This window comes from Caretta caretta, chromosome 3 (genome assembly GCF_965140235.1).
Source record: "Caretta caretta isolate rCarCar2 chromosome 3, rCarCar1.hap1, whole genome shotgun sequence".
Classification (NCBI taxonomy): domain Eukaryota; kingdom Metazoa; phylum Chordata; order Testudines; family Cheloniidae; genus Caretta; species Caretta caretta.
In genome coordinates this window covers 117930316-118169920 of record NC_134208.1, presented here as the reverse complement: position 1 = coordinate 118169920, position 239605 = coordinate 117930316, and the positions used below count along the sequence as shown (strand labels likewise).

Sequence of the window (239605 nt, the reverse complement as noted above, 5' to 3'; positions counted from 1 at the left end):
CTGTTGCAGCTTTTGTGCTGATCTGATATGGCCAGTTAGCATCCCTATATTTTGAACACTATTACAACAGTCTTTGGTCACTTCCACACCTGTCCGACAAACCATGTTAGAAATCTAAAAATCTGTCTCCCAGCTATTCCCTCTTCCTTCTCTCTGCCTTTTCTTTAAAGTTAGGCTGCAAAGCAAAACTAAACTTTTGATCTTGCCCTTTACTACAAATAAAACATAGCTTCAGACTTTTTAATAAAAACAAATGATATTGCAAGGCTCTTACTTCTTTCTCTTTGTTGGAGGAACCCAAGAGTGATGTCTCTCACCTCTGTAGTGGCATTGCTCATTCCCTCCAGTTGAGAGGTGCTGTGACGCTGATTCTAGGGGACAGATTTTTAAAGCTATTTAGGTGTCTGCAGATGCAGATAGACATTTAATAGGTTTTCACAAGTGCCTAGGTGCCCTAATTCCCATTTATTTCAATTTTAACCTCGCTTTACTTCAATGGGAGTTTAGTGCCTAGGCATTTCTGAAAATCCCACTAGCCCCATCTACATATGTCTGCACCTAACTACCTTAAAATATGGCCCTTGCTCTTAAATTTTTTTTCATAAACATCATGAAATGTAAGGCCAGAAGGGACCATTAGATCATCTAGTCTGACTACCTGTATTATCACAGGCCATTGTGTATATGTGTACACTACAATTAAAAACCTGCGGTTGGCTTCTGCCAGCTGACTCCGAGTATGTCTACACTACCCACTGGATCCGCAGGCAGCGATCGATCCAGCAGGGGTCAATTTATCACTTCTTGTCTAGAAGCGATAAATTGATCCCCGAGCACTCTCCCGTTGATTCCTGTACTCCGCCGCTGCGAGAGGCGCAGGCAGAGTCAACAGGGGAGCGGCAGCAGTCGACTCACCGCGGTGAAGACACCATGGTAAGTCGATCTAAGTATGTCAACTTCAACTACATGAATCATGTAGCTGAAGTCAATGTACTTAGATAGATTTCCCCCCCCAAGTGTAGACCAGGGCTCAGGCTTATGGGCTCAGGCTAAGGGGCTGTTAATTGCAGCGTGTTCAGGCTTGGGCTGGAGCCCGGGTTCTAGGATCTTGCAAGGTGGAAGAGTCCCAGAGCTTGGGCTGCAGCCTGAGGCCAAATGCCGACACCACAATTAAACAGCCCCTTAGCCCGAACCTTGCTGTGAGTGTGTAATTGCAGTGTAGACATACCCTAAACTTCACCCAGATGCCCTTTGTTGACTCCAGTGACATTAGATCAATGCATTTCAGTCCTCGGGAGAGGCAGAGGACAGGTGTGACTGAAGTGCCACTAATGGCAGAAGCCTCTGCAATGGCAGAGAGATGAGATTAGGTGGGATATATCCAGACAATCCTAGCAGGACCTATGCTGCAGAGGAAGGTGAAAAACGCTACCTCAGCCAACCACCTGAGAGGATTCTCTGAAACTTTCGGAGCGACTATCTTGAACGTCATTGAACAGTAAAAGGTACAAGCAAATTTATTTTTGATTTACAGTTCACCTTGGAGAAATATCTGGCTTCTTTCAAAGTCCTGCCATCAATTACTGTGATTTTGGAGCGCAGGTTGATATTTTTTGTACTTTGGCAATTCCTGATTTTTGGCTGGGTTGGAAACTACTGTGAGAAGTAGTCACTCTTTTTGTATTGCTGCTTCCATTGGAAACCAAAATACTACGAGAGCCTGATCTCGCAAGATTTCTAGCCCAAAGTACATAATAAGTCCCCACACCCTGGAGGCTTGCCCATCACTAATAATTTAGCTGGCCATTGTAGACACAGTGCGTGCCCCTCCGCCCAAACCCACCCCAACAAATTTTCAAATGTCAAATAATGTACATGGTACCCAAGAAATGCAATCAAAACAGCACTGCGAGGAGGCTCAACAACATCTAAACCAGAGGTAGTCCATTATTTTTTGGTCAAGGTATATTCAAGGTCCACGCTCCAGAGAAAATAATTTAAAAAACCAACAGTAGTAGTAATAAGCCAATAAAAAGATTTGAGGGTTTGTTCAAAAGTGTCTGGCGGTCCAGGTTTGGCCCTTTGACTACCTCTGATCAAAGCTGTGTCTGAGACGGATACTTTTAACAGCTAATATCATGGTCCTACTAAAGACACTGAATTTATGGCATATTACAACAACCTATAACCCACTAACCCCCCTTTTTCTGTCCTATGACCACAGAGGTGTTAATGGGCCACTTCACCTTGAATGGTCCCATTAAAACATGCTAACTACTTATGCTGAACTATTTGTTCAACCTTGTATTTAGCGGAGACACTTTTTTAGGTTTGGTGTACACCACAGACTTACATCGGTATAACTACATCCCCGAGGGGTGTGAAAAATCCACATCCCTGAGCAACAGTTATACCCACCTCACCCCCGGTGTAGAGAATGCTATGTCAAAGGGAGGGCTTCTCTCATCGACACAGCTGCTCCCTCTTTAGGTGGTGGATTAACTAGGCTGACATAAGAGCTCTCTCGTCGGCACAGGAGCATCTTCATTAAAGCACTATACTGGTGCATCTGTGCCAATATAGGGTTTTAAGGGTAGACCTGCCCTTAATACCTTTTGCAGACCTGAGGATGAGCTCTGTGTAGCTCGAAAGCTTGTCTCTCGCCAACAGAAGTTGGTCCAATAAAAGATACTACCTCACCCACCTTGTACCTTTTTAGTAGCACTAAGGCTGCACAAGGGGGGAAAGAATGCAATCAAAAAACCCCCAGTTCTGCAAGAAACTGAGTTGGTGGAAGCTGCCTTTGCCAGTTCCACCACAAAGAAAATCACTTTCCTGAGAGCAAGTCTGCAATCCCTTCTTCCTAAACGTAACTGCTGTGAAATAATAGATCACCCCGTATCGGGTCTGCCAAGGTTAGCGAGCACCAACAGGCATACACTGGTAGCAGAGCACGATGGACTGGCTCCAGATGCTGCAAAAGGCATGTGCTTATCAACCATGCTTTAATGTGTGTTTGAGCAAGCTGCCTGAGCTCGCCCCTCTCAGGGGGGAATAAGTCTCTTAGCCCCAGGCTTTGCTTACTTTGTTTCAGCGCAGATTGCAAGCTCCTTTTGTAATATTGCTTTCTTTGTGAAGCTGGCATTTTGCAGGCCTGATCGGAGGTGACTTTAATTAAAAAGTACTGGATTGCCAAATGGGGAGGCGACACTCTTTTCATCTGGGAAGTTTTCCTTTGAGGTAGGGCTGGCAGAGGATGTTGGAGAAGGAAAGAGACACTAACATCTTACCAGCCCAGTGGTTTGTTTCTAGGCATAAACTGCCCGGCACAGAGGTACCTAATGTGCAGCCCTGCTTTTGGTTTTCTGTATATTAGAACACTAAACCTATTGCTGCTCTCTGACATCCTTGTGAACAGCCTACCCTGGCTCGTTGTTTTCATTGCTGGTAAATCCAATTAATAAGGAACACAGCACATCAAAGAAGCTAGAAATATCACCAAATATAATGGTTGTGTATGTTTATATATTTGATAGTGTTGTCAAATAGACAACACTCAAGTTCCTGGCAGTCTGCCACCGTGGCCCTCTTTGGTGCACCTGGCCTACCCTTTTGCAAGTGTGTTACCTTCCTGAGGACCCAATCTGAATTTGCTGCACAGGAACACGATTAACAATTAAAGCAACCACTGAAAGTTTCTAATCCAATGAAAACATTTAAATTATTAGTGTATATCATTAAACTGTTTCTGGGAGCTGGGGTTCTGCACAGACTTTTTACCTTTGGAGCCCTGGGTTCAGGGTGCAAGCGTGTTCTCCTAGAGCTATTTTGTTCCTCTTCAGCATGGGGAAGAGGATGAATAGGGAGAACAAGGGGAACAATGCTTCAGACTGGGTTGGGTTACAGGAGAGGGAACAACCTTCCCATCATGGTGGTGGGCAGGGTGAGAGAGAGGAAGCTAGGAAAACCCTGGAAAGGGGTGTAGCTATTAAAACATCTTCAGTCCAAGAATCTAGAGAAAATCCCAGGCTCAACCTTTGAATGCCTTTCCTTTTTTTTTTGCGCTCTGATTAAGGCTCTTCCGTCTCTTTAGCAGCATGGCCAGGTGTTTGCTCCCCGTGGTAGCTGTGCTCTTGCTTCCTTGGGGAAGGGTGGGGGGAAGCAGCTGGGCAGAAGTCTGTGCAAGGAACATTGTTAATTTCTGGCTCCCACCGTGCTTTGCTAGGAAAGCATGCCATGTTGCCCCATGGTCATCTCTCAGTTCCGTGAGCCCACGTTCTATGTGGAGAGGCTGCAGTTGGCTCTCAGAGCGTTCCATGCGTTTCCTGCCCCATGATTCATGAATAAGTGATCTCCCTCACACCAAGGCAGGGAGCATCCTAAAAAATGGCCATACAGCTGGAACCCTGTACTGAAGGAGGACTAGAATGGCGGGGGGGTTCAGGCTATAATTGAGGGGTGGAGGAGCCTTGTCAGAGCTGTGAAGGGGAAATGTACACACTGGTGGCCTGTATTATTGACACTGGTAGAGTGGTGTACCAGGGGCCTTAGTGTAAATGACAATCAAGCCCTACATCCTTTTTCAAGCCAATATCAAGCCTCTCACTTTTCATGAGCACTAAATGAATGAGAAATCCAAAAACCAACTCACAGAGAAATTCACAGAATAAAAAGAGCAGGAACTTGAAGATAGCATAGTGTGTTGTCATTGCCACAAGCAAGGTATATCTGCAGATAGTGGTTACTTCCCTATCTGATGTTCCTTTGCTGGCAATGAGAAAATGAAGTATATGGGAGAAGAATAGACTGAAGATAAGTCTTACTTGAACAGCTCTCTACCTTCAAGCTTCAGTATGAATTAGCTGATGTTTAGCAGATAGCAAGACGATACAGAACAAGTGCAACTACTGGTTTAGCTAGAAGGATTTAAAATCAGAGAAAAACTGGCAGCAATGAAGGTCAGATTATGGCAGAGTCTGGATTGTGTTTATTCTGTACCATAACGGCCTTTGTTAAAAGTTCTACCTGTTTTTAACATTGTTTGTAGCATAGAAAAGTATTAAAAATGTGACTTATCCAAAACATTCCTGTCCCTTCTTAGTTCTCAGCTGTAGAAGGGAGCCTCACATCTGGTGTCTACATGTGTCTCCATGTGAGTGATGTTTTTCTCTTAGCTTCCTGTTATCTCTGACACAACCCACCTTATTCAAATAGCTGTTTCTGACTCAGAAGGGGAAACTTCTGAATGTTTTTATTTCTCCTGGGTTTCATGCACACGTGCTGCAAGCTTAGCTATGTTTCCTGACCTACATTTGTGTCATAGGGCCTGCTCCTGAGAGGTGCTGAGCACATGTAACCGTCATTGACGGCAACAAGTATCGTGGGTGCTTTGCAGCTTCTGGGGTCTGGACGAAACTTGGGAAACATACAAGTTCAAGATTGCTTGTTAGTACAAACTTGGCTGCCATTGGGTATGTAGGCTGTGTGTACGCTAATGAGCAAATACCTAGACTAATTTTACTAAAGAACACAGCAACAGTTGACCTTTGTGTCTGCAATAGTAAATTTACAGGAAGCTGGTAGTATTTATTAGCCTGCTGTGGTACAACAATGCAGAATCACTGCATCTGTTTGCAATACAGAATCATAGAATATCAGGGTTGGAAGGGACCTCAGGAGGTCATCTAGTCCAACCCCCCGCTCAAAGCAGGACCAATCCCCAAGTGAATCATCCCAGCCAGGGCTTTGTCAAGCCTGACCTTAAAAACTTCTGAGGAAGGAGATTCCACCACCTCCAGGGGTAACACATTCCAGTGTTTCACCACCCTCCTAGTGAAAAAGTTTTTCCTACTATCCAACCTAAACCTCCCCCACTGCAACTTGAGACCATTACTCCTTGTCCTGTCCTCTTCCACCACTGAGAATAGTCTAGAACCATCCTCTCTGGAACTACCTCTCAGGTAGTTGAAAGCAGCTATCAAATCCCCCCTCACTCTTCTCTTCCGCAGACTAAACAATCCCAGTTCCCTCAGTCTCTCCTCATAAGTCCCCTAATCATTTTTGTTGCCCTCTGCTGGACGCTTTCCAATTTTTCCACATCCTTCTTGTCATGTGGGGCCCAAAACTGGATACAGTACTTCAGATGAGGCCTCACCAATGTCGAATAGAGGGGAACGATCACGTCCCTCGATCTGCTGGCAATGCCCCTACTTATACATCCCAAAATGCCATTGGCCTTGACAACAAGGGCACACTGTTGACTCATATCCAGCTTCTCGTCCACTGTAACCCCTAGGTCCTTTTCTGCAGAACTGCTGCCGAGCCATTCGGTCCCTAGTCTGTAGCAGTGCATGGGATTCTTCCATCCTAAGTGTAGGACTCTGCACTTGTCCTTGTTGAACCTCTTCAGATTTCTTTTGGCCCAATCCTCTTAATTTGTCTAGGTCCCTCTGTATCCTATCCCTACCCTCCAGCATATCTACCTTTCCTCCCAGTTTAGTGTCATCTGCAAACTTGCTGAGGGTGCCATCCACACCATCCTCCAGATCATTTATGAAGATATTGAACAAAACCGGCCCGAGGACCGACCCTTGGGGCACTCCACTTGATACCGGCTGCCAACTAGACATGGAGCCATTGAGCCCGATAATCTAGCCAACTTTCTATCCACCTTATAGTCCATTCATCCAGCCCATACTTCTTTAACTTGCTGGCAAGAATCCTGTGGGAGACCGTGTCAAAAGCTTTGTAAAGTCAAGGAACAACACGTCCACTGCTTTCCCCTAATCCACAGAGCCAGTTATCTCGTCATAGAAGGCAATTAGATTAGTCAGGCATGACTTGCCCTTGGTGAATCATTGCTGACTGTTCCTGATCATTTTCCTCTCCTCTAAGTGCTTCAGAATTTTTTCCTTGAGGACCCGCTCCATGATTTTTCCAGGGACTGAGGTGAGGCTGACTGGCCTGTAGTTCCTAGGATCCTCCTCCTTCCCTTTTTTAAAGATGGGCACTACATTAGCCTTTTTCCAGTCATCCGGGACTTCCCCGGATCACCATGAGTTTTCAAAGATAATGGCTAATGGCTCTGCAATCACATCCGCCAACTCCTTTAGCACTCTCGGATGCAGCGCATCTAGCCCCATGGACTTGTGCTCATTCAGCTTTTCTAAATAGTCCCGAACCACTTCTTTCTCCACAGAGGGCTGGCCACCTCCTCCCCATGCTGTGCTGCCAAGTGCAGCAGTCTGGGAGCTGACCTTGTTCGTGAAGACAGAGGCAAAAAAAGCATTGAGTACTTCAGCTTTTCCCACATCCTCTGTCACTAGGTTGCCTCCCTCATTCAGTAAGGGGCCCACACTTTCCTTGGCTTTCTTCTTGTTGCTAACATACTTGAAGAAACCCTTCTTGTTACTCTTAACATCTCTTGCTAGCAGCAACTCAAGGTGTGATTTGGCCTTCCTGATTTCACTCCTGCATCCCCGAGCAATATTTTTATACTCTTCCCTGGTCATTTGTCCAATCTTCCACTTCTTGTAAGCTTCTTTTTTGTGTTTAAGATCAGCAAGGATTTCACTGTTAAGCCAAGCTGGTTGCCTACTATTCTTTCTACACATCGGGATGGTTTGTCCCTGTAACCTCAATAAGGATTCTTTAAAATACAGCCAGCTCTCCTGGACTCCTTTCCCCCTCATGTTATTCCCCCAGGGGATCCTACTCATCAGTTCCCTGCAGGAGTCAAAGTCTGCTTTTCTGAAGTCCAGGGTCCGTATTCTGCTGCTCTCCTTTCTTCCCTGTGTCAGGGTCCTGAACTCGACAAACTCATGGTCACTGCCTCCCAGGTTCCCATCCACTTTTGCTTCCCCTAGTAATTCTTCCCGGTTTGTGAGCAGCAGGTCAAGAAGAGCTCTGCTCCTAGTTGGTTCCTCCAGCACTTGCACCAGGAAATTGTCGCCTACACTTTCCAAAAACTTCCTGGATTGTCTGTGCACCGCTGTAGTGCTCACTCAGCAGATATCAGGATGATTAAAGTCGCCCATGAGAACCAGGGCCTGCGATCTAGTAACTTCCGTGAGTTGCCAGAAGAAAGCCTCATTCATCTCATCCCCCTGGTCCGGTGGTCTATAACAGACTCCCACCACGACATCACCCTTGTTGCTCACACTTCTAAACTTAATCCAGAGACTCTCAGGTTTTTCTGCAGTTTCATACTTGAGCTCTGAGCAGTCATACTGCTCCCTTACATACAATGCAACTCCCCCACTTTTTCTGCCCTGCCTGTCCTTCCTGAACAGTTTATATCCATCCATGACAGTACTCCAGTCATGTGAGTTATCCCACCAAGTCTCTGTTATTCCGATCACACCATAATTCCTTGACTGTGCCAGGACTTCCAGTTCTCCCTGCTTGTTTCCCAGGCTTCTTGCATTTGTGTATAGGCACTTGAGATAACTTGCTGATCGCCCCTCTTTCTCAGTATGAGGCAGGAGCCCTCCCCTCTTGCGCACTCCTGCTCGTGCTTCCTCCCGGTATCCCACTTACCTCAGGGCTTTGGTCTCCTTCCCCCGGTGAACCTAGTTTAAAGCCGTCCTCACTAGGTTAGCCAACCTGCTTGCGAAGATGCTCTTCCTCTCTTCGTTAGGTGGAGCCTGTCTCAGCCTAGCACTCCTCCTTCTTGGATCTCCTTCCCATGGTCAAAGAAACCAAAGCCTTCTCTCTGACACCACCTGTGTAGCCATTCGTTGACTTCTACAATTTGACGGTCTCTACCCAGGCCTTTTCCTTCCACGGGGAGGATGGACGAGAACACCACTTGCGCCTCAAACTCCTTTATCCTTCTTCCCAGAGCCACGTAGTCCGCAGTGATCCGCTCAAGGTCATTCTTGGCAGTATCATTGGTGCCCACGTGGAGAAGCAGGACGGGGTAGCGATCTGAGGGCTTGATGAGTCTTGGCAGTCTCTCCGTCACATCGTGAATCCTAGCTCCTGGCAAGCAGCAGACTTCTCAGTTTTCCCGGTCAGGGCGGCAGATAGATGACTCAGTCCCCCTGAGGAGAGAGTCCCCGACCACCACCACCCACCTCCTTCTCTTGGGAGCGGTGGTCGTGGAACCCCCAACCCTAGGACAGTGCATGTCATGCCTTCCAATCGGCGGAGTCTCCTTCTGTTCCCTTCCCTCAGATGTATCATCTAGTCCACCCTCCGCATTAGTACCTGTGGAGAGAACATGAAAATGGTTACTTACCTGTATCTGTGTTGCTGGTACATGGACGCTCCCCTTTCTTCTTCTGGAGGTCACATGCTGCCAAATTTCTTCACTGTCCTCCTGTCCCCGCAGTGCAGCCCGCTCTGAATCTTCAGAACGTTGTGTCTGTAGAAGCATATCCTGACGTCTGTCCAGGAATATCATTCTGGGAGGTGGAACAACACATTCTGAGGGAACAACATTAGACAAATCATTTTCCATTCTGCAAAAAAGGTTGGTGTACTGAATTTTTAGCATTAGTACGTGGTGTGTGTGCATTGTACATTGAAGTTGCAGGATTGTTTACATCAAAAGCAGTGGAGGGGGATAGCCAGGCCAATAGAAGTCTTCAGAGTTAAAGTGAAATAAATTAACTGGTAGAATGAGGACAGTCTGTAACGATATATTCAGGACAACTATAAAGCAGTTTTGGTTTTCTAGGATTTGGGATGACTAAATTTATAAGTGTTCTGGAAACTGCTGTTTGGAAATGGGCTGCCCAACAGTGACACACATACAGGGTAAATTTTATATGTGTGGTTTCTTTAAACCAAAGATTAAAGGAAATTAACAAGATGTTTTCTCTTACTAAGCAAAACTTGCTTTAAAACAATATTCTGTGTAGACTTATGTGTTCATTGAATACAACATGAAACCTAAAACTCAGCCAAATCAGGAAGCAGATGGTAAAAATTCGACAGCTTTACATTTGGAGGAGTGACTGGACTTCTCTTTGCAGGAATATGATTTAAGTGACTTGTTTTTCAAGTACAAGTTGTAAAGTGATGGGTTTTTGTTGCATGCGGTGAGCAGGTGTCTTCCTCTACTGTCCTACACACACATCCACAGCATAGAGAGTCCAATTTAAACCCAATTCTGGACTTCGGTTTTCACCAAGAATTCAACAGTAAGTTCAGCTCTCACCTATTTTCTGGGTTTTGCTGCTTCTAGGATTCCTTCCTAAGAACTGTTCAACTTACATCCTAGGTCTTCCTTGAGTTCTCCTGCCTCTCTTTTATCTGAGTAGGGTAACGACACCTGGACCTATCAGTCATCAAAATGCACCTTCTAAACAGCCTCATTGCACATGGTTTCTAGATTATTTTTTTGTACTTGTTTATCTAACTTTCTCCATAACTAACAGCTTACACAGTCTCAGAGCATGACTTCAACATCAGATACTCTGATATAGAAGTGAAGTGTTGGCTGGATTATTTGATACTATACAATAAACAAGGCTTTCTACTTTACCTTCCTCTTTTTGGCCCTGATCCTGCATCAGACTTGCTGTGCCAGTGCAGAACTAATAAAAGATCTGGGCAATTGTATGGATGTGCTCTTTTCTTCTCATAGCCTTTGAGTTTTATAATGTGCTACAGTGCTTTAAAAAGCCAGGGAATTCATTAAAAACATTAAGTGTAGGAAGAGTTCTCAAAAGTAATTATTTACACATTTTGGAACAAGATTTGCTCTAGCCTGTGAAGAGTAAATATCTCCATATTCTCCCTACCACAGTTTTAGTAACCTAGTGCCAAATCTAGAAAGAAAACCCACACAAGTTCGAAAGTTATTACTTTCCCAATTGGCTGATTTTCTGATTTGTGTGGTGTTGAAATATATGAAACAAGGACAGTCATTCAAAGTGGTTATATATAGCTCTGTGCACAGGACTTGAGCTGTAAAATATATGACAAGAGCAGTAGAGTGCTTGCTTTTACGTGTAATCTCACGGAACTCAACTGCCTACACTGCGGCATCAGTTTTAAATAGAAAACTCACAGCAAGCTGCACTATGAGAACTCTGCACTTTGTCCATCATGTCATCAGCACATTCATTTTTTTTGAGGGAGGGAATAAAGGACCATTAGATTAGATAGAACAGAGTAGTTGACTTGTTTGCACACTCAAAACATTGGGTGATTGTGAACACCTGTCACATGGGAAGTACTGGAAATCAGTTAATTTGTTTTAGAGCACCAGACAGCAGTCTGGAAGGTGATGGCTACTTTTTGGTCACTATGGACTTAGTCTAGAGCTGAAAGATTGAATCCCATTAACAATATCACTGACCTAACATTCTTCAGAGCTGTGGTGTACTGAGGACAGTTCTGAATGGCAAGCTCTCACTTTAAGAGCAGGGGTGAAGGGCTTTCCAGGTCCTGAGGCAGCCCCTGGAGTTTGTAAATATGGGTGTAGGTTTTCTTGGCCATAGGAGGTGGGGCCAGAAGATGGTGGCCAAGTCCTCAATGTACCACACAAGCCAAGCTGGATATGTATATTTTATTCTAGTTAGGCACTAGACATGAGATGGCTGCCAAGGCTAGTTCTCTGATGGGAAGAATGAGGATTATATGTTTACTAGAGAAGAAATCAGACCTGAGTATTCTCCAGCTCTATTCCCAGTGGGAGAGAGAAACATTGTAGCATGACCTAGAACAGATGTAAATATACTTTTTTACAGCTCCCTGCATGATTACCTCAATCATCCCTTGAAAGAATGCAAGCACCTCATTCCCATGTGGAGTTTATGCAGTAAAACCGATCTCTTTGTCTATTCTTAGGTGTGTGTGTGAGTTAATTCTGGAGCCTGAGGCTGTATTTATTCACAGAAGAGGCAGCAGAAAAACAAACATCTCTCATTCCTGACCTGGAAGGACCCCCCTCTAGTGTCTGACAGTAGTTCAGTGCTTGTCCTCTGATGAGGCCACAAGTTTGCCAAATAGTGGTGGTTTGGAATGAGGAAATCTGCCCCTTGGGAACTGGATTGAAGTCAATCACTTTAAATTCACTGAGAGTTTAGGCTGGGTCTGAACTGGTAAATTGGTTGGTTACCAATCCCTCTTTTAATGTAAATGAGCAATAACATTTCACCTGTGAGTAAGGTAACCCTTCTAGGCTGGTCTGTAAGGGAAAATGTAGTTGAGAAAAGGTCTAACTAGAACACACTCGGAGAGTCTAGTGGAACCCACTGGGCTATTTTCCAGCTGAAGGCAGAGCTGCTGTGGCTCTGGGACTTGTCAGGAAGGTTTTTTTATTTTTTAAATGGCTAATAAGCATCAAACCATTCCTCTACAGCTTCAAGAAGTTTTTATTGCAGAGGACTATTTATTTGGACTGAGGTATGTTCTATAGCTCTGAATAGAAATTCAACTGTCTATCCCTACACTATGACCTTTCACAGGAACATCAAGAATTTGAAGGTGCATTCCATTACTATTCATAAGCAAACTTTTCTGGATATTGCTGGTCCAATGATCAGGTTGAAAAGGTTCATGCCAACCAGTATGCATAAACTTAGGTTTTAAAGGAGTCCAGAAGCTGGAAAAAGTTTTTTGAGGTGCCATAGAGACACTATTGTCCAAGGATATACACACCTGGCAAAGTGAATTCTAATAGCTGTTTCTCAAAACATGTATTTGGGTTCAATTATTGGATGATCATGGGAAACAAGTATTTATGGCAATTATAACTATAGTATACTGGTTCCTTCCAGAGTTTAAATTGATGCTAATTATCTGTGCAATGGCTCTGAATACAGCACAAGCCTTTGCCCTCTTATAAGTTAATTTCTAGAGGAGAGAGGACATAGCTCATCTCTCATTAGACTAGACTGTAAGGGGGGATGGAGACTTATCAACCAGCCTCATTATGTAACTTTGAGAGTGTGTCGAGTGGCTATTAAGAAATCGTATATTCTTACAGATGGGGGGGTGGTCATTTATCTTCTTCTGCCTCAGTTTCCCCCAATTTGCCAACATCTAGCGGCTCTTAGATCTGTCTACTGGCCTAGTTCTGCAAAAGTCCCTCCGCCTCCTAGATCAATGTCTTGTGGTGTTCGTGTAATTGACTCACCCTTGATCAGAGGAAAGCTTGCCACAGCATGCATTAGAAATGAGGTCTTCTGGCTTCAAGGTCGGTACTTAAAACTCCAATACTATTCCTCCCTCTCATGGTACGTTGTAAGAATGAGACGTTCAGTTTATAGGTGTACAAATGAAGCTTCTTTTTTTAAACAAACAATCAAGCCCACAGCTACAGCTGAACTTTTCACAATCCAAAATTTTCTGCAGAAGTACAGTCCCCTCAATATATTGATGATTTATAATAGTTTGACATCAAAGTTCTTGATTAACTGCTTCACATAAAGAGCCATCTTTTCTTTTCTTTTTTAAAGTGGAAGCGGAGTACAAGAGACTCTGATGTTGATCAGAACTTCCTGCAAACTAGAATTGTATTACATGAATTCCAAGTGGTCTCTTTCCAGGAATTTATTACACAAACAGTTAACTATAAATGCTATTTTAATTTATAGTGTTTATCCAGCCGTTTGGTTTACTGCCTAAGATAACGTCAGCCAGAGCTTTACTGTTCTTTTCAGTAATAATAGCATTGACTGGAAGACAGTGTGTCCAGGAGCGATCCTCATTTCCAGGCCTTTGATTTTTCTGAAAATTCCTCTGATACTTAGTAAGCAGTCAGTTTTGACTCTGCTTAAGAATTGCTTGGACCACCCTGAGCAGCAGTTGTCTGGAAGCTTGGCCCTTCATCTTCAAACACACAGGTCTCTACGACTTGAACCAAAGGAAAATCTGCTTTTTTTCCTGGTTGCTGAACTGTAAATCCCAATTGCAGACCCTGTTAGTGAAAGGAGGTGGAGCTATAATCCTGATCTCCTCGTTTCTTTCCCTTTTCTGTCCTTCCCTCTTTTTGCTGAGCTGACTATTCCCTATGGAGGAAGAGCTAGTAGTAGGGAAGAGAAGATACACACAGTTTTTGTCCAGAAGAGGGAGTGAAATGGGACAACTCTTCCCCATCAACTGCTAATACTGCTCCACCGACTGGCAGGAAATGTTAGGAGTCTTAGCCCTGGTCTACACTGCGGGGGGAGGGGAGAAAATCAATCTAAGTTATACAACTTCAGCTACGTGAATAACGTAGCTGAAGTCAATGTACTTAGATCGACTTAACATGGTGTCTCCACCGTGGTGAGTCGACTGCTGCTGCTCCCCCGTCGACCTCTGCCTATGCCTCTCGTGGTGCTGGAGTACAGGGGCAGAAGTTGGTTAAGACAGTTTGAATGACTAGACCTGAACAATCCTAAAAAATCATTTTTATCAAGTAGTGTCCAAACGGGGATGGGGCGGGGGGGGGGGGGGTATAATCAGGCTTCCTGAAGTAATTTTTAATCTGGTTTCCTAGCATACCCTTCCAGAGTGGGCACAAGCTCTTAAACCAATATTATCTCCAGTCTGTGATGAACGGAGCGATTGGGGGAAACTAATGTATTGAGAACACTGAGCCCAGTACCCTTCCATTACCCCACAACTTAAAATGTGATATCCCACTGGGGGGGCAAGAGGCTCTGTCTGGTCTTTTCAGGCGCTGCTGACCTGTGGTATTCTCAGAAATACCTCCTCCTGACCTCCAGATTTGCATACATGAAAGAAGAGATACACAGAATGGTCAGGCCTTGGGAATTTCCATCCTCCACCAAGCGTATTCGCGTTTGTTTCACAGCCTAACTAAAATGGCAGCCATCACTACCAAGAAGTCCGAGAGGGAACACAAATTGCTTATGGTAGGTACACTGACAAATGCTATTGTGTAAGCAGAAAAACTCCCAGAATGAGTTTGTGTTAAATTTATGTGATGGTCTACTTCAGAACAATAGGTGCAACATACCAGGACAAGGGGTGCAACAAAAGAGGAAAATTAGCCAGAAGTTCAGGTTTGAACATAAAATTACACCCACTGGGTTGGGTCTTATTGCAGAGCCACCAACTTGGAGCCTCTAGCTGCAGAGGAGACAAAAGGCTTTTGCAGGTGGTTTTAAGAAATAAACTCATAAAACAGAATGTACAAAACATAGACTCAGGTGGACCTAATTAGCTCCTGACTTGGAAGGCCTTGCGGGACTGCTTCTGAAACCTGGCTGGGAATGAACACCCAAAACTGTAGGCCATCAACTACTTCAGCGGGGTCATTGTGGAGTGGGAAAGGGCTTTGGGGTCCTAGTCAGTGATCTGCCTAAAACAGATCCTTTTGTTAGTCATAAAAGTTACTCCATTTGCAATTCTTGAGGTGGTTCTCAGATTCTTCCATACTGGGATTCCCACCAATACTTCTCTCGTTAATTGGGAGATAGGTGGTACCTATTCCGCATTAACAATATGAAAAAGACTGGGCTGTCCCAACCCCTATCACTTTTTTGTGACCCCCTTCTAACGGTCCAGGAATTGCAAAATCCCATCTTGAGAATCCCTCATGTATTTAATTGTAATAGTCACAGTTTTGATGAACTATAGACCAAGAATAATTTGCTGAAGAAATTTGTGAATATATTTGAATCACAGATAATTTGGCAATATTGCAACTACTGTGCATGGAAAATTTGTAAGCAATATAAAACATTTGTTGCACATTATTCTCTTAAATTTTGTTTCTTCAAGTACTGATAAACACGCCTAGGAAGCCATCATAGGACACTTTTTAAAAAATATAATTTAAAGAGTGTACATGCGTGTGCATGTGCACACAGCCCCCCTCCCCCATCTGGTGAAGGAAAATAAATATGTAATTATTTTATTGAAAAAGTTAATTTGGGGAAAAATTAAGAAAAAATAGCATTTTTGTGTGTGAAAAGTCCCCCCCACACATTGAAATTTCAGTCACATTGAAATTTAACTTTCTAAAGTTAGAAAACTTCAACCAGTTCTATAACCAATTGAAAAAAAATCATTTTTTGTTAAATTTCTCTTCTTAATTTTGATGAAAATTAAAAATGTAGAGGATTTTGGTCACTTTATTAGTTGTATGTAGTTCTCTAAGGCTATGTTCACACTGCACTCCATTCCAGTTTCTGGAAGAGAGTGTATTCAAGGACAGGGGTTCTCAATCTTTTTCTTTCTGAGGCCCCCAGTAGTATGCAATAAAACCTCCACGGCCCACCTGTGCCACAATAATTGATTTTCTGTATATAAAAGCCAGGGCCGGCTTTAGGGGGTAGCAAACAAGGCAGTTGCCCAGGGCCCCATGCCACAAGGAGCCCCATGAAGCTAAGCTGCTCAGGCTTCAGTGTCAGCCCCAGGTGGTGGGGCTCACGCTTCAGCCCCATGCAGAGGGGCTTTGGCTTTCTGCCGTGGGCCCCAGTAAGTCTGAGGCTGGCCCTGCTTGATAGCCCCCCTGAAACCTGCTCGCGGCCCCGCAGGGGGGCCCCGGATCCCTGGTTGAGCACCACTGTTCTAGTACGCATGGACTCTCAGCAAAAGGAGATGCATGCGTGCTGGAGGTAGCCCATTAAAAATGCTAGGGCCATGGTGGTCCAGGCAGTGGCTCAGTCTAGCTGTCCACGTACAAGGCTGCCCGCCCCCCCCAAGGTATGAACTCAGGTGGGTAGCTAGAGCTGGGGCCTCATTGCTGTGTTGAATGGGATAGCTCCAGCAGAGCTAGTGTGTGTCTGCCTACCTGTGGTTGGAGGCATGCTCCCGGCTGCTGTACATACGTAGGATGGCTGGGCTGAGGCACCTGCTGCTATACAGGGAGGGTGTCAAAATATGGGCTTGATGCAGGAATTGCTGGGTGAAATTCTATGGCCTGCGTTATGTGGGCCAGCGTGGCTGATCATCGTAATCCCTTCTGGCTTTAAGATGTTTAGGTCTATGAATTGGGACAATGAAGATCATTCTGAAAGAAAAACAAAGCCACTGGCTGTTTGAGGAACAGAGGCACCACCGCAGCACTATCCTATCGTCCTGGGGTGGAAGGACCTGTGCTCACCAGTGGCCAAAAATCCCAGCCGCTTAACCAATGCAAATGAACATTTTCCACAATCCCGTGGAAATTAAATCAACTATCAATTAAAGCACCAGCACGTACCATGATTTTCATCATTCTCGGAGATGTTAAACTATTTGCAACAATGAACAATAAATATATTCACAGTGTCACCTTCCCCTACCCCAGCTCTAAGGAGATTGCCAGGACTGGTGCAGATTCCCACCATGCATTGGGGCTGCAATGTGTTCCTCTAGATCAGTGGTTCTCAAACTTTTTTTTTTTCGCAGACCACTTGAAAATTGCTGAGGGTCTCAGCGGACCACTTAATGATCTTTCCAAATGTTGTTTGTACCGTTAGCTTGATATTGTAAAGCGCTTTGGAGAAAAGTGCTATATTAAAAAAACCTTAATAATAATTAATGGTTTTTTTTTGTTCTACAAATAAAAACACACAACTCATATTTTAATATCATATTTTCTAATGCGATGGATGTGCCCTCTCTCCCCTGCAGCGGCAGCCCTCAAGACGGGGCTGGGAAGGAAGGGGTGTGGGGTCTCTCCCTCTCTCCCCCACTGCAGCAGCCCCCGAACAGGGGCTAGGATCTTGCCCCTGCTGCAGAGCTGGGGCTGGGAAGGAGGGCCATCTCTCCCCAGCAGCTGCAGCCCTGGAGCTAGGGAAAGTTGCCTCTTTCTCTGGCCACCGCAGGCCTGCACATCCCAAATTCCCCCACCCCCTCTTCTCACCCCACTGCCCCCTCCCACCTACCTATTCCACCAAGGCCACCACCTCACCTTACATGTGCATCTTCTCCAGGGTCCAGACACCTAATTAGTGGAGTCATGCCTGTGCGGCTCCACTAATTAGGTAGGTGGCCCTTCATTCTCTCGTGTGCAGCCGCCCAGGCACTCACCTTCGAGGGAACTATCCGCGGACGCCTGAATGGAGCTTGCGGACCACAGTTTGAGAACCACTGCTCAAGATAGCTTTAGCAATAGTTTATCTTTATTCACTGACCAACTGACATGATTTCTATAAGAAGGACTTAGATTTCTGTAAACAGAGTGTTCAGCCCTCCAGCTGAGTTTATATTTTGAATGTTTGTCTTGAAAAACGATACTGGGAGTGAGCAGTTAGTCTGGCACTGAGTGCTTTCCCAGAATGCACTGGGCCTGATTCTTCTTTCACACTGCTTTTACACCAACACCAATGGAGTCGCTCCTGATTTACACTGGCACGAGTGAGAGGAGAATAGGGTGCAGTGTATTAAATTGAAGGTTTCAACAAAAAGGCACTGCACCTAGAGAAGTAAAAGAGGCACTTCCTTGTGTTTACTGAGAGCTTACTGCATGCAAGTTTGTATTGGCTAGCAGTTCCCCACTGCCCAGAAAGCTTCAGTCTTAATGCTGTTCTAATAGGCTACTATATTAACACTTCAAGCATCACAAGCTTTCAAAATGCTGCCACAGGGAGGGGGAGAGAGAGCTTTCAAAACAGCGCTGCTTCTCAGCTTGCTGCCTGGTAAGTACGAGTCTTCACTGTCCTCTGAGAAACAGCCTGGTGTGTTTTGTTTTGTTTTTTTTCCCTAAAACCAACACATGTCGCGGTCAGGTAGCTTTAAAATTGGTGATCCCTCGACTAGATCTTTTGATACATTTTTATTTTATTATGCATGCTTTAAAATAGATTTCTATTAAATAAGCACACTACCGTACATATACACTACAATGAGGGAGTAACGCAGGGAAAAGGTTATTAAAAACATTGAACAGCAAGAACTGTAGCTGTTGTCTGCCTCTGAGCTGAATGTGCTACTCTCCGGATAGTTAAACATGCCCTTCCTCTGTTTCTCAAATAGAGATTGTTTTGATGTGTACTACTTGGACTATTAACTATGGACTTGATTCAGAAAAGCACAATGTACCATTTGTGCATTTTCTGCAAAGTTTGCGTGGAAAAAATGCATAAGCAAAGTGGTCTGAATAAGGCACGCTCTATTGGACTGCTATTTTCTTCTGCATGCAGCTGGAGATGCCTCCCCTCCTTTAGTCACCCCGGAGAGAATCAAAAGAGGGCAGAGAGTCAAAGGAAAAAGTGCCACGCTCCAGCTTCAAATGCAGACTAGCTAGAATCAGTGGGGGTTCTCTGGTCCTGGTAAAGTAAAAGATCTCCAGTGGAGTGGAGATGTGTGTGGTATGGTTCTGAGCTACCCCAAGGAAGCCTTCATTTATAGTTAGGAAGTATTTCTCAGCCTTGTTTTTGTTAAACTAGGGTGTACTGCTAGTAGCCTTCCTTGGCCTACAGCCGCAGCTTCACTCAGGCTGTGCCTCCTTGAACTTAGGGCATGTTCTGTGCTGAGCCTGGGCTACTTTAGAGTAGCACAGAGGTTGCTCTAAAGCAGGGGTTCTCAAACTGGGGGTGGCGAGGTTATTGCCCGGGGGCGGGGGTGTGTGTGTCACGAGCTGTCAGCCCTGCCAGGGGCGGGGCTGACAGTCTCAATTAAATTACATTTTAATTTAATTTAAAATTAAATTGAAATCCCCATTTTTAATTTATAAAGGTGTGTGTGTGTGTGTGTGTGTGTGCGGGGGGGGGGGGGGGGGAAGGTGTTAGGCTTGCTGTGTGAAAGGAGTCTCCCATACAAAAAATTTGAGAACCACTGCTCTAAAGTCAGCCAGAAGATAGCAGCCCCTAAGAGGGTGTGGGGGTGTCATCCACTAGCCAGGAAGTGTGGGAGTGCAGCATGCCCCACCTCCAACGTGCCCCCTATGTTAAGAGGTGTAGGGGGAGGGGATGACATAAACACTGTCTGTGCCGGCTCTGTATCAACTAGGAATTGCACCATGCTGGGGGAATCTCCACATAATGAGATATGGCTGCACGTTGTGCCACTCGAATGGTACAAGAGGTCAAACAGTCCGGATGACTCCTATTCCAGCTCTGAACTGATTGGGTCTCCTGTTGAAGCAGGACAGTAGAATGGGAGCCGCCAGGAGTAGCCGCCTGCATTTCCAGCAGATTTACTGTATTTCCACACACAGGTTTGCAGGACCAAAACCTGTAGAAGGGGATGTGGGGAGGGGGAACAAATAACATCCTGTGCGAACTGATAAGTGAGGACTTTCTGCTCCTCACTGAGTTATTCACAAATGATGAGGATGAGTAGGCCTATCATCTGCACAAGCTTTTAGTGAAGTTAATAAAGCACTTTGGGCTCCACATGGATGAAGGATGCGATAAAAATCTTCAACTCTGTATAGCTTATTAGATTTGCAATAAAGGAGAATGCATTGGGATAAAGCAATCTTGTGAGATGTATTGTCAGAGCACCAGTTTACTTTGAAAAACAACAGTCATCTGCAAACTACCCATTTTTGTAATTTGACAGCTTGTTAAACTAAAACCCTCATTTCCTATGGGCAGAAAAGTTGTGCCAGAAGTCAGTGTAGCTGAGGAAATTGAATGGTATTTTTTCTTAAGAGCTATTTCAGTTTTTTGCACAGAAAGGGGAGGGTTTGGGATTAGATGGGTCCTTTAATGGAGAAAGATTGACAGTGCCAAAACAGGTTGCTTTGCTAAAAAACCACCCAATCTCTCTCACCACATATATTTATTACACTGGCCTTTTAAATCTTCTCTTCATATACTATAGATACCAGGAAGGATCATTCTTGATACAGAAATGATCAGGTAAGAGAACATTTCTTTTGCCCACCCCCATTTTGATTCTCATTCTTGTAAAAGGGGGAAAATAACACAGAGCTTGAAGGCAGCTAGAATGCTAGCCTTGCATTTCTCTAGATGTCTTGTCAGTTTTTACAGATTGTAAACTGTAATTTAAAAGGAATTAAGATTCTCTTCCCCTCAATAATCAAAAGGCATAGAACTATCCCATTTGGTGTCCCAAGAGGAGAAAACATGTGGCCCAAGATCCTGACAAGCAGCTGAGGAACCCTCAGTTCATCTCATAAGTGTGCATTCAAAGGTGGCTTTAAAAATCATCTTTGGGCTACCTTGTCCTAGTTGGCTGCCAGTGGCCCAAAGGGGAGTGGGTTGTAGGGGTGCTGCTATGGTGGCTCTATGCAGGATGAATCCATTCCTCGGTGACCAGAGTCACTAAATTTAGGGCAGCTTTGTTCAGATGGAGCAGCACAGAGAAACCCAAGTACACTGGCAAAGCAGGCCTTCGCTCAAAAGTAATACAAGAGAAGCAGGTGGAAGAACCCTTTTATCGGTGGCAAAAGCACCCCACCGGCATCAGAGGCCTGGAACTATTTTTTCCACTTTAGCAAAACAGGTGTATTTCAAGGTTCTTTGCAGCAGGAGTGGGTTGAGACATGCCTGGAACCTAGGATCTATCATATTTGGACTCTACTAATTAGTAGACTAGGCCAGCCTTCCCTTGAGAATCAGTGAAATGCATCCTATGAAGTGAGCTGTAGCTCACGAAAGCTTATGCTCAAATAAATTTGTTAGTCTCTAAGGTGTCACAAGTCCTCCTTTTTCTTTTTGTGGATACAGACTAACACGGCTGCTATTCTGAAACCAGTGAAATTACTGAGCAACATCCAGCAGTGTCCTCCACTCCTACACTCTTTCCACAAAGTAACACACATGTCTCTTCAGGCCTGTCACCATCACTCACTAGGCAGGTTGTAAGCCTAGTGCAATTCGCTGATAAAGGGGCTATTTCATTTGGGAGGCAATAGTTAGGTGGCTCTGTTAATGCACATTCACTTATAAGAACAATTTCTTTCAAAATGAAGATATGTTTTTGGTTAGCTTTTCAAATAGGGCATTTTAAGGGCAATTAGCTTGTAAAGTGCTTTGATGATGAAAAAGCTATGTTCATGCCAAGGACTGGTTACGCATGCAAATAAGTGGAAGATTCATTACAGCAATTTACAACTGACTTGTACAGGAGGAAGGAGATCATATTAAAGTATTAATTTGTTCTTTGTCACAGTGGCTTGTGATCGGGGGCTTGTATTAAACTTTATAAGTACACACAAAGCCAAGATGCAATGCAAACAACATTTTTAAAGGATTTAAAAATTAAGGCCCAAATTCTCAGTATCAGCTAGGTTCAGAGGGGGGCAGGGAGCTGCAAAGAAGCTGGTTGGGGCTCCCTGATCTATGCAAGCTCCAGCATAGTTTAGTACAATCCCTGGGGTGTTCTACAGTACAATAGCAACTGTGATTCTCAGCTCCTGCCGGCTGGAGATTATTGGAGCATGATAGTGCTATGACTACACACCCTTACCGCTCTTCAGGTATTCCGCACTGGGGGCTATAGGGAAGCTGGTGCTATGTCAGTTCTATGCCAGTAGAATCCTTAGCTGGGACAATCTGCAAACTTTCTGACCCAAAGCAGCACAGAAGCGCCAGACCAAAGAAGAGAATCTGGCCCCATACACCTTGTGCAAAATGCTGTCAAAGCATAATGGTAGCATTTTCCATTCACTTTACAGAAGCATACAAGACACCACAAGGTGCGTGGAATGGTACACCAGTGTAAAATTGGGACAAGGAGTAGAGAGCTAGTACCCCCACTTTCTCCCTTCCTTGAGCACAGCTCCATCCTGTGACCAATGAAGTCTATGATAATGCTCCCATTGACTTCATTAGGGAACCAGGATCAGGTACTTCCATCTAGGGAACAGAGAACAGAACTTTACAAATGAATTCTTTGTAATAATTACTGATCCATGCAAGCTCAGCAAGGTTAGAGGCACAATTATGTGAGTAGTTACAGTAGAAGTGTAGGAGTACTAGTGGCACCTTAGAGACTAACCAATTTATTTGAGCATAAGCTTTCATGAGCTACAGCTCACTTCATCGGATGCAGAAGTGTGATTGAATACGCATTTGAACAGACTACCATACCCCCCGCACTGTCCAGGAATGTATGCACCAAAAAACTTCTTTGCTATTTGATGTTAGGTGCCAGCTCTTGATAACACTGAAGCTTGCTTGAGTGCAGCCAAATGTCCACTTAGAGACCTGTAGCAGCCGTATCTTACTTGATCTGATGTCAGGCCCATCCAATGCCTCCGTTTACCTCTTCCAGTCAAAGGGCCTACAACTGGCGCTTTTGAATTAGTTCACCATATTGGGGTCTAGTTTATTAATATAAACTATCAGCTTACCATAAAGCAGATCTCCCAACCCTCATCCCCAGGCTCACTAGCTCTTATTAGCACTTTACCATACTTTATAGCCCAGGTTCAAACACTGCCTTTAGCCTGGTCGAATAGACCAGACTTCCTAGATATTTCTCTTGCTTCCTTCAGAAGAGAACTAAATCCCCTGCTTCCACTTTTTCACCTTTATTACATCCCCTCCTTGCAAGCTACTGCTTGTCCTTATATACTGTAGCTAAGTCACATGACTGTCAGCTGACCCTTGGACTCAATCCCATTACCTAGGAAGCAGGTTAAACCAGCCCCAGCTCACCTTGTGACATACTTCATTACTATTTTAAACATGTGTGAGGGAGGGTGCGACTCTTTTGTTTTGGAATATGCAACACATATTCTTTATAATTGTTCAGATGCTGATGCTTATGCAAGGTTCTGAAAGTGTTTTAATTTGTGGTCATGGCTGCCTAACAGTATATACAAGGTTCAGTGCAAGATTTTCTCATCAATCACTATTCGGCATTCCTACGCAAAGGATTTGCTCCTCTGTGGCAGCTGTCTGTCTTTAAAAATGAGTCAGGTTGAATGCTGACCTTGCTCGAGTCTGCAGCTTTACCCTTTGTTTTGAGTTCTGCTTTGGAAATACTGGTGTGACTTCATGACCTTTCTGAAACTGGTATCCTGTGCCTTTTAAACACAGCCTTTTACGTGAAAGAATTTACAGCAGGTTTTCCTTTCAGTCCTTCACGCTTAGATGCTGGCCTCATGCCAGAATTTAGAAACTAGATTTGTAATCACTTTATTTACAAGGTGGCTTTTTTTCTTTTCTTTTTGTTGGCTTAACTTGACAGATTGTAGACTACAAGGCGCCACTTGCACTTCTTAAAATATGCTTTATTTTGCCTCCTTTGGTTGTATAGACACATTTATCCTCTGGCTCAACCCCCCTCTTTGTGCATGTGGATAAGGTAAGGCATTCTGGATTTACTCTAATGTTACAGAGACTTTTTCCTGGTGAAAATGACTGAAGTTCCGTGGAGCTGTGCTCATTTTTATCAACCGAGATTTGGCCCTATATTTTTGAATGAATTCACGTCTCAGGTAGGGATGGGCAAACCTATTTGGATAAAACAAGAAGTGGCCTGAACTTCTACCGCAAACCTGAAACTTGGTACGAGAGTCAGAAAAGCATGATAAGTATTTTGGAAAGAAAATCTCCATGTTTCTGTCCTTCCTGGCTGGTGAGCTCATGTTGCCTGGTGCTGCATTTTTAGCTGCAACCTCTGCCACTACCATTTGGTTAACAGTAGGAGACTGAACAAAGGTGGGGGCATTAGTGCTAGGAGACCCAGCAGAAAGGAGCATGCCTTCAAAACGTGCTCAAGCACTGCCCTGGCAGGTGAATACCTCTCCACTACTTGCTCCTCCCACCCTCTCACCTCCAGGAGCAGCTCCTCTTCTTTTCAGAATCTACTTCTACTGTCCAGTAACCCCAGCAGAAGGTGTGGCATCTCCTCAGGAGGAGGGAACAGAGTGGGCCAGATTCTGGCACAGGCTATGGTTCCTTTACATGTTTCAGAGGTATAAAGGGGGCTTCAACAGCCCAATGAAATGCCTAGGGCAAGGGCATCAGCATTGCTTTTAGGATGACCAGCATCTGGGGCCCTCGGGCATGGGGTGTCTGAACTATATTCACTATCTCATTTAGAATGTCCACTTCTATGGACAAGGACCAAGTCTGCCTCTATGTTTTAACAATAGAGAGTGTAACCCGCTGATGAATATTGTTATAAGTGCTCATCTGTGCCCGATCTGTAGAGGCTATGAATTTGTTATAGCCTCAGCTACAGAATTTTAGCTTTATTGGCAGCAGCTTTTGCTTTTAGCTCTGGTGGTTCCCCAGATCTATCACTGGAGTGTTGGCCAAGATGGTGACTATCATGTGAGCAGTACTGATGGTGGTTAACAAATAATAAATAATTATTTGAACACGCCTTCTCAAACCTTTCTTTATGCTATCATTTAAGCAGAGCTGTGCAAAAGGGGGTTACTTTTTCACCCATTTGGGGCAGCATGTTTTGTCATTTTTGTTCTGTGCTATTTGCTGAAACATTGTTTTTCATGAAATTGCCAAGAAATGACTATATTCTCACTGAAAGTGTGTAACATAGAATATTATCAGCTGGGGTAACTGTCCACAGTATAAAGGCTTTTATCCTCTTTACACATCAGGCACTAGAGGGAGAAATAAATACTTGAGTGTCTCTGATGGTTCATCCAGAAGAGCACGTGTCTTGCCTGCAGGGCCTGATCCAGTAGGCATTTTCTGAGAGGTCTAACACCACACATAGGAGGAGGAGGTGAATGTTTGTTTGTAATAACCATTAACCCAGTGGGTAGAGCACTCACCTGGGAACTGGGAGAACCCCAGTTCCATTCCCTCTCCCTCTCTGCGTGAGGAGATTGGAAAAGGGTTTAGACAGAAGAGAGGCATCCAGATGTCTCAAGTGAGGCAGCCATGTGCATGCAAACAGGCAGAAAGTTAAGTGCCTAGGGAACATTTATAGCAGAAATGTAGGTGCCCAGTGAGTGTAGGCACCTACAGGGTTAGGCAGCAGCCAAGCAAGGGTTATGTGGATCACAGATATGTCTAACATTGGGACTTAGGAGCTTAAATTTGGGGTTTATTCATCAGAGTTGGAGCTAGTTATAAGCAGACTAAGCAATTGCTTCGGGCCATGAGCAGCTCAAGGGGACCTTCTGTTCGCTTTTTATTATAAGAACTTGCCTGTTTTACTTGTGTGTGGGGGCGGGGGGCAAGGGGGATGAGGACAGCAAAAATATTCCTGTTTAGGGCCCCCAGTGGGCTAGCACTGGGCTCTGCTGTGCACTGAAGTCCTTTTGTGGATCTGGCTCTCTGTATCTCAGTTCCCCATCGGTAAAATGGGGATTTCGGTACTGCCCTCCCTCATAGGGGTGTTGTGCGGATAAATACCATTAAGGATTCTAAGGTGCTCAGAGACTACGCTAATGGGGCCATAGATAGATCTTAGCTGGATGAGTATTCCCATTTGAAATCAATGGGACTACTCAGCATGTGTGTAACTTATTGCAGGAGTAGGGCCTAAGAGTGATTATTGAGAACAAAGACCCTTGGATCTTATAGTGAGGAGGCGATCTCAGCGCATTTATGGCCCTGTCCATACAGTAAAAACCACAACGTAAGCAATCACATTTTAAAACGTTGTGGAGCTGAACTGTGACTGGATCAGGTTTGGACACCATTTGTTTCACTATGTGTGGACAAAGCCAAACTATATTATAAACAGGTTATAAAAAAATATGATTTAAGTCCAGCCACAGCCAAGCTTAGCAACCGTTCTTAATCACAGTTGTTTTGGCTGTGCATTCAGGAGCTGTCAGAAGTAGCTTCTTAACAGACATGACCTTACTGGCTATAAAGCAAGTCACTGTACTGTTCCACCATAATTGCTGTAAAATTATCAAATGTCACTTGTTTTGTCAGGATTTTTTTTTTCCAGGTTGGGTGGTTTTTGGATGTTGTGTGTGTTATCTCACTTAAGTTTTGAGTTTATAAAACACTGATAAAAATAACGCATGATTGATCCCTAATGAAGGCCAGGAAGTGATTAATAATAAGAAAAGATCATGAGTGAGAACAGGAAATCTAATCTTCAGTTTTTCTATATATAGAAAACACCTCAAGGACAAGCACGTAATGTTTTGTATAAATACGTTTAAGATGTGTTTTGTAGGCACATATTTTCAACATGTTGTCATGATCTGAAACACATGTAGACCCTGAAAAATTATGTGAAATATGCTGAGCTCTTGCCTATACACATAAGTAAATGTTATGCACAGTATATGTGTGTAAATATTTAGCTAGCAGAATGGCCACAGGAGAACTCCATCAAAATGATCCTGGAGTCAGGAAGCCACAAATTATAGCTCTGAAATTTTCCATGCTTGTGTCTCTACATAAATAAAACCAACTGGAGCAACTGAAAAAAGTTCACAAATGGTGGCATTTCAGAGCGAGGACACTTTGTTTTTTTAAACTGTTTTCTTGGCTCTGATCAGAAGGCGTATGCAAGAACATAAACAGCATCCCCAGTTCTGAGTTAGATTCCTGATAGATATGCAAACATGTTCAGATTTCTAAATATTCCTGTTAATTTCATTATCATTTTGGCAGAGGCCAAAAGTGGGCTAGTTAGGTGGGGGCAGGCTTTGCTTCTAACCATTGCAAAGACATCAGTTGATGGCTATCTCACTTGTTCTTGCAAGCTCATCTTTGTAAGATCTTTGGGGCAGGATGGCGTCTTTCTATGTGTTTGGGCAGCAACTAGCACAACAGGGCCGTGATCCTATCTGTGGGTTTTGGATAATAATGAAATATCAATGTTTAATGCTGAATTAGGAAACAACGTTAGGAGGCCTGACTTCTTGTTCCTTATTTTAGCTGGCACCAGTTTAGCCAAACACTAGTGGTTACTGTCAATACCTGGAAAGTCTCTGAGACAGCTATTGGTTATCAAAAGTGCGTATACCACGGATTGGCAACCTTTGGCACGTGGTCCACCAGGGTATGCCCCCTGGCGGGCCGGGCCGGTTTGTTTACCTGCCGCGTCCACAGGATCAGCTGATTGCAGCTCCCACTGGCCACGGTTTGCCGCTCCCACTGGCCACGGTTCGCCGCTCCAGGCCAATGGGGGCTGCGGAAAGCAGAGGCCAGCACATCCCTCGGCCCGCACTGCTTTCCACAGCTCCCATTGGCCTGGAGTGGCGAACCGTGGCCCGTGGGAGCTGCGATCAGCTGATCATGTGGATGCGGCAAGTAAACAAACAGGCCTGCCCCGCCCGGGGGCTTACCCTAGCATGCCGCTTGCCAAAGGTTGCCGATCCCTGGCGTATACAGACAATGATAGCTCAAAGTATTCCAACCAATGGCTTCTCACAGTGCTTTGTTGCTTAGCTGTCTTGGTCTGCCCATCTGTTTGTAGCCTATTGAACAGAGGGGCTCTTATTGCCTCCATTCCTGTTGTTGTCACACCTGAGTCTTTACATTAGCTTCAGCTGGATTAGTGCAGCCCTAACAATAGTAACTGCCAGGAACATCTGGATGCTTCAGAGATCTAGACTCTGGATCAGGCTGGAGAGAGGACAGCAGGCGAAATAAATTCCTTAAAGGGCAAGGGGAAGGAAGGAAAAAGTGTTTTCTCTGTGGCAGGCTTCGGGAGACAGATACTATATCATTTTGAAAGAAGGTTTGGTATCATTCATGGTTTTTGTATTTCTTTCTCCCTCCCCTGGAGAAAAGATTCTTTGAGCAGAGAAGATTAAATGAAAGGGGAATATCGCTGGATTTTAAAAATGGAAGAAAGGAGGCTGCTACCCACTTTCTCAGGAGTTCTGCTCTCTAACTTCTGTATTTCAAACAAACAAGCTGGTGGCAAGAAAGCCTCCTTTTCTAACTTACGTTCCCTGAAGCCCTTCCCTGCCCCTGCCTGACCATCTTAAAGAGCAAAATGGAGAGGGAAATCTATTGTATGGAGGGGTGAATACCCATATCATATCTGGCAACATTTGAATATGTTTTAAGTAGGGAATTAAAACAACTCCCCATAATTTTCACTGTACTGAGATTAACTGTCCTGGGAGATGCTTGTGGAGGGAAAGTGACAAAATACTAGATTAAATATGGTGGAAAATAGGAAGAGTTGGCATCTCTGCTCTGTTACCTTTGGTATCTGGGAAGAGGGAAACATCATGTCTTCTGCTGGGTCCAGGAAAATTGTTCTATTTCATTGATTTCAGACAAAGGGAGGCTTGCTCGGTATTTAGGCCCTACTTCTGCGATTGGATCCTCATGGGTGGACGCTTGCAGCCCCTGTGTTCAATAGGGCTCTGTGCGGATATCAGAATTGGCCTGCATGGATCCCATTGCAGCGTCAGGGTCTACGTCCCTGGTGCTGAGGGCAAGGACTTCTTTAGCAGCGGGGTCAGCTCTGTTGCATTCTGTTGTAGTCAGACCTAGTTGGAAGTCTTTCTGTACAACTGCAGTTATTGCTTACAGGGCCTAGCCTTTATTAATCACACTTTGGCTGAGCAGTTTAATATGCTCTTGTATTTCTTTGAATTTGTCTAATTTCTAAGGTGGACACTGCTATGGATGGCTGGGTCTTCATGCAGAATGACTATCTATCTAGTATTTAAGATATTTATATCGTCCCTGTAACCATAGTGTCTGAGCACCTCACAGTCTTTAATGTATTTATTCTTACTACTGCTCTTACACCACTGAAGTCAATGGGAGTTTTGCCATTGACTTTAATGGGAATAGCACAAGGCTTCATGGTGTTTGCTCAAGATCACACAAGAAGCCCGTAGCAGATCAGGAAATTAAACCTGGGTCTCCTAAGTCTTACATTAGTGCTTAAACAACTGTGCCATCCTTCCTGCCTCTCAAAGGTCCCTCAATTTAGTGTTGGCAGACTATTCATTAAACTATGATGGTAGGCACCATCAGTCACCTAGCCCCTGATCCTGCAATGACCTCTGGCTACCTAGTGACAGATGATGTGGAAAAAGCTGAAGTACTCAATGCTTTTTTTTTTTTTTTGCCTAGGTCTTCACAGGCAAGGTCAGCTCCCAGACTGCTGCACTGGGCAACACAGTATGGGGAGGAGGTGAGCAGCCCTCAGTGGTGAAAGAACAGGTTAAGGACTATTTAGAAAAGCTGGACATGCAAAAGTCCATGGGGCCAGATGCAATGCATCTAAGGGTGCTAAGGGAGCTGGCGGATATGATTGCAGAGCCATTGGCCATTATCTTTGAAAACTCGTGGCGATTGTGGGAGGGCCCGGACGATGGGGAAAAGGCAAATGTAGTGCCCATCTTTAAAAAAAGGAAGAAGGAAAATCTGGGGAACTATAGATGAGTCAGCCTCACCTCCAGAAAAATCATGGAGCAGGTCCTCAAGGAATCCAATTTGAAGCACTTGGAGGAGAGAAAGGTGATCAGGAACAGTCAGCATGGATTCACCAAGGGCAAGTCATGCCTGACCAACCTGATTGCCTTCTATGATGAGATAACGGGCTCTATGGTTATGGGGAAAGCACTGGACGTGATATACCTTGACTTTAGCAAAGCTTTTGATATGGTCTCCCACAGTATTCTTGCCAGCAAGTTAAAAAAGTATGGATTGGATGAATGGACTATAAGGTGGATAGAAAGCTGGCAAGATCATTGGGCTCAAAGGGTAGTGATCAATGGCTCAGTATCTCGTTGGCAGCCGGTATCGAGTGGAGTGAGCCAGAGGTCAGTCCTGGAGCTGGTTTTGTTCAATGTCTTCATTAATGATCTGGATGGATTGCACCCTCAGCAAGTTTGTGGATGACACTAAGCTGGGGGAGAGGTAAATATGCTGGAGGGTAGGGACAGGGTCCAGAGTGACCTAGACAAATTGGAGGATTGGGCCAAAAGAAATCTGATGAGGTTCAACAAGGACAAGTTCAGAGTCCTGTACTTAGGATGGAAAAATCCATGCACTGCTACAGGCTGGTGACCGACTGGCTAAGGGGCAGTTCTGCAGAAAATGACCTGGGGATTACAGTAAATGAGAAGCTGGATATGAGTCAACAGTGTGCCCTTGTTGCCAAGAAGGCTAACGGCATTTTGGGCTGCATTAGTATGATCATTGCCAGCAGATCGAGGGAAGTGATTATTCCCCTCTATTTGGCACTGGAGAGGCCACATCTGGAGTATTGCATCCAATTTTGGGCCTCCCTGCTACAGAAAGGATGTGAACAAATTGGAGAGAATCCAGTGGAGGGCAGTGAAAACAGTTAGGGGTCTGGGGCATATGACTTATGAGGAGAGGCTGAGGGATCTGGGCTTATTTAGTCTACAGAAAAGAAGAGCGAGGCGGGATTTGATAGCAGCGTACAACTACCTGAAGAGGGGTTCCAAAGAGGATGGAGCTAGGCTGTTCTCAGTGGTGGCAGATGGCAGAACAAGAAGCAATGGTTTCAAGTTGGAGTGCGGGAGGTCTAGGTTGGACATAGGAAACACTGTTTTACTCGGAGGGTGCTGAAGCACTGGAATGGGTTACGTAGGGAGGTGGTGGAATCTCCATCCTTAGAGGTTTTTAAGGCCCGGCTTGACAAAGCCCTGACTGGAATGATTTATTTGAGGTTGGTCCTGCTTTGAGTAGGGAGTTTGACTAGATGACCTCCTGAGAACTCTTCCAACCCTAATCTTCTAGGATTCTGTGATCCTGCAATGACCTCTGGCTGGACAGACCCCTATGCCCGCAGAGCATTCAGTGCATGGTCAGAAGCCTAGTTTATTGAGAACACATGAGACTAAGAATCTATATGATATCACGGAGAAAGGTGTAGGGTAGGATTTCGCTCTATCTAGAAGGATTTTGATTTTCCAGCTACTGTTCTGCTCTGTCAGGGCAATTCCATAACTTGTGTTTGTAGTCCCCCTCCCCACCCCCTCTTTATTTCTTTGGCAGAGACAACAATGATCAATGTCTAAATCGTTTGAAGTTCTACTGGAGCTAAGTCAGTGTAAGATGTTTGTCCTTAACGAATCGTAGTTTTAGACGCATCTCAGACAGCCTTGTAGCCTTTTGTCATTTGTTTTTTGCTAGTTTTCAGTTTTATTTTTCTTAATAATATAGAGTGCCTGTATTTTTTCCCATTTTTGAGAATGGACACACACACACCACCAAATTGTTTTTTTGTGTGTGTGTGTGTGTGTGTGTTTGTGTGTGTGTGAGAGAGAGAGAGAGAGAGAGAGAGAGAGATGATATTCACAAGTTACTGGAAAGTTATGTGTAAGAGAGGCTTGAGATTTGTAGTTTGCTATATCTATTACACATATAGGGTGAGTTCTATTTAAGTTCCTAGATTGTCCTTTTGTAGTGGTAGAATGTAGGGGTCCACAGAAATTGGAATCATAGAATCATAGACTATCAGGGCTGGAAGGGACCTCAGGAGGTCATCTAGTCCAACCCCCTGCTCAAAGCAGGACCAATCCCCAACTAAATCATCCCAGCCAGGGCTTTGTCAAGCCTGACCTTAAAAACTTCTAAGGAAGGAGATTCCACCACCTCCCTAGGTAACGCATTCCAGTGTTTCACCACCCTCCTAGTGAAAAAGTTTTTCCTACTATCCAACCTAAACCTCCCCCACTGCAACTTGAGACCATTACTCCTTGTTCTGTCATCTGCTACCACTGAGAACAGTCTAGATCCATCCTCTTTGGAACCCCCTTTCAGGTAGTTGAAAGCACCTATCAAATCCCCCCTCATTCTTCTCTTCCACAGACTAAACAATCCCAGTTCCCTCAGCCTCTCCTCATAAGTCATGTGTTCCAGTCCCCTAATCATTTTTGTTGATCTCTGCTGGACGTTTTCCAATTTTTCCACATCCTTCTTGTCGTGTGGGGACACAGTACTCCAGATGAGGCCTCACCAATGTCGAATAGAGGGGAGCTTTGTACTGGGTTATAATTGTTCAAATGGCATTGAAGTAAGATCTGTACATAGTTTTGCAAGGATCTTAATAACCTTCTTGTGCCCTTTCTTTCAAAGTCTCTCTTTGCTGCCCATTTCTTCTCCCAGGGTCATTTGGCTGGGTTCACAGAAAGTTGTGCGCCCATATGTGTTGTAGGGCAGGACTGTGTAAGGCTCTTAAGTGCTTAATCTGAGTATTGTTCAGGGAATTTAGAGCCGGTTGTAACTTGCACTCTCTGGAAAATCTTGCATAGTGCTGATCATAAGCTCTAAAATATAACACAAGTCAACACTGTTCTAGCTTGACCAGCTTTCATCACGGTTTGGCCAGCTACAGTGGATGGGATCATCATGTTAAATTATTTTGTAGCCTCCTGTAGGGACTAATAGCCTCACTTGTTGCCCTGATTCTCTGGCATTTTGAACTGAGATCTGTACAAAGGAGCACATGGTTGAAATTTGAATTCTCTGTAGCTTGAGCCCCGACGGAGAAGAGTGGGTCCCCACGGTCTTTCTGGTTGTTCAGGTGGGTCACATCACAAAAATACCTTCTTTTTATAACACTGCTTGCTCCAGCCCTAACACACTGAGTAAAACCGAACTTATTCTGTACCTCTTAGAAATCCTTCACAGTCCAGCAAGTAGTTAATAGTTAAAGACATTACGGCTGGAGGAGATAGGGTTGCAGAATGCTTTACATGTGTTATATGGGGTCAGGATCTAGAAAAATCTTGGGAGTTACTCCACTTCAGTGCTTATGGCAGACAGCCCAAAGATTTGGAGTAGAAGGCCTGATGATGTAAATATAATACTTAATATTTAAAAAATAAGCAATAGCTGCTTAGAGTGTGCATGCAATACATTCTGACTGTATAATGTCTATTAATCAAGCGGTCTTGCATAGCAGTGCTGGCATGTAACTGTTTCCATTTTTCTGTTTGTTTGGTGTGTGCAGCTGCTTCCCAGCACAACATTGCCAGTGACCTTTAAAACTCCTATGAATGCCACAATGTAAAAATTCCCCGGGAGTTGTGGTCTGAGGTGCTGCCACCTTGTGGAAGTTCTTGGGCAAAACCATGACAGACAAACTCCAGCTCCTCTCAAGGAGAGGCCAGGACTGCCAGTGAAAAATCAGCTTTTGTTTTGAATCTTAGTGCAGTTCAAGATCTTTATGAGTGACATGCAATGTCATAGAATTTCTTTTCAAGGTGGTATGGACTCTTACTCACCCTGAGATGCTCTTTCTGAGGATTGAAAAAGCCTTCAGGCTAGGGAAGCCTTATAAATAGGCATATCTAGGATGAACTGGGCTCAGAATTTTATTGAGTGGGAAAAATGTTATAGGCAAAACTTTTGTTCTGGACATGAGGTAGCCCTGAGAAACAGATTTTGGGAGGATGCGGGGAAAGGTTACATGCTACAATCAGTCCCACATATCTCACCTTCACTAGACTTGAACAGATATAGATCTACTTATTCAACACTTGTTTCCTTTCCATTAGGACAGTGTGAACTAACTGAGAAAAACATGTTTCAGAGTAACAGCCGTGTTAGTCTGTATTCGCAAAAAGAAAAGGAGAACTTGTGGCACCTTAGAGACTAACCAATTTATTTGAGCATGAGCTTTCGTGAGCTACAGCTCACTTCATCGGATGCATACTGTGGAAAGTGTAGAAGATCTTTTTATATACACACACAGCATGAAAAAATACCTCCTCCCACCCCACTCTCCTGCTGGTAATAGCTTATCTAAAGTGATCACTCTCCTTACAATGTGTATGATAATCAAGTTGGGCCATTTCCAGCACAAATCCAGGTTTTCTCACCCCCCCCCCCATGGAAACCATCTACCACAACTCTGTCCTCTAAAAAGCATGAGCTTTAGGTCTGCATCATCTTACAAATGCATCATCAGACAAATCCAGACTGCCTTCTGCATGTAGAGAATAGCATTATAGGCGTGATCCCTGTATTGAGGCCAGTGCAGCAGTTGAAATCCACTTCACTTGTGTAAAGCTAGAACAACTTGGTGCAGTTCTGTGCAGAGACTGAAGAAGTCAAAGCGACTTTCCCAGTCCAAGGTACGGAGCTGCAATGCTATCCTCTTGAAGCCGCTTTCCCCCCGTATAAGAAGAATAGGTGCTGCAGCCAGATTTTCAAAAGTGCATCGGGTGCATATTGGGTGCTGAGCACTTTTGAAAATCTGGCCCCACAGATCAGTCGCATGGACCTGGAAGCCACTGGATCTGCACAAATGTGGATTTTATGGACCCTCAGGTCAGCTTTTTGCTCTAGTTTATTTAAGGCTGGTTCAAAGACCCAGGAGATATAAGGGCATTTCTGCATGACTGCTCTGCTCACGGTTTCACTGCCTGGTCCTGCTGTGGGGCCAAAGAGTGCAAAAGGGCCTTTTGTTGTTCCTCCACACCCTGGGTCATGTCGGCCTCAGATGAGTACTGATTCAGGAGCAAGATTGCAGGGACAGTCTGAGTTGGGAGGCAACTCTAACTGAAGGCTAGGGACTGAGGTGGGCATGGTTTAGTGTGAAACACCTGGAGAGGGGGTCTCCTGGGGGCTATCTACTGGGGCAAGAGAGAATTTCCATCATAACGCCTTGTTAGTTTTGACTGTGAAATTCTGGAGCTGAACCTACATTATTTAATCCCAAATGGATAGGAACTGGGGCTAGAAAAGGTTTTAGCAGGCAGCATTCAGGACAGGCAGTGCCCTTGAAATAGTGACATTTAAAAAAAATTGAGCCCGCCTAAGAGGGTTGGGTTTGGAAAGCAGGGAGTGACTGGAGCTAGAAACTATCCAGTGCTGTGCTGAGCTCCCAAAATATGTTGTTACCTCTCTGGCTAAATGTCCAGGATCTCCATCCCTCCCTGAAGGGTCTGTAAATGTTGAGCCGGGGGATGGAACACATGCAGTGTGTAGCAGAGAAGCAGGACATCATAGAAGCAAATTCAGTAAAGCAGGAATGAGCAATACAATGCCAGCCCAGTTAGAGCCTTAATTGTCTCTTGCCTTTCCTCCACCACCCTCAAAATCTATTTCCTTTTACACTCTATTTCATTCTCTTAATTGCTTCACCATTTTGGGTAGTTAAACAAGGAACTGTTTTAATCATGGAAAACAGGAGTTGAAAGCTGCTGAAAATAGTACCACACCCAGAGCACTGTGTCATGAGTGGGTGGGGGCTCAGCACTTGATTGCACTGAAGAAACAATTTCTTAGGAGTGTTGAGTGGGTGAATGGGTTTGACCCCTGCTTGATTTGAGGGTAGGCGAGTCACCTGGAGGGAGCATCTTGTAAGGATACACCGCCAGAGCCCTGACCAGGGGTATTCTATCTGCTACCCAAGATCCATAAACCTGGAAATCCTGGACGCCCCATCATCTCAGGCATCGGCACTCTTAGAGCAGGATTATCTGGCTATTTGGACTCTCTCCTCAGACGCTATGCTACCAGCACTCCTAGCTACCTTTGAGACACCACCGACTTTCTGAGGAAACTACAGTGCATTGGTGATCTTCCTGAAAACACTGTCCTGGCTACCATGGATGTAGAAGCTCTTTATACCAATATTCCACATGAGGATGGACTACAAGCTGTCAAGAACAGTATCCCTGATGAGGCCACAGCACACCTGGTGGCTAAGCTTTGTGACTTTGTCCTCACCCACAACCACTTCAGATTTGGGGACAACTTATATCTTCAAGCCAGCGGCACTGCTATGGGTACCTGCATGGCCCCACAGTAGGCCAACATTTTTATGGCTGACTTAGAACAACGCTTCCTCAGCTCTCGTCCCCTAATGCCCCTACTCTACTTGTGCTACATTGATGACATCTTCATCATATGGACCCACTAGAAGGAGGCCCTTGAAGAATTCCACCTGGATTTCAACAATTTCCATCCTACCATCAACCTCAGCCTGGACCAGTCCACACAAGAGATCCACTTCCTGGACACTACAGTGCTAATAAGTGATGGTCACATAAACACCCTATACCGGAAACCTACTGACCGCTATACTTACCTACATGCCTCCAGCTTCCATCCAGGACACATCACACAATCCATTGTCTACAGCCAACCCCTAAGATACAACCGAATATGCTCCAATCCTTCAGATAGAGACAAACACCTACAAGTTCTTTATCAAGCATGCTTAAAACTACAATACCCACCTGGGGAAGTGAGGAAACAGATTGACAGAGTGAGATGGGTACCCAGAAATCACCTACTACAGGATAGGCCCAATAGGGAAAATAACAGAACACCACTAGCCATCGCGTATATCCCCCAGCTAAAACCTCTCCAGCACATCATCAGCGATCTACAACCTATCCTGGAAAATGATCCCTCACTCTCAGACCTTGCGAGGCAGACCAGTCCTTGCTTACAGACAGCCCCCCAACCTGAAGCAAATACTCACCAGCAACTACACACCACACCACAGAAACCAATCCCTGTAGCAAACCTTGTTGCCTACTCTGTCCCCATATCTACTCTAGCGACACCATCAGAGGACCCAACCACATCAGCCACATCATCAGAGGCTCATTCACTTGCATGTCTACTAATGTTATATATGCCATCATGTACCAGCAATGCCCCTCTGCCATGTACATTGGCCAAATTGAACAGTCCCTACGTAAAAGAATAAATGGACACAAATCGGACATAAGGAATGGTAACATACAAAAGCCAGTAGGAGAAGACTTCAATCTTCCTGGACGTTCTCTAACAGATTTGAAAGCAGCTATACTTGAACAAAAAAACTTCAGAAACAGACTTCAAAGAGAAACAGCAGAACTAAAATTCATTTGCAAATTTAACACCGTTAGAATAGAATATAGAATATCAGGGTTGGAAGGGACCTCAGGAGGTCATCTAGTCCAACCCCCTGCTCAAAGCAGGACCAATCCCCAACTAAATCATCCCAGCCAGGGCTTTGTCAAGCCTGACCTTAAAAACTTCTAAGGAAGGAAATTCCACCACCTCCCTAGGTAATGCATTCCAGTGTTTCACCACCCTCCTAGTGAAAAAGTTTTTCCTAATATCCAACCTAAACCTCCCCCACTGCAACTTGAGACCATTACTCCTTGTCCTGTCCTCTTCCACCACTGAGAATAGTCTAGAACCATCCTCTCTGGAACCACCTCTCAGGTAGTTGAAAGCACCTATCAAATCCCCCCTCATTCTTCTCTTCCGCAAACTAAAACCATCCCAGTTCCCTCAGCCTCTCCTCATAAGTCATGTGTTCCAGGCCCCTAATCATTTTTGTTGCCCTCCGCTGGACGCTTTCCAGTTTTTCCACATCCTTCTTGTTGTGTGGGGCCCAAAACTGGACACAGTTCTCCAGATGAGGCCTCACCAATGTTGAATAGAGGGGAATGATCACGTCCCTCGATCTGCTGGCAATGCCCCTACTTATACATCCCAAAATGCCATTGGCCTTCTTGGCAACAAGGGCACACTGCTGACTCATATCCAGCTTCTCGTCCACTGTAACCCCTAGGTCCTTCTCTGCAGAACTGCTGCCTAGCCATTCGGTCCCTAGTCTGTAGCAGTGCATGGGATTCTTCTGTTCTAAGTGCAGGACTCTGCACTTGTCCTTGTTGAACCGCATCAGATTTCTTTTGGCCCAATCCTCTAATTTGTCTAGGTCCCTCTGTATCCTATCCCGATCCTCCAGCGTATCTACCTCTCCTCCCAGTTTAGTGTCATCTGCAAACTTGCTGAGGGTGAAGTCCATGCCATCCTCCAGATCATTAATGAAGATATTGAACAAAACTGGCCCGAGGACCGACCCTTGGGGCACTCCACTTGATACCAGCTGCCAACTAGACATGGAGCCATTGATCACTACCCGTTGAGCCCGACAATCTAGCCAACTTTCTACCCACCTTATAGTCCATTCATCCAGCCCATACTTCTTTAACTTGCTGGCAAGAATCCTGTGGGAGACTGTGTCAAAAGCTTTGCTAAAGTCAAGGAACAACACGTCCACTGCTTTCACCTGATCCACAGAGCCAGTTATCTCGTCATAGAAGGCAATTAGATTAGTCAGGCATGACTTGCCCTTGGTGAATTCATGCTGACTGTTCCTGATCACTTTCCTCTCCTCTAAGTGCTTCAGAATTGATTCCTTGAGGACCTGCTCCATGATTTTTCCAGGGACTGAGGTGAGGATGACTGGCTTGTAGTTCCCAGGATCATCCTCCTTCCCTTTTTTAATTTGGGCTTGAATAGGGATTGGGAATGGCTGGCTCATTAGAAAAGCAGCTTTGCCTCTCCTAGAATTGACACCTCCTCATCTATTATTGGGAGTGGACTACATTCATCCTGATCGAATTGGCCCTGTCAGCACTGGTACTTCACAAGTGGAGTAACTCCCTTCTCTTCATGTGTCAGTATATTTATGCCTGCGTCTGTAATTTTCACTCCATGAATCTGAAGAAGTGGGGTTTTTACCCACGAAAGCTTATGCTCAGATAAATCTGTTAGTTTTTAAGGTGCCACCGGACACCTTGTTGCTCTTGTAAGGAGAGTGGGTAAGGAAGGACTTTGCATCTGCTTGCTTTGAGCAGTTGGAATCATTGCCAACTCTTAAGAGGATCTTACAAGATAAACAGTCCTCTGTGAGTCACTAAGTTTCAATGTTTTGTAGGTATACTGAAAGCAGAGTTTCTAAAGGGTTTTGTACTTTTTGGGGTTCTCTCATCATTCCTACACTGCAGAAGGCTTAAGCAGTGAAAAGAAAATGTGCATCCCTTTTACTCAGCCCAGCAGTAGGAAAGTGCACAATATAAGCAACAGTGGTCACCGTTTATAAACTGTAGATTGTGTGTTTGTGAAATGTATTCTGATTATTGGAAACTTGTTTCTTGTCAGTTCTTCTCATGTGCTGTCAGACTCTCAAATGAGCTCACTTTCACCAAGATGGCCACCTCCACCAATTGGGTCAGCAGTGCCAACTTCAAAGACCTTTTTATAAAAATAATACAATTTTCAGGATTTTTTTTAGACTTGTGGACTGAGAAAAATGAGTGCAATTTTCCTACATTGCCATTCATGGGTTTAATTTATATTCCTTCTCATCAGTAAAAATGACTAAAAATGTTTTTTGAAATTAAACCAGGATCTAAAAGGAAAGCAGATTTCTCCTTTAGAATCTAAGGTGTTCATGAATTAAAAACACAATAGCTAACTTTTGCTCTGATGTCATATTGATGAGATGATCTTGAGTATGCAAATGATATTGCCTTATTTGACGAGATTACAGCTAATGCTGGAGGAGCGGTGGGAAAAAGGCAGAATCTATGTGACTTAAGGTCTACAGTGATTAAACTAAAGCTATGCATGCCGCCTATAAAACAGAAATGAATGGCCTGCCAATGCTGAACATAGATGGCAGTGACATTGAATGGGCGTATAGTTTTTATCCACGTGGCTATTCGGTTGACAGCAGAAGGTTTTACATCCGAAGAAGTTGCACTTTGGATTGGTCTTGCGCCAATGGCATTTGAGTGTCCTCCAAGGCATCTGTTTGGGTGATGGGATGTCTCTGTGACAGCTAAGATACAAGTGTTCAACACAGCAGATATGACAGCTGTCTTATATGGAGCAGAGAGACATGGTCATTAAAAGCAGAGAGGAAACTAAAAGAAATATTCAATGTGAAAAGTTATGGTGTGTTCTTAGCATCTGATGGTTTGATATTTTTTTGTCACAAACAAGATATTTGGATGATCCCAGCAAGTTGGAATCTTGTGCCAGCTGAGAACGAGATAACCGCCATGGTGGGGTCATGTCCGACATGCAGAAGAAGGTATGCTTTTACAGAAGGTTCATAGAACTGAAGTTGAAGGATGTAGTGCATAGGCCAATGATCTTGGAAGATGCAATTTTGAAGGCTTTAAGAAGCCTAACCCCTTCCATATGGACTCTTGCCAAAGGAAGAAGACTTGTAAGGGGTCATTCAAGACAAAAGTCCATTCTGCGTGCCACTACGGCTGGATAATAGTTATGGGAATCTGATTTTTTTTTTAAATAAAAGATGGTTAAGGATTATTCACATCTTACATATGAGGAAACTGAGCACCAAGATATCATGTGACCTGCCCAAGTTCATGGAGTGAGAACAACTATACTAGGCATTTCCAGTGCTTCTGCTATTAGTCTAGTATGAGTGAATCTTCATTACCAGTAGCAATGGTGAAAGTGCCAGAGTAGAAATGGCAGAGGTTTTTATTTTTAAGCAGGATGTCATCTAACATTAGCACTTCAATTTCCTCATATGCAAAGTGGGAATAATACAGTACTGGACCATACTTTAATGTTGCTTTGAAGTCTCCAGTTTTAACACACAAGTGGTAGGCAGCACACGAGTGAAAAAGTTTGTTCCTTCTCAACTCTGTCACTCCTGCTGTTGCAACCTCTAGTGGCGTTTGCACCAGTGGTAAATCAGTGGTGAAAAAAGTGCTACTGTAAACAAGTGAATCAATGGCAAAATAGAGAGAACCCAGATGTCTTGATTCTTGGTGACTAGATACTATAGTAAGGGGCACATTAAAAATAAATAAGGCTGGAGTCTAACCACTAGACCACGAGTCTAACATTAGAAGAGTATTTCTTGATGTGTCTGAGTAATTAGTCCCTTCCTTGGCCTAGTGAACTGATCCTTAATAATGGAGAATGCAAATAAACCGGGGGTGGAGGAAGCACAGAAAAAAGAAAAATAACCCAAAGAGAAGGAACTTGTGTCATTCTTTGCATGCTAGAACAGCATTTGCAATGCTCAAGAGAGCAATAAAGTGGAGGAGCAAAGTATAAAAAGAGGAACTGAAAAACACTGCTGTCTGCAGTCTTAGCAGAAAGTGCTGATGAGAAATGACAAGTGAACAGTTTTGGAGGGTGGCACCTGCTAATCCTGCTCTAACCAAGAATTTATCAGCATTTCCATTGTAAAGCTTTCATTTTGGGCATTAATTCATTTTGATCTGTACATTTTCACAAAGGGCTGTAACTTGGGTGTTAATTTGGCTTTGGCAGCCACCCCCCCCCCCGGTGTATATCATAGAATCATAGGACCGGAAGGGGCCTTGAGAAGTCATTTAGTCCAGTCCCCTGCACTCATGGCAGGACTAAGTATTATCTAGACCGGGTGTCTAACTTGCTCTTAAAAATCTTCAATGGTGGAGATTCCACAACCTCCTTAGGCAATTTATTCCAGTGCTTAACCACCCTGACAGGTAGGAAGTTTTTCCTAATGTCCAACCTAAACCTCCCTTGCTGCAATTTAAGCCCATTGCTTCTTGTCCTATCCTCAAAGGTTAAGAAGAACAATTCTTCTCCTCTTCCTTTTAACAACCTTTTATGTACTTGAAAACTGTTATCATGTCCCCCTCTCAGTTTTTCTTTTCCAGACTAAACAAACCCATTTTTTCAATCTTCCCTCATAGATCATGTTTCTAGACCTTTAATCATTTTTGTTGCTCTTCTCTGGACTTCCTCCAATTTGTCCACCTCTTTCCTAAAATGTGGCACCCGGAACTGGACACAGCAAGTTGAGGCTTAATCAGCATGGAGTAGAGTGGAAGAATTACTTCTCGTGTCTTGCTTACAACACTCCTGCTAATACTGATGAGAATGATGTTTGCTTTTTTTGCAACAGCATTACACTGTTGACTCATATTTAGCTTGTGATCCACTATGACCCCCAGATCCCTTTCTGCAGTACTCCTTCCTAGGCAGTAATTTCCCATTTTGTATGTGTGCAACTGATTGTTCCCTCCTCAGTGGATTACTTTGCATTTGTCCTTATTGAATTTCATCCTATTTTCTTCAGACCATTTCTCCAGTTTATCCAGATGATTTTGAATTTTAATCCTATCCTCCAAAGCACTTGCAACCTGTCCTAGCTTGGTATCGTCTGCACACTTTGTAAGTGTGGTCTCTGTGCCATTATCTAAATTAGTGGTTCTCAAACTGTGGGTTGGGACCCCAAAGTGCATCGCCATCCCATTTTAATGGGGTTGCTAGGGCTGGCTTAGACTTGCTGGGACCCAGGGGCGAAGCTGAAGCCCGAACCCCCGCCTGGGGCTGAAGCCCAAGGGCTTCAGGCTGGGGTGGAAGGTCTCAGGTTACAGGCCCCCCATGAGGGGCTGAAGCCCTTGAGCTTTGGCCCCCTTGACCTAAGGCGGCAGGGCTTGGGCGGGTTCAGGCTTGGTCCCCCCTCCTGGGGTCATATAGTAATTTTTGTTGTCAGAAGGGGGTCTCTATGCAATGAAGTTTGAGAACCCCTGATCTAAATCATTGATGAAGATATAGAACGGAACCAGACCCGGAACTGATCCGTGTGGGACCCCACTTGTTATTCCCTTCCAGCATGACTGTGAACCAGTGATAACTACTCTCTAGGAATGGTTTTCCAACCAGTTTTGCACCCACCTTATAGTAGCTCGATATAGGTTGCATTTCCCTAGTTTGTTATGAGAAGATCATTCAAGACCGTACCAAAGCTTTAGTAAAGTCAAGCTATACCACGTCTACCACTTCCTCCCCATCCACAAATCTTGTTACCTGTCAATTTGTTCTTGACAAATCCATGCTATTACTTTTCACCTTCTTATTTTCTCGACGTTTGCAAATTGACTGCTTAAGTATTTGTTCTTTCTGGGTACAGAAGTTAAGTGACTGGTCTGTAATTCCCCGGGTTGTCCTTATTTCCCTTTTTATAGATGGGCACTATATTTGCCCTTTTCCAGTCTTCTGGAATCTCTCCCGTCTTCGATGATTTTTCAAAGATAATCGTGAATGGCTCAGATATCTCCTCAGTCAGCTCCTTGAATATTCTATGATGCATTTCATCAGGTCATCTAACTTGTCTAAGTAATTTTTAGCTTGTTCTTTCCCTATTTTAGCCTCTGCTCCTACCTCATTTTCACTGGCATTCACTATGTTAGACGTCCAATCACCACCAACCTTCTTGGTGAAAACAAAGAAGTCATTAAGCACCTCTACCATTTCCACATTTTCTGTTATTGTCTCTTCTCTTCCCCACCTCTCACATTGAGTAATGGGCCTACACTGTCCTTGGTATTCTTCTTGCTTCTAATGTATTTGTAGAATATTTTCCTGTTTCCCTTTATGTCTCTAACTAGTTTGAGCTCGTTTTGTGCCTTGGCCTTTCTAATTTTGTCCCTACATACTTGTGTTATTTGTTTATATTCAACCATTGTAATTTGACCTAGTTTCCACTTTTTGTAGGACTCTTTTTTGATTTTTAGATCATTGACGATCTCCCGGTTAAGCCAGGGTGGTCTCTAGCCATACTTCCTATCTTTCCTGCGCAGTGGGATAGTTTTGCTCTTCTGCGTTTAATAACGTCTCTTTGAAAAACTGCCAACTGTATTCAATTGTTTTTCCCCTTAGACTTGCTTCCCACGGGATCTTACCTACCAATTCCCTGAGTTTGCTAAAGTCTGCTTTCTTGAAATCCACTGTCTTTATTTTGCTGTTCTCCCACCTACCATTCCTTAGAATCATGAACTTTACCATTTCATGATCACTTTCACTCAAGCTGCCTTCCACTTTCAAACCAGTTTGAAACTCAACCAGTTCCTTCCTATTAGTCAAAATCAACTCTAGAACAGCCTCTCTCCTACTGGCTTTCTCCACCTTCTGAAATAAAAAATTGTCTCCAATACATTCCAAGAACTTGTTGAATAATTTGTGTCCTGCTGTGTTATTTTCCCAATAGATGCCTGAGTAGTTCAAGTCCCCCTTCACCACCAAGTCATAGAATCATAGACTTTAAGGTCAGAAGGGACCATTATGATCGTCTAGTCTGACGTCCTGCACAACACAGGCCACAGAATCTCACCCCACCCAATCCTGTAACAAACCTCTCACCTATATCTGAGCTATTGAAGTCCTCAAATCATGCTTTAAAGACTTCAAGATGCAGAGAATCCTCCAGCAAGTGACCCATATCCCACGCTGCAGAGGAAGGCGAAAAACCCCCAGGGCCTCTGCCAATCTGCCTTGGGGGAAAATTCCTTCCCAACCCCGAATATGGTGATCAGCTAAACCCTGAGCATGTGGGCAAGACTCACCAGCCAGACACCCAGGAACAAATTCTCTGTAGTAACTCAGATCCCACCCCATCTAACATCCCATCACAAGCCATTGGGCATATCTACCGTGAATAGCTGAAGATCAATTAATTGCCAAAATTAGGCTACCCCATCATATCATCCCTTCCATAAACTTATCAAGCTTAGTCTTGAAGCCAGATATGTCTTTTGCCACCACTGCTTCCCTTGGAAGGCTGTTCCAGAACTTCACTCCTGTGCTTTGGATGATTTTGTTAGTTTTTAAAAAAGCCTCATCCACCTCTTCTTCCTGGTTAGATGGTCTTTAGTAGATCCCCTACCATGTCATCACCCTTGTATTTTACTCCTTTTATCCTTACCCAGAGACTTTAAACAAGTCTGTCTGCTATTTCCAGCTCAACCTCAGTCCAAGTGTATACATTTTTTAATAGAAAGGCAACACCTCCTTCCATTTTTCCCTGCCCGTCCTTCCTGAGCAAGCTGTACCTTTCTATACCAATGTTCCAGTCATGTGTATTATCCCACCAAGTCTCTGTGATACCAACTATGTCATAGTTGTGTTTATTTACTAGCATTTCAAGTTCTTCCTGCTTATTCCCCATACTTCTTGCATTATATATATTTTAAAGCCACTATTTTAGAACTTGGGATGCAAACATAAAACTTACACGATGTTACTTTCCTGTTTTGTTACTAATATAAAAATGGCCTTTTTGTAAATTTAAAATAGTCCGTAATGAAGATGAGGTCTTGCATGTTAAAACATTCACATCATATTAACATTGAGAGGTGACTGCTGCACATGGGGCCTGTACCAAAGACTACTGTAGTCAATAGACTCCAGGTCAGGCCTATATAGAGTAACAATTGTTAATGGTTTAATTGCATATCCATATCAATGTAGTGGTTCTTGTCCTTTGTATTACCATTGGGCTGGAATCCCATTGTGCTAGGTGTTCTACAAATAAATAAAAACTGCTCCCTACCCCAGAAAGTTCACAGTCAAGTAGAGCTGGTTGAAAAAAATTATATGTAATTATTTGTTTTTTAAAAAATTCTAACCAAAAAGTTTTCATTTGACAATTTTTGTTGGAAGATTTTTTCAATTTGTTTGGCAGAAAAGTTTCTAAATGCAAATGTTCATTAGGAAATGCATTTTTTTTCCATTTCCAGTTTTTGAAAATGGAACACTTACATTTTTTTTCTTGTACTTTGGGAGGGAGAGGTATATGCTACAATGCACCCATTTTTTTATAATAAACAATCTCAGTTCGCCATCTGTCTAGCCATTACATCCATACTGTGTTACTTTGGCTGGTCCTACAAGGGGCTGTTACAACCTGTCATGTCAAAAAGAAGTTGCTATAATTGTATTGTAATCGGTGGGACTAATCGGCCAAGCAGTTTGTGTGCAGAGTGATTTTCATTGTTTTTCGATGTGCAAAAGTCTTGCTGGATCAGGCCCTATTGGTATGAAGAATAAATTGCCTTCCTTACCTTTAAAGTCTCTTGAACTCCTTTATAGCAGGCCTTCAGCTGAACCTGCTGTGCTGCCATCATTCTTTTAGGCCTACAGTACACTAGAAAACATTGCTGGCAGTGCTTAAAGTGGAGGTGCCGTGGGGGGATGGGTCACAACCCGGCAAATATATTTAATCGAGCCACGTCAGGGAAGGGGCCACTTTAAGCATTGCCTTCCCAAAGCTGAGCGCCCAGATTGTGATAGGCTCCCCCTTTTTTTCAGAGCACTTTAAGCAGCATTTGCCAGTATAACTATCCTCATGAGTGCAGGCGCAGCTTAGAGCAGCAAAAGAATGCTTTTTTTGGATGGTATAACTTCATCTATACTAGGGCTATTGTCCGTATAGAAATGTCCTTAAAAATAATCGCACCCTTAATCAACATTACTATATCAGCAGAAGTCTCTAGTATTGACCTGTCCATAGTGCAGGGGTGGCCAACCTGTGGCTTCGGAGCCGCATGTGGCTCTTCAGAGGTTAATATGCGACTCCTTGCATAGGCACCGACTCTGGGGCTGGAGCTCTGTAGATGCCAACTTTCCAACGTGCTGGGGAGTGCTCAACCCCCTGCTCTGCCATGCCCTCACTCTTCCCCCCTCCCCACCAGAGACTCCTGCGCACCGCTGAACAACTGACCACGGGAGGTGGGGGGAGGGAGTGGGAGGTACTGATTGGTGGAGCTGCCGCCAGGCAGGAGGCGCTGCAGGTTGGAGTTGGGGGAGCTGATGGGGGCTGCTGACATATTAGTGTGGCTCTTTGGCAATGTATATTGGTAAATTCTGGCTCCTTCTCAGGCTCAGGTTAGCCGCCCCTGCCTTAGTGGAACATTCGTATGGAATTGGTAACACCAGCAACCACAGCAGGTACCTACTGTATCTGGAATATTCAGTATCAATCAAGGGTTATGGGGGTTTATACAAAAGGTGGTGTCACGCTGGGATGTAAGCACTGTGACCTCGTGGTCAGAACTGGAGTCTGGCTGAGTAGCTGGAGAAGAATCAAAGTGCAGAGCCAGAGGCGTGGTCAGGGGAAAGCCAGGAGTCGGAGCCAGGAGTTCTAAGGAAGATAGGGACTAGGGCTGGAGTGGGAGCAGGCATGGGTTGGAGCCAGGGCCAGTACAGGAAGCATGTCTGGCACCGCTGCAGGCCGTGGAATGCATGGAGTTGCCACTGTCCTACTGTTGCTACAAGGCTTAAATGGTGATCGATTGGTCCTTCTGTCTAATCAGGGAACACAGTCACTTAATGGGGGTTTATTGGGTCCAGCTGAGCTCATTGGGTTGGTAGGTGACTGCACTTGGAGCCAGACGAGTTCCTGACAGATGTCAAGGAAAACTGTCTACATGAGTACTCATATGAAGATAAACTACTGCATGCTACTAATTACACAAGCACATTACAATTATGTACATACAATAGACAGTATTTGTGTTAACTTGTGACTGGAGCTGCTGGAGTCTACTCAGTCAAAGGTGGTGGGAGGGGAAAAAGCAGCGATGTACGTTTATGAAATGAGTGTAACCCTTCTGCCTGTCAGAGTTGGCAGCTACAAGGGCTGGGTTCAGTATCTAGGGGTTCCATTCCAATAACACAATGTAAAACTGGCTCAAGCCCCCACCCAGTCACCTGGGACAAATGTATTCCACCCCCGCTGGGCGCCTCCAAGAGGCAATACTTCCCCTCTTGCAAGCACATAGTTGAGTGTAGCAAAAAGCCTTTTAATAACAGAGAGAAACAATGTGGCATTATGTTGGGCAAACACCACCAACAGGATTCATAACACAATCCATGAGCAAAAACCCACCCCAAGCAAATTGGGGCATGTCCTTCCCTTTGGGTCTTGAGTCCAGCAACCCGAAATCACCCGAAGTCCCAAAAGTCCAACAACCCAAAAGTCTCTGTCCCTGGTCAGGGCAGCCCCAGAGTTCAAAAATTTATCTGCAGAGTTTTACCTCCCAACCTGGGTGGAGATGGGGTGGTGGTGGTTAAGGGGTACCTTACATGGTCCAAAGCTGATGGCCCCACCTCTCCATGGGGCTCTGCTCTGCCAGCTGCCCCATGAGCTGCTCTAGGCATCCAACAAACTGCTCCACCATATATCTTCAGGCTCCCCCACTACTTAACACAACACTCAGTGATTTCAGCTCTTAGTAAGTTTAGCTCTTTTGTGATGTCAGCTTGTAGTAGGGGAGCCTCAGTACTGGTGCACCATTAGCCCAAAGTGAATTCAGCTCAGCAGCCTGTAACTAGACTCCTAATGGAATCAAAATTAGCTCTGATATTCCACAGTGGAGAGAGGAGAAAGTGCAATTAGCATGAAAGGCCTTCACCTATGCCACCAAGTATTAATACCTGTCCCAAGCTTCTCTCAATTCACAGAGTTTTGGAACCCATGTTCCTTGCCTAACGAGTGGTACTTAGTTGATGGCGAGTCCCTCCATCACAACAAAAGGCCAAGTACAGTTCCACTGTCCTTGATTCCCATAATCAGGGTAATAACAATTTATTCTTCCTGCCCCAATAACAGACACACTGGGGATCCCACAGCAGCCAAAGTGACCATTTGGGCAGCTCTGGCCTCATTCTAGTTGAGGTGGGTGTGCCTATGCAAATGAGATCAGCCCCTGAAGTTCTTTTCCACAACTTGCCACACCTCACCACCAGATGTCAGGGTGGAGCTCATCCTGACTCTGCTTACATGAGTAATTTGAAAAGATGCATTGAGATTTACGATTCTGTTCACAAAATGTTAACAACACCTTGCCCTGGCTAGTGCTGCTGTTGACCCAGTATTTTGTTCTCCGCTAGGTTCACTGGCTGCTCTTTGTTTTCAAATCATTTAATCAACCCTCTGTTCACTCTGATGAGATTCTCTTTCTCCTTCCTCTCGTTCTGTTGTTGTCTTTTTAACAACTGCAATATATTGCCCACATATGAAACATTTAATCTAAGCAGCATCCAACACTTCATCACAAGTATGTATTAATGAAACCATCCAACATTCTTCTGAAGTAGGTAATTACTATTTACACCCATTTTACAAATGGAGAAACTAAGGTGCAGAGATGGTCAGTTGTTTGCCCTAAATCACATGGTGAGTCAGTGGCAGAGTTGGGACTAGAACCTAGGAGATCTGATTCCCTATTCTAACCAAAAGAAAATGAATCCCTCAAAATCTATTGAGATTGTTTTCAAAGACAAGAACTGGCCTTAATGGGAGTTGCACAGCCAAATCCCTCCCAATTGATTTGAAATAATACTCCTGAAGGCTTGACTTGAACACAGAACATAAGGAAAAGTAAAATTCAGGCTACAAATGTGTTTTTAAGTCCCACCAGCCTCTTTGTATTGAAGCGTTGCTACAGTTTTCAGACACTAGTTGATTTTTATGAGCTGCGAAACCACTTCACGCTCTTATGCATGCAAGTAGAAACGAACCCAAACAACGACTTTGTGCATGACTCAGAACTTCCTGGCTTTGATGAGTTAAAGTAAAATCCTTTAGAGTTATCTGAACATAGTGTATGTGGAATGGGGAGGCGGGGCGGGGGGGGAGGAGGGAGAGGGAAGGGTGAGGTGAGGATGGTGTGTGGTTTTTAAATATAAATCTTAGATATGTGCTGTGACTGTTTCTCTGTAGCAAGTGGGTGTGGCAAATCTGAATCATATTGGTTGAAAACAGTTGCATCTTCTCATTTGTGGTATGTAATATTCGGCAGAAATCACACGGAGTGCAGAATTTGGGAAGTGTGCTGAGCAATTTGCCTTCAGTGGCTTTTTTGTTTCTTTATGCATAGCCACCAGTTATTAAATTGGATAGACAATCAGGAGTGGATGGGAAGAACAGATGGACAGCTTGATTTTCCTTTCAGATGGGAGATACAGAGATTACTAGATTTTTGTGCTAAAAACGTATTTATTGAGCTTTTCTGACAAAACATTTAAATGAACAGAGTGTGTATGTGCAGGTGTGCGGGGGATGTGGGGGTCAATTTTTTTTTCCCTTGAGATATGTGTAATACATGGTAATGTTAGTAGGATTTATTTTTTGCTGAGGGAAAATAGTTTTGATTCTTCTGGGGGTTTGCATCATTCAGCAGAATCAAAACCACACATATTCAGTGCACAGAATCTATCCTCTGGCCCAGAAATGGCCTTTTATTTTGCATAACCATTTGAGTCTGGAAAACTATGCCTATAGCTAACTTCTTATATTTGAGTTATTGCCTGTTAGACATGTGGGATGTAATATTTCTACTGGGAAGTACTTTCTTCCTGGCTGTCCCATACGCAGTGATCCACCATTTGTTATGCTTCACAGGTATAATAATTCTGCTTCCATGCCACCTTCCAGAGCTCTAGGTGTAGCATACAGTTGCTGATGCCTTCATGCACCTGGAAAACCCCATGGGTTCAATCTTCCATTCTAACTTCTGTGTTTGCAAGGAATCCCCTTCACATGTTATCTTTACTTACACAAACTGCAATGCAAATCTCTAAGGAGCTATCTATAAAAACACTTGGTCTGCTGCCTGATTGCCAGACCTTAGGGGTCCACTTTCTTTATTATGTCCCTCATACCTTTAGGAACATAGGAATTGCCAGACTGGAGCAGACCCAAGGTCCATCTAGTCCAGAATGCTATCTCTGACTATGGCCAGCACAAGATGCTTCATAGGAAGACAGTGGTGCTAGAACTAGGGGTACTGGGGGTGCTCTGCACCCCTGACTTGAAGTAGTAATAACAGCCCAAATACATAGTTTCCATCATCAGTTCCCACACTATAAACATTGTTCCAGCACCTCTGGAGGAGGGTGTCAGAACCTTCCAGAAGGGCAATATCGGCTAAACTGCCTCCTAGGTCAGGTCTCACCCTGATCTCTGATAGTTTGATTTAAACCCTGAAGCATAAGGTTTAATATTTCTTCCATTTTTTGTCATAAGCCTGGATATTCTTGATATCCCTCTAGATACCCAGTCTCTTTAAAACATGTGATGTGTTTGGCCTCAATGACTTCTGTGGCAGTGAGTTCCACAGGCTACACAATGTGTGAAACAGTATTTCTTTTTTCAGTTTTGATTTTGCCACCTTTTAATTTAATTGAACAGCCCGTGTTCTTGTGTTACAAGGCAGGGAAAACAGAATTTCCTAATCTACCTTCCCTAGACCAGTCGCTATTTTACCATGTCCCCTCTTATTCATCGCCTTTGTAAGGTAAAAAATCCTAATCTTTTCAATCTCTTTTCATATGAGAGTTTTTTCCAGGCTCTGGATCATTCTTATGACTCTTCTCTTGAACTCTCTCTAGTTCTGCAGTATCCTTTTAGAAACAGGGTGACCAGTACTGCTCACAGTAGTCCATAGGAGGTCACACCTTAAATTTCTGTAAGGGCATTGTAATATTACTTGTATTATTCCCCATGCCATTTCTTGGGCATCCTATTCAGACTATTAATTGCAGCTGCATATTGTGCAGAGAGGCCTTCACTGAGCGGTCTAATATGACACCCAGGTTCCTCTTTTGAATTGATACTTTTGTGTTTCAGTTGGTACAGATTACTCTGCTGAATACCCTTCAAATATTTAAAATGGTAATGCAGAGCCAAATATGCACACACTTACCCTTGTCTTTCCTATGTACCCTCAAATTATACAGTGGAAAGAAGACGTAAATAGACTTTTCTCTCTGGCAAGTACTAGTACCTTAGATAGCTCGGGACTGGAGAAACTGAAAAGCTTCTGATTTTAATGTCCACCTGTTTCCAGTTTTATTTCTCCCTGGAGTCAGGTAGGGGACTCAAACTGACTAGTCATGGAGGGAGTGGAACCTTTGTCAATATAGAATAAAAATATAGCAAATAGACTAATAAATACAGTACAGACCCATTTACGTGCGGATGTCGGGAGTCAACCCGTCACGACTGCGTGTTAAAAGGGCCATGCTGAAAAAAGTGTCTCTGATTCACTTAGAAAAAAAGCTGTTATTTTCTGGTCTTTCTGGCTCGCATTTTTTTTCTTTCTTATGAAGTCTGTCATTCGCTGCAGATGAAACGCGTTCGCGGCTGATACATCGGTTGATCGTCTTTCTCCAGAAATTGATACCTGCACTATGCCATGATGCTTTTTAAAACGACTTATAAACCCCTTGCTGGCTTGGAATGATTCATCCCCCCATTAAATTTCCAAATTTTGTTGCTTGAAGGCTTGGCCCACTTAGTGGCATTCCTTTCAGCCTTTCCTGAGCAAACCCCGCGGGCATGGCTTTGTCTGGTGTGGGCTTTGCTGAATAGCGCACACATTTTCGCTTAAGCCCCATGGCAGAATCGATATTTTGTACAAAGCCGTTCAGTTTAGAGTTGTTTTTTAGCCAGCCTCAGAGAGTAGATTCGGCAGTCCCTATATCTTTTGAAACTTTGGCCTGGGTTTCTCCGCTATTTACTCGATCTATTGCAGCTAGCTTTTCTAATGTAGTGTGTGTGTGTGTGTGTGTGTATATATATAACTGTCAAGGTTCCTCCCCCACTCTGAACTCTAGGGTACAGATGTGGGGACCTGCATGAAAAAACCCCCTAAGCTTATCTTTACCAGCTTAGGTCAAAACTTCCCCAAGGTACAAAATATTACACCCGTTATCCTTGGAATGGCCGCTACCACCACCAAACTAATACTGGTTACTGGGGAAGAGCTGTTTGGACGCGTCCTTCCCCCCAAAATACTACCCAAAACCTTGCACCCCACTTCCTGGACAAGGTTTGGTAAAAGCCTCACCAATTTGCCTAGGTGACTACAGACCCAGACCCTTGGATCTGAAGAACAATGAACAATCCTCCCAACACTTGCACCCCCCCTTTCCTGGGAAATGTTGGATAAAAAGCCTCACCAATTCGCATAGGTGACCACAGACCCAAACCCTTGGATCTGAGAACAATGAAAAAGCATTCAGTATTTTACAAGAAGACTTTTAATAAAAATAGCAGTAAATAGAAATAAAGAAATCCCCCCTGTAAAATCAGGATGGTAGATATCTTACAGGGTAATTAGATTCAAAAACATAGAGAACCCCTCTAGGCAAAACCTTAAGTTACAAAAAAGATACACAGACAGAAATAGTTATTCTATTCAGCACAATTCTTTTCTCAGCCATTTAAAGAAATCATAATCTAACACATACCTAGCTAGATTACTTACTAAAAGTTCTAAGACTCCATTCCTGTTCTGTCTCTGGCAAGAGCAGCACACAGACAGACACAAACCCTTTGTTTGTCTCCCTCCTCCCAGCTTTTGAAAGTATCTTGTCTCCTCATTGGTCATTTTGGTCAGGTGCCAGCGAGGTTACCTTTAGCTTCTTAACCCTTTACAGGTGAGAGGAGCTTTCCCCTGGCCAGGAGGGATTTCAAAGGGGTTTACCCTTCCCTTTATATTTATGACAATAACTATATATACACACATACATAACTATATAACTACTATATGTTACCTCTCTCTCTAGCGTGTCTATGACTAAGCGTGCATGATACGTCTTTACCAATATCGGTAAAGATGTACAACACGTTTCCGCTCCGCACTTCCTGTCGATTTCTATGTCAGTGAGTTAGTGAGCAAATCTGTAGCGCTACATAGCAAGTTCCTGTACCCCATGTTAACGAGCCTCGCGTGTTAAATAGGTAGCAATAGGAGGCATGGCGCTACTGCGCGGTAAGCAGATTCGCACATAAACGGGTCTGTACTGTACAACTGCTTCTGATTAAAAAATATTAGTACCTAATAATGCTTAACTAGCACATTCCCATTCAGAAAATTCCAGTGGTGCTTTATAAACAGTACAAACTTCCAAACACAGATGACTTCATCCATCATGGAGATGTGGCACAAGAACAACTAAATATTTAATAATAAAACATATTTTTACTCTGTTTAAAAAAAGTAACCTTGGTGCTGAATTTACATACAGGCGTGTAGACTTTAAGGCCAGAATGGACAATCATGCTCACTTAGTCTGACCTGCGCATCGCAGGCCACAGAACCTCCCCAGTCACTCTTATAATAGACCCATAATCTCTGTCTGAGTTATTGACATCCACAGATCTTAATTTAAAGTCTTCAAGTTATACCATTTGCTCTAGGTCAAACCAGCAAGTGAAGATGCCCACACTGCAGAGGAAGGTGAAAAAACCCGAATGTCTCTGCTAATCTGACCTGGGGGAAAATTCCTTCCTGACCCCAAATGTGGTGATCAGTTAGACCCTGAGCATGTGGGCAAGATCCACCAGCCAGACACCTGGGAAAGAATTCTCTGTAGTAACTCAGAGCCCTCCATGTCTACTTTCCCATCTCTGGCTGTTGGAGATATTTGCTAAGAGCAGAAGTCCTCTATTTAAAGAAAATCTGACATGGGCAGCAGCAGTGTAAACTTTTGCCTTATTAACCTGTCTCAACCTTGGCATAAGCCTAGTCTTAACATAGGTCTAGCATAGGCCTAGTCTGCACTTGGAAGTTATACCATATATCCACGTTGGTTAGGAGTGTGACTTTCTACCGATAAAGTTGTTATACCAGTACAAACCCTAGTACAGATGAATTGTAATGGTGTAAAGGTACCTTACACTGCTGTAGTTATTCCCCTTCCCATACAGGATTAATTATCCTAGCACCTTTATGCCAATCTACCAGTGTCCCCATGGAGGTGAGTAGCTGTACTGCTTTAACAATGCCAATATATTTAAAGTGGTACAATATCTCCCCAGTATGGTTGAGGCTTTAGAATGACTGCCACTAGAGTGTGAAATGAGTCATTCATTTTCTGTGGTCATTAAATCCTGGGCCTCTGCTCCATTGCCAATAAGCGCAATAATCTGTAATATGGTCTTTCTGGCCAGATCAAAGCAAACCCAGATTTAATTTGTCTTTTGAATGGTCTACAAATGACATCAATAGTGTCAATGACACCAGTAGTCAAAACAATAAATGTGCTGTGCCGTAAAACAAACCCAAGAAGAAGCTAACCACAGTAATATGGAACCACTAGCACTGAAAGCCCCAAATCTAAACTAAGACGATTGTAAAGTTTCATTTAATTTTTGCCCCGTTGTTTCATTCTACACTTTTGGATTACAGGACTAGATGTGCAGGAATACCATGAGAGAACTTGTTCATGAAATAGCCACCCCAATTTTGCAGGCCCAACTAGCATGATCCTGGTTGGCATGGCGTTCAGCAGTTGCTATGTCAACCGATTTACCACCTTTAGTTTGCATAGTCATGACTTTTCAGAGACGCACCAGTTTCCTCTTGGGCAACTTCAGCATTGCAACTAATTTGAGTAAGAATTTCCTCTCCATTTTGAGATGTATAGGAGTTGGCAGGGCAAGTGTGTGGCTGGTCACAGGAATTCTTAGCTGGTGGGTATGTAACTTTTAATCCTTTCCTCCTAAATTGGATGCTTTCTTGTCTTTGCTGAATGACTATTATGGTATTGAATTTTCACTTCCTTTCAAATGATCAGTAATTATACTTATAAAAGAAACTGTTCACATTGGCATGTAACTGCTCTGTTCTATAAAGGTCTGCTTAAAAGAGATGTGCTACTTCCTTTTTTCCTTTGGTTAAACAAAGGAAATGGATTATTCTGAAATATTTTTTTTAAATGAATGTATTTCTACTTTGTAAAAGATCCCACTGATTATCTCTCAGCTGCATCAGAAGTGAGTGTGAGAGCCTTGTTTTGGTTACTTCACTGAAATATGACTGATGTATGTGAAGATGAGTATTTGATAGTGAAGTAAACAGAAACTGCTAAACCAATTTCAGTTTCTCAGAGAAAAATGTGCCAGTCTCATAACGGTATATGGATTTATGGTGCTATATAAACAATGGGATTTAATCTGCTGTAGCAATAGCCCTAAGTAATTTTTTTTTAAAAGAAGGAATGAATATGTGAATCTTTCATCTTTTTTGCTCATAAAAATGTGTGTGGTGGTGGGGAAGGAGGGCGGTGGTGGTATCCAAATTGACAGGCATGTATTATGTCAGCTTTCTCACTCAGCTAAGGCTTTAACTGTCACTCTTGTATTGTTCAAATCCTGGGCTTCTCGGTGAATAGGTTATTCCAGATTACAAAACACTGGATCCAAACATAATACCAATTCCCCTAAACTGAACTCAGACCTATTTAAGGTTCAGATAAGTAACCTCTCCAAGCATCTCTGACTCCCAAGAGGTGCCCTTTGGGAAGTATGATAGTCTCTCTTTGCTTGGTTGAATTTAAATCCTAATATACCCCTTGCTAATATATTATTTTATTTCAGCTAAGAAATCTGAATACAGTGTCTTCAGTTATTGAGTATTTGTTATTTTCAGTGTTGCATCTGTGTTGGTCCCAGGATATTAGTGAGATGAGGTGAGTGAGGTAATATCTGTTGTTGACCTTTCCCAGACCTGAAGAACAGCTCTGTGTAGCTTGAAAACTTGTCTCTTTGATAGAATCATAGAATCATAGAACTGAAAGGGACCTTGAGAGGTCATCTAGTCCAGTCCCCTGCACTCAAGGCAGGACTAAGTATTATCTAGACCAACCCTGACAGGGTGTTTGTCCAACCTGCTCTTAAAAATTCCAATGATGGAGTTTCCACAACCTCCCTAGGCAATTTATTCCAGTGTTTAACCACCCTGACAGTTAGGAAGTTTTTCCTAATGTTCAACCTAAACCGCCCTTGCTCCAATTTAAGCCCATTGATTCTTGTCCTATCCTCAGAGGTTAAGAAGAACAATTTTTCTCCCTCCTCCTTGTAACAATCTTTTCTGTACTTGAAAACTGTTATCATGTCCCCTCTCAGTCTTCTCTTCTCCAGACTAAACAAACCCCATTTTTTCAATCTTCCCTCATAGATCATGTTTCTAGACCTTTAATCATTTTTGTTGCTCTTCTCTGGACTTCCTCCAATTTGTCCACCTCTTTCCTAAAATGTGGCACCCGGAACTGGACACAATACTCCAGCTGAGGCCTAATCAGCATGGAGTAGAGTGGAAGAATTACTTCTCGTGTCTTGCTTACAACACTCCTGCTAATACTGATGAGAATGATGTTTGCTTTTTTTGCAACAGCATTACACTGTTGACTCATATTTAGCTTGTGATCGAGTATGACCCCCAGATCCCTTTCCGCAGTACTCCTTCCTAGGAAGTCGGTTCCCATTTTGTATTTGTGCAACTGATTGTTTCTTCCTAAGTGGAGTACTTTGCATTTGTCCTTATTGAATTTCATCTTATTTACTTCAGACCATTTCTCCAGTTTGTCCAGATGATTTTGAATTTTAATCCTATCCTCCAAAGCACTTGCAACCCCTTCCAGCTTGGTATCGTCAACAAACTTTATAAGTGTACTCTCTATGTAATTATCTAAATCATTGATGAAGATATTCAGACTCAGAACCTATCCCTGTGGGACCCCACTCGTTATGCCTTTCCAACATGGCTGTGAACCACTGATAACTGCTCTCTAGGAATGATTTTCCAACCAGTTATGCATCCACCTTATAGCAGCTCCATCTATGTTGTATTTCCCTAGTTTGTTTATGAAGCTGATTCAATGAAAGATATGATCTCACCCACCTTGTCTCTCTCAGGATTTGGTAGTCTTTCAGTTCTGCCAGTGTTTTACAATTCAGCATTTAGAGCAAGCTTCTTTTAGGTATCTCTTACTATAGTGAGAAATGTTTTGGTAACTTCCATTGGGTGCTATCACTTCTGTTCTTTTCCTAGTCTTTCAAGTTCTGTAGCTTCCTAGAGATATTTAGTGCACTCTGGGAGTAGTAAATATTCCTGCTATGCCATTATTACATAGGCGTTCTAGCCACATTCCTGCATGTACCTTGATCAGGTAGAAGTCCTACAGTTCAAGAAAATCTATTTCCATATTTCTGAATTCAGTGATGTGTGGACATTCCTCTTTTAACTGTGTTTTCATTGTGATTTTGTTCGCTCTCTCTCTTTTCCTTTTGGAAATGGGAAATCTCTTACTCCTAATAGAAGGAGTGGGGTGTGCACATTCTGTTTGCAGCTTCTGTGGTCTTTATGAATATGGCACTGACTTTTTCATTGGAGAGAGAGAGAGCGGTGAAATTGCACACGTTAGTGGAGTAACTGTTAGTTCTTCATGCACAAGCTGCTCGCCAATTGCCCTGATAATTGTGGCACACTTCTGATTTTTATGGAGCTCTCTTGCATCCAGCAAGCAGGGCTTACAGGGCATGAAGGTAGTTTCTTTCACCAACAGGAGTTTACCTTACTCACCTGGTTTCTCTAATATTCTGAGACCAACATGGCTACAACTACACTGCAAAGGACTTTAAGGTGGTGTTAAATGTCTTTCAGGATGGGCGCAGTGTTTTGATGTTACAGTTCAGCATGGTGTGCTTGCTTGTGTGTTACACTGCTGAGTTTTATACTGTTCCCCATCCTGTTCAAGGTACTCTGAGGCAGCTAGGGGAGACAGTGAGACAATACAGGCTTCTGGTAAAGTCTTTGTTTTTATGGTTTCAGTGCCCAGCTAAAATAATAGGGCCATGGATGGGAATGAATTGGCTGGGCTTCAATCAGGATGAAAGAGGTAGTAACAGTGGCTGGAGGGAACTATCCAGGGAGGGAGATATGGTTTGCTCCCTTGATTAAAGGATGGGGAATATGCTGGAGGGAACTATCCAGGGAGGGAGATATGGTTTGCTCCCTTGATTAAAGGATGGGGAATATGCAGACTTTTGTGAGCAGGTTTGCAGAATGGAGATCCTGTTGGATCTTCAACTGCTACTGGATTCCAGCATACAGGAGAAGCCATGAACACTGTACCTTTGAGATTTGGCTGGGTGGGTGCACCCCTTTTTTTCTGACATGCAAATTGCTGCAGTTGTCCAGGCCTTTGTCACTGTCAGGTTTAATTATTTTATTATGCTGTGCACAGGGCTGGGCTTGAAGGCCACTCAGACTTCTGATAGTGCATGTAATATGATTAGTGGAACTGGAGAAAGAGGCCTGGCTGCTGCACCACTTATTGCTAGTGAAACCAGGCTGAATGTGGTTCCATGATGACTTAGCAATACTGCTTGCATGTGCAATGGGTGATGAGATAATATTACGTATAACTCTCATCATTATCATCTCTTTTTTTCCAATGCCAAGGTTGAGGTAGGATCGAGGTTATGAGCAGATTCCATCTTACTCATTTTGTTGGTTTTTTGGTTTATGTAACTAAGTACCTGGGTTGCACCATGAGGAGGTTGGAGTTGCACTTTGGATTTGTGGCCTGGTCAGATCCAGTTTCCATGTAAGGTACCTGCCAGTGTTTGACTTGCTAGCAGGAAATCCACTCACTTTTTTTACTGTCCACATTTTCTGCACTGCAGCTTACCTCTTCGAGGGAGCACAGGTCAGAGTTCTGTCTTTTCACAATTTTTTCAGAGGAGTGTTAAACAGAGTTAAACCTCAGAGCTATGAAATGTAAAACTCTAAATGTAGGTGTTAATAATAGCTGTCTCACAGCCTCAAAGAGAGAGTACCATGCGAGTTCTTACTGACAAACAAGTAATACAAACACAAACATTTGCAAACAGTATCAGGAATACTTTTGAAGTGAGCTGTAGCTCACGAAAGCTTATGCTCAAATAAATTTGTTAGTCTCTAAGGTGCCACAAGTACTCCTGTTCTTTTTGCGAATACAGACTTAACACGGCTGCCACTCTGAAATCTGCAGGAATACTTTTGAATAACTTCTTAAAAACATCTGTCAGGCAATAAACCTGTTGGTGTTCCATAAACAGACTTCCCCACTTTGTTGCTGTTACACCTATTTCGGAATAAGGTTTCAATAGATCAGTTACGATTTGGGGCTTGTCTACACAGGTAAGTTGCAGGAAAGTTAATGAGAAATGGTTAAGATGTGAATTTAAAGTGCAAAGCTATTCTGCACTAACTCCTCATGTAAGCACTCTTATGCTGCACTAAAGCTACATCTACACTACAGACCGTGTGCCGTCATAGACCCCTTGTGTCGGTGCCGCCTATGATGACAGTTTCTCTGTCATTGTCGGAACACCACCTCCCTGAATGACAATAGTTACATCCATGGAAGCGCTTTTCTGTCAACACAGCTGCATCTACACGAGGATTTTTGTCAGCATAGTTATGCTGGTTGGTATCTGTTTGGTTTTTTTCAACCCTTGACTGCTATAGCTATGCTGATATAACTTTTAAGTGTAGTCCAAGCATAAGACTACACTTTACTCCTGAATGAGAGCATCCACAGGGTCATGTGAGGAGCCAGGGGGTGTTAAATGTGCTTTAACTCATGCACAGTGATTTCACGCCTTTACTTGATTCACTTTATTTTTTCTGAGTGTCACCATATAGACATGCCCCAAGAGTGCCTTTGTGCTGTTTAGATTAGTCCACTTCGGAAGTGGATTAAGCTAAAGCTCACAAAGGCACTCTTAGGCTTGGTCCACAATTACAAGCTATATCACTATAGCTATGTCAGTTGGGGCTGTGAAAAAAAACACCCCCTTACCCCCCCCAGCCAATGTAACTATGCCAGCAACCTCCCCCAGTGGAGACGCTGCTATGCCAATGGAGTGCATCTGTTTACGTAGCTAATGTTGTTTGGGGAGGTGTTCCTGCACTGTCAGAAAAACTCCTTGTGTTGGTATGGGTTGTGATTACAGTAGGGGGCTGTGCTGGCATAGGCTCTGTAGTATAGGCGTAGCCTCTGGTTGCTGCTGGATTAAGTTACAGCAAATTAAGATCATTTTACTCCGGAGTGAGAGCTGGTGGTAGCATGCTTTAACTCACACACATTCACATCACACCTACAGCTGAGTCACCTTAACTTCCCTGCCTGTCCCTGTGTAGGTAAGCCCTTAGTGTAGAATAAGAGTATCCACGTAGGGAGCTAGTGAGCTAATGTGAATAGCTATTCAGCAAGAGCAATTCCACATGAGCTGTTTTGGGACTTTTCCCTGTGTAAACAAGACCTTATGTAGTACACTCCTCTACACACATTCTGCTCTAACTAGAGCTGGGTGAATAATTGATTCTTTTGGTTTGGCCAGCACTTACTTCAACAGAGATTTGCATACGCAAGGGCAAATTTGTCCCTCAGTTGTGGTGTTTGTTATGTATCTTTTAATTTTCCCAAATATTTCTTCACTATTTAAAAGCAGGTTTGAGCATGCGGTATAGAAGCCCTATCTCAGGAAGACTGGCTGTTTGCCCTTATTGAATAGGAACCTGGTTTTCTGCAAGTGCACTCACAGCTTTCTGAGATCTTTTAACTGTCTTCAGTCAGACCCGGGTGTCAGAAAGGCATCATCACTGGTCACAAGGCACTAATTCAGTTATGGTAGGGTACTAGTGCCAGCCAAAGACTGGTCTTAGATGAGCTACATCCAAAACATTAAATAATAGTAATAATAATACCTAGCTCCTATATAGTGCTTTTCATAAGTAGGTCACAAAGCACTTCGCAACTTGTAACGTATTTATCTTCACAACGTCCCTGTGAGGGCTGTTAACCCCATTTTGCAGATAGTTTTTCTGTGCCTCAGTTTCCTACATAGCAAGTCTATATAGCAACTAGACACCCATGGCTGGTACGGGCCAGCTGATTCAGACTTGCAGGGCTTGGGCTGCAGGGTTGTTTCACTGCAGTGTAGACTTCTTGGCTTGGGCTGGCACCTTCCCAGCTTGCAGGGTCCTAGAGCCCGGGCTCCAGCCTGAAGCTGGAAATTTACACTGCAATGAAACAGCCCCACAGCCCAAACCCCGTGAGCCCAAGTGTGCTGGCACGAGCCAGCCCCGGGTTTTTTCATTGCAGTGTAGACGTAGCCTGTGTAACTTGCCCAGGTAACTTGCCATTACAGTACTTCTGTAAGACATTACTATTTGTTTATTATCTTATGCATGATAGCACTTTTGAAACGTATGCACTAGATTAGAATATCTGGTCAGAAGGTGAGAAGAGTCATGTAGCAGCCAACAAAAACAGGATGCATAGCAGCATGTACTTGGACAGGCCATTAATACTAGGTGGGAGGGACAAAAGTGCCATTCCATATGTTAGGCAAGAGTTCAGGCCAAAAGCACTGTCCTGCCAGGTGGATTGGTTTAAGTCAAGGCAACTTAAATCACTGGTATTTAAACTACTGATATTAATCTTTTAAAAAATACTCTAGCTGATTTAAATTACTGCAGCTGAAATCAACGTACATGACTGTTGGATGTACTGAGTGTGGGTTAGCTACCTTCCAGGCACTTACTGCTTTTTGATAACATATATGTGCCATGTTCAAGAAGTGATGTGTCTAAATGAATCTCTTCAGTCTTTGTTCCTAATTCTATTTACCATGTGTCATTCTTCTTAGCGTATGCACAACATGCCTCAGGTCACACATGACCAGGACTGATCACCAAATTTGGTCTGCTGTTTGGATCATTAGCTTCCCCGGCTTGGTCCGGGTACTGATAGGGAGTGCGATGTGAATGCTGATCCATATCCCGCCCCCATGTGCCACTGAAATACAGTATATGCAAGCTATATCGTTAGACTTAAATTACACAAAAACCCTAAACAGTTTGTTACAATGTTTTTATTTTGTACTTTTTGTATTCAACAGAGTAGTCCATGCATTTATCACTCTAAAATTTTGAAAGTATGCTTTCTTTTCCCATCAGAACTGTAAAAATAATAATTGCATCAAAATTATTGGTGAAGTATTTGAGGTGCTGTACAACAGTGTAAATTCAAATAAAATATCTTCTTAAAATACAAACACCCTATACAAACAAATTGGGTCTGATTTAGAGAAAAAGGGGGTGTGGGAGAGAGGGAAGGTGATAGAGGGTCACCTGTGGTCATTCAAAAATACATTTTTCCCCATTTTAAAAAAGGAGCCCTCAAGCTGTGTTTTATGTGGCGAGAGATGTAATAGGATAGATTTTAGAGGGCAATGAGTTCCACACTCTAAAGCCCATGAGAGCAAAAAGTGTAATTCAGATCTGGTCACAAAATAGTAAGTATTTTTGATTAAAATTTTTGAAAAATTTCCAGGCTTTTCACAGAAATTTTCAATTTTTTTTATGGGAAAAAATGATGAAAATTTTTCCACCACTATTTTAATTTTGTTAAAAAAATCATTTAGAAAAAGGGCCATTTTTTGTAAGAGGCAAGTTTTGGTCACTATTTTGGACCAAAGTTGTTGCAATCAGATACCAATTTGAGGTGCAATGATGGCAATTCTTAATCTATGGGTTGAGTGTGTTCATCAGCTATTCAACAGTAAAAAGTTCAAAAAGCAATTGTCTGAGCTGGGGCTACCCCCCTACGAGTGGTAATTAACAATCTTCCATTGGGGATCCATTTCTGTGCATTTTAGGCTTAAACAGGAAACTATAGCTACAATAGATCCAGTCTGTTCAGTCTGGCCGATTACAACAGTAAAATATCTACAACTACCCTTGCCATTATCAGTGAGCTTTGCTAATGTTTTATTCTTGCTCCTAGGCCTCTCTGGTGGGTTTTTTTTTTTTTTAAATAACTGGTACATATGCGATCCCTTTTCCGGACTGTCCATAGGTATAGGAATTTTTCCAAACATAGGCTCTTTGTGTGATCTATAAACACAGCAGGTTTTCCTCTCTTCTGTCTCCTCTCCATCATCACTACCCTAACCAAAAAAGGCACGGGGCATGTCTAAGATCTGTGAAGGGTACAAGTGCACAAACATCTGGTAATTTTGGGCCTGAATCTGCTGCCTTATACCCACTGATATTACTCAAATAAAGCCATGGATTTAAAAGAATTTATTCTGGATTTACTCTTGTATATTTAAAATCTGAATCTGGCTATTTGCTGCCTTACATAAATTCTTGGACTTTAACTCAGAGACGGAGGAACGGCTTGGTTAGCTCAAGTTTAGCAGAGCAGCAGTAAGATTCCTTTGGAGATATTTCCATCCCTACAGAGAGGTGCCTCTTCCGAGTGACTGTCTTGCTTCTGAGTTTCTTTGTGGTCATCATGACACCTTGACACACTTAAAACTGCTTTCACCAAACCAGGACACTCCACCAGAGAAATAGATCATCTCATGGAATGGGCCACCCAAATATCCTAAAAGAACCTACTTCAGTACAGGGGGGGAAAAAACCAAAACCGCTGACTGCACACCCCTAGTTGTCACCTACCACCCCACACTGGACTCCTTATAGAACATCATTTAACCAATTACAACCCATACTTGATGGGGACCACATCCTGAAAGAACTCTTTCCCAAACCCCACTCTTCTGGCCTTCAAACAACCCCTGAACCTCACCAAACTCATCAAAGGCAAGCTTCCCACAGATTAAGACACACCAACTCAAAGCGGCATCAGCCCTGTCAGAACAACAGATGCAAAACCTGCAGACATTTTCACTGCTACAATGATCAATAACCCCCCCCCCCAACATCCCTTTCAAGATCCATGGGTCCTATACATTCCCATCACAATGTATGGTATACTTCATCCAGTGCACTAAGCGCTCCAGTAACAACCATGTAGGTGAAATGAAACAATCCCTACGCTCCCAAATGAACTCTCACAGAAAAATAAGACAAATATACCATATCACCTGTGGGGTGAATACTTTTCACAGAATAATCACTCCACAACTGACCTCTCAGTCCTTGTCCTCAATGGAAACCTGCACTACACCTTGAAAAGATGACCTTGGGAGCTTAAATTCATAATTTTGCTAGACACTAAAAATCATGGACTTGGTAAAGACACTAAATTTATGGCTCATTACAACAATCCGTAACTCATTAACTCTCTGTGCTATCGCTGCAGAGGTACTAACTATCCACTTCAACTTGAATGGTCTCTTGCAACATGTGTGTTAACTCCTTGTGCTTAATGTCTCCTACCTTGTACCTTTCCCAGAACCTGAGGAAGAGCTCTGTGTAGCTCAAAAGCTTGTCTCTTTCACCAGCAGAAGTTGATCCAATAAAATATATTATCTCACCGCTTGTCTCTCTAATGATCCAAAGGAAGCAGTTTCCATGCAGACAATTCCTACGTCCAAACTGAAATTGTCACACTTTTCTAGAAGCTTTGAAGATGGTAAAGAGGACAGTTAACCTCTGCCACTTCTCCCTGGTTGTGGTGTGTAGCATTTGAGTGCTAGGTGAAGATAAAAGATTTATATTGTGAAACAGCTGCTTAACTAGAATACTATCTGTGGTTCAGTTACAGGAGAAACACCTAACATTCTCTACATGCAGCTCCTAGTGCTTGGAGCTTCACTCCTCGCACATGTTTCTCTCCTTCCTGCCTCCTTTACTTGGGGGTCTGAATTCCCAACGATTTAATAATATAAACACACCAGTACTAATTATCCTTTCATTGAACACCATTTTCTCTCTTTCCTTCTGCGCAAACAGTGTCAGACTATGACTGATTGCTACATTTTCTGGGTATGTATAGAGGAAATTCTTGAACTACGCCATGCAGCTTATTACCACTGCCATCTTTTGCTTGTCCGTGTGTCACCATTTGTGGATTCTATTGCCAACTTCCAGCTTTTAAAATTAGTCGGGCCCCAATAAAATCATGATTGTAAAAAGCAATCAACTTTGTGTGGTTTTTTGTTTGCTTCCAGAATCTTTGGAGTTCACATTTTTTAAGCTTTTCTCTCCAACTGTGAAGACTTTTCTAAATGGAAGCTGAGATTCTTACATACTTATGTGACCCCAAGAGCTGAGGCTTTCAAAAAATCCATGCCCATCGCGACACTCGTGATAAAATTATGAGTTAGCAACACTGAATGTAGGGGGAGAAATCCCCTTTTTTCTACATTATATTAGCTTCAGCAATACTAAAGCTATGGTCAAATTTTCTTCAAAAGCGACTAGTGGTTGTGGGTGCACCATTTGAGACACCTTGGAAAGGCCTGATTTTCATTGGGCAAGTGCTCAGCTTTTCCTGAAAATGTCTCAGCCATTAGTCGCTTCCGAAAATCTGTGCCAGAATCTTCAAATACTGTATAAATGCTAAAAGTGCAGAACTCACACTTGTGGGAAAACTTCCAGTGCACCCCTCCCTAGATGACACTGTGAGGGTGCTCAGGGTCAGTTTTTTCTTTTCTCTTCTTGACAATTATCATGTGTCATTCCCAGAGTCCTTTTACCCAGACCAGTTCAGTCTAATATCCTCGCCCATCACATGGCGATAGAGGCTAATCATATTGCCGGTTTTCCTTGGGCAGGAGTCAGTGAGACAAGGAAGCCCTAAAAGACCGAGGAAGGAGAAAGGTTCCCATTCTGTGGGGACTGAATGCAATTAATACTGATTGTTCTTGTATGTTCATACTCCTCTGCTTACCCGCCTCTCTCTGAACCCTCCTCCTACAGGTGCAACTCTGCACCCTTAATGTTCATGTAGCAGTTTGGAGCTATAGAGTGCTACATAAGTGCTTAGTACAATTACAAACCTCTTCCTTTCTAGTCAAACTTTCATTTCTAAAATGATGGTGAAAAAAGTGAAGGTCAATCAAATAGGGGAATAAAAGGACATGAAACGTGTTGCTAAAATCAGTAATACAGTTAGTGGGGAGACTGTCCAGTAAGTAGCAAAAATATTTTTCAGTGCAAACAGTGTCTACAGTACAGTTGCTCTTTGAGTTTAATATCTTAAAATAGAATTTTTCCCTTCAGTGGAGCAATACCTCCTCTGATTCATAAATACCTGAAACAGCATGATTTGGTGAATCTGGCTCTGCACCGTATTGATGTTTAGGCTTGGATATTAAGTTCTGGAGCCATTGCCAATTCAACTGTTACAACAAAAACTCCGATGCTGGCACTCTAGTTCCCCTAGCACCCTGTTGTTCTGGAAGTGCCCTTCACCATTCTATACACAGGACATGCACAAAATGGTCCTTATCTGAATGGATTTCATTCTCGAATGGTGGTATTTTCCATCACCACTACATCCTGTCATGACAGTCTAGCATCCTTTTAGCCCTCTAAGAAATTCACTGTCATGAATATAGGATGGAGGCTTTTGAAGGGTTTCTTCAGGTATGTTGGCAACAAGAAGAAAGCCAAGGAATGTGTGGGCCCCTTAATGAAAGAGGGAGGCAACCTAGTGACGGAGGATGTGGAAAAAGCTAATGCACTCAATGCTTTTTTTGCCTCTGTCTTCGCTAACAAAGTCAGCAGTCTGGGAGCTGCGCTGGGCATCACAAAATGGGGAAGAGATGGCCAGCCCTCTGTGGAGATAGAGGTGGTTAGGGACTATTTAGAAAAGCTGGACGTGCACAAGTCCATGGGGCCGGACGAGTTGCATCCGAGAGTGCTAAAGGAATTGGCGGCTGTGATTGCAGAGCCATTGGCCATTATCTTTGAAAACTCGTGGCGAACGGGGGAAGTCCTGGATGACTGGAAAAAGGCTAATGTAGTGCCAATCTTTAAAAAAGGGAAGAAGGAGGATCCTGGGAACTACAGGCCAGTCAGCCTCACCTCAGTCCCCAGAAAAATCATGGAGCAGGTCCTCAAAGAATCAATCCTGAAGCACTTACATGAGAGGAAAGTGATCAGGAACAGTCAGCATGGATTCACCAAGGGAAGGTCATGCCTGACTAATCTAATCACCTTCTATGATGAGATTACTGGTTGTGTGGATGAAGGGAAAGCAGTGGATGTATTGTTTCTTGACTTTGACACGGTCTCCCACAGTATTCTTGTCAGCAAGTTAAAGAAGTATGGGCTGGATGAATGCACTATAAGGTGGGTAGAAAGTTGGCTAGATTGTCGGGCTCAACGGGTAGTGATCAATGGCTCCATGTCTAGTTGGCAGCCGGTGTCAAGTGGAGTGCCCCAGGGGTCGGTCCTGGGGCCGGTTTTGTTCAATATCTTCATAAATGATCTGGAGGATGGTGTGGATTCCACTCTCAGCAAATTTGCGGATGATACTAAACTGGGAGGAGTGGTAGATACGCTGGAGGGCAGGGATAGGATACAGAGGGACCTAGACAAATTGGAGGATTGGGCCAAAAGAAATCTGATGCGGTTCAACAAGGATAAGGGCAGGGTCCTGCACTTGGGACGGAAGAACCCAATGCACCGCTACAGACTAGGGACCGAATGGCTAGGCAGCAGTTCTGCGGAAAAGGACCTAGGGGTGACAGTGGACGAGAAGCTGGATATGAGTCAGCAGTGTGCCCTTGTTGCCAAGAAGGCCAATGGCATTTTGGGATGTATAAGTAGGGGCATAGCGAGCAGATCGAGGGACGTGATCGTCCCCCTCTATTCGACATTGGTGAGGCCTCATCTGGAGTACTGTGTCCAGTTTTGGGCCCCACACTACAAGAAGGATGTGGATAAATTGGAGAGAGTCCAGCGAAGGGCAACAAAAATGATTAGGGGACTAGAACACATGACTTATGAGGGGAGGCTGAGGGAACTGGGATTGTTTAGCCTGCAGAAGAGAAGAATGAGGGGGGATTTGATAGGTGCTTTCAACTACCTGAGAGGTGGTTCCAGAGAAGATGGTTCTAGACTATTCTCAGTGGTAGAAGAGGACAGGACAAGGAGTAATGGTCTCAAGTTGCAGAGGGGGAGGTTTAGGTTGGATATTAGGAAAAACTTTTTCACTAGGAGGGTGGTGAAACACTGGAATATGTTACCTAGGGAGGTGGTAGAATCTCCTTCCTTCGAAGTTTTTAAGGTCAGGCTTGACAAAGCCCTGGCTGGGATGATTTAATTGGGGATTGGTCCTGCTTTGAGCAGGGGGTTGGAGTAGATGAGCTCCTAAGGTCCCTTCCAACCCTGATATTCTATGATTCTATGATGGAAGAGGACAGCTGTGGCCAAGCTGTTTCTCCACAGCTTTCCCCTTTCTGACCAGCATCATGGATTTTGTTTTGCTTTGTTTTATATCTGTTCACTTTCTATGACATTTCTCTTTGATTCTCAGTGCCAGATCTTTATACATACAATGAATTTACAAAGGTGGCCAGATCAGGGAGAATATCCAGTCACAAACCAGAAAGAGCAAAAATTGTAGAGACATTCTGTTTTCTTTTTCTCTTAAATGTATGCATCAAAGGGAAAGGCTGAGTATTAGTGACTGAGCAATCCTACAGCAGCTTTACCATCAAGGGCTCGTTCACCTGCACATCTACCAGTGTGAGATCTGCCATCATGTGCCAGCAATGCCCCTCTGCCATGTGCATTGGCCAAACCGGACAGTCTCTATGCAAAAGAATAAATGGACACAAATCTGACATCAGGAATCATAACATTCAAAAACCAGTAAAACTTCAGTCTCTCTGGTCACTCAATAACAGACCTAAAAGTGGCAATTTCTTGAACAAAAACCTTCAAAAACAGACTCCAACATGAAGCTGCAGAACTGGAATTAATTTGCAAACTGGACACCATCAGATTAGGCTTGAATAGAGACTGGGAGTGGTTGGGTCATTACAAAACCTAAACTTAATTTCTCTAATACTAATTTCTCCCTACTGTTGCTCACACCTTGTCAACTGTCTGTAAGGGGCCACTCTGTTACCACTTCAAAAGTTTTTTTCCTCCCTTGGTATCCTGCTGTTAATTGATTTATCTTGTTAGACTGACCTCACACTTGGTAAAGCAACCCCCATCCTTTCATGTATTTATACCTGCTCCTGTATTTTCACTCCATGCACCTGATGAAGTGGGTTCTAACTCATGAAAGCTTATGCCCAAATAAATTTGTTAGTCTCTAAGGTGCCACAAAGACTCCTAATTATTTTTGCTCATAAAGACTAACACAGCTACCACTCTGAAACATGCTACTATTATCTTGTTCCACTGACAGTCGTGACATGTTTAGTATCACTTCTTAAAAGGACTGGTTGCTCTTGCCTCAATTGCCTGCCAGTCAATTATATTAGATTCAGATATTAGATTGTTCTATGTTCAGTTTGGAACATGAAGTATTCTAATGAAATCAGAGGGCATTTTAGGCATGGGTTAGTGGGTTGATTAGTTTCTGAAGTATTAATGAGTTCACTGTCTTAAATTAAATTATTTCTGGCCACTAGATGGCTCTGTGCATATATACAGGTTTCAGAGTAGCAGCCGTGTTAGTCTGTATTCGCCAAAAGAAAAGGAGTACTTGTGGCACCTTAGAGACTAACCAATAAATTGGTTAAACAATAAATACCAATAACTGTATATATGCAGTTATAGGGTAAATTCCTTATTAAGACCTTGATGCGGATGACATAGCAATGAACTAGAACTGGGAGGAGAATCGGTAAAATCCATTTCAGAGGATTTTAAAATGCATTTTCCTTCCAATTTGGAACAAAACCCCCCAATTGAAATTCTACATGAAACAGAAATTAAAAATACATTTACATTAAAAAAAATCATAACATGTTGATAATTTCAAAATGAAATTCTGCCTGGTGGCTGAAGAGGAGCTGGGAGCCGAGGAGCGTGGGAACCAGGGTCTCCAGGATCTCCGCTCCTTCTCAGCCTGGTAGGTGCACTGCCCCAGAGCAAGGGACCCTAGCACACCAGGTGGCTGTGAGCCTGGGAGCTGGGATTTCCAGGCTTTTAGCTCCTCTTCAGGTGGGCTACTGAGGAGCCGGGCAGGTGAGCTGACAACAAACCTGGTAGGTTTATTCTGGAAACCTGCCTGACAGGTGGGGTTACATTTGAACTATATCAAAACCAACCTGTCTTTACAAGAGATTTTGATTTCTGACAAATCCACAAATTCTAACCAAATTCTGACTGGAAAAAATGCTTTGTCAGCATTTTTCTGACCAGCTCTACAATGAACCTTACCCCCTACATTTTCTAAATGTTTGTCAGTGGTTTATTCCCAGGATTCCTTCACTTGACTAATGTGACTTGTGCAGCTAAAACCTCAGGGAATGTTTTGGAAACAAATATTTTATTTTAGTGGGTGCCCTTAAAAAATTCTACTAGTTCTAGCTCTACCTCCTATTTCCCATGTTCCAGAAATATTCCCTATACCTTCTATTTCAACAAGTGGGAGAAATTTTTAAGCGCACTCCAATGTTCCCTCTAATTTTTGACAGGCTGTGTGCGCAAAAATTTTCTTCTGTGCAAATTTTTGTGCACACGGTGTTTCGCCTTGTGCGCGGGGTTTGGGATCTGCATGCACGTGCACACATGCACAGCTTAGAGGGAACAGTGACGCACTCGCTATATTTAGACTCAGATGAATGTGGCTTCTAAGAATAAATTTGGAGCTCTCTATTGTGGAGATTCACTCTGAGACCTCTTTCTAACCAAGAACTCAGTTATTATGAATGAGAGCAACAGGAGTTGGAGTATGAGAGATTTTTCTTTACCTTGTGTTGGAGCGACTGCTCTGGGTATGCTTGTCCATTTCTGGTGAATGGAGGCAGAGTTTTGCTTTTTCTCTTTTTGGAAGGTGATATTTGAAATCTCCCCTGCTGACATGCTTGCTGAATGGACAGTGCTCTCTGCAGTTGGCTTCCACAGGGGGGAGTAGATGTTTCTTGTCTGTTCCATGTGTGTGTTATTTGCTGGGGATTTGTTTCTGGAGGGAAAAAGTTTACTTTTACTTTTCCACAGAGGGAAGGAAAAACACTACAGCTTAGGACCCCTGCATTGCCTTTGTTGTCAGTCTTTCCTGGGCCTCAGTATCTCAGGAAGGATTCCAGGCAAGGCCTTTTTGCTGCCTCACTGCTCCTTTCTTTCATCTTCTGGACTACCAAGGGAATTTTGTGTTTTGGAATGGAGAGCAGCTTGTGGGAACGCTTCCCCCGAGCACCTACACCCACCAGCAGTGGGCGTTCAGGAGCTGTTCTCACCCATTTCATCAGCCTTTGGCTTAGCTTTGCTGTATGACTGTTTGAGGACACTACAAGGGGTTCAGTAAGAGGGCTTTAGCACCTTCAGAATCACAGTCCTGTCTCTCAGCAGGTCTCTGCTTTTCTGGCAACCCATTTGGGATTATCTTGGGGCTAGTAGCAGAGTAAATTTCAGAGCCAGGCTGCCAGTCAGCTCACCCACCTGAACTTGCCGCATGTTACAAGCCTGCAAGTGTGAGGACTGCTCACATGGTTGATATGCTGGGGATTGAACCAGGGATCTCCAGATCTAACAGCATGAGCTGCTAGAGCTGGAGCCAAAGTGCTATAGTTAGGGGCTGTAACAGCTCAGACCCTCTGTAGATCAGCACAAAAGGTATCCTATACCACATACTCACCAGTTGGTTACACTGGCTAGTGCAGATAAAGGGTAGAAATATACCCCCAGTACAGTCAGCCACCATAACAATTTGGTTTTGTCCTGAGTGCTTCAGGAGTGGTTTTAGCACCAGCATCCTTATTCCCTTTAATCTACTTTTTCGTCCTCCCCTTCTCTTCTGGGAGCCAGCTACTCTTGGAACTGCTTCCTTCAGACTTCCTCAGAAATGCTTGCACATTCAGTCTGTCTGAACATCTCCCTGCTGGATTGACAGCTCAGTAACTGCCTGCGATCCAGTCAGGATTATATCTACGGTTCCATTTACGGTAGGATCAGTGAACCTTGCCCCAGTTTTTCTTGGGCCTCTCTCAAGAGGAGTCAGAAATCTTCTTTTTGGGGGACATCCATGTGAGGGGATTGAATCCCCTTCAACCTATTTGGAAATATATGAAATCCTCTAACCAAGCTGTGTAGAATGTTAAATGCATTTCTTGCTTCCAGGACTGGCCTTGATTTTATACCTATCATCACCTTGTAAAGGGCCATTTATCCAGATGGGGCCCTGTCAACCCCTGAATATATAATTCTAGTCCAGGGTGCAGGAACTCTTTAGAAAAACATTAATTGTTGATGATGCTTCAGTGAAGAGTTCTTGTCCTTTAAAAATCAAATGGGGAATCTGTAGTTTTGCAGCTGCTTTAATGCATTTACATTTTGAAATGTTATTTAATTGCAGCCAACATAGGGCAGATTGCAGCTGCATCAACATGGGGTACAGTACATGGGGAATTCAAAAAGTGTTCACCGTTTGGGTCTGAAGCTGACCTGGTGAAACAACTGATCAGTCTAGTTTCTGACCTTCCTGGATACAGGTACGTCAGAGAAAATCTACAGATGATCCTCCATCTCCTTGAGATACAAGTGAGATAGTAATTTGGGAATAGGGAAGTCCACACTAACTGAGAACATCTCCAGTTGCCAAAAGGACAACACAAAAGGTGTTGCTTCCTGGGTCCAGATGAGTCATCTGTTTTCAGTCCAGATGAGTCAATGTGGGGTTAAAGCTCATGTGGCTTTACCCCGTGTGGCTGAAAGGACCTTCCCCAGAGAATGAGAGATGACTCAAGGACTGTTATGTAAGACTATGACCTTGATGCAAATCAACTGCAGACACGCCTCAAGCATCATTATAGTTTGTTGTGATGAAATTGTTAATGGTGATTAAGTGAAATCTATGGTGAAGTCTTTTTTTTTAAATAAAGCTGTGGCTAGTTTAATGTCATCTGTCAATTCATTATCTACTGGAGCACGGTCTTTCCAGCAACAAAAAAACAGTGGGGCTAAAGTTAGTGAGAAACGTAAGAAAAGCAAACAAAAATGAGAGAACTCCAAATCATTTGCCTACTTTCAGGTTGTTTCAGAGCCCTGATTCTAGCTTGAGTGAAAAATGGAATTCTTTCGGCCAGTCTGTTTTATACTGTACACTTTTCTGAGCAGGAACGGAGCCATGCTCATTTTGGATGCTACCACAATACAAATAGGGTCATGTGACATATCTAAAGTGTTTGTTCACTGCAAGCTGCAAGGCATATTCCCTCTTTCTGGATGTCATCTGAGGGATGTGCCAAAAGCCAGACTTGTGCCAAAAGCACTGGAAATCAGCACATGCACTGTATTTTACAACCTGTGAGATACAAACTCAGACACTGTAGCTTTTAAATTCTGCAAGAAAAATGTGATTAGCAGATTAGGGCTTCCCTTTGACATGAGGACTGTGGGTACCTGTTTATTTCCTCTCTGTGTTTTTGCTCTTTGACAGTGATATCTCTATTTTTCAGAATGGAGGCAGTAACCAGGTGGAAATGATTGCAAGATATTTCTTATAAGTCACTTGCTTGTGTTCTCATGCTCATTGCATCATCTGTTACTCACATGCCACTTGGTTAATGCAGACCTTGTAAGAACAGGAGTAAAGACTACTAATAATTTGTGCTGGTCTAAACTCTGCAAGCTACCCCCTGACTCCCCAATGTGCAGAAATTTCAATGGTTTTTCAATATCAGGGATTTCTGAAAATGAAAACATTCATCTTTGAAGAAATCCCACTGTGACAAGTTGGTTGTGTGCAGCTACTCAGGGTCTGCTGCTGCATATCGGCGTTTTAGACTAGGGTTGCCAACTTTGCCATCAGCATTTTAGACTAGGGTTGCATGAATTCCTGGAGGTTTCATCACATGACATTACTTTTAATTAAGATTAATCTTTAATTCCTGGAGACTCCAGGACAATCCTGGAGGATTGGGAATCCTATTTTAGACTGTTATGTTTTGTTCAGACTGTTGCTGTCTTCACTGGTTCATGGTTATTACATGTTTTGATTGACAACTTACCTGTGTGTTTTGCTGCTGCTGCTTTTTATTTTTTTTTGGTGTGGGTGTTCTGGGGTGCATTTGATTGTGACATTATGGTAACAAGCTGTCATAAATATAAAGGGGAGGGTAAACACCTTTAAAACCCTCCTGCCCAGAGGAAAAACTCTTTCACCTGTAAAGGGTTAAGAAGCTAAGACAACCTCACTGGCACCCGACCCAAATGACCAATGAGGAGACAAGATACTTTCAAAGCTGGAGGGGTGGGGGTGGGGGGAGAAAGGGTTCTGTCCGTCTGTGTGATGCTTTTTCCAGGACCAGAGCAGGAATGCAGGTCAGAACTCCTGTAAAGGGTTAATAAGCAATCTAGTTAGATATGCGTTAGATTCTGCTTTGTTTAAATGGCTTATAAAATAAGCTGTGCTGAATGGAATGTATATTCCTGTTTTTGTGTCTTTTTGTAATTTAAGGTTTGGCCTAGAGGGATTCTCTAGGTTTTGAATCTGATTACACTGTAAGGTATTTGCCATCCTGATTTTACAGAGGTGATTCTTTTACTTTTTCTTTAATTAAAATTCTTCTTTTAAGAACCTGATTGCTTTTTCATTGTTCTTAAGATCCAAGCGTTTGGGTCTGTGTTCACCTATGCAAATTGGTGAGGATTTTTTTCAAGCCTTCCCCAAGAAAGGGGGTGTAGGGCTTGGGGGGATATTTTTTGGGGGGAGACATTCCCAAGTGGGCACTTCCTCTGTTCTTTGTGTAACACTTTGGTGATGGCAGGCTTTAACCTAAGCTGGTAAGAATAAGCTTAGGGGGTCTTTCATGCAGGTCCCCACATCTGTACCCTAGAGTTCAGATTGGGGAAGGAACCTTGACACAAGCGCTTCTATTGTGCAACCCATGCTGCCTGCACATCATTTCTGCTGTTGACTGGTGCTACTTTATTTGAAGATTGGAGGCTGAGAGATTAGTATGGGAAAGAACAGTAAAGTGTTGACAGCAGGATATATGTGCAGATCATGCAACTCTCTGCTGCTGCTAGGTTACCCTTGCTGCAGGACTGCTTATGCCATGGTAACTTAGATATTTAGGATGGACTTCCAGAGCCCAACTCCTTTGGTGTGGCTGGACAGTGCCTCAATGAGCATTTTTGCACTGGAGATTCTGTTCTGTTCGAGGAAGACATTTTTTGAAACTTGTCAGCAACCCAATGAAACCATTCATGAGTTTGCATATTGTTTGCAGTGCTTGGCCCAGGACTGTGAATGTAAGGATGTTATGATAGTCATAGTTAGGGACATTTTTGTCACCGGTGTAGCCAATGACTGCCTGGGCGACTGGTTACAGGTGAAAGATGCTAGAATGCTGACCCCTGATGATGTAGTTAAGAATGAGGCAGTTGAGATGGTCTAGGCTGAAAGGGGTTCTGTGTGTCAGGCTGCTACTACCTTTGTGTCTACTCTTAAACCATCAGCTCCCCCTTCTACTTCAGTTGCCTGGAGTCATGCTACCTAATGCTACCTAAACCAGCTTCACAACCTCATCACTGTTACTGTTGTGGCAGTACGGTCACATAGCCAATTTCCCTGCATACTCAGCTAGAACTGCTAAGTGTTGGGCTTGTGGGAAGGAAGTACACTTTAAGTTAGTGTGCCGTGGTACACTATGACAAGGGTAGGCCTGAAGTGCATACTGTGAATATGAAGCTGCATGAGACTACCTTTACCAGGGACCCTGATGTCACCTTTTAATCTGGTTTTCTCATGTGGCAAGGCATTGGGGTTGGTATCCTGTATTGTAGAAATTAACGGTACACTGATGAAGTGCTTGGTGGATACCGGTACTTAAATTTAACATACTCATCTCTGGGTTAGTTCATAATCTGGATATTTCACTGACTACAGTGGACATAAAAGCTTGGAATTGGTATGCTTTGCAGCCACTGGGTGAAGCTGTATACTGTGCGCTCTACAAATGCATAGCGTTGACTTCAAAGTTTTACGTTGTTAAAGGCGCTGTTGTGCATATAGTCCCATTATTGTCATATGACCTGTGCTATGCATGAACTTGCACAGGACACCTCAGGGGCATTTGTGTCGGCTAGATTAGACAGGGATACCCAATGTATTGTTCACCATGATTTATTTAACAGTGATGGTGTTCTGTCCATGGGATATGTGTATTCTCTGCAGTTGGATTGGAATGCCAAGCCCTTTGCACTGCCTGCGTGTTCTGTATCCCCTGCACTTGCGGACAAAATACAAGTAGAACTGCAGTGCATGAAATATAATGGTATTATTCAGGATATGGAAAGGAGCTCACCCGCAGTGATTGTATACAAGAAGAATGCTGACATTTGACTGTGCACAGATTTTAGAGCACTTAATAAATATGTGGAACATGAGCAGCTTTAATGACCAAACTTCAAAGAGGTGACATGCCGGGTAAGTGAATCCTGGGATGGAGAGCTGGAGGAAGGGGGGTACCCAGTAGAGAGAGCAGAAGGGGGTGAGGAGAGGGTCGAACCCCAACTAGTGAAAGAACCTTCCCCCCACCCCACAGTGTTGGGGGAAGGGGGAGAGACGGGAAAGAAAACTCCTAGACAACAAGCCGAGCACCTTAAGGAGTGGCAACAAAGGACCCTCTGGGCAAGAATGCCTAGAGTGTGGCTCTTGGGAGCCCAAGGGAGACAAGGACCAGGAGGCCGGGGACCCGAACCCAGAGGTGGGGTATCCGGGCCACCAGACACCACTGGACCAGGTCTGCAGTCTCTGCCGGACCAATGGGCATACCGGGGAGGCCTGTCCCTCCCGTAAATGTGGAGGGGGGCCTGGAAGTCCCGGAGAGGGCCCACAGGAGCCCCCGGAGGGGATGCAGGCACTCCCACTGACGGGCAGATTTGTCTGCCCTAGGAGGGGCAGGGACAGGGTGAGCCTGGTGGCTCCCTGAAGCGGGGGAGTTGTGTGGCAGGGCAGGGGTAAACCCCTTTAAGGCAATGCCAAAATGCTGGCTGCAGGCTACACTCCGGCCAGGAGGCCAGGGGTAGAGACACAGGTATTAGCAGGGAGCCCAGCTGCAAGCCCTAATGAGGGCTGGCTCAGAGGAACATGCTGAGCTAAGTGCTGACAGCTGGGCCGAGGCATGAGAGAGCTATAAAAGCCCTGGGCAAACCTTGGTGGGGAGGCTAGCCTGGGAGAAGACAGGAGGGTGGTATTGCTGTCTCCTTACCAAAGAAGGAAGCCTCAAAAGCCAGGAGACCCTGGGAGTATCTGTGGGGCACTAGCTTTGGGGGGATCTGGGAACTGCACTAACGCTGTAAATAAAGGGGCAAAGAGTCCTGTGGCACCTTATAGACTAACAGACGTATTGGAGCATGAGCTTTCGTGGGTGAATACCCACTTTGTCGGATGCACGTAGTGGAAATTTCCAGAGGCAGGTATAAATATGCAAGCAAGAATCAGGCTAGGGATAACGAGGTTAGTTCAATCAGGGAGGATGAGGCCCTCTTCTAGCAGTTGAGCTGTGAACACCAAGGGAGGAGAAACTGCTTTTGTAGTTGGCTAGCTAGTCACAGTCTTTGTTTAATCCTGAGCTTATGGTGTCAAATTTGCAAATGAACTGAAGCTCAACAGTTTGTCTTTGAAGTCTGGTCCTGAAGTTTTTTGCTGCAGGATGGCTACCTTTAAATCTGCTATTGTGTGTCCAGGGAGATTGAAGTGTTCTCCTACAGGTTTTTGTATATTGCCATTCCTAATATCTGATTTGTGTCCATTTATCCTTTTACATAGGGACTGTCTAGGTTGGCCGATGGACATAGTAGAGGAGCATTGCTGGCACATGATGGCATATATTACGTTGGTGGACATGCAGGTGAATGAACCAGTGATGGTGTGGCTGATCTGGTTAGGTCCTGTGATGGTGTCGCTGGTGTAGATATGTGGGCAGAGTTGGCATCGAGGTTTGTTGCATGGGTTGGTTCCTGAGTTAGAGTTACTATGGTGCGGTGTGTAGTTGCTGGTGAGAATATACTTCAGGTTGGCAGGCTGTCTGTGGGCGAGGACTGGCCTGCCTCCCAAGGCCTGTGAAAGTGAGGGATTGTTGTCCAGGATGGGTTGTAGATCACTGATGATGCACTGGAGAGGTTTTAGCTGAGGACTGTATGTGATGGCCAGTGGAGTTCTGTTGGTTTCTTTCTTGGGCTTGTCTTGCAGCAGGAGGCTTCTGGGTACACATTTGGCTCTGTTGATCTGTTTCCTTATTTCCTTATATGGGTATCGTAGTTTTGAGAATGCTTGGTGCAGATCTTGTAGGTGTTGGTCTCTGTCTGAGGAGTTGGAGCAAATGTGGTTGTACCTCAGCGCTTGGCTGTGGACAATGGATCGTGTGGTGTGTCCAGGGTGGAAGCTGGAGGCATGAAGGTAGGCATAGCGGTCAGTAGGTCACGTTAACACCACCCTATACCGAAAACCATCACTTATTTGCACCTTGGAGTCTAGGAAGTTGACCTCCCGTGTAGATTGGTCCAGGCTGAGGTTGATGGTTGGGTGGAAGCTGTTGAATTTGTGGTGGAATTCTTCCAGGGTTTCCTTCCCATGGGTCTAGATGATGAAGATGTCATCAATGTAATGTAGGTAGAGAAGGGGTGTGAGTGGACGAGAGCTGAGGAAGCGTTGTTCCCAGTCAGCCATAAAAATGTTGGCATATTGTGGGGCCATGTGGGTGCCCATAGCAGCACCACTGGTCTGGAGGTATATATTGTCACCAAATTTGAAATAATTGTGTGTGAGGATAAAGTTACAGAGCTCAGCAACCAGTTGTGCGGTGGCATCATCAGGGATACTGTTCCTGACAGCTTGTATTCCATCTGTGTGTAGCAGTTTCTCCTCCCTTGGTGTTCACACCTCAACTGCTAAAAGAGGGCCTCACCCTCCCTGATTGAACTAACCTCGTTATCCCTAGCCTGATTCTTGCTTGCATATTTATACCTGCCTCTGGAAATTTCCACTGCATGCATCCGATGAAGTGGGTATTCACCCACGAAAGCTCATACTCCAATATGTCTGTTAGTCTATAAGGTGCCACAGGACTCTTTGCCGCTTTTACAGATCCAGACTAACACGGCTACCCCTCTGAAACTGTAAATAAAGACACTTGGGTGATCCAGCAAAAGAAGGCATGGAGGATTCTTTATTATACCAGCTTAAACACAGGGCACAGGCTCAAGAGGGAGAAAGCCTGTGGGGACCCTGTGACAGTTGGATATTAGGAAAAACTTTTTCACAAGGAGGGTGGTGAAGCACTGGAATGTGTTACTTAGGGAGGTGGTGGAATCTCCTTCCTTTGAGGTTTTTAAGGTCAGCTGACAAAGCCCTGGCTGGGACGATTTAGTTGGGGATTGGTCCTGCTTTGAGCAGGGGGTTGGACTAGGTGACCTCCTGAGGTCCCTTCCAACTCTGATATTCTATGATTTCTATTAGCCATACAGAAGCTTTTTCCTTGACAGTTACCTAAATCTCTTATCTTTCGCTCACAGGCTCAGAGTGATCTGAATCTGTAAATTCTCATAATTACAAAAAAATTAATGAAAAATTATGGAAAGACCTGTCACATCACAGTAATCACCGTTGTCAATTGTTCATTCAGTTACTCCCTTGTTTTCTGGTTCAGCATTTGATGCTTCTGCTTTAATTTGCTTGTATAACTAAGATGTTTCCTCTCTTACTGTTTTTACTTGGATATGACTTCTAAACCTTGACATTCTTTTCTATAGCATCTCTCCTTATTAATCTATTTTTTTCAGATTTAGGTACTTTCATCTTTTTATTTTTGGTTTGAAACTGTTGGAGGCCAGATTCTGTATATATGTATTTTTCTGTTTACTGTTTTTATTTTCAAAATAAAACAAATATTACATGTTAAGAATAGCATATCTCTTAAATTCACAGTTTTAGACAGCACAGAAAAAAAGTACTAATTATAGTTCACTAAAGAGTGACTATATTTCCTTACATTCCTGCTGCTGCTCATTTAAACAAAATACTATATTCTCTAAACTCTCCGGTTTATTGAAAGACTCTTTGATGTCCATTATTTTTGAGGGATTGGTTTTCTAGTTAGTTATCTGGTCCTAGTAAAGTTATTGTGGCTTTCTTCTGACTGGTAAGTTGCTTTGATTTTTTCCCTGACACAAATATTTCAGGGTCCAAAAGAATATTGCTCTCCAAAATCATACTGAGTCTTCAGTTGATATTATCTAGACTGGTGGCCTAAAACCTGGAGAGAGATTCTCTCTTTGGGAGAGATCCCCTGCTGGACTATATCTGCTATAAAACACCCTGGCCAAGGTCTTAATGTTGCGCTGCTTCTCCCCACCAAAAGTGGACACCAGGATGGCTTATGGGAGATGTAGTCCAGCTGGGGGATCCTAGCCCATAGAGGAGAATGGGGACATGAGGAACAAACTAAACTCATTTGATACACTACTCCCATTTTTGACCAAAGTCTTTAGTCGGAAAACTACATTTCTGATGAAAATTTTAGGGTTTTTTTAATCAGTTCTTCATATTAATCAAAAATTTCTATAGGGAAAATTATTTTTAGACCAGCTCTACCCATTGCCTAAAACAAATTTTATCCTTGAGCTTTTATATTGCGCATCTTGAAAAAAGACTTGATGACGCTAGACCTCCGGTCCAGATCATTATTTTACTTCTCTGCTAGTAAAGTTACATCATATACAGCACCCTTAAGTTTGAAGAACATAACTTTTGTAAACTTAGGCAATTTAGAACATTTTTGAAAACTATTTTCTCGGTTCACTGAGATTTATGCTGTAAAAGTGTGGCTTAGATCTTAAATAAACATATATTTTTTCTTTGTTGCAGCTTTTCCCCTTGGGTTTTGGAATCCTACATGGCTGCTGATGGGAATGCTCTTGTAAGTATATCTACAATTTTGGCTACAGCCATTAGTTGCAGGATGGGTTGAGGGAAGTGCCCTACTTGTGTGTGTAGTTTTGCTCTCCAAAAGGTTGAGGTCACATTCAATCTTTAAATAAGTTCTTGATTATTGATTGGGACAGCCAATGAGATTGTCACAACCTGGTCCAGTCCTGCTCTCTGGAGGAGCGCCAGTCTGTTTTGCTTTGATCCAACAGCTGAGTCCCATGTTCTTTTAAGCCCATTGGGTCTTGGTAGTGACTCTGATCACTGTTCCTGATTCTGGGTCTCTCTGGCACTCTCTCAGGTGCAGATCCCATGTCTGACCCTTCTTGGGCAGTGGTATCCCACAATCTGTTAGCCTAGACCCCAGAATCAGTGTGTCAGCCCTCCCAAACCTCCTGTTGCTTAGACACATTTTTCCCCAGAGATCACCTGGTGTGGGAGCTCTGGTTTTCTACTTACACCCTTCAGGGATACCATGGCAGTAAAGCAAGGAACACAGGCTTAGCAAATATATTTGCTTCTATATTCACTCTCATACTCTCACTTTGCTATATGTGGGCTTGGGAAGGAATTTTCCACAGGTCAGATAGGCAGTGACCTGGGGGATTATTTGCTTTCCTCCGCAGCATCTGCATGCGGGTCATTTGCCAGGATGATCTGGGTATTTCTCACTTAATCATTTCCCTACCATTATGGGTCCTTCGGGCATTGGTGCACATTGGGCTCTCCTATTCTCTACTTGCAGTGCAATAGTCTAGTCTCCTATGGACTAATACTTTGGCCTCATTTCGGTTGTTGGGTTAGTGTGCAGTTGCTGGGTGGTGTTGATGGCCTGTGCTATACAGGAGGTCAGACTAGATGATCTGGTGGTCCTTTTTGGCCTTAATCTCTAACACTCTACCATTAAAACACAAGAGATTTACAGGATGCCTTAAGGCCTGGTCTACATTTAAAATTTAGGTTCGTGCTTAGGGGTGTGAAAAATCCACATCCATTAGTGTCGCAGCTATTCCAAGAGTACCCCCAGTGTAGACTCCTCTGTATTGCTGGAAGAGTGCTTCTGTTGATGTGGCTAACGTTGTTCAGGGAAGTGGTGTTCCTACAGCAACAGAAAAACCCCTTCCATTGGCATAGGCTGAGTCTACACTATGGAGCTATGCTACACTATGGAGCATACTCCTAATCTGTCCTCCAGATGTCAGTTCCTGCTACCAAATGAATGTTCAAAGCCACACCAAAGGCTACCTTCTAGAGGGAGGTTGAAAATACAACGTGATGTTCACAAAACCAAAATGGAATTCGTCAGCTGCCACAGACGTATCCCCCAAACTGTCACACCTCTATAATTCCTGCCTATTGATTGGGTCAGCCAGTGAGGTAAGTGAATGTGCCCTAGTTTGAGCTCTGCAGTTTCATCAAGCTACAGCTAGGGCATGTATGTATTTGCACTCTGCAGGAGGAGCTCTGGATAGTAAGCCATAGGTTTGCGGTCTACATTTAGGTGCAGAGGTTCCAGTAGGCCACAGTCCCATCACTGTCCACCACATTCCTGATGTGTAAAACTACAATGAAAAAAATTGCAGTATTGTCAACTGCAAGCAAAAATCAGGAGTCAGGCTGCACAAAATCAGGAGTGGCTTAAAAATAATGAAATTTTTAAAAATTAAATTCAGTTTATTTGCCTTTCTGTTTTGGGACCATTAGGGGATTCATGTTTTCATCTTTCCTCTTTGAAGGATAATGAAAGCTGAGATTCTCACATAAATTGGATGACTCCAGGAGCTGGGGCTTTAAGAAGCATACCAAATAGTCATATATTGTTCCAGTGAGTGCACCTTATGTAATCCATATAGTCTCTTCTGACATGGCTGCTATACCACTGGTTTGGACCATCGGTTCTATTGGTTATGGTTGGGTGTGTTTTTATAGTGATTTTCAGCTGCTTCTCATTGTCTTGAAAAACTCTTCCTTGTTAAAAGGATTTGTCTCTTGATCTGAAATTAAACTTGCAAACCGGAAAATCTCAAGTGGCTCTCTATTGATTCCTTGTGCTACCCACCTGAGTATCCTGAATTGAAAGATTCCCTATACATGGTGGCCATATCTGGATATCTTGCAGATGGGAAACTTCAATCTGATTTTTGGAGAACCATTTGCTAGTACAACCCAACATCCTGTGTGTTTTGTGACAAGCTGGACCTAAATTTTGCAAGTCTCTGGATTTTTTGTCAAACTGCAGACTGCAAGTGTAGTGGTAGATTAAATTAAAAAAAATGGAGGTTTCAACAATATTAAATATGAACATGAGTTCAGTGAGTACAGCTGTTTTTTCCCCATATTAAATTTATTAGCTTTGGGACCAGGAGGGATATCAGAGCTGAAATTCTGGAGCACAATTCTGTGAGAGTGGGGAGATTCCATGACAAATTCCACTGCTGCAGAGTCCTGGACTACAGGGACCCTTGACTGTGCCCATGACCTGTTAGGAATAAATGGAATATTTTTTTAAAGAAGAAAAAGTGCTCCTGTTCTTATTTTTATATGATTTTATTAACACGTAATAAAGGCTGTTGGGCTTGTGAAAACAGAGCACACTAGTCATAGGTTTCATGTTTGTCATCTAACAGAAAAGTTCATGGCTTTCTGCTACTAGAACCATAGAAACTGGTACCAGAAGTGTATATTAATTCATGGTGACTGCAATCCATGCCCAGATCCTGGGATTGCTGCCTCCAATGTATTTACCAGTGATTCGTCCCGTTCAGTTATAAATGATTCATGCAATGAGGATTCTGTCTCTTCCGTTCAAACCAGTCTATGGTCTAAGCTATTTTGCTTTAGCTCAGTGATAAAGGTCGTGCATTAGCAGGAGAGCTACTTCTTCATCAAATAGTTACAGAGAGCCACATCCTGTCACTGTGTTGCAATTTTACCATCATAACATTTCGTTAATCTGGATTTACACGATGCGATTTACAGCATCATGGAATCATTCCCACTACCTGGATTCTGCATAAGAGGTGTTATTTCGTCTCCCTCTTTCGTCATCCCAGCCTAATTGCTAGGTAGGAGGTACTGGGTCCAAGGAGGTAGTCCTGGCAGCTCTTACTATTTTCCTATGGGCTCAGGCCTGAGTCAGGGACAACTTCCTTTGGAAAGACGACTTCAGGGTCATCCCATATGGGAGTGGGGGAACATTAGTGGCTCCCATGTAACTGGTCTATTTGCTCATTGCTCCATGGGAATAGACCAAGGAAAACATTGTCCTGAGAGAAACATCCAATGGACTACAGCATAAATAAAAAATGATGAGTCTGGGATCATTCACTCTTGGCAAAGCCATCCACAAGTGAGTTAGGTAGGTCATCCCAAATAAGCACCAATAAAAACTTTCTGGTGCACAGTTATGTATGTGTTACCTATGTTACAGAGCAAAATATTGAGAAAATGTTTGAGGTTTAGAAAAACATGATTTTGATATTTGTGTGTGTGTGTGTCCCTGGCCACTCTAAAGCTAAGCGTCTTAGTTACCATGAGTTCACCGGTACGTGGAGCCATGAAAACCTCCCCAAAGAGCATAAAATAGCTTTTCTCTCCCTAAAGATAATATAACTTAAAGGACGAATATCTTGGCAAGTTAAGTGTTCAAAGATACATTATAGTCCTTTGTTACACAGTTCTGCAATTCATCAGATGAATATCACCTCTGCATAGCTGGATTGTGTGTGTAAACAAATATCAAAATACTAAGCTTGTATGCATCATTTTTCAGTGAGAGGTCTGAATGTTTTAAAAAGAGTATCTATTATTTTCCCCATTTTATAGATGGGAAAACTGAGGCAAAGAGCAGTGAGTTGCCTTGTCTGAGGTAAGAGTAGAACCCAGGACTTTTGATTCCTAATTCCCTATTCTCTGGACTCCACTTCATTCAGTTTAGGTTATGTGTACACTGCACAAAATGGTGTGTTCTTAACTTGGGTTAGCTAACCCACATGAACTAACTCAGGTTAAAATAGCAGTGAAAACACAGCAACTCAGCTTTTAATTTGAGTTGGCAGCTCAAATTCAATGTCAGGCTCCCCTATAGGTTTTAACTCAAGCTGATAACCCTTAGTTTCATGTCATAATTTTTCAGTAAGGCAAATGTATTTTCCATATAATAATGTTGGATAAAATATACTATATGTAAAATATGAAAATGAGTGCCTATAATTAAAATACATAAATATATATGGGATAACATAATCAACTAAGCATATATATTATACATTATAATGAGGAAAATCCACCAAATGTGGACCATATTTTTTTAATATTGAGACACTATCCTCCTATCTGTAACGTATTCTGTCAACATCTTACTCATGTAGGGGGCAATGTGTACTAGAAAGACAAAGAGGGGGGAAAAGCAGTGATATTTTTGTTTTTATTATTTGTTTACAGTAATGCCCACAATGTGCTATATCAATGATGATAAAATACCTGCCATGTTTTTTTCACCCTTACATATTAGTAATTATCCCTAATAAAGGCAATAAGGCTTAAAATGTTGCAGGCTTAACTTTTCTTTTTTTTGCTTCAGAGAACATTATACGATTCAGCTAAAAAGCAATCCGAGAGAGGCTCCTGTGGGTGTGAAACAGGAAGCACTAGTGGATTGATTCATATGTATAATAGTGCTACATTTGTTCTTGTTCAACTGCACATACATCAGTTTTAATTAACACATTTTATGCTTCAGCTAGTAGCTTCCCTTTAGCTGCAAGTGGGTTTTTAGATAAACACCCCCCTCTCCAGTTGCCCCAGTCTTTCTTTACAAATGTTGTAACACAATCTGAAATTTCCTTTCTTTCCTTCCTGCATTTCTTGCAGGTTCCCTTGCGTCAGAAGACCAAACAGAAAAGTCAAGGTAACGGATCTTTCCCCTCTTCTTTTCTTTTCTTTAAAAGTGTGTCTTGTTGGGGGGAGGTCGAGGTTTTCGTACCGCTGGTTAGCTGGTGAAGGACTGTTGGTTAAACTCTGCTTATTTTTGCATCAATTCTGAAAAAATGACAGCATGCTGTTCTTTTGGACTAAGCCTTTGTGGTATGTCAATAGACACAGAGCTGGAGATTCTAGAGAGAGACATGCAGCTTTTCATTTAGTTGAAAGCTAGTCCTCTCTAGCTGTGACTTAAATAGATCTATTGTTTTCTAATGCAGCTGTAAGAAGGACAAAACGCATTTTTATCTAGTTTGTTTTATTTTACAATAATTCATGTCTTATTTGTGTGCAATTATCTTTAGAGTAATCAGTACATGTAATTTATTTTCTGAGAACATCTTCTCATTTTATCTTTGTACATTTAGAATGCCTTTTAAATGAATGTGTCTAACAGACATCATAAAACTGACTGACCATCTGACTTTGATGTGCATTTTAAGAGACACTTGGATGACTGTTAATATAGCAAATGTAGATGGTCTGATATATTTAATTTATTTAGCTTTGTAGATTTAAACAAGCAGAACCATTTATTTTAATGGCACAGAGATTGTTGTTATGAGTCGACGGAGGATATCGTGTAAGGACCTGGGACGAGCTGATTACCAGGGGTGGCTCTACAAGAAAAAGGAAAAAGGACCTTTCATTGGTAACAAATGGAAAAAGTTCTGGTTTGTGCTGAAGGGGTCATCATTATACTGGTACAGCAGCCAATTGGTGAGTACAATAAACTCCTAACTGTGTGTGAGTGACTAAGCAGGGACTACTGGCACTGGGAAGGAAAGAGTTGGGGAAGATCTGAAGTATAATCTGGAGATATATAAATGATCAGGCTTATTTAGTTTTTGCTCAGCCCTGAGATTTCTTGCAAAATGAGCAAATACTAGAAACTTTCTACATTTTTTGCTTCTGCAAGCACTTGTGAAATGGATTTGTCAGACAGTCTGTTCCTTTAAGCCTGCGTGTTCTTCACAGGCTCCACTGTCATTTAAATGCTGGAAGGAACTTGCAAATTGAAGAAGCTTACAGGCACTTACCGTCAAGGAAGGGGCAGCACTCTCCTCATGTTCTCAATGGAACTAATTGCATAATTTTAATAAGGGGACTTGCTTATTTCTCCCACCTCCAGTTTGAACCTTGCTTGACCTGTCTTTTACTCTCCTTTTGATATTTTTGTTGCCTGATAGTAAAGCTGGCGTCAGAATTACAGCTTGGCCAGCTCATTGTGGTGTTATCTCTTGTCTTGTTGTCATCACATTCACTGCTCTGTTTCACTCATGTGTCCCATGGATCTGGCACAAAAGCTCCTACTGTGTTTTTTCTGTGGACACCTGCACTGAATTGGGAGGGGTCAGGGGATTAGGCGACTAGGACAGCACAGTGGAGTTTAAATTGCTGAATAGTGAATGATTAACTTTTAAAAATGCAAATAGCTGTCCTGCTGAAAAAGGGATGTCTTGGGCCCAACAAGGGGTAAGATGTCACTGAAAGCTTTGTTTACAATTACAACAGTGAACAGTTCAGTGTGGTCTGGGACTTCTTGTCACATCTTCACTGGCTTAGTTACATTGTAGCAATTACCGCTAAAATTTTTAAAAACCTTTTGTCAAAGAAAGCTGCTAAAACATTTAAACGTAAAATATGAAGAAAGGTTTTCATTTTAACATCCCTTTAGCTGGAGAGAGTTCTTTTATAGAGAGAAACCCCTTTCCGGGGCTCTTTTTAGATGCTATTAACTGTTCTTTTAGAGGAAAAGAGAAGACCATTGAGGTGGTTTGCAGCAGTTCTTGTTGCCGCCGTTGTTGTTGAGTCCAATCCTTCCTTCTTTAAGATAAAAAGAAGACAGACACACGAGGAGAGAAGAATAACAAGGCTAGAAAATGCAGCTCCTGACTCTGCTGTTGAATCTGACTTTCAGCCTTGGTACTGGAGAGGCACGGGCATAGCACAGGTTTATCAGCCACTCTGAGACATGTCAGACTTGGCCTGCTAAACAGAATTTTTTTGGACCAAAAGTAAAAGGAAAGAGAGAGATCGGAAAGAGGAAAACTAAGAGTGGGAAGGAAATTGACATGAGGGTGTGAAATGCAAATCTTACATCCCAGGTGGAGGTGGCGCTATCATCAGTTTCCTCTCCCTGGCTTGCTCTGTTCAGGTCTCTCTCTTAGGATCAGGATGATGAAGGCCCAATGGTAGATTCTGGGGTCCGAGGAGATGATGGAGATGGAAGCCATGCTGATAAAGTTGTCTCCTTACAGTCCATGTCCCACACCCCTGACTGTCACTGAGTGACCCCCAGATGGACCATGTCCAAAAAGGGGTGGCTACTTTATTTAGTTAACCATTCAAAAAACATTTCAGTGATTTTAACCCTAAACATTTCCTCCCATTTTGAGACTCTTTCAGTTCAATGTCCTATCAGTCTGCAACTTTATGCCTGGAAGACCCCTCATCACCGTTGTTTTAATGTAAGCAGTCCAGTTTGTACTGGCTCATTTGTCTCCACCTTTTCTTGATTTTATAAACAATTTTATGTAACAGGCTGAGCTGGTCTATTGTTACCTTGGACAACTTAAAGAACAGGCCTCCCCCCAGCGTAGCTCTAGACAGTGCTCAGCAGCATCACACCAACGAAAAGGTGTCAAAGGAAGAGGAAACCTTTCTCGCTTACCCTTTATTAGATCGAAGCCATCCCAGGTGCAGTTTGATTAATTTCAGGGGAATTCTCCTGGGGCTGTATTTTGCCCATTATATTTTATAGCTTAGCAAATATTTTCACCTCTTCACTGATGTTTAGAAATGCTCGTTAATGCCTTGGCCACTTAATCACTCCTGCTCCTAAATGCAAGTGCCTGAAGCAGAATAAAGATGCAGTGTTTGTGGACCAGCATATAATAAGATTCTGCTGGTTTCTTATTGACTTGCTGAAAGATATTATGGACCCAATTCACCTGCATGACACCAATTTTTATACTGGTGCAATTATATTACCGTTAGTAGAGTTAATCCTGACTTACACCAGCACAACTGACCTAAGAATTGGGCCCTATATGTTTTAAAAAACATTAGAATATTCTGTAGTTTCAACAATGTGGGGATCAGCTGCTGTATGTCAGGCTGGGAGGAGGCAGCAGAGTAACTTTCCACTTTAGCATCTAAACACTCAACTCAGATTACTGTAGAAAAGGGCCTTTAAACATAGATCCTTCGACACTGACACACTGGTGAAGAGTGGTGAGGGCGGAATCAAGCTGAGGTCAAATGAATGAATGAAGTGAGTGACCTAGGCTGTCTGTGGTTCTGTATGACCCCTTTCTTTATTTTAAGAAGCAAGAGGTTTTTTCACTTTCTGTAGATGCTACAGTCAACCAGATAGTGACAACGGTAGCATAGCAACAGCAGTGTGCTGTTGATGGCCTTTTTCTAGTAAGGCTGGAGAAATATCAGAATTTGTGTGGAATCTCTAACTGAATCCACATTTCTGTTTTCTCAGGTTAGGGTGAGGTATTCTCCACAGTCCCCAGTGCATTGCATGCTCTTGATTAAATCTGTCCTAAGGCCTCAGAAGCTCTGGAACTTTGTTGATCTGGCTATTGTGCTCAAATATTGGGTCTTCCACGGAAGAGGGAATGGGGAACGAATGCATTCACGTCTCACCAGCAGTGTATCAGAAGACAGCAGCTGGGAAATCTCAACAGGAACAGTGGCAGATTTGTGACCTTAATAAAAAAGGATGAGGAGAGACAGTTAAGGTAGTCAGGAAGTACCTTGGGAGAAGGAAATGGAGAAGGATCTGATTGGGTGAAAGGTGTGAATGAGAACTGATTTGGGAGTACGTGGGGCAATCTTAATAAGTTAGTCTGATAAGCTCCAAAATGTCTGAATGCGTATCCAGACTGAACTCCAGACATCTTTGAGAGTCACTGTCTGCTAGTCTCTAGTTCCCTCTTTTTGTTGCTGTTCTGTACGGATGGATGCTTCTAAACGGAACATTTAGAAAGGACATCATCAGGTTCTGCCTCCCCCAAGCAGTTTTAGTTCTAGTCTGGAGCATTCATACTGAAACCTTGTGAGTGGGGCATTACTTCTGCATGGAAGGGAAAAAATGAACACAAATAATTCTGGTGCTAGACTCCTGTTTCATCTCACATCTGTCTCACATGTGCACCTGTGATTCATTGGAAAGTGGGAGACTAATCAACTGTTTGTTGTGTATCTGTAGGATTACTTGTGTGACTTTCAGTGGATGGACAAAAATTCCAAGTTTCCTTCTATAGCTATACACATTGTTCAAAGTCTTGATCTCTAACACCGTTTCATGAGGAATCAGCTTAGAAAAATCATCTGATGAATACAATAAAAGGGGGTTCAGGTGATGATAGACTCAACATTTATCCTTAAGTTTTGCTCTAACTAATTGTGTTTAAACTGTGCTCATCAGACCCTTTGGCACTGACGAAAAGTCATTGCCTTCTGCTGACTGTTCGTTGGACTATGAGGTCAGTTAATTTTCATTCTGGTTCCTCACAGGCCTGGATAAACATTACAAAAATTATCCACAACTGGCAATCTTAGGATTTATCGGAGAAGCAGAGCATTGAGTAGACATGGAGGTTGAACTTCTCACTCATGCCTACAAATGGTCCCCCCAGCCACAACTGAAGCATGCTGATGAGGCCACAGAAACCAGTTTGTGCTGTCAGTGCTCTGCTGTTCTGTGGATGAAGTGACAACTCAATCTCCAGCGCTATCAATTTCTCACCTTTCCCCCTATTGCTTATGTTCTCTTAACTTTTAAGAGAACAGAAGCATGGTGCCTGGGATAGCCCTCACTGGAAATGCCAAGGTCAGGGCATATTGCAAAAGGGAGAGCAGATACTCCCAAGACTGGTGGATAACACTGAAGTTAAACTCCCCAACCAGTGACAAACTGTGCTTCTGATTCCCCACACCAATTATCAAGAAGAAGAAGAAAAAAAATCACACAGCCCTCTTTATTGCATTCCAGTTCTCTGGCTCCCAGCCAGCACCCTAAGTCCAGTACAGTGAGAAGTTATTTTAAAAAAACTCTGCTCACATATACAAAATGTTCTTCTGACCCCAAAGGGTCAGCCACATTACCAGGTCAATATAGGTTTGGATCTTACCCAAAATACCATGCTGCCAGCCAATCCGTTAGTGTCTAAAACTAAAGGCTTATTATAAAGAAAAAACAAGAAGAGAGATGTTACATGGTAAAACAATCACATACGTACAAAGACTTCAAAATCAATATATCAAGTTCTTAGCAGTAATTGGTGTGTTTGCTGGCTTGAAAGTCCCTCTGGAACACATCCACAGCTTGGATAGATCATTCAGTCCTTTGTTCAGAGTGTCAGTTTGTAGCAAAGTCCTTCCAGAGGTAAGAAGCAGGATTGAAGACAAGAAGCAGGACTGAAGACAAAATGGAGAAGATGCAGCTGCCTCTTATAGTCTTTTGCCATGTGGCCTGTGCTTCCTTTGTCCCAAACGCAAGCTGCCCAGCACATGGCTTGGAAACCTTAGAGTTCTGTCCATAGGCATGTCCCTGCATGCCTTGCTGAGTCACAAGGTGTATCTGCCTTCTCTCAATGAGTCAGTTGTATAGCTGATGATCCTTAATGAGCCATCAAGCAGGCTAGGCACTGCTGAAACTCTCTGGGGGTGTCACCCAGAAACATAGCACAAGTTTTGAAATACAGACATACATATGTATCTATAACCCATAATACGAAGGTGGTACAAACATATAAACAAGATCATCATATCTGGCAAATTATAACATTTTTTTCAGATACCTTACAGGGCATATCTGGCACAACTCATTGCAATTTGACAATATTGATATTCATAATATCCTCAAGTGTCCCCCAGATTCCATACAGCATCACATAAATAACACGTAAAAAGTAAAGATAAGAATCCAAAACCATAGCCAAGGGTATTCAACCTATTAAAGTAAATGGTAAAGTGGCTTAGTATCTTTCACTGGGATCCTGTGTTTTGTGTCTATCACAAATATAGTTGGTTGAAATCTTTTGAATGAAAAGGTTTTTTTTGGTCAAAAATTGATCCGTTTTTTAAAAAAGTTTTCAAAAAAGTTGGCATTAATGAACCAGTTTGTGTTTTGCAACAAATCTGGTGACATTTTTAATCAAAATACTTCTCAAGATTTTTATAGATATTTTTTGTTTGCCTAAAATGGAAATGATTTATATTTTATAAATTGCTTTAATATCGCAAAACATTAAAACTAAAAAACAAATGGGTTTATTTCAAACCCATTGAAATGGATATTATACATTTAAATTGGTATTCTATTACTGTTTAACAGTGCGATTAATTGCAACAATTTTTATAATCTCGCAATTAATTATGATTTTTAAAATCATTTGACAGCTTAAAAATTTTGAAATTTTTCACAAACCAGCTATAGTCACTGACTTTTCAGCAAGAGAGCTGCTTCTAATACTAGGCTCTAACATACCAATGATATATATATATATATTTTTTAAATGTACATCCCAATTTATGCATGATGATATACTGTATCTTGATTTGTGAACTTTCAAACGATTGGGCAGTTTCCCTTTCTATGTAGGGTAACCCATCTCAAAATCACAATGTATCAGTTTGTTCTTTCTTTTTGAACATCCTGCTGTAAAGGTAGATCAGGGTTCTTTTAATTTGAATCCTTCATGGCCATCTTGAGATATTACAACAGGATCATAGAGAAGCTTGACCATATCCTTATGAAATTAATAATGGTACATTTAAAATCATGTTAGAAAATAATTCTTGAGACAAAAGATAATGGCTTATGACTTTCACAGAATTTTCAGCTTTTAAAATGCCATTCCACTCCAAAAAGTGACTGTCAAAATGGCACATTATTCTGCTCCCTGTGCTTATTTAGAATCCATCCCATTTGCTGATTTCTGTGACAATAAAATTTGACTGGTTTTTACACATGCTAATATTGGGGAGCAAACACAGCTATCACAACTTTGTTCCCAGTTATACCTGCTGCATGTCTTGGGATTTCAGGAAAGATACCAGGTCTAGTTTATAGAGCTGTCAGTTTAAAACAGAAACAAAACAAAGCAATAAGAATAATAATTAATAAAAAAAACGCACAACCCAAAACAACAAAGGCATGTCCAACTTGCAAATGAATCAAATGTGTTGTGGAAATTATGAAGTCACAATGAACATGGAACCCTAAAATGCACTTACACTTTGATCCTGCAAAGTGCTGAGCACCATTGTTCCGCTCCAGCAAAGTATTTTAGCACCTACTTAACGTTAAGAACGTGAATAGTCATGTGGCTTCAGCTGGACTGAATCCCATGCTTAGTTGAAGCACCTTTTTTTAAGTGCACTGTTGTACTGAGGCTATAAGTATCCATCTTCCTAAATGACTGAGGGGAAAGATTCCCATTTAAAACTGAGTGGCCCACAGTGGAACAAGAAGGTCAGCTGTAATCTGAAAAATCCCCAAATGAGACTTACAGCTATATCCTACACTTGTTTATAAAGGTACACTCTCTGTAGATGAATGGAAAGGGCTAGGATTCCCTGGATTTATAAATTCATAGATTTTTAAGGTTGGGGGGTGAGGGTGGTCCATTAGATCATCTTGTCTGAACTCTTGTATACCACAGGCCATAGAATTTCACCTAGTTCTCCCCATGTTGAACCCAGTAACTTGTGTGACTGAAGCATAACAAGTGTTTGGCTATCCATCTGGATTTGAAGATATCAATAGAAAAAGTGTCACTTCCCTTGGGAGCTGGTTACAATGGTTATCACCCTTACTGTTAAAAAAAATTAGTGCCTTATTTCTAATTTGTATTTAGCTGGCTTCAACTTCCAGTCACTGGTTTTTGTTATACCTTTCTCTGCTAGATTAAGGAGTCTAATACCTGGTATTTCATCCCCATGAAGGTACTTATACACTGTAATCAAATCATCTCTAAAACTTCTTTTTAATAAGCTAAACAGATCGAGCTTTTTAAATCTCTCACTGTCAGGCATTTTGTCCAAACTTCGATCCATTTTTTAGCTATTCTCTGAACCTGCTCCAATTTTTGAACAACCTTTTAAAATGGTAAAAAGTGTATTAAGAACACTCTGAATGCCTTAAATTTGCATCCGTTTTCAGTAATGGCAAAATTTACCAACAAGTAGTATCTTGTTGATCCCTCAAGGAAGATATAAAAACATATAGTATGGTAGTGTGCATTCTTCTTCTTCTTCTTCTTTCTTCTATAAATGGAGATACATATTATGTGCTGCCAAAGAGCCTCCTGGTGTTGCAAAGTTTATTCATTCTTGCTTTAAATTTCGGTTAGTTGGTGTGTGGCTAGGGCTGGGGGTGAGGGATGTTCCTTTTTAGAAAGATCATCTTAATCTCGATTTCTAAAATTGTATAGCTAGATTGGTGGTGGATGGAGTGGAGAACCCAGCATTGTGGATGTACCTTTCCAGTCCAATGGTGCATTTAATAACCTCTGTTTCAATGCTATGCTAGGCACCACATGGAGCACTCAACTGTGTTGGCATTTGGTTTTGTAGGCTTATACTGGGAAGAGAAATGTAGACGTAGTCTGTTTACTGTACTTAGCTCAGGAGGTAACCAAGATTTCGGTACTCTAACCCTGTGTAACCCTTCTGCCCATCAGAGTTGGCAGCAACAAGGGCCGGGTTCAATATCTAGGGGATCCATTCCAATAACACAATGCAAATCGGCTCGAGCCCCCACCCAGTGACCTGGGACAAATATATACCACCCCCGCTGGGCGCCTCCAAGAGGCAATACTTCCCCTCTCGCAAGCACATAGTCTGAGTGTAGCAAAAGCCTTTTAATAACAGAGAGAAACAATGTGGCATTACGTTGGGGAAACACCACCAACAGAATTCATAACAGAACCCATGAGCAAAAAACCCACCCCAAGCAAACTGGGGCATGCCCCTTTCCCTTTGGTTCTTGAGTCCAGCAACCCCAAATCACCCAAAGTCCCAAAAGTCCAATGACCCAAAAGTCTCTGTCCCTGGTCAGGGCAGCCCCAGAGTTCGAAAGTTTATCTGCGGAGCTTTACCTCCCAACCTGGGTGGAGATGGGACGGGGGTAAGAGGCACCTTACATGATCTGAAGCTGACCGCCCCACAGCTCCATAGGCCTTCGCTTCGCTCCGCTCTGCCAGCTGCCCCACGAACTCCTTCACTCAGCTCCGCGGCCCACAAGCAGCTCCCGCCGTCCCACGAACTGCTCCACCAGCCGGTCCACAAACTGCTCCGTGTCCCACCAGCAGCTCCCTCTGTCCTACGGACTGCTCCACCAGCCTGTCCACAAGGCACTCCAGCCAGCCCGCAAACTGCTCCACAATATATCTTCAGGCTCCCCCACTACTTAACACAACGCTCAGTGATTTCAGCTCTTAGTCAGTTCAGCTCTTTGGTGAATTCAGCTTGTAGTAGGGGAGCCTCAGTGCTGGTGCACTATTAGCCCAAAGTGAGCTCAGCAGCCTGTAACTAGACTCCTAATGGAATCAAAAGTAGCTCTGATATTCTACAGTGGAGAGAGGAGGAAGTGCAATTAGCATGTAAGGCCCTCACCAAGGGGCCCATGCCACCAAGTATTAATACTTGTCCCCAGCCTCTCTCAATTCACAGAGTTTTAAAACCCATGACCCTTGCCTAGCGAGTGCTACTTAGTTGATGGTGAGTCCCTCCATCATAACAAAAGGCCAAGTACAGTTCCAAGCACAGTTCCCATAATCAGGGTAATAACAAATTATTCTTCCTGCCCCAATAACAGAGACACTGGGGATCCCACAGCAGCCAAAGTGACCATTTGGGCAGCTATGGCCTCATTCTAGGCGGGGTCGGTGTGCCTATGCAAATGAGATCAGCCCCTGAAGTTCTTTTCCACAACTTGCCACACCTCACCACCAGATGTCAGGGTGGAGCTCATCCTGACACTGCTTACACCTGCATAACTTGTTCTCTTCCCTTAGTACTGTCAGTAGCCAAACCTTGGAAGGCACTTTCCCAGAATTCCTCTTTCTCTTACTGGCTTTCATTTATTTTTCCATTCATTTACTGTGGCTGCTAGGTTGAAAGCATTTGTTCAGGGTATTGTTTATCCCATTTTAAATATGATACGATTTTGGTAAAATTCTCTCCTACACATTATTTTTCCTTTTTAAAAAAACAAACAAACTTCTGATCTCCTGCTTGCTGTTAATTTAACTTCATTACATTTCAACATGTGAAACATAAAAGAAACCTAACCCACTCTCTCAGCACCCTGGACAGATAATTAAAATTATAATCCAGAGAAGACAAAAAACAACAGTAGCAAACCAATAACATTTCTCACTGCAGAAGAAGCCAGTCTACCAAACTGCAATTTCCTCACCTCCTATGATTAACCTCATTGCTTCCTTTGCACTTACTTTCTCAATCAATGTCTTCAGTTGCTCTAGTTTAAATATTTGACGTATAAAAATGTGAGACTATTCTTGGCTAATATCCTCCTTTTTTTATAGTTACTTCAGATTCACAGACAAACAATGTAGTTTGAGATGCTGTCAGTCTTCTGCATCTTTGCTCCATCTGAATTATCCTTGCTCTTTGAAATATCTTTAGATAGCTCAGCTGCTTTTCACAGTATACGTTTTCAGAATTATAATGCGGTAGGGTTGAGGGGGAGGCACAAGAAATGCATAGTTCAGGAATTAATATTTCTAATCTTTTTTTGAAAGAACAAATCCATATTCCCCCCCACACATACAGATGCAGGTTCTTATTTGTCTGCATCACCGCCATTCATAGGAGGGGAAGGGTTCAGGTCTACAGTGATTGAGCAGGATGCACAGGTGAATGAAGACAGACATGGGGATGGATTTCAGCAGCAGGCTGCAACTTTATTAACTCAAATCTGGGGAAGTGCACTTTGTCCGTCCTTCCTCAGCACCTCTGTGTTTCACTTACCAGGCATTTAACTGGCTCCAGGATGACCACTTCTGAAAATCCCACCTGCAAATGCTTAATTAACTAATTATACCTGCAAATCAGAGATTTAGATGTCTAAATTGCACTGGCTATGTTGTGGGTGAATAAAGGAAGCCTGGGAAATCGGGCCCTTTATTTTAGCAAGGTGTATGAAGCACTGTTGTACTGAATGTCAACTCAAGTACTTACCCCTCTGAGACTGTCTCTAATGGCCACGCCTGAAAAGAGGATATGGTTCTCACTCCTACTGACCTATATTGACATTATCCTTCACCTCAAATGAGAAGAAACTTCTGTTTTTTGGAGCTGAAGGTTAAGGGTTCAGTTTCCCATGCTGCATGTATGAGGTTTGGCTGATGACTTTGCTCATATACAGCAGTACCAGCATGTGATCACTGATCATTACAAAGGGAGCTGCTTTCCCCTAGCGCCTCCTCTATTTTAGTCCTCTTCAGACCCGAGGCTAAATTTTGCTTTTGGAGCTTGTATCCATAGCTGACCCTATGAACCAGAGTGTGACTTTGTGTGACAAATCCTGAATATGAGTCAGTGCATGGTTGCTCCAGAAGGGGGAGTAATCTTTCCTAACCCTATACAAGGTGCAGATTCCATCCCCTGCTGTGCCAGTTCACCTGTGCGGCTTGATTCTTGGGGGTGTGGAGCAAAAGCTATGCCCACACCCTGCCCACTTGCACAGGAGGTGGAGTGGCACCGCCATCACAATGAGATGGGCAACCCATGCAGGGTTTCTGATTCCCCTACACACAGTCACATAAAAGTGGGTCCTATCTTGCTCCTTGCACTAGGAATGTATATGCATGGAATAAAAGGTTGTCGGGAATTAATCTAATCTTGGTCAGCAGTGTCCACCACTGCAGCCTGGGTTAATTCTGGTGACGTATTTTGTTGCAGGCAGAGAAAGCTGAAGGATTCATCAACCTGCCAGACTTCACTGTGGACCGAGCGAGTGAATGCAAGAAAAAGTAGTAAGTTTGTCACTCAGCCCCATGCTTGGCTGAATAAAGATTTTACATGCCAAAAGCTACATTTGAATTTGGTGCAGGTCAATGAAAAGGGATGGAGGTCAGAAATGGCATGAATAGACTATCTCAAGAACTTCTGAGTTTCTTAAGGTTTCAGAGTAGCAGCTGTGTTAGTCTGTATTCGCAAAAAGAAAAGGAGTACTAGTGGCACCTTAGAGACTAACCAATTTATTTGAGCATGAGCTTTCGTGAGCTACAGCTCACTTCATTGGATGCATTCAATGGAAAATACCAGTCGGATGCATTCAATGGAAAATACCTCGTATTTTCCACTGAATGCATCCGATGAAGTGAGCTGTAGCTCACGAAAGCTTATGCTCAAATAAATTGGTTAGTCTCTAAGGTGCCACTAATACTCCTTTTCTTTTTGAGTTTCTTACTTTCACCATGACTGGGCTTAACTTTTGTGCAAAGAATAGCTAGTTTTGTGTGTTTGACATTGCCTGGAAAATTATTATTATTATTTTATTTTGTTTTGTTTTATTTTCCTGCTATGCCTTTTGCTCACTACGCCTCCTGTGTATTGCCGCCCTATCTGATCTGAGCAGCTAGCCTTCCACGGAGAACCTGGTATGGGATTTATGCAGTTTTAGGAGTTGTGGAAAGTGAATTTGGTGCACCCGTGTAAAGATAAAATCTCTGGTATGCAGAGTCATAATACTCTATTAAACAACAAATATGACTTTATGCAAAGGCTTTCTTCCAACTGGCGTCCAAATGAGAATACTCTTGATTAGCTACCTTTTCTTAACTGGGAGGGTTAATAATGATATAAATAATTGTCATAAATATAAAGGGAAGGGTAAACCCCTTTGAAATCCCTCCTGGCCAGGGGAAAGCTCCTCTCACCTGTAAAGGGTTAAGAAGCTAAAGGTAACCTTGCTGGCACCTGACCAAAATGACCAATGAGGAGACAAGATACTTTCAAAAGCTGGGAGGAGGGAGAGAAACAAAGGGTCTGTGTCTGTCTATATGCTGGTCTTTACCGGGGATAGACCAGGAATGGAGTCTTAGAACTTTTAGTAAGTAATCTAGCTAGAAGAAAAGGAGTACTTGTGGCACCTTAGAGACTAACCAATTTATTTGAGCATGAGCTTTCGTGAGCTACAGCTCACTTCATCAGATGTTTACCGTGGAAAACATCTGATGAAGTGAGCTGTAGCTCACGAAAGCTCATGCTCAAATAAATTGGTTAGTCTCTAAGGTGCCACAAGTACTCCTTTTCTTTTTGCGAATACAGACTAACACGGCTGTTCCTCTGTAATCTAGCTAGGTATGTGTTAGATTATGATTTCTTTAAATGACTGAGAAAAGATTGTGCTGAATAGAATAACTATTTCTGTCTGTGTATCTTTTTTGTAACTTAAGGTTTTGCCTAGAGGGGTTCTCTATGTTTTTGAATCTAATTACCCTGTAAGATATCTACCATCCTGATTTTACAGGGGGGATTTCTTTATTTCTATTTACTTCTATTTTTTATTAAAAGTCTTCTTGTAAAAAACTGAATGCTTTTTCATTGTTCTCAGATCCAAGGGTTTGGGTCTGTGGTCACCTATGCAAATTGGTGAGGCTTTTTATCCAACATTTCCCAGGAAAGGGGGGGTGCAAGTGTTGGGAGGATTGTTCATTGTTCTTAAGATCCAAGGGTCTGGGTCTGTAGTCACCTAGGCAAATTGGTGAGGCTTTTTACCAAACCTTGTCCAGGAAGTGGGGTGCAAGGTTTTGGGAAGTATTTTGGGGGGAAAGACGCGTCCAAACAGCTCTTCCCCAGTAACCAGTATTAGTTTGGTGGTGGTAGCGGCCAGTCCAAGGACAACGGGGGGAATATTTTGTACCTTGGGGAAGTTTTGACCTAAGCTGGTAAAGATAAGCTTAGGAGGTTTTTTCATGCAGGTCCCCACATCTGTACCCTAGAGTTCAGAGTGGGGGAGGAACCTTGACAATAATACTGCTGTGTATTAACAGGGATTATTCCTTAGATTAGATTACTGCAATGAATTCTTTGGGATATGCTTGAGGATCACACAGAATCTCTGCTTGTTCAGGACATGACAGCTTACTTACTTAGCAGCATAAACTGTTTAATATATTACTACAGTTGGGGCAGGCGACCTAGGTGACTGCCTAGAGTGCCAGGCTTGGGGGGCACCAGGCTCAAGATGCTGTTTTTGTTGTTAGCAACAAAAGGGAAAATAGAATGTCTGAAGTAAAATGTTTCAGGTATTCCGTATGTGAAATCACTTTTCACTAACCTGCTGGAATGTTCTTTGCAGAATCTTGTGGGATCTTCCAGACTTTCTGAGAACTACATTTTCCTTGAACCTCCTAGAATGTTGTCAGCCGTGCTATATAAGGGGAGGGGCATCAGCAGTCAGTCAGTGAGATATAAGAACAAAGTGAAGTGAAATGAGAGCCCAGCACTAGGGTAACCTTCTAAGATTGTCACCTACTGTAACACTATTTAATACTGAAAAGGAGTACTTGTGGCACCTTAGAGACTAACCAATTTATTTGAGCATGAGCTTTCGTGAGCTACAGCTCACTTTATCGGATGCATACCGATCACAGTATGCATCCGATGAAGTGAGCTGTAGCTCACGAAAGCTCATGCTCAAATAAATTGGTTAGTCTCTAAGGTGCCACAAGTACTCCTTTTCTTTTTGCGAAGACAGACTAACACGGCTGTTACTCTGAAACCTGTATTTAATACTGGTCCACCCTGTTGGTGCACAGTTCAATTTCTTGATATTAGTATATTTCAGTTATTCTTAAAAATTAAAATATTTCTATAAGATTTGAGGAAACAATTTTTTTCTTATTTGCTTACATATGGCATGAATAAATACAGATTTACAGATCCTAGCGTGAAAATTTATCATCTTATATGACAGGGATGTCTGGATGAGTGAAACTCTTAGAATGAGGATTCCTCTGCAAATACTCTTATTTGCAAATTCAGTGTTTGCTTTCTGTGGATATTCTCCAATTAATTTCCAACTGGTTGTTTCAGTGATAATTTCTGACAGAAACTGGTTTGGTAGAATATTTGCAATAAAACAACACAAAAAGGCTGCAAACAGTCAATGAATTCATCTAAAAATTGGAATGAATGTTACCAGAAACTTTTGAAGTTTTCTCCCAGTACTAATGATCACATATGGGGGACCTGCTATGATCTTATTTTCAAAATGCAGAAATTAGCATAATTTGCTTTTTTATTTAAATTATGTGATAACAATAATCTCCTTTCTAGAGTTTGGTGTATATAATTAGAAAGCTACCTAATAACATGTAGGAAGAAGGGCATATAAAGTTGTGCCCTTTCAAAAATGGTGAGATGTCTTAAATGAAAAAATCATAGGTATTTTGAGAAAAGGTGCCCCATGATCTGCTTAGGCTGCCTGAAATCCTCTAGTTATCCACAGAACAGAGATAAAATTGGCTGTAGAAGTGTAAATTTCTTCTGTTTTAACTTACCAGTGTGTTTCAACTAGCTAGTTCAGTCTCCGTTGCTCTACAGTTCTTCATTGTAGCTGCCACTTATTGACAGAGTTGATGATGGTCTTTATGTAGCTACTTGCCTGCAGTATTTGGACTGAGTTCAATTCATTTTATATAAGCCACCAGACAACCACCAAATGGAATCAACTTTCAATTCAGTCCCGTAGGCAGATTCTAGTCCCATTGGCCCTCCAGTCCTTCACTAGAAGGCAACTGTATTGCTTTTCTTTTTGGGGGGGGCAACTGAACAGAGGTGAATTGAGATGGATTCTTGGCATGTGAACATCCAGAATTAGAAACTTTTTTCTTTAGCCGGCACATCTTTCTTGTGATACTTTAGCGCTGATTCCCAAGCGTGTACCATTGTTGGTTTGTTAGAGGGCAGCTAATATCATTATAACGTTTATTTTCACAAGAATCTTTTTTACTCCCTTCTCTTCACCAAAAAGGTGTACAAATCAGGAGGACATAAAATGATGCTAATAGACTAGAAATACGTCTATTTTTTTTTTCTTCTGAAAATGTCCTTTCAGTACTAGAACACCTCTTATCTATCTTGACCCAAAGTTCTTTGTATCTTTGCTAAAATGACAAACCTATAAAATTCCACTAAAAATGGCACAGAATTTTGAGGAAAGAAATACATTTCTTAATGGATAACTTGGTCTGCATTAATAGAATGGGATGTACAAAGGTGTTATGCTTTGGATAATTTGCTCTCACAATTTCATTGTTTTTTTCCTACGTACATTAACTTTTCCTTCCTCTCTCTCTCTGTGTGTGTGTGTGTGTGTGTGTGTGTGTGTACGTTGTTGTTGTTTTTTCTTGAAGTGCTATTAAGGTCAGCCACCCACAGATCAAGACATTTTATTTTGCAGCAGAGAATGTGGAGGAAATGAATAGGTAAGTAACAGCGGCTGAACATCTCTATCCTTGCCCACCATCTTAGAACCGTTGCTTTGTTTGCATGTTGGTTCTTTAGTTGTCAAGTAGTAGTTTGTGATTCAAGAGTATTCTTGGACTGCTGTTTTTGTTTTTTCATGCTGATGGAGTGGTTATCTTCCAGGTAAATGTAAGATAAAACACCCTGCTCTAGTGGTGGCTATTTAAAAACATGTCAATTTAATTAAGATATTATGGAGTGGCAATATTTGCTCCATAGTTAAGGTTAAGTTAGGATCCCATTATAAGGCCAATTTTCAATAAGCCTACCAATGTTTCATAAAAATAAATCAATGTTCCTGAAGTTCTCATAAATCAGCAAATCCACAAAGATTAACTCTGACCCTTGAATTTAGGCCTTTAAAATATGATGTGTATTGTGAATTATGAATTGTCTGACAAATTTTAATATATATTATATAATACAAACTGAAATTTCTTATACAACCTTACAGACTAAGTTACGGTACAACAAGGCATACACTAATTTAATATTGGCCTTGATTTTTAAAGCCATAATGAAATTTACTTAACAACTGCAGTTTGCAGAAAATCTTTCTTGAGGATGGAGTGAGACACCCCTACAGAGGGTCAGAGTTAATCTTTGTGGATTTGCTGATTTATGAGAATTTAATTGCTGAGTGTGGTATTAGTACTGATGTTTTCCATGGAAATGTATTATATATAAAAATCACACATGCATAAAACTAGAGTGAGTGGTATCTGCCTTTTTGGTCCCAATCCTGAAACTGTTTACACTTGTGAGTAGTCCACTGAACTCGTTGGGACTATTCATGCGTGTAAAGTTACTCATGTACATAAATGTTAATAGGAGCAGGACATTTGTTTGTAACTCTTACAGGCATCCATCCATTAAACCACTAATGGGTTTATTCAGGAAGTAGTTTGCTTCATTTATTTAGTACATGTGCTAGAAGATAGCAGATAGCCGCATGCATTTACCACGGTGCACTTTACACTCCTACATGATGGTAACCTTTTAAATCTGGACTTTTTTTTTGACCTATCCATTCTGTTTGAAATACTAAGAATTCTTTTTTACTTTCATTTCTATTAATCTTCATTGAGTAAGGTCAAGGTCCTTAATAAACTGGAGCCAAAATTCATTCTCCATTTTTACAGGAATGACAATCTGTAATCTTTAGTTGTTATGTACATTGATGCTTCATACAGTGATCAGGAGGAGGTGGACCCAATCCTACTCCTACTGAAGTTATTGGCAAATTTCCCAGTGACCTCAATGGGAGCAAGATCAGACACTGTCATCTAATTATTGTATAACTAGTTCCCAGAGGCCCACTAAACCTAGAGATTGGTCTGACGAGGAGGGTGAATGAATTTTTGAGCAGGTAATGTCTTACATACTATAGCACCTTACAGTTCAAAGGATCCAAAAGGTTTATAAATTGAAAAGATACACAAACTATAACCAGGTGTCACTTCATGCACTAAGAAAACACAGCCCTCTAGGGAAGGTGGGAAACGCAGCAGCTGTTAATAGCATGCAGCAATGCTACCTAACTGTTTAGAACAGGAAGTGAAGAATGCTATATAAAACTGGGGGTGTAAGGGGACGTAGAGCATAACTTACATAATTTTAAATTTGGTCAGGAAGCCTGAGTTAAAGGACCTACTCTTACAAAGTATGCCATGGTCTGATAAGAGCATAAGATTGCGTAACTGTGAGGAATAAATAATTTGTTACAGTATCTTAAATAATTAAGTCACTGGTTCAGATACCCATGTATGGAAGCAGTTTAAAAACAGAGGGATTTCTAAATAGCCTTATAAACTGTTCCTTAACCTGTGAGGTGAGGAGTACATATCTCCTTGGGAGGTGCTTGAATGCTCCTCAACTTCCTTTGAAATCAAAGGGAGTAGCAGGTATTCAGCACCCTTTAAGGAAAGTCTGCACTACAGGGGGGCTCACCTTGAGCTGTGCTGCTGTAGCACTGCGGAAGGGGTTATTTCATTGCTATAGCAAATCCACCTCTGCAAGAGGCAGTGGGTAGGTTGATAGAAGAATTCTTCCATCAACCTAGTGGTGTTTACACTGGATCTTATGTCAGCTTAACTACATTGCAGAGGGCAAGAAATTTTTCAACCTAACTTTTTAGTGTAGACCAGCTCTGAATCCCACAGGAAGTTTAAACTGAGGATGAAAGAAAAAAAATACTGGTGGTGATAATAAAAGATAGGAAGATCACTGTATCTGAAGACTGTCAGAGGTGTTGCAGGGTAGAATACAAATATCCCCTTAAAATGTGCTTGCTTTTTGTTTATAACATAGGTGGCTAAATAAACTGGGGCTAGCTGTAATTCCTCAGGCATCCAATGGAAAGAATGAAGAAGGTATGTTCACATCACAATTTCTGCATGGAACAATTTCATTTTTTTTACACAGTGAGATTTTTGCTACAATTAATTTCATATCAACGCTGTTCTTTTTAAACTTTCAGTTTGTGGCTCATCAGCTGTTGCATGTTTCACTAGCACCAAAAAGCCAGTTGTGCCCTGAAATATCTGATTTCCATATCAACCAAGGCACAACAATTAACTGTCTGACAACTGTGGAATTTATGATTTAAAAGAGTTCCCTTAATTTATTCATTAATACAGTACTATATGTGTTGATGGTGTTTTAGAGATATAAAATAGCAGGTCCCTGTACCCAAGGAGTTTACAGCCTAAATGGTTCACTCTATTTGTGTTATGAGCATCAAAGAATTCTGATACAATCTTCTCTTTAGGCCGGGGTGGGGAACCTACAGAATGCGGGCCAGATCTGGCCGTTGCTTGATTTCATCTGGCTCGTGGCTAGTCTTGCTGCTCCGGGCCTGAAGCCCCGAGCCTCAGCGCCCCACCCTGTGGGGCTGGAGCTGTGAGCACTGGCTTTCCCTGCTGCGGGTGGGAAGCCCTGAGGCTCCGTGCCCCCCTGTGGGGATGTATGTGGCCCGTGATTGATTTTTTTATGTGGGTCAATGGCCTGTGCATAGGCACTGAGTTTCTGATTTGTGGGGGTGCTCCCCCTGGCTCTGCCCAGGCCCTGTTCCCACTCCACCCCTTCCCCCAAGACTCCACCCCTGCCCTGCTTCTTTCCACCCCCGCTCCGCCTCTTCCCACCCCTTCCCTGCCCAGTTCCGCCCCTTCCCCCAAGCGCTCTGCCTTTGCTCCTCTCCTCCCTCCCAGAGCCTGCTGATGCCATGAAACAGCTGATCAGCAGAAGGCGGTAGGCCCTGGGAAGGAGGGGGTGGTGCTGATCGGTGGGTCCCACCAGCGGGCAAGAGGTGCTGGGGGGAGGGGGAGGTTCTGGTAGGGGGAGGCTTCGCACCCACCATTTTTTTTCCCACGGGTGCTCCAGCACCGGAACACCCAGGAGTTGGTGCCTATGGGCCCATGATAGAAAAAAGGTTAACCCCGCCCTGCTTTAGGCCCTCTGCCACGTTTGTGAATGGGGCATAGCTCATACGTAGGACTCATTCATACAGTGCTAGTGTTAACTTTGCTGAGCTAGTTCAGTGCCATATGAAGTGGTATTACAAGCTATTTGTGCTGATAGAAATCACTGGTGATGATAACTTGAGGCGCCTGGAGAATCAGGATGCCTCACTGTCTCCTTTGTTTTGACTGGGATACAGTGCATTTCCCCTTCCTTCTCTTTAAGAGAAACCTCTATTCACTGGTCCACTGGCTTTCTCCAGAAACTTGCCATTTGTGGATACGTTCCCTAGTGCCTCTTCATCCCCTCACCCAGGTGTTAGAGCAGAGTGGTTTGGGGCAAGTGGAGGGCACGTTGCTATACTGAATCTTAGGTAGCAGGGAACCCAGTCTGATAATTTTACCAGAGGAGGAAAGGGGTCCAGCTTTGGCTTGAGCTGTTTAGACAAGCAGCAAAATGGCTGATTGAAAGATGATGACAATAATTTGACTGGCAACCTCTCAGTGTTATGGAAACAAACAGGAGCTTAAAAATGAAAGTTCCAGGAAGTACAGTATGCTGGTTGTGTTTGGAGAAATAGCTGAAGCAAGAGAAGAGTTAGGAAAATAAGAAGCAATTAAAATTAGGAAAGTCAACTGATCTTAATGGGAACTATGTAAGCAGACGAGAGAGCTCCTGTCCTGAGAAACTCTACCCAGCTAACCTCTGCAGCAGGTGACCAAGTTACCAGCACTTCATCATCAGAACAAACTTAACATCGTCAAGTATTGCCCAAACTTTTTAAAGCTGACACCCCGCACCGCTGTTTTCAGGAAAATGCACCCCTCCCCATCTCCTGATCTGTACTCCTGATGTGTGTGTGTGTGTGTGTGTGTGTGTGTGTGGTTAAAGGCTTATCCATCTTCTTGCCATTAGCTAGGTGTGCACACCTCACATTTTGGGAAAATGCTGACATAGCCTAAGGACATGCTGCAGTTTCCAGTATTGTAAGTCTTTCCTGAGTGTCACACATCATAACTATTCAAAGAGCTCTTAGATCCCCACTCTTGGATTCCTCCTTTTTTGGGGGGAGACTGAGGGGAATGGTTCCTGTGTATTTAGTCCCTCCTTCAATCAGTTTCCAATATCAGAAACCAGATATAGATTTTACTTTTCCTGTGTCATGTGTGTGAATAAAAGAAAAACTGCAGAAAGAATATTTTATTTATTAATCAATAGTTCCTTTGATTTCTTAAATGTTTCTACTGGCATAAAATTTCAATCTGTTATTCTAAATATGATTTTAAAATATGTAGCTGGCCAAAGTTTGCAGTAAACAAAACCGTAGCTATGTTATAAAATAATCCTCTAGTTCTGCCAATAATAAAATGAGAACATGTGCAAAACTACACAAAACCTGGCAAATCCCCTGGATGTCATTTCATCAACATCTTTGTGACATCTTTCCTTTGCTTAAAGTCTTCACGTCAGAGCTTTTTGCTGACAGGTGAATTATTAGAACCAAAAAAGTGACCCACACAGTTTTCCATAGATAAAAGAAGGGGAAAAAAAGTACAGCCAATAATTTATCTGAAAGATAATTGATTGTTACCAAATGGTGATGCTGCACACTTGTATGATGCCATGAAATCCAAGAACCACAAAACGCTTCATGAACATAAAAATAGAAACCTCACAAACTCCCTGTAAGCGATGTCAAAGATAGTAAGGTGGTCTTGCTACTGCTGTTTAGCAGCACATAGTAATATTGTGCAACAGCTTAGAAGAGGAAGTGCAGAATACTGGTTCCAATTGAAACCACAGGGACAGTCAGTACCTCAGTCTGCCAGCACCCACTGATGTTGTCGTCATTACACTTTGCTTAACTGATTCTTGCTGACCACACAATGTCTCAGTTCAGAGCAGATATCCAGGTACAGGGTATGTGTGTACTCTGTCGCACATGGTATGTGGTACGGGAAAGCATTTAAACAGACTGAAGTCTCTCAGATAAACACTTGCTCCAAGTTTGAATCTGCAGTGCTGGTGGCTGCTGCTGAGGGATTTAATCCAGTGGAAGCAGTGTTTTCCAGTGACTACAGCAGGGCCCTGGAAGTTAGGACCAACAGCATGCTGATTTCGTTTGTCACCTTCTTTGCCATTTTAAGCTCTGTGTCTCAATTTCTCGGTCCGGAAAAGAGTATAACTGGATTAGAACCTATACCATGTTTGTGAATGCTTTGTTTGTTTCATCTAGTTTTAAAAAAACCCCTCCCAAGTGGCAGCAGTGAATACTTCCACTAACTCCCCTACTATTTTCCTTTTTATTCATTTTGTTGTCCCTCTGCTGAGCAGTAGCAGATGTTGGGGCCTTTCAGGTCTTTCTCACTGGAGTTAAAAATAGTGAGGTGGAATCTGAGTGTATTCTTAGTGCAACTTGTTTGTTTGACCCTATGTACATCAATCCTAGAATGAAGATGGTCACAAACAGTATGCAGGCAATCACCCTCTTCCAGGAATCTTGGCCAAAACACCAATGCCTCCTTCTCCGGGAGCAACTCTGCCCCAGGAATTGACATGAGATAGAGAGACTAAGCAAGGGAACAAACTTTCCTACTGCTTGCCACAGCTTCCCCAAAATTGCAAAACCAACAACACAGCATTTCTGCAGACTGAAAACTGCTCACGTGCCAAGAAAAGGAACTGGTAAAATTGTCTATGGCAGTGCCATCTGATGACTCCTGCCATAACGATAACATTGGAATAAAAATACATTTCAAAACAAGTTGCCATAAAATACCAATGAAGAGATACTGCTGTAGGAGACATTAAGACCATGGGTTTTGGCCTTCAGACCAAAATACATAGGACTGGAAGGGACCTCCTGGGTCACTGAGTGCAGTTCCCTGCAATCGGAGGCAACTCCATCATACAATTGAATATAATCATATAATGATCTTCAGCTGCTGAGCAGCTAAAAGGAATAAATGGGTGTCTATTTATTTTTTGTTTCATTTTACTCTTTTTTCCTAGAATGCTATAGTGAGAGTGAACATGAAGATCCAGAAATAGCAGGAGAGACTCCACCCCCTCCTTACACAGAACAGCCACCTCCTCCTCATTTGGTATGTATTACAGTAATTAGCTTGTTTCCAGTTGCTAAACCGCTGGCACAAATGTCATCACACCCTCTTCAAAAGGTGCACATCTGACTAATAATTTACAATAAGGGCTGTAAGCATTTATTTAATCTGCCTGTGAAATATGGATGCTCTTATTTTGCTGCACCCTTCCCCTCCATCCTTTCCTTCCCTCCTTCCTGGTGACAGTTCACACTAATATGTCATCCTTCTCCATGATAGGTTTCAGAGTAACAGCCGTGTTAGTCTGTATTCGCAAAAAGAAAAGGAGTACTTGTGGCACCTTAGAGACTAACCAATTTATTTGAGCATGAGCTTTCGTGAGCTACAGCTCACTTCATCAGATGTATACCTATACATCTGATGAAGTGAGCTGTAGCTCACGAAAGCTCATGCTCAAATAAATTGGTTAGTCTCTAAGGTGCCACAAGTACTCCTTTTCTTTCTCCATGATAGTGCACTGAGAATTGAACACATGGACGAAATGATTAATCTGCACGAAGAGCTAAACCAAAAGTTATCATTTTAGAATGAAAGTTGGAGGGCACTACCCTGCCCTCATTTAAATCCCTCCCAAAGAGTCTCTTCTGTGATACTGAAAACAATCTAGCTCATAGTCACCCAGCATATCGATTTTTATCTACTTATCTCATGAGTAAGCTTCTCATTAGCTTGAAATGAGGGGGTTTGGTGTTGAGAGAGGGACCTAAAACCGTTGGAACTCGAGTGTGTGTGTTTGTGAGTGAGTGTGTGTGTGTGTGTTATACTTAGAAAATAAAAACCAGCAGGATCTTATTCAGGGGATAAGGCAATATGCCATGTTTATTGTGAATACAAGTTCTGCAAGGTTGTTGTTATAGTTACCAGCCTAGAAGCTGCTCATGCCAAGTCACTGGCCAGGCAGCCTGGACACGAGGATGGAGCAGGGCCTTGTCAGATGCGCATCCAATGCCCCTGGAAGTTGGTTGCAGAACCAGACCCAAAGACCCCAGTCTTTAGGATCTGTTTTTATAGGGATTCATCCTCATACAAGTCTATGGAGTTTTCTTCATCATGCTGTTCTCACATTTGAAGTGAAAATCAATCACGCAGATGGCACAGCAATGATGACTTGTTATCTTGTTTTTCGATTCTTTGGCCCCCCTCTGTCCTTGGGGTGGTTGTGGGTGGATTCCGGTGTGCCCTCAGGGTTATCAGTCTATTTCACCCAGTGCATTTTTCAGCCAAACGGTCCTGGGTAGTTGTTTTTTTTATTTTAATGCTGGCACCTTAACCTTTTATTGTTTATTTAAACATGCATTCACAATTACATTTTATTTTACTTAACATATTTTTTATTACATTTACATTTTATTGCCTATTTATTTTTTACCATGACTATTTTAAAATCATTGGGCATGGCAGACTTTAATAAGCCCATTCATACCACTTGTTACATATGAAAAGAGAACAATCAAGATAAGAATGCAAGAGTGGGGGTTAACAAATTTTATTTCTGAATTTCGGAAAACAGAGTTGTAACGACAGCTGTCCTTAATGGTTATTTTATTACTTTAGAACAGATTTCTGTTTCAGGATGTTCTCCTACAATTAACACAGACCTTGTAAACTGAAAGGCATGTTTCAATTAGCACAAACTCAGCAGACTGAGAGACCTATTTCTTTCTAATGGGGTCAGGCAAAATTTGTTATGGAAAAATTATTCATTTTTACATTTTTCCATAACATAAATGTATTAATTATTACTTTAATTCAGTGTGTGTGTGTGAGAGAGAGAGAGAGGGGTGAATGGAGGGAGGAGGATGTCATGTGACAATGATAAAAAATCACTTTCTTCTAACATTGAACAGGGAAACGATAAGAAAAAGGGGAAAAGTGCTATTGCTAAAGCTAGGCTGGTTGTCTCTTTCTTTCTGTTTCCCCATAGAGCTTCTGTCTAGAATATTCCCCAGTTCCCTTCTGCCTGGATTCTGATATAGATTAAAGTAAACAGCTCCTGGGTGAGGGGAACGGAACATAAAAACAAAAATCAGACAAATCAACACCTGCCGTGAGTTACTTATCATCTTCCTTGCACGTTGCAGCACATTGCCCTACCCCCTCCTTTCTCTTTCTCTTTAGACTCTTTCAGGGTATCTCTACACTGCAGTGGAAAACTTGTGGCTGGCCCAGGCCAGCTGACTTGGGCTTGCAGGGCTCAGGCTCAGGGGCTGTTTAATGGCCAGTGTCAACGTTTGGGCTCGGGCTGGAACCTGAGCCCAAACGTTGACACTGCAACTCATGGCAGGTGTTGATTTGTCTGATTTTTTGTTTTTATGTTCCCTTCCCCTCACCCAGGAGCCATTTACTTTAATCTATAACGGAAGCCAGGCAGAAGGGAATATTCTAGACAGTAGGTCTAGCTATACATTTTTATCTACTTATCTCATGTGTAAGGAGGGGGTTCAGATGGAGAGGGACCTACAACCTTTGCAGCTGAAGTGAATGTGTGTGTGTGTGTGTGTGTGTCTTACATTATGTCTTAATTTGTGTTAGGAAAGTGCCTAGCATGTTCTGGGCACTAGTGCAATCTAAATAATCCACCCCAGGCCAGGAATAAATGAAAGTTGTTAACATCAAAAAGGAGTGCAGTGACATGAAATAAACTGGTCTTATTTCCAGTTCCTAGTAAACAGGTGTCCACATCACAATAAACATGAGCGTGGTTGGTACTAAGAGGCTCCCATATTGATTTTTCCTAAGCAAAAAGTAAAATACTAAATACCCCCTCACCTATAGAGGTGGTTCTTCCTGAATACGTTGAGGCACATGGGTTAGTCAGTGAAGCTTGCACTGTAGTTGTGAGTACTGTTCTGTGGATAAAAAGAGAATCTGTCTGCAGGAATGTCCGTCTGGCACCCTGCACCAGAGCTAAATTTGCGTTTATAAAGTTAGGATTATGTGTCACACGCTCACTTATTTCCCCTTCTGTTTCAGTCAGATAAATTAATCTGCACTTCCTCTCCTAAAACCGTTGTCTAATGTTAAACACTGTAAAACAACCCACCTGGCACTCCTGGAACATATATTGTTCACTGGTATATAAAATTCAAGATTCTTTATTTCCTGCACTAACTGAAAGTTAAATGTGGTCTAGAGGCTATAAATAGCAGAGAGAATGAAAACCTTAAAGACTCTGCTCAAAGATTTATTCTGGGTCAAAGGCTAGTAGTGAATAAAGTATCTTGAATTTTATACTGCAGTGAATGATTGTCTTAAGAGTGCCAGCATAAAAGCAAATGGGTTGTTACAATACTTTGTAGCTGCCCTTCCCTTATGTTGATCTTGAGTTTTTAATTGAATATCTCTGCATTTCTCCATAAGTGGGTTTAATCATGTACTATTTTTAATATTCTCTTTCTGGCATGCCAGAAGCTTGCCACTCCATTACTGCAAAGGCCATCACTGGGTGTCTCCTTCCCATATGTTCTTCTGTTGTATGTAAAATCCACTGCATCAGGAGTAAGGCTGGCTTTAGGATTTCAGCAAGGCAGAGGAGTGGGAGGGGTGCAAGCAAGATGGATGTTGTGAGGACTCACATTTCCTTGATCTCTCCCCTCATCAAGCTCCTCTTTCCTTTCTTCCACCCACTTCCCCCTTTAGCTTTCATCTCCCCACCCCCACATCACCTTTTTGATGGAAACAAGCCTATTATCCACTAAGCAACCGAGTCTTTTTTTAGAACTGGTCAGTAGGCAGTGCACTGATTGGCATTGGTCGGTCCTACCCACAGCTTTCTTCAACTGCTAGTCACAGCTAGCAGAGCGCACTCAGACACCAGCAGACCTGATTTAATGTCATACCAAAGTCCTCCTTGGCCAAAATTTCATAAATCGCCAGAGGCAGCTGTTGGAGCAGCAGAGCCACTGGACAAATGAACAGCATGTCTGATATTGGGGTAATGTTTGAAATGGAGCAGCTGGTTTTGGGAAGGTATGTGAAGTGATGCTTTTGACGTGTGCCTTCAATATAGAATTTTTGTGCTATAAATCCCTGAAGTTTGCCAGACTTTGGATGCTTTTGTATGAAAAATCTGCTCTTTGGGACACACCCAAGGTTGGAATCCATACCCTAGTTGCATACTTTCTAATTTTTATTAGAAGTAACATTTATCTTAGGAACACAAACCCATGTCAAAAGTGATACACTTGGGAGCCTAAATCTTTCTGACTTTCAATGACACTTAGGCCCCTAAGTGTCTATGTCACTTTTGAAAATGGGATTTATGCTCCTGAGGGTATGTCTACACAAGAGCTGGAAGGTGTAAATTCGATTGAGCCAGTGCGCTAGGAATTAGCGTAGCCCTGGCGGTGCTAACAGCAGGAGGAGCTAGCCACCCTGATTCTGAGCCCATCCAAGGCCATAGGTACATTCTTGGTCAGAGCTAGCGCAGGTATGTCTTCTCAAGCTGGACTATATACTTCAAGCTTTCGAGTCACTTAGGCTCTCTTGAAAACTGTGGCTTCTCAGGCAGGAAGGTCCCAATCCACTTGAGGCTTTAAAGGTCAAAATCAGCATCTTAAACTCTCTCCAGACACTAATAGGCAGCCAGTTCAGTTCATGGTGTCTGTTAGGGTAGTGAGGATTGAGCTGTACTCCCAATGTAAAGTTTCAGCTGCTTCTTTGTAGTCCTCTAACCCAAAATCAGTTTGATAGTTTAAAAACAAAACATGAATGGTCATAAGTCTACTATGTGGAGTAGTGTCCCTGGGTATTTGTGAAAAAAAATATTAAAAACAAGTCCTTTTGGACATTTGTAGGACAAAAACTGTTGCTGCCCATGTGTGTTAGGTTTTCCCGCATGTGAGTGTATTTATTGCTCCCAAACAGCAGCTACCTTGAGATAATAGATTGCAGAGGTCCCAAGAGGACAGTTAAGGGGTTTCATGTCAGTAATTTCTCTCTAAAAGAGGCCCTAAAGACTCATTGATCTCTAGTGGGATCCTTAGGATTGCCTTGGTCAAACATCTGCTTTTAAAAATGTCTCTAAAATGAAGATTTACTAGTATATGGAAGATTGCAATAGCTCCAAAGCAACCACTATGGTAAGTTAGGTAAATACTGGATATCTTTAAAATAAATAAATAGAGAGAGAGAGAGAGCTGGAAGAGTTTTTCGTCTGTCTCCCCCTCATCCTTTTTCTCTGTAATACAAAATGAAAAGAAAAAGAGTCCTTCATACAGATGCAAAGTTTACATATCATTAAGGCTTTTCTTTTACATATGTAAATTCCAATTTTTTCTTTCCTGATTTTTGAGCATTTAAAATCAGAACATTAACATCACATTGGCATTCATGTTTTACTTGTACTGCTTTGGGGTACAAATACTTGGCCAGTGTCTCTCCTTGACTTAAATTATAGGGAAGAGGAACCCTCCTGATTTGCTTATTGTCAGCTTTATTTCTTGGGATACCATGAGAAACTTCTGATTCTAGCAGATTTAAATTTATGACCGTGTAAATAATTTAAATTCTGTAAGCAGCTGGGTTAGGCTCAAGAGCTCTGAAAAAAACGTTTTTAATATAGTTACCAGAATGCAGTCAGTGCTACAAGCAGGGTCCCAGGATTAGAGCTGGATGAAATTTTTTGGATGAATTGTTTCTGTTAAAACAAAAAAAAAAATATTTTGGAAATGTCAAAATAAATCCTTTTGTCATTATCAGAACGGAGCATTTCAGTGTTGGGGCTAGATTCAGAAAGGGATTTACTCACCATACACAAAATTGGAGCTAGTGGAGTTGTCAGTGCCCTCATCATGCCCTATAGTTATGCCCTCATGTGAGAAATGGGAGAACCAGGTTCAAACCCCTACTCAACAGCTGGCACTGGACCCTGGGCATCTATCTTCCCAGATGAGTACCTGAACCACTAGTGTCATTCCTGTTCTCTTTCTCTGGCCCAATGAATATTTTATACAAAGTGGAACAGTAGAGATGGAGAGAGATCCACTCCAGAATAGCCTAGTGGTTAAGTCGCTCACCTGGGAGAGGGAAGGTCTGAGTTTCAAATATCTGCTCCAGAGAGGGGATTTCAACCTGGATCCCCCATCCCTGGGAAGTGCCCTAGCTACCAGGCTACTGGATATAAGGGCACTGCCAGGGACGACCTGTGCCTGCCAATAGTGGGGGGACAGAGGAAGGGCAGCCAGTGTCAGCAGAGTTATTGAGCATGCTCAGTACAACCCAAGGTGCAAATGAGGGGGCACGTAGCCCCCCATGCATCACCTCTGCCCCCCCCACCTCCAGTTTTGTGAATCTAGTCCTTCATTTTCTTCTATTGAAAATACCCAAACAAAACATTTTGTTTGACATGAAATAATTTTTTTTCACCTTTTTTGATTCACTGAGAATTCTGAAAAATTTCAGTTTCTATTCCACCCAAACTGAGATTTTTTTTTCAATTTTTCAGACCAGCCAGTGACTGAAAAATCAGTTACTCACATAGCTCTAGCCAGGATTTTTTTTTTAATCAACTCTCCTTGTCTGCTGCAAAAGATTAGTGATTACACCCCAGGAAGAAACTATGCTTCATTTCCCTCCCACCAACTTTAAAAGGAAATCGTGAATCACAAAAGCTGGTACAGCATAATATAAAATGTTGTATTTGGTTTTTAGAAACGCTGTTAATCTATGGATCATTAATGTACTGTTAATAGGTATAATAGACTGGCCCTTTATCTAAGGATAGGAGTATGTATTATGTTTGTCATGCCTAGCCAGCAGGTTTCCCTAGCAACCCACCTTCAACATTTTCCCGTGCTCCCAGTTTTGATGTTCTCTCTTCTGATCATTACAGATATCTCACCTATTTTAGGAACACAGTGGGACATAGTTTGCTCCCCAGAGGAGCGTCCCCTGCTTGCCATCACATAGATTAGCTCCCTCATCAGGTGCACCCTCTCCTGGTAGTGCCTCTCCTGGCCTTGTCTCCACTTGTAGACCCACCCTAGTCCAGGAACTGCAGCATCCTTTGTATGACCTAGCCCTCCGGCTGCATCACTATCCGTGTTTTTCCCCTTCTGGGAGGGGAAGTATCTCCCAGTTCTATAGTCCAGCCAGTTCCCCAGTGATGAGTGGGGAGGATCTAGGCCCACCCACTATTCTGGGTCCTGGCCCAGGGACCCTATAGACAGGGACCCTATTCCTGCTGCCTCACCTTAACTGCTCCGGCAATATTGCTTCAATTTCCTGAGCCACTTGCCCACAGTCCCAGCAACTTCTTCACCTCTTCTCGGGGCCTACAGCTAGCACGACCCGACAGCCAGCCAGGAGCTCCCTCTGGCTCCCCCGGTCCCTGACAGCAGCTTTTCTGCTCAAAGTGCTACCTTCCTGCAGTCCACTAAGAACACAGTCCTCTCTCCTTAGGGTCCCTGTGGCAACTGCATGTCTCAGGCCCTGCATCTCCCTTTATGTAAGCCCTCTGGGCCCTGATTGGCTGCTCCCTGTGCAGCCTCCCTAGGCTGCTTTTAACCCTATCCTTTCTGGTGTGGGGTGAACACCCCCTTCCCACATAAGAATTGCCATACTGGCTCAGTGCTGTGACCCATGGCGTCTCTGACAGTGGTCAGTACCAAATGCTTCAGAGAAAGGTGAAAGAACTCCACAGTTGGAAGATGTGGGATAATATGCTTCCGTAAAGGTCTCATCCTAATCCTGAATAGTTTGAGATTGATTTAAACCCTGAAACGTGGTTTTGCCTCCCTTCCCATACTCTTTATTTTTCACATCAACTGTTTGAATGCAAGATGCTGTTGTTATCTACATAAATGTTCAGTCCCTCTTTGAGTCTTGCTAATCTCTTAGTGCCACAGTCTAACTGTGTTGTCTGTAGAAAAATATTTCCTTTTATCAGTTTTGAATTTGCCATCTTTTTACTTTCATTAACTGCCCCTTTGCTCATGTGTCAAGAGAGAGGGAGAACAAAAAGCTTCCAATTTACCTTCTCTATACCTTTCATTACTCCATCTATTATATTCATTACTCCCTTCTTATTCACAGTCTTTACAATCTCACTTCATATTAGACTTTTTCCATGCTCCTAATTATTCTGGTCGCTCTTCTCTGAACCCCAGCTAGTTCTGCAATATCCTTTTTGAGATGGGGTGACCAGTACGGCATACAGTGTCCTAGATGAGACCACACTACTGACTTACATAATATTTTCTGTAAGCTTTCTCCATCCCATTTTCCGTACATTCTAACACTGTTTGATTTGATGACTGTAGCTTCATGTTGATGAAAGATGTTTTCATTGATCTGTCCATGGTGATGCTCACGTTCCTTTCCTGAGTTGATTAAGTAAAATTAAAGCCCTGTTAGGTGTATGAGTAGTACAAGTTTTTCCTTCCAATGTACATTACTTTGCATTTATCAACATTCACTTTCATCCTCTGTCATGTTGCCCATTCACCGATCATCGTGAAGTGCCTTTGAAATTCCTCTGTCTTCTCTGGGTGTGGCTAACCTAAATAACTTTGTCCTCTGCAAATTTTGCTACCTCACTGCCTTTTCCGCCCTTGCCTTTTTTAGTTCATTAATAAATATATTAAACACCACCATACCTAATACAGAATCTGAAGGCACCCTGCTGTTGTCCTTTTCTCATGACGGAAATTGACCATTTATTCTTGCTCCTTGTTTTCTGTCTTCGGCAGTTTTTGTCATAACAATATTTTGCATTTCACCCATGACTTCTTACTTTCTTAAATAGCATCTTGTGAAGGACCTTGCCTGTTGTACCTCAGGCCTAGTATACAATGGGGTTTTGATCTGATTTTAGCCATTGGTGGCCAGCTATGAGTGTAGTTGCACTAGTGCAACTGCCTAGTGTAGACAAGGTCTGAGACACGTGTAGGACAGACACCTGTAGTCACCAGAACACAGATCATTAAAGCTGGGACAACTAAAATCTATTGAAGTTTGAGGTACCAAGAAGACCAAATCCAAAATATAAGTATTCCACTGATAGAGTTTTCCCCTGTTTGAAACTGGGGTAAGTCTCACTAGTGCAAATAGTGGATGTGCATGTCTACACTGGAGTTTGCACCATTGCTGCACTCCTAATGACTGGCAACCAATGGCTTTAAGTAGAGCGGGTCCCTGGTATAGACAAGGCCTTAGCTGATATTTGAAAGCCATAAAAGAGAATGTGCACTCGATGGTGTGTGAAAGTGTGTATGGGGAGAAGTTGTTGATTTGTGACCATGCACTTCTTTTCATACTTTGAAAATGTGGGAAACTTTCAGCAAAACTATATATATAGCTATCTCCTATTTCATGGGCCATTATAATAAGATAACTATTTCCCCCTACCCCCCCCCCCCCCGCAATTTGTTCCGGAAAACAGGCTCAGCAGCAGCCCTTGTTGATCTCGCCTCTATCAAGTGAAGCATCCTGTTCTCTCTCCTCCCTGGAAAGCACCATGAAGTCACAAGGTTCCTCATCTTCCTTGCTAGCCAAAATGGCTCATCCAGAGAGACAGTCTTGGCTTGACATAGTTAACACGGAAGAGGTTGATCAGCCTTTATCCTTCTGTGTCCAGATTCATGATGATGATCATCCAACGGCAGACTGTAGTGAAATGGCAGAAAGCCAGCTTCTCAGATCTAATAATGGATCTCAGAACTCTTTATTAAGTGAAGACACAACTTCATCAGACAGCAGCAGGGATCGCCTAACTGTGCCAGAAGATTTGATAGGAGCAAGGACACTATCCAAAGGTGAGCATGTCGGAGAGGCATCTCTCTGCAGGACTATACAACATGAATTCTGCATTTTCCTCTCTTCTTTTTAATTTTTCTCTGAATAACTTGTCAGTGGAGTGTGATTGATGAGAGAATGTCTGTACAGTGCATTGAGTATATAAAGTGCTGTCACGGCTGGGTAGTGAGCAGCCAGATCTAGTGGTCAGAGCTAGAGTCCACCATCACGAGACAGGAGTCAAGAGTCAGGCCAGGTCAGGATACTGGGAGATCAGAAGAAGGAGACAAACCTGAGATCAGAACCACAAGTCAGATGCCAGGAGTCAAGCTGAGTTGGGATGCCAGAAAGTCAAGCTGGAGGAGTGGGAGTGGGAAGCACACAGCCCAGAGCAGGGTGGATCTCAGTTGTTCAGACAGCTTTCTGTTCCTGCTGCTGGCTTAGGTTAGGCCAGTGGGACTCCACCAATAGGACCTCAAGGGTGGAACCTCAAGCAGGGGCTGGGCTTCATGAGTCCTGGGTAAACAGTTGTCAGCAGGCTGCCAAGGGGTGGGTTGGAGCGTGGTTGCTCCTGTGAACCCTGTGGGCCAACGTTCAAGGCCTGTGGGTTATGACATCATCCCCTCTCCTAGGGGTGCCCTCTGGGTGACATGGGTCCAAGTTTCTCAGAGTGGCTCCTATGAAAGACCTGAACCAGGGCAGGAATGTGAATGTTCTCAGCTGGCTCTCAAGTGCACTCCTCTGGGCCGTAACCTTCCCAGTCAATCAGGTACCACAATTTACACTGCTTGACTTTGGAATCAAGGACTTTGTGAACAATGTATTCCTCCTGATCTTGTACTTGTACTGGTAGGAGTGGTGACGGGAGTCTATGGGGAAATGCGTTCTCAGTGTAGGGTTTTATGAGTGAGACATGGAATACAAGGTGGACTCAAGGGACTGGGGGAGTTGGAGCTCAAAGATGACCTGTTTGATTTGCCACCAAATCTGGTATGGGCCAAGGAACCTGTGGTCTAGTTTCTGAGAGGGTCTGTTTCTCTCTCTATAGAAATTCATATCTTCTGTCTTACAGAGTAGGTAGAGCCTTATTGCTTATGCTGGTCTATATGCCTTTTGTAGTCCTACTTCTCCTCTTCTTGGGTGTGATGGATGTGTTATACTAGGTCCGAGGCCAATGAAAGGGAATGAGGATGTTGATAGTTGTGGGTGAAATCAGGGGTGGGACCCATAGTTGACAAAGAAGGGGCTGTGGCCTCTGGTTGCATGGTCTGCATTATTATACAAGAACTCAGCATATGGTGATCGTGTAGACCAGTCATCCGGGTGATGGTTGGTGTAGCATCATAGGTATTGTTCTAGAATCTGGTTGATTCTTTCCATTTGGCCATTTGACTGAGGATGGTAGACAGAGGACAGGTGCACATTGACCCCTAATAGATGTAGGGCCTAGTGCCAGAAGCAGGCAGTGAACTGGGGCCCCTGGTCAGAGGTGACATGATCTGGGAGGCCATGAAGATAGACTGCATTGTTTAGCCAGAGCTGGGTGGTTTAACCCTGCAAAGGGTAAATCAAAGCAGGAATTGAAGTGGGACATTTTGGAAAAGCAATCCACCATTGTCAGAATGGTCATGAAACCACTGGATTCTGATAGTTCTACCACAAAGTCCAAGGAAATGGCCTTCCAGGGCTGAGATGGGGTGTCCAGAGGTCGGAGGAGACCATAGGCTTTCTGGCATGGGATCATGGTGCAGGCACGTGTCTGGCAGTAAGCAATAAAGGTCCCTATTGTGGGGTGCATACAGGGCCACCAGAAGTACCGGAGGTTAATTGTTTTATGTCACCCCAAGTGTCCTTTCTGGGTGGAGTCTTGGCACAGTTGAAGAACAGCCACGCTTGAAAGTCCAGGGGGATCATAAATGTGGTCCCTGAGAAACGTGATCCCCTCTTGGGTGTCATGTGTTTCTCGGTCAGTAATGGCCATCTCGTCTGGTGGAACTCCAGAGACAGAGGAAGAGCGGATGAGCATCAGCAGGTCCTGGCAGTGGGTCACGTGAATGTGAGCTGGTTCTGGACTAGGGCCTTATGGGTTAGAGCTATATCTTTTGGGACAAGGTGTCAGCCTTGCTGTTTCTAGTTCCAGGGAGGTAGGTCAAGGTAAAGTTGAATTGGGAAAAGAATAGGGCCCACTGGAGTTGTCGTTGATTTATGGCCTTGGCCCTGCGCTGTATTCGAGGTTCTTGAGCTCAGTAAATACATGGACTGGATGATGGATCCCTTCCAAGTAGTGACACCAATGTTCAAAGGCAGTGTTAATGCCAAGAGCTCTATGTTCAAGATCCCATAGTTTCACTCAGGTGGGGTAAACTTCCTTAAATAGTAGGTGATGGGGTGCAATATTTGCTTGGTTCCATGCCTCTGGGAGAGGACTGCCCCAATCGCTCAGAGGTTGGTATTCAAATCTTTGTAGCTGTACCTTTTTTGCTTAGTATATACTACTGTGATATAATAAGTTGTTTTGACAATTACTTGTATTACTAAGATTTAGCATATACAGTATAATTGTAGCCATGTCGGTTCCAAGGTATTAGAGAGACAAAGTGGGTGGGATAATATCTTTTATTGGACCAGTTTGTCCCTTTCACCAACAGAAGTTGGTCCAATAAAAGAAATTACCTCACCCACCTTGTCTCTAAGATTTAGCATGATAATGAATAGGCACAAGAATATATAAAAAACTAGGAATACAATTTTTCAGAATCAAATCTTACTAAGATAACACAATACCAACCACTAAAAATGATGAAGAAAATCTGTGAACATTTTGGTATAATTGTCTTGTGAAGTTATAAAGGTCCCATTGGTACACTGGTTTAAAACGGCTGAACATATTTTGGAGAAAAGTAATGTTTCCTCCTCTTCCATTGTCTAGCTGGCAGCTGTCAAAAAGGCAGAGTGCTTGCAAACTGATCCCTGGCTATTGAAGGTCTGTGATGGAACTCCAGAAATAGATAACTTCAAGAGCATAGTCACTATGGAAACTGAATAACCATGTTTGCTTGTGTGCATCATAACCCACTACCGAGTAATCCAATTACATACTGTACACGTCTTTCTCTCCTTTATTTGGTTGGGAGTGGGGGTGGAGGGGAGGGTGAGGGTGAGGGTGGAGAGTGAAAGCTTTTTATTGTAGCAGATGGGGGGGTGAAGTCTCAGTGGCAGATAAATTTCATGGTGTTTCAGCTGTGAGATTTGAGAAAATCAGGGATTCAGCTTGAGATGAGCATATTGGAAAGAATATAATGCTGGTTCTGAGGCTCATCAAGCAGGACATTCCCACTCCAGTTAGCTAATAGTGATGTGTCTGAACCCTGTGAAGTACATTAGCAAAGCCCAGGCAAGCCAGATGTAAAAATACTCTATTCAGAGCAAGCACCAACAGAACAAAAGGACTGTTTTAATCAGTGAAACAAATATACCATGGCTTGAAGATTTGTTAATGCAACCAGTATTGGTTCTTCCCTGTACTTGTACTGCACTCTCTTAGGCCTGGTCTACAATCGGGGGGGCGGGATCTATCTAAGTTACTCAACTTCAGCTACGTGAATAATGTAGCTGAAGTCAACGTACTTAGATCTACTTAACACGGTGTCTTTACTGTGGTAAGTCGACTGCTGATGCTCCCCCGTCAATTCCGCCTGTGCCTCTTGCTCCAGTGGAAGGGAGAGCGCTCGCCGGTCGATTTATCGCATCTTCACTAGATGTGATAAATCGACCTCTGCTGGATCAATCGCTCCGGAGGTAAGTGTAGACGTGCCCCTACCCCTACCGCTCTGCCTCTGAGATAGGATGTAAGGGGCAAGGTCCCAGCTTATATTGCAGCTCCTTGAAGGCCCAATACTTCTATTGCCTAATGGCCTGAACCATTGTAACCAGAACAATTATACAGTTGATTAATACTCTGGCTTTGACACATTCAGCTCCATGCACATGCCTCCCTCTTCACTCTTGAGGGGAGAGAAATAACCTATCACACAATCTGCTTTGAAGCCCTTTGGCAAAGGGAAGTACCAGAATGGAATTTCTAACATGGTGGCATGTAGGACCTAGGTGAAAGGTTGCCAGAACTGATGAATTCTTTGGTTATCAACAACTGGGGAAAAAGGATCTACATAGGGAAAATCCTGACCTACGGGGAGGGAGGAGTATCTCTGACTTTGTAGGAAGGGGCTATGCAGGAAAGAAGGGGGCCTGGTGGGAAAAGGGTTCCATAACCCAAAATGAGACTTTCCAAGCCCAACATCAGGTTAGTTGTATATACACAGCTTGTTTGTCTTCAGCTGAGTTTAGCCTGATGTTTTGCCATTTGCTATGAGGATTATGTGCACCATTGATGACTATATATGTGAAGAAAAAAAAAACTGGGACAAAAATAGATTTAAACAGTTATTTTAAACCTCGGAGAATGTTCAACACTAAACAAGGAATTTTGTTTTACTGATATACTGGCAAGACCAAATGAAACGCAGCAACCCCAGTTTTAAACAAAAATGTTCTGCTGCAAAGAAAACCAATTGTATAATAATGAGCTGATAAGAGTAGGAACAAGCAACAGTAAATTTATGAAATACAATCCCAGCTACACCAGCAGAGTCCCTACTATGTGATGCACCTTCGGAGACAGAATTCAGTAGACCCAAAACCATGCAGTGGGTCATAGGGAAATATCATGTTTAAGAAGTAACGTTGTATGGACACAGGAAGACGGAAATGAAACAAACCCATTCTCACTTTTTAAAATGGCTATGTCCTTACGAGAAGCAAAGGATTCCGTTAAATGTTCAGACTCGAGTTATTATTCAGACTGAAATGCTGAACGCTTTGAGACTTGCACAGCGCTTTTAAATAGCAGTAGTAGTATTAAATCCACTGCGCTGTATTTTGAGGAAGGTTCAGATATTGTAGAAATGAGTGTGATACAAAACCCTAGATAAGAGAGAAGACAGAGGGGACTATTTTCTGTAGAGAGAAGTAACAGGTTTCTCACTCTGAAATAGGAAGTTGATTCCATTATCTGCTTTTTATAGAAATTAATATTGCAGGATTGTTGCTTGCTGCACATAAGACAAAGGAATCAAAACTCCATCTGGCATAAAGAAACAGAGAAGTAAACACCAGTCAGTTAAGAATATAAACAAGTATCTGACTACGTGCTCTGTATCCAGGAATTTCTCTTACCTCCTCCCTGGCAGCAAGCTACACTCAATAGCCAATCCCTATAATTTTTATTTATTTTGGCAACTGTTGGAACAAATTGCCTGATTATGACCACCACCACAAATAATAACAACAAAGAAAGAAAGGAAGCAGAAGATATTGAAATATTACTACAAGAGAATGGGAACATTTATTTATATTTATATAGGTTTCTTCTACAACAGCAATAACATCCTTCTTCCTGAGGATTTACGAACAGCTGAGGTCAATGGCCTAAAGCTTAAGGCAAGAAATTCTTCCAGCGAATGATTCTCATGATGGTTCTTCTGTTGTTTCATTTTAGACAGTAACATTTGATGATCTGTCACATGCTTATACTTAGAGATGGTGCAAAACTGGAGCCTGTTCTCCAATCTCCTTGAACTTTGGCAGGGGTGGCTTTGTGGGAAGGAATTTGTTAATGAGATCTGGATCTGAACAATTCCTGGTTTTCAGAGTTGACATTCTCTTCCCTTGGTTTAACCCAGCTCTGCTAATAATGCCATGGACCAGATTCAATAGTATGCCTTGACCCCCATTTCCTGCTCTGACAGTATAAAGGAGTCAGATTCTGGCTGTAGCTGAGTAACAGAGTTCTCTTGGTGCATTTCTGCTTCAGGAGAGAATCTGGCGCTGCATGTGGAAGGTAGCTCTGTAAGTGGATGTGGCTAACCTGAGCTTTATTTTGATGATAATTCTGATTGATGTAGAAAAGGATCAAAGTTTTAAAGTGAAAATTTACCTATACATTTTTCAGAACTTTGCAAATGAGCTTTCAACGGTGCAGCTCCTAGTCAGGTCTCAGTTCTTTAAAAATTGATTCAGTTCTGAACCCAAAGTACAAGCTGGGTAAATGGCCTGGTATTTAATGTTTGTAATGACATGTCCTTCCTGATTCTTCTGTCTCTCCCTTTTACAGAATTGAGTTTTGCAGCTCTGCATTCACTGGGACTAGTATGTTTAACGTATGCTCTCTTAAGTCAATTATTTCCCAGTTTCTTTTGTCTGAGGCTTTGAGGGAGCTGTAATTAACTTCCCAGGGACATCATCAAAATCTTGAAACAGAACTTTTTAAAAAAAAAATGAACAATAAGATTTTAAGTCTCCCTGGTTTCCTCTTAACCACAGGTTCTATGTTCTTCCATTACCATAGAAAACAGACAGTGGAATTCCACAGTCATAACTGGGAAAGGAGACGAGATGAGAGAGAGAGAAAGGGAGCCATAAGATGGAAGTGCAGAGTTCACTCTCTTTTTTTTGTTTTTGTTTTTAAATTTTTCCCTCTGATCTCTTTTCTCTTCTGTGAACCTTGACACCAACATATTTGGTACAGTCAGAAGTCGGGGCATTGTGATAGCCACAAACAGGGCCAGATTAACTCTTTTATGGGCCTGAGGCTATTAGATTTTGTGGGGCCCCTGTCCGAGGGGATGTGGGCTCTGGGAGGGAGTTTGGGTGCAGGAGGGGGTGTGGGCTCTAGGCTGGGGCAGAGGGTGGGGGTTCAGGAGGGGGCCAGAGGGTCGCCCCTTACCTTAGGAGGCTCCCGAAAGTGATCGGCACACCCTTCTGGCAGCAGCTCCTAGGAAGGGGGCTCAGGAGGTCTCCGCAGAGTGCCGCTGCCCTCAGGCACTGCCCCCATAGCTCCCATTGGCCGCAGTTCCCAGCCAATGGGAGCTGTGGAATCGGTGCTTGTGGCAGAGGCAGTGGGTAGAGACCCGCCCCCAGGGGCCTCAGGAGCATGCCGGCCGCTTCCGGGAGCGGTGTGGAGCGAGGGAGGGCAGGAAGCCTGCCTTAGCCCTGCTGCGGGCTTATGGGCAATTGTCTCCTTTACCCCCCCCTCCATTCCCAAGGTGTTCATAATTCTGAGGTTCTATTGTACATCATCAGAACAAACCCCATTTGGCTGATCAGCCAACCCTGGGGGAAGGCCCTGAAAGGATAAACTTTTACATGGGTGTCACAATATAGACGACCTATTGTTTTTTCACGCAGACATGTGAGACTGAGTGATGTGTACTCTCTGCATATCCTTTCACTATCTGACACAAAGTAAACATATTGCAATGATACAATAATACACCCTAAGGTTGCTCAAGTTTTATATGAACTATTGAATTCACTGGACCCCAAAACATCTGTTTGCAAAGCTAATGAGAATTTGCTTCCTTGTGAGATTTCTTATGCTTCCTGATTCTGTTTGGAATAGAAATACTGAGTCACTCTTGTGATATACTGTATCAGTACTCTGTTTCCAGTCATGGATGGAACCAGAAGCACTAAGCTGAGTACTTGTGAGTACATCACATTATTTGAACCAGAGTCACCCCAACTTTCAGATTTCCCTGGGGGTGCTCGACTCTCACTCCACCCTTTCCCCCAATGTGCCACCCTCACTCCACTCCCCCCAGCACCTCCTGCCCGCTACTGAACAGCTGATCAGCGCCTATGATTTGAACCTCAGAAAAAGTTCAGTTCCAGGTCAAGGTTTGGGTCAGTGTTTACTTTATCACAACCATCCAACCTTAATTTTTTCCCTAATATTTTTATGGGAACAAAACTACAATTAGTGTCTTGTTTTCTGACATGACAAAAGGCTTGTGAAACACTTCAAAGTTGATAAGCACTGTCCAAGTGCTAAGTATTTTTTATTATCACAAATTGTTTATTGGACTTGTTAAAACACCTAATTGACATATTAAAATGAGGCATTTCAAAGGCATGGACCACATCTGAAAAATGAGTGTCTTGTGGACAACTCCTTTGCCATTTATAGTCATCTGGATCACCTCTCACATTTGCAACCACATAGCATTGAATATGAAATATTGAGCAAAACCTTCAATGCCACAAAGCATTGGGCTTTGCTTCTGGGGAAGGGGAGCTCAAAAGCCAGCCTGCTGAGGTCAGAGCTACAAGCCAGACAGGAGTCAAATCTGAAATCTTCTGATCTATAGACAGACATGTTATCTATTGATAACTACAGGATTTGTTTACAAAAGAGAAATATTAGGAAAATATTTATTTAGTTATTTTTAACTTTTCTGGTGGCAACTCTTCTCCTTGGTTACAGCTCCTGGTTGATGAGCAACTGGAAACAGGGAACATCATGTGACCACTCCATCAGTGCTCCACATACCATGGTCAACAGAACCCTGTTTTAAACCATTTCCTAAAATTCCCTTTAGATTCTACACTGTTGCTACTTTTATTCACCTGAGCAAAACAGCTTTGTATTTTAACATTCCATGTAAAATCTACTGACTCTGACCCACCTTTTTTGGCAAAAATCTTTAATTCTGCAGTTTTGAAAGGCTTTGCAAGTGGAATTCAAAATTCTGGTCTAGGGCGACCAGATAGCAAGTGTGAAGAATTGGGATGGGGGATGGTAATAGGCACATATGTAAGACAAAGCCCTGAATATCGGGACTGTCCCTATAAAATTGGGACATCTGGTCACCCTATTCTGTCTGTCCTTTGAAGTGCTAGTCACTTGGGAGCTACCATATGGAGTTTCTTGGGAGCTGCTGTGTGGATTTTTTGGCCATAAGGAAATCCTCCCTTCTTGTATCATAAGATGTACATTGAGAAAATAGGCAGGTAGGATGAGAATACAAGTTACTGGGCTCAGTGGAGTGGTAAATGAGTGACATTTAATGGCCTGTGAGATTTAGGAGGTTAGACTAGATGATATAATGGTCCTTTCTGGCCTTAATCTCTCCAAATTGATGAAGTGATTTAATTAAATGTGAATTTACATCAGCTCATTGTCATATAGGCTTTGAGATAGATAGCTGGTTTTCGGCTTTGACTATGTGAGTGTTTTAGTAGCAAGTTGAGAATCTTTCCAATTGGATTGTTTTGTGGAGGCGATGGAAAGGGGAATTGATCAAAAAGAGTTTGAAAATTGGCTGGTTGGCCTAGGAATTACTGCTCTGTGTTGCCACATAAAATACCCTGATTATTATTATTATTTATTATTAAGAATATTAATTTTGCTCTATGAGATGTCAGTATGCAGAAATCAGAAGAGGTGTGTTCATGGGTGGCATGTCTCATGCTCCTCAGTGGCCCCTGTAGTGCATCAGTGATCATCATTGAGTAGCTCCAAAAGAAAGTCTTGTGTAAGAACATAAGAATGGCCATACTGGGTCAGACCAATGGTCCATCTAGCCCAATATCCTGTCTTCTGACAGTGGCCAGTGCCACGTGCTTCAGAGGGAATGAGCAGAACAGACAATCATCAAGTGATCCATTCCCTGTCGCCCATTCCCAGCTTCTAGCAGTCAGAGGTTTAGGGACACTCAGAGCATGGTGTTGCATCCCAACCCATCCTGGCTAATAGCCTGCTTATACACCTGGTAATTGTTACCTTCACTCTGAAATTGAGTGTCAAATTTACGATCCCAGTGTGTGATGTTAACAGCAAAACCAACCGTGCCATGAGCAGAAATCCACTTTTGAACCAAACACAGCTGCTTCTTCCAAAGTAAACAGTGTGAGCCAGCAATTTTCAGGAAATATTACTGCTGTGTATTATGCCTAGCACGTGCAATTTTTTTTCGGTTTCCTGTAGCTTGTTAAATATCCCCCCTCCCTCAAATATTGTATCAAAGCCATAAGCTATATTTAGTTCCAGTCAAGGTACAGTCAGTCTGTTTATATTTGCAGAGTAATGTAAAAATGCCAGATAACCCACATACGCCTTGAGCACTGGAAACACAAATATGTGTAATGTACCATAAAACTAAAGTTTTCTCACTATAGCCAAAGGGTTTTAAAAAGCATTGTGGGGAGGGGGAAAGAGAGCAACATTTTCTAGAACATGGGAAAGATCTTTTCTACTAGTTCAGCATTTTGTGCCTGAGCCACTGCCCACTGAAGTCAATGGAAAGATTCCCATTCACTTCAGTGGATACAGGATGAGGCCTTGAGACATTATGGTCATGGGTGCTATAAGAAAACCTTACAGAGATATTCTTGGGATCTTGGCTCTTAGCCTACTCTTTGATCTCCCCTAGTGCTGCTCTCTAATTGCAAGAGTCACTCAAGAACCTGTACGACATAGGCTTATAAAAGTAGCTTGTGACACAGTGGTGGCTTCCGTTTGCCTTTTCCTTAAGACATTTACTGTGGAGATCCAAGAAGAGGGCTCACTGTAGGCAGTATTAATTAATCCTTTCCTTGGAGAGGTTAGGGGAGTCATAATGTGAAGGCTCTTTTGTATAGAAGAGAGAGAGAGACAGACAGACAGAGTGTGTGTGTGGGGTGGTGGGGGAAGGAAGGTGGGTAGCACCTGTTACTTCAGACAAGAAAAGACAGTTTGGTAGGGTGAAAGGAAAGGATTAATTTCACTTTTTAATTTACTTCAGTTTATAAAATATTCTGATCAACAAAAGTCAGTTGGTGCCCATTTAAAAAAAAAGCAGTGAAATAAAGTTGAATGTTATACCCCTGCCAGCTAAAGGACCCAAAATCACAGAAAGAAACAATAAACTCAGGCCATTTTCCTGAGAGATTATGTGGACTATATGAGCCTAAAATGTGTAGCTTGTAGTATGAGCTAAAATCTCTGATGACCAAAAATCTCTGCCCTTGTCAGGCGAGCAGAAAAATGAGTCCTACAGTCAAAATTCCCATATTGAAAATGCCTTTTTACTAGGGCTGTCAAGTGCTTTAAAAATTAATGGTGATTAATCGTGCTCTTAAACAATAATAGCATACCATTTATATAAATATTTTTGGATGTTTTCCACATTTCAAATGTATTGATTTCAATTACAACACAGAATACAAAATATACAGTGCTCACTTTATATTTACTTTTTATTATAAATATTTGCACTGTAAAAATAAAAGAAATTGTTTTTTTAATTCACTTAATACAAGTACTGTAGTGCAATCTCTTTATAATGAAAATTGAACTTACAAATGTAGTTATATACGAAAAAACTGCATTCAAAAATAAAACAATGTAACATTTTAGAGCCTACAAGTCCACTCAGTCCTACTTCTTGTTCAGCCAATCACTCAGACAAACAGATTTGTTTACATTTGAAGGAAATAATGTTGCCCACTTCTTGTTTACCTGAAAGTGAGAACAGATATTCGCATGGTACTGTTGTAGCCAGCAAGATATTTATGTGCCAAATGTGCTAAAGATTCATATGTTCCTTCATGCTTGAACCAGCATTCCAGAGGACATGTATTCATGCTGATGATGGGTTCTTCTCTACAACGATCCAAAGCAGTGCAGACCAACGCATGTTCATTTTCATCATCTGAGTCAGATGACACCAACAGAAGGTTGATTTTCTTTTTTGGTGGTTTGGGTTCTGTAGCTGCTGCTTTGGAGCATTGCTCTTTTAAGACTTCTGAAAGCATGCTGCACAGCCCATCCCTCTCAGATGTTGGAAGGCACTTCAGATTCTTAAATCTTGGGTCAAGTGCTTTAGCTATCTTTAGAAATCTCACATTGGTACCTTCTTTGCATTTTGTCAAATCTGTAGTGAAAGTGTTCTTAAAACGAACAATGTGCTGGGTCATCATCCGAGACTGCTATAACATGAAATATATTTCAGAATGTGGGTAAAACACAGAGCAGGAAACATACAACTCTCCCCCAAGGAGTTCAGTCACAAATTTTATTAACACTTTATTTTTTTAACAAGCATCATCAGAATGGAAGCATGTCCTCTGGAATGGTGGCCAAAGCATGAAGGTGCATATGAATGTTTAGCATATCTGGCAAGTAAATACCTTGGAATGCCAGCTATGTTCTCACTTTCAAGTGACATTGTAAATAAGAATGAGGCAGCATTATCTCCCATAAATGTAAACAAACTTGTTTCTCTTAGCGATTGGCTGCACAAGAAGTAGGACTGAGTGGACTTGTAGGCATTAAAGTTTTACATTGCTTTGGTTTTGAGTTCAGTTATGTAACAAAATTTGTAAATTGTGCTTTCATGATAAAAAGATTGCACTACAATACTTGTATGAGGTGAACTGAAAAATACTTTTTCTTTTATCATTTTTACAGTGCAAATATTTGTAATAGAAATATGAAGTGAGCACTGTACACTTTGTATTCTGTGTTGTAATTGAAATGAATACATTTGAAAATGTAGAAAAACATCCAAAATATTTAATAAATTTCAATTGGTATTCTATTGTTTAACAGTACGATTAAAACTGTGATTAATAGCGATTAATTTTTTTGAGTTAATCGCATGAGTTAACTGTGATTAAGTGACAGTCCTACTTTTTACTAATCGTCACTCATCTAAACCTGGCACATATTAATTGTTGCACCTTCATATTAAATAGTGTCTTTAAAAATTTACCTTTTATCCCAGGCTGCTTTTGTCTTATCTTTCTGCTAAATTCCCAGCTGTTCTCTCCTTTTCCCAAGTGTCCCCATCTAGAGGAGATGGTGCTGCAACTAGAAAGCTGTCAGACTGAAAGGAATAACTGAAACAGTCTTAAACAAGGATTCATTGTGAAAGTTCCATGCGGAATTGTGTGCCACAGTGTATGAAATTTGACAACTATATGTAACGTGACCATATGTCTTACTTGTTCATACTTTGTCCCAGTGTCTTGGAAACTTCTTACGTGACTCCTGAAATGTCCCTTTTTTTATTCCCTCAATCAAAATATTTTTGGTTGTGTGTTTAAAAACTACAAAATGTTAGTTTAAGATATGCTGCTGTACCAAGCAGAATTTGCTCTGTGTTTTCTAGGAACAGAGAGAGATCAGTGGAACAAGTGTTCAAGGTGATGAACGGTGTTTGGAGGGAAGGGAAAAGCTGAATGAGAGTAGATTCTATCAAAGCTTCTTTTTGCTCAAAGTGCATGTTGTTAACAGTTGTTCAGAGTTAAATAATAAAGACACTCAGAACACAAAATAACCCTTCACTTCAAGAAATAGACATGTCACTGTTGAGACAGCAGCTGGAAGTATCAATACCAGCATTTATTTATTTATTTTTTTTGTCATATGTATGTTACTGCCATCTGTTTTTATTTTGAAAATATAGTCCCTTTAACTTTGTAAAAATCCTATTAACTGAATCCAGCATCACTGCAACTTGCTGTCGTAGTCACATTCTTATCTTATTTATTATTCTTCTTTTCTTTATAGAACAGGCAAAATGCTCCGAAGACGAAATGGAGCGACTTTACAAGTCATTAGAACAAGCAAGTTTGTCTCCCATCGGGGACCGTCGACCTTCAACCAAAAAAGAGCTCAGAAAGTCCTTCGCCAAACGGAGCAAAAACCCCTCCATGAATGAGAAACTCCACCAAATCCGAATGCTGAATAGCACATTAAAGGTGAGGTGTCACAAGGGGTAAAGTTCCAGCCTGAAAAGAGGAAAAACAGTTTGTATTGAAAAAGAAACAATCTGAAGCTTCACCCAATCTCAAAGTGAATGTTGTTCAGTTAAGTCTTTCAAATAATGTTTCACTTTCTCCTGCCTCTGTGTTTTGTGGCTATATTTGAAAGTGGAATCAGAAGCAATAGTTCAGTTCTTGCTGTAGTTCCAGCCTGACTGGAGAAGGTGTCAGGAATTTATAAGAGATCACATGGTAGTCAGTTGTCAAATTCACACACTCAGTGGGTGTTTGGTGAGTTCACTGAATGGGACAGTGTCAAAGGAGGGAGAGCAGAAAAAGTACACGGACGGTAGTGGACAACCAAATGACCCTTAGCCAAGAAAGTTTTCCTTAAGGGATTACTGCAGAATGCACAGGATGTGCTAAAGCTATTTTAAGGGCCTCCTGGAACTAAAATAGTTTCAATAACACAAGCATCCTGCTTTCATGTTGGAATTTTACCATGGGTAGAGGATGAGAGGGTTTCTCAGCACATTCCCTGGAGGGTCTGAGAGATAGATAGACTCTGCAATACTCTGATGGATAGGAATCACTTGGAGCCTCATTTGTGTCTCATGGAATTTCTAGTCCTGTTTCTGGGTGCTACTAGAGGAGAGAGAGAGAAAACTTATTAATATAAAATTAAATTGTAAATAGAGAGATGGAGGGATAACTCAGTCATTTGAGCATTGGCCTGCTAAATCCAGGGTTGTGAGTTCAGTCCTTTAGGGGGCCATTTAGGGATCCTGGGCAAAAATTGGGGATTGTTCCTGCTTTGAGCAGGGAGTTGGACTAGATGACCTCCTGAGGTCCCTTCCAAACCTGATATTCTATGAATGAACATTAAAACAATTGCCTTCCCCATCCTCTTGCTTTTTTTATCAGAAGTAAGAAATGAGTATGTTACCTCAATTGTTTTTACTTAGCTTTAAGTCATGTCTACTTTGGAGAAATTTATAAAGAAATTTCTCACTGGTACTAATGCCAAATCAGCTGTTCTGAGACTCATAATAATACATTCTTCTGTAGCATCTGCTGTCTGAGGATCTCATCATTAATGAAGTAAGCCCCACCACATACTTATAAGATAGATAAATAGTATCCACGTTTTACAGGTGAGGAAACTGAGAGACAGAAAAACGTTACATGGCTTTTCCAGTGTAATGTGTGTCACCAATAAAGGAAAGAACAGAACTGCTTAGTGCCAAGGGAATTGGTGGCTCACATTTTAGTGTTAAATCTTCAGATTAGAATGATGGTGAGTTGGGGATAAAAACTTTAGTGCTATTAGAGTTTTTGTTTATTTCCTAAGGGGATTCACATTCCTCTGGGTAAACAAATGAGTAAATTATGGATCTGACTGTGGTTAGCACTCTTTTATAACCAGACTTTTTTTTTTTTTTTTTTGGTCTAACACTAATTGAGTATGGAAAGATCATTTTCTTGGATGCTTTTCTTAATGCAGAAAATGTGGGTTTTGCTTTATTCAAACAGAGAAGTTGGAGTGTCGACAAGATAAATATGGCATTAGAGAATTTCATACAGAGACAAATAGAATTCTTTAAGCAATGGTGTTTACATTAGTTAGTGTGAAAGGTACATTCTCATAGTAAGGAAAATGCCAAACTGTGAATCAGTAAAAAAGTATGCTTTTAAAGTAATTTCTTCTTAATATTATATGAAGCAGGACATAATTAACCCTGCATGATCTATTGGAAATACAGAATTCTGGGAAGTCTTACATCTGATCCATATTTGCTGTGCTTTGACTAAACCTTTATCAGCTTAAAGCAGAGTGATTTATGAACATACCGAGGCTGACTGGGATTATTAGTTTGGACTTGCTACTCCACATCTCTAGCAATGAATCATTGCTGCTGCCACAATATATCAATAGCAAAACATATTTCGGATGGCTAGGAAGAGAGGGAAGCTGTTTGCAGAGTGTTTCATATGCTAAATGATTGGAGGAAATTAGTCTTTTTTCCAGAGATACGAAAGATAGATCCACCCTGTCAGAAAATTTCTCCATCGGGAAAAAAAATCCCCGCTTCTATGTTAGCAGCACCTGTCTGTTTCTCTGTCCTGTGCCTTTTGCTGTCCTCTTACAAAAGTTGCCAGCTAGACATAGGGCTGAACCTGAGTAATCTGCCTTTCTAACAAGCTGTCCAATTCCAGTTGGTTCAAGAATCACAGATCACAGAGATTAGGCCTTCTGGGAAAGTTGTTGAGGCTATGGGTCAGGATCACTTTTGTGCATAATTCTTGGGGTCAAGAAAGCTCTAGGCCCTCTTACCTGCCTTTATTTCCCCACTTACTCTCTGTCTCATCCTCCTAGCTCTGACCTTGAAACCTTCTCTGTCTTACTTTTGCCTCTCTTCTGTAATGACCCTTATCTGAGGCTGACTAGAGGTGCTTGACATAGGCCAGTGGAGGGGTCCGCTGCCTCACATCCACTGGAGGGAGACAAGCAACGGACAAACTACATACATTGTTTTTATTATTTTTTTCTATCCAGAATGGGTGTTTGCTTATCCCTTCTTATTATAACACTAGAATTCCATCTCATGGGGCTGTTTAACAGCAGAGGCCTACTCCGAGCATACGCCAGAGAGAATTGGCACTTTTGCAGTTAATTTGTCTCAACAGAGGCTTCTGTCTGGAGCTGGCATAGCTAAATGATGGTTGGTGGAGAATCATTTCAGTTCAGATCCATTTGTCGTCATCCTAGAATTACTAAGAACATTTTGTTGAAGTCTATGTCTCCATAGTTGAAATCCAGTATCACTGCTTGGAGAAGCCCTGTATGCCTGGGACACACTAAAAGAATAGTAAGATACTGTAGACCTGGAAAAGGAAAATGGAGCTCTGCAATAGAGAACATAAGAATGGCCATATTGGGTCAGACCAAAAGTCCATCTCGCCCAGTATTCTGTCTTCTGACAGTGGCCAATGCCAGGTGCCCCAGAGGGAATGAACAGAACAGATAATCATAAAGTGATCCATCCCCTATTGCCCATTCCCAGCTTCTGGCAAACAGAGGCGAGGGACACCATCTCTGTCCACCTTAAGGTGTTTATTCTCCATGTACTGATGTCTCTGCTCACATCCTCTGTGAGGACTGAAGCTGAGATCTGTGGGCCTAAAAATGTGAGCCCTACATACTGAGCTAAAGGAACGGGGTTCATTAACTTACAAGTAGCAGCAGCCTTGTAAACCTCCCTATATGGTCTAGCCACTAGAGTGGGACAGATAGCCACCCTATGTGAGTGTGGATTACATCTAAATTTAATATGTCTAGGACTGAAAGTAGGGGTATTTACAATGTGGGAAGGGAGTGTTTTTCTTGAAGGTCAAAAGCTGTGTCCAAATTGCAGTAATTGCTGCTGCTGTTACCAGTTTTTTTAAAATTTAGCATTTTATGAAAAGTGATCAGTTCTTCATGTAACTCTTCTCTTGGGCTTTTGTGCAAAGATCCTGTGAAAAATATGGGATATTTTAAAGACTCAGGTATAAACAGAACTGTAACTTCAATTGGAAGAAACTTTTGCCATGGGCTTGTTTTAAAATTCCCATACTCAAAAAGGGAATCACATTGCCAAGATGGGCAATTTAGGTTCATACTATTTTTATTAAGGAAAATACGGTGTACAGTTCGTATGGGAAAATATATATTTATTAACCCTCTTGATTTCCTACTAGTGTAAAGAGCATGACCTGGCCATGATTAACCAATTGCTGGAAGATCCTGAGCTGACGGCAAAGAAGTATAGAGAATGGAAGAATACAAACACCATGTTGGTCCAAGAGATCTATCAGCAGCACGATGCCCTAGCTGTTGTGGAAGGGAATAGCAAGGAACCATAGATGAATCCACCACCTTTCTTTAATTGAAAATGCTATCTGAGGACAGTGGAACCTGCAGTACATAACAGGATTCCTCCCTGTCCCTCTTTACCTCCTGATGCTTTAAGCTACTACAGTTTCAGGTTTTGTTTTTTCCAAGTGCTTATCTCTTCCCCTTTAAAAGAAAAACAACCCATTCTCCAAAGCATTATTTCCTCTCTCCAAACTCATTTCATGCCAATAAAATGGAACCCCAAAATTAAAAAAAGATGCCCCCTCTGGGTACATGTCTGAGGCAAACATTATCTGAAGCAGAGAGGAAATGGATTGACATTCAGGAATGGCTGATCTTTCATCAGAGGTAAACTGAGCACACACAGACCTGAAAGTCTCAGAGGAATGTACATATTGTAGATACTAGACCTTCGGGGTCATTTTATTCATGTAACCTATTGATGGAAGGAACTTTTTTAAAGCTATGATAATGCTAACAGGATACAATCTTCTCTCCTACCACTTGTCTCTTCAAGACAACTACAAGTAAGAACTTTTATCTCTACTTACATTTGTTTTGACTGCATTACTATGTAAACGGTGGCAACAAGGATAATGATTATGCATAAATCTGAATTTTAAATAATTTTCAAGGCACCCAGTCAATGGACACCATAAACATTTCCTAATTGTGTACGGACAAGATCAAGATGCTGTTTTCCCACGTCATCTGGAGAGGGTCCCTTAATGTGTGTTGGTGACAAATAAATTTGTTCTTCAATGCGGAAACTCTGTCTCATCAAGTTTCAACTTTTCTTATGGAATATAGGACTCAGTAAAGGACAATTTTCTGCTTACATATTTTTGATAGTAGTGAATACGTAAAGTACAAGTTCATCTTGAATTCATAGTCATAATAATAGACCTTTTACAGCGCTTTTAATCAGTAGAACACAAAATGCTTTACAAAGGAAGTCAGTTTATTATCCCTGTTTTACAGGGGAAACTGAGGCACAGAACAGCAGTGACTTGGCTGATGACACTCAGCACGCAGTGGTGGAGCTGGGCAGATCCAAACATATAAAACATAGTTGATTATATTTTTTTTAATATGTGTCACTTTATGGCTTATGTGAATGTGTGACCATGTACTGTATATATTTTTATTTATATATTTATGTACTGTACATTTTCTACTGTAAAAAGGACCACATGTTATAGATGAGATTGTTTATCTGTTGATTTCAAGAGAAATGCCTGCACAGTCTTCATACCCAAATATAATTAATATACATTTATATTATTCATACCATTCCAAAGTTACGACACATTGGGAGTTGCATTGTAAGCTTTATTTTTGAGTACCTTGCTTCTACTTTTTGACCTCAGTGTGAGATTTGGTTGAAAATTTCACTGTATATTCTAGGGTAGGAAAATATTTTTCTATAAAATTTCATAACCCCAGGTGGCATGGTTTCATAACCCCAGGTGGCATAGTTTAACTAGTATGTTAATCAAATAAAAAATTAACACATTGTTTTGCTGCAATGGGTCATAATTTTCAGCCTTAGGTTTCTCAGCACAGGATACACATTTGAACTCCCAATTGGATGTTGAATTGTCTATACATGTGCAGTATAGTTTGATTTGCATATTTCAGCATATGTGACTTTGTAAAGTCACTGAGTTTTAAGAAATATTCCTCCTTATTAAATGGATCCCCAGCACAGGAACTAGCATTTAAAGATATACACCCAAATACTCTGGTGTGAAGGAGATGCACTCCAGTTAGCCAGTGTGTAAAGATGTTCTCAAGAGTTTTTGGACTCATCTAGCTTTAAAGCAGAATACGCTATAAATATCAAAAAATCATACATGTTCAGATATTGACCCATGTGTATGCATAGTGTAGATTATTAGAATTTTGATTATGAAAAAAAATTAACCATCTTCACTGGAACAGATTGGATTTCCTCCACTTGCTTAGCAATTAGTTTTAATTGCTTGGAAATGTTTCATTACTAAGCAATTAATGTTTTAAGATCTAAACCCTTAGCTGTATCCCAGAACATCCAGGAAATGTTGGATCATTAGAGATGGGTTGGACTTGGGAATTGAATGCAGCAGGAAGGCTCTGAGTTTTGGGCACTTTTGGCAGCTGGTAAATCTACTAAAATTTGATTGAAGGGAGCCATGCCTAGGTGGACTGTATAAGTTCCCGTGAAGCAGGTTTTCCCTTCTGCAGATATTAGCGGGAGGAGAAGAGTGGACTGAGGGATGGAGAGACACAGGAGGCAAAAACAGGAGGTGGTTGGATGCTGTGGCTCGGAAGTAGGGTTATATTTGAGATACCAGCACTGCCTCAGGACTGGAACTTGGGAGTGGGACTGGTTGTTGAGTCCGCGTTAGTGCTGGACTATGGAGAGCTGTAGCTAGAGAACAAGGACTAGCTGGGGACTGGAACTGGGTGGTAAGAACTAGTATAGGAATCAGAGAAGGAAACTGAAACAATCACTGGGCACATCTGTTAAAAATAAAACCACAAAATCTTTTAACTAAACCTTCTAAACTATGGAAACCACAAGCTAAGTGATGTAAATAGATCTGACATCAGCCTTTCCCATCCAGACCATTCTCTTGAATTGCACTTAGCAACCTTAACTGTAACATGATGAAGGTTTGTTTGTTTTATGTCTAAGTGTGTGTGTGTGTATATAGATATATATAGATTCTCTTGTGTTAAGCAACAATACTGAAGGTTTTTTGTTCTTTTTTTGACAGTTGCACACGGACATTATGCAGCCAAAGCTGTAAAATACTTCAGGAACTTAAAGAAAATTCTGTTTAAGAGAAATCAAGAAAATATTGACTTATGAAATTAAGGAATTCCTCATTATGTTTTTAGACTTTGTGCGTATTTTTTTCAGTTGTTCCTAGTGAACAACAAAATTCAGATTTTTTTTTAGCGACATTTATTATTCAGGTAAAAAATCTTTCCTTAAAGCTAATCATCCGTCATTTTGTAAAGTGTGCACCCACTACCCAACAAACAAACTATGCTAAACCAATATTTTCACTTACACTTAGAATATTTCCTCATTTCTGAAAAAAAAGTCAATTGTCAAGATTTTAGACAATAAGTACATTTTAAAAAGAGCCTTAAAATAAACTAAACTTGGAAGGGACAGATCTTCACCTGTAGGCATAGAGTGCCTGGTGCAGTGCCCTTTGGACTTCCTGATTCTGGGGCTGCTCTGTACCAGGCCACAGTCCCAAGATCCTTTCACCTTCATCAGCTGCCAATGGCCCCATATGGCAACCAGGTTTATGGAAGCTCAAAATAGTAGACCTTGTTCCTAGCCACACCCTCTACACTGACAGCCAGAGTAGTTGGTGTGGGAGTCATACAGGAGCTCTGCACCACTCAAGGATATATCTATCCAGGAGAGTCACTTTAGGGGCTTGATCTGCTGAGTTTAGGGCTGCTTTCCACTGGGAAAGTGACACCAAACAGCTGGACCTCAGTCTAGTAACTTGGCCAAAGCCTTGGAAAAATATAAAGACAATGCAGAAATTTGTTGCACATTTTATATATATATATATGTGTGTGTGTGTGTGTGTATTTGTATTTGCCTAACTTTTTCAATTCTGTTTTGTTACAGTGTTCACTCAGTATGGAATAAATTCATTCCACCCCAACCCTCTGATACATGCTTTGGTCATATAATTAGTTATTCAAACTGAGCCCTTCTAGCCTTAAAGTCTACCGATGATGTAAGATTTTATTGTCAGTACGTTTTTGGCTTGACAGACAAAATTACCTCCCAAAGTGCATGTGATGAACTTGAAATTAAATCAGCTGGATAATACCAACATAGGGTGAGCTGCAAGGCCCATCCACCACATCAGTCCCATGCAAGCCCTTGAAATAATGTTAAGTGGGATATAAGTCGTGGCTAGGCCTTGTATGGGCCCTCTGCATAGGAGTGGATTTTACCTATGGAGAACCCATGTGTATGTGTATTCGGAAGTAAAACAAATAATGTAAATGATTAGCATACAACTGAGAGTGAGAATTAAATTGTTGGCTTTATAGCAGTACAGACTCCAGTGAAGAAAGACATTTATCTACTAATTAGCGTCTCATGGCTGACTTATCTGTGTATATATTTTTTCACCTGTAACATTTTTTTTTCTTTTTTTATTTTATTAGCTGTAATGATTCCACCAGAGAGTGGACTGAAAAGTTGTCATTGGTCCAGGACTGAATGATGACAGCCTTGTGCCGCAGACAGATGTCATGGTTGCGGGGGGGGAGGGAGAGAGGGAATCCTACCATTTGGGGGGAAAGGAAACATTTTTGTGGCAGATTGTTGAAGTGCGTATATGTGTGGTAATGGAGCTGATTTAAATCTACTCAGAGTTTTGGAATTAATGCTGACTGGAGAAGTTAATGGGCAGAGTGCAGGTAAATCAGTCAGATGTGGAAGATAAATGCAGTTTGTTGCCTGGGTATCATGTCTACATATATGGGCATGGGTGTGAATATAATAATGTATATTTGGTATACCAACTTATTTTTTGATAAAATCCATCTCTTGAAATGTAAGGCATTTCCACAGGAGGAGTCTCCCTGCACTGTATGGGAAGATTTTTTGTGTGGCTCAAGAGTGATCAATTGCAATGGCAGTATGTGTCATTTATGAGAAAAACTAAACTCTAATAACAGCAAATGGAGTGTTTTTTTGTTATCTTGCATCATTTCCAGCAAAACCTCTAGAAGGTGGGAAAATCCAATTGTCTGATGCCTGGATGAGATGCCTCCCGAAATGAGAACTACATGATTAGATGTGAAAATGAAGAGATGTGGAAATGAAGAGGGATCTCTGCCCATGTATTTGGCATTAGATCAAATAATTACTTAACCCATTTGTGGTATCCTCATGAGGTACCAACTTGGGGATTAATCTCTGGGGTCAATTTAAACCTGTTGTTAGTGCTAAACAATCAATAAATAAATGAAGGCCAAATTTCAGTCATTTGGGGGTTGGTCTTGCAAGCTGCTGTTTGCTTTCCCATGTGCTTAACTTTAAACACCTCCACTGCCCACATGCTCCAGAGCTTTTCTGAACCAGGGCCAGAGTGATCAGCAGCAGCAGTGATGAGCCCTCAGACCCTTGCAAACCTGGAGTAACTCCACTGGTTGAAATAGATTTACACTGTGCAAATGAGAGCAGAGTTTGGCCCAGTGATTCATATTCTCTTACTCTCAGTGTGAATGCATGCATATGCACGTGTGTATTTGTAGATGTGTGTATGTCTTGTATAATATATAGCGATGCAACAATGTCCTTGGATTGACAAACGCAGTACAATTGGTTGTAACAGGGTCATGTAGCCTGAAATAGTTTTGGAATACTGCCCTGTTAGCTGGCCAATAAATTTTTGAACTATTGACGTTTCCGCAACTAGCAGAGAGTGGGTCACATCACTTTTACTTAAAATAGAACAGAGAATTCTCAGCACGGGGTAACTTTAAAGTAGCTAATATCTCAGGCAAAAAACTCCTGTCTGAAAAAGTAAATTTACTGTACCTATAAGTGCAGCAATCAGAACTCATCTCCTGCCTCTTCAGATAGTTTTGAGGCCTTCCAGACATGAAGGGAATAGAAAGCATGGAGCATGTGAAGTGAAGATAGCATCAGAATAAAAGGACATATTTTTCATTAAGGGAAAACATTCCAATCTTCTTAGCTGATAAATAACTCTACTGTCAGATGCTGAAATAATTGCAGCAAAAACAGCTCAAAAATCTCAGATTTCTAAATCAGAGTGAGAGGAAATACAGGAGGGGATGAATTCTATGTAAATAGATGTACACAAGAGGTGTATGTAACTGTTAATCACATCAATACAAGAGAGCACTGAGCACCATGTTCTCTGCTCAGTGGTGTTTGCCATCAATTGTGTTTGTATAAAAGGTTTTGGGCATGAATTTCAAATGGCAGCATTACTCTAAAATGTGAAATACACATGGTGCTAAATGGGTGCCATTATATTACCGCATACATGTGTGTTGTTTCATATATTATTCAGGAGAACTTAGTTAGAAATGTTTTAGAATTAAGTGTGTGTGCGCGCGCGCGCGAGAGAGAGAGAAAATAAAAAGCTTTGTTGTTATTTCTTTGTCCGTAAGGCCCATCTCTACATTAGTACAGGGAGTCCGGCTGTACAGATCTTGGAGTGATTGGAAAAGTAGAACTTAACCATTTTAGTCATTTCTAAAATCCATTTTTAATGGCTTTTCTGTAAATCAAGGATGTCTCTCTATTTCAGTGTTCCAGAGCTCAGAAGCTACAAGGACTAGACGTGAATGCTGTAATCCACTGAGATGGGAGAGAATCCCAGAGCGTCATTTCTAGCTGTAATGATTTCATCAGAGAGTGGACGGAAAAGTTGTCATTGGTCCAGGACTGAATGGCGACAGCCTTGTGCCGCAGACAAACGTCATTTTTGGGGGGAGAAAATCCTACCATTTAGGGGGAAAGGAAATGTTTTTGTGGCAGTATGTTGAAGTATGTGTATGTGTGATAATGGAGCTAATTTAAATCTACTCAGAGTTTTGGAATTAATGCTGATTGGAGAAGTTAATGGGCAGAGTTCAGGTAAATCAATGTGGAAGATAAATGCAATTTATCGCATGGGTATCAGGTCTATATATATGGGCATGGGTGTGAATATAATACTGTATATTTGGTATACCAATTTATTTTTTGATAAAATCCATCTCTAACTGTAAGGCATTTCCGCAGGAGGAGTTTCCCTGTACTGTATGGGAAGATTTTTTGTGTGGCTCAAGAGTGACCAATTGCAATGGCAGTATGTGTCATTTATGAGAAAAGCTAAACTCTAATAACGGGAAATGGAGCGGTTTTCTTCTAGTGGTAGGGCCAAAGTGGTATTTCCTGTTTTATGTGGGACATGTAGAAAGAAGATAAACTTTGAAATGTCAGTCATGATTTCCTTGAACTCTCAGCAAGTTCTGCAGTTTACTCTGTTCCCATCCACTGAAATTAGAAATCTTGCTTTCTTTTTTACATGGGCCCTTTAAACAGAAGGGCTTACTATTAAAGTGAAATTCCCCCTCTGCATGGGGGCACTACCAAGTTGACGTGCCACTAATATTCCACTTAAACCCTATTTTGAGGAGTTACGTGAACATGAGCTTTTTTGTGGGCCATCTGCACAGGGGTAAATTTTCTCCAAGAAAATTTGTTTTGCATTAGTAGATTGGTCAAGAACTTAGGAACCATCTGAGTGCTAATGCTCACTCTGTCCCAGATATTGTGTGGCCTTGAACAGGTTACTGTAGCTGCACTCACAAGTTATCCTTCCTGTCTCACTTTCCTCCGGCTGTAAAATGAAGATACATAAACACTTGTCTACCTCATATGGTGATGTGAAGATTGATTAATTCCCAGTCTTGTGGACACTTACACAGGTGAGTAACTTCACCCATGAGAAGTCAATGGAATGACTCACATGAATAAAGTTACACACATGCATAATAATAATAGATCTGAAAGCACTTTACCAAGAAGGGCAGTATCATTATCCTCTTTTTACAGTTAGGGAAACTAAGGCACAGAGCAATGAAGTGAATTGCCCAAGGTCACCCAATAGACCAGTGGCAGAGTTAGGAACAGAACTAAGATCTTCTGAGCCCCAGTCTGGTGCTTACTAGCTAGTTAAGTTAATATTTGTTCAGTATTTTCAAATTTAAAGTGCTATAAGTGTGCTCAGTACTAATATTTTTGCCTCTTAGTGCATGCATGCATGTAACTCCTAAGTTTAGGGGACATGACATGCATGTAGCCAAGGGGAACTAGCCTCTTACATTGATACTTCTGTGTTAAACATGCAAGACAGAATTCTTAACTCAGACTTTTGTTTTTTTTCCAAATTGGTTTTGAAAAAAAACCCCCAAAACAAACCTAACAGTAACATAAAAAACAGGCACATTCTTAAGACAGGCACATTTACTTGGGGATTATTATTTCAAAGCCTGTTTTTTTAGAATCAGGAAGTTTCTGTGAATGGCTATTTTGAAAAATGCCTTGCACTCTGGGAGAGAATGTACTTTTTGGAACAGCCTGGCTGAAACAGTCCCCTGAACTGGCTGCTGTATCTGTTCCTAAAGAAAGACACCTCATGCCAAATGAACGTCCTTGAAAGACATGTGATGTGTTTACATTTTCATATATGTAGCACGGCCAGGCAGCTCTTATTATCAAAATAAAATAATAAAGGTGATGGGAGCTGCATAAGGGAAATTTCACTTCACTTTAGAAAGGCAACACATGCAACAGCATGGGAAATATCCTTCCTCCAGATCCTCGTCATACACTGTTATGAAGCAAACTTAAGTCTTCTCCATTTCCTCCTTTCGAGTCAGTTTTTTAGGTTACACTGTCCTTTGGTGGCATAAAGTGTAACTGCTCATCAACTTATTTTTGTAAGAATGTAAATGAAGGGAACTCTTTGATCTGGGCATGTATCTTATCTGTAACTAAAAGGTTTAAATATGTGGGAGACTGTGTTATATATACATAAAATGTGTGTATGTGTGTATCATTCTGTATATATCACAGTAATCTATGGTTATTGGGCAAGATCCTCAGCCTATGTTCCCTTATTACATTTGAATAAAACAAAGGAAAGCAGGTGACAATGTTTTGGGCTAAAACTACCTTTTGATTGCCTTTGGGAAAAGGCAGCTTTATGATAGCTTTATCAAATAGTAGGGTTTTTTAATTAAGAAAACTAGTACACATGCACAGCCTGCTGGCTTTTAGTGATATTGCAAGTGAAGTAATAATGCAATGAGCTCATTCATAGGACTTAATGATTTTTTTTTCCTTTTTATATCTTTATATTTTCCCATCTGTATTTTTATTGCATCACTGAAAGTCTTGGCATTATGCACAAAAACCATTGTCACATCTATAGGTACTTGAACTTGAGCACTGAAACCTAATTATAGTAACCGTGTACGTCAGTTGGCCAACTCACTTTCCCCGGCACAAAAACATGTTATGCAGGCTGTATGTCAGTTATGCTTCTGCTATGTGCCACGTAAACGGCTAAGTTAGGCCCTGATCCTGCAAGAAGTCCAGGCAGGCAGACTCTTTGCCCACATGGAATCCCAGTAGACCTCTGTATTGGAGCACTCGAGGTGGAGCTTTTTTCGGGATGAGGCCCTTGTCATTCAACAAACCTGATTCAGGCACATCCATTATGTGCAGTGGCTTAAACAAGAAGTTGGTGCCTAATAATTAAATGGTATAACATTATCTATCTTCATGACAGAAGCTTGATTTTGTTAGACGCCTTATGAAGGTTGTTTGGCTCTCCTTGGTTTTTTGTTGTTGTTACTTCCATATATTAAGTTGGTACAAGCAAATATCAATGCAAGGGCACTAATACATATCTAAGCAATTCTGTATTTTAGAATCTACTAATAATTTTTAAAGGGCTAGAAAAATGATTTTGAAATATTAGTCAATCCTAGCTAACTGTAGAAATGACATCAGAAGCTCCACAAAACACACCATTGTATTATCTAACAGACTTCAAGTCTAGTTAAGGTATTAACTGGTACGGAAATATATGGTCCCTCACTTACATTCTTATACATAATTATTTTCTCTCCCTTACCTATTTTGCTCATAGGTAGCAAATGCTATTGTGAGAGTAGCTGTGTTGTTTCTGTTATAATACACAGTTTTCTCACAACACGTCAGAACTTCCCAAAACATTTGCCTTTTTATTCTGAGATACTCCATGCTTTGTCTCAGTCCCAAAAACAATTTTTTTTTTGGTGAAAGTTTAAGCAAGCTGAATCCAACTGCTTTTAAGTTACTGAGAGCATGGATAAAAATACACTCTTCCCATTCTAAAAATATGCTACATTTTTTCTTCCTACAAATAGCTTAATACCCAGCTGTGATTTGAAATATGAAATTTAGCACATATGCTGTATCACCCTTACTGCACTTAGAAAAATTGGTTAGAAATTATCAAAGTTATGAACTTGTGAGGAAGTTGGTCTGAGCAAGCAATGTGCCCTTCAAATATTGTGTTTATAGACTTTTCTATGGCATTATTCAAGGCAGTAGCGGAGCACCTCACAAACATTAATGAACCTATCCTTGCAAATCTCTCCTTGAGGTAGGGAAATTTCCTCTTTTACACATTGGGAAACTTATGCTTAAAGAATAGAAGTGACTTTCCCAAGGTCACACAGGACGTCTATGGCAGAGTTAGGAATAGAATTCAGCAGTCCTGAATCATAATCCACTGTTGTTACCACAAAACCATCTTTCCTTATGGCACTTCAAGTACTGCTCTCTTTGTAGATCAAGCTGTATTTTTTTATTCTCAGTCTTCTTAAAGACAGTGAATTATATTCGCTCCTGCTAGCACGTGGTGACAGAAACTGCATGAGTGGTGAAGGCAATGTTGCCACTGCTGTCCACCCAGCAGAGTTCTGCTGAAGGAGAGCAGCATTCAACCCTGCAATGGGGGGATTGTGCCAACAGAAACCATACACAATGTTGCACATAACTAGAAAAAATGTGCATTACTTTCATTGTCTGCGTGTGTGGCCTTTGTTTTCTATTTCACGTTGAGGCCGCTTGTCAGTTGCTATTGACTCTGTATTATTATTCAGTCTGGAAATTCTCCTGCTTGCATGATGACAAGCAAAGGGAATTCAAATTCAATCAGCCTGTGATTTGAACCCCATTTTCTTATACTGTAAAATGCTGAATTATGTTGCTAATACTTTTGGCTTGGGCAGTTCTAGAATGCTCACATCCCGTCTCTGCAGACACAACTCAGAGCCTCTGAGAGTGACACAAATGATAGCTTGCTGTGACTGAGAGACCCACATAGCTTGCTTACCAAGGAAACGTGGTTTCCGCAGTCTTCAGGAAATTAGATGGGCTTTGAGGATATAGGAAGGAATGGCATGTAAAACAACTCTGTCCATGTAAGAACAAGGGTACGAAGTAGAACTGACTGACACACACAGTTAATTTAGCCTCTCTCCTTGCTCGAGAAACATCAGTGAGCAGAGTGTGATTTCCTTGAATCTGTTATTGCAGTTTTACCAAAGACATGTATTTATTTTCTGTGCTGCTGGGTGGGTTGATCACAAACATTTGGCTCTGAGTATGTTATTTGAAACTCCAGCAGTCAGCATGAAGGATCAAGCTGAGCTTCACCTTACGTCACCTTAATGCTTCCTTTCTTGTGAGCTTGTTACCTATCAGCTCTGTGTTGTTGGGGAATGTCAAGGTTCCTCCCCCACTCTGAACTCTAGGGTACAGATGTGGGGACCTGCATGAAAAACCTCCTAAGCTTATCTTTACCAGCTTAGGTCAAAACTTCCCCAAGGTACAAAATATTACACCCGTTATCCTTGGAATGGCCGCTACCACCACCAAACTAATACTGGTTACTGGGGAAGAGCTGTTTGGACGCGTCTTTCCCCCCAAAATACTTCCCAAAACCTTGCACCCCACTTCCTGGACAAGGTTTGGTAAAAAGCCTCACCAATTTGCCTAGGTGACTACAGACCCAGACCCTTGGATCTTAAGAACAATGAACAATCCTCCCAACACTTGCACCCCCCCTTTCCTGGGAAATGTTGGATAAAAAGCCTCACCAATTTGCATAGGTGACCACAGACCCAAACCCTTGGATCTGAGAACAATGAAAAAGCATTCAGTTTCTTACAAGAAGACTTTTAATAAAAATAGAAGTAAATAGAAATGAAGAAATCCCCCCTGTAAAATCAGGATGGTAGATATCTTACAGGGTAATTAGATTCAAAAACATAGAGAACCCCTCTAGGCAAAACCTTAAGTTACAAAAAAGATACACAGACAGAAATAGTTATTCTATTCAGCACAATTCTTTTCTCAGCCATTTAAAGAAATCATAATCTAACACATACCTAGCTAGATTACTTACTAAAAGTTCTAAGCCTCCATTCCTGTTCTGTCCCTGGCCAAGACGACTACAGACAGACACAGACCCTTTGTTCCTCTCCCTCCTCCCAGCTTTTGAAAGTATCTTGTCTCCTCATTGGTCATTTTGGTCAGGTGCCAGCGAGGTTACCTTTAGCTTCTTAACCCTTTACAGGTGAGAGGAGCTTTCCCCTGGCCAGGAGGGATTTCAAAGGGGTTTACCCTTCCCTTTATATTTATGACAGGGAACCAGGGCACAGTACCCAGACCGTCTGACTCATGAAAGATCTCTCCCCCCCCTCCCCCGCTTGAACCAAAGCTGAGCAGAAGACAGACTTACAAAAAACAATGAAAAGGCAGTGGGAGACACACCTAAACCTCTCTGAACAAGGGTGACAGGATTAAGGAAACTCCCTGTGCCTCATTTGCATCAAGGATGGGACAGGGAGGCATCCCCATTAGCATAGAGAATGGAGAACAGAGATTCCAAGGCAGGAACCGCACTGAACTCTGGGACCAGAAAAGCAGGGAAGCACTGCATGATGGGGGATTTCTGCTCCAGATGTTAACGAACCCATGCCTGCACACATCCAGCTCAGTAGTTATCAGACCAATTCTAATAATAAATCCTTTATTGGAATCCAAAATACTGAAGCTGCCTAATTGTATTGTTAGCTCCCTCGAAGGAACATCACCCATAGTCAGGAATGAGCAGTTCCTATTGTCTAGCCCAAGGGTGGGCAAACTATGGCCCACGAGCCACATCCAGCCCGCAGGACCGTCCTACCCAGCCCCTGAGCTCCCGGTTGGGGAGGCTCACCCCCGGCCCCTCCCCCTCAGCAATGCCGCCTTGCGGGCAGCACAGCTTGTGTCCACCCACCTCCCAGGCTTTCAAATAAGCCTATCCTGCCGCACTGAGCGGCATGGTAAGGGTAAGGGGGGAGGTTGGATAAGGGGCAGGAGGCCCCGGGGGGCACTCAGGGGACAGGGGCAGTTGGATGGGGTGGAAGTTTGGGGGGTGGTGGTCAGGAGACAGGGAGCGGGGGAGGTTGGATAGGGGGTGGGGTCCCAGAGGTGCGGTTAGGGGCGGGGGGTCCCGGGAGGGGGCAGTCAGAGGACAAGGAGCAAGGGGGGGGTGGATGGGTCGGTGGTTCTGAGGGGGGCAGTCAGGGGACAGGAAGTGGGAGGGGGTAGATGGGGGTGGGTGCCAGGCTGTTTGGGGAGGCACAGCCTTCCCTACCTGGCCCTCCATACCGTTTCGCAACCCCAATGTGGCCCTTGAGCCAAAAAATTTTTCCACCCCTTGTCTAGCCTGAACAAAACAACTTTAGTATATTTCCTTGAGCCATCGGTTTACCCATAAATGAATCTAGGGTTCTCCCTTGAACCACTGTTCTTTGCCTACAAAAACCCCTACCAATGCTCAAGTAAGTGCTCTGATGCCTGGATCCAAAATCTGCATCAGTTCCATTGGGACTTCATCTTCTCCTGACTGATTGTGCTGGGAGCTTTGCCTGTCTCCAGCACTCCAGACCCTCAGCTACTGATCGATTCAAGTTTCACGGCGTGGTGAGAACCCAGCTCTCACTCTCTCTCTGTAGGTATGACCTTCTGACCCTGAGTTGTGTGATCAGTTATAGTTTTCTAAACCTGACTTTTATAATCAAATTTAAGTTAGATTTAATATTATAACTGTTTTGTTTGTTTGGCTCCCCTTGTATGGTTATTACCTGGCAATAAATAACTTTCATGATTAAGCTGGTTGCTTCTCTCTCTCTCGTGGATGTTTTTTGGCTTCCCCATTCACTCTGCAGCAACACTTCTCATACCTAAGCTAAAAATCCCTGCAGCACCCAAAAATCCTGTGGGGTTTGCTCATCAGGTGGGTTACTACCAGTGCAATTGTAACGTGAAAGTCGGTTTAGGGACGTGCTGAACTTGGGGCATATGAGGGTGGCAGCTTGGAAGTGCTGCTCAACACAGCCTCCTGAGTCCAGGGACATATAAGGGGTCAGAGTGCTGATTAACCCGGTCCTTTTCAGACGCGCTCTGTTAGTGTGTGTGTGTGTGTGTTCATCTGATTCTAGAGCAAACATTTTTTTACAGTTATAAAGCAACATCCCCTTTCACCCTACTAACACAAGAGAGGCAGGACAGTAACATGCATCTTTGTTGGATAGAAGTTGTACAGATGATAGAACTAGCTTTAAAATGTTATTTTTAACTCTAGCAGCCCAAATGGCCTTGAAGAAGGATGACTTGGACTTGCTTCATTGTTTGGAGGTTTTAAGGCTCTCCCACCTGACTCTTGTCAAATACGGGGAGCTTGAAAGCTTTCTGAGTGCAGGGTGAGGGGCAGATTGCATCTGTAGATAATCTGTGGCTTTTGCTATCTTTGTGTGTTTATATTGCAAATTGGTTTTTGTGAGTCCTGTCTCTTATCAATGATATTTATTCTAGGTAAAGTTTATCAGGCAGGAATATAGTTTGAGGCTGGTAGATTTTCCAGATGGGAATGTTTTTGTGATTTGGAGCTAAGGATAGGATCAATTCAGTCACTTTCTATATCCATGGCTGCTTGAGTGTTTGGCTGAACTCTCCAACTAGGGGGCGCATGCTCCTTTCTGCAGCATGATGCCGATCAGAGGAAAATCACAGAAAACCTACCTGAGTAGGGACCTGGGGCTTTATCTACATCAGCATCCTGCTGCCTTATAATCTAACTGTTGCAAAGGGCTTGTCTACATTTAAAATGCAGCATTGGTGCAGCTGCCCCAATGCAGCTGTGCTGCTGTAACACTTTAATGAAGATGCTCTAAGCCGATGGAGAGAGCTCCTGTTGGATTAGTTGATCCACCTCAGAGAGGCAGTAGCTAAGTCAGCAGGAGACGCTCTCCTGCCGACAGAGTATTCTCTACGCCAGCATTTAGTTTTGTATAACTACGTCACTCACACCCCTGCACCATGTAGTTATACCGAAGTAATTCTGTAGTGTAGACCAAGGCAGAAATTTGGTAACAGCTAAGGAGCCACTGCATGGCAGCTGGTTGGGGGGAGAGTTTGGAGCGGCTGCACAACAAAGTATATTGATCTCATCCCAGAGCAATCAAGCTTATGGTACAAAGTACTGTAACTAACCCCCCCCCCATACACACAGTGTAAGAGATCTGCATGTGATGGGAAGGATGGCTTAATGTATAGGATACTGAACTGGGATTCAGGAGACCTGGATTAAATTTCCAGCTCAGCCACAGACTACTTGTGTGACCTTGGTCAAGTCATGCCATCTATCCAGTGTCTCAATTCTCCAACTGTAAAAAGGAGATAATACTTGCCCATCCCACAGGGTTGCAGTGAAGATAAAAATCCATTCGTAATTGTGGGGCATTCAAATGATACAGTGATGAGGATTATATAAGCACCTAGACAGACGGGGGCAGAAAGGGGTGGCAATATAAGTTTCTCGGATCTTGGGGATGGGCTTTTAAGCAGCTTCTTTTGTGGGTCACTCCCTCTGCCTGATTAGTCTACCACACACTGCGCTTCCCAGAGAGCATGTTGTGGTGGAACAGAGTGAGAGAACATGTCAAGAAGATTTCCTGTTTAGACTCCCACTTGTGCATTGTTGTATGGGACAAGGAGGATTTGCTGAGGAGCCAGCCTAGCCCAAATCCTGGGGCTTTCTGGGTGTAACTTTTCCCACTTTCTTTATATTTATACCCACACCACAGCTGCAAAATGTGAGGCTCTTGAGCCTGATGCTGACTTTATCACTTTCACTCCACTGAGTTCAACTGAACGACTTGTTGTTGACACATGTGAGATCAGAATCTGGCCCCTGGTGTCTCTCTCTGAAAAGAATCTGACAAGAGCAGGAGTTAGTCTTCAAATCTCATTTCCTCTGATAACTGTAAAGCTTTTGGCTCTTCTGGTGCACTAATTTCAGTATGTTAAACCCCATATCACTCTGTCCAAAGCTCAGTCGGTCTGTTTGGGGAATTCATATAAAAATATGAGCAATTACTTTCAAAAGAAACCTGACTCATTTCTCCAGCAGTGATTCAGACCTAGACGAATGGTTTTCACTATTCTCTCAGAGTGTTTGGTGGTATTCCAGAAGATTCCCTGGTCCAACAGATGTTATAAAAGAGTGCACTACTGACTGATTTGAGCCACTGGCTTATATAACAATATTTATCTACATCTTCTAGAACTGGATACTGTCCTCATGGTGGGAACTGATAATTGATTGGAAATAGCAATTACAATTGCAGACACTATAGAAACCTCTAAATCAGATAGCCAGATCAGCTCTTTGATCTCCTAGTTTTTACCCAAAAGTTTCTAACCTGCCCCTCTGCCCTTTTACTGAAACATTTTCCTGCCCCCTTCCCAATTCTATTTCCAGTTATTAAATGTCAAGCATTTTCATCTGAAGAATGGAGTGAATCAGAAACTATTTATACTGTTTTGGCTGAATGCTAATTCAATCATGTATTTATATGTTTAGCCTAGTCCCCTGCCCAGACTAAAAATCTGAGCAGTTTTTTGAATTCTCCACAAGAACAATATATTTGCAATTTTTTCCAGTGGCCAAAGCATCATGAAACCATAAAGGTCACTTACAGTCACCTTTGTAGCTCTCTTCTTCCCTGAACTCCAAGCTGCACTTAGCTCCAAACAGGCCGCCCTGAAGATCTGGGAACCATCTAGTCCCTGCAAGTCGTAGTTTTCAATGATTTGCTCACATCATTTGTTGTGTGCCTTTGTTTCTATAGTCTCACCTTTCTGAAGTAACAATGAGGGATTGGAACTGTGCTACTGCTTTTAAAATTACATGTATTTGTTGATATTCCACAGATGTAAATATCCCCATATAGTAGTTGTCTTGGTAAATGTAATAGCATTTGTGTAAACTAGGATAACTGTCACCCATGATCTTCACATTGGTGTAAAACCACTTTTCCTTTCTTGTACCTCACATTTCCTTAGAGCCATATGTTGCCTTCATCCTGGTCTGGGAACTCCCATTGTTAACAATGGGACCTTTGCACAAAGAATGGGGATGGAATGATGACCTTCAATATTTTGGTGTGTGCAGAGAAAGTGATGTTAGAAGTTATTCCTCTGGGCATCAGAGTACTTCTGCTATTGCATTGCACTCCAAGGAAATTCAGATGATACTGACAATCATATCCAATAATATGGATTCACCAAGGGCAAGTCATGCCTGACTATTCTAATTGCCTTCTATGACGAGATAACTGGCTCTGTGGATCAGGGGAAAGCAGTGGACGTGTTGTTCCTTGACTTTAGCAAAGCTTTTGACTCAGTCTCCCACAGGATTCTTGCCAGTAAATTAAAGAAATGTGGGCTGGATGAATGGACTATAAGGTGGATAGAAAGCTGGCTAGATTATCTGGCTTAACGGGTAGTGATCAATGGCTCCATGTCTAGTTGGCAGCCAGTATCAAGTGGAGTGCCCCAGGGGTCGGTCCTGGGGCCAGTTTTGTTCGATACCTTCATTAATGATCTGGAGGATGGTGTGGACTGCACCCTCAGCAATTTTGCAGATGACACTAAACTGGGAGAAGAGGTAGATACCCTGGAGGGTAGGGATAGGATACAAAGGGACCTAGACAAATTAGAGGATTGGGTCAAAAGAAATCTGATAAGGTTCAACAAGTGCAGAGTCCTGCACTTAGGACGGAAGAATCCCACGCACCACTACAGACTAGGGACTGAATGGCTAGGCAGCAGTTCTGCAGAAAAGGACCTAGGGGAGACAGTGGACGAGAAGCTGGTTATGAGTCAACAGTGTGCCCTTGTTGCCAAGAAGGCCAATGGCATTTTAGGATGTATAAGTAGGGGCATTGCCAGCAGATCGAGGGACGTGATCGTTCCCCTCTATTCGACATTGGTGAGGCTTCATCTGGAGTACTGTGTCCAGTTTTGGGCCCCACACGACAAGAAGGATGTGGAAAAATTGGAAAGAGTCCAGCGGAGGGCAACAAAAATGATTAGGGGACTGGAACACATGACTTATGAGGAGAGGCTGAGGGAACTGGGATTGTTTAGTCTACGGAAGAGAAGAATGAGGGGGGATTTGATAGGTGTTTTCAACTACCTGAAAGGGGGTTCCAAAGAGGGTGGATCTAGACTGTTCTCAGTGGTAGCAGATGGCAGAACAAGGAGTAATGGTCTCAAGTTGCAGTGGGGGAGGTTTAGGTTGGATATTAGGAAAAACTTTTTCACTAGGAGGGTGGTGAAACACTGGAATGCATTACCTAGGGAGGTGGTGGAATCTCCTTTCTTAGAAGTTTAAGGTCAGGCTTGACAAAGCCCTGGCTGGGATGATTTAGTTGGGGGTTGGACTAGATGACCTCCTGAGGTCCCTTCCAACCCTGATATTCTATGATTCTATGATGTGTAACCCAAAATATTTCTTAGTATTTAATGAAGTCCTATGAATATTCAGGTTTCTCAATCTCTGTAATAGTGAGTACTTTCTTTTGAGCATTTACTCACTCTAATTGACAGTGTTCCTAGAGAAATGCACAAGATGTTCTGGTTTAATTATTTTTCTTTATTTGTAAACATGATTGTATCTCATATGCAAGAACATTACAATACAGAATAACATGTTTGTATATTCTGGCACCACCATTAAAAAAGCAATCCAGTACAAAATAATCCGGAGGTTTATAAATGACTAGATAGGTAATAGTAACAAAGGGCCTTAGAGATATACTGATCCATCATGATGTTGATCAGGTGATCCTCCTTTACAAGAATGAATTGCATTAACTTCTGATGTGCTGCAACTTCACATGTGGCTTTTTTACTTTTTGCATGCCATGTCAACTTAGGCCACAGTATCCAGAAGCCAGTCAAATGTAAAAGATGGCCAACTGTAAATGATAACTTGTGATGGATCAGTGTGTGTGCAATGACATTATCTCTTGGTAATGCAGAAGCTAGTGTGTCACTGCTGGAGGAGCAATTTGAATGGTGGGCCACCGAGTGGTGATAATTACATAGGGTCTCCATGTCTGCAAGCAGCTCATTATCTCACCATATGTATATTTTTCTTATAAAAAATGGTAGCACTTTACCTAGATTTCTTTCTTATCATTGTGTCAGTCCTTGGAATTCAGATGCCATGTAATCTTAAAAAGAAAAACATCCTTTTTTGGAGGAAAGGCAATCTTTTAGTATATAAATAGTCTTAAAAGTAGTAGTAACAAACATACATATGCAATCTATAACCTCTGTTCAATCTATTAGCTTTATTGTAATAGAGATTTTAAATTTAAAATGACTGTCCAAGTTTCCCTTGGTCCAATACTTTAACATTTTTTTCCTCCAGTGTTTTTCCATGATTTATATCCTCCAGCTATTTTTTAAGAATTGAGGAATTCAAACCAATCTTTGGCAAAATGTATGTAATTATTATATTGGCTTGTGCTGGCTCAACTAATAAAAAAGAGTTAAATTCCCAGCTTATGGAACGTGATTTAAATCCGTTGACTTTGATTATGTTGTCCCTTGTTATGTCAGTGGTGAATTTGGCCCAATAAACTTACTACAGTTTGCATTGTCAATATATACTAGCTATTTATGTAGTAATGTAGGAATACATTCAACAGTTTATTGGCTGCTGAAGTGGTGGGCAGTAACTTCAATACGTGACTTGTTTTTAGAGGAAAGAGAGCTTTTACATTATTAAGGAGATACTCCAGGTAGTTCAGACCCCAAACCTAGATTTTAGTTTAAAATAAAATGTGAGCAAAATATCATAAATTACTTTTTAAATATTTCCCTGTGGCATTTGCCATAGTGCAGCATTGTTCTAGTGCAAGAGAACCAGAAAGTGAAACTGACTAGAAATCATTGAGTCTACCACTACCGGAGTGATATGCAAAAATGGTGGAAAAATGACATTTTAAGAATATTTCCATTTTTTGTCAATGATTCATTGACTTTTATTGTTTTTAGTCCAGCATGAATCAGTAACCTAGTGCTGAATACAGCCAAGCACATACACCAGTATGGATTGCTTGGTAAGGCCAGGGGCATACATATAAGAATAATGAATGTAGGTCACTCTTACAAGATGGGGGACTGTGTCCTGGAGTACAGTGACACTAGGAAGGACTTAGAGGTAGAGAGTCGACTGAACATGAGCTTCCAGTGTGATGATATAGCTAAGAGGGGTGAACACGATGCTGGGATGCATAAGCAAGGGAATATCAAGTAGGAGTAGGGATGTGGTATTACCTTATTATACAGAATTAGTGTGACTCCTGCTGGAATAACATTTTCTTATCTGGTGTCCACATTTCAAAAAAGATGTTGAAAAATTGGAATGGTTCAGAAAAGAACTATATGCATGATTACAAGTCTGGAAAAATACCTCCTGGTGGAAGACTTAAGAAGACTCAAGTTGCAGTGGGGGAGGTTTAGATTGGATATTAGGAAAAACTTTTTCACTAAGAGGGTGGTGAAACACTGGAATGCGTTACCTAGGGAGGTGGTAGAATCTCCTTCCTTAGAGGTTTTTAAGGTCAGGCTTGACAAAGCCCTGGCTGGGATGATTTAACTGGGAATTGGTCCTGCTTTGAGCAGGGGGTTGGACTAGATGACCTTCTGGGGTCCCTTCCAACCCTGATATTCTATGATTCTAAGCTCGATCAATTTAGCGTATTCAAGAGAAGATTAAGAGGTGACTTGATCACAGTCTACAAGCACCTATATGAGAATGAGACTATAATGGCAGAGAGCTCTTTGATCTAGCCAAAAAAAAATAAATAAAAAGAAAGCTGTTACAAGATCTAATAGTTGGCAGCTAGACAAATTCATTCTAGCAATAAATCACAGATTTTACACTGTGAGGGTAATTAATCATTGGACCAGATTGCCTTGGGACATGATGGATTCTCCATTACTGGAAGTCTTTAAGGATATCCTTCTAGAAGATATAATATAGCTCAAACAGACAATACTGGCTTATTAGGGTCTATGGCTTGTATTATCATAAAAATATAGGGCTGCAAGGGACCTTGAGATATCATCAAATCCAGCCCCCTGAGTTGAGGCAAGACCAAATAAACCTAGACCATCCCAACAGGTATTTGTCCAACCTATTGTTAAAAACAGTCAATGATGGGGATTCCACAACCTCCCTTGGAAGCCTATTCCAGAGCTTATTTACTCTTATAATTGAAATGTTTCTTCTAATATCTAACCTAAATCTCCCTTACTGCAAATTAAGCCCACTACTTTTTGTCCTACCTTCAGTGGACCCAGAGATCAGTTGATCACAGTACACTTTATAACAGCCCTTAACATATTGGAAGACTGTTATCAGGTCGTGCCCCTCCTGTTCTTTTCTCTTGCATGTTTAGTATGTTCTTGTAGCCTTTCCTCATAAATCTGGTTTTCTACATCTTTTAATCTTTTTTGTTGCTCTCTTCTGCACTCTCCAAAGTCTGGCATCCAGAACTGGATACAGTACTCCTGCTTAGGCCTCACCAATGTCCTGTAGAGTAGGACAATTACCTCTCAGGTCTCACATATGACATTCCTGTTAGGACACTCCAGAATAAGTTTTTGTAAGTGCATCTTATTGTTGACTCATTCGATTTGTGATCCACTACTTCCACCAGATCCTTTTGGGAGGTACTATCACCGACCTAGTTATTCCCCATTTTGTAGTTGTGCATCTGATTTTTCCTTCCTAAGTGTAGTACTTTGCACTTACCTTATTGAATTTCATCGTGTTGATTTCACACCAATTCTCCAATATGTCAAGGATGTTTTCAACTGTAATCCTGTCCTCCAAACTGTTAGTATCTGCTCCCAGGTTGGTGTCTTCTGTAAATTTAATAAGTGTACTCTCCACTCCATTATCCATGTCTTTAAGCTGGAGGTCAGACTAGATGATCATAATGTTCCCTTCTGCATTTGTCTGTACAGCACTTAGAAAAATGGGGTGTTGATCTCTGATTAGGGCCTCAAGGTGCTGTTGTTTTCCAGATCACTGGATAGTAGCATGTTAGCAATATTCATTGGGAGTCCCAGGCCTACACGCATACACACTCTGGGTACCATAATATATAAAAATAATTAGAAAAGGGTTGGGGTAAGGTCTTATGGTAGCAGATACAAGAAGTGTGTGAAATGGAGTATCATATTTCTCTTCAGCTTTATGATGAGCCTTTTCTTTTTGCTGTTCTTAGTATTTAAAAAGTTTATGAATAAAGCAGAATGTACCATGAATATTTGATCATTTTTTCACAGAATTCTCTCTCCTTATGGAAGGTCTTTTATGTTCATTGTAATAAATATAAGCATATTCAGCATCACAGTTGACACCCTGGCACCCCAATATTCACCACTATCGTGTAATTACGATATGTTTGTACAAAGTATGCTTTATGAGGTATCATTCTAAAAGTCTTGATCTGCTAGACATTAATATCTCATTGGGTTGTATGTGCTATCCTCATATGTGAAGTTAGGCTATGTATGTGTTACTGAAACATGTTGTGAGATTGAAAACACCCACAAGTAGCCTTTCAGGTACAACAGTAAAAAGGCTAAACAATGTTAATGGCTCATTGAGGAAATGCACACAGACACAAGGGTTACCACAGGAACTGTGTACAAAAGAAACCTCTCAGAGATAGCTCTACACAATGGAAATTGTTTGACCCAGGTCACAGCGAAAGAGCTTTCCAGCAAGTAGGAAGAAGATATAAAAGGGGAAAATGATGGTACCTCACTTTCCCTACAACACCACACCTGGCAACACCGGAGGGGCAAGGACTGAACTGTGGGAAGTGATGGTCCCAGGCTACAGGGCTTTTTAACCTGTGTATGAAAATCTGGGAAAGCCAAGGCAGCTTGTGCCTTAAGAACCTGTCAGTCTGTTTATCACTCAGAGTGAGAATTTGCTTATTCATATCCTACCTATTTAGTGTATTAAACTCAGTTTGCGGTTTTGTTTATTTACTAAGGTAATCTGCTTTGATCTGTTTGCTATCACGTATAACCACTTAAAATCTATATTTTGTAGTTAATAAACTTGTTTTGTTTAAAACCAATGTGTGTGGGAATTATAACTTGGGGCAGAACGCTGTTGCATATCTTCCTCCACCTTGAAGGAGGGTGCAAATTTCAGGAGCGTAAGCTGTACAGTTCTCTGTGCAGCGCAAAATGGTATAATTTTGGATTTACACGCCAGACGGGGGTGCATGCCTTCGTCACTGGGCAGTGCCTTAGCTGAGCCTTCCAATGTAGAGCTGATCTCAGCATGTGCGTATAGCTGCAGCTGGGTGTGTCCCTACCTATATGTGTGCTGGTTAAGTGCAGTCGGAAGCCTGATGGAGGGCTTGACAGGCTGCATAGCAGTACAGTGTAAAGGGAACCCAGGCTGGTGGGTCAGGCAGGCTCAGTGGTACCCCAGTTCCAAATGGCACCCTGAGGGAAACCTGTCACAACAGTGTTTAGTAGCCTATATATTGGGGTCCAACAAGTGTTTCACTCTCACAGACTTCTTTTTCATTCTAAAAAGTATAAAGCCTGAAACTATCAAACACACTATCATTGTCAGTTTTTCCTAAAGTGTGACTCTTTCATCTCTCGACCAGAAGGGGGAAAAATAATGCATATTTAGTCCAAGTAGATGAAAAGTGTCACACCATAAGTTAAAATAAGGAACACAGAGAGAGTGTGAGAGAAAAATTTACCTCCAGTTTTTCAATTAAAGAAGAAGGAGACATTTTATTTAAGTGTAGTCCCTCAAATCTTAGGTAACCAGGCTTATAATAATAATAGTAATAGGCAATAGTTTTTCTTTTAAAAGAGGGGAAAAGATCAATTTCACAAAAATTAATTAATTTAATCCTAAACTGTGAAGGCTGTCTAATGACCCTCAGCAGTACGTTAATGTAAGCAACTGTTCAGTATGTTAGCTGCATCCACTCAGAGGATGTCTCTTATAGTTCCCAAATACAGGGCCTAATCTCCAGACCTAGCCCAAGCTGTAGGAGTTCATGCTTTTAGCTTTTGAGGTTCCCTCATTCGTTCCCGATATCAACCAAGATGTCAATTGTCTCACTAGCAGTGGCTGAGTGAGGGGACTGACTTTAACAGAATACTCTTAAAATAAATAAATAAATAAATAAAAAAGGCCGACATACTTGCTGCAGAGAGGGGACAAATTGTGACTGTCTTAAAAAAATTTCTGAACTGACTTCAGGAAAAGCCTGATGTGTGATTAGATGGGACTGATTCTAGCTGTGGTCAGTTTTGCCATCCAGACAAAATACCAAACAGAAGGTAAAAGGATGTTAGGCTTGGACGTCTCTTCATAGTATGCTATAAAACACAAAACGGCAATCAAAGGGTGCTGTGTTTTCAGCAGTATGGGTGAGTTTCCTTTATCTTCACCAAACAATATGTGGCCTTTACTTTCCCAGATTGAGTGTATTCCTAGATTAACACAGCAACAAAGGCAAAATGCATGGATGAAGTCTGAAAAATATATTCCAAGTCATATGGATAGCACATGGATTTTGCTTAGACTATGAAGTGATCCCTTCAAAGGTTGCTGATATTTCATTGAAAATCATCATCTGGAAAAGTGAGTCTTCCCTTTTATTTTATTTCACATTGTCTGTACTTTTCTATGCTTCTTTTACTTCTTTCCCGAGGACACTGACAAAAGCAGGAGGGTTATTTCTAAAAAATCCTTGTGCTCTGCTGATCTTCATCTAAACTTCTCCCTTACCTGAAGTCAAACTCTTCTGTTTGTGGTGTCATATTTATGTCCATAGGAACCTAATAAGTACTGTGATAATTCCTTTATAATTCTGAGTTGTACAGTGATTCTGACTGACAACCAATTGTGATGTGAGAGAGGACTCTGAACCGATCAGGAATAAACAGCAGCAGATGAACACTTCAATACACATCTTCATACAGATGTTCTAAAATAAAGAGCAAAGAGGAGGAATATAGAATTATATCTAAACAAGATACTACATTAAAATAACATTAAAGTTGTAAAAACAGGCACACAAAGGTTAGGAAATGCTAGAATTAAGAGGCAGATAAAATTCAAGTGGTAAATTGCAACAAATTTAGTTCATTCACCTTTGCTCACTACTCCAGATCCCTGGGGTTTATTCTAACTATTCAAAACCCGGAGCTGCTTCTAACAGCTAACATTAAACAAAACAAAACAAACAGAGAAATGCTTTTGCCTCCCGCCAAAAATTTCCAAAATACTCATATGAGGGTTGAAGTTGGGACAGTGGACTTACTCTGTATGTTGGGGTGTACACTCCCTCCTACAAGATTGAAGAGGTAAAATAGGCCAATTAATGTTATAGGCTACACTTGGATGTGATGGCTAATGGCTGATAAAGCCCAGCTGTGGGAGGAGCTGGGACAAGCTTATAAAAAGAGGTAAGAGACAGCTGAACTGGCCTGAGGGTTGCCAACTTTCTAACAGCACAAAACTAAACATCCCTGTTCTGACCCACCCCTTCTCTGAGGCCCCATCCCCACTCACTCCATCCCTCTCCTCTGTTGCTCGCTTTCCCCCACCCTCACTCACTTTCACCTGGCTGGGGCAGGAGGTTGAGGAGGGTAAGGGCTCTGGATGGGGGTGAAGGCTCTGGGGTGGGGCTGGGGATGAAGGGTTTTGGGTGTGAGTGAAGGCTCCAGGCTGGGGGTGGGGGGGAGCGGTACGGGCTTCAGGAGGGAGTTTGGGTGCGGGAGGGAACTAGGGTTGCCAGCTTTCTACTTGCACAAAGCCGAACACCCTTGCCCTGCCCTGCCCCTCCTCCAAGGCCCTGCCCCACCCCTTCTCGGAGGCCCTGCTCACTCCATCCCCCCTCCCTATGTCGCTCGCACTCCCCAACTTTACTCACTCGCTTATTTTCACTGGACTGGCTCAGGGGGTTGGGGCCAGAAATTAGGAGTTCAGGGTGTGGGAGGGCAGTCTGGGCTGGGGCAGGGGGTTGGGGCATGAGGGGGTGAGGGCAACAGCTGGGGGTGTGGGCTCTGGGGATGAGGGGTTTGGGGTGCAGGAGGGTGCTCTGGGCTGGGATCGAGGTGTTTGGAGGGTGGGAGGGAGATCAGGCCTGGGACAGGGGGTTGGGGTGTGGGAGTGGGTCAGGGGTGCAGGCTCCAGGCAGTGCTTACATCAAGCAGCTTCCAGAAGCAGCAGCATGTCCCCGCTCCAGCTCCTAAGCAGAGTCACGGGCAGGCCGCTCTGCAGTGTGCCACACCCCCCCCCAGCTCCCATTGGCTGCAATTCCTGGCCAATGGGAGCTGCAGAGCCGGCACTTGGGGGAAGCGTGCAGAGCCCCCTGGCTGCCCCAACACATAGGCGCCAGAGGGGGGACATGCCGCTGCTTCCGGGACCCACGGCAGGTAGGGAGCCTGCCTTAGCCTCACTGCTCTGCCGACTGGACTTTTTAACATGCCGGTCATCAGTGCTGACCGGAGCCACCAGGGTCCCTTTATGACCAGGTGTGCCAGTCAAAAACAGGACACCTGGCAACCCTAGAGAGGACTCTGGGCTGGGCTAGAGGGTAGGGGTGCGAGAGGGGTTTTGGGATGCGGGGTTCTGGCAGCACTTACCACAACTCCCAGGAAGCGGCCTCCAGGTTGCTGCAGCCCGTAGGCATGTGGGCAGCGAGGGAGGCTCATGCCCACAGGTGCCCCCCCCCCACAGCTCCCATTGGTCCTGGTTCCCAGACAATGGGAGCTGCGGAGCCAGCACTCGGAGCGGGGTAGCGCATGGAGCCTCTCTGGCGGCCACTTCCGGGAGCCATGCAGATCTAGGGCAGGTAGGGAGCCTGCCTTAGTCCTGGGCCCCCGCTGCATCGCTGACCGGACTTTTAATGGTCTGGTTGGCAGTACCGACCGGAGCTGTCAGGGTTCTTTTTGGACTGGGTGTTCCGGTCGAAAACTGGATGCCTGGCAACCCTAGTTGGGCTATGGTACTGTGGCTAGTTGGCTAGGGTAAGCTGAGAGCTTGGACGGGCTGAACAGAGCTGGAAATACAGGCTGAAAGAGAAAGGCTGAAAGTTATGCTGGCAAATGAGGGAGAAGCAAGGGATGAGAAATGGCTTCAGAGTAGGAAGAAGTGGGGGAGGAAATAGAAATATCAGTATCTGAAAAACCGGAAGCAGGCAGGGAATGGGAAAAAAAAAGAGTAAGGAATAGGATCAACATTCTAATCAACAAATTATTAGTGGAAGATATAAGAATAGAAGATGTTAATCCCTTGAAAACAGCAGAATGGGTCACATGAAGTATTGCAGATCTATTAAGCGCTAAAAGAATGCGGCATAGAGACTTATTAGTGGAATGTACACATAAGAAATAGGCTGAGAAAATTCTTAAAACTACAATTTTAGGAAAAAAAAAGAGTAATTTGCCAGCCACTTAAATTTATGACAGAAGCAAGAGTGGTAACATAGAGGGATCCACTAGGCATGATTGAGGATGAAATTAAAAGGGCACAAGTCAGGACCAAGTGCTGTTTGTTAAGTGACTGATTAGCAAGAGAGGGGAGAACACACAACGTCTACAACTGTCTGAATAACATTCAAAGGTGCAGTGCTGCCTGATAGGGTTAATATAGGGTATCTGTTCTTCTGGGTTAAGCCACACAGCCTGGCTCCTTTGAGATGTTATAAATGTCGAAGATTTAGGCATGTGGTGGCTCTCTGTAAGGTGTGGAGGAGAACACTTGTATGAGAACTGTGTAGAAGGAACAACTAAAATGCAGCAGTGGTGGGGATAAGCCCAGTGCATCATACAAAGTGTGCGTGGCAGCGGAATGAGCCAGGGAGATACATAAAACTATCCATAAAACAGCCTATGCAGAAGCTACCAAAAAAAATTCACAGCATAATATGGAGAAAGAGGAAAATGCCAGTGAGGGAAAAGAGCTACTGGTAAAATAATATGCAGTTCAGGGCAGGAAAGATAACATAAGGGGGATAGATGAAAATATATGGCTTGTAGGTAAAGATAAATTTATAGCATTTATGAAAGAAGTGAGTAATTGTACTCTACAGACAGGGAAGAAGACTGAAAGAATAAAAATTATAACAAAAGCCACAGGAAAGTATTTGGATATAGCCAATCTCTTGATAGGCTGCATGCATGCAAATTTAAATGAAGGTAAAAATGTAGTTTAAGCAATGTGATTCTAATGGTGGTTTTTTTTTTCCTAGAATGCACATACTTTAATAATGCATGGACAGGAATAAAAGAAAACCGTTTTGTAAAATGGGAAAGCAAACCTGATGTGATATGAGTACAAGAAACCTAGACGGTGAGAAAAGTTATATTTGTTTAGACTGGCAGCTATGATGTCCTCAGATGTGACAGAAATAACAGGAGGAGGAGGGGATCTGTATATTTATAAAGGAAGGTCTTAGCTACATTCACATGGATATACAGAATATAAATCTTGAGTTCAATACTGTTGAGGGTCCTCTGCAGATAACAGTACCTTAATACCTATCTAGAATGTTTACAATCCATGTAAACAAACTAGGCAATCTAGAACTGGAAGAGATAGTTAAAGGTGTCATAGGCCCATATATTATTTGTGGAGACCTTAATAGCCATAATGAATTATGGGGAAGCAGAAAAACTTATTATAATGGCAAATGCCTGGAACAGTTCATTGACATACCCAATCTGGTATAGCTCAATACTGGAGCACCTTCTAGGTTTAATTCAGTGGCTGGAACATTTTCATGTTTAGAGCTGGGAATTGCAACAAGCAACATAATAATTAAATGTAGCTGGGAAATCTGTAAAGATGATGGAATGGGAAGGCCACTGCAGGAGTTCCTACCTGGAGCCTTAGAAATGAAAACTGGGGACTCTTAAAGAGTAAGTGTGCTGAGAATCTAAGTACCAATTCTATAAGTAAAAATCTAGAGGAATTTCAATGATAATATAAAGGGAGTTGTAGCAGCAGCCAACCTCACCACAGGTAAGACATCAAATTGCCACAAACTCCAAAATCCAGTTCCCTGGTGGAACGAAGATTGTAAAGCAGCAATTAAAGAAAGAAATAAGGCATACAAGCAAGCAACGAGTACAATGAATAGCAAGGACTTACTGAACTATACAAGATGTAAAGCAGCAGCACGAAGAATTATTAAAAAGGCAAAGAAAGGGTTGGAGAAAGCATTATGAGAAAATGAACAAAGATTTCAAGTTTTCAGAGTTATATAAATAAGTTAACAGAATGAATGGAATATGAAGTAAAAACAAATTTACACCTGTCTATCATAAATGCGGCAGCACCAACCATTCTTTCTCTCAGGTGCTTGGCTAGTGGTTTTCTGTTCACATGCTCTGGGTCTAACTGATCACCATATGTGGGGACAAGAAGGAACTTTCCCCCAGGTCAGATTGGCAGTGACTTTGGGGTTTTTTGGGCTTCCTCTGCAATGTGCAGATGCGGGTCATTTGCCAGGATTGTCAGCGTATATCTCACTTAATCATTTCCCTGTCTTTTCTGGGGGGCCAGAGGCAATGGTGCTCCTCAGGCCCTTCTGTTCTCTGCCAGGGGTAGACATAATAGTCTAGTCTTCTGGGAGCTGTAATACTTTGATCCGATTTTTGGTGGTTGTGTTTAGTGTGGGTGGTGGTGGCCTGTCACGTTTAGGAGATCAGACTAGATAATCTAGTGGTCCCTTCTGGCCCTAAACTGACTCTAAATATAAACACAGAATTTGACCCCTGGTCAGATGTTGATCCCTGCATGTTTGGATGCAAAGTTCACACTTACATCTGCAATTCCAACCACATGGGTTGTTTATTAAGAATCCTCTGAACAGACAGAAGTACAGTACTGCAGTAATTTATAGTAGCTGGATACTATATATGACCAAAAGTCTTTGAGAATTCTTCCAAGTTGGGGGAGGAGAATGCATGGAGTCAGCTTGTGTAACTAGCAAATAATCGGGTATTACTTACATTATTTGGAATTTGTTATACTTTACATGTGTAAAAATAATTTTCCTAACTTGTATATTGCTTGACTGACAGGGATCATATTCTGTTTTAACACAGTAGTCTGTGTAACACTCGTAATTTCAGCATGGTTTCATGCGGTGCAAGTCCAGGCAGAGTTTAGCCCCTATGTTTTGTTTTTATAATAAAACATAAGAAATTTCCATTGTTGCACAAAGAACATTGATTTTCTTCGAAAGCAGCTGGATAGTTAAGAACATGATCCTTCAAGGTGACTCTACTGGAGCACTTCTGAAAATGTGGTCACTTGTTTACATTCCCAAATATTTATTTTGGAGCCAACTTTAAGCACTCATTTTTACTATTCTCAACTGAACTGTGTTGAGGACATGTGGCAGGATACTAGGGTGCCAGAAGTGTGACATTTGTATCCGAAAAGGCCTGTCCACAAACAAATATCAAGGAACTTGGTTACACTGTGTTTGTCCCCTAATGAGGTAATAAAATGGTTCCATTTTATTAAAGCTTGGACACTGAGACAAGCCTTTAGATGTTTTTGTTGAATGGATGCCATTTGGAATACAGTACATGGTGCATGAATGAAAAGCACAATTATTTTTTATTAATGCATTGCAACAAAAAGTCACATAGTAATTTGTGACATTTTAAATCATTGCCAGAAATGAAGGAAATGCACTTTTCTAATGCTTCTCATGCTTCACTACAATGTCTGCTAATAGGTATTCACACTGAATAATGATAAAAGTACTTAATTATTGAACTGTAGGAAGCCACATTTTTAAAATATTTGACTAACCATGAAGAGTGGACATTATTCCATTCCCAGTCTAAAAGAAACTGGGGTTTTAAATAACTAAGCACTTTGAGTGGAAAACTGAGTGCAGGAAGCCATGACTTCTGTTTTTAATTAATATATTGCTCTTCTGGCTTACCACTAGGGGCTTAAGAAGTTGGTGATCTTTATATTTCACTTGGAGTTTCTTAAACTCCATTAAATGGACTATAGCAGAATGGTGACATTGTTGGTGTTGGTCAGTAACCAAGCAGACTGAGGATTATTCAGTTTTCCTTCCTGGTACAGATAATGTGTGAGATGATTCTACTTCTTGCTGTCAGCCAAGGAATAATAAAATATACTAGCAAAGTGTGCATCACATTCCTCTCTAAAGGCTCACCCATCATTGCAACCAGATCAAGGACTTACTCCTTGAAATCTGTTGTTGTAAAGATGACCCATGCGAGAGGTTCATAGTTTTGTGTAACTGCAAGAGGTGGCTTCCCTGGATTAAATTCTGTGGCAACATGAGGCAGCTTTCAACAGAAAGAAACAAATGGGTTCCATTTTATGTATTCTACTGATGCACACGGTCAGATACTCAGCTAGAAGGAATTGATGTAGCTTCATTGACTTCAGTAGTGCTACCCTGATTTATACCAGATTGGAGTTTGGCTCTCCATCTGTATTACACTATTCATGACAGAAACAAACATGTTCACACTATAATATTAGAATTTTATATGCACTTTAATTACAAGAGGGAGAGTAGGTTTTATTTTACAATGCACGTAAATTCATGTAAGTACGTTTTGCCTCATGAATAACTTGACCATTTAATTATATACAGCAAATACCAAATAGTGGCTACAAAATACCATATTACCACAAATTTATCTACACGGATAGTTGTCTTTTATACCAGAGAGCAGGTTACACAGCAATTGCTTCTGCACAGTGTTTCTTTTGTACATTTTAAAGTGCTTTAGCAGCCAACAGAAAATGGAAATAGAGACTACAATTTTATTACATTGATTAGAAAAACATAAATGTTATGGGCTTGGTTTTAAAAAATTAATTTACTTGCAAAATGTAACTTTACTGTTTTTCTTTTTAAAAAAGACCTAAAGTGAGTTCTGTATTTGCTTAAGCTCGTCACAGATTTAACAATAGTGATTCACATTTTATATAGGTCCTTTCATCCTGAAGGATCCCAGAGTGCTATACAAAAAATGAGTACTTGGATGTGTCTGAGATGTTACTGATTGGACAGGTGAAACTGGAGAAACTAGCTCAAAGAGAATTTATAAACACACTGTGCTAGCTCTGAAAAGATTAACAATATACATATATTCACAATGGAATTTACAGAAAAAGCTGCAGTCCCTTTATTGATCCATTTTACCAGCAACAACAACTCAGAGGAACATCAAACCTTTCCAACTGTTATTCCCACTTGCTTCTTCCTGAACAAATGACAATGCATTCTTTTTATTGGTAAAATATTTTTGTATGTTAAAAGTGGAAAAGGAGGTTAAGGTTTGGGTTTTTGAAGTGAGCATTGAAAAAAGTGAGTAATTTTCCATTAAAATGCTGAAAGGGTCATACTTTTTGAGAAAGTTCTCTGTGTGACACAGGTAGCTTTGATCTCCTTTGTTATTGTAGCTGATTAAGTGATGATTGTTCATATAAAAACCGTGTTGTAACCGATGCAAGAAAACACCATTAGAAAGCACATTTCTAGCTGAAACTGTTCCAAAATATCCCTTGCTGTGTTGTATGCAATTCTGCTTCCATTTATTAGAAAATCACCTCCATTAAGCAGCCTATATTTGTCCATCCCTTGAGTTTTTGCTTCCAACCTAATGCTACTGTAACCATTCAGAGCAAAACGCAGGCCATCTGACCCCACTAATGTCCAGTATTCCCCTTTTAGATAAATGTATATATTCTGGATGAATATGTATATTTTGTACACTGGAGCATGCTAAGCCCCCGTTTCATCTGACTCTGCCTGCTATTAGGTTTCATGCTTCTGTAACGAGCTGTGCAGATTTGCTTCGTGGCAAATTACTTTTATGGATTTTAAAAGCAAGCACTTTCCTCCAGGAGGGAAGAAGTGTCTCCTACACATTCCCCACAAACACACCTTGGCACTGGTGTTGTGATTGCTTTGAAGGCTATGCGGCAGGACACCCTCTCATGGCAGCGGTGTGGCTTCAGCTTCCAGAAGTTCCAACTGAAAGGAAAGAAATTGTAAATACCATGAGTAGGTCATTGATTTCCCCTCCCATGTGTTGCTTGCAAATATTTTTGTTTGGGTGAATTTACCCGGCATTTGCTGCTACTCTCTCACTGTGCAAAGCTGAAGGCAAGAATTTCCTTTCGGTTTACATCAGGAAGGCAGAGGAAACTACCACAAAAATTGTGGTTTGAGCTAGTGTTCTGACTCTGATTTCAAAATAAGAGTAGTTCTTCCACTTAAAACCTCTTGCTGGTTCTCAGTAACGTAAGGTGGCAACAATTGTGTTCATTTAATTGTTTACTCACATATTTGAGTGGGCTAGACCCTCAGCTGGTGTGAATCGACATAGTGCCATTGAATTCCACTGAGTTATGTTGATTTACACCAGCTGAGGATCCGGCCCAATATGTTTACAACAGAGGAATTAAAATAGAGAAATGTCTTCTCCATGACATACCCTATGTTACCATGTTTAAACTAGAATACGTTACGTGCCAAGTACATAATGGTGGCAGTTTTCTTTCTGTACGGAGAATCCTATGTGAATTTCATTAGTAGAGAACAACTTTGGTCCCTTCAATGCACTTTTTGCAGTCATTGCTGAAAAGTTAGTGTTCTCTGTGATACATGAGCATCTTCTTCTAAGCTTTTGCTTCCTATTGTGCCAAATACAATCAATTGTCACTCTGCTAAATTAAGAGTTTTAACTTTTCTATAGTTCATCTGTAATAGTCCAAAAGTTCAGTCTGAGACGGGAATTAAATCCCCCGCCCACGAAGCCCCCAATAGCATATCATATGGTAGATAGCTATAGTTTTCTTTGTGATCAGTGCTGCACCTGTGCAGAAGGGCACTACCAACAATTTCAACAGCAAAACCTGCCAGTTTTTCTCTCCTTGAAAGCCATTTATCATTTCTATGCTCTGACATATATTTTTCAGTGTTGTAGCAAGTTGAAATCAAGGTGAAACACCTTCCAAATGAAGTGTTTGTTGCTCAAAAAGTAGAGCTCCTGATTAGACTTAGACCACTGGTTTGGTTGAAACAGGAAAGGAGAAGCTCTCCCTGCACCAGTCACAGAGGAAGAGGTGCTTCAGGGCAGCCCTGCTCACCCAGCGAAACACAGGAGAGGAGCCTCTTACTTTTCTTTCAGCAAGGAGATGTTTTCTTTAACTCCTGGTTTAAAATAAGATATGACCTGAGGTCAAACCCGAGCTCAAATTTAGGTTTAGCAGTGTCAAAATTTCACAAGCTTTATTTCAGCTCTGTCTGCAACTCTGTGGTGGAAATTCCACTAGCAGCTACTTAGTTAGAAATGGATTATAATCCTCAAATCTGAATATTCCCATGCTTTGGGGAAATCTGCATCCAAAAATGAATGTTGTGGCTTAGGCCCATCTCTAACTTTTATCGATCAGTTAAAGCTTTCCATTTTTCATATACTAATGAACATGTGTGTTTCCTGATCATTTAGTTCATTTCACACTTTTAAAAACCAGCTTCAGCAATTGCATGCATTTTTATAAGAAAATCAGTTAGTTCCAGTCCACCGAGTGTCATTTATTCTTGATTTTCTTCATGAGTAGTAAGCCAAACAGATTTGAGAATCACATACATTAGAGAAAAAGCAATGGGCTCATTTCTAGAGCCACTCCATGTACAACAGTTATAGAGCTTCAGAATAGGGCCCAGTTCTAAAGAGCTGCTGAATTTAGCAATAAACATTCACAAAAATGACACTTTTCTGCCAACAAGGTTATTTAGGAGTATTCCATTGGAACCCTCCCCCCCCCCCACACACACACACAATGCTTTATAGTAATTGAAGTATGCTATTATTTATAGTGTGGCTATGCCCATTTTTAATAATATAAGGTGCAGTTCTCCCTTAAGATATACAAAGCAGAATTTGATCCACAGCATACTTCTGAGATGGTGCAAAATAATTTAACAGGGGAAAAAAAAGATAGGGGCTACTCTACCTTGCAAACACTGGGCATAATGTAAGGGTGGCATGCTCCGCTCCTGGGAGATGAAGCAACTTGTGTCACTCTTCGGTGGTTCTCCCTGGCTAACTCAAGGGATGGAGCTGATGGGTTCTGAAGTGAGTACTTGTCTAAACCTTCTTGGTTAAGGGAAGCTTGGCACACTTTGATTTTTTTTTTTGACTGTGGGGCTGTATATAAATGTATAAATGCACTTACAGTGATGTATAAGTGAGGAAGGAATAAAAAGCAAAGAAGGAATGGAGGGATCCTGAGGAAGTCCCTTTCCCCAAATAAAACTGCTTAATGTTAAAGTACTTTGGACTCTTCTATGAATGACCCAGCATAGGTATGGAGTATAAAGGAAAGGTCAGACACTCAGCTGGTGTAAATGGCATAATAGCTTTTTGTTGAATTTGATGGGACTATTCGGGTTAATATCAGCTAAGAATCTGGTCCAAAGATTTTAAAATCACTTCTTACCCCAGTCAGGTGAACACTATCTGCAGGATTCTGTTTCCTAGGTTAAAATCTGCTTGAATATTTTTCCTGCATCAAGAATGCTAATGATCCTATTGTTACTGAAAAAGACCTTTTTATTATTCTTTTTGGCAGCTGCTGATTATCTTAACAAAGATCAGCTGTTAACAAATTGTGTTGATGATGACTGCTGAATTCTGAAAAGTCCAATTCATTTTGATGGATTCATTTCTAGCTAATTGATTGTCATTGCCACAGTATCTGAGCACCTACTTCAATGAACGCAAGTGAGATACTGCCATCTTTTCGGAACAATTCAATGAATTGTCACTTTCTGACACACAATTCTTTGTCAAATTCCCAAGCAGCTCAAGTCTCAAGCACTTTGGGCTTAATCTTGCTTGGGTTCTCAGTGCCTTCAGTTCTCATTAACTTTAGTGGGAGTTAAGAGCATTCAGTCAGCACTTTGTTAGGGTCCTTTGTCTGTTCCACTGAAAATTATATGAATTGTGCTGAGCAGTCTGAGGAATTAGTACTCATACGAAATCCCCTCTAAGGCTTTGTCTACACTAGAAAGGCTTGTTGGTATAGCTATAGTGAGAGTTCTGTCAAACCCTCCTAGTGTACTGTAGATGCCGCTTATACTGGAAACAGAGTGCTTTTGCTGATTAAGGGTCAGTCTACACAAACACTTAATGTTTGCAGCAAGTTGGGGTGTGAATCTACTCAGCACCAGCAGGTTTTGTGCCCTTTTTCTTTTTTATGTGAATTGTAAAGAAGACTCAGAAGATCTTGATAAAGGTTTATTTTTCTGCTTCATTTCTTTGATCACAGGAATGTTACGTTTTTCTTTCCCTGTTTAGCTTGATGTTTCCCGGGGAAGACTCAGATGTGGAATAGAAGCTCTCAGACCTAATTACAGGGGCATGGGTGTTGAATCACGAACAGAAGAGCTTCTTATCCAGCAGTTTGACAATTGAATTAAATAGGTGTCAATAAAAAAAAAGACAAAACAAACCCCAGCGTTTTAAACAGCTTGAATAAAAATCTCTTCCCCTCTCAGTAAATCCAGTTTGATTTCCTTGGTACCTGTGATGCCATAAACCTACTCGTTCTTTAAGGCCAGTCTTCACACACATGTTGTACTGCTTTAATTATACCAGTATAGCTGAAGTGGCACAGACCTCCCCCCCACAACAAGTGTGGACGCACTTATTTTGTCATAAACTTGGCTTGCATTGTAATAACTTATTCTTCTATGGGAAGGGGTTACAAAGCTTCTTTATACTGGCAGAACTGTGCCCACACTGGGGGTTTCACTTGTATAACTATATAGGTTAAAAATATCACACTTCTAACCAACATAGTTGTACTGGTACAAAAACTGTGTGACGACTGGGCCCAGGCTTGCATAGACTTCCAGGAAAAACAGGACCTTTCAGAACTTCTTCATAGACCATAAAGAAGCAAAAAGATTGCACAAATATATTTTCTGCCTTTGAAAGTCATCTTTAAAATGGGAGGAGGATAGGGATATCTATTTGGCTTACCACCATGCACTAGTGGTGTGAATAGAAAAGTCTATGATCCTTCATCAGTCATTCACAGAATGTTCAGCAGTTGCAACCATTCTGTAAGTAAGACCATTCGGCTTCTTTCTGTGTGTGTGTGTGGGTGTGTGTGCGCAGCCACACACACACACACACACGGCCTGATCATGCAAAGTCCTTTTGAGAACCCCCTACTTCCAAACTTCATTGGGTATTGCGAGCACTTAGCATCTCACTGGATTGGGTTGTGTGTACGTGTACACCAGCTGTAAAGATAAACCAAGCTACCTCCTGATACCTATAAATCAGTAAAGACTGTAACTTCGGAATACATGTCATCTCCAGGAGGGAGGCCTGAATCCAGAGATGACATCTCCACTGCTAGTCATACCTGATGGTTAGTCCTATCCACAGTATTGGCAGTGGAGGCATGATCACGAGTGTTTTGTCGGATGCGGGTGGAGTTTTGTTGCTCGATAGTGGAGGAAGTGGGAATGCAGAATTCTCTGAAACATCTTTTGAAGTTTTCATCTAGAAATGCATAAAGGACTGGATTAAGGCAGCTATTTGTGTATCCTAACGCGATACAGAAGTGCCAGGAGACTGTTTGGAACGTAGTTTCTGGAATATTGATCAAGGCTTTAATGATGACATAAATGTGGATGGGAGTCCAGCAGACAATGAACACCGCCACCACTACAAGGACCATTCTCGTGATTCTCCTCAGGTTTCTATCCTTCTCTTTGGAGCCAGACAGCATGCGGACACTCTTCAGGCGTAAAATCATCAAGCCATAGCACACGGTAATGATCAGGACTGGCATGATGAAGGCAAAGATGAATACACAGATTTTCAGTAGGTTCTCCCAGTACCAAGCTGGGTGAGAGAACGTAAGAGTGCAGTCAATGGAACCTAAAGTAAAACAAAATTATAGAGAAGAGTGAACAGTTCAGTGTTTAACTTGCTTTGCTTTAGTCTTTTCCTCCCCTCCCCGCGCCCCACAATATTGTACAATGCAATTTTATAAAATGAGTAACTGAAACAAAACAGTTTGAATGGCTGATGCATGTTTGTTTGCAGCCATGCAGGTACTTTACCACAGGTCTGTACATCTCCTGAAGAATGCAGTGTTATTGCTAGAGAGTTGTGACGTTTTTGTTTGAAAGCCAAAACCAAAAGATTCTTGCTTTGTTTTTTTTGTCAAAAGGTTCACTTATGGTTTACAAACAAACTTGGGCCAATTTTCAGTTTCAGCATGAAATCTTTTGAAACAGGGCAGTTTAAACAGTGTTTTGTTTTGAGGATTTGGAGGTTAAAAGAACAATGAGGAAGGAGGATGGTTTTCCAGCTGTAGAAAGCAGCATGAAAAAGACACAAAAGCAAGAATGGGAGGAGGGGAGCAACAAGATGAGTGGGTGAAGCAGAGGGAGTGATAGGAGATGAGTTGCAAGCAGGGGATCTCAAAAGTCAGGAGAAGTTTGAATTTTATGCAAAATGAGACAAGACGGCATTGGAGAGATTTGGGGCTCAGTCCTGCAAGGTGCTGACCTGCATGCTATCCTGATCCAGCAAAACACATAGACACATGCTTACACACACTGAAATCAATTGGACCATTGTAACAGGGCAGGCATCTCTCCCTCCCTGGGGTCCCTTGAAAACAGTCTTGGACCACCTCTTTATTGTCAGCACCTCTGTTTTCATTTGTTTCCTCCACCAAGCCATCATCAAAATTCCTGTGCAGCACTTTTACCTAGAGTGTCCTTCAATCCTCAGCCCTTTCTCCAGGGAGGAGAAGAAGACAAAGCAATCTCACCAGCCAGCAACCTGGCTTCCCCAGGGCCCTGCTAGCCCTCTCTCCTCCCTTTGCACTTCCTTCTTTTGGTTTTTAACTATCTTATTAGCGGATGGAATAGTTAGCTTCATAGCTTATCAGCCCACAGTCTTCTGCCCCCCAAGTCAGGCACTAACTACTTTCCCCAGAGAAACCCTAAAGATACGTCTATGCAGGGATAAGAAACCTGTGACTGGCCCAGGTCAACTGACTCTGGCTCCCAGGGCTCAGGCTCCGAGCTGAAAAATTGCTGTGGAGACACTGGGCTCGGGCCAGAGCCTGAGCTCTGGGACCGTGCGGCCTGAGCATCTACACAGCAATTTTTCAGCCAAGAGCCCGAGCCCAAGCCAGTTGGCCCAGGCCAATCGCCATTTTTTTAATCCCTGTGTAAACGTATGCAAAGTGACCAGAGTGCTGGCTCAGCTGCTAGCTCCCAGCAGTCTGTCACAGTCACCTGCACGCTCACAAAAAGCACATGCTTAAGTCCATAGAATCATAGAATCATAGAATATAAGGGTTGGAAGGGACCCCAGAAGGTCATCTAGTCCAACCCCCTGCTCGAAGCAGGACCAATTCCCAGTTAAATCATCCCAGCCAGGGCTTTGTCAAGCCTGACCTTAAAAACCTCTAAGGAAGGAGATTCTACCACCTCCCTAGGTAACGCATTCCAGTGTTTCACCACCCTCTTAGTGAAAAAGTTTTTCCTAATATCCAATCTAAACCTCCCCCACTGCAGCTTGAGACCATTACTCCTCGTTCTGTCATCTGATACCATTGAGAACAGTCTAGAGCCATCCTCTTTGGAACCCCCTTTCAGGTAGTTGAAAGCAGCTATCAAATCCCCCCTCATTCTTCTCTTCTGCAGGCTAAACAATCCCAGCTCCCTCAGCCTCTCCTCATAACTCATGTGTTCCAGACCCCTAATCATTTTTGTTGCCCTTCGCTGGACTCTCTCCAATTTATCCACATCCTTCTTGAAGTGTGGGGCCCAAAACTGGACACAGTACTCCAGATGAGGCCTCACCAATGTCAAATAGAGGGGAACGATCACGTCCCTCGATCTGCTCGCTATGCCCCTACTTATACATCCCAAAATGCCATTGGCCTTCTTGGCAACAAGGGCACACTGCTGACTCATATCCAGCTTCTCGTCCACTGTCACCCCTAGGTCCTTTTCCGCAGAACTGCTGCCTAGCCATTCATCCCTAGTTACTACAGTGTTTACATTTGTGCATAAGAGCTGTGTTGACTCAGGCTCAGAGTGGTCAGCACCTTGAAGGTTTGAGGCCTTAAAGAAGTGCATGGATGGCTGAGGGAGGGAAAGGAAGATTAATTTAGCTGCTGATTGTTAGAGTAGAGAGGCAAGAGCCCAGGAGGCTGGAGAGGAGGTGATTATACCAGTCTTATTAAACATGGATAATAATATACACATTCAGAAACATAACTCGCTGGCTGAAATGATCAGGTAAGATGTCATCAATCAGATCAAATGTGATAAATATTTCCACTGAATGTTGGGAGTGAAGGTGATTTTGTGTGTTTATATGAAATCCCAAATGGTAGAACTCAAGAGATTCCCATAAATATTTTTGAGAGTGTTTTCTTTGCAATTTAATGTATTTAACACACATGAAATGTATTGGCTAGGCAGTTCTTTTTCTGTTATCCACATAAAGACAGCAGTTGCAATGCAAGATTTTCCACACTGCCCTCAAACCATAAAATGGGTATCTCCACATCTGTGGATTTTTCAGATTTCCCTCTCATTTGTATTATTGCTGCACTTGGAGTTCTTAATCTGCGTTTCTACATGTGTGTTTAAATTATCTTAACCATGACAACTCATCTGTTTAACTCTAAATTGTGACAATCATAGTGGCTACTCATGTTCCAGTGTGAAGTTCCTTTCTTTTGTTTGCTCTTTGGCTGGTAGCCACAACTCCCAAATGTCAAGCCGTAGAAGATACTTCTGCTCCACAGCATCAATATCTTAGCTCTCATATCTTGTTGGCTTTTCTTTTTTTAGTCCTGGATCTACTTCTGCGTTTGCTAGAATTATTATGCAGATGAGTTTTCGACATGGCTCTGGTGTTATTCTGGGTAATATTTCCTGTTAATGTGCTCATTAAAAAGAAATTCTGAAATGCTAATATGCTATTATATTCTGGCATATGAGGGAAATGTAATGTTTTATATTATGGTGAATGTAAATCACTAGGTGAGTGTGCTTGATTACAAAAATAAGTTCTGTAATAAAAAAGGAATATTTTTATAAAGGCAGAATAGGCAAAATCTGAGTTGCATTGTAGGTGCTTTATATGTCATAGGAGAACTTTATTTACAGCATTTCTGTGCATCTAATATATGTATGTGTATGTGTGTGTGTGTGTGCACACACATACATACAACGAGAACAAAGCTCTTTAGTGATCTAAGCCAAAGTTCTCAAATATTTAAAGAGGGGAAGTGACATACAATGCCTTCCATATATAATATACACAAACAAGTTGTGCACACAGCTATTACCGTAATGCAAGTTAACATAACACCTTACAGTTTCCGTATGAGGAGAGATTAATAAGACTGGGACTTTTCAGCTTGGAAAAGAGATGGCTAAGGGGAGATAAGTTTGAGGTCTGTAAAATCATGGTTGCTGTAGAGAAAGTAGATAAGGAAGTGTTATTTACTACTTCTCATAGTACAAGAACTAGGGTCACCAAATGAAATTAATAGGCAGCAAGTTTAAAACAAATAAAAGGAAGTATTTCTTCACAGTCAACCTGTGGAACTCCTTGCCAGAGGATATTGTGAAGGACAAGACCATAACAGAGTTCAAAAAAGAAATAGATAAGTTCATGGAGGATAGGTCCATCAATGGCTATTAGCCAGGATGGGCAGGAATGGTATTCCTAGCCTCTGTTTGCCAGAAGCTGGGAATGAGCGACAGGGGATGGATCACTTGATGATTACCTGTTCTGTTCATTCCCTCTGGGGCACCTGGCACTGGCCACTGTCAGAGGACAGGATACTGGTCTTTGGTCTGACACAGTAGGGCCATCCTTACGTTCTTAAACCATATCTTCAGATTGTGTGCAGTATCACTAAGCTAACTCATGCTCTTGTCTCTGTAATCCTATTCTTTCTATCATCCTTCCGCTGTCCTACACCCCCCCCCCCCGGTCATATTTTTACTTGGAACTTGATTGGCTATCTGGGACTCCTGAACCCCATGAGGAGTTCCAATAAAGTCAGTGTGGGGAAATCTGTTTGCAGGATTAGACTGTAAATGCTTTGGTTTGTACTAGTGGTGCCCTGCACACTTTTTGATAGTTAAGGCTTGATCCGGTGCATTAAGGCTCTTTCCTTTGAAATCAATGGGAACTTTGTTACTAGCTTCAGTTGGCTCAGGATCAGATCCTAGGTCAATGAGTGTCTTTCCACTGATTTCCTTGGGCTTTGGATGAGGCTCTTAATAGGTCAATAATAATTTTTTTTACATGAAAACTGGAAGCATATTTTAAGAAACAAAAGCTCTTGAAAGTATGTTCCTTACTTGTCAACTATAGTTTGTGTACATTTCATGACGTGACAGGCTTCATCTACATATGTGTTCATCTGCAGTACTTGGTGTATATTTTGTAAATATAGATTTTTGTTTTTTGGAGGGGCAGAGTAGATGTGGAGGATAAGACTTAAAACCATAAGTCTGGAGACCTTATGGTTTTAAGTGAGCATTTAAACATTCAGTTTAACTCAAACCCAGTTATGAAAGTCAGACTCACCATGCCTGTATTTTGTGGTTGCCATGAACATAACTGGCAGACCTATGGTTGAAGAAAGAATCCAGTTGCAGACATTGACAATTTTGGCATTTCTGGGAGTGCGAAAATCAAGAGCCTTGACTGGGTGGCAAACAGCTATGTAGCGATCCACACTCATGGTGCAGAGTGTAAAGATACTTGTGAACATATTGTAGTAGTCTATGGATATAACGATCTTACAAAGGATTGTACCAAATGGCCATGTTCCCATCAAGTAATTCACACTCTGGAATGGCAGAGTACTTGTTGCTAGGGCATCTGCCAGGGCAAGGTTGAAAATATATATATTGGTGGCAGTCTTCATTTTGGTGTACCTAGAAAAATCAGCAAAGTGGGTGAATGAACACAGCTATCAGTATTAATCAATAAAATCAATACCAGTGACTTACCTGTAGGAAGCAACTGTGAAACAACAGTATTGGCTTTGAGATTATCAGAGACACATTTTATAATTAATTTTATTTAATCAAGCAACTGTCTAATGCACAGGCTTCAAATGAAATATTTTTACACACCTCCATGAATGTTTGTAAAACAAAATGAAGTATTGCTCTAATAAGTGACAATGCAATCTAGGAGAAAATTTGCAGAAGAACCATTATGGCTGAAGCAGAATTGAGACAAAAACTGATTCAACAAATATTTTTAGTATCCACTGGGCACTACACTAGATGAAAAGAACAGCTGTATCTACTAAGTATTGGAATTGCAGTATATAAAAGTGGAGACCTAAATCATATATATTGTGGCATTGCAATGGTTCAGATTCTTGGTGAAGAAGTAAACAAAGAGAAATGTCCAATATGTCTAAAAATCCAATTTTATTTTAAAAGTTTTTGGCTTGCTACTAATTTTAGGAAAGTTATATTTAAAACTTACAATATTACATAACAAATTTACTATAATTATGTTACAACAGTGGAAAATGTAAGACGATCTCATATCCTGACCTGGTATATTGGTCTGAGTGATTTACATAATTAGGAAAAATTGAATGAGAAAAGAGCTGCTGTTAATATAAGAACTAACTCTTTAGAAGTGTACACTTAGTAACCAGCTTTAAAAATCAATCAGTTTGTTTTAAATCTACCAAGTACCTTTCAATCACAGCTGAACAAGTAGGTTTTTGTTGTTGTTGTTAATTTAAATCTTAATTTGAATTAGGCCTGGCCTGCACCTCAAATGTAGGTTCACCTAGCTACGTTGCTTAAGGCTGCAACAAATGTTGTGCCCTATATGACATAAGTAGGCTGACCTAATCCCGTAGACACAGCTAGGTCGATGGACAGAAGGATTCTTCTTCCACCTAGCTCCAGTCTCTCTAGTGGGTGGATTTACAGGGACGGTAAAACCCCTTCCATTGCTGTAGCAAGTGTCTATGCTATAACTCTCCAGCGGCATCGCTGCAGTGCTACAACTGTGCTCCTGTAGTGCTTGTAGCATAGATAGACCCTTAATATTGCTCTGAGTGGTGCATTAACTTCCCCCTTTGTTTCATTAACCTTTGTGAACATCCTACAGTGTAGTATTCCCTAAGCCATTTGATACTGCATGAGGTCGTTGAGTTTAAAAGATTTGCAGTGGTAAAATGAAACTTTCTCTCACAAAGTAAGTTTCAGGCCATTCTGCTCGGGAATTCTGATTGCTTCCTAGGTTGCTAAGCACACTGGTTATCCTGTTCTCAGTGGATCAGATGATCTTTTTTTAAATTAAACTCCTTTGTGGTCCCACAAAATAACATATAAAGTGCCTCACCAAACAGAAAATGTCTTTACATTTTAAGGACTGATTTGTAAAAGAAACAAATTACTAATGATCTTTTTAGGAGGCCCTCTGGGGAAAGACGTAAAAGGTGTAAAGGAAGATATTCTGTGTTTCTTTCTCTTGCCTTGCTCTGTTTAGGAGTTTTACTGAACAGCTGCTGGTTGTAAGGAATTGGTGGCCACCATTAACTAGTGAAGGCAGATTTGTACAACCTGAACATGGTTTCAAGAACTTTGTTTAAAACTTCTGATCTAGCAGAATATCTAAAGCAGCTACTAATCTCCTAATTTTCTCATTTTATAGCACTGTGTATGTACAGCCATAAGCAACCTACATTTAATGTTTTTGTTTTTTTTATAGTTTTCTCATAGTTTAAAACTAAAACAGCAAGCGGTTGGTATCATACTCATATTGCTTTTTTGGGGAAATTATGATACATAGTTATGTATCTAAATTATAAACCAAAGCACCGAATGAATTCTGCAACAATAAAGTACCCAGGCTGCTCATTCTACTGCCACTCCCCACACTGCCAGGACAGAAGGGTTAGTACATAGGTTACTCAACAAACATCAAGGTGATCAGAGAGAGACGTAGGTTCTGTGCGAGGTTCTCAGAGTACCCTGTGGAGACTTCTTTCCTGTGGAGAGGTACTTAGAAGAAGCTGCTGTGATCCTAAGAGATACTGAAACTGTTGGGGAAGATTCCATGTAGGAGAGATTCAGAAAAAGCCAGAGCTATCAAAACAACAGATAGGGAGGAGGGAGAAAAAATTGGCTGGTAGGTGATGGTTTGCTGGAGGGAAAGGGTTAATATGGGCCTGAGAGCCAGTTAACCAGCCTGTTTGCGCCAGAGGGTGGGCCAGGCCTAACTGGAAATAAATCTCAGATGGGGGAAAATAGAGCTTGTTGCCATAAAGAGGTGGGTGAACCCAGCTGAAGGAAGAAGACTCACAGGAATGAAGGTGGGAAGTGTGCATGTGTACTCACTTGTGTATGTATGTATGTATGTGCTTGTGTGCTCTCTCTCTTGCAAGCAGCCTGAAAGAAGGCTGAAATGGAGGAAGGAGAGCAAACAAGCTACTCCAGGGATGAGCTGGAGACAAGGGTCTTGCCCACATGCTCAGGGTTCAGCTGATGACCATATTTGGGGTCGGGAAGGAATTTTCCTCCAGGGCAGATTGGAAGAGGCCATGGGGGTTTGTCCCCTTCCTCTGCAGCATGTGGCACCGGTCACTTGCTGGAGGATTCTCTGCACCTTGAAGTCTTTAAACCATGATTTGAGGACTTCAATAGCTCAGACATAGGTGAGAGGTTTATTGCAGGAGTGGGTGGGTGAGATTCTATGGCCTGCATTGGCAGGAGGTCAGACTAGATGATCATAATGGTCCCTTCTGACCTTAATATCTATGAATCTATGAAACTGTAGTCTCCATGAATCCCTGAGTGAGGGGAGGAGTGTGCCAGCCCCTGAACATTAGGGTTGTTGAGGGAACAGGAGCCCGAGGCTTGGGGTAGGGACAAAGTGTAGCAGATTAAAGCTACTTGTGAGGAAGAGGTGGCTTGCTGAGCCCAACTGAGCTGAAGGTTTGGTTTTCTGTTTATTTTTTGTTGGACTTTGGCAAAGGAAGGCAAAGGCTGTCAGGGGTGCAGCTCTACAAAGGGGTTTGGCTGAGGGCCAAGGCACTTCTACAGCCATGGTACCTCAAAGGATGGGGGGGGGGGTGGAAATTGAGGTAGCACTGCTGCAATGCCACATCTGGCCATGATGGGGCATGCTGGGACAACAACATGCCACACCACATAAAAGGGCTTTTCTACACTTAAATGCTGCAGCTGCACTGCTGTAGTGCTTCAGTGAAGACTACACTTCAGTAAAGACTGTGCCAATGGGATGGATTCTCCTGTCAGTGTAGGTAATCCATCTCCCTGAGAAGCGGTAGATGCGTCGATGAGATTTTTCACACCCCTGAGCAATGTAGTTATACCAATCTAATTTTCTAGGGCAGACTAGGCTCAGATACTTTCATTCTTGCTGTCTTTGCATTATTCATTGTCAGTAGGGCCTTAAAAGTTCATAGACTGTGAATTATTTCATTTCATGGACTATATAAACCACCGATGGAGGATCTTGCTTGATGCACTATGTAATCTTCAAATACCTAACTGATCTGTTCTTAAATATAAAGGAAGCAGAGCCTTCATGCTTACTGAAAGTATTTGGCTCTCAAAGGCCTAATCAGGTCTTAAATATCTGTCCCTACTGTACATTTTAAAGATTATATTGGGGGTCGGCAACCTTTGGCACATGGCCCATCAGGGTAATACCCTGGCGAACCGTGGCCACTGGGAGCTGTGGGGGGCCATGCTTGTGGATGGTCAACGTAAACAAAATGTCCTGTGGCCGGCCAGTGGATTACCCTGATGGGCCACGTGCCAAAGGTTGCTGACCCCTGGATTATATAAATGGCTTTTTTCTAAAAGATGAACTACATTAAAAGTGATTATTTGTCCAAATAAGGGGATTGTTCATATGTCCAGTATCATGTCGGTGTGCAAATAGATTACTGAAGTAACTGGTTTAAAAGACTTTTAACATCATACAAATATAACAATCATTCCCTAAAATATAGATTCCAAAGACTTCATCAAAGCTATTATGTTTTCTATTTAAGTATCAACCTGCTTGTGTGAGTATTGTGCATAGACTCTTCTGTTATCCAGCCCTTCTGGCATCTATGATGTGGTTACAGTACCTTGAAGTAAGTGTGTGTGTATGTGTGTAATTGTACCACATCTACATAAGTTAAAATATATGTAGTAACATTTGTAAAGAAATATGATAGTGGGTGTAAATTATTAAGAATTTAAAAAGTTGGAATTTTATTTAAGGCAACTTTGAAGCCTGAAAACTATCTTTTTATTGGCTTTTGTATTTAAAAAAAAAAAAAAGCCTTGCATCAAAACCTATAAAAATTTGAATGTCAACATTTGGCATATGGAATTTCAACGGCTGAAATTCTGAAAATGCTGAGGTATGCTGACTCTCTCTCTCTCACTGGTTATGTAAAAAGTAACTTGTTCTACCAGCAATGTTGTCTCCTTTTTCAATGAAAAATGGAAACCAAACTACTATTCTCCTAGGAACCCTTAACAAATGGATCCAAATTTCTACAGGATAGAAATGCATTCATTTTTTTAAATTGAAACTACGGGTTGCGGGTGTTGAAGTTTCTTATTTGTAACAGGTTTGCTTCTCCAATGCCTTGCACCTTGTTTAGTTGTTTATATCTGTCCAAAAATGGGCCAGATCCTAAGCTGCCCTAGACATCATCTCAACACAAACGGAGGCAAGAGACAGAGGTGTGAGAATTGCAGCTTTCATTAAAATACACATTAGGTTTCTCATCCTCAGGGTTGCAGAGAAATGCTTGAATATATAAACCCTAGAAAGATTCAAAACTTAAAGCCAGAAGGCAACCAAACAGTGGCTTAAATATCATGATCATATGACTTTTCCAGGCTTGACTCATGCATTTTGAATACTACTCCTGCCCCACCCAACTTTGTTCCTAATGTTCCTAATGTTCCCTGGGTGTGCGTGTTACATCGGAGGGGGCTGGGGCCAGTGGAACTCCAAGCTAGAGGAATCCTCAGCTGTCCCATTAGAGCAACTTTCTGGCCTTAGGGCCACCAGATTGGTACAAAGGGGTTAGAGCAGGGGCCAAGATCTGGTCCGGTGAGGGCACAGGAGGTGGAAAATAAATGAGAAATTGGCTGTGATGTCATTTTGGGAGTTTCTTTTCAGGAAGAAGGTTCTTATGAAACTGTTAGGCTGCTGTTGTGCTCACTGAAATAAGGGGGCAGGCAAACCAGCCATTAGGAAATCTTGTATACATGCCTAGATAATGTATCCCCCCTAATAAAGCAATAATTAGCAACAAATGTTTTCTTTTGGGGCTTTTACCATTGTTAGTTCATGGCACTTTAACACAAGTTGTACAACTTACTGAAGTTGCTGTTCCTTTGCTTACTGAAAGGAACTGCAAGGAATCGTTCTGTTCAGAGGTATTAGATGAGCGTTAGTTAGCACATGCTTTTTATATTGATATGTACAGCAAACCTTGCAGCACAATGGCGTGGCAGCAGCAGTGCTCTGTGTTATACTGTTAAAGAGCTGGATTAGGAAATAGACACTTCTCCAGGCCAGTCTTGTCCAGCAACCTAGTTTTGTACCTGACTGTATGAGGATATGTGCTACAGGCCCCCAAACCATACAATAAGCACAGTATTTGTGGCCTATCGTGGGCTCAGGGCCCAGTTCCGCATGGTCCATAGTGAGTCATTGAATAACAAATAATTTCAGTTCTCACTGGGCCCAGCACAAATATGTACTGTTCAGAAATATTTTTACAACCATCTGTCCGTTCTGCTGCCCCCCCTCCTCCCCCCGGCAGGAACTAGTGTCATTAAGAGCCTATTGAAAATGAAAGTTTGAACTCTAAAAATGCACACTTAAGTGGGTGAGGGTAAAGTCAGGTGAGGCCTGGGATGTGAGGAGAAACAGAGTCTCTGTGCCAAGGAAAGGGAGTGACATGGGCTTTCCATGTCATGGCTGCCTGGGTGTATTGGCATGCTGAAGCAGCAGTTTAGAAGGAGCTCAGTGTCTCTGCATTGGTGCTTGATGGGCTTTGTATAGCACTGTTGCTTTTGGGCTCTGAGGAAGTGAGGCAGAAGTACCAGGGCGAGCCCTTCAAATACCACTATAGTGGCAAAGAGACACTGGGCTTCCTCGCTCTGGGCCTCTCACACAGACATTGCCTCTGCACACAGGCTTCTCCACTCCAGCTAAACCCAGCCCCTGCCTCCCTAAAACTTGTACCCCTCATGCTCCCTGCCTGACTCACCAGCTCCTGCCATACCCCTTACTGCCAGGACTGCTTCCCTGTCTCACCAGGGGCATGTACAGAACACAGCTGGGGAGTTGGGAAGAGCTGGTTGAAATAGCATTTTGACAAAAGCTGAAAATGGACATAGCTGAGAGACCTGAGCGGTTTCATCAACTTATCCTGACCCAACCCAGTTAGATGATGATGAGGAAGGGGGTTAACTAGCTATGTGTCTAATTATAAGAGTTCAAAAATGGCGTGTGTGTGTGTGTGAGAGAGAGAAGAATGTACCTCTGGGTTTTAGGGACTATGATTATTTAATTAGAGGAATCCAAAGAAGTGTGGCGGTGGTGATTGGGCGGGGAGGGGGAGTCAGGACAAATTTCAAAAGGGAGATTTAAATGTTTGTTCTGCAAAAGTTTAATAGATATGCAGCCACTTCTGGGATGGAAGGAGGCAATTTGCTGGACCGCATCGGTTAGGAGAAAGACACATTTTGAATAGGATGTTGAGCCAAACCGCTGTTCTAACAAAATGGACCATGCAATCCTTATGATCCAGGCCAAGCTGTCAAGACCTCTGTTTTGTGTCTAGCTTTTAAATTTGCTAACCATAATCTAGGAAGCACGTGTAAATGCAGGGACAATAGTTGGTTTCTACTTAATACTTACAAAAGTGATAAATGTTGTATGGAGGCCAGGAAAACCGCACTGATTTTTAGATAACTACAAAATATGTATAATACAGTCCAAATGCCTTCTTTGGAAATATGGAACTTATTTGTTTTCCACTACCTGCTCTGTAATTCAGTCATGAGCCAGGGAGCATCACAGAGAGGAAAGAGTTGCCAACACATACGTGCAGCCGAGTGTTGGGAGGATATACCAGAACTGAGATCACGCTGAACAGTTATAGTTCTTGCTGTGCTCAGCATGGAATGAAGTCGTGCCACCAAATAATCCAATTTCTGGCTTTACTGTTGGAGGCAACCCCCTTCTCTCCTTACATAACTGCTAGATGATGTGCAGCTTCCCAAAGGAATTTCTGCAGAGGCATTTGAAAAGATATACAGTAGATCTGAATGTAGAATGTACTGGACCAGAGCATAGCTCCTATATTCAGGGCTTTGGAGCTGTGCTCCGGCTCCGCTCCAGCCCCAGGCAAAAACCTGTAGCTCTGGAGCTGCTCCGCGGGCTCCGCTCCAAAGCCCTGCCTATATTGGTGGAGGTCAACTGGTTAGGTTAGTTTAGACCAGTCTTTGTCCACCCAACTCCTCCCTCCCATTACTTTGGTCTTTTATTCTGTGGATTCCCCTCCCCACAATGTCCTTTCTTCACCTCATTCTTTCCCCTGGACTCTATTCCCCTTCCCCAAGGTGTCTCTTCCCCTAAATTTTCTTTCTTCCTCCAAGTCTCTGCCCTCCGAGCTACTCTCCTCCCATACTAGAGGGTGCAATGAGAGGAGGAGAAGCATCTCTAGGAGACAAGAGCAATGCTAACCCCCACCCTGAATTCACAGAACACCTGCAGGATAGGAGAAGGAAGTAGCTTCAAAAGACTAAAAATTACTTTGGAGAAGCCTGTGTGTTCACTGCCCTTTCTCATGCATTCAGGGCCAATTAGCAGCTTCAGCAGCAACCCAGCTTCTGGAAAGGAGGGCATGAAAGCTGAGGTAATTGTTGGTTCCAGTTGATTTTTAGCACCTGCCACAGCTCTTGTAGGGAATGATGTGACACCCATTTGCATGTCTCACTGGGGGTGTCTACTCATTCAGGTTTTTAACTAATTGTTTTAATATGTTTGGCCTTGGGCTCAAGCTGCCCATTAATTCACTAAAAGAAAAGGAGTACTTGTGCCACCTTGATTTTCATACACATTGTAAGGAGAGTGGTCACTTTGGATAAGCTATTACCAGCAGGAGAGTGAGTTTGTGTGTGTGGTTTTTGGAAAAAAAGGGGGGGGGGTGAGAAAACCTGGATTTGTGCTGGAAATGGCCCACCTTGATTATCATACACATTGTAAAGAGAGTGGTCACTTTGGATGGGCTATTACCAGCAGGAGAGTGAGTTTGTGTGTGTGTGTGGGGGGGAGGGTGAGAAAACCTGGATTTGTGCTGGAAATGGCCCAACTTGATTATCATACACATTGTAAGGAGAGTGATCACTTTAGATAAGCTATTACCAGCAGGAGAGTGGGGTGGGAGGAGGTATTGTTTCATGTTCTCTGTGTATATAATGTCTTCTGCAGTTTCTACAGTATGCATCCGATGAAGTGAACTGTAGCTCATGAAAGCTTATACTCAAATAAATTGGTTAGTCTCTAAGGTGCCACAAGTACTCCTTTTCTTTTTGCGAATACAGACTAACACGGCTGTTACTCTGAAACCTGTCATTAATTCACTAGTTGCTTTTTTTTAATGGCTCCTCTCCCCCTACCTCCCATCACTTGCTCCCAATGGAGGGACCTCTCACATTTTGTCCATGACTTATTATGCATTATTTACTGATATTAGTCCTCCCCCAGATGGAACAAAAAAGCTTTTTTCTTCTCAAAGAACGGCAGTTTGTCTCCATTCAGAGAGGAAATCTTATCTGCCAGCTGAGGCAACATTTTCTGCTTTGACTGCAAAGACTCTAGCAGTCAGAGAGTAAGGAATTTATTTTAGCTAGCATGTGCCATTGCTGCAAAGCTTATATAATGTAATTATTTTATCACTGTTTTCATCTCATGATTTTATTTCCTCTTTTTTATTGCACATATATGTATGGAAATAGCCCTAGCAGGAGCCTGCACTAAATAAAAACAATCTGATAATGTGGTGTTTCTTTATTACAATACATCTCTAAAAGAGAGAGAACCGCCAGGGGAAAAAAATTCTTTGTTTTTTTATGTTTCAGTGCAAAAAAATTCTTATTGTCTTAATCCTCCTCTTTTCCCAGACTTGCAATGAAGAGCAATTTCATTTTAAAAAGAAATTACTGTAAAGTGAATGCTCTGATACACAAACTAATAAACAGTAAGAACATTTGGAGCCCTATCAACTCTAGTGTAAATGGGTGAAACTTCCCTGCAGTCAAAAGTGTTTAGACTGTTGAACTTCCCTGCAGTCAAAGGAGGTAAGACTGTCAAACCACCTTTAACTCAGTCCCATTATGACTAGGTAGTATGACACAAGGTGGGTCTCCAGTAGTAACTGTTGCTCCCATACGAGCTGTGTAATACACCACTGAGAACAGATGAATGTTGCTAATACATACTTCAACTACTCACCTTCCCTCCCTCCCCCATGCTTCCAGTGAAACATATTTTTGAGAAAAATCAGTGGTTGCACCCATAATAACAAATACAACATTTGCAGGAATACTCCACAGGACCTGTTTGCATATAAGCAATGCGTCATGGCTGCTAGGAAATTTTTTAATTAAAAATTATTTAATAATATTTTAAACACCAATCAAACATGGATCAAAACAAAATGCTTCCCTTTTGTCTAAAAGAACCCTTTTGTTTGCCCTAAAACAATTCAGTTTTTCTGACTTGTCAATTTGCCAAGAATTTTAAAAAAATTCTGATCTTGATAGCTGAACTTGATGTCTCAATGTCTTCCCATTAATTATAATGGTCCACCATTGACTTTTCCTGGGCTGGACAAGGGATGGGTAGTTGTTGAAGCTGGTTTCCTGTAAACAACTGGCTTGGGAGGTGCCCCTCCCTGCTGTGAGGTATAGCTGAAGCTGTACTGGTTAGGAGTAGTTTTCTACAGATTCATAATCACAATATATAATACATATCTCAGAATCACCATCAAGTTCAGAACATCACAAGCTTTCATAAAAGGCCTTACTCTTTTGTAGTACAATAATACAGTATACAATCAGTTGGTTTAACTGCTCAATTTGGGGGTGGAAGTAAACCTGTTCTCCCCCTGTGCTGTGTGGACCCTGATTGACACAGTCATGATCAGACAGCACACTGGACTAGATGAATTATTGGTTTGAACTCAGAAGGAAATTTCCATATGAATCATGGTCCATAAAAATAGAATCATTCTGCATTTAACAGCTAATTACTTCATGCGTCCTGGGCTAAATCCTGTCCTTAGGCTTAACAGGGTAAATTCTGAGTAATCCTTCTGGAACATATTGATTTACTACAAATTTCCATTAGCGGAGGTAAGAGCAGAATTTGGCTCAATAATAACTCTAATTTATTAGTTGAGAACAACATGTAGCAAAGTGGAGTGACTTTGGCTTTGTAATATATGGGTCAAAACTGGTCATCAGATGTGCATGCAGCTTCATGGATATAATTTGGTTCTTAGCTTTTAAGGAAAATCGGCAAACTCATCACTCTGAGTTGTATGTGAAGTGATTACAAATGCCTTAAATCACTTAGTATGATATTTGCAAGACAAATAACTTTAGATGATAAATGTTGATCTCATCCTGTCAGTGTTATCTGACCACAATTGTTATCATTAACATGAAGTTGCAGGATTTTTACACAGTTGCATCTAATGAGAAAACTAAATAAAGCTAATTCACACAGCCCAAAGTAAGATATGGGGCACAGATGTATTGCCCTGGGGGTGGTCTGGGAGGCATTGTTCTTCAGGGACATTCCTCAGAAGCACAGTTCTTCCTGGAGTTCGTGTGTTGCATGGTGTGGTAATTTGTGTAACACTCCTTTTATGAGACGCAACATTCTCTCCACCCAGTATTTGCTTTAAGGTATGATATCGTAACGTGTGTTGCACCAAATCATCCAGGGGTGTAGCAGAGGTATTAGATAACCTCACAGGATTGACCTCTAAATGGTAACAACAACTTTTGATCAGTGGCAGTCTGAACTAGACTTAAATAAGACGATAGCTTATGTGGACCATTACCAATCCCCCGAGGCACCCAATTTATCCTAAATGTGATATTTCAATGTAAAAAATGTTAATATAGATTTTGTTAACGAGGCTGAATAAAGGCAGGGAAAAAAGCATTTGAGTCATGTTCATCCTTTGTTCAAGTCCTAATAAAATAAATACAAAGGTATAAATGCTTTTTGTCAATTTGGTTCCCTTGATCTCTAGGGGGAAAATGGCCTGATAGTCAAAGATTTACCAAGCTGTAGAGATTACACAGGCTAAATTTCAACCACAGGATGGTATGCAAACACAGACACTTGTCTTTCTGTAAATATAAAATATATGGATTGATAGACTGATAGCTACAATTGTGTTCAGGTTATTTAACATGAAATACCAGGTGGTATTTTCTCATAACTGTTCAATAACTTCATAGTAATAATGCTAGCCATATGGACTTTAATGCAACATATAACGGGTGCATTTTTCATATCATCACTGGGCTAACTGTTACGCAGGAACTGTGATGGTTTGAATTCTCAAAACATGCACTATTTTCTTCTCAGTTAGCCTATTTTTGATAGAAACAAAAATCACCCTCCACCCAACCCACAAATACTGAAAATGTGTTCTACATTAATTGCTATTTACCATTTATCTAACCTCCTAAGTGTGCTCGGTTTCTCTAAGAACATAGAAATGTCATGATCCGTGACCCAAAGAGTTTACAATCTAAGGGCTTACATTGTACTGACCTTGCTTATTTTGAATACCTTGGGGATAATGTAAACACATGTGTCTGGATCTAAATAAAGAAGGGTTACAAACAGAGTTAATGACAAACTTAGGAGGGGTAAGTCAGAGGCCAGGGAGAATAATAATACAAAAGTAAGAATGTGTGGTACAGACCATGATATACCCGCCTCTTACTCCTCAATGTGTATACAAAGTAAAAAAAAAAAAAATTTGGATCTAAAATATTTCCAACCAGTCCATGAATATTGATAAAATTTCCTTTACAATAATTTTTGTCTGTTTATTCAACCTATGCCTGGTCCAAACAGTTCCCATCTTAAGCTATGGCTACACTATATACCATGCCCCTGTAAGATCCGTAGCCACTCTATGCTGGTGGAAGAGCATAATTAATCCACCCCCAGTGAGTGGCAGTAGCTATGTCAGCAAGAGACTTTGTCCACACCTGCACTTTTGTCAGTGAAACGTATGTTTTTTCACACCCCTGACTGACAAAAGTTTTGCCAACAGAAATGCTAGTGTTGACAAAGTCTTAGTCTTAGAATGCCTTAATTCGTAATCCCTTGCTATCTGTCAGTTTTGGCCCCTATTCTTCCCTGTGAATAATGACTAAAGCTTTAAATCTTGTCAGAGAAAGAGTTGTTGAGTCTTCTTCCATCACACACACAGCATCCTCCGTCACCTTCACTGACCTCCTATCTATATCAAAATTCAGTCCAAAACTACCTTTCTTGGGCCCAGTCACCCCATTCCCTTGTGCAAAGCACACAAAGGAATGAAAAGGTATAAATTGGTATGAAACAAAGGGTAATTCATACCAAATCAGCAGCACTGGCATGCTATCCCTGCACAATTGTAGTGCCAACAGTACAGGATGTCTGCAGCACTCCATTCTTGTGCAGCTTCAAGACAGTGAGCAAGTAAAAATTAGAGTTGGAAGAAATATTTTTGACAAAGTGTCATTGTGTCAAAGCTGAAACACATGAGAGAGAGACTTTCTCATACTCTATAGCCTTCTGATCACTGATTTGCACTGACTTGAGAGAGTCCCAGGTTCAAGTCCTTGATTCACAGCAGAGTCAAGGAACTTGAAGCAGGATCTCCCACAGCCCAGCCAGTGCTCTACCCAGCAAGCTATAGAACATGAGAGTTGCTCTCTGTGGTCTGAAGTATCCAGCGAGCCATGGACTCAAAACACCTTCCTGACCAGAAAACCTCATGTTTCAATCTGAAAACAGACATTTCAACACAATTCTATTTTTCATAAAAACATTCAAAAGGTTTTGGTTTTGTGCTAGTGTGGAACAAAAATTTTGAAAGCTGCCACAAACCAGAATTGTCCTCCAGACAGCTCTCATAAAATACTAGTATAGTCTTAAAGGAAAAGCTTAAGAAAGTCAGTACCCTGGTACGACTACTAAAACTAACAAATAATTCAGGCTGTCAAACCATTAAAAAAATTAATCACGCTTAATCGCAGTTTTAATCGCACTGTTAAACAACAACAGAATAACAATTTAAATGTATTATAAATATTTTGGATGTTTTTCTACATTTTCAAACATATTGATTTCAATTACAATGCAGAAAACAAAGTGTAGAGTGCTCACTTTACATTATTATTTTTATTACAAATATTTGCACTTTAAAAAGATAAATAATAGTGCAATCTACAAGTCAAAGCATGAAAGGGCATATGAATATTTAGCATATCTGGCATGTAAATACCTTGTAATGCCAGCTACAACAGTGCAATATGAGTGCCTGTTCTCACTTTCAGGTGACATTGTAAATAAGAAGTGGGCAGCATTATCTCCTGTAAATGTAAACAAACTTGTTTGTCTTAGCAATTGGCTGAACAAGAAGTAGGACTGAGTGGACTTGTAGGCTCTAAAGTTTTACATTGTTTGTTTTTGAGAGCAGTTATGTAAAAAAAAATTCTAAATTTGTAAGTTGTACATGCACGATAAAGAGATTGCACTAAAGTACTTGTATGAGGTGAACTGATAAATACTATTACTTTTGTTTAGCTTTTTACCGGGCAAATATCTGTAATAAAATTATATAAAGTGAGTAGTGTACACTTTGTACTTGTGATATAATTGAAATCAATAGATTTGAAAATATAGAAAAACATCCAAAATATTTATAATAAATGTAAATTGGTATTCTATTATTAACAGTGTAATTAAAACTGCAATTAATTGCAATTAATTTTAAAAAATTAATTAATTTGTTTTGAGTTAATCACTTGACTTAACTGCGATTGACAGCCCTACAAATAATAATATCATAAATAGAAAAAGGGATGTTAGTGTCCCAGACACTGCACATAGTTTTTATCCCACTTGAAGAAAGTTAAAAGTGCAGCACTATTGCAACCCCCTCCCCCAAAACATTCACAGTGGGATTTGGTTTTAGTGCTTTGCACTTGGAGTGATTGTTAGGTATGATTTCATGAAGTAGGTTGTCCAAATAGATTTCTGACAGAATTCCGTTGTTGATAACACATTTATTAGACCAGGGCTTCCGCACTGCAGAAACAAGCACAAAACATACAAAACCAAAAAAACCCACAGTAGAATTTGCTAATCCACACTCTATAATTTGCACAAAAATGCAGTTTCTTTCATTACTCTGCAAATGCCTATTATCAAATACAATTACAGTGAGGTCACATACTGCCCAGAATTAATTCATTTTACAAATTCTACTATAGTAGTGTATCCTGGAACATTATCCAGTAATTAATAACAATAAGTTTAAGTATTTGAATATATAAAACATATTTTGTGATACATCACCTTTGCTTTTTCACAGAGTTCTCCTACCGGGCCTGATCCAAAACCCACTGACATCAACTGAAAGATTTCCATTGATTTCTCTGGGCTTTGGATCAGGCCTTTTGACAATTTCAATAATTCAGTAGTGGGTCTCTTAGTCATTAATAAGTTAATGGGATTCTAATGTACAGCATTCCAAACAACAAACACTCCCAAAAACACTGTTTCACCACTCAAAAAAGCAATTAAGAAAACCGAGCACGATAAACCCCCTGTTGCCATTAGGAAAGAAAAACACACATACCACATGTCAAAAGCAGAAAGAATCTGAAGAAATCAGCAGCATTATTTTCCACAAAATAAGCAAAGAAAAAATTACCCTCACAATATTGACACATAACACAAGAAAAAGAATCATTGAGTCCCCTTCTAAAAGCCTTCCTATAAAAAATACACATCAGCATCAACATTTTCCATCCCTTCTGTACCCCACTCTGAGTCTGGATTAAGGCATCGGCACTTTGGCCCCACATTTAGGAGTCCTGTGATTACATGAGAAACTTGTCTTTCAGTTAAAAAAAAAGTTTCTAGTCTTCTTGGTTGTGAAGAAAAGTTTGAAAATGGCACCTGCAGTGCAGCTGATACAGAGACATTAGTCTGAGTTTGCAGAGACCCTGAAATTATACTCTGAGAGGGATGAACCTCACAATGCATATCAATGAGGTGTTAACTTCCAGATCCCTGCTTTGAGGCACCCTACCAACACCAATCCAGCAAAGCACTGTATGGGTGGCAGGAGCAGAAGAGTGCAGTGTGTCCAACCAACTCACCCAAGGAGATGCACCTCAATTACCGAGCTAAGTACTGGAGGGACCCCAGTGCTGCCACCCTACCTCTTCAGATAAGAGAGATGATCTTGGTTGCTACAAAAGGGGTGCCATAGCATTAGGTCAATTTCTAATAGTGTGGTGTGCTTACTGCCCTGGATAGGCTTAATTTGGCCCTAGACCTTCTCTCTGCCTCCCATCATGAGCTCCGAGGGCTCTTCCTTCTACACCACGGCCCCTCACTATCCCGCTAAGTCCATTTCCCTCCTTTACTGCCCCTCATCAAAATCCTGAACAGCCTGTCTTCTGCCTCCTGCCTCTGATCCTTGAGGGCTCATCTTCCTCCTCTTCTCCTGCCCCATGCTAACACAGGATGACCTATCCTATTACAGACTAGGGACCGAATGGCTACAGACTAGGGACTGAATGGCTAGGCAGCAGTTCTGCGGAAAAGGACCTAGGGGTGACAGTGGATGAGAAGCTGGATATGAGTCAGCAGTGTGCCCTTGTTGCCAAGAAGGCCAATGGCATTTTGGGATGTATAAGTAGGGCCATAGCGAGCAGATCGAGGGACGTGATCGTCCCCCTCTATTCAACATTGGTGAGGCCTCATCTAGAGTACTGTGTCCAGTTTTGGGCCTCACACCACAAGAAGGATGTGGATAAATTGGAAAGAGTCCAGCGAAGGGCAACAAAAATGATTAGAGGTCTGGAACACATGACTTATGAAGAGAGGCTGAGGGAACTGGGATTGTTTAGTCTGCAGAAGAGAAGAATGAGGGGGGATTTGATAGCTGCTTTCAACTACCTGAGAGGTGATTCCAGAGAGGATGGTTCTAGACTATTCTCAGTGGTGGAAGAGGACAGGACAAGGAGTAATGGTCTCAAGTTGCAGTGGGGGAGGTTTAGATTGGATATTAGGAAAAACTTTTTCACTAGGAGGGTGGTGAAACATTGGAATGCGTTGCCTAGGGAGGTGGTGGAATCTCCTTCCTTAGAAGTTTTTAAGGTCAGGCTTGACAAAGCCCTGGCTGGGATGATTTAATTGGGGATTGGTCCTGCTTTTGAGCAGGGGGTTGGACTAGATGACCTCCTGAGGTCCCTTCCAACCCTGATATTCTATGATTCTATGATACTATGATTCTATCGAGGGGTCATGGCTACTTAAATTGCTAGATGCCAACTCACCACTGAATCAGAATTCCCAGCTTTCACATGGAAAATGTTGGTAATAGTTTTGATAAAAAAGTGGGATAACTGTGAAAAATGCCATGGCAAGCAAAATTCTTAGAGAAAGTTATGAGTTTTGTATGAAATGTTTGGTTTTAAAAAGGGCCATTTTTCAATCGTCACTTTTTGTTTTACAAAAATTGACCTGTTTTAGCTGTAACTAACACACGGAGATCAGCTATGTGCAGGTTGGACTTGCTGTTGCCTGCTGCTTCCTTCTTCATCTGATCACAAAGGGATGACTCTGAAATATGTCCTGGCAATAGATTGGGCTCTAACCACCATGTCTTGACTGAAAGAACAAAATAAAATTTTCAATTGTTTGAATATTGTGATACAGCATGGCCAGAGGGCAGCAGGAGAGAACTAGAAGGGAGCCTTATTCCCTGTAGAGGGAAGAAAGTTTGCTATAGACTAATTAAAGCACCTCAAGCCAATTAGAGCACCTGAAGCCAGTCACATGATAAAACCCCCCTGCTTCAATCAGACCAGGAGCGGTTGGAGCAGAGAGCAGTTTGAAGGAGTTGGAGCAGAGGAGAGTTTGGAGAAGTGCTGTGGCTGGCTAGAAGACTAAGACCCTAGGTAAAGAGACACCAGGCTTGTGCAGAGAGAGAGGGCAGGAAGCCCCACAAGCTGAAGAGCAGGAGAGGGAAGTAACTCAGGGGCAGGAAGCACTAGTTCAAGTGGTTTACCACTATCCCAAGGGCCTCTGGGCTGGGACCTGGAGTAGAGGGTGGGCCCGGGTCCCGCCCCCTCCCCTCCCCTTCTCTGGGTTACTAGTGGGACAGTAGATACCCTAGTTCTGGGGCAGGAAACTGCACCCTGAACCCCCCCCCCAAGAGGAAGCGTGGGACCCATCATAATCGTACCAGCAATTTGCCACAATATATAAAGCATATTTTATGATAAAAACTAAAAGTAATGTTATTTTTTATTCATACAGAGCATGATCCAAAACCCACTGAAGTCAACTGAAAGACTTCCATTGATTTCAGTGGGCTTAATCGTAGCTTCTCTTTCCTTTAAATCATTAGTAAAACAAAAAAAAATGTCCTGAGAAATCTGAAGGGAGGAATTTTGTTTTCTATCATTTGACAAAGACTCTTTTCATCTGGGTGTCCTAAGCGTCTGTCTGCCAGAAGCTGGGAGCGGACGACGGGATGGATCACTTGAAAATTGCCAGCTCCTGTTCATTCCCTCTGAAACACCCGGCATTGGCCGCTGTCAGAAGGCAGGATACTGGGCGAGATGGACCGGTGGTCTGACCCAGTATGGCCATTCTTATGTTGTAATTTCAAGTTTGTGGTACTAGGCAAATCATTTACTGTCAAGATACAAGGCATTTCTTGTTAAGAACACATCACCAAGGGAACTTCAGTCTTAATTTATGAGAAATGCAGTTAAGGCTTCAATCCTGAGAAGTGTGCTGTGCCTTCAGTTCCCATTGACTTTACTGGGTGTTGTGGGCACTAAGCTCCTCTCAGGAGGAGTTCAGTACCTTGCAGGATTGAGCTCTGAGGTAAATATTCCGTTTTTCCAGACATCCATGTAGTGTCAAGGATAATTGACTACATTTGTATTATATCTTTCTAACACTGGACATGCTAAAGTCTCAGATCCTCAAAGGTATTTAGGCAGTTACCTCCCATTGAAATCAGTGGAAGTTAGGTGCCTAAATAGCTTTGGAGATCTGACCCTTAGACGCAATCCTCCTCCCATGCACATCCATGACAAATCTCCCACTGACTTGAATGGGAGCAGGACAGGGCCCATAGATTGCTTTGGTAACTGAATTCATTGTGTTACTAATAGCACACTGTATCTATGTGCCACTCAATAGCTAGAAGTCACATTTGTTGTTGCCTAACAATGTTTGCCAACGAAAATGTTAATTTAAGAAGAAAATTATAATTCACCTTCATGTCTTTTGAAAAGCATTACAGCATCCTATTCATTTTGGAATTAATATTTATATGGAATCCATAAAGAAAATAGCTAATATAGCACCAAAATAGTCAAGAAATCAATGGAGGGTGATAAAATGGAGTTCTATTGTTCACTCAGAAACACAGCAGAGGAGCTGCTTGATCATCACTGAGAAACAACTTAGAGTTGGCTACACAGGACTTGATCTGACAGGATGCAGGTAAAGAATGGTGTACATATAAATTCAAGGTAAAGTGACGAGAGAGTCAGGATGTGCTGGAGAATCTGATCCTGCATCAATGAGAATGCTGCCGAATAGCTGCCAAGTCACTCCTCCCTATTGGCAAAAATTTTGTCAAGGAAAAGAGCAAACAGATAAGCAAAGCACCTAATTTGCAAACTGAGATTCACATTTAAGCCTATGTCTTTCACTCTTTGACTTGACCCCTTTTGCTCAGGAGAGTAAGGGAGCAGATGCAGAAGTGGCTTGAGTAGTAGTATGGAGGATTACAGTTAGACCTGAACATTATGCAAGGACTTACATGATCAAGGCCCCAAAACCATAATTTTAAAACCCCTTTTCTTAATGTTATCAAACTTCCTGGAAAGATAATGTACCCAGGGATGAAATGTGGTGTGCAAAATTTCAGAAAGACCTTTTCTTTTTGGAGGAGCTAGGGGTAGATGTTTGACTACTTCTAATGGAGCTTTCACCTTAACTATGGGGCAACTCTATGTGCTTTCGACTACATTTCCAAAAGAGCCGGAGTTATTGAAGCTCAACACCTCTGAAGATCAAGTCATTACTGTTCTTGCTGGGCCTGACCCTCCAAGGTACCCAGGCCCAGTTCCTCAAAGGTATTTAGGTGCCTAACTCCCATTGAAGAAATAGAATATTCTGGTGCGTATCTCTCTCAATCTCTCCAATTGAAGTTGTTCCATTTTAATTAAATAACTGAATATTAATTGAGTCACAGACAGTTAGAATGACTCTACTGCTTAGTGGTTAAAGCACTTACGTGAAAGGTGGCAGATCCCTATTCAAATCCCTTTTACTTATCAGGCAGAGGGGTGGACTTGAACCAGGGGTCTCTTATATTCCACCTGCATACCCTAACCACTGGGCTAAAGGTTATAAGGGAGGCCTCTTCCCCTTCATCCCTTGCAGTTTTGTGTGAACTCACCTGAGGAGCTCAATGTGATAGGCAATGCTCATTGCAATGCTCATTGCATCAAATCCTGCCCCCCCACCCCAACTTAGGCAGCCAAACACGTATCTTCCCCTGGTTTGCAAATGACTCTGGGGCTTAGGTGGGAGATAGGTACCCAGATGCCTAGAATGAGGCAGCAGTGCACATGTCCACAGGTAGGAACATGGGCGCCTGGGGAACGTTTACTGCAAAAGCATAGGTGCTGAGTGACTGTAGCCACTTATAAGGTTATGTGGCAGCCAAGTAGGAGTTTGGTGGATTTCACTGGTGCCTAAAACTGGGACTTAGGTGCCTAAGTACCTTTATGGATCCCACCCTTAACCTCTTTGTGCCTCATATCCCCATCTGTAAAATGAAAGTAATAATACTTCCTTTCTCCCACTCTTTGTCTTGTCTATTTAGATTGTAAGCTCTTTGGGGAAGAGACTGTTCCTTAAAATGCCTATGTACCATGTCTAGGACACCGAGGCTTCTTGATGCTGCTGTAATACAAATAATAATAAAAGCAAAGATTGTTAAAATGGTACTATCAGTTATTGGATATTTAACAGGTTCAGTCAGCATAACTAAACAACCCCAAACCAATACTTATTTGATTACAAGCATCCTTACTCTGTTATATTATGCATCTGATTTTCCCCAGTGGAATACATTCAATACATGCATCATACAATTACGGTCATCATGCCATTTGGAAGTATTTGTACAGCTGGAAAGTTGCCAGGAAATGGCATGTCTTGCTGATTGGATAAAATCACAGAGTGGTACAGAATCTTTCCAGCTATTTCAATTTAAAATTCAGTTCCTAAAGGGTTATTTGAAACAACAGCTCCTTGTCCTGGGATAGGACTACTCCAGTTAGAACCACTGATGTATATTACTGAATCTCCATTTCCATTAACCCTGTCGGCCAAGTTGTCTTATTAATTGGTGTACCATAAATTCACTAGCATGATATTTCTGCTCTTAAATATATACTGTGGGTGAGACAAATTTCTACTCTCATCAATATCTCAAATCCTGTATTTCTGCAGTTAAGATTTTCAATATTGGGAAATATGACCACTGTGAAGTTTCTGTGGTTGCTGCTGTAATGCAAGCAGATGCTGTGGGACTGTCTCCATCCTGCCCTTTCAGTTACAAAACGGCTCTCATCACTAGCAACTAGTTTTCATGCCATTCTTGCTAATTGTGCCCTGCTGAACCAATCTGCCAAATTAGTCCCAGGTTGAATCAGACATTAAAAAGTTCCCTCCAGTTTGTATTCCCTGGAAAATACAAATTTATTTTAAAACAACAAAATTAAATTAGTGAAAAACATAACAATTTTAGAAAATAACTACTAATCTGGTTTTGCCTTTGGTAAGGCATCGTATTATTTTTATTTATTTAAAAGACTAACGGTTTATAACTTCAGGACCACTCAGGAAAACAACATATCACCTTGCTTTAATATATAGAATTATTTCTATTTCCTCTTCTCATCACATCATGAAAACCTTTAAAAATTACATTAAAATTAATGCAAGAAAGGTGTTGTTTCTCAAGAGAATACGTATTCTAAATGAAACCCCAATTTCCTCTACAGCAATTCCATCTGTTGCGATCATTGCTTTCAATAGATGGTGCTGTTTTCTCAGAGAAAGTGATTGTAATCTGATTTCTCCCAAATGTTAGACAAATGTAATGAGCAAATTTCATTCCTCTCTTACTTGCCTTGTATTAAGAAATCTGATTTGCAAGTGTGGCAGGCTCACTCATGAAGCAACTGCAACTTATTTTTAAAAAAAACCCTTTAAATCTTAAATGGCTCCTTTGAATAACAGTTGTCCCACTAGTAAATATATTTATCTGGAAGTGGGATTATCTGTGAGAAAGCTAAGAAAGATTGCAACAACATCGGAAAAACAGTAATTAGTTTTAATGGGCCCAATCCTTTCCTTAGTAGAGGTCAATGGGAATTTTGACTTTAATTTCAAGGGGGAGACTACAGAACCCCAGGAAGAAAGGGCTATGTGTGTTAAAAAGGTTAGGTGTTATAATATTCACGAGTGTGTGTAGTGTTAAAGAATCATAGTTTTAAAGCCTTCTGTCTCTTTAGCTAGTATGCTAGAGTTCTGCGTGAAAGCACATCACAAATGTTCTGAGCAAATGCATTTCTCTCCACTTATTTTAGAGCATTGGTTTTGGACTCTCAGAGAGTATTTACCAGATTATAAATCACAGCCATGAAGATTACAAATTGCCACGTAAACAAATAGATGTCACTTTTGCCTCTGTGACACACTGTGCTAATTTCTTTCTCTCTAATTTAACATTATTCGTTTAGTTAGCTCACCTCTGAGCCTTGCTGAAATTTCCTTCATCAGGCAGAAAGGTCCGTTGCCTTCCTCTGATCTGATCTTTGTGAAATATTTTTCTCTCTCTACCAGACCTAGAGTGCAACTTTTCCCCTTTGCCCCTGGCAGAGGCGTCATGCCCCCTCATAGGGTATTTTAGCAATACATTAATATCGTCTCGATTAGCCACAAAGCAGAAAGAAGAACCCAGAGAGGTCTGTCTAAAAGATGCCCCCCCCGTCTGAAGCAGGAAGAGGCCATTTGCGAGCATCTCAGACCCTCTCCAGGTGGCCAGCACAACCGCAGCGGGAGAGACGGAGCTTGGTGTGGAAAGTATCTCCAAGCAGGACCCTACTTTCAGCCGAGCCAATTCAAGAGTGATTAACGCCCCCCTTCCAGCCCGCCTCATCAAGGCAAAGACATCCTGTCCTCTCCCAGCCCCGGGGTCAAGGAATTGCACTGTCTGGCGCCAGGTAGCTACTCCCGGGTTGCGGGCAGTGCCGAGGGCAGTGACTAAGAACAAAGTGTTTGGTGCTTTATAGCCTCCTCGGTCTCTCTCCCTCCGGCCCCCAGCCTCCGTGCTCCTCCCCCCCCCCCACCACCCCGGCCCCGGGGCAGCCTCCTTCGGCCCCCTGCCCAGCCCCTTACCTGATGATGACATACATGACCAAGAAGTTTCCGAAGAGCCCCACCACGCACACGACGGAGTAGAGAGCCATGATGGTGATGGCGGTGATCATGGAGGGGCTGACCCCGCTCGCCGGGCACGGGCCGCCGCCGCCTGCCCCGTGGCTGCTGTTGGCGCCGCTGCAGGCGTCGGACTGGTTCCAGCCGGGCTCCTCCGGGCGCCCGGACAGGTTGCCCCAGACGCCCGGCGGCAGGGGCGGGCAGGCGGCGGAGGGGGGCGCGAAGGGGCCGCAGGTGCTGGAGTTGGCGGGGAAGGCGCTGTCCATGGTGCTGGGCGGAGGAGCGCGCAGGACGCGCCGCCGAGCAGCAGGTAAGCCGCGGGGCGGGCAGCGGGCGGGCTCAGCGGCGTCCCTCGCAGGCCGCCCCCAGCTGGAGAGGGAGAGACCCCAGCCCGCAGCCAGCGAGGCGCACCGGGCGGCGGGGAGAGGCGAAGTGACACATGCACAGCGCGCCTCGCAGCGCCTGACACGCCACTGTCGTCGGCTGGAAGCTGCCACCCCCCCTCGGCCCCCAGAGGAGCGGCCGGGAAGGGGCGGGGAGGGGGCGCCGGGGAGCAGGCGGCAGCCTGGCTGGGGAGGGAGAGCGGGATCTTGCGCCAAAGGAACCGCAAAGCTTCGCTCGCCCGCCCGCCCGCCGGCCGGCACGTGCGCTCCCACAGCTGGATGGGCGGCAAGTGTGTGTGTTGGCCGGACCAGCGTGGAGAGGCGGAGCCTGCGGGGGGAGGGGAAGGGCCGTGAGTCGCCTTTTCCTCTCCTGGCATTTGTTCTTTTTAACGGACTTGTACCAGGGGGACACGATGTGACCCCCACTGCTGTGTCCCAGCCTCCCAAGACTGGGTGACTTTCAGCTCCCCCCCGCCCCTCTTGTACAGCCCCCGGGCAGAGGAAACGCGGGGGGGGGGGGGAGGCTGAACTTACAAATCCCCTTTGCCTTCATTACCTTCAGCTTTGTTCTGCTCCGCTCCCTCCTCACCGAGGGGTCCTTCCTCATGGGAGGGGAAGGAGGAACAGAAGGGCAGGTACAGTACTAGGACAAACCACACCGCTGTCTTTCCCAAATGCAGCACATTCTTTGGGACCCAGCCCCTGGCAGCAATGGCATTTATAATAAAATCATTTCGAATCTGCCATTCCCCAGGAGCTTGTACCTGCTCCTGTTAGATCTTGGAGCACAAGAAGGCACCAGCATCAGTGCAGAGAATGCACTGAATGCATCCGACGAAGTGAGCTGTAGCTCACGAAAGCTTATGCTCAAATAAATTTGTTCGTCTCTAAGGTGCCACAAGTACTCCTTTTCTTCTTAGTACAGAGAATGTGACCTGAAGCTAGGGATTCAACAGGCTGAGCTTATAAGGTGTTTACAATGCAATTGATTAACATAATGAGTCAAGGGATCTTAATGGGGGGTTGCCCTCTTATTAGATAGGATCACCGGGAGTTTGCTGTACCCAGTAATAAAATGTGATTTACCATATGGCAACAGGTTGTGAAATGATTGGCAAACAGGCTTGTGTTCTGCTTTTCAAGAAGCCTAAGACTGTGACCAGAGAAACTTCTGCTTGATCAATGTAATGATCATTTTATCAATGAGTGGAGATTTTAAAAGATTTGCTAACATTACCAGGAACGGACCCAAAGACACCACATTTGAAGGCTGTGGGCATGTATTTTATGTACACATTGCTTGTTTGGACAGGTTGGCATTTTTAAGTGGAACATTCATTCCAAAGCTAAACAGAGATACTCCTGTGCATTTCCAGAAGCAGCCTGCCCGCTCAGCATTTCTTGGACCAAATTCTTTTGCTGTCATATTCCTGAAGTCGGAGGGGCTCGAATGCAAGTGAGAGAGAAAAGTTAACTCCCAGTGAACAGGAAGCAGGAAACATAGCTGGCAGTGTGACTGCTCCATATTATGCATTACATTGCTCAGGCCTAGCTCAGCCACTGCTCAGTGTCAGTGCACCTCCTTCATGCAGAGCAGGGAAAAATTTCTAGTTTATTATTTGTAGTGGGGTAACACCCCTAGAGCCCCAGGCAGGTGCAGTATAAACTGCCGAGGCCTTGCCCTGGTAAGATGTTTCCAAAGTTAAATGATAATTTCCAAGCTTGGTGAACTCCAAAAAAGTGATAGAAAGTAATCTAGATTTTCTACAATTGTTTCAATTGTTGTGTTCAAGAGTTAGCAACAAATTAAAAATATACTGTGACAGGGTCAGGCCAGATGGCTAAAGGAGAGTGATCAAAGGCAGATATATTAGCCCCAGGTTAAGTAGGTCCCTTTTCCCTGGGTAAGGTAAGAGGGAAGGTTCCAGAACAATCAGGAACTTTCTGGAAACAATTAAGGCAGACAGGCTGATTAGAACACCTGCAGCCAACCAAGAAGCTGCCAGAATCAATTAAGACAGGCAGGGCACCTGGGTTTAAAAAGGAGCTCATTTCAGTTTGCGGTGTGTGTGCAAGGAGCTGAGAGCAAGAGGTGCAAGAAGCTGAGAGTGAGAAGGCATACTACTGGAAGACTAAGAAGTACAAGCATTATCAGGCATCAGGAGGAAGGTCCTGTGGTGAGATAAAGAAGTTGTTGGGAGGAGGCCGTTGGAAAGTAGTCCAGGGAGATGTAGCTGTCACACAGGCGTTACACAAAACACTACAGACACCTGAAATCCACAGGACCCTGGGCTGGAACCTGGAGTAGAGGGCAGGCCCGGGTTACCTCCATCCCCCCAACTCCCTACTTGATACCGGAGGAGTTGACCTGGACTGTGGGTTCCACCAGAGGGGAAGGTCTCTGGCCTGTTCCCCGATCCACTAGGTGGATCAGCAGAGACTGTGGGAATTGTTCTTCTTCCTTTTCCCCATGCTGGCCAGTGATGAGGCGAACTGAGTGAACGGCAGATTTGAGCCACGAAAGTGGCCAAACTGAGGGCTGCCGTGAACCTCTGAGGCGAGCAAATTCGCCAATAAGCGCGGGACCCACTAAGGCAGAAGAGGAACTTTGTCACAATACATTAAAATTTAAACCTAACCAGCATTCCTTAAGTGACTTGTCCCAAGATGTGAGAACATGTTAGTATTAGAGCTGAGTGGGTCTAATATTTATTTAATTCTGGTTTTTTTTTATGTAGGAATTAGATACAGTGCTCCTATGAGCTAATTTCTAAGTTATTATTTAAAAAATAACAACCCTACAGTTTTCAGGTGCCTAAGTAGCCCCTGGAATCACGGTTAAAGTTGCCCCCCAAAATCTGAAATGGTGCCCCTGGTGTAAGGCTCCAAAGACTAGCCACTGTACATCCAGGAAAGGCAAGATGGCTGAGTAGCATCCATTTTGGGGGTTGGGAGTTATTTTCACTCCATACCAAGAACAATGTGTCCCATGCAGGTGCTCTATTTGCATTTCTAGTGGAGGTTAAAGTGGTTACCATAGGAGGGGGCAGCAAATTCTGATGAAGTACCTCGGTTCATTGGCAGTGGGAGGAGAAGGGGAAGAGAAGCTATAGGACTTCACAGTTGGAAAATAATTATTTGAGATATATAAATCTGGATAAGGGGGATTATTCTTCCTTTTTCGAAAGTGACATATCATCAGGGGGTATTGGAGTTGTAAGGGAAATGGAGGGGAAAGGTCAAAGAACCTGCTGTGTGTGCAAACTGGTGATTATCAGCATGCACTTTTCTACACCCAGGTGATTATTTTCAAAAGCCCCATGGTCTGTGTGGATTGGGCATATCCAGTTAGAATAATATTTTTAAATGGTGCTTTAGAATAGGAACATTCCTCTTCAGTGTGAAAATCTACAGGAGGGGGGAAAGTATAGCAACAACTTTGAGTTTTTTTCCTTTCAGAGTTGATGTCTCATTCTCCCTCATGAGAAGAGGGACTTTCTGGCATGCGGAATGAGTAAATGAGAAGGCCTTGCAACTAAGCCACTCTCAATGCAATGGATCTTGGAGCATGCATGCAGTGGAGCAGCCCCTCCTTTTGCTCCCTCAGCCCTCATCAAAGCCATCTGACAGCTTAAGTCAGGACTGGAGCCAGGTGGTCATTAATCTGTCTGATGTGCCATTGCCTAGGCCCCTTCTCAGAATAAGGTGTAGGGGAGAAGCTAATGCAGCTAGGAGAGCCTGTTCACATCCCTTCTCACTCCTTAATTATCACAACCACCTGTTGCCTGTTTTGGTCTTTGATTTTAATGAAGCTCAATGACTCATCAGACTGGTCATTAGGAAGACCTTTGACATTTTAAAATGAGTTATTGATGCCTAGATAAAGATGGTGGTACATAATAATCTCTGTTACATGACACAGAAAAAATAGAACGTTAAATTAACCTTTTGACAGGTGAAAACCTTGACTGCACTGAAGACTGTCAAGAAGCCCCAGGGATTAGTCCCATTAAGAACAAGACTCATTAAGCAAAATTTCAGAGGTAAGTGAAAGAAAAAGAACACTGGTTAAACATAGCATTTTACAAACGCAGTACAAACTTCATTACTGAAGCGGCATGGGAGACACTGAATAAATCTGAATAATCAAGGTTTCAGTTAATTAAGTGGATTTTTAATATGATTAATGCATGTGACCCTCTTTTTGATAACAGGGGATTTAGGATAATTGAGGGCAGGATAATCAAAGTTCTGCTGAGTATACACTTGCAAAGTTGCTGAGTCAGGTGAGAAGGGCTAGCTGGCACACACAGGAGGTAGAGGCATCACTTTTAGCTTGCACATCCCTGAGAACCTTTGGACAATGTAATTCCGAACCCCTCAGATTTTGGGGGTACTTGTGATATTTCCACTTAAAACAGGAATAGTAGGTGAACTCCTGGCCCCACTACTCAAATGGACCAGGGTTTCACCTGGTGTGTTGGAATCTCCAATGCTTTGCACATTGTAATTTACACCTGTTTAAAGTGAGTGTAAAATGCTACCAGAACAAAATACACAGGTGTAAATAACTATATAAAGTCAAAGGGGGTGGACAATGAGGGCCCCGTATCTCTTTATTATGTACAAATAATACAGTGTATCCACCCCAAATGTACAGAATGAATATTCCTAAGAATTTACAAATAAATAGGTTAATTGATTTAATAGATTATAAGATCAGAAGGTTTCAGAGTAACAGCCGTGTTAGTCTGTATTCGCAAAAAGAAAAGGAGTACTTGTAGCACCTTAGAGACTAACCAATTTATTTGAGCATGAGCTTTCGTGAGCTACAGCTCACTTCATCAGATGTATACCGTGGAAAACTTGAAATAACTCAAGGACCCTTTTAAAGGTCATCCTAACGATGGGGGGAATATTTTGTACCTTGGGGAAGTTTTGACCTAAGCTGGTAAAGATAAGCTTAGGAGGTTTTTTCATGCAGGTCCCCACATCTGTACCCTAGAGTTCAGAGTGGGGGAGGAACCTTGACATGGTGGCAGCGGTGGGATTTTCCACGGTATACATCTGATGAAGTGAGCTGTAGCTCACGAAAGCTCATGCTCAAATAAATTGGTTAGTCTCTAAGGTGCTACAAGTACTCCTTTTCTTTTTAAGATCAGAAGGGACCATTATGATGTGATCTCTAACATAACACTAGCCATAGGATGGGGAACTGAGGCAGAGGGGGTGGGATACACAAAGGTACTTAGGCATTGCAGTGTTGAATGTCACAGCACCTAGAAAATCCAGGAACAATACTGTGATACACAAAGCTGAGTTAGGCACCTAAGCTCCCTCTATGTTGAATGAGGAGAGATAGGTGCCTAAGAATGCTACCCACAAAAGCCAGCATGCTAGTTGGGGAAGTCATCTAACTTAGCCCCTGGGAGATGCCAACCAGAGTGTGGGGCCATAAGCTCTGCCCCTGCTCAGATACCAGTGTGTAAATCCGGGCTGCAGGCAGGTGCCTATGTCTGTTTAGCGATCCATGAATGGGAACTCCTTGCAGTTAGATGGCTTAGGCACCTAAGGCATTTCTTGCAGGAATGAGTTAGGATGACCTTTAAAAGGGTCCTTGAGTTATTTCAAGGAATAAGTCACCTTGGACAGTGCCAGTGTCCGCAGTGTCTCTCCTGCAGTGTTTGTCTCTGCCCATCTGGCCCAAGTCAGAGCATAATTTCTGGAAAAAGCAGTATTTGATCCATAGGGTGTTCTGTGTGAAAGCCAAGTCCCATATGTTCATAGAATCATAGAATCATAGAATATCAGGGTTGGAAGGGACCCCAGAAGGTCATCTAGTCCAACCCCCTGCTCAAAGCAGGACCAATTCCCAGTTAAATCATCCCAGCCAGGGCTTTGTCAAGCCTGTTCATGGCATATGTTTTACATTTTGTATGAATTGATGAAATGATCAAACACTGAAAGAAATGTTGATGCCTGGAAATAAATGTGCAGCAATACAAACATAGATGTGTACATTTATCTGGAAGACTGCACTTTGGCATGCCTTTGAAAGTTAAGGATAGTGTGGGCCTGGAGAGTTACAGTTCATAATCTCAGTGTACCTAGATCAATTTTCTTCGAATTGCTCGGATGATTACATGCGAGCAAAGTTTTCAGTTGAGAAAAACAAGCCATTCTGAATTGTCAGAGTGCAGAGGAAATGCTGAAAAATACGTATTTGTCCATGATACAGAAAAGGCCAAACAGAATTTTTTCAGACTTTCACCCCAAAATCTTCACCTAGACTCAGAACAAGCATGATGCATTTTTAATCAAAAGGTTTTTTTTAAAGGAATATTTTATGTGCCTGGATACAGGAACTTTAAATTCGTCACCTGTGACAGGGTAGACAAATCCTGCACCAGATAGGAAGGGGTTAAAAAGCAGCCCTTGGCTCCGTTTGCCCCATCACACTACACTTAGGCTGTGGGTGTCCAACTTAAGAGGAGGAATGCCAAGCAATTGAGGACTGTCAATGAAGGAGAGCAGGCAGGCTTCTCCTGTGTAGAACAAGGAGCCTGACTTGCACCAGGGATTGTAAGAGGTCTGTAGCCTGCTTGAGCACTAGGAAGGAAGGCAGGCCTGGCCTGGTTTGTAGATTTGAGAAGAGCCATATTGCTGGTCATAAGTGGGAAGACATGGGGATGCTCAGAGTGCTCAAGGGTTGGAGTGTCCCTATTGTTGACTTGTAAAGAGAAAGTGAGGGCTGTGGCCTGGAGGACAGTGCTAGCGTTGTCAGAGGCTGGTGGTGCTGGAGAACTGACCTATAGCAGGCACAGACAAGGCTTCCTCATGTTAAGGGCAGGTGGTTGATAGTGAGATGCCTCACAATCCTGGGTATGCCCAGGAAGCGTCACAAGCGCCTTGCTGGGAGAAATGTAGAACTGCATTGTCCCAGTGGGGAGTCCTGGGAAGGATTGCGCTTTAGAAAGGCATGGTAGAGCATGATCAGTGCTTCTTGTCCCTTTTGCAGAAGCAAACACCGTCAGTAGCTTTTGTGCTCTCTTGAGTGCCATAACTCTCACTATGCCCAACCCAGTGTAAAGCTGAAAGATTTAATAAACACTAATTACCTTATTATTATCTATAAGTAGTCTTCAATATCATTGACCTCTATTTAATGTATACAGCATAGAAGGGTTGTAGTTTTAGAAATCTCTTAGAAGATAGTTTGTTTTTTCTGTCAGAGAAAGAGGCATAATTTAAGTCCCGTTGCTATTATTGCTTTGCATTATCTTACATGTGTCAGGATTGATCCCAGGTCACTGGGTCAACCCCTGAGCTTGTTAATATTCATTGAGAAGGTTGGCAGGATTTCATCAAGGAATCTTTTATGAACACATTTTCATTATTTATCCAGCTATAGTCAGAATTCAATCAATAAAAAGTCTGAAATGGGGATTTAGAAGCAATGCAATTAACATATGCTTCTCTCTTCAAGGAAGAGCTAAATTACACTCCCAGGAAGTTCAGTTAGGGACCAATAGACTGATGTCCCTGTAAAAGAATTCAATATGTCTCCCTTTGTAATTTTAATTCACCCTTCTTCCATATTCATAAGAATGGTCATACTGGGTCTGACCAATGGTCCATCTAGCACAGTATCCTGTTGTCCAACAGTGATCAGTGCTAGATGGTTCAGAGGGAATGAACAGAACAGGACAATTATTGACTGATCCATCCCCTGGTGTCCAGTCCCAGCTTCTGGCAGTCAGAGATTTAGGGACACCCAGAGCATGGGGTTGCATTTCTGACCATCTTGGCTAACAGCCATTGATGGACCTATGCTCCAGGAACTTATCTCATTCTTTTTTGAACCCAGTTATTCTTTTGGCATCCCTTGGCAATGAGGTTGACTGTGTGTTGTGTGAAGGAATACTTCCTTGTGTTTCTTTTATTCCTGATGTCTGTTAATTTCAGTGGGTGACCCATGGTTCTTGTCTTATATGAAGGGGTAAATAACACTTATTTATGCGTGCATCCGACGAAGTGGGTATGCACCCACGAAAGCTTATGCTTCAATACGTCTGTTAGTCTATAGGGTGCCACAGGACTCTTTGCTGCTTTTACAGATCCAGACTAACACGGCTACCCCTTTGATACTTATTTATTCACTTTCTCCACACCATTCATGATTTTATAGATCTCTATAGGTTTCAGAGTAACAGCCATGTTAGTCTGTATTCTCAAAAAGAAAAGGAGTACTTGTGGCACCTTAGAGACTAACCAATTTATTTGAGCATGAGCTTTCGTGAGCTACAGCTCACTTCATCGGATGCACACCGTGGAAACTGCAGAAGACATTATATACACACAGAGACCATGAAACAATACCTCCTCCCACCCCACTGTCCTGCTGGTAATAGCTTATCTAAAGTGATCATCAAGTTGGGCCATTTCCAGCACAAATCCAGGTTTTCTCACCCTCCGCTCCCCCACACACAAACTCACTCTCCTGCTGGTAATAGCCCATCCAAAGTGACCACTCTCTTCACAATGTGTATGATAATCAAGGTGGGCCATTTCCTGCATAAATCCAGGTTCTCTCACTCCCTCACCCCCATACACACACAAACTCACTCTCCTGCTGGTAATAGCTCATCCAAAGTGACCACTCTCCCTACAATGTGCATGGTAATCAAGGTGGGCCATTTCCAGCACAAATCCAGGCTTTCTCACCCCCCCCCCTCCCCGGGGAACACACACACACACACACACACACACAAACTCACTCTCCTGCTGGCAATAGCTCATCCAAACTGACCACTCTCCAAGTTTAAATCCAAGTTTAACCAGAACGTCGGGGGGGGGGGGGGGGAGGGGAGGAAAAAACAAGGGGAAATAGGCTACCTTGCATAATGACTTAGCCACTCCCAGTCTCTATTTAAGCCTAAATTAATAGTATCCAATTTGCAAATGAATTCCAATTCAGCAGTTTCTCGCTGGAGTCTGGATTTGAAGTTTTTTTGTTGTAAGATAGCGACCTTCATGTCTGTGATTGCGTGATCAGAGAGATTGAAGTGTTCTCCGACTGGTTTATGAATGTTATAATTCTTTACATCTGATTTGTGTCCATTTATTCTTTTATGTAGAGACTGTCCAGTTTGACCAATGTAAATGGCAGAGGGGCATTGCTGGCACATGATGGCATATATCACATTGGTGGATGTGCAGGTGAACGAGCCTCTGATAGTGTGGCTGATGTTATTAGGCCCTGTGATGGTGTCCCCTGAATAGATATGTGGGCACAGTTGGCAACGGGCTTTGTTGCAAGGATAGGTTCCTGGGTTATTGGTTCTGTTGTGTGGTATGTGGTTGTTGGTGAGTATTTGCTTCAGGTTGCGGGGCTGTCTGTAGGCAAGGACTGGCCTTTCTCCCAAGATTTGTGAGAGTGTTGGGTCATCCTTCAGGATAGGTTGTAGATCCTTAATAATGCGTTGGAGGGGTTTTAGTTGGGGGCTGAAGGTGACGGCTAGTGGCGTTCTGTTATTTTCTTTGTTAGGCCTGTCCTGTAGTAGGTAACTTCTGGGAACTCTTCTGGCTCTATCAATCTGTTTCTTCACTTCCACAGGTGGGTATTGTAGTTGTAAGAAAGCTTGACAGAGAACTTGTAGGTGTTTGTCTCTGTCTGAGGGGTTGGAGCAAATGCGGTTGTATCGCAGAGCTTGGCTGTAGACGATGGATCGTGTGGTGTGGTCAGGGTGAAAACTGGAGGCATGTAGGTAGGAATAGTGGTCAGTAGGTTTCCGGTATAGGGTGGTGTTTATGTGACCATTGTTTATTAGCACTGTAGTGTCCAGGAAGTGGATCTCTTGTGTGGACTGGACCAGGCTGAGGTTGATGGTGGGATGGAAATTGTTGAAATCATGGTGGAATTCCTCAAGGGCTTCTTTTCCATGGGTCCAGATGATGAAGATGTCATCAATGTAGCGCAAGTAGAGTAGGGGATTTAGGGGACGAGAGCTGAGGAAGCGTTGTTCTAAATCAGCCATAAAAATGTTGGCATACTGTGGGGCCATGTGGGTACCCATAGCAGTGCCGCTGATCTGAAGGTATACATTGTCCCCAAATGTAAAATAGTTATGGGTGAGGACAAAGTCACAAAGTTCAGCCACCAGGTTAGCCGTGACATTATCGGGGATAGTGTTCTTGACGGCTTGTAGTCCATCTTTGTGTGGAATGTTGGTGTAGAGGGCTTCTACATCCATAGTGGCCAGGATGGTGTTATCAGAAAGATCACCGGTGGATTGAAGTTTCCTCAGGAAGTCAGTGGTGTCTCGAAGGTAGCTGGGAGTGCTGGTAGCGTAGGGCCTGAGGAGGGAGTCTACATAGCCAGACAATCCTGATGTCAGGGTGCCAATGCCTGAGATGATGGGGCACCCAGGATTTCCAGGTTTATGGATCTTGGGTAGTAGATAGAATATCCCAGGTCGGGGTTCCAGGGGTGTGTCCAGCAGGAGAGTGAGTTTGTGTGTGTATGGGGGTGGGGGGGGGGTGAGAAAACCTGGATTTGTGCTGGAAATGGCCCACCTTGATTATCATGCACATTGTAGGGAGAGTGGTCACTTTGGATAAGCTATTACCAGCAGGAGAGTGAGTTTGTGTGTGTGGTTTTTGGAGGGGGGTGAGGGAGTGAGAGAACCTGGATTTATGCAGAAAATGGCCCACCTTGATTATCATACACATTGTGAAGAGAGTGGTCACTTTGGATGGGCTATTACCAGCAGGAGAGTGAGTTTGTGTGGGGGGGGGGGGCGGAGGGTGAGAAAACGGGAGCAGTATGACTGCTCAGAGCTCCAGTACGAAACTGCAGAAAAACCTGAGTGTCTCTGGATTAAGTTTAGAAGTGTGTGCAACAAGAGTGATGTAGTGGTGGGAGTCTGCTATAGACCACCGGACCAGGGGGATGAGGTAGATGAGGCTTTCTTCCGGCAGCTCACGGAAGCTACTAGATCGCATGCCCTGATTCTCATGGGTGACTTTAATTTTCCTGATATCTGCTGGGAGAGCAATACAGCGGTGCATAGACAATCCAGGAAGTTTTTGGAAAGCGTAGGGGACAATTTCCTGGCGCAAGTGCTAGAGGAGCCAACTAGGGGGGGCGCTTTTCTTGACCTGCTGCTCACAAACCGGGTAGAATTAGTGGGGGAAGCAAAAGTGGATGGGAATCTGGGAGGCAGTGACCATGAGTTGGTTGAGTTCAGGATCCTGACGCAGGGAAGAAAGGTAAGCAGCACGATACGGACCCTGGACTTCAGGAAAGCAGACTTCGACTCCCTCAGGGAACGGATGGCCAGGATCCCCTGGGGGACTAACTTGAAGGGGAAAGGAGTCCAGGAGAGCTGGCTGTATTTCAAGGAATCCCTGTTGAGGTTACAGGGACAAACCATCCCGATGAGTCGAAAGAATAGTAAATATGGCAGGCGACCAGCTTGGCTTAATGGTGAAATCTTAGCGGATCTTAAACATAAAAAAGAAGCTTACAAGAAGTGGAAGGTTGGACATATGACCAGGGAAGAGTATAAAAATATTGCTCGGGCATGTAGGAATGTTATCAGGAGGGCCAAATAGCACCTGGAGCTGCAGCTAGCCAGAGATGTCAAGAGTAACAAGAAGGGTTTCTTCAGGTATGTTGGCAACAAGAAGAAAGCCAAGGAAAGTGTGGGCCCCTTACTGAATGAGGGAGGCAAACTAGTGACAGAGGATGTGGAAAAAGCTAATGTACTCAATGCTTTTTTTGCCTCTGTTTTCACTAACAAGGTCAGCTCCCAGACTGCTACGCTGGGCATCACAAAATGGGGAAGAGATGGCCAGCCCTCTGTGGAGATAGAGGTGGTTAGGGACTATTTAGAAAAGCTGGACGTGCACAAGTCCATGGGGCCGGACGAGTTGCATCCGAGAGTGCTGAAGGAATTGGCGGCTGTGATTGCAGAGCCATTGGCCATTATCTTTGAAAACTCGTGGCGAACGGGGGAAGTCCCGGATGACTGGAAAAAGGCTAATGTAGTGCCAATCTTTAAAAAAGGGAAGAAGGAGGATCCTGGGAACTACAGGCCAGTCAGCCTCACTTCAGTCCCTGGAAAAATCATGGAGCAGGTCCTCAAAGAATCAATCCTGAAGCACTTGCATGAGAGGAAAGTGATCAGGAACAGCCAGCATGGATTCACCAAGGGAAGGTCATGCCTGACTAATCTAATCGCCTTTTATGATGAGATTACTGGTTCTGTGGATGAAGGGAAAGCAGTGGATGTATTGTTTCTTGACTTTAGCAAAGCTTTTGACACGGTCTCCCACAGTATTCTTGTCAGCAAGTTAAGGAAGTATGGGCTGGATGAATGCACTACAAGGTGGGTAGAAAGCTGGCTAGATTGTCGGGCTCAACGGGTAGTGATCAATGGCTCCATATCTAGTTGGCAGCCGGTATCAAGTGGAGTACCCCAAGGGTCGGTCCTGGGGCCGGTTTTGTTCAATATCTTCATAAATGATCTGGAGGATGGTGTGGATTGCACTCTCAGCAAATTTGCGGATGATGCTAAACTGGGAGGAGTGGTAGATATGCTGGAGGGGAGGGATAGGATACAGAAAGACCTAGACAAATTGGAGGATTGGGCCAAAAGAAATCTGATGAGGTTCAATAAGGATAAGTGCAGGGTCCTGCACTTAGGACGGAAGAACCCAATGCACAGCTACAGACTAGGGACCGAATGGCTAGGCAGCAGTTCTGCGGAAAAGGACCTAGGGATGACAGTGGACGAGAAGCTGGATATGAGTCAGCAGTGTGCCCTTGTTGCCAAGAAGGCCAATGGCATTTTGGGATGTATAAGTAGGGGCATAGCGAGCAAATCGAGGGACGTGATCGTTCCCCTCTATTCGACATTGGTGAGGCCTCATCTGGAGTACTGTGTCCAGTTTTGGGCCCCACACTTCAAGAAGGATGTGGATAAATTGGAGAGAGTCCAGCGAAGGGCAACAAAAATGATTAGGGGTCTAGAACACATGACTTATGAGGAGAGGCTGAGGGAGCTGGGATTGTTTAGCCTGCAGAAGAGAAGAATGAGGGGGGATTTGATAGCTGCTTTCAACTACCTGAAAGGGGGTTCCAAAGAGGATGGCTCTAGACTGTTCTCAATGGTAGCAGATGACAGAACAAGGAGTAATGGTCTCAAGTTGCAGTGGGGGAGGTTTAGATTGGATATTAGGAAAAACTTTTTCACTAAGAGGGTGGTGAAACACTGGAATGCGTTACCTAGGGAGGTGGTAGAATCTCCTTCCTTAGAGGTTTTTAAGGTCAGGCTTGACAAAGCCCTGGCTGGGATGATTTAACTGGGAATTGGTCCTGCTTTGAGCAGGGGGTTGGACTAGATGACCTTCTGGGGTCCCTTCCAACCCTGATATTCTATGATTCTATGATTGAAAACCTGGATTTGTGCTGGAAATGGCCCAACTTGATGATCACTTTAGATAAGTTATTACCAGCAGGACAGTGGGGTGGGAGGAGGTATTGTTTCATGGTTTCTGTGTGTATATAATGTCTTCTGTATTTTCCATGGTGTGCATCCGATGAAGTGAGCTGTAGCTCACGAAAGCTCATGCTCAAATAAATGGGTTAGTCTCTAAGGTGCCACAAGTACTCCTTTTCTTTTTAGATCTCTATAATATCCCTCACTAAGCCCTGGTCTACACTGGGGCAGGGGATCGATCTAAGTTACGCAACTTCAGCTACTTGAATAACGTAGCTGAAGTCGATATACTTAGACCTACTTACTGCGGTGTCTTCACTACGCTCCCCCGTCGACTCTGCTTGCGGCACTGGAGTACAGGAGTCGATGAATCAGCGCTCGGGGGTCGATTGCTGCCCACTGATCCGGTGGGTAGTGTTGACATACCCTTAGTTAGTCCTTTTCTAAGCTGAACAGTCCCAGTCTTTTTATCTCTCCTTTATATGGAAGCTGTTTCATACCCCTAATAATTTTTGTTGCCCTTCTCTGTACTTTTTCAAGTTCTAATATACATTTTTTGAGATGGGGCCACCAGAACTGCATTCACTATTCAAGGGATGGGAGTACCATGGTATTATATAGTGGCACTATGATATTTTCTAACATTGCTAGTTTTTTGACTGCCTCTGCACTTTGAGTGAATGTTTTCAGAAAACTATGCACGATGACTCCAAGACCTTTCGGGAGTGGTAACAGCTAGTTTGGACCCTATCATTTTGTATGTATAGTTGGGATTATGTTTTCTAATGTGCATAACTTTTCATTTATCAACATTGAATTTCATCTCCCATTTTCTTGCCGAGTCACCCAGTTTTGTAACTATCTTGAATAATTTTGTATCATCTGCAAAATTTGACACCTCACTGTTTACCCTTTTCCAGATCATTAATGAATATGTTGAACAGCGCAGGTCCCAGTACAGATCCTTGGGGGTACCCTGATATTTACCTCTCTTCACTGTGAAAACTGACCATTTATTACTAACCTTTGCTTCCTGTCTTTTGACTAGTTACTGAACCATGAGAGGACCTTCTCTTTGCTTAAGAGCCTTTGGTGAGGGACCTTGTAAAAGGCTTTCTGAAAGGACAAGTACACTATATATTAATTTGATCACCCTTGTCCATGTGCTTGTTGACACCTTCAAAGAATTCTAATAGATTGGTGAGGAATGATTTCCCTTTACAAGAACTGTGTTTGCTCATTCCCAAATTATTATGTTAACATATGTGTCATAATTCTGTTCTTTACTACAGTTTCAACTAATTGGCAAATCTAACTTTAGTACCAAGCAAATCTGTAATTGCCAAGATCACCTCTGGAGATTTTTTTTAAAATTTGGGGTTACATTAGCTGTCTTCCAATCGTCTGGTACAGATGTAGATGAAGTACAGTTCACCGCATTTATCAGGACCTGTGTTAGTTTATGGGAATAATTTCAGAAGTTCTAATAGACTGAAAAAGCAGTGATCCATAATAATAGCTGCAGCAGGTAGCAATAATAAGGACAAGTGGGTGCAATTAAGCATATGCATTACATGGACTTGTTTCTCATCATTCCAGAGTGATCTGTGTTGTCAAGTTGAATTTCCTTTAGTCTAGTAGATGAATATTTAGGTCAATTAGTACAAGAGAAGGTTCTTTATTGGACTTGGCCATCTCGTGACTGTAATCACTGTTTTCTACTTGATTTGCCTGCCATTAAAATAAATACTGAGAATGCAAACTCAGTGTCTCATTGTAGAGTGTGTGTGCGAGAGAGAGAGAGAGAGAGAATGACCGAGAGTCCTTACTGGAGGCAATGTGCCTTGCTTTTGACCAAATGAATTTGGAAGACTTCCGATTTTCTGTGCTTGTCCATTTTGCTTGCATTTTACAGAGGGAGGCCAGACGATGGAGGAAGGAGAAGATGCTAAAGACAAAATAAAACACAAGGAGTGGTCTACTGTTTAAATATGCCTTCCAGAGGGAATTTTCTGAAGACTCTCATTTCATACTACTGTAACTGCCTCTGGAGACCAGGTCTATGCCTGAAAGTGAAATAGGCCTTGCGACCTTGATCAAAGCTGTGGAAAAATGTTGCATCGAATGCAATGTAGTTAAGTCAACCTAGCCACACCCACCCCTTGTAATTGCAGCTAGGTTGACGGAAGGATAGCTACTGCATCTCAAGGGGGTGGATTTACTACAGCAATGGAAAACCCCCTTCTGTTGCTGTAGCTAGTGTCTACACTAAAGTGGTATTGGTGCAGCTGTGTCACTGTAGTGCTTGGAGTGTAGACAGGAATTTTCTAGCTCCCGGAACACTGAACTTAGCCTCCGAGATGCTACCCTTTGGACTACAGCAACAGTGGCTCTATAGCCTCCACATACCATCTCCCAGACTGCTTAGGATCTTGGGGTGGGGACAGAATAGACTGGAAAGGCCTACCAAAGCCAGCGGGGAGCACTGGATGGAGTGATTTATATAGGTAATTTGCTAGGCCAATGAGAAGTGAGGGCTGCTCAGTTTAAGGGGGTGGGGATGGGCGAATTCAGGCTGTCTCAGAGACAAAGGGACTCATTCAGATTTCAGTTTCAGGCTGTTTGAGTTTGGAATACTAAAACATCATTGGCATTTCTAAACATTATAGACAACAATTTCCTAACTCAAAAAGCATTGCAGCCACCCTAGTGGAATACTTTATCTTAACAAATAAAGAGGAACTGGTCACCTCTCTGAACCTCAAGGGTTCTTGGCCATAGGCCATTTAACATTTTTGTCAATGATCTGGAAGAAAACATGAAATCATCACTGACAAAGTTAGCAGAAAGCATAAAAAATTGGGGGAGTGGTAAATAATAAAGAGGACAGGTCACTGATTCAGAATGATATGTATCACTTGGTAAACTGGGCACAAGCAAACAATATGCATTTTAATATGCTAGCATAAATGTATACATCTCGGAACAAAGAAGCAGTCCATACTTATAGGATGGAGGACTCTATTCTGGGAAGCAGTGACTCTGAAAAATATTTGGGGGTTGTGGTGGATAATCAGCTGAACATGAACTCCCATTGGGAGGCTGTGGCCAAAAGGGCTAATGTAATTCTGGGATGCATAAACGGGAATCTCGAGTAGGAGTAAAAGTATTATTTTACCTCTGTTTGGCACTGGTGAGACTGCTGCTGGAATACTGTGACCAGTTCTTGTGCCTACAATTCAAGAAGGATGTTGATAAATTGGAGAGAGTTCAGAGAAAATACACAGGAATGATTAAAGGATTAGAAAACATGAAAGAGTTCAATTTATTCAGCATAACAAAAAGCAGGTTAATGGATGACTTGGTTGTAGTCTACATGGGGAACAAATATCTAATTATGGGCTCTTTAATCTAGCAGAAAATTGTATAATAAAATTAATTGAAGCTAGACAAATTTAGACTGGAAATAAGACAAACATTTTTTAACAGTGAGAGTAATTAACCATTGGAACACTTTAACAAGGGTCATGGTGGATTCTCCACTATTGGCAATTTTAAAATCAAGATTGGATGGTTTTCTACAATATCTGCTCTATGAACTATTTTTGCAAAATTCTCTTGCCTGTGTTATGCAGGAGGTGAGACTAGATGATTACAATGGTCCCTTCTGGCCTTGGAATCTATGAATCTATGGAGCAGAGAGAGGAGCAACTGTCAACTCCCATTCCTCACACAAAAGGAGACTTTGAATTATTGTGGGATTTAGTATGTGGTCAAGTTGTGCCAGCCCTTCAAAAACCAGCAATCAGGGAGGCAGAGAACCAATCCACTACTGACTACCTAGAGCCAGCCAAGACCTCCACATGACTCCAGATTAGGGATCCAGGAGAGAAACCGGTCCCAGGGGTGAAGACACAATAAGGGAAGCCCTTTCTTTTTGTCAAGCTGCCCAACATTCACAGTGCTGCAGCACTCATCACAGGATTTATCCTCTGTGCCCCATCTGCCTGTAAAGGTGGTAGGCAGGGAATGGGGGTATATGTGCAGTGGGGAATGTAGGGAGAAGGGGAATTTGTTATATTGTTGATCTAGTATTTTAGTTCATCTTAATCCTTTCTTTACCTAGAGCCTTTGTTTCCTGTCTCCAGTCAAGTCCCCTGTGTTATATTGTTCTAATCTGAGTGTAGCATTTAATTGGCGGGGTATTGTGTTTTGTTATCCATGTGCTGGGTTATATTCCTGGTGAATAGGGAGATGATATTAGTTATTTTCCCAATGGACAGCACCTCTTGTGTCCCAGGCACAGAGAGGAGTCACCTTGCATGGAGGCACCAGGCTGAAATAAAGGACCCAGGACCTAACCCCTGCGAGGAGTGGAGAGAAGCCTCTCTTATTAGTGAGCATGAGGGAAGAAGTTTAAGCCAGGCCTTGTGGGAGGGACTACTCTTGCTGCTAGCATAGACTAGGTACAATCAAAACAAAAGCAATATGTCTGGATACTAGTGAGGACTATTAAACCTAAATTTTGTGTCATTTGTTTGAAGTGCAATCAAATGGGTTATGAGGACACAATACAGTTCAGTACATCTTAAATTTAAAAATTAAAGGTCAAACCACACTCTCAGTCACAAAGATATTTTATTTTTGCTTTCCCCCCCTACTTTTTCTCTCTTACATCTTACCTCGTTAATTTTATAATAGCGAGCAGGTACGTTTGGGAAAATAAGTCCACCACTAAAAGACAAATGCCTAGATTTGTTGCTATGCTTTGGCTGCTTTTTGCTATCCCAGTTGATACAAAACAGCTGTAAACCCATCTTAACCTGCCAGGTAAACTGGGTTTATGGGTGCTTTTGCATCATTAGAGAAATGCAAAACAGCAGGCATGTGCTGCTGAATCTGGCCCAAGGTTTATATTTACCATTTGCTAAAGTATTGTATCCCGCCCCGCCGTTTTATTTCACATTCCCTCCATCCTGTAGAGTTATGCGTTCACAGATAATATGACATTTAGGTGGGGGTACCTCAGCCCACCTCTCCCCTGAGCTTTGCTTTATATCTTATGAGGAAAAAATCACTTTCCCTTCAGATCTTGTCCTTTTCTACTCATTCCTGCTGTATTATAGAACACTCAAGATTGCATAGTAACCTCTATTCAAACTCATTGAAATGTGTCTCTGTGCCTTACCTTGCACCAAGGACAGGCACATAGATCTCCTATTTCCTTCTTCGGTGCACGTAGTTTTCTTTGGAATTGTGCTTCCATCTCTATGTCCAGCTAGCTCCATGGGCTGAAGAAGGGTGTTTGTGTGTGTGAGAGAGACAGACAGAGAGAGATTATAGGTCTGCTCCTTATGTATCCATCTTTGGGTTACTGACACCCCTCAGGAGCTCTAGGAGGAGTGGTTTTCCCAATGCTCTTTTCTTTGTGTAAGGGATGCCTCACCTTAGCTCACCCATACTATAGCCAGGAATAGTCTGGTCCATAATCATTAGTGGGAGCTATTGGACTGAACACTAGAAGCACTTGAGCCCTTGCACAATGTGTACAATTTAGGAACATGAAGTACTCTATCTCTCCCTGCACTATATGGCAAGGGACTTCAATGGAACTCAAAAATCTGTGATGCTCATTCAGCACAACAGTGGGTGCATCGATTCTGAGTGTACTCTTCTCTGGTACTTAGGGCACTAATGTGCATTATTCTCTTCATGCTATCTGTGAACCAGGCACCCCATGTTGGTCACAGATGGGGGATACACAGTCTATACCCAGGGACTTGCCTAGATATGGCCCACGTTTCCCCTGGGTTCATCATCTTCACAATATTTCACCAAAGGGGGACATGTATGGCCCCTGCCAATAGATAAGTACTTGCTGGTTACCATGGCTATTGCAGGATTTATGTACATGAAATATTTTAAGAGTTATGTAACATGTAGACTAATAGAAAAGGAGTACTTGTGGCACCTTAGAGACTAACCAATTTATTTGAGCATGAGCTTTCGTGAGCTACAGCTCACTTCATCAGACTAATGTATTCCAAAGCGGCTGAAAGTTGAGCTGGTCACTTGGAGCAGTGTGGTTCTGAGAGCTAACTCAAGGAAAAGTCAGAATAATTAGCATCTTTTGACCCAGCCCAGGCAAATGTTGACAATCTTGACAAGTTGGAGGCTTGCACCTTTCCAAAACACAAAAGAGCCCGGGAAAAAGATCTCTAATAGGGAACCAGCGGGAAGTGAAGTTAACCAAATGCCCTGGGTATGAAAAAAGACAAAAGGCCGGGAACTGCATAATAGAAAAAATAAGGGTGCAAGATGGCATCTATTATAGAGGTAACACTCAGCCAGTATGAGAGTCTCATGAAAAGTGGATCCCAGCTCTCTTGACTGGACAAGTGCTGTTCAGACTGACGATTGGGTGAGAAAAAAACCTGATTAGGCAGGAAAGGGTCTTGTTAATAATTATAGGCTCTAGATTGCATTTGATATTTTTCTTGTTGCATTTTTTCTTCATGGTTTCTAATCCCTATACTTACTTCTATTTGAATCTTTGTCTTAAGCTTTGTCAAATAAACTTGTCTTTGTTTTTACTATAGACACGACTAAGAGAAGTGTGCTAAGGTTAAACTAAGGCAAAATTAGTGAACTGGCTTTCATGAAAGCAACAAATCTGTGTGCATTGTGGGTGTTCAGAAGTTGAGGGACTGGCACTCGAGTGTAACAAAGTGGGGTGTACTGACAGGTTGGAGGGACCTGTGCCAGAGCAGAACCCTGGGGGCTAACTATCTCCATAGATTTAGCCACAGGTTGTTATCTTTGCTTTGTCCCAGGGACTCACTTAGGGGCCTAAGGACTGGGGTGTACAAATTGCTAGCCTGCAGAGGGAAAGAGCAGAGCTTGTGGATTCCAGCCTGGGGGTGGTTTTGTTGCCAGCAGCTGATAGTTTTGGGGGAGTTTCCAAGGGTGGGCAAACAAGGCTGGTTTGTGTTATAAGCAGATAGTAGCAATTCACCCTGTGCAAGTCATTTAACCTCTCTATGTTCTAGTTTTTCCACCTGTGTAACGGGGATAATAATACTTGTTAGGCTTCATTAATAATTGTAAGTATCTTTTGTGAAACTTTTTTCTTATTACAAAATTTTTCCTGGAAAATTTAAAACATTTTCAGATTTTTCAACAAAGAAGAAAAGCTGGAAATTTTTCATTTTTTTTGTTTTGTTTTTTCCCCCTTTTATCTCCTTCCCCACCTTTTTATTCAGCCAAAGTGGGACCTTAAAAAAATTAATTAATTACAATGGAATATATGGATTTTGCATGGGCGGGGAAAGTGACAGGGTAGGCAGTCCCACACCACCGGATAGGTCTAGCTGCAAGACATGATAGCACAGTAGCCAATGGTCAAAAGGTTACATAACGTCTCCACCCATTGTTTTAATGGTAACAAATTAACATTTGGTATTTAATTAGTACTTTAATAAATGTATTAGAATAGAATATATGTTGAATTTAATTTGTGGTTTATAGGAATGAAGTAGCTCCTTTGATTGTTTCATAGATACATATTTAGGGGTAAAAGCAAAGAAACAGTGAAAGTATATGGCAATAAAGATTGTTTTTTAAGTTGCTTATTTGTGTTTTAAGGCAGGCATTGGTTTCTGGGAAAGGGAGGTGGGAGGAGGCCATATCTTATACTGACATGTTCCAACCTTTTATAAACTCAAGGTTGGATGTGTGGGAAGAACATCTCCCTACAGAAGAAACTAACACAACAAAAACAGGGCTTCTTTATTCTATTTTCAACTTTGAATAAGACACAATTATTGCCCCTAATATTTGGCGTTTTGCTGACCAGACATATTTTAACAAAAACAAGGTTATCTTTGGTTATTCTGCTTTTTCTTAGCTAATCATTATTTGCTAGGCCTCTGACCTCTTGACCAAACTCTGGACTTTGAGCCTGTACACAAATCCATATACCAGGTTATTACATCAACAATGGATTTTAACCCTTCAAGGGGTTAAGAAAAAATGGGGAAAGGGAAACAAACCCCTTTGCTTTCAAAAATCCTTTTAAAAAACAAAAACAAAAAAGAAACTGGAACATTTTTAAATGTTTCCAAAAAGTCATTTAGTTGAAAAAAGTTTCAAATGAAACTTTTCAAATGAAAAAAAAATGTGACTAGCTTTAATAACCTCTGTATCACAAAGCATGGTGAAGTTTGATCAATTAATGTTTGTAAGCGACTATAAAAACATGAAGAGCCATGCAGGAGCTGAATATTATTGCTTAGCAGGTCAAGTAATCTGGGTGCTAGCAGCCATTAGAAATAATTAGGTTCCTTGCTCCCTAAAGAATACTGAAGTTTCAAGGAGAGGAAGATCATTATTTTTGTATATTAACCCTAGAAATGATAAAAATTTTAATTGTTTTTAAAAATCATCCTTTCAAATGTGAAGGAAACTACTGGTATTACCAAAGTGGCTTCTTCTCTGTTTTCCACTCCCTCTGGCTCATTATGAAATGTTTGTAGTCTAGGTCTTCTTTGAGCTGGGATTGCTGGAGGTTTATGGCCTCTGGTGCATGAGTATGATACTTGTCTTTGCTTGAGAGAGTTAGGAGAGTCACGAAGTGTCTGGATTTATGCCTGATGGGTAAAAGAGCTAGTATGGGGAATATCGGGGGAGGAGATGCAATGATAAAAAGCATGGCTGGTCTCATATTCACATGATTATTTTTTATAATTCTTTTTGTATGAATTCAGTGCCTCTGAGTGGTCATTGAAATGAGAGATTAGCAGCATTTGTGTTACTCCAGTGAATACTTGCTTCTGCTAAGCTACTACTTGCAGCTGACTTGGACTAACAGTAATTAATCAGTACTCGGATGCCATCATCTTTATGTACCATATATAATATGAAGGAACACATTTTGTCATGACTGAATTTAATGTGGTTGAGTCAGAAAGGCCTAATTCTGCTCAGTTATGCTGGGGTAAGTAAAGAATAACTCAGTTGAAAGCAATGCAGTTACAGTGTGTGAGAACAGCATCAGATGCATTATTCTCACCTTGGGGAAGGCTTCTAGTGAGTAATCTTATGTATTTAGATTGTAAAATTTTTAGACAGATATTATCTTTTTGTTATATGTGTACAGTGCCTAGCACAAAGGGCTGTGATCCTTTGATTGGGGGCCTCTGTGCACTACTACAATACAAACAAATAATAATGATAGCAGGAAACACTTTCTCTACACTATATTATCTGTAGCCATGCCACCTTGGGCTGTGATCCTGTTAGATCACACAAGATCAGGAGTTGAGCTGAATCAGTATTTAGACGTGACGCCTCCAAGAAGCAGTGATGGCTCTGCAATAAGTGGTGTAGGCGTTTCAGTAGCTGACCCTCTTCCATCAGAGTTCATGCCAATCCAATACCCCAATTTTAGAGGGCACTGCTGCTGGAGATGGAGCCTTTCTGATAAGCACTTATGGTCATTAATGATTCCATGGTCTCATATGTAAAAATAAGATTGTTAACTCTGGTGTCCTGTTTGAGGCCTCTACAAACTATTGCTACCACAAAACAGGTAATTATATTCCACACACTCACACATGGTTTCAACTGGATATGTTGTTCTTCATTTCATGGACTAAAGCTGTTGTGTGCTGTCAAGCAGAAGCCTTGTTCCACCCCAGAGGTGGCTGCATTTAAATGGTGGTTTAGGGATCTCTGTATATCCTTTATCTACCTTCTAAGGATGTTATGTAGTTTAATTAATATTTGTAAAGTGCTTTGTGCTCCTCAGATGACAGTTGATGTGGAAATGCACAGCATTATTATTCCATATCATATGCAGAATTTTTCATACGTGTATATACCATTTCATAAAGTTACTCTTGGCAAAAGCATTCTCTTTGGTTACAATACCACGTGAAGTTGTGCAGTAGCACTAATCAAAACCAATTTGAAGAGGTTAAGGATTTCTTTTGCTAATTGAAAACCATCACTGTTTGACGTGGAGATATTTATTATTCAGACAATTTACTCACACATGACTAATACGGGTTAAGAATTCTCAGTCTTGAAATTTGCAAAAACCTAAAAGGTCAACACCAATCCTAATGCAAAGGAAACAAAGGCTAAAAAGCTGGCACTGCGATTCTAACAGCTGGCAGCCAACTTGTAGATTCTGCTTGACTTGAGAATCTGTCTGCCAGTTCCCTGCAATGCTTCTTAGGTCAGGAAGAACAGACACAATAATTAGAAAAGGGATTTGAGATCTCAGGTCACTACCAGCAGACAAAAGTTTGCCCTTTGATGTGGCTGATTGTGGAAGGGTAGACTGGGGGGAACCTGAAGTGTTATTGCTGCGTTAGTGACTAATTTGTGCAGTTGGAAATCTTGAAGTAGGGTTGCACTCTTTGATATATAAGGGTTTTCTCTGGTTTGGAGAAGCCGGTTTGAGAAAGAGGTGAAAAAAGCACCCAATGACTCATTATTATTACTACCAATAACTCATTCAATTAGTCAGTCACTTCATTTTATAGACCTCCCTTAGTGCAAGCACCCTTCCAGAGCATTGTACCATCAACTAGAGTTCATGAGCAAAGCACAAGCACAAAATAGAAATCTAAGCAAATGCTCAGACAAGTATATAATACAGAAGATGCAACAGCAGTCAGGGTCTCTCATTCTCAGATACAAAGCTAGATATTTCTAGAGGCAGATTGAGTGGGAGTGGGGTGCACAATTTACCACCACTATTGCAGAGAGCAGCAAATTACAACTCATTGAGACAGCAATGGCATTCCCTCGCCTATGGGTTCTGGTGGGGGAGGGAAGCTTTCATTTGTGGTTGAGATACCATAGAAGTGTCACCAACAGAGATTAACACTACTGCTATTGTTGCAGTATTACAACTGGTTTCAATGAGACTCCACCAAAATCAGGGCCACCTTGTGCTAGGTCCTGTACAATCATACAGTGAGACACAGCCACTGCACCAAAGAGGAAACAGAGGAACAGAAAAGCAAAGTAATTTGCCTGGGGTCACACAACAGTTGAATGGCAGAGCTGGGAATACACACTCAAGGTATGTCTTCATGAACATTTAGTTCATGGCACACCGGGTCTGAATCTACCCTATACTAATGTGCTGCAGACCAGCTATCAATGTGGACTCTGTTGATGTACATTAACAAACTGTTAATGCATTTTAATCTAGTTGTTTCAAAGAGAACCAGATCAAAATGCATGAACAAACTGTTAATGCATGTCAGCGGAGTCTACATGGACCGCTGGTCTGTGGCAGACTAGTGCAGGGTAGATTCACACCCCAGCTGGCCACAAACTAATTGTTTTTGTAGACAAGCCCTAAGGCTATGTCTACACTATCACTTTTGTTGGTATAACTTATGTCGCTCAGGGGTGTGAAAAAAACCACCCTCCTAAGCGACATAAGTTACACCGACATAAGCAACGGTATGGACAGCGCTATGTCAGTGGGAGAGCTTCTCTTGCCAATGTAGCTATCGCTGCTTGTTGGGGGTGGTTTAATTATGCTGATGGGAGAGCTCTCCCATTGGTACAGCAATGCTGCTGTAAGCTCTCTAGTGTAGACATGGCCTAAGTTTTCTTACTCCTTGCGTAGTGCTCTATCCGCTAGATCATACCGTCTTGATCAGCACATACTCTACCCTATCCTCTGCCTATAGCTCTTTTCAGAAACCTTCCCCCACTCCTCCAGGCACACCTACACTTGTGGTATTATGCTAGCTGGGTTCAGGGTGCCTCTAGGTGGAGTTTCTGCTGTTGGGACCATGAACCTTGAGTTATGATCCACTGGGATTTCTTACACACACATCCATATTCATTCCCCATTATCTCACTTGGTGTTGTAAACTCTACATAGTGTCAGATCTTCCATGGGTGAAAATTGACCTAGCTCCATTGTTGTCATTGAAGGCATGCTTCTTTACAGCTACTGGGGATCTGGCCCATAATATCATCTCCCTTTAATTATTTCTATAATCTACTCATGTCTTCATTATAATTCTGTCTTGTAACAGTCTAACAACTTTTTTTTCCCTTAGATTCTGGCTTTTGTTGCCAGAGGCACAGTGAGTGGGAAAGCGATATAGAGGAGCTGGATTAGCTGCGTGAAAGCGTCATGAGTCATTCTGCCTGCCAGGGAGCAGCACACTCAGCGGCACTTGTTGAGAAATGTCCAAAAAAATAATTGTGCATTACACTTAGTTTCTGCTTCCAGGCACTGCCAGGTGTGCAGAGGGGCCAGGCCCTGGGCCATACCTCCAGCTGCATGTCTGCTCATGTTCCCTGTGCACTAAGAGAGCACTGCTAGGTATATTAGCGTGCACAAAACACCCAGCCTAACACTGCTTCAGCGGAGCATAAAATGACCATTGTAGCCGGTGCCTCTTCTAGCGCACACACCTAGCACATGCCAGAACTTAGTTCTATGTTTACATAATTTTTCTTCCTAAAAAATGTCTTCCTGGAAAAATCCAGAAGACATAAAGACATTAACATAAATGTTGTATTATCCAGTGTTGTTCGATAGATATATACATACATACTTACTGTAATAGTCCTGATCTTTTGTTTCTGTGTATTTATGAAACATCATTAAAGGGATAGAAAATGTCGGAAGATAATAGTCTTCTACTACTAGATAGTACAAAACACTTATTTTTCAAAGCAGCAGCTATTGATTTTGTAATCATTTTCTCTTTCAATGAGCTAATTTCTGCTATTTCAAACTAACAAGATTATATCTATCTTTCTGTCAAACAGATGTTTGTATAGTGGAATGATTGAGGTTTCATTTGTGTCAGTGAAGCATTGTCACATTGTAGCCAGATTTTGGCGGTTTTGGGGAGAGAGAGAGAGAATTGTGTGCTTCTGGCTATAACATGAAGCTTATTTGGAAAAGTAGGATTTAATTTATCATTATAAAATGTATTTTAGAAGAGTATAGGCTTGTGTCAGAGTAGCAGCCATGTTAGTCTGTATTCGCAAAAAGAAAAGGAGTACTTGTGGCACCTTAGCGACTAACAAATTTATCTGAGCATCAAATAAATTTGTTAGTCTCTAAGGTGCCACAAGTACTCCTTTTCTTTTTGCATAGGCTTGTGTGTAGTTCAAAAGGATCTTTACTGTAAAGATGCACCCAGCATAACATTATTTTTTCATAGAACTGTAGGGCTGGAAGAACCTTGAGAGATCATACCATCCAGCCCCCTGCACTGAAGAAGGCCCAAATCCTAGATCATCATGGATACGTGTTTGTCTAACCAGTTGTTAAAAACCTCCAATGATGGGGATTCCACAACCGCCCTTGGAAGCCTGTTCCTATGCTCAACTATCTTTATGGTTAGAAAGTTTTTCCTAATATTTAACCTAAATCTCCCTTGCTGCAGATTAAGCCCATTACTCCTTGTCCTGCCTTTAGTGGACATGGAGAACAATTGATCATCATCTTCTTTATAACAGCTCTTAATATATTTCAAGACTTTTATCAGGTTCCCCTCAATCTTTTCTCAAGACTAAACATGCTCAGTTTTTTTAAACCTTTTTTTATAGGTCAGGTTTTCTAAACCTCATATTATTTTTGTTGCACTCCTCTGGACTCTCTCTCCAATTTGTCCACAGCTTTCTTAAAGTGTGGCATGCCAGCTGAGGCCTCACCTATGCTGGATAGAGTGTTTTACATATGGCACTCCTGTTAATGCACACCAGAATGACTTTAGCCTTTTTCGCAACTGCATCACATTATTGACTCTCATTCAATTTGTGATCCCCTATAACTTCCAGATCTTTTTCAGCAGTACTACTGCCTATTCAGTTATTCCCCATTTTGTATTTGATTATTTTCTTCTTAAGTGTAGTACTTTGCACTGGTCTTTATTAAATTTCATCTTGTTGAATTCAGATCATTTTTCCAATTTGTCAATTTGAATTCTAATCCTGTCCTTCAGAGTGGTAGCAACCCCTCCCAGCTCAGGATCATCTGCAAATGTTACAAGCGCACTCTCCACTCCTTTATCTAAGTCACTAATGAAAATACATAATGGTACTAAACCCCAGACAGACTCTTGTGGGATACCATTAGATAAGTTGCCGTCCTATGAGTATGTTCTTTCTACCAGTTTTGTACCCACCTGCTAGTAATTTCATCTAGACTACATTTCCTTTGTCTTCTTATGAGAGTGTCATGTGAGACTGTGTCACAAGCCTTACTAAAATAAAGATACAGCATGTCAACAGCTTTCCTCTTATCTACTAGGCCAGTAAACCTGTCAAAGAAGAAAATGAGGCTGGTTTGGCATGATTTGTTCTTCAGAAATCCATGTTTCCATTATTTATCACCCTGTTATACTCTAGGTGCTTACAAATTGATAGCTTAAGAATTTCTTCCATTATCTTTCCAGGTATAGAATTTAGGATGACTGGTCTGTAATTCCCCAGATCCTCACGGTTCCTTTCTCCTTTTTGTTAATTTTAACAACTAACATTAACAACAAGGGGGAATGAACTCAAGCCAAAATAGGGAAAGAACAGGTTAAAGAATATTTAAATAAATTTTGAGGTATTCATGTTGGTAGGGCCTGATGAAATTCTCCCTATGATAATTAAGCGACTAGCTGAAGCAATTATCTTTGACAACTCATGGAGAACAGGTGAGATCCCTGAGAACTAGAGAACTCATGAAGGACAAACATAGTACTTATCTTTAAAAAGGGGAACCAAGAGGACCCAGAGAATTATAAACCAGTCACCCTATATTTGGTACTGGAAAAAAGACCAACAATTTCCTTCATCTTTCTCCTAATGTATTTACAGAACCTTTTTTTATTGCCTTTATGCAGGACCGACTTTAGGCACCAGCAAAGCAAGCACGTGCTTGGGGCTGCACATTTCCAGGGGCGGCATTCTGGCCAGCCTTTTTTTTCCAGGGCAGTTGCGCTCTTGGAGCTGTGCCACTTAGGGGGGGCGAGGGCGCCGCACCCCTGGCTGCTGTGGGAAGGGGAAGCTCCAGCCCTGGGATGCTGAGCTGCCAGGGTCCAGCCGCTACCTGGGGAGGAGAGGACGAGTCCTGCTGGGGAGCCGGGGCTGCGCCACCTCATCTGTGCATTGGCTGCTGCACTGCCTTGTGCCACCCCTTATATTGGGGCTTCACTGCGCGGCCGGGCAGGGAAGGGGGGAAAGCCCCTGCAGGCCCTGGGAGAAGGTGACGTCACTCCCTCCGCTTCCAGCGCCGCCTGCAAGCCCCAGACCCACCTGAGTTAGGGGCGGCAAATTTTTTGCTTGGGGTGGCAAAAAACCTATAGCCGGCCCTGCCTTTATGTCCCTCACTAGGTGTAACTTATTTTGTGCCTTAGCCTTTCTGATTTTGTCCCTTCGTGTTTGTACTACTCTTTTGCAGTCATCCTTAGCAAAGCAATTGTCATAAATATAAAGGGAAGGGTAAACCCCTTTGAAATCCCTCCTGGCCAGGGGAAAGCTCCTCTCACCTGTAAAGGGTTAAGAAGCTAAAGGTAACCTCGCTGGCACCTGACCAAAATGACCAATGAGGAGACAAGATACTTTCAAAAGCTGGGAGGAGGGAGAGAAACAAAGGGTCTGTGTGTCTATATGCTGGGGTTTCTGCCGGGGGTAGACCAGGAATGGAGTCTTAGAACTTTTAGTAAGTAATCTAGCTAGGCATGTGTTAGATTATGATTTCTTTAAATGGCTGAGAAAAGAATTGTGCTGAATAGAATAACTATTTCTGTCTGTGTATCTTTTTTGTAACTTAAGGTTTTGCCTAGAGGGGTTCTCTATGTTTTTGAATCTAATTACCCGGTAAGATATCTACCATCCTGATTTTACAGGGGGGATTTCTTTATTTCTATTTACTTCTATTTTTATTAAAAGTCTTCTTGTAAGAAACGGAATGCTTTTTCATTGTTCTCAGATCCAAGGGTTTGGGTCTGTAGTCACCTATGCAAATTGGTGAGACTTTTTATCCAACATTTCCCAGGAAAGGGGGAGTGCAAGTGTTGGGAGGATTGTTCATTGTTCTTAAGATCCAAGGGTCTGGGTCTGTAGTCACCTAGGCAAATTGGTGAGGCTTTTTACCAAACCTTGTCCAGGAAGTGGGGTGCAAGGTTTTGGGAAGTATTTTGGGGGGAAAGACGCGTCCAAACAGCTCTTCCCCAGTAACCAGTATTAGTTTGGTGGTGGTAGCGGCCAATCCAAGGACGACGGGTGGAATATTTTGTACCTTGGGGAAGTTTTGACCTAAGCTGGTAAAGATAAGCTTAGGAGGTTTTTCATGCAGGTCCCCACATCTGTACCCTAGAGTTCAGAGTGTGGGGGGGAACCTTGACAGCAATTTGTCAGGAATTCTACAAACAAATAGAAACACGTTTTGATTTTCAGGTCATTAAGGAGCTCCTGATAGCAAGAGAATAGCAAGAGGCCAATAGGACTATCTTTTCTTCCCATCAGAATAGTTTGCGGTTGAACCTTTAATATTGTCTCTTTGAAAAAAATGCCTGCTCTCCTGAACTCCTTTTTCCCTTAGATTTTCATCCCATGGGACCTTATCTACCAGGTCTCTTAACGACATATAACTCTTTGGAGGCAGTGACTCTCATTTTGTTGTTTGTACAGCACCTTGCATAATAGGGTCCTGATCCATGATGGGGCTTCTGGGTGCTATGATAATGTAAATTAATCATTTTTCTGAAGGCAGAGTTTCTCTCTTTTCCCTCATTACATATAATTTCCGCCAAATATATTTTTCCAACCCTCTAAGATCTCAGAAAAGGGCCTGATAAAGCAAGCCGTTATTCATTACATTATGACATTGAGCCCACTGAGATTCATTCATGACATTTAAGTTCCTTGGGACAACTTGCACAAGCGAGGTTTTGAAGGATCAAGCCAGAATCAGTACTTTTCCCCTACCACATCAACAAACAAAGCAAACTATTTCTCATTTGAAAAGACGACTGCCTGTTTCCATAATTTCCTCAATAGGAAATGCACAGTAGCTGATATTAATACTGTTTACCATTCAACTCATGTTCTTTGTTTATTTAAATTTTTTATAAATTTTTCCATTAACAACAAATATATCAGAATCATCATAATGCATAAAGTAAATAAGAGAGTTAGAATAAAGGGAGGGAGGGAAAGTGACATATCTTAGACCTCTAAAAAGTCCGCCCAAATTGCTTTGCATTTTTCAGGCATTCCCTTTCCACGAAATGCTAGTCATTGTTCGCTGCAAGGTCAGCCATATCAATGAGGTAGGCATCTGTATTTGGTATCATTACAGTTCTTCATAAGCAGTAATTTGTTCTCTTTGAAATTATCTCCCACTTCAGAAATTCTGCATTCTGTTTCACTCATCTGTCTGGGTAGAGCTTACAGTGCACTCTGAGTCTCAGTCACGGTGGCTTGTGAGGTCGAAACTGCAGGTTTACCTTCAACATTATCTGCAGACACCTGTTGTAGTATCACCGTCGGGCAGAGGCACTGTTTGGTTTGCAGAAGGCGTGGAAGCAGAGCTCTATTTTTTCAGTGCTTTAAGATTCAGAGAGGAAATGCAGAGCTAAAGGGTATCTTAGAGGTTTCAGGAACCAGGTGCAATATTTCTTGGGGTTGGATGGTGGATTTTAGGGGATGATGTTTGGAGAGTCCCTGTGGGCTGCATCAATTCCCAAGCAACCTGCATCAATCTTGGTCACCGTGTCCTGACCTCACATTCTTAACCTTTTCCTAAATTCTTTATTCTTTCAATATACTGTCCCCAGTTCTGCATGTGAGAGTTGTCTATCTCCTCTAGTAGACCACCATATCAAATTTAAATTTCTCTTCTTTGCTTTAGGGCTCTAAGTGAGTCTACTCCAACCTACATCTCTTATCTCATCTAATCATGTTCTCTTACCAGCTACATGCTGTCAATGGGACCTGTCTCAATGTCCCATTTGTCTCCTTCTCTCACTCTATATTATGCTTTTTACCACATTGCTCTTCTGCATGGAATGCCTTTTCCATACCAATTCACCACACTCTCTGTATCTAAGTCCAGCCTTAAAGATTGCTTTCCCCATTATATTCAAAAGTAAACCAACAATAATCAAACAAATAAACAAAAATTACAAGTTTCCTTCTCCTTTGGGTTTCCCAGAATGTCTTGTCTCCTCTATCTTTTAGCACATAAGCTCTTCAGACCAGAGAGTAACTTCATTTTGGCCCCATTTGAGAAACAGTATTTAAGCACATGCTTCACTTGAAGCACACGTGTTCTTAAGAGCTTTGCTGAGTAGGACTGGTCTGCTGAATTGGAGCCTGCAAAGCGCTGCTCTTGCTAGCGTTATCCAAGCATGTGCTTAAAGTAGAGCATGTAAATAGTCCCACTAAGCCAATGGGACAATTCAAGAGCTGAAAGTTAAGCTCATGCTTAAGTGCTGCGCTGGATTGGGCTAGAGAGTTCAGCACTTTGCAAGATCAAGGCAATAGTGACTTGTAGAGAGCCAAACACACTCTTGCTGTTTCACATGTAAGACAGCTTAATAAATAAAATAGTAATGATAAATCATAATAAGAAATGAAGTCCTGACAATGGAACTGCTCTTGCTGCCATTGAAGTGTATCCGTTCATCTGTTTCCCAGTTCTTCTTATCTTTCTTTAAAAACCCTACTAAATACAGGATGAAGGTGTTGGAATCAGCTAGAGATGTGAAACCGCTCTTCCTCTGTCTGAAAATAGCCTTGACCCATGTCCCATTTTATTTCCTCTGATTTGTCAGAAATCCACCCTCAATCACAAATGATAAGAGAACTAATCAGGTACATATTACATTTAGCCATCGCTTGTCTGAAAGACATTAAACTCTAGCTATACTTACAGTATTTCCAAAAGTATTTCTTTTCACGCACACTGTTATTGCAAGTAGTGTAATTAAGGCAGGCGTTTAACAGTGTTCAGAGATTTAGCACTTTTGCAAAAACCTTTTACAGAGCAGTTCATCTCCCTTTTCCCCCCGCCATAGATAATATTGCAGCTTTTTGTTGGTGGTGTCATTCACTGTATATAACCACTCAATATTTATTGTTGACCCATGACTGGTTGATCTGATGTTACTCTTAATTCCAGTATCAGCTTCGGACTTAAATAGATGTTCCTGGAAAGAAGCCAGGGTTTGGTTTTAAAATTTTGGCTCTGATTTGTGTGAGATTAACAGCATCTATTTTAATGTTTTTGGCAGATGGAAAAGCCAGTTACAGCAAAAGTTATCATGACTATAAATGTATATAATTTTGCATAGTCTAGGATTAAAAAATGCACAGAGTAGAAGCTAGAAACATGTTCAAACCTTTCAGTTTTATTCCCAGAACTCAGATACACGCACCATTATGAGACAACTGTTAGCTGGAAGAATATCCTGGCTGACATACAAATGAAAACACCCAGCATCCCAGTTGCTTTAGAATACTATTCTGTACTGCCACAATAAGTAGTTTTTGTAGTGGAGACGCATTTTCACATTCATAATTTATGCCTTTGGAGAGGCAGTTAAAGTTGCATATAGTTTTCTATCAGAAGTCCAATTTTGTCTCTTACCATGCCAAAACTGAACTTAATATGTTTGTAATTAGCTCCACTGTCATTCTCTTTTTAGAGGAGAACTGCATGAGGAGGTGGGGTAAGGGTAGGAGTGGGGGTGGGGTCAGAGGGTAGTTGTAGGCACTTGGGGCAGGGGTGATTAAACCAAACACTAGTCATATAAGAATTTGAAAAATCATAAATTTTCACATTTGGAAAAAAATCCTTAATTTTTTTTTGGCCACCCCGTAACGTGACAACACCACATCCTAGAAATGCCATATTTGTGTCGTTTTGGTTTTCATAAGAGTAACACGTTTCCCTTTTTTGGGGAAAGTTTGCTGGGTAAATGTTGAAATTATTTGTGTTGATCCAAATCTGTGAGAAGTCAACAGAGGTTGTAAACTATACAATCATGCTAAATGAAGTTTGGGAAATCTGTAACTTTTATTCTGCAGACTTTTCAATGTTTGCAGTTGAGGGATACATGTGTTTCTATATAGATATTATACCTACATAAACTAGTTTTCAGATATATAGCCTTAGACTGCAGATTCATTAAAGTCCATATTTGCTCTGGTGTAATATATGGGGTTAAAGCTGTCTGCAAGTGACAGCTGCAAATAGCAAGTAACAACTGCATGGAAGGAACTCCTTTGGGGGATACAATTACATCAGGCACTTTCTCCTGCTGACTGTCATGGCCACAGATTCAGTCTGTGTAGCAGCCTCTGTATCCTTCAGTGCTAGGAAATTCTCAAGCTAGACAGCCAGCTTTGAGAGGGGAGGAACATCTTTTGATTCTTCTTCTATCAGTCTGTTGTATTAGCAGTCTGATCTTCAAGTAATGTCAGATGAGCTCTGCAGTCAATAGGGCAACTCTCATGTTTCAATCTTTCCTGGTCTGTGGGCTTGAATCAAAGGAGGGCACAAAGGTTGAGGGATGTGGATTTGTCTTTGTTCTTAAAGTGCTGTTTCAATGTTGATGGATTAGTTTTGTTCTGTAAGAGCTGAACTCAGGTGCAGATTCTATAAGTATCCCAGTGTCTTAGGAGTAAATCAGTGCTTCAAGGTACAGCCTGTGATAGGGGATGCTTGCTAAGGCAGTGTAGAAATTCACTGCCCTAGTTGATGCTTAGTGGGGTATCACAGGCAGGCACAGTGGACCCAGAAATGTAGGGGGGGTGCTCCCCACTGCTTGGGCCAGCTCTTCTGGTCTGTGATGGAGATGTTTATGAAGCAGTTCATTCTTGTACAGGGGATCTGATAGCTAGTGCTAAAATTCAGGTTCTCTTGATGGTTTCCAGTTTAACTATTTAGTCATGACACAGGATGCTCAAAGTCAGGTATATTTTTTTGGTGCAATCCCTTTTATTTACAAAGTCCTGTTTCCCTGAACACTGTAGAAATCAACAATAGGAGCCAGTTTTTTTGCTTAGAAATCCCTGAAGCCTAATTCTCTAGTGAATTCTGTACCCAAGAAGCTTTGTCTCTTTTTTGCTGCTCTGAGTACCTCTCACTACTGCTTCTATCACTTTCTTCTGGCTTACTTCCTAGTTTCTCTGCCTCTGACCCATATCCTACAAATCTGAGCTCCAAAGCCCTGCCTTTGCAATCAGGGAACCTCCTGTTAGTTTACTTTGTTTTTTTTTTTTCCCCTCAGGTCTTATGTGGCCCATTGCCTTAAGTGGTGGCTTCTATTGTTTTCAGTTATCTCACTACATAAAATAGGGTTGCCAACTTTCTTCTTGCACAAATTCGAACACCATTGCCCTGCCCAGTCCCTTCTCTGAAGCCCTGTCCCTTCTCCAAGGCCCCGCCCCTCTCACTCCACCCCTCCTCCCTCTGTCACTCTCTCTTCCCACCCTCACTCACTCATTTTCACTGGGCTGGGGTGAGGGATTCAGGATGGGGCCAGAAATGAGGAGTTCAGGGTGCTGGAGGGGGCTCCTGGCTGTGGCAGTGGGTTGGTGTGATGTTCCCCTCTCGTGTTGTCTGGACCAGTGATCGGTTAGGCCTCTCCAATCCTTGACTCCGGGAGCCAGCTTTACCCTGCTCTGCTGTGAGAACCCCCACTCCTGGGCTGTTCACACACAGCCTCTGGCATGTAAACTGCAAGCATATGACACTAGCCAATATCTCCGGTCCCAGGCACAACCCTGGGAACCTCTGTCTTGCAGTGTCCAGTTATGCCCACTGGACAATGCAAGCTTATATGAGTTTGTCAATTTAACACAGAAATTGATATGTACCAGGCTTGTTCTCCCAAGGGGAGTCTGACATACTGCAAACCAAATGCACTGCTTCAGGTAGAACAAACAAACAGATTTATTAACTATAAAGGTAGATTTTAAGTGATTATAAATCAAAGCATAACAAGTCAGATTTAGTCAAATGAAATAAAAGCAAAATGCATTCTAAGCTGATCTTAACACTTTCAATGTCCTTAAAAACTTAGATGCTTCTCACCAGAGGCTGGCTTTTCAGTCAGGCTCTCCCCTTTGATCAGCATTTCAGTCACTTGGTGGTGGTGGTATCTGTAGATGTAGGTGGAAGAGAGAGAGAGAGCATGGCAAAAAGTCTCTCCCTTTTATCGTGTCCTTTCTTTCCTCTTGGCTTTGTCCCACCCTCCCCTTCAGAATCAAGTAAGCATTACCTCATCAAAGTCCCAAACTGCCTAAAGAAAGGGGGTAACTCCCTTGAGGGTCTAACAGATTCTTTTGTTGCTGACAGTGTCCATTATTCCTGTGAGGCTGGGCTGGGTTTGTCCCATCCATGCTCTGATGAGGTGTGAGCTGCCCCTCTGTTCTTGGAGAGTTTTTGCATGGGCT

At 42.3% G+C, this 239605-nt stretch overlaps 2 protein-coding genes and 1 long non-coding RNA gene across 7 annotated transcripts; 2 read left to right on the top strand and 1 right to left on the bottom strand.

The window, feature by feature from the left end:
- Positions 1-18406: 18406 nt before the first annotated feature.
- IPCEF1 (interaction protein for cytohesin exchange factors 1) lies at positions 18407-140928 on the top strand. The gene is made up of 11 exons (XM_075126828.1): positions 18407-18536; positions 81873-81924; positions 86805-86841; positions 87463-87632; positions 98865-98938; positions 103328-103399; positions 105750-105811; positions 109911-110002; positions 119403-119775; positions 133149-133339; positions 137084-140928. The coding sequence occupies exons 2-11, from the start codon at positions 81901-81903 to the stop codon at positions 137246-137248; spliced, it is 1260 nt and encodes a 419-aa protein (XP_074982929.1). The 5' UTR covers positions 18407-18536; positions 81873-81900; the 3' UTR covers positions 137249-140928.
- Positions 140929-161026: 20098 nt separating this feature from the next.
- Positions 161027-204293, bottom strand: OPRM1 (opioid receptor mu 1). 5 transcript variants are annotated; one of them, XR_007355767.2, is made up of 5 exons: positions 203224-204047; positions 179956-180308; positions 174731-175251; positions 170229-170318; positions 161027-162251 (listed from the first exon to the last, which is right to left on the bottom strand). XR_007355767.2 is itself a non-coding variant. In XM_048844189.2 (4 exons), the coding sequence occupies exons 2-4, from the start codon at positions 180296-180298 to the stop codon at positions 170280-170282; spliced, it is 903 nt and encodes a 300-aa protein (XP_048700146.1). In that variant the 5' UTR covers positions 180299-180308; positions 204202-204293; the 3' UTR covers positions 168811-170279. The 5 variants fall into 5 exon arrangements, 4 of the variants coding, with proteins under 4 accessions (XP_048700146.1, XP_048700147.1, XP_048700145.1 ...); XM_048844189.2 differs by lacking the exons at positions 161027-162251; positions 203224-204047 and adding an exon at positions 204202-204293 and having other exon boundaries at positions 168811-170318; XM_048844190.2 differs by lacking the exon at positions 161027-162251 and having other exon boundaries at positions 168811-170318; positions 174731-174870; positions 203224-204041.
- LOC125634035 (uncharacterized) lies at positions 203442-224254 on the top strand. The gene is made up of 3 exons (XR_007355768.2): positions 203442-203572; positions 207601-207688; positions 219066-224254. It is a non-coding gene; the product is annotated as an uncharacterized LOC125634035 (long non-coding RNA).
- Positions 224255-239605: the final 15351 nt, after the last annotated feature.

Bases quoted from the DNA above. Each gene is read 5' to 3' on its own strand.
- IPCEF1 (XM_075126828.1), top strand. From the start codon at position 81,901: ATGGCTGCTGATGGGAATGCTCTT. The intron at 98,939-103,327 runs GTAAGTTTGTCA...TTTTTCTTGAAG, and splicing joins AGTGAATGCAAGAAAAAGTA to TGCTATTAAGGTCAGCCACC. The intron at 105,812-109,910 runs GTATGTTCACAT...CTTTTTTCCTAG, and splicing joins CAATGGAAAGAATGAAGAAG to AATGCTATAGTGAGAGTGAA.
- OPRM1 (XM_048844188.2), bottom strand. From the start codon at position 203,528: ATGGACAGCGCCTTCCCCGCCAACTCCAGCACCTGCGGCCCCTTCGCG. The intron at 180,309-203,223 runs GTAAGGGGCTGG...TGATTTTTCTAG, and splicing joins GTCATGTATGTCATCATCAG to GTACACCAAAATGAAGACTG. The intron at 175,252-179,955 runs GTGAGTCTGACT...GTTTTACTTTAG, and splicing joins AACCACAAAATACAGGCATG to GTTCCATTGACTGCACTCTT.